Raw genomic sequence first — 288,358 nt, 5'->3', positions numbered from 1 at the left:
GGTGCTGTTGTCAAGAAAGCCAAGGGCATTGGCAGAGTAACTGTAGACAAAGAGCTTGAATTTAAAGATTACAAAAATTGTCTCAAAACCCAGAGTTTAATCAGAACATCAGAAAATAGAATTCAGAGTAAAAATCACTTGTTGACTAGCAATATTGTACGAAAAATAGCTCTGGACCCACATGATGATAAGAGATGTATTTTGTCATGTGGCATACATACTCTACCATGGGGTCATTGTGATTTGAAAAATGGTAATCAATGCCCAATTACAGAGCATGATTTGAAATAAATAAACATGCCTATGAACTTATTTGGGTTCAAAAAACAGGTTATTATGGACCTGCCAACACCAGCACCCTCTTCTGATATAATATCTAAACTAAGTGCTTTGTTAATTATTCATCTGAACAGCATACTTACAGATGTTGATGATAAAACAGGTAAAATATTGTACATATTTAACAATAATTTAAATCATTACCAATTACCTGTAGGTGGTCAATTACAATTTATTACAACCCCCAAGGGTAATGTCAAGATTTCAATAGGGAGAAATATTTATAGAATAAAGCACTCAAACATGGTTTCTGGCACTGTATATACTGTTTCTGCTGGTGACTGTTTATATATTGAGGTCCCAGGATCCTATGACAAGCTTATACCTTTTTTTATAGAATTACGAATTAGATATTCAATAATAAATAACCACTAAATCAAAATGCCTAATGATATATTTGGCCATACAAGGCATGAAGATCACAGTGATGAGATTCTGATGCTTGATGTCAGAGTCAAGAAATTAAGAAGTGATTTACAAGCTTTACAAACCACACTCAATGCCAGTCTTCAACTAGAAATTACAAATTTACAATCACATTTCATGGACCCTCTTCTTAAAATTGACTCAGAACTCAAAGTGGTGCTTCAGAAATATACTGACCTGGCAACATTGGATAATTTTCAAAGTTTAGAGGAGGCTGTAGCAGCTCTTCAAGCCAAATTTAAGACCCAGGCCACCAACTCTGAGCAATTGAAACAACAATTGGAAGAGCAGATAAATAATGTCCAGACACAGCTCCAAACAATTGTCAAAAGTATAAAGTCACAAGAAGATTTTGATCTAGTGATTTCCACTCTAAAGGAACAGATTCAATCACTACAGATACCTAATCTGGACCCTCTGAACAATGCCATAGCCGAGGTTAAAGAAAAAATTGAGACACTTGAAAATTTTATGAACAACTTGCCATCTTCTGATGCTTTGAGTGCAATAACTCGGAGTGTTGCCAATATTAAGCTGCAACTTGAAGATTTTGGAAAAATTCAAAGTACCATAACCCATCTTGAGGGTACAATAGCAGCAGTGCAAAGTGATTTGACAAATGTACAAGAATCTCTAGAATCCCGCTTGCCTGGTATTGTAGACACTCTTGTCAGTGTCCAGCAACAGATCACAAAACTTGAAAACCTCAACACTGAATCTGAGCTATCTTATTTTCATCACTTGATCGATGATATCCAAACAAAGCTTGAAATTTTACAACAATCAACACCCACTCAGGCAGACATAACCCTGCTCCAAGATGCTATGCAAAGTGTGGCTGATGCTTCTGAATTAAATAAAGTGAAATTGGCACTTGAATCTTTGCAGAATACTGTATCAAATCTGCCTACATCACAGGAACTTAAAAATATTAAGAGAGCTGTGAATCGCATATTGAAATCAGAAGATATCAAGAATATCCAGACAGAGATCAAACAACTCACTCAGACAGTGGCCACTCTACCAACTAATCAACATATTAATGAACTGCATGCCCTGTTTGAAGATATCAGAAGACAAGTCCATGATCTTACTGCTCAAAATTCAAAATTGGCAGTTGTTGAAAATTTACAGCAAATTGTAGCTAATATCAAGCAACAGCTAGGGACCATGGAATCCAATCAAGCAAATGCTCTGTCTGTTTTTGCCACACAGCTTCAAGAGATTGTGCAACAATACAAGAAACTTGTTGTGGACATAAAGATCAAGCCAGGCCATGATGATGTTGTTAGGACCATCAATGAGCACCTTGAATCTGTAACAAGTAGATTGCTTACAGCAGAAAAAGAAATAACTGGCATAATCGAGAATCCTAAACATACAGTAATTCTTGAATTGTACAGTATCCCCAACAAAGAATATGATTCACCATTTACACCAGGCGGCAAAATATATATGCTGTCCCCTGCACAATTTTATTACCAGTTTTTTGTTGGGGGCACACTTAGACCAATCAAGATCAAATATTGGCTACAACCACAGGCACACCACTACCCTACCTTATCAATAACAAATGCTGATAACAAAGCAAAAATCACCAGTGTAGAGTTAGAGGATTTTACAGATCCCAATACATTAGAAACATCTTATGCTGAAGATGATGGCTCTCTGGAATTTTATATACAAATAGGAGACAAACTGTATTTAGAAAATCCTGTAGTATCAGCTGCTGAACACCCTATAGTTGCAATATTCTTGTTTACATACTATGTCTAGACAAATTATTGTTGATGAATTACACAGACAAGCCAGACATAATTATAAGAGACTGCCAGTAGTCACAAAAGGCATAGATGATTTATGGCAGTGTGACTTGGTGGAAATAGCAAGTGGACAGCTGAAAAACTTAGACAAGATCAACAAGGGCTACAAGTATCTACTCACTGTCATAGACACATTTTCAAAATTTGCCTGGGCTGTGCCACTCAAATCCAAGACTGGAAAATGTGTTACAGAAGCCTTCAGGACAATCATCAATCAGAGTGGAAGATCACCGCGCTATTTGCAAACAGATAATGGCAAAGAATTCTATAATTCTGTGTTCCAACAATTTATTAAAAGCCAGTCAATACAACATTACTCGAGTTACAGTGATCTCAAGGCCTCAATTGTAGAGAGATTCAACAAAACCCTAAAAAATCATATGTATAAACAATTTACACTTCAAGGTAATTATAAATGGCTTAATATTCTTCCAGAACTTCTACATAAATATAACAACTCGGTCCATTTCACAATCAACATGAAACCCTCTGAGGTAACTTCATCTGATGAGCAAAAATTGATCAGTACTGTTTATTATCCTAGGTACCAGCCAACAACAAGAAAAGCCAAATACAAGGTTGGTGATCAAGTAAGAATCAGCAAATATAAGTACTTATTCAAAAGAGGCTTTACAAGAAACTGGAGCACTGAATTATTTACAGTGGTTCAAATTAAACCTGGGACCCTTAACACATATATAATAAAAGATCACCGAGGAGAAATTCTCAAAGGCAGGTTTTATGAAGAAGAACTCAGCAAAACTAAGCAGCCTGACACATATCTCATAGAAAAAATCATCCGCAGAAAAGGCAACAAGTTACTTGTCAAATGGCTAGGACTCCCAGAACACAGCTGGATCGATGCAGACAAAGTGATACTATGAACACCTGAGATGTTATAAAGAGGCTGCCAGAGCCTGAACAGCAGATTAAGAGAAATGGCAAGTTGCTGCCTGATAATATTAGATGTCTTATTGTTGGGCCATCGGCTTGTGGTAAAACTACACTAATGATTGATAATTTTTTATTGGCACCCAACTGGTTAGACTGGAAAAACAGGCACTTGAATGTCTTCTCTAAGAGCTTGGAACAATTAAAATATCAGCAGCTGATGAAGCTATATGATGGACTGGATATTGCCACTTTTGAATCAGATGTTAAGCCACTCCATGACTGTCTCGATAATTCTGTTGTTGTGTTTGATGACATTATACTGGATAATCAAAACAAGGTTAGAAATTTCTTTACACAGGGCCGACACAAAAACATAGATTGTTTCTACCTGGCACAGACTTTTTCTAAAATACCGAAGCAGCTGATCCGAGACAACAGCAATTTTATATGTATGTTTCATCAAGATCATACCAACCTCAAACACATACATGATGAATATGTAGGTGGGGACTTGAGCTACAATGATTTTTCCAAGTTTTGCAGTAGGTGCTGGAACCAGGACAGCTATGGGTTTGTCACAATTGATATGACAAGAAAACCCAATAGTGGCAAATACAGAAATAAAATCAACAATTTTCTAGACATTGAAACATATATAAATAACCATGAAAAGGCCAATTATTGATGATCTTAAATTAAAAGATTATCTTGTAAAAAGATTTAAGGGATGGAAATCAGAGAACCGAGGAATCTATGAACAACACAAGCAAACAGAACAGCCTATTATTGATGCTATTAGTGAATTAGGTAAAAATATCAAAACTGTTACAGAGCAAAATCAAAATTTGATCACAGAGCTTGTACCTGTAGCTGCTAGAAACATATTAGATTATCCAATCACCCCACTTTCTAGTATTCATACACCTAGTCCTGTTGCTCCTCGAAGAATTGAAGCTACTCAGGATCCTATTGAATTGGGTCTTCTTGCTCAAAAATATTTAAGCACACCTAAAGACAACAAAGATGAGGTCTTTGGCTTATATGCTGACACAGAGCGTGATGGTAGCATCATACATAGAATTGGCAATTTCAGAGTAACATTTATGGGAGATGATATAATTGTATATTCAGAATCTCGTCTTGGAGAAAAAGGTGCTTTTGTTAAGTATCCCGGAACACCTGGATTGTGGGAACTGATGACTAGGAAAAGGCCTGGCAGCTATACAGATCAAGATTATGAGTATTACAAAGACATATTAATAAAATCAGATGCTCTATACCAGAACAATGATCCCACACAAAAAAGAGTCAAGTCTAGCAGTGGAGCAAAATACAACAACTTAATCAAGCCCATATGGACACAGATCAAGACTGGTAGTGGAATCAAACAATACAACACACTGCCTAAAGAATTTGTGTGGGTTGATGATGTCAGGAAACTTGTAGATAGATTGCTGGTGATATCTGGGGAGGAAAATGCTGGCAACCACAATTTTTACAATGAAAAGGTTGGAATTATGGACATGATAAGCACAAAATTGTCTAATTTTATAGTGAATGACACTAAGGGCATTGGATATCTTATAAAAATTATTAATACTCTACCACCTAAATTTTGGAATATCTCTGAGGGTTGGGGGTTGGTTAATGACATTTTAAACAAGCTGCCATTTGAACTACACATTCCAGGCTATCAGTATTGTGGTCCCGGTACAAAATTGGATCATAGATTAAACAGAGGTGATCCTGGTGTTAATCCCCTAGATGCTGCTTGTAGAGACCATGACATAGCATACAACACACATTCTGATCTTGACAAGAGACATGTTGCAGACAAGAAATTAGAAGAGGCTGCATTTGGTAGATTTGTAAGCAAAGATGCTTCTTTAAGTGAGAGAATAGCAGCATTGGGAACCACCATAGCTATGAACACCAAACAAAAACTGGGGTGGGGGTTGTGAATATGTATATAATAAACCTAGGATGAAGGCCAAGGGTGTTATGTATCAGATACCCTATGCAGGTCTTAAATCTCTTAAAACTATTGATAGTCTTTTAACCAAAAAGCAGCGCAAGAAAAAAAATTCTTGTCTTGCCAAGGGCCATGGTATGAAATTGTTACTTAGTACCCCCCAATTAAAAAAATTACAGCAATCTAGAAAAAAATCACATGTGGGTGGATTTATATTTACTATCCCGGCCATCTTAGCAGCACTTGGGGCTGTTAGGAGCTTGGCTGGGGGATCAGCTGCCATAGCAAAAACAGTAATAGATGCCAAAAAAAAATAAGGCAGAATTAGATGAATTGAAGCGCCATAATCTGGCCATGGAGAAACAAGGCAAAGGTGTTAAGAGAGCCATGAATAAGTTTTAAAAAAACAAGAGCCGCTTACAAACCAAGATATTGAAGCTTTAATCAAGCCACTGGGCATCAAAAATTTTAGAGGTGTGTACATGTCTGATTCTTTACCAGAACAACCACTCAACAAAGAGTGTGGCATAGTTAATTTGGATAAGTACAAAAATCAGGGCACTCACTGGATCTGTTATCTTAAATATTTAAAAGATGACGCATTTGTGTTTGATTCATTTGGAGGTGTTCCACCTGAAAATTTAGTAAAATATCTAAAATCAACTAATCTTTATTACAATAATGCTCGTGTTCAAAATTTCAAAGATGTTAATTGTGGACATCTGTGTTTATCTGTTCTTAGATATCTGTCTCAAATAAATAAACCATCAATTGAAGATTTTCAAAAGGGCCTGTGGTATTAAAAATATCATGGGGGTATTCCATCTCACCAGCCAAAATTCAATATTGAAACTTAGATTACATGATGATATAGTGTATCCAAAAACAATAGCTCTCAGAGCATTTTATGGCATGTACTTGATCCCTAATATTACACACCACAACAACACAATTGCAGTTGGTGATCAAAAAATTGTCATCACTCCAGGGCAGTATAATCTATCTACTCTAAATGCTCAGTTACCCAGAGGTGTAGTATTAACTCAAAATTCTGTCACTCACAGAGTAGAGATTGTATCTGCTACAGAGACAGTGGATCTGGGTACTATAGGAGAGCTGTTAGGCTTTGAGAACAACACAAAACTTGAACCAGCCATCAAACACACTGCTATTAATATACCTAAATTCTTAGCCATAGAGACTCTAAATATTCACTGTAATGTGGCCGAGGGTATGATCACCAAATCAAATGGCATAGGCACTCACAAACAAACTGGCATCATTGCAACATTCAAACCTAACTCTGAATTCATGGAGCCGATCATCTACACTCCATCACCAACATTATATTTTCCTGTGTGCCATAACAGAATAGATTACATTGAGTTGATGGTCACTAATGAAAAAGAAGAATTAGTTGATTTTGCTGGAGCCACAACAACTGCTATCATAGAGATTAATATTTAAATAAAAATACATACAAAAAAATGGAAAATATTGAGAGTTATGAGCTACAATCATTCCCCCAAACCGGAGGACCTTTGCAAATTTAAATCAACCCAACACAGAGATTGAGGTTGATCTTGATGTAGGGGATGGCTTTATACACCCCCACAGAGCAGATCTATACATCAAATTTGATGTTGTAAAGCTCGATGGTACAGATTATCCGGCAAATTCAAATATAAGATTGGTGGACAATTTTGTGCCACATCTGTTCTCTGAAATTGAGATCAGAAAACATGGTGTTGTTATAAACAGAGTAGATTACCCTGGCATTACCTCTACAGCTTTGGCCACACTAAAATTATCCAAAACCGAGGCTTCTTACTACAAAATAGGTGGATTTGAAGCTGGTGATAAAATTATATCTAAAAGCCACACAGTGCTGTTCCCCATGCACCTGTTGCCAGGATTCTTCTCAGATTATAAAGATATTATGTGGAATGGTGGTTTAAGAATTACATTTAGAAGAGCTGCCAATGATAATAATGCTTTGATGAGGTACAGTACATTAAATTCTACCGGGGAAGCTCTGCCTAATACCCTACCTGATGAGGGCAAATGCATTATTCAGACTATGGAGCTAAGAATCCCGGTTGTTGAATATGAAGCCAGTTATGCTCTTAAATACAAAGAAGATATAATAAAAAAATCCACAGGTACCTTTACAATTTTATACATATCAATGTGTACAGAAGCCTGCCACTGGTACCTATTATGAGTTTGATGCTACAAATTCATTCTCCAGTATACAATATGACATGCCAGATATTGTGGTGGTACTGTTTCAGACTGGAAGACACAATAATCAAAAAAAAAATTCAAGTAAATTTGATAGCTGCAACATCAAGAACATATATCTTAAAAATGGCAGAAATGAGGTGTTTCCAAGAGAAAATTATAATTTAGACATATAAAAGGATGATTTCCTTAAATTGTATGAGGCATTTACAGCATACAAAAGGGTCACTACTGGCAATACCGACATGTATTACACACCAGATGAATTCAAAGCACAGAGACCCATGTTTGTCATCAACACTTCAAAAAGGAAACAAGTTGTGGTTAATGACAGGACAAACATTAAAATTATCTGTGAATTCCACGATACACTCCCTGATGACACTATATGTAGTGTTATTCTTATAGGTGAAAAATCATATATTTATGATGTAAGAAATGAGAGAGTCACACAGCAATTCTAGAAGGCCTCTGCATATTACATTGTCTTAGTACTAGATATGCAAGTTGAGCCTGGTGCCCAATTGAAATATTGAGCATATTCCAGGTAACATATTAACATAACAGCAACAAGTATCTAAGCATATATTATATTATATTATTGTGTAAGCAAAAGCTCTTATGAGCATTTTTGGCTTAGTTTTAAGTGTAGCCATAACAATATCAAGAGGGGCATATTTTTGACAAGTTTTTGGACAACGAACTGAGAGATTCAGCCTTTGCACACTTGGCCAAATCTGTCTGAGGGTGGTTCTTCATTTGTACACTAGGGCTCAAAATTCTTTAGATTTAAATATGTACACACATGGCCGATTGGGGCATATGCCCCTCTTGACATTGTTTTAAGTGTAGCCAAATCGGGCTGTTTAATCATTTGAGCTCTTCATTTGTACACTGTATGATTCTTCATTTGTACACTAGGGCTCAAAATTCTTTAGATTTAAAAATGTGCACACTTGGCCGATTGAGGCATATGGACATTTTGGCATAGTTTTAAGTGTAGCCAAATCGGGCATATGGCTCTTTCATTTGTATGATTTTGTGCTAATAATATCATCAATACAACTACTCACTCATGGACAAAAATATAAAACAAAAACAATTGAAGATAACTCATACTAAAAAATCTTCCTTGAACTAGTTGCTCTAATACTAGTTGTCTGGACTTTGGGTAATCTGAGGATGGATGGGAGATAAGTAAAAATGTGGCTTTTGGTGAAGGTTTGATATCGTTAAAAATCTGGATATTTTGAGAGATTATACTTGATAAGTTAATCTTTAATAGTTTGTTTAAACTATACAGAGACATTTTGTTGATAACAGAAGCTTGAAAATGCTTTTATATCTGTAAAACGAAAAAGGAAAGATTTGGAACTGGTGTAAAGTGCCTAGTTTAATAATTGGAAGCAGGAAATTATTATCTGCTGGCATCTGCATTATCTAAAATGAAATGATATGAGAAATAAGACTAAGTGAGTGAAATATTTTCTGCATTTTGGATGTGAATAAGCAAAATGTGAAGTTTTGAAAATTGAAGGAAGTCATCTTGTAGACCTGATTGAGGAATTTGACATGTTGAGTGTGATCAGATGTAGAACTGATAGATGCCAAAATATTTACAGAAGCACTTGCTCTGCCTCGCAAGGAGACATTATATGTTATAAATGTTCTTTCAAATAATTGCTTAATTTGATGCTCTTGTAACTCTTGTTATTTCTAGTTATTTTATCAATGTAATAATTATAAAAATAATTATTTTATATTATATAGGCACTATTCTTCTTGTAAGCTGGTATTCCTTTTCAACATATATCCGTACCTACCTACTGAGCTATAACATTGATTTGAATTTTTGACAATTATATTTTTAAAATCATGTGCCAATCAAGACTTCATAGATAACCGAGGACATATATCAAAGTGAGTGATTAGTTGAGAGATAGATTGGACTGAATTGTCTTCTTGATATTTAGTCACACTTTCTTCTCTTTTCATTACGTTCCATCGTCATAAGAGAATGAAGTGATTGAAGCAATTAAACGGATACGAATTGGTAAAGCAGCAGGATGGGATGAAATAGCACCAGAATTTATAAAATATGGATGACCAAGAATGGCTGAAATACTACTTAATATATAAAGGGAACTATGGAGACCTAAGACTATACCAGAAGAGTGGAAAAGGAACATAATTGTGCCAGTACACAAGAAAGGGAGTAATTAGGAATGTGATAATTATAGAGCAATATGTGGTATATAAGATGTATACGAATATATTGGAAAGGAGGCTGAGAAAAATCATGGAGGGAAAACTTGAAGAGGAACAAGCTGGATTTAGACCTGGGAGACACACTCAAGATCACATTTTTATATTAAGAACAAAGATGGGGAAAATGCTGGACAAAAATAAAAGAATATACTTAGCATTTCTAGACTTGAAAGCGGCATTTGACTCGGTACGTAGAAAATATCTATGAAAGGCATTTGAAAGTAAGGAAGAACCTAAGGAACTTATTAAAGCTATAAGAAGTGTATATAAGGATGTAATAGGAATAGTAAGAATAGAAGGAAACGAGTCTAAGGAACTTCAAATAGAAAAAGGAATTAAACAGGCATATAGTCTCAGTCCTTTACTTTTCATTAATGTAAGGGATGAAATAACTAAAAGTTGCAGAAGAAGAACCCCAAAAGTACAAATAGGATATTGGAATATGAGAGTAATACAACTGCACGTACTGCTATATGCTGATGATATAGTCTTAATTGCTAGAAGTGAAGAGAATTTACAGAGGAGCGTAATAGAATAGGGAGAAGAAATTGCGAGAAAATTGATGAAGATTAATATTAAGGAAAGTAAAGTTATGCAGGTGGCAAAAGGAGAAAAAGATCATGAAATAGCAATTAGATATGGAAACGAGAACTTGGAAGAAGTAGATGAATATGAATATTTAGGAACAATCATAACAAGTGATGGTAGGTGTGATGAAGAAATCCTAAATAGGAAAAGAAAAGCAAATACAGTATATTATCAGTTCAGTAAAACAATAATGGAAAAGAAAGAAGTGGCAGTAAAGACAAAAATGCAGCTATACAAATCAGTATTGGTCCCTACATTAACATATGGAATGGAAAGTTTACCACTTCAAGATAAACATCTGAGTAAAATTCAGGCTAGTGGAATGAAATACCTGAGAAGAGCTGTTAATAAGACTAGGAGAGATAAAGTGAGGAATGAAAGAATAAGAAGAGAAGTGGAATAGGAGTCGCTAGAGAAAATAATTGAAAAGAGACAGCTAAAGTGGTGGGGACATGTATTCAGAATGAATGAAGTCAAAAAGGTAAAGCAAATTCTAGAAGTAAAGATGTAAGGTAGGAGAGGTAAAGGAAGACCAAGGATAATGTTTGAAGACAGAATGGAAAAGATTGGAAGAGAAAGGTATAAGACAATAAATATGATGAAGAGAATGATGGGAAACAGACTAGAATGGAGGAGATGGATCGAGGCAACCAACCCTACGCGATGATGGCAGAAGGGGACTAGAGGAAGTAAGTAAGTAAGTTTCCTGAAAATCATCTCTGGTTTGGTCTGTATAGAAAATAAGTTTCAAGCGAGTATTAGCTTTATAGTCAAAATGTCAGAAATAAAACGCTTTTCAGGTTCTGAAAAGCATAATAATACAACATTTTTCTAAAAATCATCTCTGGTTTGGTTTGTGTATAAAATGAGTTTCAAACGAGTGTTAGTATTCACCGCGAGTTTCTCGAAAAATCAAGTTTTGATCCTAATGTGGAAATGTCAGAATTTTCAGGCTCTGAAAAGCGTGAAAATACAACATTTTTCCGAAAATTATCTCTGGTTTAGTTTGTATGGAAAATGATATTCAAGATTGTATTAGCCTTGAACGCGAATTTCTCGAAAAATCAAATTTTGATCCTATAGTCGAAATGTCAGAATTAATAGGCTTTTCATGCTCTGAAAGGCATAATAATGCAACATTAATCTGAAAATCATCTGTGTTTGGTCTGTATAGAAAATAAGATTCAAGGTTGTATTACCATTCAACGAGAAATTCTCGAAAAATCAAGTTTTGATCCTATAGTCGAAATTTCAAAATTAAAACGCTATTCAGGCTCTGAAATGAATAATAATAATACATTTTTCTGAAAATCATCTCTGGTTTGGTTTGTGTAGAAAATGATTTTCAAACGAGTGTTTGTATTCACCGCGAGTTTCTCGAAAAATCAAGTTTTGGTCCTAATTTGGAAATGTCAGAATTTTCAGGCTCTGAAAAGCGTGATAATAAAACATTTTTCCGAAAATTATCTCTGGTTTAGTTTGTATAGAAAATGAGTTTAAAAAGAATGTTATCTTTGAACACGAATTTCTCGAAAAATCAAGTTTTGATCCTGTAGACGAAATTTCAGAATTTAAACGATGTTCAGGCTCTGAAAAGCATAATAATAAAACATTTTAAAGAAAATCATCTCTGGCTTCTTCTGTATAGAATATGAGTTTCAAACAAAAATTAGCATTGAACGTGAATTTATCGAAAAATCATGCTTTGATCAATTGGCGAAATGTAATAATTAAAACGTTTTTCAGGCTCTGAAAGCATAATATTTCAACATTTTAAAGAAAATCGTCTCTGGTTTGGTCTGTAGAGAAAATGAGTTTCAAACAAAAATTAGCATTGAACGTGAATTTATCGAAAAATCATGTCTTGATCAATTGGCGAAATGTAATAATTAAAACGCTTTTCAGGCTCTGAAAGCATAATATTTCAACATTTTAAAGAAAATCACATTTGCCTTGGTCTGTAGAGAAAATGAGTTTAAAACGAGTGCTATCATTGAACGTGAATTTCTCGAAAAATCAAGTTTTGATTCTATAGTCGATATATAATAATTAAAGCTCTTTTCAGACTCTGAAAACCATAATAAATTAACATTTTGAAGAAAATCATCTCTGGCTTGGTGAGTCTTAAGTGAGTATTAGCAATCAAAGCGAATTTCTCGAAAAATCAAGTTTTAATCCTTTAGTCCAAATGTCATAATTAGAAAGATTTTCAGCCTCTGAAATGCATAATAATTCAACATTTTAAAGAAAATCGTCTCTGGGTTGGTCTGTAGGGAAAATGATTTAGTTTCAAACGTGTTCTAGCATTGAACGCGTATTTGTCGAAAAATCAAGTATTCATCCCATAGTCCAAATGTCATAATTAAAACGCTTTTCAAGCTCTGTAAAGCTTAATAACTCAAAACCTTGATGAAAATCATCTCTGGCTAGGTCTGTAGAGAAAATGAGTCTCAAGAGAGTATTAGCATTGAATGCGAATTTCGCGAAAAATTAAGTTTTGATCATATAGTCGAAATGTCAGAATGAAAACGCTTTTCATGCTCTTAAATGCATAGTAATTCAACATTTTAAAGGAAAGCATCTCTGGGTTGATCTGTAGAGAAAATGAGGCTCAAGTGAGTATTAGCATTGAACGCGAATTTCTCGAAAAATCAAGTTTTGATCCTATAAACGAAATGTAATAATTAAAACGCTTTTCAGGCTCTGAAAAGCTTAATAAATCAACATTTTAATTAAAGTCATTTCTGGCTAGGTCTGTAGAGAAAATGAGTTTCAAACGAGTACTAGCATTGAACGGGTATTTGTCGAAGAAACAAGTTTTCATCCTATAATAAAAATGTCATAATTAAAACGTTTTTCAGGCTGTGAAAAGTATAATAATTCAACATTTTCATGAAAATCATCTCTGGCTTGGTCTGTAGAGAAAATGAGTTTCAAACGAAAATGAGCATTTAAGGCGAATTTCTCGAAGAATCAAGTTTTGATCCTACAGGCGAAATGTAATAATTAAAGCGCATTTTAGGCTCTGAAGAGCATAACAATTCAACATTTTAAAAAAATCATTTCTGGTTTGGTCTGTATAGAAAATGAGTTTCAAGCGAGTATGAACATTCAGCGCGAATTTCTCGAAAAATCAAGTTTTGATCCTATAGTCGAAATGTCAGAATGAAAACGCTTTTCAGGCTCTGAAAGGGATAATCCCTGAAAATAAAAATCAGCCTGGTCGTTTGGCTAATCCCCCACACCAGACTAAAACTAACGGATTCAGATAAATAAAGGTAACCTCGGAAAGGATGGATTTAGTAGAAGACGACAAGCAAGGAAATGGAATATCCGAATTGGAACTTGGAATATTAAAACAATTAATGGAAAAGAAGTTGAGATTGTAGGAGAAATGGAAAAGTATAAACTAGCAGTACTAGGACTAAGTGAAGTAAGGAAAAAAGGCAGTGGTATAATGTGCCTTGAAGGAGGATATGTGCTGAGATATGTTGGATTATTTAGAGGAAGAAGAGCAAAGGAGGGAGTTGGAATAATATTTAATGACCAAATGGAAGGAAGGGTGGAATCATGGGAACCAATGAATTCAAGGATAATAGTAGTTAGACTGAAAATCGAAGAAAGAATAACAATAATACAAGTTTATGCCCCGACAAATGATCAGGACATATTGGAGAAAGAAGTTTTCTATACTCAATTACAAAGAGTAGTGAATAAAGAGAATGTAGATAATAGGAAGGTAATATTGATGGTAGATGTTAATGGTAGAACTGGAAACAATAGGATAAAGTCACATGGTTGTATGGGACCATATGGAGGGGAAAGTGTGATAAATGAAAATGGACAAAGTTTAATAGAATTCTGTGTAGAGAATCAATTGCTACAAGGAAACTCCTTTTTCCAGCATAAGAAAATTCATAAAATCACTTATGAAGCTGAGGGAAGGGAGGCAAAGAGTATAATAGACTACATAATTTACGCAAGAGCACTTCGATATGCCTTTATGGATGTAAAGGTAATTCGAGGTGCTGAATTGAGTACTGACCAAAGACTGCTAATAGCTGTAACAAGATTTAAGAGGAATAATAGAGAAAGAAATAGGAAGTTTGAAAAGATACAAGTAAAGCAGCTGGATAAGGAAGAGAAGAGAAAACAGTATCAGGAACTAGTAGAAGAAAAATTGAATGAATTGGAAATGAGAGGAATGGAAATTGACAGTATGTGGGAAAAATTTAAGGAAGTGATACTGTATGCAGCAATGGAAGTATGTGGCAAAGTTAGGGTGAATACAAAAAGGAAAAGAACTAATTGGTGGACGGATGAAGTAAGGAGGAATGTGAAAGAGAAAAAGAAAGCATGGAAGAATTACTTAGAATTAAGATCAGAGGATCATAGTTTAATATATGTGCAAAAAAGAAATGGGAGTAAATTGGCTGTAGAGAGAGGCAAATCGAAAATCATACGAGAAGTTTGGAAATGATATTGAACAAAGTTTTGTAGAACATAGAAAGCAGTTCTGGAAAATGGTTAAAAGCCTGAAGGGAAAATGGGGAAAAGCAGCAACAGCTATAAGAAATAAGGAAAATGTGCTAGTCATAGGAAGGGAGAATGTGATGGAGGAATGGAAAAATACTATGAAGAAAAGTTCAAGGATAGGACAAATGAGCAAGAACAAGATGAGGAGCAGGAACAGGAACAGGAACAGGAGGAGGAGGAGAGAATGAGAAAAAAGAGAAGAGGAGGAGCATGTAGAAGAAGATATGATGACAACAGAGTATGACAATAAAAATAATAAATTGTCATCACTACATTTGAAAATGGTTAGGCTAAGTCCGAAGATCTACTATTGTGCAATATTTATAATAATTTAGTTATATGATTGCTCAAAATATTATTATTCAAATAATACAATTAAATGTCTGAAATTACTACTTAAACATATTCCATTAAATATGATGTTTAAAAAATCCAATTTGTATATCATGACAAAAATTTCAAATTTGTGAAATATTTTGAATTCATATTCATAACAGTTATTTTTGACTGACAAAATGAAAAACAAATATTTTAAATCATATGTGTTCTTTCTGACAAGAAAGATATGATACTTTCAAATTTATAATTAAATTTATTGAAATTATGTACATTTGCATTGGCATCAAGGTTTATATACAAAGGTCAACTCTTTAAAATTGTTCAATGGATAATATGATGTCATACTTGATATTTTGTATCAACATTCAAAAAATGGTAATTGTAATCATTAGATAAGTATATTGTGATATACGTAGTAAAATAGCAGTAACAGAGCAAATATGTACATTTACTACACAAACATTCAAGCTGTTAAGCACTTATGGACAAAAATATAAAACAAAAACAATTGAAGATAACTCATACTAAAAAATCTGGTTTGAACTAGTTGCTCTAACACTAGTTGTCTGGACTTTGGGTAATCTGAGGATGTATGGAAGATAAGTAAAAATGTGGCTTTTGGTGAAGGTTTGATATCGTTAAAAATCTGGATATTTTGAGAGATTATACTTGATAAGTTAATCTTTAATAGTTTGTTTAAACTATACAGAGACATTTTGTTGATAACAGAAGCTTGAAAATGCTTTTATACCTGTAAAACGAAAAAGGAAAGATTTGGAACTGGTGTAAAGTGCCTAGTTTAATAATTGGAAGCAGGAAATTATTATCTGCTGGCATCTGCATTATCTAAAATGAAATGTTATGAGAAATAAGACTAAGTGAGTGAAATATTGTCTGCATTTTGGATGTGAATAAGCCAAATGTGAAGATTTGAAAATTGAAGGAAGTCATCTTGTAGACCTGATTGAGGAATTTGACATGTTGAGTGTGATCAGATGTAGAACTGATAGATGCCAAAATATTTAGAGAAGGACTTGCTCTGCCTCGCAAGGAGACAGTAAAGAAGTGTTTTCTTCATATAAATAACATTATATGTTATAATTGTTCTTTCAAATAATTGCATAATTTGATGCTCTTGTAACTCTTGTTATTTCAAGTTATTTATCAATATAATATTTATAAAAATATTTATTTTATATTATATAAGCACTATTCTTCATATGTAAGCTGGTATTCCTTTTCAACATATATCCGTAGCTACCTACTAAGCTATAACATTGATTTGAATTTTTGACAGTTATATACATAAAATGATGTGCCAATCAAGACTTCATAGATAACCGAGGACATTTATCAAAGTGAATGATTAGTTGAGAGATAGATTGGACTGAATTGTCTTCTTGATATTTAGCCACACTTTCTTCTCTTTTCGTTACGTTCCATGGTCATAAGAGAATGAAGTGAGAGAAGCAATTAAACGGATACGAATTGGTAAAGCAGCAGGATGGGATGAAATAGCGCCAGAATTTATAAAATATGGAGGACCAAGAATGGCTGAAATACTACTGAATATATTAAGGGAAGTATGGAGAACTAAGACTATACCAGAAGAGTGGAAAAGGAACATAATTGTGCCAGTACACAAGAAAGGGAGTAATTAGGAATGTGATAATTATAGAGCAATATGTGGTATATAAGATGTATACGAATATATTGGAAAGGAGGCTGAGAAAAATCATGGAGGGAAAACTTGTAGAGCAACAAGCTGGATTTAGATCTAGGAGACAGACTCAAGATCACATTTTTATAATAAGAACAATGATGGGGAAAATGCTGGACAAAAATAAAAGAATATACTTAGCATTTCTAGACTAGAAAGCGGCATTTGACTCGGTACGTAGAAAATATCTATGGGAGGCATTAGAAAGTAAGGAAGTACCTAAGGAACTTATTAAAGCTATAAGAAGTGTATATAAGGATGTAAAAGGAATAGTAAGAATAGAAGGAAACGAGTCTAAGGAACTTCAAATAGAAAAAGGAATTAAACAGGGATATAGTCTCAGTCCATTACTTTTCATTAATGTAATGGATGAAATAACTAAAATTTGCAGAAGACGAACCCCAAGAGTACAAATAGGATATTGGAATATGAGAGTAATACAACTGCAAGTACTGCTATATGCTGATGATATAGTCTTAATTGCTAGAAGTGAAGAGAATTTACAGAGGAGCGTAATAGAATAGGGAGAAGAAATTGCGAGAAAATTGATGAAGATTAATGGTAAGAAAAGTAAAGTTATGCAGGTGGCAAAAGGAGAAAAAATCATGAAATAGCAATTAGATATGGAAACGAGAACTTGGAAGAAGTAGATGAATATGAATATTTAGGAACCATCATAACAAGTGATGGTAGGTGTGATAAAGAAATCCTAAATAGGAAAAGAAAAGCAAATACAGTATATTATCAGTTAGTAAAACAATAATGGGAAAGAAAGAAGTGGCAGTAAAGACAAAAATGCAGCTATACAAATCAGTATTGGTCCCTACATTAACATATGGAATGGAAAGTTTACCACTTCAAGCTAAACATCTGAGTAAAATTCAGGCTAGTGGAATGAAATACCTGAGAAGAGCTGTTAATAAGACTACGAGAGATAAAGTGAGGAATGAAAGAATAAGAAGAGAAGTTGAACAGGAGTTGCTAGAGAAAATAATTGAAAAGAGACAGCTAAAGTGGTGGGGACATGTATTCAGAATGAATGAAGACAAAAAGGTAAAGCAAATCCAAGAAGTAAAGATGTAAGATAGGAGAGGTAAAGGAAGACCAAGGATAATGTTTGAAGACAGAATGGAAAAGATTGGAAGAGAAAGGAATAAGACAATAAATATGATGAAGAGAATGATGGGAAACAGACAGGAATGGAGGAGATGGATCGAGGCATCCAACCCAACGCGATGATGGCAGAAGGGGACTAGAGGAAGTAAATAAGTAAGTTTCCTGAAAATCATCTCTGGTTTGGTCTGTATAGAAAATAAGTTTCAAGCGAGTATTAGCTTTATAGTCAAAATGTCAGAAATAAAACGCTTTTCAGGTTCTGAAAAGCATAATAATACAACATTTTTCTGAAAATCATCTCTGGTTTGGTTTGTGTAGAAAATGAGTTTCAAACGAGTGTTAGTATTCACCGCGAGTTTCTCGAAAAATCAAGTTTTGATCCTAATGTGGAAATGTCAGAATTTTCAGGCTCTGAAAAGCGTGAAAATACAACATTTTTCCGAAAATTATCTCTGGTTTAGTTTGTATGGAAAATGATATTCAAGATTGTTTTAGCCTTGAACGCGACTTTCTCGAAAAATCAAATTTTGATCCTATAGTCGATCAAATTAATAAGCTTTTCAAGCTCTGAAAGGCATAAGAATGCAACATTTATCTGAAAATCATCTGTGTTTGGTCTGTATAGAAAATAAGATTCAAGGTTGTATTAGCATTCAACGAGAATTTCTCGAAAAATCAAGTTTTGATCCTAATGTGAAAATGTCAGAATTTTCAGGCTCTGAAAGCGTGATAATGCAACATTTTTCCGAAAATTATCTCTGGTTTAGTTTGTATAGAAAATGAGTTTAAAAAGAATGTTAGCTTTGAACACGAATTTCTCGAAAAATCATGTTTTGATCCTGTAGACGAAATGTCAGAAATTAAACGATGTTCAGGCTCTGAAGAGCATAATAATAAAACATTTTAAAGAAAATCATCTCTGGCTTCTTCTGTATAGAATATGAGTTTCAAACGAAAATTAGCATCAAACGCGAATTTTTCTAAAAATCAAGTTTTTATTTTCTAAGCAAAATGTAATAATTAAAACGCTTCTTAGGCTCTGAAAGCATAATATTTCAACATTTTAAAGAAAATCATATTTGGCTTGGTCTGTAGAGAAAATGAGTATAAAACGAGTGCTATCATTGAACGTGAATTTCTCGAAAAATCAAGTTTTGATCCTATAGTCGATATATAATAATTAAAACTCTTTTCAGACTCTGAAAACCATAATAAATTAACATTTTAAAGAAAATCATCTCTGGCTTGGACTGTATAGAAAATTAGTCTTAAGTGAGTATTATCAATTAACGCGAATTTCTCGAAAAATCAAGTTTTTAATCCTTTAGTCCAAATGTCAAAATTAAAAACCTTTTCAGCCTCTGAAAAGCATAATAATTAATCATAATTTAATTTATGACCATCTCTGGCTTGGTCAGTAGAGAAAATGAGTATCAAACGAAAATTAGCATTTAACGGGAATTTCTCGAAAAATCAAGTTTTGATCCTATATTCGAAATGTAATAATTAAAAGGTTTTCAGGCTCTGAAAAGCTTAATAATTCAACATTTTAATGAAAATCATTTCTGGCTAGGTCTGTAGAGAAAATGAGTTTCAAACGAGTACTTGCATAGAACGGGTATTTGTCGAAGAATCAAGTATTCATCCTATAATAAAAATGTCATAATTAAAACGTTTTTCAGGCTGTGAAAAGTATAATAATTCAACATTTTCATGAAAATCATCTCTGGCTTGGTCTGTAGAGAAAATGAGTTTCAAACGAAAATTAGCATTTAACGCGAATTTCTCGAAGAATCAAGTTTTGATCCTACAGGCGAAATGTAATAATTAGAGCGCATTTTAGGCTCTGAAAGGAATAACAAATCAACATTTCAAAGAAAATCATCTCTGGCTTGGTCTGTATAGAAATTGAGTCTCAGGTGAGTATTAGCATTTACCGCGAATTTCTCGAAAAATCAATTTTGATCCTATAGGCTAAATGTAATAATTAAAACGCTTTTCAGGTTCTGAAAAACATAATAATTCAACATTTTAAAGAAAATCATCTCTGGCTAGGTCTGTAGAGAAAATTAGTTTCAAACGAGTACTAGCATTGAACGGGTATTTGTCGAAGAATCAAGTATTCATTCTATAATAAAAATGTCATAATTAAAACGTTTTTCAGGCTGTGAAAAGTATAATAATTCAACATTTTCATGAAAATCATCTCTTTCTTGGTCTGTAGAGAAAATGAGTTTCAAACGAAAATGAGCATTTAAGGCGAATTTCTCGAAGAATAAAGTTTTGATCCTACAGGTGAAATGTAATAATTAAAGCGCATTTTAGGCTCTGAAGAGCATAACAATTCAACATTTTAAAAAAATCATTTCTGGTTTGGTCTGTATAGAAAATGAGTTTCAAGCGAGTATGAACATTCAGCGCGAATTTCTCGAAAAATCAAGTTTTGATCCTATAGTCGAAATGTCAGAATGTAAACGCTTTTCAGGCTCTGAAAGGGATAATCCCTGAAAATGAAAATCAACCTGGTCGTTGGGCTAATCCCCCACACCAGACTAAAACTAACGGATTCAGATAAATAAAGGTAGCCTCGGAAAGGATGGATTTAGTAGAAGACGACAAGCAAGGAAATGGAATATCCGAATTGGTACTTGGAATATTAAAACAATTAATGGAAAAGAAGTTGAGATTGTAGGAGAAATGGAAAAGTATAAACTAGCAGTACTAGGACTAAGTGAAGTAAGGAAGAAAGGCAGTGGTATAATGTGCCTTGAAAGAGGATATGTGCTGAGATATGTTGGAGCAGGTAGAGGAAGAAGAGCTAAGGAGGGAGTTGGAATAATAGTTAATGAGCAAATGGAAGAAAGGGTGGAATCATGGGAACCAATGAATTCAAGGATAATAGTAGTTATACTGAAAATCGAAGAAAGAATAACAATAATACAAGTTTATGCCCCGACAAATGATCAGGACATATTGGAGAAAGAAGTTTTCTATACTCAATTACAAAGAGTAGTGAATAAAGAGAATGTAGATAATAGGAAGGTAATATTGATGGGAGATGTTAATGGTAGAACTGGAAACAATAGGATAAAGTCACATGGTTGTAAGGGACCATATGGAGGGGAAAGTGTGATAAATGAAAATGGACAAAGATTAATAGAATTCTGTGTAGAGAACCAATTGCTACAAGGAAACTCCTTTTTCCAGCATAAGAAAATTCATAAAATCACTTATGAAGCTGAGGGAAGGGAGGCAAAGAGTATAATAGACTACATAATTTACGCAAGAGCACTTCGATATGCCTTTATGGATGTAAAGGTAATTCAAGGTGCTGAATTGAGTACCGGTAATAGCTATAACAAGATTTAAGAGGAATAATAGAGCAAGAGATACGAAGTTTGAAAAGATACAAGTAAAGCAGCTGGATAAGGAAGAGAAGAGAAAACAGTATAAGGAACTAGTAGAAGAAAAATTGAATGAATTGGAAATAAGAGGAATGGAAATTGACAGTATGTGGGAAAAATTAAAGGAAGTGATACTGTATGCAGCAATGGAAGTATGTGGCAAAGTTAGGGTGAATACAAAAAGGAAAAGAACTAATTGGTGGACGGATGAAGTAAGGAGGAATGTGAAAGAGAAAAAGAAAGCATGGAAGAATTACCTACAATTAAGATCAGAGGAACATAGTTTAATATATGTGCAAAAAAGAAATGAGAGTAAATTGGCTGTAGAGGAGGCAAAGCGAAAATCATGGGAGAAGTTTGGAAATGATATTGAACAAAGTTTTGTAGAACATAGAAAGTAGTTCTGGAAAATGGTTAAAAACCTGAAGGGAAAATGGGGAAAAGCAGCAAGAGCTATAAGAAATAAGGAAAATGTGCTAGTCATAGGAAGGGAGAATGTGATGGAGGAATGGAGAAAATACTATGTAGAAAAGTTCAAGGATAGGACAAATGAGCAAGAACAAGATGAGGAGCAGGAACAGGAACAGGAACAGGAGGAGGAGGAGAGAATAAGAAAAAAGAGAAGAGGAGGAGCATGTAGAAGAAGATATGATGACAACAGAGTATGACAATAAAAATAATACGTTGTCATAACTACATTTGAAAATGGTTAGGCTAAGTCCAAAGATCCACTATTGTGCAATATTTATAATAATTTAGTCATATGATTGCTCAAAATTTTATTCAAATAATACAATTAAATGTCTGAAATTACTACTTAAACATATTCCATTAAATATGATGTTTAAAAAATCCAATTTGTATATCATGACAAAAATTTCAAATTTGTGAAATATTTTGAATTCATATTCATAACAGTTATTTTTGACTGACAAAATGAAAAACAAATATTTTAAATCATATGTGTTCTTTCTGACAAGAAAGATATGATACTTTCAAATTTATAATTAAATTTATTGAAATTATGTACATTTGCATTGGCATCAAGGTTTATATACAAAGGTCAACTCTTTAAAATTGTTCAATGGATAATATGATGTCATACTTGATATTTTGTATCAACATTCAAAAAATGGTAATTGTAATCATTAGATAAGTATATTGTGATATACATAGTAAAATAGCAGTAACAGAGCAAATATGTACATTTACTACACAAACATTCAAGCTGTTAAGCCCTTATGGACAAAAATATAAAACAGAAACAATTGAAGATAACTCATAATAAAAAATCTGGCTTGAACTACTTGCTCTAATACTAGTTGTCTGGACTTTGGGTAATCTGAGGATGGATGGGAGATAAGTAAAATTGTGGCTTTTGGTGAAGGTTTGATATCGTTAAAAATCTGGATATTTTGAGAGATTATACTTGATAAGTTAATCTTTAATAGTTTGTTTAAACTATACAGAGACATTTTGTTGATAACAGAAGCTTGAAAATGCTTTTATACCTGTAAAACGAAAAAGGAAAGATTTGGAACTGGTGTAAAGTGCCTAGTTTAATAATTGGAAGCAGGAAATTATTATCTGCTGGCATCTGCATTATCTAAAATGAAATGTTATGAGAAATAAGACTAAGTGAGTGAAATATTTTCTGCATTTTGGATGTGAATAAGCCAAATGTGAAGTTTTGAAAATTGAAGGAAGTCATCTTGTAGACCTGATTGAGGAATTTGACATGTTGAGTGTGATCAGATGTAGAACTGATAGATGCCAAAATATTTAGAGAAGGACTTGCTCTGCCTCGCAAGAAGACAGTAAAGAAGTGTTTTCCTCATATAAATAACATTATATGTTATAAATGTTCTTTCAAACAATTGCATAATTTGATGCTCTTGTAACTCTTGTTATTTCTAGTTATTTTATCAATGTAATAATTATAAAAATATTTACTTTATATTATATAAGCACTATTCTTCATATGTAAGCTGGTGTTCCTTTTCAACATATATCCGTAGCTACCTACTGAGCTATAACATTGATTTGAATTTTTGACAGTTATATACATAAAATGATGTGCCAATCAAGACTTCATAGATAACCGAGGACATTTATCAAAGTGAATGATTAGTTGAGAGATAGATTGGACTGAATTGTCTTCTTGATATTTAGTCACACTTTCTTCTCTTTTCATCACGTTCCATCATCATAAGAGAATGAAGTGAGAGAAGCAATTAAACGGATACGAATTGGTAAAGCAGCAGGATGGGATGAAATAGCACCAGAATTTATAAAATATGGAGGACCAAGAATGGCTGAAATACTACTGAATATATTAAGGGAAGTATGGAGAACTAAGACTATACCAGAAGAGTGGAAAAGGAACATAATTGTGCCAGTACACAAGAAAGGGAGTAATTAGGAATGTGATAATTATAGAGCAATATGTGGTATATAAGATGTATACGAATATATTGGAAAGGAGGCTGAGAAAAATCATGGAGGGAAAACTTAAAAAGGAACAAGCTGGATTTAGACCTGGGAGACAGACTCAAGATCACATTTTTATATTAAGTACAATGATGGGGAAAATGCTGGACAAAAAAAAAAAATATACTTAGCATTTCTAGACTTGAAAGCGGCATTTGACTCGGTACGTAGAAAATATCTATGGGAGGCATTAGAAAGTAAGGAAGTACCTAAGGAACTTATTAAAGCAATAAGAAGTGTATATAAGGATGTAAAAGGAATAGTAAGAATAGAAGGAAACGAGTCTAAGGAACTTCAAATAGAAAAAGGAATTAAACAGGGAGATAGTCTCAGTCCTTTACTTTTCATTAATGTAATGGATGAAATAACTAAAATTTGCAGAAGAAGAACCCCAAGAGTACAAATAGGATATTGGAATATGAGAGTAATACAACTGCAAGTACTGCTATATGCTGATGATAGAGTCTTAATTGCTAGGAGTGAAGAGAATTTACACAGGAGCGAAATAGAATGGGGAGAAGAAATTGCGAGAAAAGGGATGAAGATTAATATTAAGAAAGGTAAAGTTATGGAGGTGGCAAAAGGAGAAAAAGATCATGAAATAGCAATTAGATATGGAAACGAGAACTTGGAAGAAGTAGATGAATATGAATATTTAGGAACCATCATAACAAGTGATGGTAGGTGTGATGAAGAAATCCTAAATAGGAAAAGAAAAGCAAATACAGTATATTATCAGTTCAGTAAAACAATAATGGGAAAGAAAGAAGTGGCAGTAAAGAGAAAAATGCAGCTATACAAATCAGTATTGGTCCCTACATATGGAATGTAAAGTTTACCACTTCAAGCTAAACACCTGAGTGAAATTCAGGCTAGTGGAATGAAATACCTGAGAAGAGCTGTTAATAAGACTAGGAGAGATAAAGTGAGGAATGAAAGAATAAGAAGAAAAGTTGAACATGAGTCGATAGAGAAAATATTTGAAAAGAGACAGGTAAAGTGGTGGGGACATGTATTCAGAATGAATGAAGACAAAAAGGTAAAGCAAATTCTAGAAGTAAAGGTGCAAGGTAGGAGAGGTAAAGGAAGACAAAGGATAATGTTTGAAGACAGAATGAAAAAGATTGGAAGAGAAAGGAATAAGACAATAAATATGATGAAGAGAATGATGGGAAACAGACAGGAATGGAGGAGATGGATCGAGGCAACCAACCCTACGCTATGATAATAATTAAAACTCTTTTCAGGCTCTGAAAAGCATAAAAATTTAACATTTTAAAGAAAATGATCTCTGGCTTGGTCTGTGTAGAAAATTAGTCTCAAGCGAGTATTAGCATTCAACGCGAATTCATGAAAAATCAAATTTTGATGCATTAGTTCAAATGTCATAATTAAGAAGCTTTTTAGCCTCTGAAAAGCATAATATTTCAATTTTTTAAAGAAAATCATTTCTGGCTTGGTCTGTAGAGAAAATAAGTTTCAAACGAATGCTATCATTGAACGTGAATTTCTCGTAAAATCAGGTTTTGATCCTATAGTCGATATATAATAATTAAAACTCTTTTCGGGTTTTGAAAAGCATAATAATTTAACATTTTAAAGAAAATCATCTCTGGCTTAGTCTGTATAGAAAATTAGTCTCAAGTGAATTCAAAGCGAATTTCTGGAAAAATCAAGTTTTGATCCTTTAGTCCAAATGTCATAATTAAAAAGATTTTCAGCCTCTGAAAAGCATAATAATTCATCATTTTAAAGATGATCATCTCTGACTAGTTCTGTAGAGAAAATGAGTTTCAAACGAGTACTAGCACTGAACGTGTATTTGTCGAAGATTCAAGTATTCATCCTATAATAAAAATGTCATAATTAAAACGTTTTTCAGTCTGTGAAAAGTATAATAATTCAACGTTTTCATGAAAATCATCTCTGTCATTGTCTGTAGAGAAAATGAGTTTCAAACGAAAATTAGCATTTAACGCGAATTTCTCGAAGAATCAAGATTTGATCCTACAGGATAATCCCTGAAAATAAAAATCAGCCTGGTCGTTGGCTAATCCCCCACAGCAGACTAAAACTAGCGGATTCAGAGAGATAAAGGTAGCCTCGGAAAGGATGGATTTAGTAGAAGACGACAAGCAAGGAAATGGAATATCCGAATTGGAACTGGGAATATTAAAACAATTAATGGAAAAGAAGTGGAGATTGTAGGAGAAATTTAAAGGTATAAACTAGCAGTAATAGGACTAAGTGAAGTAAGGAAGAAAGGCAGTGGTATAATGTACCTTGAAAGAGGATATGTGCTGAGATATGTTGGATTATTTAGAGGAAGAAGAGCTAAGGAGGGAGTTGGAATAATAGTTAATGAGCAAATGGAAGAAAGGGTGGAATCATGGGAACCAGTAAATTCAAGGATAATAGTAGTTAGACTGAAAATCGAAGAAAGAATAACAATAATACAAGTTTATGCCCCGACAAATGATCAGGACATATTGAAGAAAGAAGTTTTCTATACTCAATTACAAAGAGTAGTGAATAAAGAGAATGAAGAGAATAGGAAGGTAATATTGATGGTAGATCTTAATGGTAGAACTGGAAACAATAGGATAAGGTCACATGGTTGTATGAGACCATATGGAGGGGAAAGTGTGATACATGAAAATGGACAAAGATTAATAGAATTCTGTGTAGAGAACCAATTGCTACAAGGAAACTCCTTTTTCCAGCATAAGAAAATTCATAAAATCACTTATGAAGCTGAGGGAAGGGAGGCAAAGAGTATAATAGACTACATAATTTACACAAGAGCACTTCGATATGCCTTTATGGTTGTAAAGGTAATTCAAGGTGCTGAATTGAGTACTGACCACAGACTGCTAATAGCTATAACAAGATTTAAGAGGAATAGTAGAGAAAAAGATAGGAAGTTTGAAAAGATACAAGTAAAGCAGCTGGATAAGGAAAAGAAGAGAAAACAATATAAGGAACTAGTAGAAGAAAAATTGAATGAATTGAGAAATAAGAGGAATGGAAATTGACAGTACGTGGGAACAATTTAAGGATGTGATACTGTATGCAGCAATGGAAGTATGTGGCAAAATTAGGGTGAATACAAAAAGCAAAAGAACTAATTGGTGGACGGATGAAGTAAGGAGGAATGTGAAAGAGAAAAAGAAAGCATGGAAGAATTACCTAGAATTAAGATCAGAGGAACATAGTTTAATATATGTGCAAAAAAGAAATGAGAGTAAATTGGCTGTAGAGAGAGGCAGAGCGAAAATCATGGTAGAAGTTTGGAAATGATATTGAACAAAGTATTGTAGAACATAGAAAGCAGTTCTGGAATATGGTTAAATGCCTGAAAGGAAAATGGGGAAAAGCAGCAAGAGCTATAAGAAATAAGGAAACTGTACTAGTCATAGGAAGGGAGAATGTGATGGAGGAATGGAGAAAATAGTATGAAGAAAAGTTCAAGGATAGGACAAATGAGCAAGAACAAGATGAGGAGCAGGAACAGGAACAGGAGGAGGATGAGAGAATAAGAAACAGAGGAGAGGAGGAGCATGTAGAAGAAGATATGATGATAACAGAGTATGACAATAAAAATAATACATTGTGATAACTACATTTGAAAATGGTTAGACTAAGTCCAAAGTTCCACTTTTGGGCAATATTTATAATAATTTAGTCATATGATTGCTCAAAATTTTATTCAAATAATACAATTAAATGTCTGAAATTACTACTTAAACCTACTCCATTAAATATGATGTTTAAAAAATCCAATTTGTATATCATGACAAAAATTTCAAATTTGTGAAATATTCTGAATTCATATTCATAACAGTTATTTTTGACTGACAAAATGAAAAACAAATATTTTAATCATATGTGTTCTTTCTGACAAGAAAGATATGATACTTTCAAATTTATAATTAAATTTATTGAAATTATGTACATTTGCATTGGCATCAAGGTTTATATACAAAGGCCAACTCTTTAAAATTGTTCAATGTATAATATGATGTCATACTTGATATTTTGTATCAACATTCAAAAAATGGTAATTGAAATCATTAGATAAGTATATTGTGATATAGATAGTAAAATAGCAGTAACAGAGCAAATATGAACATTTACTACACAAACATTCAAGCTGTTAAGCACTTATGGACAAAAATATAAAACAAAAACAATTGAAGATAACTCATACTAAAAAATCTGGCTTGAACTAGTTGCTCTAATACTAGTTTTCTGGACTTTGGGTAATCTGAGGATGGATGGGAGATAAGCAAAAATGTGGCTTTTGGTGAAGGTTTGATATCGTTAAAAAATCTGGATATTTTGAGAGATTATACTTGATAAGTTAATCTTTAATAGTTTGTTTAAACTATACAGAGACATTTTGTTGATAACAGAAGCTTGAAAATGCTTTTATATCCGTAAAACGAAAAAGGAAAGATTTGGAACTGGTGTAAAGTGCCTAGTTTAATAATTGGAAGCAGGAAATTATTATCTGCTGGCATCTGCATTATCTAAAATGAAATGTTATGAGAAATAAGACTAAGTGAGTGAAATATTTTCTGCATTTTGGATGTGAATAAGCCAAATGTGAAGTTTTGAAAATTGAAGTAAGTCATCTTGTAGACCTGATTGAGGAATTTGACGTGTTGAGTGTGATCAGATGTAGAACTGATAGATAAGCACTATTCTTCATATGTAAGCTGGTGTTCCTTTTCAACATATATCCGTAGCTACCTACTGAGCTAAAACATTGATTTGAATTTTTGACAGTTATATACATAAAATGATGTGCCAATCAAGACTTCATAGATAACCGAGGACATTTATCAAAGTGAATGATTAGTTGAGAGATAGATTGGACTGAATTGTCTTCTTGATATTTAGTCACACTTTCTTCTCTTTTCATCACGTTCCATCATCATAAGAGAATGAAGTGAGAGAAGCAATTAAACGGATACGAATTGGTAAAGCAGCAGGATGGGATGAAATAGCACCAGAATTTATAAAATATGGAGGACCAAGAATGGCTGAAATACTACTGAATATATTAAGGGAAGTATGGAGAACTAAGACTATACCAGAAGAGTGGAAAAGGAACATAATTGTGCCAGTACACAAGAAAGGGAGTAATTAGGAATGTGATAATTATAGAGCAATATGTGGTATATAAGATGTATACGAATATATTGGAAAGGAGGCTGAGAAAAATCATGGAGGGAAAACTTGAAGAGGAACAAGCGGGATTTAGACCTGGGAGACAGACTCAAGATCACATTTTTATATTAAGAACAATGATGGGGAAAATGCTGGACAAAAATAAAAGAATATACTTAGCATTTCTAGACTCGAAAGCGTCATTTGACTCGGTACGTAGAAAATATCTATGGGAGGCATTAGAAAGTAAGGAAGTACCTAAGGAACTTATTAAAACAATAAGAAGTGTATATAAGGATGAAAAAGGAATAGTAAGAATAGAGGGAAACGAGTCTAAGGAACTTCAAATAGAAAAAGGAATTAAACAGGGAGATAGTCTCAGTCCTTTACTTTTCATTAATGTAATGGATGAAATAACTAAAATTTGCAAGAGAAGAACCCCAAGAGTACAAATAGGATATTGGAATATGAGAGTAATACAACTGCAAGTACTGCTATATGCTGATGATATAGTCTTAATTGCTAGCAGTGAAGAGAATTTACAGAGGAGAGTAATAGAATGGGGAGAAGAAATTGCGAGAAAAGGGATGAAGATTAATATTAAGAAAAGTAAAGTTATGCAGGTGTCAAAAGGAGAAAAAGATCATGAAATAGCAATTAGATATGGAAACGAGAACTTGGAAGAAGTAGATGAATATGAATATTTAGGAACAATCATAACAAGTGATGGTAGGTGTGATGATGAAATCCTAAATAGGAAAAGAAAAGCAAATACAGTATATTATTAGTTCAGTAAAACAATAATGGGAAAGAAAGAAGTGGCAGTAAAGTGAAAAATGCAGCTATACAAATCAGTATTGGTACCTACATTAACATATGGAATGGATAGTTTACCACTTCAAGATAAACATCTGAGTAAAATTCAGGCTAGTGGAATGAAATACCTGAGAAGAGCTGTTAATAAGACTAGGAGAGATAAAGTGAGGAATGAAAGAATAAGAAGAGAAGTGGAACAGGAGTCGCTAGAGAAAATAATTGAAAAGAGACAGCTAAAGTAGTGGGGACATGTATTCAGAATGAATGAAGACAAAAAGGTAAAGCAAATTCTAGAAGTAAAGATGCAAGGTAGGAGAGGTAATGGAAGACCAAGGATAATGTTTGAAGACAGAATGGAAAAGATTGGAAGAGAAAGGAATAAGACAATAAATATGATGAAGAGAATGATGGGAAACAGACAGGAATGGAGGAGATGGATCGAGGCAACCAACCCTACGCGATGATGGCAGAGGGGGACTAGAGGAGTAAGTAAGTAAGTTTCCTGAAAATCGTCTCTGGTTTGGTCTGTATAGAAAATAAGTTTCAAGCGAGTATTAGCTTTATAGTCGAAATGTCAGAATTAAAACGCGTTTCAGGTTCTGAAAAGCATAATAATACCACATTTTTCTGAAAATCATCTCTGGTTTGATTTGCATAGAAAATGAGTTTAATACGAATATTAGCAATGAACACGAATTTCTCGGTGATTCAAGTTTTGATCCTATAGTCGAAATGTCAGAATTAAAACGCGTTTCAGGTTCTGAAAAGCATAATAATACATTTATCTGTAAATTACCTCTGGTTTGGTCAGTATAGAAAATGAGTTTATAACGAATATGAGCGTTGAACACGAATTTCTCGAAAAATCAAGCTTTGATCCTATAGTCGAAATGTCAGAATTAAAACGCTTTTCAGGCTCTGAAAATCATATTGATACAACATTTTTCTGAAAATCATCTCTGGCTAGGTATGTATAGAAAATGATATTCAAGCTAGTATTAGCATTCACCGCGAGTTTCTCGAAAAATCAAGTTTTCATCCTAATGTCGAAATATCAGAATGAAAACGCTTTTCAGGCTCTGAAAAGCGTGATAATACAACATTTTTCTGAAAATTATCTCTGGTTTAGTTTGTATAGAAAATGAGTTTAAAAGGAATGTTAGCTTTGAACAAGAATTTCTCGAAAAATGAAGTTTTGATCCTGTAGACGAAATTGTCAGAATTTAAACGATGTTCAGGGTCTGAAAAGCATAATAATTAGGGACTTTGCATTTCCGCGATGCGCGAGATGTGAAAAAAAATATGCAATTTTGAACATTCTGGACGTAACTACACCCCCAATGATGAAATATGCATGAGTTTTATTCGCGAAGTAATGCGAAGTGTGTGCTTTTTCCACGAAATGAACGCTTTTTCGCGAAATAACCGTGAAATATCATAAAATTAAGTAGAAAACAGGCAAAAACCGGCAATCGAGGTGGTTCTCGCAAACTGTCGATTTGTAACGAAACGTTTTCCTAAAGTTTCCTACCACTTGGAGCTGATGAACGTTTTATCTTCGGTCACATCAGGAAGACGCTGCAAATTGGGGTTTCCCATGCACATAATCTCAGTTCGAAAACTTCGCTCCCTGTCAAGCTGCATTCCTTTCCTTCCCCGAATGACTCAACTTCCAGTTTCATTGAACTTGCTAGCTGCAGCAACGAGAAGTTTGGTCTGTTTTTTTTCCACCGCTGCTATATACCGCTGATCTAACATTTTATTTACCGCTCTCCTCAGTTTTTATTTACCATAAATTTGTCTCCCTAGTAATACGTGTAGTTACACGAGACTTACTTTAATAACTTGCTTCCCTGAGCTGTATGACTTGCACTAAATAGAGGAGACCGGAGTTGGTTGTGACGGGAGTTGGTAGTGACAAACACTGTAACATGGACACTATTAGTGATGTTCGTTTGTTGTTGACAGTGGTGGTTCATTAGCACGCTCATTTCTTATCTCTAGCTTGCCAGTTGTGTGCTTCTCCCCAGAAAAGAGTTAGGTGGGTGTTTTCTTTTGTGTGGTATTTACCTAATTTCTGTGGTAAATATTAATTATTCTCTACAGTTTTCAATATAGCCTCAAACAGCTGTGATATATCCAGGGAAATCTGCTATTTATAGGCAGTATGTGAGAGGTTTTGATTCAAGTAAGTTTTAACTTGAAGTTGAGATTGAAGAAGTAGAAGTGAAAAAGTACATGTGGGGTTAGTTGTGACAAAAGGGGGTAGGTTGTGATAGCTGTAAAATTACAGATATTTATGTGGAATTGAAAATGAACAAAGTTCAGATAACGATAATGATCGTATTTGATTTGCGTGTACGGAACCATTATCCAATTATAAATCTCGAGGGAAGTGGATACAGTGCCTTGAGTGTAAACAGTGGGTACGTGATGCTTGTACTGAGTGAAAACCTGTTTATATCCGTCAAAATTGTGACTCAGATGATGATACATAAAGTATCTTGATTTTCATAATTCATTATTTCATTGTATTATTATGTTGTTAGTGATTGTTGCATTTTTATATTAGACTAGACCTACACCATAATTTTACTGATATGGTATGGTGTTAGAGATATCACTTGATTAATAATTAGAAAATCAGATGGCGAGGCAACCTTTTTCATCCTAACGGAGTAATTATGCATCTAGCCATTGAAATTATTTTTACTGCACAGTGATGATACATAATTTGTCTATACTATGCAATTCAGAAATGCTAGATACTGTCAAAACTTGCCCCCAGCATGTCACAACTAGCGCCACAGCGGGGCATGTTGTGCGAAAACTATTCTCCTTTATTTGAATATACTGTCCTTATGCTGTGACGTATTGTGAAAGTAAAGAAAATATTTTGTCACAACGAACACCGATACAATTGTGCATTTATGTAAATAGCCTATATTTATTTTAGTATTATTATAAAGCATTATTTCAAGGTAATCGTAAATTCAGACCTGAAGCTTGGCAATATACAAACTGAAAGGTTTGCTTACGTTAATTAAGAGTAAGGATGTGTTGAACTAAAGTATTGCACTTAGCCTGGAACCTTTGAGGCTGAGAATGTGAGTCCAGCACTCAACGCATTCGGCCATAGAACGGTTCATTTCAGTTAGCAAATGAGATGATGAGAAATTTTATTCAACAACGTAACCCAGTTACATTCTCTAATTGTTGGAAAGTTCCTCCACAAGAATTACGAACTAGTCTATTGTTGTAGTTCAACTTACCACAACCAGAACAAGGGCCATAAAGAAGATAACAAAGCTAGCCTTACTTGCCATGTAGTATGGAAATGAGATATTGAAAAGTGAAAGGAATCTATATATCCAGAAAGTAAGTTTCCTTGGGGTCGTGCGCAAAAAGTAAACATTATTTCATTCAATGGTTTATTGCCACATATACAGCACTTGTCCAGTTACTTGTCAACATAATTCCCCCCGGAATTCAGGCACTTGTCATAGCGTGGGACCAACTTCCGTATACCTGCGTCGTAGAAGTCCATCGCCTGGACGCCGAACCACTGTGTAACAGTCGTCTGAATATCTTCGTCGCTGTGAAAATGTTGACCGGACAGGAACTTTTTCAGGTGCAAGAACAGGTGGTAATCACTGGGAGCGAGTCCGGGCTGTACGATGGATGATCCAACACCTCCCAACCGAACCTGTCCAGAAGGGCTGCAGTGCGCCTAGCCATATGCGGCTTCGCATCGCATTGTCGTGCAGCAAGATCACAACCGGCACTGAACTTACCGCGTCGCTTATTCTGAATGGCTCGTCGCAATGTTCGCAGTGTTTCACAGTAACGGTTAGCGTTCACAGTCTCACCTCTGGGCAGAAACTCGATAAGCAGAGTGCCTTGTCTGTCCTAGAACACCGTGCACATCACTTTTTGCACCGACACAGTCTGTTTGAACTTCGTCCTGCATGGAGATCCACTGTGACGCCAATGCATGGGCTGCTGCTTGCTTTCAGGGGTGCTGTATGCAACCCATGTTTCATCCCACTCGCTAAGTTGAGAAAATCGTCATCATCATGGTAACACTGCAGAAATGTCAGCGCCGTGCCCATGCGTTTTCCTTTGTGTTCGGGCTTGAGTTGTTTCGGCACCCACCGAGCACACAATTTCCGGAACAAGAGGCGTTTGGTAACAATGTCGTGCAACAACGACCGAGAAATCTTCGGGAAATGGCTGCTGAGTTCCGTGATCGTGACGCGACGATCCTCTAATATGCACTACTGAACCTGCTCCACAAGCTCGTTCATAACGGCAGGTGGCTGTCCACTGCGCTCGTCGTCATGCACATTTTGCAGGCCTTCAGTAAATGTCCTGCGCCAACGGCGCACCATCTGCTTGCTCATGACGTCCGGCCTATACACCTGGCACAGCTGACGATGAATTTCGATCGGCTGTATGTTTTGTGCGTTCAAGAACTTGATCACCGAACGAACCTCGAACTCGGCGGGAGATGGAATAAGCGCCGCCATGTTTCATGAGAGCCGCTACTGAAGACTTTCGGGAGACCTCTTCTAGGACATTCACTAGCCAGGGCATGTGCCTCTCAAGCATGCGCAAAACCGATTTCAATACGTATGGCCTGCCATCTGTGGGCGAGTGGGAAACTAACTTTCTGGATTCACCTATATAAAAATGGATGTACGAGTATGTATGTGTGTATGTTTGTTCCGGCATAATTCTCGAACGCCTGGAGCGATTTCAACCAAACTTGGAACACGTATCACTTGCAATCTCGAAAGTAATACCGTAGGGGTAAGACACCCCTGGCACCCACAGGGATAGGGGTGGGAGGGGTGACATGCTAAAATATTAAAAAACGGCCTATATTAGTGTGGAAACCATAGTTGTCGGGGTCGCTAAGATGAATAGTGGCTCTCCCAATGCCGTTCATCTCCAAGACAAACCTGGCACCCCTAGGGTGGGGGATGGGAAGGGAGTGACATGTAAAACGAACGACATTACTATGGAATCCATAGTTTTCGGGGTCGATAAAATAAATAGTGACACTCCTGATGCCGTTCAACTCCAAGACACCCCTGGCACCCCTAGGGTGGGGGTGGGAAGGGGGTGACATGTAAAAGGACCGATATTAGTGTGGAATTTATAGTTTCGGGGTCGGTAAGATGAATAGTGACACACCCAATGCCGTTCAACTCCAAGACACCTCTGGCACCCCTAGGGGTGGAGGTGGGAAGGCAGTGACATGCAAAACGACCGATATTAGTGTGGAATACATAGTTTTCGGGGTCGTTAAGATGCATAGTGACACTACCAATGCCGTTCAACTCCAAGACACCCCTGGCACCCCTAGGGGTGGGATGGAAAGGGGTGACATGTAAAACGACCGATATTAGTGTGGAATACATAGTTTTCGGGGTCGCTAAGACGAATAGTGACACTGCCAATGCCGTTCAATTTATTTATTCTTACTCCTAGAGGTGGAACTTAAAAGTGTTGTTCATAATCAAGTTTTGACATAAAATTTATATTATAGTGAATTTGTAAAAGATATTACTTTTTAATTTGTATACTGTACTTATACATTTAAATACCTGTAAATAAAATTAGTTACATTTTACACTACAGTTAGAATTCATTATTTTCCTGTCTAATAACTGTAACGTTTGCATTATTTTTGCTTTACAAACATTACACATTCAAAAAAAAAAAAAAAGTGAAGGAAGAGCGACGTTCCCTTTTTTTTAGCCATCGGAGCTCGTTTTACCTCACGATGACTTCTTGTGCTGCCTCTAGCGGCGATTTCTGAAACCACTGGTCAGCTCGTAAAATACGCTGCTTCAGTCAGTCGGCGTGTGCGTTTCGCCTCTCGCAGCTACTTCCTACTCCCGCACCGAACGGCAGGTGCCTGTCCTTGGGCACGACGTCTAATTCTTCATCGGCAAGAGATACAACTCCACCAGAATTTCCTGAAGTGAAGCCGGCCATTCCAACCGTTAATAAGCAGAAGCCTGTTGAATGAGTATAGCGGAAGGAAGGCGTGGACCTTGGTGTGTGTTGAACGTTAGTGGAGGTATGTACAAAAACTATCTTTTGCCCGTGATATGCAAATGGTGATAACATCTTGCGACCCTGCCGTTCGCTGCCAACATTTTGATAATTTACCTTGACCTTTACGGAACTTTGAGTAACGAATTCTAGAAAACAAACAGTGCTTCTACTTCGGTCGTCCCCCACCCCCTTTTTTGGCTTTGTGCGTTACTCTCGATGAACTTTTGATAAGTGTTTGAAACCAACGTATGTATTGGTGAGTGGCGTTAAAAAAAAAAAAAAGGAGAGTAAAGGAAAGAAGGCGAGCGTATGCACGCATGAACTTGTCCTATATTGCCGACGCGTTTAATAATCTGATATTTTCAAAGAAAGCCTTACATTAAACCTGACTAACTGCATAATTGAATTAATTAACAAAAGTCTATCCGCGCATAGCCAGCGTTTGAAGATTGACAGTGAAGTGTTCCCTTTTTGATTGCCCTAAGCTGCTGTCGGAGGAGTCGAATGCACGCATGTGCGCTTTTGATTAGAAAACAGCGACTCTTACTGTTTTATCCCAATTCACTATCTCGTAGTTAATAACCTACCTGCCCCCCCCTTTCGGTAGCACTAATTGATTAAGCATAAAAAAAAGGAGGCATTTGATTAAGTGTAAAAGAGAGGCATTTGATTAAGTATAAAATAGAGGCATTTGATTAAGCATAAAAAAAGAGAGGCATTTTTGGGTATAAACAAAGGAAATAGCTATACGCTATAATTGCAAAATTGTATCTTCAAGGTAATTTAGAGACACAAACCGGTACACGCCGACTGTTCATGGTGTCTCGCCCCATCCAAAATAAGGTTGCAATTAAACTGTATTTTAGGTGTATACTCGTGGTTTGTTAACAAAAAAAATATAGAAAGTTACGCGGGAAGGTTAAAATAGCGCGCAGGACGCGCAGGTTATTGTTAATGTTACATTGATTGTTAAAATTGCTCCCTACTCTAGTCTTTTTGGAGATTGCGTATACTCGCATAGTGTATTGTTTTTGGAACTTTGAATATATATATATTTGTTAAATTGAATTGTGTAGATCATTTAATTTATCTTGATTACATGCATTAAATAGTAAGATTTACAAAAAAGACGGGACTGGTTGAAAGCCCGATTTGAAGTTAACCTTAAAGAACAACTATAGGAATACACGTTTGGCAACGTGGGAAAAGGAGAAAGGATATTACGTCGGTAGAAGGTAACCATAAAATCTAGATTACAGCGGAGAAGGCAAGCATTGCTATCCACTGGCGAATCCCTTCGAAACTATTGCATAAGTGTGCATAATTCATAAGTTTCTTTGTTTCAGGGTCCCCTTTTTGTCTCGTGCTTCTTGTGCTTGCTGCCCGTAAACTCTCGCTGTATGGTGCAGGAAGTACGACACAAGAAGATAAAAGCTTGTAGCGTGAAGTGTGGACGTTAAGATTAATTTTTACTTTGCACGCGATCGCAGCCCAGTCGTTTCCAATTAATCAATTGTGCGATTTGCGTTTGACCACACATGTCACGCTATAAATTTTGGTAACCAGAGCATCGTTTTCTGATTCATTGCGGCATCATTATTGTTGTTATTACTTAACCTGACAATTTCCCCCCCCCCGATTGTTTTTGGCCCCCCCTTTTTTTTGGGTACTTGATTTTTTTTCTTTTCCCTTTTTCAGGTACATATATATTGTGTTACTACATTATCTTTTGTGCAATTGTAACTGGATTCAGTTCAGACTTAGCAGCATTTTTTTTTTGATCTAAGCAACCAACATTGTATCTTTTCGTTACAATCGTAACGTAATTTTTTCCTTCCATTCATTTTTTTTGGCCCCCCCCTTTTTTTTCCAGCCTTTTTTTCTGCTATTTATTCTTTTGTCCCTTAGTGGATATATATATATATCTTTTACTGTGCCTGTAGATTGAATTTTTGTCGTCCGTCTTAAATTTTCCCATTTTTTTTTTCTCCATTGGTGTATCCCTTTAATATTTGTACGGGCTGTTTGCATAGCTAATTATGGCTCCTCAGGACGACGTAAAGGTGGTTGACGCTGGTTGCCAAACCGCGTTGTCTCTGCCTGCCTTGCCCCCTTTGGGAAATTCTCATTTGCCTGTATCTTCGGTTCCTTCCGCTCCGCCTTTACAGCATCATTCTTCTCTCCCTCCTTTTTATCGATTTTCCGATTCCACGGTTCGTCCATCGTTTGCGTTCCCCACTCGTCCATTGTTAACAACCCCTCCTCCTTCTGTTCCTATTCCTTCCGTTTCCGTTCCTGTTCCCCAGGCCTCATGTTCCTCTGTTCCTTCCCAGTCACCTTTAGATACTATCAAAATGAAAAATCTCAATAGAGCGATTGACGCCTTACCACTCTGCGATGGCATGGACCCCCCTAAGCTTTTCCTTTTTATGGTAGCCTTGCAGCGACTTATTGGGTATGGCCATTTTCCTTTGGAGTGGGTCCTGCATAATGCCTTTCGTCGCACTACAGGGTTTTTGGAAAATACCTGGTTGGAGGCTCTGTCTCAATCCCTTTCATGGGATGACCTCAAATCTACTATTTGGAACTGTTTGGTTCCTAACCATCAGTATCTCTTGTTAGTAAACCAATATGTTACGCGCCTTCAGCGACTTAATGAAAACCTCCATCCTTTTGTATGTGACATAGTCACTTCAGCTTCTGCTCTCGCGCTTGCGTGGGACGAAACCGTCCTGTTACAGACTATTCTCCTCCATCTGAATCACATTTCCATGGGCTGTCTCCTTTTTCGCGGCCACCCCCAGTCCTTGATGGAACTTACCCAATACGCAAAAGAGATTTTTGCTATAGAAACGAGCAAAACTGCTCACTGGAATAATTCTGTAACTTCCTTGGCGCCCATTCCTCCCTCTTCCTCTCGGTCCGCTTCTCAAGATAATTTTCCATACTGTACCTATTGTCGCCGAAGGGGTCATTTAATTTCGGCGTGTCGTCGTCGTCCTATTTCTTCCCCTTTCACCGGTTCCGGTAATGTGCCGCGTCCTTCATAGTGTTCCCCTTCCGGTTCATAATGGGCTTTGAGATTTTTTTTTATGGGGTAGTGCTTGGTTCCTCCGATGTATATCCTAGCTCCCTTTCTTAGATTGCTCTTGTATATATATATATATGATGTAAATTATTTCCAAGGTTTATTGTCATGCACACAGATATTATTCTTATAATTAAGGCTTTATGTGTATTTATGAATGATTTTCTTCATTCTTTGCAAAGGTGTTTGTTAATACTGTTCATTATGCTCTCTTGAATATTGACTCTGTATATGTTGTGTATCCTATTGTTATTCCTGTTTCTTGCATCTTTTGTAATAGTGCTACCTTCCTTTTCCCTGTTGTAGTAATTTCCCTCCTCTTCTTTTCTATTTCTTACGTCTTCCTTCTCTCTTTTCTAGTTTTTGATTCCTGGTTTTTTTTCTTTTCTATGTTTTTACTCCTCCGAGGATGTGATATACTACTGGTGCTCTTTGGGAAATGGTTCAGAGTTACAACTCTCTGTACAACTCGGCGTAGCCTTTTCATGCATGCTTAGGAATGACAACGTTGCAGATATGTTTCAGTCCGGAGAGAGTTGGAATTTTGTCAGACATCGAGGTGTTTCGACCGGGAGGCGTGCACGATGTTCTGCAAATTGGAGGATTGACAACAAAATTGGTTTTCAAAAATCTTGAACTTTACGTGTAAATTATGAAAATTGTCAGAGTTGAACTCTGATTGGTGATTACGATTTAGTGTGCTCGTTATGTGTTTTGTTAATTTTTGGAATTTTTTTTAACTAGTATTACTTGCCTTACCATTTCTGATATTGTTGGTTACTAATGGGTATATATTTGTATTGCCTTCTCTATATCAGTGGGTTTTCCTTTCTCTTTCTAGTGGGGGGTATTTGTAACGTTTGCATTATTTTTGCTTTACAAACATTACACATTCAAAAAAAAAAAAAAGTGAAGGAAGAGCGACGTTCCCTTTTTTTTAGCCATCGGAGCTCGTTTTACCTCACGATGACTTCTTGTGCTGCCTCTAGCGGCGATTTCTGAAACCACTGGTCAGCTCGTAAAATACGCTGCTTCAGTCAGTCGGCGTGTGCGTTTCGCCTCTCGCAGCTACTTCCTACTCCCGCACCGAACGGCAGGTGCCTGTCCTTGGGCACGACGTCTAATTCTTCATCGGCAAGAGATACAACTCCACCAGAATTTCCTGAAGTGAAGCCGGCCATTCCAACCGTTAATAAGCAGAAGCCTGTTGAATGAGTATAGCGGAAGGAAGGCGTGGACCTTGGTGTGTGTTGAACGTTAGTGGAGGTATGTACAAAAACTATCTTTTGCCCGTGATATGCAAATGGTGATAACATCTTGCGACCCTGCCGTTCGCTGCCAACATTTTGATAATTTACCTTGACCTTTACGGAACTTTGAGTAACGAATTCTAGAAAACAAACAGTGCTTCTACTTCGGTCGTCCCCCACCCCCTTTTTTGGCTTTGTGCGTTACTCTCGATGAACTTTTGATAAGTGTTTGAAACCAACGTATGTATTGGTGAGTGGCGTTAAAAAAAAAAAAAAAGGAGAGTAAAGGAAAGAAGGCGAGCGTATGCACGCATGAACTTGTCCTATATTGCCGACGCGTTTAATAATCTGATATTTTCAAAGAAAGCCTTACATTAAACCTGACTAACTGCATAATTGAATTAATTAACAAAAGTCTATCCGCGCATAGCCAGCGTTTGAAGATTGACAGTGAAGTGTTCCCTTTTTGATTGCCCTAAGCTGCTGTCGGAGGAGTCGAATGCACGCATGTGCGCTTTTGATTAGAAAACAGCGACTCTTACTGTTTTATCCCAATTCACTATCTCGTAGTTAATAACCTACCTGCCCCCCCCTTTCGGTAGCACTAATTGATTAAGCATAAAAAAAAAGGAGGCATTTGATTAAGTGTAAAAGAGAGGCATTTGATTAAGTATAAAATAGAGGCATTTGATTAAGCATAAAAAAGAGAGGCATTTTTGGGTATAAACAAAGGAAATAGCTATACGCTATAATTGCAAAATTGTATCTTCAAGGTAATTTAGAGACACAAACCGGTACACGCCGACTGTTCATGGTGTCTCGCCCCATCCAAAATAAGGTTGCAATTAAACTGTATTTTAGGTGTATACTCGTGGTTTGTTAACAAAAAAAATATAGAAAGTTACGCGGGAAGGTTAAAATAGCGCGCAGGACGCGCAGGTTATTGTTAATGTTACATTGATTGTTAAAATTGCTCCCTACTCTAGTCTTTTTGGAGATTGCGTATACTCGCATAGTGTATTGTTTTTGGAACTTTGAATATATATATATTTGTTAAATTGAATTGTGTAGATCATTTAATTTATCTTGATTACATGCATTAAATAGTAAGATTTACAAAAAAGACGGGACTGGTTGAAAGCCCGATTTGAAGTTAACCTTAAAGAACAACTATAGGAATACACGTTTGGCAACGTGGGAAAAGGAGAAAGGATATTACGTCGGTAGAAGGTAACCATAAAATCTAGATTACAGCGGAGAAGGCAAGCATTGCTATCCACTGGCGAATCCCTTCGAAACTATTGCATAAGTGTGCATAATTCATAAGTTTCTTTGTTTCAGGGTCCCCTTTTTGTCTCGTGCTTCTTGTGCTTGCTGCCCGTAAACTCTCGCTGTACGGTGCAGGAAGTACGACACAAGAAGATAAAAGCTTGTAGCGTGAAGTGTGGACGTTAAGATTAATTTTTACTTTGCACGCGATCGCAGCCCAGTCGTTTCCAATTAATCAATTGTGCGATTTGCGTTTGACCACACATGTCACGCTATATAACAGATTGGGATAAATAAATACCCGGTCAACGCCGGGTAATCAGATAGTTCATCAATAAAATTTGTATGTGTTTGTAATACAGGTGTAGCGAGCTGTGAATCATTGAAAGGGTGTAGTTTGTCATGGTGTGCCTGTACAAACACGGACTCTCCTGTGTTGTAAAATGCTATTGAAAGTCAATGGAATCGTTACAACACGCAGATGTCCGTGGCTGTACATGTTACTGACGCATGACAGAAAACATTGTTTACTTTTTCAGGATGTTGAGAGGCTGTGGCTCACCGGGACACCGGTTAAAATCCAGGTGCGTCCTCTCAGCGGTCTTCCGAAAACACATATCCGGGGACTTTTTTTCCAAGTGCTCACAATTGGTCACAGATATAGCTGTGCTGATTAAACCTTCACAATCACAGACTTGAAAATAAGAAAGCAAGGCTGAACGCCTGTCACCTACATATACTTAAATTATCAGTAATTATAAAGGATTAGTAAAAATCGTGACTTATGCCAAATTTTTTCGTATTTCAATTTTATTATTATTGCTTATTATTTTATTATTATTATTTTAAATTTAATTAAATAAGCTGACACTTATTATATTTTATTATCTGTGTTAGTAAAAACAATGTCTTCAATTTCTTACGTCCTATTTTAATATGTTTAAAAGAATATGTCTATGCTAATTCAACCTTTAGCCGTGGCAGACACACCCAGGCTTCGAATCCCAAGCCTGAAATGGCTGTTGTTTGTGAGTGTCCCCTTCATCAATTTTATCATATCATCACTGATCCTCATCTACGAAATTAGCCAAAACTGGCAGAAAAGCGAAGTGGAACGAACCAACTCAATAAAAACAATCAATCAACTCACCCATTACAATGAACGATTTTCTTTTTTAGAGGTGGTCTGTTGCGGAAATCTGCCACCGCACCCTTGGCAGTACCAATACTGTGGCCAAGAGGAAGTCATGGGAGGGATTTCGAAGAGTGGAGAGGAAAGGTTGTGCGAGTATAGTAGGTGGTGGTACAGGAGAGAAAGATGAATGGTTTGAATAGAAAGTAAGTGTGAAGATTTTCTTGCCTCACCTGTCCTCATTTTCAGGTTCGCATTGTTATCAGGCGCGGCTCGTGCATTATTAACTGGGGGTTCACTGAAGTCATGTGACACATATTCAGTTTCCGCAAATAGACTTCCTTCGCCAAACAAAAGGATAAAGGATGAGGGAGGTTTTAAATGGTTTGTCCAGAATTTTTTCATCTGGGAGAATATATATTTTTGGGTTGACATTCATTTTCCAGGGGGGCGGCTCCCCTTTTCCCCTTCCGGACTTCCATGTCAGAACTGATTAGTGGCAACTAATGGCATGTGCATACTAGAAATCGAACCTGAGACCCTTTCATTGATACGCGACAGCTTTGTTCAAATTTGGAACTGGTAGACCAGCACACGCTTTTTTTGCTTTCTTTCAGTGGACAAGGAAGTTTGTTTACGTTAATTATTTGCATATCTAGCGGTCATTTCGTACCTGCGTGGACAGCAACGCCTACACTGCATCAAATGACGTTACCTAGATAAAGTCCATCTCTCGCTTCACTCGCAGCATCATTTAATACTTTCCAACAAGTATCCAAGCACTTCAAAAATGAACAAACTTGAGACATTGGCAGTTTGACACCGAGCGACAGCAAGTCACGTTTTCGCACCATTCCTTCTCTTTCGCGAGCCTGAACCCGAAGTGTTTCCACCTTTAAGGAAAACCTCTGAACGCATGCACGAGTAATTTTGGTAACGTATCTCTTTTATTTTAATTCATCGCATCTAATTCCAGCTTTCATTCGTTTCTACTCATCCATCTCTGCCACAATGTTGCATTTATTCAAAGAAGTTCGGCGCAAGAATGATACAAAGAGAAGATTGAATATGCAATGTGTGCGCTTCAAACTTGAACCCCACAGTGCAACACTGGAAGGGAGGAAGCAGCGAGAACGAAGCCTTCTGCCGCGGCTTCTGCGAGAGAACGAACTGCACATGACCGTTTGCTGGCGATATAGGTTCTGCAGTATTTTGTCATTTTGTCCTATTCCGTCCTTCTGCTCCCGCACGAGCTGTCCTGTGGAGGTTCAACTGAGGGTCTGCACTTGGGCGGCCGACTCGTGGTTTCTTCTTCTCAGCAAAAGAGTTCGCCGTGTTACGGAAACAAATACATTACTTATTCTGTAAAAATGTTAGCGAAATAATGTGAAAAGGTAAAGATATTATTTATTGTTCATTCTCGAGGTGATTATCGTATATTACTGGGGGTTCACTGATCCAAGGGCCAAGCGCACCTGATTGTTATGGAAAGTACGAAAATGAAAGTGCTTCTTCAATAATAGACAAGGAAGTGTCTCATCGAGAGTTACTTATTCCTTATGGACGCTGGAAAAGAGTCCTCATTGTTATAATGTATCAGTTAATGAGAATGTGATACAGTAACTTACGAAAATATTTTCGTCTAATTACTTGACGAAACGTTTCTGCTTGCCCTTTCCAAATACATCAAAGGTAAAACTGTTACACACCTATTAATATTACCTATTACTTGAAAGGAAGAACAAAACGCAAATTACCTTGATTTTTTAACTTGTTCCCCGACTGTTTCTCTCAAATAAAATAACTGCAGCAATTTGCTCCTAAAAGAGTAATTGACACGCCAATAACGGAATATGGTTTTGCTTGACCTTATACTCTTGCTTGTGGCCTCGAAAGCTTTGTACTGATCTGATCGAAATCTTTAGTCGCCCCTAAGTCCGGGGGTTAATTGACTGTGAGAAAATATTCACATCAGTAAAAGTAGCGAACCTTCATTATGGATTTATCGAATTTTTCACTTATAGTGGCAATATATGGAATTTACATAAAGTTCAAGACTACTTACTTTTTTCCACGAGTCTTCACAGATGCTATTTAGGTACCCAACCATTACGTTCTCTATCTGAAAGCCAAATGGCTTGCTGCGGTCACGTGACTAAGCGTCATCAACTGGAGGCGAGATAGCCGCCATGTTTGTTTGCTTCTTCGGAATCAATGTTGGACCTTTTTAGTGATTATGGGATTGTAATGCAAATTTAAGAACTGTAATCGATTTGATTTTTCATTTGATTTAGTTTATTTTACTTCGCGTTTTGTGCCTCTTGGCTAATTTGCGAAGATGGGGATGAGTGATGAAATGATGAAATTGATGAATGGACATTCACAAACAACCAAGCCCGACCGGGATTCGAACCCGGGACCCTTGGCGTCGCAGCGCGATGTGCTAACCACTCGGCCACAGGGTCGGGCGAACTGTAATCGAGTTTACATGACGTAAAATGTGCAAGAGGTCTGGTGTATAAGTGTTGTGTACTCAATTGCAGAGGCAATTATGATGAAAAGGTAAGAGTAACGTTCACATTTTTTCAAGATGTTGTTGGAAATGAGAAATGTTTAGGGCAATTCCATGCCATTCGGTCCCTACGAAAAGATACAAGTTAAGTAACAGAGGTTTAATACTCATAAATAAATAAGAGTAATAGTTCATGATGTAAGCATTTCATGTGTCCGGAATAGGCATGCAATATACTCTTAAATGTGGTCATGTTTTATCTCTTGTCAACAATTTTTTTTAAAATTTACCCTGAATTACAAACGTTGGTTGACGTTAAGATGCGTTGTTGCTTATGATTGCAAATTAATTTCAAGATTTAGTCAACGTTTAAAATATACGTTCGTGTTTACAAGGAGTTTGTTAGTGTAACTTTTATGCAAGCATTCGATAACATATTCATATTATTTGCACAAATTTTCAGTTTCAAAATATGCTTAATGAAAGAAAGCTATACGACAGGGCAAAGTTGATACATGTGTATATTTACATTCTTATTTAAATATATGTTGTGCATTCAAATACGATGGTGCGATGTGTAACAAGAACTTCGATGAAATATTTGTGTGTAAAATTATCCAAGAATATATTACTTATGTTTCTAACACAAATGTTTTCACACAGAAAGCTATGTTAATATGAACTACAAATGTATTAAATTTAATAAAACTGTTTCATATGAACTGCTTTTATTTCTTGTCTTTGTGAAGCTTCGATGTTCGTAACTTTATTAAATCAGTGAAAATGTTTATTGTTTCATAATATATTAACATTCTTTACAATTTTATTAACAGTGTAAAGTGTAAGGAAATATTACAAATGTATAATTTCCAAGTGAACGCTAAGATCGAAATATTAATCTGCTTTTTCTTTTGAATGAAAATGTTGGAAACTCTTGTTATTGTCACAGATCTTACTAACGACAATTAAAAGATTCAATTTGTTTATTATCTTTCGTTCAATAAGTCAATTCGGTCGAAATTACAATGTGACAAATGATTTAGGTTTAGTCTTTATACACAGAAACGTAACATTGCCCTTGTACCAATAACTTTCGCTTTGGCTGCAAGGATATAGAAATTAAGTTTTTGTATTGAAATTGTATAGCTACACAGAATATCTGCATTATCTGATTGATTAAATTGGTAAAGTTAAAGACAATTTAATTGATTTGGTAACTTGGAAAGTTTGCGGTCAACCTAACATGCGGGGTTTTGATTTAATCAATTGATTTTTACATACAACAGCTCACACAAAAGGGGTTGCGAGTTTTACTGTAGCTGACCAATATTTCCAATAATATTTTTCAAAGATATACAATGTTTAAATTTTTCTGCCAGGAAGTTTCAAACATTTTTCAACCCGTTCTTTGTGCTATGCTAGGAATTTTTTATATTCAATATTCTACTTTTCTCTTCTAACTATATTCGTCGGGAAGGTAAATGTCAAAATTTAACTTCATAAAAGAAATAAATATAGCTTAATTCTCTATGATAAAAATACAAGGGGTTTACAGCGTTAAGACCATCGCCTCCAGATGATGTCTTGACTGAGCGCTGTGGCCAGAACCTCAAGATGGTCTTGACCCAACAAGCCAACGATTAGTTACGTAACTTCTAACTCTTAAAATTCATCTATTTTTACAATCGTGACGATAGCCTTCACGGGAGACTTGTAAGATAGGGAGATAAAATTGCAAAATGTAACACTTATTTTTTATGTATCTTGCATGATAAATGGAATATCTTGCTTATAATGTAGAATGGAACAAACAAAAATAAGGATTCGTGTTTGCTTATTCACGAGAATGTGGTTCACGTGACGATAAGCTATTGGTCAACACCACATATTTCGCTTTTATCATAGCGTTGCTCAACTGTTTCAAATTCTGACGAAACTAAGTCAAATTGCGTGATTGTTGTGTACAAAACGGAGATGAGTTTTCTAACATAAATGCACATTATTCTATTCTAGCAGGATTTCTACTGATATGGAAGTTCTTGGAAACCTTAAAAGCTATGTGCGTATCTTCAGGGTCAAGGAATCAATATGAATTACATTAATATTGATTGGCGAGGCGAAATGTGGATGAACTTTTGGAAGATAACTTCATTCCTTCGAAATAAGAGTGATGTTAGCACTACCAAAAAACTGGAAAACTTATTCATAACTCAGTAAGTTAAAAATTCCCTAAAACTGATAGTGATATTACCTGTGAAAATCTCATAATCTTACCCGATTTTGTTAATATCATGGAAAATTCTAATTCTATTCACATTTTGGTTTTTGTTACACCGCCTGAGTTACCTTTGCAAATAATATCCTCTGAATTATTTCGGAAAGTAATATCTTCTGAGTTACCTTTGCAAATAATATCCTCTGAATTATTTCGGAAAGTAATATCTTCTGAGTTACTTTGACAAGTAACATGCGTTGAGTTAGTTCGGGAAATAACAATCTCTGAGTCAATATTTTTATACATTTACTGAACTTCTAAGTCACAATTCCATTGACGAGCACTTTGATTACTGTCTAATGCGTGTATTTGTAATTATGTTACTCAAGAGGAAGCGTTGCATTAATACTCTCAAAATAAATTTGGAATACTACCCAATAGAAAGAGTAAGTAGAATATATTTCGACGCATTCTAAGTTCTGGTTCAGGTCTTGGATAGTTCTGCAGTGACGTTCTTCCTTCGCGAAATCTCCGACTCCACTCCTTCACCTGTGACAGAGATAAACAATGTTCCCCATACACTGCAGTCATTCGACGGTGAATGTCTCGTGTAATTCCTGGCGACCAGGACAAGCACAACCGCTCTCTGCTCTTCCTTACTATCCTCCATGATATGCCGGACGGCATAGACAAACTTCTAGGAGAGACTTGCGAACTCAATGTTATAATCTGTAGTCTTAATACATCACGGGCGAAACTAGCGACATCTATTGGAAGTGCACCAAACTATGTTGCCGATTTGCTTCTCTGTGGGCACGGCAGATGGCAGGCTGGGCAGAGGAGATAGAGGAGAGGTGTTGTACAGTGTCTCTCAAAAGTTTTAGGACAACGACATTTTAAACTAGGCAACCCAATTTACACAAGGCGTTGGTGGGTTGCGTGTAGAGTTAGGCTCAATTTCAGGGTTGCCACATGCACAATAGATATTTATAAAATGCGCGAAAGGAATAAAAACAAGCAATATTGTATAAAATTATGAAAAATATCACTATTACATCGCAAGTGACAAAATTCTTTCTGAAAGAAAATAAAAAGGTTTCTTAGTATTTCATCGCTGATGAGTCTACAGAAAGGAAAAGAGGTGAGAGAAAACGAAAGGTGACAAAGGAGAGGAGAAAGAGAAAGCGAAAGGAGAAGAGGAAAAGTAGAGGAGAGAAGAAAGAGAGGATAAACGAGGAGAGGAGATGTAGTGAGGAGAATGGAAAAAGATTCTAGGAGAGATGAGGAAAATGGAGCAAAGAAGAGAAAAGAGGAGACGAGAGGAGGGGAGTGGAGAGTAAAGTAAAGGAGAGAAAAAGAGAAGAACGAAAAGAAGAGGAGAAGAGTGCAGTGGAGTCGGAAATCTAAGACAGGAGAGGAGATACGAGAAGTGGAGATGAGTGGGATAGAGATAAGATGCGAGAAAAGTAGGGAAGGCGATATGAGATAAAAGCAGATCGAGCAGAAGGAGGGGAGAATAGAAGGAGAAGAGAAGAACAGAAGGGACTGAAGAGAAGAGGTAGTTGCAGAAAATATCGTCTCAGCGTCAAGAATTGATGCATTGGTCAAATTATCGACATGAAACATTCAATAACATTTTGAAATGTATTGGAGAATGTATTAGATCGGTTCGAAATGCATTTTGGCTTAGTTCAGAGCAAGGTAAAATCTTCCATGTAAGATCTTTGATTTTGCCTGCGATTATACCACTAAAAACATGAATGTAATTTGAATATTTATAAGAATTATCCAATTTTTGTCCACTTCTCGGTTCGTTGAAATGGAGATTTTGTGATTTAATATTTCCCCTCCCCCCATCGTTAATTCCAAACTGAATCATTCCGTTTCACACGGCGTGGACAATGAACACAATGGGATAGGTCTAAAACTTACGAAAATGTTCTGCCACCGGAAGGGTTTGAACCTACGACCATCAGATTGACAGTCCTGAACGGTAAACACTACCCTACAAGCTTTCGCTCCTGAGAGTAAGTAGAAGGAGCTGACCAATGTGAAATGTAGATGCAACTCTCCTCCTACATGTAATGTGCAAGCAATACTTGTTTGTAACAAAGAAAACGAAGGTAGTACGACTCGGCGAAAACATTTAATTTAGAATTGCACATGATGAAAACTTTTCATTCGATATTTGCGGAGGTATCCTTGCATTGAACTCGAGTGGGAAAAGGGGTAAAATTAGTATGCCCTGAATTGCCACAAATATAAATAGTTATTTCATTAAAATTTGTCAATGACTTTGAAGCAGTACACAATTATCGTTAGAGTATCATAATTCACGATCTTATACATGAAAATATCCCTTTGAATGTGTGTCAATTCATTTATTTGTTTATTTTTTTATAAATTCCATATGCAGAACAATGTAGCCACTATACACTACTATGACAAATAATGTTACCATGCTCTCCACATCTAGTATGGAGGATCGAACCTGGGACCGCTAGCTGCCCAATCGAGAACTCTAACCACTACACCACGCCCTTACCTTCGATTGAAACAACAATTTTTAAGTATTCTGTCCCTCCAATATTGTAAATGTCGTTGGGTATACATGTAGTTGAACTTTTACTTTAATTTTGAATTGCTTTCTTGTAGTATAACAGATATCTTCGAGAAATAATTTTCGAAGTGATGAAAAAAACGAGAATATTGGTAGTTGCGAATGCGAGTTATTTCTTGTAACTTATTATTGTGATTAGACATTATTAATGCAGAATATCTAGAGGCTTGAACATTGCAGGACGATATTCTTTTCCTGTGATACTGCAACAGACGAAATGATTGTTTACTGACGCAAGTGTCGTGTTCAGAACAGTCTTCTGAAATGTATTTGCTGTTGCGTGAGGTAACACGAAATAATTAAACCGTTTGCGAAATACCAAATCTGCGCAACGTTAGACGTAAACAGGCGGAAAATTGTATTCATAAAATCACTTCACATTTGACAGTATTAGTCAAGAGAGACTCGTGGGACACTGTGTTAAGGTGCTGGAGTAAATACTTCTTATTTTTCTTCCTCGAAGAACAACAATTTTTAAAATAGAGTAACAGTTGTTCTGCTCTTTCTTATTTCTTTTAAATTCTTCCACATTCCTTTAATTGGGTTAAAAATAAATACAAATATTGATTGCATTTCTGTCATTGACATAGAGCAGGCCCATACGCAGGATTTCTTTGAGGGAGGGGCCAGACCCATATTTATAATTTATATATATATATATATATATATATATATATATATATATATATATATATATATATATATAAGAGAGAGAGAGAGAGAGAGTGAGAGAGAGAGAGACAGATATTACAAAATAGTTCAAATAGTCCGAGCGCCATTGAAAAGTCATGATAATTCTATGTTTAGAAAATAATATATTTATAAATTAAATGTTGCGTACTAGGAATTATTATTGCAATAAAGAACATGTCTAATTGTGAGTTAAGAAAAAGCAATAATGAAGAGACATTCTCGCATCACGATTGCAGTTCGAAAAAGTCGGGACAGGGATTGAAAGTAACGCACTGTCCTGACAAAATCGCTGAATCGGACGTCTGGTAGCCTTGCATCAATGATTATAAAACTAAAACCATCCAATATTGCAGCCTGAAGACTTTTGCGCAAGAAACGGATTCATTTATGTAAGAACAAAATTTAAATTTTTAGACATTTCTAAAATCGACGATGTTATTTTCGTAGTTATTGATAGGTTCATATTTAAATATTTTTTCAGGGTTCGAGGGGGCATGCCCCCCCCCTCCCTGGGTACTGGCCTGACGTAGGCAGTGGGAGAGAAATTTCGGAGAATCTTTCTATTAAATTTTATTATTTAAATAATAATAATCCTATTGGGCTACAGCCCAATATTGGGCCAAGGCTTACCTACCGACTGCTGGCCTCCCTCCCACGAGGGACAACCAGGGGGGCGTGGAGATCTGCAGCCAGACTAGGGGGACGGGTGGTCGGCCCGACAGACCCCCAGCCGCTGTAGGACTTCGCGACCGGATTACGCTCACTCACTCGGAGCTCCCCAATTTCCTCACCATGGTGGGTTGCCATCGGCCCTATACACAGGTCGAATATTCCCGGAGACTGAACACGGGATCGAACCTATGCTGAGATAGGTTAAACCGTTTATTGACAATCGTGAACTTTTCGTTTAATAGATAATATTTGGTGTTAAACGACGGGAGAACATTGGTCTAATTTCCTTTCGTGCTCTTTTGAGAGAATATATACTTCTACAATAGCAATAGCGTTCGAAAACGGTGAAAAAAAAATGACTTGGTTTTCAAAGGCAGACAAGCTTGGTAGCGTAGCTTGCTCGCATTCACTCACTCACTCACGCTATTCAAGGCCGCTTCTTATCGCAAAACACGGTGCGTCGATGCACAGTGTCTGCACCCAGCATGTTACAAGTGACCAGAGTCGAATTTGAAAGACAATCTGAAGAATGATAGATTTCGTCAGAGGCGGCTAGGTGGGCACTAGCTCAACATGCAATAGTTTAAGTCATAATTTCTGACAAACAAGAAATCTTATTGAATAAGTATTGGGATAGTAATACATGTATCCGCTCCTTTTTAACAATGTTAGCTCGAAGACAATCTGTATTCCATTTGTTTATATTGGCAACTAGATCAACCGGAGGTTATTATAAGGAACTACTTCGTAGATGTTCATGTAACCGTTATAAAATTACAAATAAAGTATATTCACAAGCTTAGATATACTAACAACGAAGAAATAAATTCAGAGTTAAATTTCAAATGCATGTGTATAGAGTAATTCTAGAAGTACAGAGCTATATCAGAGTATTGAACTTCTTTTTGCAGGATAACGTTTACAATATTGACGCGACAGAATAATTAAGAACTGTTGCTCCAAGGGAAACAAAGGGCGTAGTGTATTGGTTAGAATTCTTGAAAGCATTCGATCCTCCATACTAGGTGTACTTTTTTTTAATTATCTTTTTATTATAAACAAGAGCATGGTAACATTATTTGTAATAGCAGTGTATAGTGGCTACATTGTTCTGCATATGGAATTTATAAAAAAATAAACAAATAAATGAATTGACACACATTCAAAGGGATATTTTCATGTATAAGACCATGAATTATGATACTCTAACGATAATTGTGTACTGCTTCAAAGACATTGACAAATTTTAATGAAATAACTATTTATATTTGTGGCAATTCAGGACATACTAATTTTACCCCTTTTCCCACTCGAGTTCAATGCAAGGATACCTCCGCAAATATCGAATGAAAAGTTTTCATCATGTGCAATTCTAAATTAAATGTTTTCGCCGAGTCGTACTACCTTCGTTTTCTTTGTTACAAACAAGTATTGCTTGCACATTACATGTAGGAGGAGAGTTGCATCTACATTTCACATTGGTCAGCTCCTTCTACTTACTCTCAGGAGCGAAAGCTTGTAGGGTAGTGTTTACCGTTCAGGACTGTCAATCTGATGGTCGTAGGTTCAAACCCTTCCGGTGGCAGAACATTTTCGTAAGTTTTAGACCTATCCCATTGTGTTCATTGTCCACGCCGTGTGAAACGGAATGATTCAGTTTGGAATTAACGATGGGGGGAGGGGAAATATTAAATCACAAAATCTCCATTTCAACGAACCGAGAAGTGGACAAAAATTGGATAATTCTTATAAATATTCAAATTACATTCATGTTTTTAGTGGTATAATCGCAGGCAAAATCAAAGATCTTACATGGAAGATTTTACCTTGCTCTGAACTAAGCCAAAATGCATTTCGAACCGATCTAATACATTCTCCAATACATTTCAAAATGTTATTGAATGTTTCATGTCGATAATTTGACCAATGCATCAATTCTTGACGCTGAGACGATATTTTCTGCAACTACCTCTTCTCTTCAGTCCCTTCTGTTCTTCTCTTCTCCTTCTATTCTCCCCTCCTTCTGCTCGATCTGCTTTTATCTCATATCGCCTTCCCTACTTTTCTCGCATCTTATCTCTATCCCACTCATCTCCACTTCTCGTATCTCCTCTCCTGTCTTAGATTTCCGACTCCACTGCACTCTTCTCCTCTTCTTTTCGTTCTTCTCTTTTTCTCTCCTTTACTTTACTCTCCACTCCCCTCCTCTCGTCTCCTCTTTTCTCTTCTTTGCTCCATTTTCCTCATCTCTCCTAGAATCTTTTTCCATTCTCCTCACTACATCTCCTCTCCTCGTTTATCCTCTCTTTCTTCTCTCCTCTACTTTTCCTCTTCTCCTTTCGCTTTCTCTTTCTCCTCTCCTTTGTCACCTTTCGTTTTCTCTCACCTCTTTTCCTTTCTGTAGACTCATCAGCGATGAAATACTAAGAAACCTTTTTATTTTCTTTCAGAAAGAATTTTGTCACTTGCGATGTAATAGTGATATTTTTCATAATTTTATACAATATTGCTTGTTTTTATTCCTTTCGCGCATTTTATAAATATCTATTGTGCATGTGGCAACCCTGAAATTGAGCCTAACTCTACACGCAACCCACCAACGCCTTGTGTAAATTGGGTTGCCTAGTTTAAAATGTCGTTGTCCTAAAACTTTTGAGAGACACTGTACCAAACAATGTATGTAAAACAATTTCTAAGTTTCTCCTTTTAAAAAAAGTGTAAAAGTGTTCCCCTGTGCTTAGCACCACGCCATGAAGGCGTATAGGGGGTGTGGGGGTAACGCCCCACACTTTCTTGATCCGGTCGTGAGTGGGGGTGATGTGATCAGCACCACGCCCCTGACCGCCTTTACCCCCCAGGTTTCCCCAGGTACCCATGTTATTCGACGCTGTCGCTTCTAACGTTAGAAAAGTTCCCGGATTTGAACCGGCTGGGGATCGAACCCGGGACCTTTAGCATGGTAGCCAGACGCGTTACCGACTGAGCCAACGCGGCCACAAGTTTCTCATTTTAACCTTTTAAATATCCTACTGTTAATATCATCTTCTCTTCAACGTAAGCATGAGCGAAATAACTTATTTTGCAGCTAGATTACGATAAGAGTGCTTTAAACAGCATCCACTCACTGCCGTTGCTAACGAGTTCAAAAACAAAGCAGCCTCCATACATCACGCGGCACCTTCGATCCTTGTCCATCCACGTTCATTGTCCAACTCAGTGTTGCCACAATCTGAGGGCACAATTTCCCTTTCCAATGGGCAAAATTTCCCTTTTTGGACCATTTTTCCATTCACCTAAACAAATATAATAATAATTATTATTATTAGCAGTGGTAGTAGTAGTAAAATTTCCGTTGGTCCATGATTGTAGGAATAAAAAATGTTACACAATTTTTTCACATACATGTAAGCTTCATCGCTTTCTGGTCAGATGTCCCAGGTTTAAATCATGGTCAATCGTTAATTATCATCGTTATAATTATCCAAAGATACAGAAAAGTGACGTACAATAAACTTTAGAGAAATATAAATAGATACAGACTTATATTCAAGGGAGTAGAAATAAGACGGATCAGAAAAAAATAAAAATGTGAATGTGAAACTTGAATTTGACATAAACTGTAATAATGTAGTCAGAAGTCTTAAAATTTCCCTGAAATTGTGATATTTTTAATCGAAATTCCATTTTCCCTTTTGGCTAAAACTTCAGTCCGAATTTCCCTGCAAAAGATAAATTTACCTTCATGTGGCAACACTGGTCCAACTGGCGGTGGCGGACGAACGGTCATTTCAAATTCAAAGCTGTGCTCTTGGGGGCTGCCGAACGTTGAATGAGTGTTGCTAACTCTCCCCGCAGAAAATGAGCTGAGCACTGGATGACAGAAAGTATGGTAAATGCTTTGTGGAAATAAATATCAATGTGAAGCGCTGTGTAATATAAGCTTCATATTACAAGCAGCAAATACCAAGGATTAGATATAATTCACAACTAATGCTAATTAATAAATAATTCGTTTTAAGATGTCTACAGTCTTCTTTGGGAACTAAGGGCCAGGGAATATATTTCAAATGGTACACTTGATAAGATTTATCGTGTTTCTTATTCAAGGAAAGAAGTTCAACACTGTGTTACATAATGAACATTATGCATAAGACCATGTCGCATCCCGGATGGCGTAATGATAACTTCGTTCGTTGACATGTAATCAAGGTGTCTCGGGTTCGATATCACACTGAAGGAGAGTGTTCGAAGTGGAAATTTTTAGATGAGGGGGTGTTTGCTCGAGCCGTGAGTCCAGTTGTTGTATGCTCGTGTTTTTAAATAATAAATAATAAAATAGGACAGGTGCGGATGCTTTCCGTAGGTATTTCTATCTTAGAGATACCCCCATCCCCCATCGTTGTCCATTGCAGGCATTGGATGGTGTGGATCCCATTTTAACCTACTGGGCCAGGCCCAAGTAGCCTATCTGTGCATAAAACAAACACAAACAAGCTTAAAATTCACGACTTCTTCTGGAGATATTCCTGCGAAAGCTTTCAAGTAGATATCCTAAAAACGTTCAATATAACTAGGATCAGCAAATGTACATTGTGGTTGGTTTCACTGCTAGCTGACGATTGCCTGACATCTAGCGTAGAACTATGAAATACTTCGCGACTGAGAAACGCATGCTTGGGTGCACTGCCAATAGATGTCGCTAACATCGCTGACGTCACGAAGCCCACAGCTCACGGTATTAGAGCTTCACCCCACTGACTCACACTCGCACTGCTTCACGCAAGCCTGCAATGCGACTGTCATCTACCGGGAGAAAACGGAACCCTTTTCCAGTGGCAGGAGCTTCGTGGAGCCGCGACATCTACACGTCGAGATATACGAGCTGGCCTGATTTCCACTGACTCACCCTTACATGTACGTACATTCATCAATTTCTTCATATCATCACTCATCCCCATCTTCGAAATTAGCCAAACGTGGCAGAAAAGCTAAGTAAAATAAACCAAATCAATAAATCAAAATCAAATTTTCAACACAAATCCAACTCATTTAAAAACATATGGATATGCTTACATAATCAGAAAGGGGGTTTTGCACTCTCCGAAGGCGACGGCTCGGTCAGTCTCTTTGGTCGCTCGGCCCTTAACCTTACTTCCCCGAGGGGGGGGTGGGAGTTGTCAGGGCCACCCCTTGTTCATATTAGGTATTCTCCTTGTTAATATTTTTATTTTTAAAAAATGAAATAATTTACATTGTTCTCTAGGGTATTCCAAATATTTCTGTATTACTTTTGTATTACAAAAAATCTAAAGGTAACGTAAATAAAACTAAACCAACTAATTCTCTAGCCTTCTTAAACCCGAAGGTTCATGGCTGCAGCAACACAGGCCTTCCATCTGTTTCTATCTTGAGCAAGATCTATCTACTCTTTTCCTTCCCTACCGATTTCCTTTAAGTCTATCTCAACATTGTCCCTCCGTCTTCGACATGGTCTTCCTACAGGTCTCTTACCATCAGGTTTCCCAACAAGAATCCTGTAAACTCCTCTTTCCTCTCCCATTCGTGCCACATGGCCTGCCCACCTAAGTCTTCTTGATTTAATTATTCTAATCATATCTGGACATGAATACAAATTATGTAGTTCTAAATTATGTAACCTTCTCCACTCACCTGTCTCCTCTTCCCTTTTAGGTCCAAATATTTTCCTAAGGATCTTATTTTCAAATACTCTCAATTTATGTTCAAAAGGTAACGTAAATAGAGGCACAATTCACGTGGTGGGCCTCTAAGCCCCCTTCGGGATGTGTGTTCCGACTTCAAATAGTGTACAGGTGGTTGGTTGATAATGAGGGTATTTTTTGTAATTATTATAATTAATATATAAGTAAACGTATATAAAACTAAAAAGCGTTAATGCAACACGAGTTGACGAGCTGTATCTTTGCGGGTGACCCCTGCCCAAGCCCGACTGCGCAGTAGCAAGGGGGAGGAGCTAGCGGCTGCGCGTCATTATTCTTGCGTTCTGTCCTTGTTATCAACCACCCAAAGAGCGAGTAGGTGGCAACTACATAAACGTATCTCTCTCACACTGCGCGGAGTAGCCAAGGCCACCCGCAAAGATACAGCTCGTCAACTCTAATATGCTTTTCGAGGCCGTATGAATGTTACCAGTCGTGCAATAATTAGTTCATATTTTTTGATTAATGATGATACATCTTGTAAAGGTAAAAAAAAAGGTAAAGTGATCCCCTGTGCTTCGCACCACGCTATGAAGGCGTATAGGGGGTGCGGGGGTAACGCCCCACACTTTCTTGATCCGGTCTTGAGTGGGAGTGATGTGACCGCCTTTACCCCACAGGGTTTACCCCAGGTACCCATGTCATTCGACACTGGGTGGGCGCCAGGGCCGCTTCCAACGTTAGAAAAGTTCCCGGATTTGAACCGGCCGGGGATCAAACCCGGGACCTATAGCATGGTAGTCAGACGCGTTACCGACTGAGCCACCGCGGCCACGATACTTCTTGTAAGTTTTATAATTAATGTAGAGTGCGTTCATTTTGGCTCTGGGCTGAGATAGCGCTACCGCGGCATTGCGTGACGACCCGTGACGTCCCGCTTATTATTACGCACATATCTTTAGCATGCAGACCATTACATTCATATTGCATAACGAGCAGGGGTGTCCATCCCCCCCCCCCCAAGGCCGTGGACGCATCCCCCCTAAGTCGTTCAACAACCCCCCCCCAAAATAATTGTTCATCATCATTGTATAAAGCTTTATACAACAAAAACTGACAGTATTTTACAATTATACAGCATACATAAAACTCCATCGCTTAAAAACAGGATGTGAGAGAAAAATTAATGATAATAGTCATGGACAATTTGCACGGTAATACTCATCGATCCGACTCTACCAATGTTAATTGTTTTAAAGCATGTAATTTGTAATATCTTTCATTGATTAATACTGTATAATTTTAATTTTGAACAATTGAATTTGAGTCATAGAATTGATAAAAACGAGAAAGAAATAACATATTGGAATACCAAAGTGAAACGTACGACCGCGCATTGGGTGAAATTTACTCAGGCAGTGTTTCTACGGTTTTACTAACTGACTAACGATTCAAAGTCCAGACACTTGGGAAGGTCCACACTGTCTGAAACTCACCTTGCTTCTCATAACAGTTCTGTTCCTTTTAGCGTTCAGTGTAATTTCTCTCTAATTTTAGTGCGTGTGTGTGCGTTTTGTGTGTTAATTTATTCTGTTAAATTCCAGTGTGTTTGTGTGTTTATAATAATCCTAAAAAAATGAGTCTATAGAAGCAATCCCCGCACTATGGATGAACTGAAAGACAATATAATAAGAGAACTTACAAGAATTACAGAAGAGGAACTTTTGCGTGTCATTCAAAATTTCATCAAAAAATGCCGGGAATGTGTGAACGCAGTTGGCCACCACTTTGAACAACTCTTATACCACAGGTCAGTACTCATTATCAGTGGCGTCTCGTCCCTTGGGGCTTCCGGGGCTTAGCCCCTAAAGAAAAACGGACGTATTGACGTAATTATCAATCACCATAACGCATAACTATCACACAGTCTTTTAAAAGGCGATTTTTACGCACGTAAATTCATCGTCTGTTGCAATGGATACGACAGCGCTCCTAGCGGCATTGATGTCAATTATCGCTTTCCGGGGCACGTCGCAAAGGAAGGCGTGGCCTACACCCACCTACGCTACAGTGAAGGTCACATGCTAGCAGAGAGAGGAGGGAAGAGTGCAATGGATTTGAGTGCTGATTCGGGGCTAGTTCCGTTGCGTCGCGTGCGATCTCGCGTGTTGCTCTGTAGTGTTTTGGTGGCTTTCATTCGCTATGTTTGAGTGAGTTCGGCAGGGTTGATGTTCGAACACAAATTGATGAAGGACATAGGCTGTCAATTACAAGACACAACGAATTTGTCCTGAAAAATAGGCATATATTAAATAGAATTATCGATTGCTTAAAATTCTGTGGTCGACATGAACTTGCTCTACGAGGACATAATGAAAGAGAACAATCTTTAAACAGAGGCATCTTCCCAGATTTATTATCCCTTCATAGAAGAGGGAAAACTAAAGAGGGAACTTCGTGTTCTTTATTGTAGTGAAGAGTTGAAAAACATAAACTCTATCAGTAGATTGCATTCATTTTTTATTTAAAATTATTTAGAGGGTACCTTTTCAGAAACAGTAAAAATGACAAACATAGTTTTAATAACTCCAGTGGCAACAGCTGAATCTGAACGATGTTTCAGCACATTAAAGCCTATTAAAACCTGCTTAAGAAATGCAATGGGACAAGACAGACCAAATGCCTTGGCACTTGCTTACAATAGAGATAGAATACATTTCAAACATAGAGGGCTTCAACGAAAAAGTAATAACAAAATTTGCTGAGCAGAAGAACAGGAGTCAACGTTCGTAGAAAGGTATGTTTCACAACAATACCTGTTTCTTTTGTAATCATGTGAATTGTCATTAGATTTTAAATTCTTTAAAAAAATAAGTCCAGGTTTGTAGGTTAAAAGAAGATAAATACCCGTTTTTTTTGTAATTCATGTAATTTGTCATTACATTTTAAATTCTTTCAAAAAAGTAAGTCCAGTTTTGTAGTCTAGAAGAAAAAAATACCTATTTTTTGTAATTCATGTGAATTGTCATTATATTTTAAATTCTTTAAAAAATAAGCCCCGGCAAAATTTGAGGCCACGAGACGCCACTGCTCATTATGCAATGTAAATGTAATTGTCTGCAAGCTAAAGGTGTGCGTAAAAATAAGCGGGACGTCACGGGTCGTCATGCAATGCCAGCCATCTGCACCATGCCGCGTCGTCTGCAGGTACGCGCTCTGTCGGCCCAGAACCAAAATGAACGCACTGTAAAGTAAAAGTAAAGTGCTCCCCTGTGCTTTGCACCACTCCATAACGGCATATAGGGGATGAGGAGTTAGGGCCCCACACTCGACCAAAGGTGCGAGTGATGTGATCAGCACCACGCTCCTGGCCTCCCCGATGGTGCAGCGGCAGCGTCGTCGCCTTGTAATGATACACGGTAGGTCCAGTCCCGATTAGACTTACTGTGCATAATGTGGACTTAAAACACTGAATCAACCAACCAACCTTGGCCGCCTTTACCTACCAGAGTTTCCTTCAGGTACCCACTTTATACGATGATCGGTGGGCACCATACCCCATAACATATTTGGTTCTTGAATTTAGTGATAAAAAAACAGTGTGGACCTTTATTCCTTCCCCCCCCTTCCCTCCATCTCAGGTAAGTACGTTTCTCCTAAGGCACGGTAAGCTACATGTAGATTCCTCCAGCTGCTTGCTCGTAACATTCTGAAGTTGCTTCAAAATCAGGACGGAAGCGAGAGGCGTGGCTTCTGCGATCAAGGCAACTGACGAGTGAGAGGGAGGAGGGAACACTATTGATAATCGCACGCGCTTTCTGCTCTCAGAGCTGTGACGTCTGTCGAGTGGTGAATACTCACGTTGAACAACAGCGGGAACGCTACACGAACTGCCAGAAGGTTAGTGCGGCTACGAGAGCAAGCTTTCGTATTTTTAACCCTAGAGAGCTAAGCTGGAAAATCAGTAACGCTAAAGCTAAGGCGTAGTCATTTTGACGACCTTACTCTCTTTAGAGGAAGAGTTTTCTTGACAATTAAAATTGCCTACTAGCATAATATGTTTCTGATTGTATAAGTAACAAACAAAAAGGTTCTGACATGATTAAACGTTCATAGTTACATTTAAATTTTGTTTGGTATTATCCACATTGCTTTGTAACAATAGCTGAAAAACATTTTTGTCATCCTCCTTTCATTTCATGGTTATCACAGGATATTCGGAAGTTTGATAGATAGATGCTGTGCCGTGAGTTGTCTAAAGCAACAAAACCACATTTTTTAGTTCTGTTTTGCAAACACAGACTTCTTTTCCTTGTTCTTTTTTTTAAAAGTCATGATGATGATGATAATGTCAGCAGGGTCCAAAACAAAGGATAGCCGAGGGGCCCAAATTTGATAAATCCCCCCTGAATAATTGCCCTAACTGTGCACCATGGTAACTGATCGGAACATGGAATATTTATAGCATATCATTTATAGATTTTTCCGAACTAAATGAGGATAATATCATAATAAATTATATTTTATATTATTCATTTTACCGTCCTAGTTCCATAATAGTTCAATTTAGAGAATTAATGTTCCACCAAATTGTTTTTATTGGTATTTCCACAACATTCTTTTAGTTCTGTGATATAGGGACAGGATTAGGCCACTTTAACGCCGTTTTGAAAGCGCGAAACCATGCTCCTTGTCACCGGGACAAAGACAGCCCCTTTTTTATTATTGTACAGTCACGGACACTTCTAGGTTGTAATGAATACATTGACTTTCAATGGAATTGTTACAACCCAGCAGTATCCGTGACTGTACAGGCACGTACTGTATATATAACTGTATTTCCGGATGGATCCGAGCCAAGTGTTTTGCATGTTATACAAATGACAACAATAAAGTCCTTAATTAATAGGTTGATGGGACCTAATAAGCCAATTAAGTTTTATGTAAGAGTTTGTAAACCAAGTTACTAATTACATTTTTAGATTTATTTTTGAATTATTCAGTGTTCTAGTTTTTCTTTTCTTGGTTCTCATTTCTCAACCTTGAGCTCAACATCATCCACCCACCACAATTCACTGCTATATATTGAATAAATATGGTCAAGTCATTTTCTCATCCCTTTCTTTGTCTCTTTCGAATGCAAGCGATAGACAAAACATTCCAAATCTTGACGGCTCAGAAGTTCATAAGTTGAGGTAGGTAACCGATACATCAACAGACACCGACAATGGAAATTAAAAGTAGATAACATTCGTGTGGAAAACCTATTTCTCGATGGACTGGCTCACTCAAGAACACGAGGACTACAGTATTCCCATGCTTCTTCCTCTATTCTCGCACTTAATCATAATATATCATGCGTTTTCCTTAATTAACTGTGTATTTGGAAAAGGAAATACTGAGATAGAGTAAAACGTTCATTTCATAGCAGAATCCTGCATAATTACCCAAATGTATGATATTTCCATCAGGCAAATAATATTTTGTTACAAAATGAAACCTGTGTCCCTGATAGGGGGCGGGGGTTTCGTTAAGAGAAGTGGCTTGAAAACAACAACTTGGGAGTGTTGCCTGAGCAAAATACAAACATAATAATGGTACTTGCGATGTTTATTTTACAAACATACCAATACAAAGAATTTCCAAAAAATGTGGACTCAAATTCAAGAGTGTTCATTCTAAAATGCCTCCATCGTATTTCGAGTGTCATACAATGTTAATAATCGCAAGGTTGATTGATATGCAGTGGCGTAGCAAAGGGTGGGCGACCGCCCGGGGCCTCGCGCTTGAAGGGGCCTCGCGTCTATGGGGTTGATACCAAAAATGTAATAAATAGAAGTGAGAAAAATAGATGAAAATGGCTAATAATGATAAAATGAGAACATTCTGTTGTTAGCTGGCTTTAAATTTTAGTTTAACGTTATAATTTGAATGAATGCGTTAAATCAGAGGCGTAACCTACATTATTTTCGTTTTTCTCATGTGTAACATATACGCAAAAATTGACGATAACTTGCTTGGACATTTTCATGTATTTAATATTTTCTTCGAAAAAAAACACAAGATTTGTTGATACTAAAACAGATTGTGTTGAGGAGTCAGCCTCGTAGCTAGATATTTTGGCGCCCTAAGCAGGATTGTGGTTTAGTGGCCCCCTTTTCCCCGCTTTACCAAACACCGACAATTTGTGTGTGTCCTTCGATATTTTCCTCCTTCAAATTCGGGCCCCGGGTTCGATACCCGGTAGAGGGACATAGTGGTTCGGACCCCACTTTAAACTGTAGGTCCAGTGCCGATTAGCCTTAATGTGCATAAAGTGGACTTAAAATACCAACTCAATCAATCAATGAAAAAGAATCTTCCTTCAAATTTTGAAATGAGGAAACAAATAAAAACTTATTAAAAATATTATAGGTTATATATAACGATTCCTAGTTTGCATTTCTGATTTTTTTAAATAGGATATTTATGTCTTAGTGCCTGAAGAACATCTTTAGGAACGTACTATTACTACTACTTTGGTTATAGAAAATTCCAGGAGTGTGTTACAAGAATATACCTCTGCAAAGTATAAAGTTTCTCTGTCGCATATTATTAAATATCATTTTTGTCAGTAATTTATTATTATTATTTAAATATGATAATCTGCTGACGTATCCCTGAATACTTTGTATCGATTCACATTGAGATTTCAAATTCAAAGAACGAATGGGGGCCTCGCATCCTAATCTCTCCCAGGGTCTCGCGATATGTTGCTAATGGTTTATTTTACTTCGTTTTTTGCCACTTATCGCGATGATGAGGATGAGTGATGACGATGGCTATTCTGAAATCAAGTAACGATTGGCTCGTAAAAAGCAATACGTAACCGCAGTAACATGGCGCAGTAATGTGTAATCGCTTTCCACACACAACCACAGTTCCGCAAGATGTGAGGTGCGTGGCAGGATTCGATTCCTTCGAGCAGAAGAAGTCTACCCAGCCGAAATTCATCGTTGATTGTGTCATGTTAATGGCAATGGTGTTACGAGTGATATTACTGTGAGCGACTGGTGCAGAAAATTTAAGGCTGGGTGTGCAGATGTGCGCAATGAGGGAGGTCAAGGAAGGAAAGCCTTCAATTGTGACAAATGAACTCGTCCGAAAAATTGAAGAAATTGTGCGAGCAAAATCCCGTTCACAATTTCACAACTCTCCCTTGAATTTTCCCAAATTTCCATGACACAATCGACGATGAATTTCGGCTACGTTGACTCCTTCTGCTCGAAGGAATCGAATCCTGCCGCGCACCTCACATCTTGAGGGAGCAGTAATACGAGCGTCCATGTTCGTCGGTTCCTACGAAGCAAATGAACTGTGGTTGTGTCTGGAAAGCGATTACACATTACTGCACCATGTTGCTGCGGTTATGTATTGCTTTTCACGAACTAGTCGGAAGTTGATTTCTGAATATGAAATTTAAGAACGGACACTAACAAAGAACACCCATGCCCAGGTCAGGATTCCAAACCGAAACCGGAATAATCGCAAGAGACACTTGCGACAGGTTCTCATTAAACCGACGAAGGAAAAAATGCAAACATAATAAGGTTTGGCCGCCAATTTCGAACACTCAAGCTGTAATGTTATAACAATTTATTTATTTGGAAAGTTTACCTGGATATGTTAGCGCAATTTTTGATCGAGTCCGTCACATAACAAGTGGGCAAGTCCGTTACCAAAAAGAAAATAATGTTAAGTGCTCCTGCGATAAATTGAAAAACGTTTTTTAAACATTAATTTATTCAGAATAAAGGGATCAACTTCTTATTAAAAATCAAAACCAAATTATGCGTACTTATATTAAGTGCTAATCTGTACAGGGCGCTCTGAATGCAGAACGACAGAATTGCAAGACAGCACAAAAAATCTCAAAGAATTATGGTCGAGCAGCCTCAGTGACCGATTACGTTTGGTGTCAACCCCGGGATTTCTTCGTAGCGTACGATTTACTCCTGTTTCTCCAAATGTCCACAAAATAGTTCACGTACATGTGAATAAGATATTTCGTTCAACAGAGTCATACTAATTTAGTATTCTTCAAATGCTATTATCTTATACAGCTCAGTGCTTGACATAAGTATGGATTATTTGGTTATAATTCTTAATAAGGAGTTGATCCCTTTATTAGTTTCATTCTGATTTAATTTATTTTTAAATGCGTTTTTAATTTTATTGTAAGAGCTCCTAACATTATTTTATTTTCAGTAAGGGACTTGGCTTCATATTATGTGATGAACTCCATTAGAAATTGCTCTAGAATATCATGGTACTTTTTTCCAAATAAGTAAATTGTTATAACATTACAGTCTGTGTGTTCGAAACGAGTCGGTCAACACATTATGTTTGCATATGTTCGTTGGACGATTTCATCATGGAAGCATATTGGAATGAACATTCTTGAATTTCAGTCCGTATTTATTATAATTTTATCTTGGTCTGTTTGTAAATATTGAAAATACTTCTTACAACATCGCAAGTACCATTATTCTTTTGTATTTTTCTCAGATAAGATTGCAAGTCGTTGTTTTCAAGTCGTCTCTCTTAACAAGAGACGCTAGTGGCAACCCTACCATGCGTTCCTGGAAGTTATGTCAGAGTGATCGTTTGTTGTGTTGAGTTGCATACATACAGGTTAGATTTTAAGCGCTTATAGCGAAGAAACTAAGTGCTTTCGAGGTAAACTTTATAGGGAAAATTTTCTTGTTTTTATGATATATATATACCAGCACCCAAGCGTTGTTCAAGTTGTTTTACGACACACGCTACACACACACATACATAAAGAGATGACAAAATAGTTGAAATGTTTTTATTAAGTGTTAGATTTTATTTTATTCTTGCTTTCCATTAATAATGACCAATAAAATTTCACACTTATTAATATAAGTCTTGCATTCGTGTTATATCTTTATTTTCTAATGTTGCAAGAAGACCCGTACCCAGGATTTTTTTTAGAGGGGAGGGAGTTGATCCGAAAATGTGGAACAAAGAGAAGATAGAATGCTGTGAGTTTGATTGAATTGGTTTATTTTGCGTTATTTTTTTTCCAAGTGTGTCTAATCGCAACGATGGTGATGGGAGATGATATGATGAAATTGATGAAGGAACACACTCACGAAGAACACATATGCCCAAGCTTATATTGGGATCCGAAACCCCTGGCATCGTAGCTCGCTCTGCTAACCACTTCCCCACTGTGTCGGCGAAATGCTGCTAGAGTATTAGATGTGATCATCAATGCTATGATAATATTACAGCTGGAGCTAAACACAGAATGGTAGAGTTGCAACATCATTAACTGAATTTTTAACTGAAAAAAATCCACGCACCAATAAACCCACCCGCACCTCATCGCAATAATCAGCCACACTTATAAAGGTTGTCATGTGGCGTATAGGTTAGTGCTTAGTGTTTACATTCAGTTCTCAGAAGTATCCGAAGAGTTCTGTGTTCCGCAAATTAGCCATGTTTTAAAAGTTCCTTTAATTTTCTTATACCAGTAACATTGAAAAGCCATGATACTTCTATGTTCATAAAATAATATATTTAAAGTTAAATCATACGTATTAGAAGTTATTATTATCACAAAGAACTATAAATGCGAGTTAACCAAGAAAGAGGCATTTCCGTCTGGAGTAGCCTTGAATCAAAAACTACCCAATATTGCAGACTGCAAACCTTCTGGAGCCTGCTACTTTACACAACAAACATGTTCATTAATGCAAGGACAAAATTGAATTTTTTAGAAATTTGAAAAACCGTCGATGATATTATCGTAGCTTTTTATAGGTTCACATTTAATTTTTTTATTGTTCGAAGATTCGTACCTCTCCTGGGTACGGGCCTGGGCATAGCTGTACCGACAGCACATGCTGTGTTGTCTACTGGTTAATTTTCATTGGAGTCCAAACTCCAGTGTCCCTAATTGACCCTCTGACAATGCTGCTCTTGATTGGCTCCTTTCGGAGCGACATGGGTCGCGTGTCGCTTCGGTCTGAAAGTTGCCTTGAACAGACGAACCAGTGTCGCTTTGGTGTGAAATCCCCGTATCGATTGTTGTGTGCGGCTTTGGTCTAAAATCTCCTTGAGGAAACGGTGCAGTCAGAGCTTGTGTTCCTGCGGTTCGAAAGTCTGCATTGATTACCGCGACTACTTTTGGTTTGTCGCCTCGGTATGAAATATCTCTCAGGATACTATTTATATTCTAATAACATAGAAAAATAAACTCTAGTACACAATCCAATACCTGACGTTCGGAATGACATTGCGATGTTTCTTCTTGTGTTACGCATGCTATTTATTTACTTTATTTTACTTTTCGTTCCAAATTAATGCCATTTCGTGACTGCAAATCACTCCACAAATATAACTGTTTCCTTCAATTCATTTACCGCCTTTCAAGACAAACAAATCTACACAATATATTCCAAAAACTAACTAAGCTGTATTACTTTCATAAGAAAATTATTTGCTATACTGATCGCACTGCCATCTATGTTGTCATCCGCCTCGGGAAACAGTTTTTCGGGTCGTTTTCCACACTACGTATTCAAGGCGCTGTAGTTATGCTATTTGTATAAGTATATATATTTGTATATGTATAAGTATACATAATATGGAATATTTTAAATCTATAATAATTGAAAAACATTAGAAGAAAAGAAACATTTTTGCAACTACATTAGATATATCTAGGATGCAATGAGGTAGATGAGGCACGGTATCAGTATTCATAGATTAACGTCTTAATCTTTCATTTAAATTTACAGGTAGTTGATTCCATGCTTGACTTGCCAGAGATGGCAGGGATTTTGATCCGTATCTTGCCTTGTTACATTTTGGTACTCTGACACTATTGGTGTTATTGGATCGCAGACTGGGATAATCTACATTACTAGATATCATTGTTTTGTCGCTTAATAAGGGGTTGTGTGTGTTAATTGCCTGATGATTGTTAGTAGAAATGCATATTTTCACCTGGATTCTAGCGTGGGTATTTGCAGCTCTTCTCTGCAACAGAATTCTCTGAATTGGGTGTGGGGAATCCCTGATGTGGGCGACTTGTCCACAGGCGCCGATTTCTTCAAACATTTGGGGGGGTGCAAGCTAAGGAAAGCATAAAGATTAAAATATCTCCGTATGCGCCGGGGGGGATAAGCAAGTTTTAGAAAAAATAAAAAGTAGAGACCTAAGAATATACATACCTGAGTTAACCTTTGAAACTGTAATTACAATTATTACTGTGACAAGAAAATATTCCTGTCAAAGTACATCGAACTTGATGAGCTTTACAAAAACTCACTATTTTGTGAATACATAATTATGTAACATAATAGCCTACTTCATATGTAACTTTTGATTGATAATTTTATTATCATATTCTGTTTATCAAATACTTCTTTCCCACTGTCCTTTATGGGAGTTTAATATCTTCACACATATACACACAGACATATTTTTTTACGTTGGTTACGCATTGTATAAATAGATAACACTAGCCACAGTAATGCAGTATGAAGTAGTGCACATATATCGTCAAAGTAAAGTGCTCCCCTGTGATTTGCACCATGGCATGGAGGCGTATAGGGGGTTGGAGTTAATTTTTTTAAAAAAATACTAATTCTGATTGAAGAAAATAGTCACATTTTGCAAAACATAATATTTTCAACTTCTACTCTGCTTTTATGAAGGGAAACAACATTCAATGAATTATTTCATGGTCCCTTTAGTGTCAATATTACGTGAGCCAAATATAGCGCACTTTTCGAAAATCATATTAGTGTTTAACACAGATATGGCACTACATTAATGTACCCAGTCACCCTCAGGTGCACCATGCAGAAAACCATCTGCTTAGAGCTGCCAGTAGCAGCAGATTAGTCGTTGTTGTTATTTTCAGGTAAGTAAGAAATGTGTGTGTGTGCATCTTTGACATTAATGAATGTTCATATATTACTCATATTTTGAAAGTTCATTTTATTATCTTCTTCGTCATGTAGTTACATTGTAAAAAGGTTTTTTGGTCAAAGCAACTATATTTATTCTTGTTTAAAAACGTGCTGCAGGTGTGAGTTCCTAAAGTGGCCCACGGCTGATTTGGTTTATTTAACTTCTTTTAATTTCAGAAATTTATCTCTCATTAGAGATTTGTAAATTGTCCTAGAAGCTTAACTATGGTCACCATTCTTCACTTACCTTACTTGACACAGTGCCGCAAAGTTAAGACGCTTGTGGTTCATTGTATTTCGTAAATGGTTCTTGAGGAGATGCAAAGCAGCCTCTCAAGAAATACAGCGACAAAAGCAAGCCTATTTCTACTGCTATTAAATAGTTGCAGGGGGAATTTTCTACTAGGCTATCTAGGCAATAGCCTAAGGGCCTCAAGTCGAGGGGGGACACACAAAAATGATACGCTGAAGAGGCAGAAGTTACAAATATAATTGAAATTCCTTAAGTTTGTACAAAATGAATCAACATGTACTTGCTTTTCCATGAAAGAAAATTCAAGGAAGGAATTTCTAGCATTTAAATGACGTCTTACAAGTCTAAAATCAAGTGAAACTTTTAATCAAATGTGTCTACATTTTAAAGTTCAAAAGTGATATTAATATAGAGCATACAATTAATGGAAGTGAAGTAATGATGATGATTATGTCGGGGGGGGGGGATCATAACAAAGGATAGCCCAGGGACCTAAATTTTATAAACCCTATTTTATTTTATTCCTATGAAATATGAAATATCTATAGCACATCGTTTATAGATTTTTTACGAACTTATTCATGATAATAATATCATAATAAATTAAATACTGATATATATTTCGTTATTCATTTTACCGTCCTATTTCGATAACAGTTCAGTTTAGACAATTAGTGTTTCACAAAATTGTTATCTTATTGGCATTTCCACAAAATACTTTTAGTATTTTGATAATAAGGTTACTAATTAATAGGTTGCTGAGATCTAATAAGCCAATTAAGTTTTATTTGTGAGTTTGTAAACCAAGTTACTTCTTACATTTTTGGACTTCTTCTTGAAATAGCCAGTGAACCAGTTTTTATTTTCTCCTTTCTCAACCCTGAGCTCAACATCATCCACCCACCACAATTCACTGATATATACTGAACAAAGACGATCAATTCGTTTTCTCATTCCATTCTTTTGTCTCTTTCGAATGCAAGTGCTAGCCAAAAATATTCGAAATTTTGGCGTCGCAGTAGTTCATAATTAAGGTAGGTAACCGATATATCAACAGACGTCGACAATGGAAGTTAAAAGTAGCTTATATTCGTGTTTGTAACAAAGGCACCTACCTACTTTTCGATGGAATGGCTCACTCAAGAACACGAGGACTACAGTATTCCGATGCTTCCTCCTCTATTCTCGTATATAACCATACTATACAGTGTGTTTTCCTTACTCAACTGTGTATTTGGAAAAAAGAAATACTGACATGGAGTAAAACGCCCATATGAGAGCAGAATACTACGTAATTTCCCAGAGTCCTAAAATAATTTATGAAAATTTCATCACACAAATAATATTTTGTTACAAAATTTAAATCGTGTTGTAAACAATACATTGGGCCAGGGGTGCCCCACAGGGTGTTTCATGACGCGCCTGCGTCATGGGAATTGTGGGGGGGGGCAAAATTTTATACCAATTCTATATATCTTCACACAAAAATGGGAGGGATCGTTTCGTTTGATTAACTTGTTATTGATTTTTAGTTATGGTTATTATGTACAGTTTTTCAACATACCTGTGGGCAGTAGCGCAACCACAGTGGAGGCATTGCCCCCCCAACCTTTTACGGAAATTAATTCTAGGGGGACAAGGGGGCAAACATTGACGGCCAAGTGTACCTGCAGGGGGCAATTACCGCCCACAACTTCAAATATTATGCAAATATAAATACTTTTCGTAAAATTTTCTTGTTCGCTTCGCTCCCAATTTTTTTTTTTAGTCTTATCAAGTTCAGAACCGTAGCTAGGGGGCAATGGGAGTCAACCCTGGGCACCGAACGATCTAAATGAAAATAAGTTATAAAATTGATTGATTGATTTACGCACAGAAAGACTAATCGGGACTGGACCTGCAGTTTAAAGTGGGATCCGAACCACTATGTGCCTCCACCGGGTATCGAACATTAATTGGTTGTGTAATGTATTTAAATAATATATGTTGTATATAAAGATACTTTGAATACGTACACAATCTAGTGTCCACGTCGCTCCATGTTGCATATGTGTGAAACATATATCGTGCATGAAAGTTATACATGTTAATGTAAAATGTAAAAAAGAAATTATATTTGGAACACATTTATCAAGCATTTTCTGTCTTTCAAAAATATTTTGTGTGCTTGTTTTCCATTATTAATGTGAAATTGAACGTGTTGAAAGAATAATTCAAATAGTTTGTTCGAACACAAATGCTATAGCACCCACTTCTACCCCTTTTTGCATCACTCATCCCCATCTTTGCATATTAGCCAAAATTGACACAAAAGCAAAGTAAAATATAGCAAAATCAATAATAACAATAACAAAAGTAATGTTATAATAATAATAATGTTATTAACATTATTATTATTAGTATTATTAGTCTTAAAATTATTATTATTATTATTAATATTATTATTGGTACTTTTAACCTGGTACTTGCCCCCCAATACAAAAATTCATAGTTGCGCCTCTGCCTGTGGGTGATCGCGGCGATGGGATTGAAACATGTCGTGAGAGGAGGTGCTGCGTGCATCTCGTTCTACAGGTTTCATTGGTTCTCATCGCACTGTATTGGACGCTTGCCCGCTTCCCTTGCCGGCATGTATGGCGCCCGCCGTAAGACCGGACAACAGCTTAGTTTCAAGCACTGCACGCCGGAAGCAGAATCCCTCGAAAATGAAAGTCAACTGAAACTAAACGCCGTCGCCAGCTGAGCACGTAAGCCACGATCGCTTTCCTACGAGTTTTATTTTGAAAGCAGAGCTATTTTTTAAAATTCCAAATGCACCGAGAAAGCCCCTCCAGAATTTAAAAAGAAGCTCGCCACAATTATATGACAAAGGGGGCAAGAACTTGATTTAAGAGTTTTACGCCTCGTTGGTTGATTTGGTGTTTTAAGTCCAGTTTATGCACAGTAAGGATAATCGAGACTGGACTTAAAGTTTAATGTGGGATCCGGGAATTGTTACAGTCTGCGTGTTCGAAACGAGGCGGCGAACACATTATGTTAGCATTTGCTTCTTCGTCGATTTCATCAACATCTGTCGCAAACCTCTCTTGAGATTATACATATTTCATGACCGTCGAAACACCATGGAGACTTTTTACAATAAGCGTTCTTCAATTTCAGTCCTCACTTATTGGAAACCTTTGCCTTTCGTAAATATGTAAGTATTTACTTGTTACAATATGGCAAGTGTCATTATTCTTTCCTATTTTGCTCAGGTAAGACTGCCAAGTTTGCCTCCCCGATGGCGCAGTGGTAGCGTCGTCGCCTTGTAATCAAGGGGTCCCGGGATCGATTCCCGGTGGAGGCACATAGTGGTTCGGATCCCACTTTAAACTGAGGTCCAGTCCAATTTAGTCTTACTGTGTATAAAGTAGTCAAAACAACAAATCAAGACTGTCAAGTGAGGCTAGTGGCAAACCTGCCACGCGCCCCTAGAAGTTATGTCAGAGCAGTCGTTTGCTGTGTTGGGTTGCATACATAGAGGATCGATTTCAAGCGCTTTTAGCGCCGAAACTAAGCACTTTCGAGATAAAGTTTATTAGGAAAAAGTTACTTGTTTTAATGATATCCACCAGCACCCAAGTGTTGTTGAAGTTGTTTTGCGACACTCCGTATAAAACTATTTTCTGCCACTTTTGGCTAATCTAGAAGATGAGGATGATATGATGACATAAAAAATGACACCAATGTCTAGGCCAGGATTTAAACCCGAGACACCTGGCGCCGTAGCGAGCTGTGATAACCATATCACCACGGAGTGTTTCGTGTATCATGCAATATCAACAATTGCAAGGGACACGTGAGATAGGGGAAATCCAGGAAAGCAGGCAAACCTCTATACTGAAAAGAAACAGAAATCTCAGGCAGATGAATATTCTTGAGCCACTTCGGTGACTGAGTACGTTTAGTGATCAACACATGATCTTTCTACCGAATGTTCCGGACACGAGTTCCGACCTGGACAAAGGTGTCACTGGATCTATCGTCCTCGTATTTACTATTTGCCTGAATATGCAGAAAAATGACGTACAATGAGAAGAATAAATTCACAAGAATTATCCCGGAAATTCATCTAGATGTCAGAATCTCGTTCGTTTGCTACAAAACGTTGTTTCCAGGGTTAACTAAAAGTTGACATTTTAGTGCCTTCCGAAAATGTTACTCTTACGTTTCAATGTTGATATCAAGTTCCTACAATGAATTATAGATATGTAAAATTTTCTAAAGTAAGTATGGTATGCTGGCTATTTTTGACCTTGGCCTCATAACGCTTTGCTCTGTGTTTCTTACTCGGGCACTGTAGACACCAACCCCGAAGGTTTCTTCGTATTGTGGATGATGTTAATGATAACACAGATTTTTCGTTTTAGCTGTTTTAGCTACAGACAGAGCATACAGCTGCTAGTGTATGCTGCTACAGCTGGAGTGAGTTAGCCGATATGCATTTGGCGTATGGGGCAGCACAAGGAAACAACCATGCTGCTTGGATGATATACCAGGAACGTTTCCCATACCACTCAACATTTGCAGAAATTGACCAGAGACTGAGGGAATCAGGGGCGTGTGGTGTACAGATGCATGGCACAGGAAGACGACGAAGGGTTCGGACACCACATTTTGAACAAGAAGTGTTGCGGAGTTTTGGCGATAACGCCGAGACCAGTATAAGAGCTGTTGGTCACGAGTTTGTAGTCGGTTAGTGTGGAGAGTTGTTCATGACGAAGGACTTCACCCGTATCACTATCAGAGAGATCATGCATCCAATGTGTCCATAAGATTTTGGTAATTGAGTTCGATTTGTTACTTGGTTTTTAGATCAATGTGCACTATTGCCCGACTTTCCTTCAAAAATCCTCTTCACTGATGAGGCAATCTTCACGCGGGAAGGCATATTTAACATGCACAAAGCCATATGCGGGCAAGAAGAAATCCTCACGCAACATTCGCACATGGGCATCCACAGCGTTACAGTGTAAATGTGTGGGCAGGTATCATTGACAACCATTTAATTGGTCCCTATTTGCTGCCTGATCGTGTAAATGGTGTGATGTATCGTGTGTTTCTTCACCATACCTTGCCTGAGCTGCTTGAGGAAGTTCCGTTCAACGTTAGACAGATAATGTGGTTCCAGCACGACGGTGCCCCAGCACATTACACCAGACATGTACGCAAGTACCTTTCTGAAATCTTTCCATTGCGTTGGGTTGGTCGCGAAGGACCAATTTCATGACCAGCTCGCTCCCCTGATATGTCCCCACTGGATTTCTTTCTGTGGGGTCACATGAAGACCTTGGTGTATTCTAGTCCTGTAAACTCCCCAGAAGATCTCGTGGCACGTATTGCCACTGCCAGTGCCACAATACGCGAACAACCAGAGGTTATTGGAAGAGTTAGAAAATCTTTAATACGCCCTTGTAGATTGTGCCTTGAAGTAAGAGGTCAAAGTTTCGAACATATACTTTGAGCTACACAACCATCCTGAGCAAAAGCTACTTACCTGACTGAACATTTCTCCTTCAAAGCAACAACAAAAACCTTAACACACAAAGTTTTCCCATCCATACATTGATTTAATTACTTTACATGCGTGTGAATACTACATTGCGTTTAACAGAATAAACTAATTTAGTTTTCTTTAAGTGATATCTAATTTTCTCCGTCGCATTGATATTTGATGCCTTGTAGAACCAAATAGTTCTACAAAGATTGTGTTCAGGCACTTTATGTTCTCTAGTCACGTGACCAAGTGTCAAGATGAAAGGTTACGATCAAGGACTTGATTCACTTGGCATATTTATTTTTATTTAATGGCCAAGTTAAGTTGTTTTTTAGATTAATTGCGTTGATGCAGATGGATAATAAATGGTGATGGATAATAGATAGATAATGGAACACAATGGCATATGTCGACCTATGCCTAATTTGACATTCGAACAAAAACTGCTGGCTGCTAGTGCATTACACAATATGACTGCCATGGTGGTTGCAATCACATTCGCAGCAAAACATGCCTCTACTGCAGAAATTAACTTTTCTTGTCAGTATATTCGTTCTTGGTTTTTCTAATGCTACTATTGTTCCGAGAGCCAAAATAATTCGTTAAGAGCAGAGAACTAACATACTTTATAAATTCAGTTTTCTTACAGTGTTCTTTTTACGTTACGTTCAATGCACCAATAGGTGTAGTGGTGCTGTACCTGCTCCCTTTTCAGAAAAATCGGAACTACGAAGACGAATGATCCAGTGACATATTCCTCCTGACCGGAGTTCATATCAGAAACCTTCGATAGAGAGATCATGTGTCGATCACTAAACGTACTCGATCACCAAGGCGGCTCAATAGACGTTTGCTGTTCGCAAAATTGTTTTTGCTCATTGTGCAATACGAGTACCCTTTACAGTTCAGCGCTTGATATAAATAATGCATTTCTTGGCTTTGGTTTTTAATAAGCACTAGTTTTAATGTGTGAATTTATTCATGTCTAAACGATGTTTTTCATTAAATTAAAAGCCGGCCCCCGTCGGGAAGCGGTTAGAACATCGCGCTCCGATGGTCTTGGGTTCGAATCCCGGCTTGGGCATGGATGTTTGTGAGTGTCCATTCATCAATATCATATCATCATTCATTCTCATCTTCGCAAATTAGCCAAAAGTGGCACAAAAAGCGAAGTAAAATAAAGCAAATCAATCAATCAATCATTAAATTAAAAGAGCCTTGCATTTATTTCATTATGAGAAGAACACGATTAGCAATAACGCTAGCACAGATAGGAATAATTTTCATATAAATTGTAATAACATTACAGTCTGCGTGTTCGAAACTAGGCAGCAAACACATCATGTTTACATTTGTTCGTTCGTGGATTTCCCCTATCTCACGTGTCCCTTGCAATTGGTGATATTGCATGATACACGAAACACTCCTTGGTGATGTGGTTAGCACAGCTCGCTACGGCGCCAGGTGTCTCGGATTTTAATCCTAGCCTAGACATTTGTGTCATTTGTAATGTCATCATATCATCCTCATCTTCGCGATTAGCCAAAGGTGGCAGAAAAGCGAATTAAAATAAACAAAATCAATTAATCAATTATGGAGATATTTTAGAATGAATAATCTTGAATGTCAGTCTGCCCATTATTTGTCTTGGTCAGTTTATAAATACTGTCAATGCTTCTTACAACATCGCAAGTACCATTAATGTATTGTTGATGTTTTCAAGTTGTCTCTCTGAACGAGGAACGCTAGTGGCAACCCTGCCACGCCCCCCCCCCGTTATGTCAGAGCAAGCGTTTGCTGTGTTGGGTTGCATACGTACAGGATAAATTTTAAGCGCTTATAGCGCAGAAACTAAGCGCTTTCGAGGTAAACTTTATAGGGAAAAGTTACTTGTTTTTATAATATCTACCAGCACCCAAGCGTTGTTGAGAGACTTTTACGACACCCTGTATATATATATATATATATATATATATATATATATATATATATATATATATATATATACACAGGGTGATTCTAAAGGTAAGGTACAAACGAAAACCACAGATACCTCCCATGAAATAGAGACGAAAGTGCCCCTTCCACTTTGCCGAGAGATGCCTCCGTGAGGAGCTAGACAACGCCGAAAACGTGTGAAAATGAACTTCACACCTCTGTACAGCCAGTACCAGTGAAGATAGAAAGGCGGAACAAAAGAAGTCAAAAGGAACACCAAAGTCGCCCATCCGAAAAACACCAGGCGGCAGCTGCGCAACACATGCGCATGGGGTTCCACAAAGGAAATAGGATTGTTCCGCAAGACAAGTGAAGGGAAAGGGTAGCGATCGACAACGGTAGGGACAAAAGAAGCAATGAAGCTTGAAGTAACAATTGCACAGCGGGAAACAAACACCATGACTGAAGCAGTGCAGTCGAGAAAAGTAGTGCGGGGTTGCAGAACCACGGGAGGACGACGTAGGACGAAGAAACACACAGAGAATGCAAGCAATGCAGGCAGCAGGCATTGCCATCAAAATGTACAGGCGCTCCATCCAATTGAAACCACATGCGATGTCGCACGTTGAGGGGTACATCTTCTAGCAGCTCTGGAAGAACTGATGCAAGAAAGGTGCGATAGAGGCGGCCATTTAAACGTGATGGCAGCAGGTATGGAACGATAATCTGTTCATCGATGATACCTGCCCAGATATTCACTGCAAACTGGGTCTGATGGTGCACCTCGACTGCTGCATGTGGATTTTCATAATCCCACACATGGCTGTTTCGGCAATTGAAGATGCCCTCACGGGTGAATGATGCCTCGTCCGTGAAAACCACATGGCGCAAAAAACGGGGATCGTCGGTACAAAACTGCAACAGTCGTTGACAGAATTCCACACGTCGTGGGTAATCCCCAGCCAGCAACGCGTGGACTCGCTGTGGATGATAGGGATACAGCAGATCATCATGAAGGACACGCCACACTGTCGACTGTGATACTCCCATTGCACGTGCAATGCTACGGGTGCTAGTGGACGGTGTGTCGTCCACGCGAGCAAGTACGTCCTCCTCGACCGCCGCGGTGCGCACATCTCTTGGGTGACCGACATGATGGCCTGCACGTAACACACTCGATTCACCAAGGGTACGGTGCACGTTCGAAAACAACCTGCTGTCGGGGTGTCGCCTGTCCGGATACCTTTCGCGATACAGGCGTGCAGCTTCTCGACCATTGCAAGGCCGTAGACAAAATGCATATCCCTCAGTTCTACAAATGTGTAACGTTCCATGGTACGGTGAGGACAGTGCCAATTATGGAATATTGTACTCCACTGCACAGGTGGCACACACACACACACACACACACACACACACAATATTCACAACGGCTTCGAAACAACGTACTCAACTGTCGTACGTCAAGCACACAACCACCGCACCAGCTCTTTCACTGACACGCTCCCTGACGCTGCACTTCCAATCTGGCACTGTGTACGCAGAACAGACGCCTGCAGCCCACACGTCCGCACGGCGCTGTGGTACAATCAGCTGACGTTCCCGAGCCACCCGTGCCTGTGATCTTCACTACCTGACCACTGCCGTCAGGTGGGGCCATCTACTTTGGGGGCTAGTCATCGTGGAAAACATGTAGCGTCCTTCATTCTTGCCCCATTCACCCACAACACGTACGTCGTCCGTCTTGCTCGAGCCGACGGGGAGCACTACGTACGATCGTGTGGTGTTTGTGTACACCAATGTGGTGGTGACCTAGCAGTTGAACAGACGTGCATACCCCCACGTAGCTTCATTCCACGGCTGTCCCACGCAGTTGGTCTGTCCAGCCTCGCTCGGCCCGGTCTCACACCCACGCGGCAGTGGTGGGATGAGGCCACGGTTGGTTTCGGAGCGGAAGGCTGCGGCCGAGGAGGGACTCGAGTTATTCGGCTGGGGTTGTGCTCGGAAGCAAGCAGCCGCGTCAGGTCTGGGGACGGTGTACCTGATGATCGGGCTTGACACTTTCCGACCTCGTCCATTGGTGTCGTCCACCGTACGGAGTGATGGGGTCCGTACGATACTCCAGCAGACTTTCGCCACCTCCCACCCAGCGATGTGCCTCCGGCTTCATTTCTGAGGCTGATTGAGCCCCATCACGACATTTGTAACAACGTCTGTACGGGGTACGTGGTCCTATCTGTACATGCACCTTTCATTGGCAATAACTTCCTGTGCCCGTAGTTGCTGTGTTTGTCCTGCTGGCGCACGACCTCTGTGTGACATCCCCTCGGTGCTGATACGGGGAATCCCTCGTCCCGCATTTGTTGTCTCCTTGGAAGGTACCATTCCCCGTCCGGTCCTCTTTCTCTTTTGTTGCACCGTGCTTTGTTCTTGCTGCGGTGTCGCCCTACAGTGTTTGGGGACTCCCCATGCACTGCACTGCCATTTCTGCCCCGAACCATGTACGCGTCTGTTGCCTGTCGAGTGTCACGGACCACTTTGCTTGCATTCTCTGTGTATTTCTTCGTCCTACGTAGTCCTCCCGTGGTTCTGCAACCCCGCACTACTTTTCTCGACTGCACTGCTTCAGTCATGGTGTTTGTTTCCCGCTGTGCAATTGTTACTTCATGCTTCATTGCTTCTTTTGTCCCTACCGTTGTCGATCGCTAGCCTTTCCCTTCACTTGTCTTGCGGAACAATCCTATTTCCTTTGTGGAACCCCATGCGCATGCGTTGCGCAGCTGCCGCCTGATGTTTTTTCGGATGGGCGACTTTTGTGTTCCTTTTGACTTCTTTTGTTCCGCCTTTCTATCTTCACTGGTACTGGCTGTACAGAGGTGTGAAGTTCATTTTCACACGTTTTCGGCGTTGTCTAGCTCCTCACGGAGGCATCTCTCGGCAAAGTGGAAGGGGCACTTTCGTCTCTATTTCATGGGAGGTATCTGTGGTTTTCGTTTGTACCTTACCTTTAGAATCACCATGTATATATATATATATATATATATATATATATATATATATATATATATATATATATATATATATATATATATATATATATATATATATGGGGGTCGGAAGATTCAATTGTCATGGGTGGGACACGAAGATTACATGTTTTATATTAAAGAATTATTCTACTGATAGTTTTACAACATTTTTCTCACAGCTTGTGTTGAAAAAAATATGAAACTTAACGCTGTTGATTAAACATAACTACCCTTAAAATACTTTCCAAGATTTGTAGCTGTAAGTGAACGATTTTGTGTCATGGGTAGGACAGACGAAATACTGCCTCTTCACTTAATTTTTTTAATTTCTGTCAATTTGCAAATGATGAAAAATAAATTATTTCAGATAAAGAGAGAAGTTAATTGACCTATAAATATTCTATTGGAGTTGAGGGGGAAATGTAACAATTAAAGGAGAAATTAGTTGCATTTTAATGTCAAGGGTGAAATAATAATGCAAAACACAGGTGAATCAAAAAGTTAAAATAAACGGACAGTATATAAAATACCTTCTACCTTCTAACTTAATTTTGTATAATACTTGATTCTTTACGCAAATGACTTTTTTAGATTGTTCACTCACAAGATAGGATAAAGTTACAGCATTGCATTTATTTAAAAATTAGGTTCTGAGACACTTTCACTTGGAATGCCACACACACACACATACACACACACACACACACACACACACACACACAAACAGAGTGAGTTACCTAACATTACCACGGGAATATTTCATGAACAACAATGCATATTGAAAAACTACTTGCGCAGACATAAATTAGGAGACGGGCTCATGAAATTAGATGATATAATAAATTACACTACGGAAGGAAGTATGATTTTCAACACGAACTTAACGTTTTCTTAAATGCAAGCCCCATATTATTTTAGCGCAATTGAAAGTAGGAAAATACATTAAGAAAGGTAACGCCAATGAGTAATGAAACTAATGAAGGGACGCTCACAAGGAAGACCCATGCCCAGACCGGGTTTTGAACAAACGACCCCTTGCGTCGTAGCGTGGTGTGCTAACCACTCCTCCTTTCTTTAATGCTGTCTTCTTGCTGTTTGTTATTATCTCATTTGCGTAACAAAAATTTCATTCTGATGAGGGTTATACTAATTTGCATATAGAGTGGCTTTTTCCAAACCTTTTAATTTCCTCACGCTGTCGGTTGACTTGAATGCTGCGTTACTTGCCACTTGCTTTCACGTATCTGATAATCCAAATTGTAGTTTACGGTCCAGCACCTTTATAACATCAGATCACATTAAGGCTGATTCACTTACCACTGAAACTAAACATAACCAACACGTTAGTTGCCACGTGAGTTATATTTAACTCACGCTAGTTATACACCCAAGGCATTGTAAAGCGTATTTCACTCACAAGTCTCTTTACCTTGAAAGCCTCATGGCGCACAGGCTACCATTATAACTTACATGTTAGGTCAAGAGTGGTCGCGTGGACAATCGTTTGCCGATGATGCTGATGCTGATATTGTAAGAATTAATACAAACAAGCGTGGATCAAATGAATAGATGTACATTAACTTTTATATGTATTTATTTTGGCCTTTAAATTTCACTTATATCTGAAAAGTATACAAAAAAATTACATGAACTGTTTTAAAGTTTTTCCGATTGTGCATTTCCACTTGAATTTTTGCTGCCCAGCTCCTCGAACTACGTATATCGATATCATAGTATACGGCAGAGTCATGTTACAAATAACAAAAGACTCATTGCTCAGAGACATACAAACACAATGCCTTAAGAAACAATAACAATACTCAGAAAAAACAATAACAATGCTTAAAAAAACAATAGCTAAATAAGCTGAGAGCCAAATATTACTAACTGAACCACGTAATAATTGATTCTAGCACCTCGTGAGTTGCACATAACTCACGCACATGAAATAATTAAAAATAACAATTTTCAACTAATCATCAAAAAATATATTGCTTTCAACGTTCTTGTAATTAAACATCCTGGCCCCAGAGGGAAATAATCTCTTCTATTGTGTCAGTTAACGTGCTAAACACCCACCCTATCTCTCTGTCTTCTCATAATCTCTAATGTACTCTAGTCAGCTGGAGAAAATACGACAAACACCCCCTTGCTGCTGGGTTGTGTGACAGTGTTCTTTTTTAGGAGCAATACCTGACGATTTCGTGACTGTTTGTAATTAGCATCAGCACATGTTCCAAATGTTTTGGTGTTTACCTAGATCACCGTGAAAAATCTCCCTCACTTTCAATCTTTCCCTTCCAGTCCGGCTGATATGTGCAGATAATTTGCTGAATTGTGCATTTTTGTGATAGAAGCATGAAACTTCGAATGTAGTTTAATATCAGTCGTAATATCATTTTATAGATTGGAGGCATTTAAAATACCCTGTTGGTCTGCAATGACAGAATTTTCAAAATGACGGTGTAAATGAACTTTTATTGGTCCTGTTTGAAGATTTACCTCTGTTATTGGTCAAAGAAAAGGAAAACTTTCCAATAAGGCCTACGAAAGCATTCTGAATGCGTATTAATGACGAAAAATACCTCCATTGCCTATGTTTAAGGGTGCATTTTTCAAGATTATTTATAATAGCATGTTGCTGTTTAAACAGCTTCAGTTTTGAAGTCTGAAGTGTAATCGTTAATTATTGTCAGCACTTTAGTTACTAATTATCATATTTCACGGATGCGGATATAAGGTTGTAAAAATTCCAGGGGCAAGAACACAACCAAAGACTGAACCATTTATAGTCGGGCCAATATGTGCAGATATTTGCTGAATTGTTTTTGTGATAAAAGCATGGAAATTGGTCAATAAATTAGTAATATCATATCAAACGTTTTGGAGGTTGATGGCACTGAAAATACCCCATGAGAGGGGGTGAGGGGGCATTTTTAAATGTCCGTCATAGGGATCCTCAATACATCTTATGGTCTACATTTTGATACTGTCGTCACTTCTTTTATATTGTCGTCACGGAAAATAGTGCTTTAGAGACTATAAAAGTAATTATTACATTATAGCAAAGACGTCTGATAACAAGTAAATGCTGATTGCCTAAATTGCAGGGGCAAGTCTTGAATATTGATACCCTATGATTTGCCTCGTCATACGACAGTTATATCTGCATAGTTTAAATTTTAACAATAAATAAAAGGTTATTTCGCGCCACTTCCATTGAGGTTACTTCAACGAAGAACCAATAGAAAAATAACGTTATAATCAAGCAGCAATATAAAACTTGCAGATTCTTGTCTTGATGTCATCTGTAACTAATAACGCCTTTTTAGTATCACAATGAGAGTAATATATGTCATCACCAAACCTAACGCGTACTGATCTCTATAGTATTAGCATTAACTTCATCTGCTTTAAATCACGCTGAAATCGAAGTGATTATATTTGTTCAACGTTTTATTATTTTACCTATCAGGGAGAAAATTACTACAAACTTTGACACAGCCCACACTTTGTGTACAGCCTACACTTTACAGACTTCTTACATGTAGATTTTCTATTTTTCTAGTTTTCTGTCGAAGGAGAAGCCTAATCCATCCAAAGACTTGGTAGTTCGACAAACGAACAAGTGCGTCATAAGATACAGCACCTTACAGAAAAGCAGCGCGACACTCCCGGGAGCAGAACATTAAAAGTTACGTAGAGTGCAACTCGTACTGCAATTGAATTTTGGAACTCTAGCTGAAGTGGCTAGCAGAGGAACACCGTACTCATTCATTATACATGTGAAGAGAACACTTCGAGCACATCAAGTCACAGCTTCCGCAGGCAATTTCAGCACAAATCCTCTGACCTTCATAGGCAAGATCGACAACAATCAAGATCCCAAGACGATAGAAGCCTAGAGTGAAAAATAAGAGAGCAGAGTTCCCACTTTGCTTTTCGGGAGATCCTCCTGCAATTAGTGAGGCGTTCTCACCTGGGATCGATCTCTCCAGGAAAGCAAACTTTCCTCTCTACGTGGAGTCTTTGGCTACCTTTTGGATATCACTTGCCCTCGATCCCCATAATTAATCCATGCTGTCGCAGTACATGTGCGAGATTGATTAGCTTAAAAGAACAGAATCCAACAGTATTTGATGAATTTGTTATAGTGGGATCACAAGCAAAAGAACATGCGCAGAACCGTGTGTCGTGTCTGTCGTGTAGGGGAGGGGTGCAGTGTAGCAGGTTTCCCCGTAGGCCGAGCTGAAGGGATGGAGGGGAAGATGCACCAATGCTTCTGGCAGAAGGTTCTATTGTTTGTGGTCGCTTTATGAAGGAAAATTTGCTGTACAAGAAACCTAGAGGTTTTCTTGACGAGGCTCACGAGTAAAACAGTGCGTTTGTTAAGGGGACTGGAGGAACGATAGGATTGACGGAGAACCCAGCGCAACTAATTCTACTCTGTCTCAACAGTCTTTGGAGCAAGCGAACGAAAACTAGTCCTCTGCACAAGTAGTGACTTGAGAGAGTTCGACCAACGAACTCGTGAGGGGGAAAGATATTACTAGCAGCAGTTTGCAGCAGCAACAAGCACTGCTTAGCTCGACCCACTCGCTTTCTTCCCTTCTCTGCCGTTATGTAGGCCTCCCCGATGGCGCAGTGGTAGCGTCGTCGCATTGTAATCAAGGGGTCCCGGGATTGATTCCCGGTGGAGGCACATAGTGATTCGGATCCCACTTTAAACTGTAGGTCCAGTACCGATTAGCCTTTTTGTGAATAAAGTGGACTTAAAACACCAAATCAATCAATCAATCTGCCGTTATGTCCGGCGTTGCTCCCCAGACTCCTTAGACGTAGAATAGGTGGATGATTACTAGACCAGAAATAACGCCGGTCGTCAAAGAATTCCTTGCTGCAATTAAAGTATCTGAACTGTAGAAACCGAGAAGAATATGCACAAGGAAGATTAAACCAGCAAACAAGCATCTTTTGTGAAACATGTCAAATCCTACGTGTCGCCTACGAGAGATCTTGGAAACCCCACACACCGATGGTATCAGATGCAGCTGTTGCTCAGCCTGCAAGAAACATCAATGAACTCGGGTGGAATAAATGCAGTTATTTCTTCCAAGAGTATGTAATACATCAAACAGTGCTGTTCGATAGTTTACTTAAGAAAACAATCTTTCCCCTTAAGTCGTCCTCCTGTGAGAACAAAATCGTGCGAAAAGGAACAGCTCATCCCCGTAAAACATGATAGAAACTTGATCTCGATGATGTAATTTCTTGCCAAGTGACGAATGGCCTCCTTTCTCGGTAAATGGATGCAGGTTGGGAGGTAAGTCCGATTTGTTGCCATGTGTAGAGGAATTGCTAGAAGAAAATTACTTACCACTTCAAATACGAGTAGGTATCCTTGCCATAGATGATGCGGCAGTAATTAACTTTGTTTGCATCTGACATTCATCACAGTTCAAGTCAGTTCGATTAGTAGACGTGCTTTCTGACATGTATCGTACCATGAGCCTCACAACAGAAAAACAGGAAAGACATTTTGAAGGTGTGTAAGCGAGCAAAGGAATGTTCTCCAAAAGATGCTTCAGTTCCTCCGTGTGGATGAGGAATATAAAGAAATTGTCTCTAAACTTCCTCTTAAGCGTCGGTCTCCTCGATTCGTTGTATCAACCTTCGCAGATGCCACTGTGGACACAAACATACTCTTATCGTGCTCTCACTAACAGCGAACACTCTAATGTTCCTGCACGCTCTAGATTGCGTTGCCTGCAAATTCTAGAAAGATGCACTTCAAAAGATGGACACAATCGTGATCGTCCTTGTTATCAGTTCCGCTCAGATGCTCAGATGCGAACGTTTGATGGTGGCAAGCAGAACTAGCAAAAATTTCGAATATCTGGATGCCACGAAAATGGACGAACCTAGGGGTGAGGCAAAGTGCAATAATCTCCATCCCACAAGTGAGTGCATTTTGCTCACGAGACGGGATTTTCGTATTTCTCATTTAGTTTCGTCTCGTGAAAATGCTGTCTAGTCCCGAAAATAGTCGCCTATCTCGTCTAGTGACCAACGCTAAGCGGGAAAGAAAGATCGTTCGGCATGATTGGCCTTGAACACCTTTGAAGAACTGACACCCACATTCCAGTTCTTGCTAATGGCACCACCTGCTCGGAATACTTTCGATGTTCAAAAGGGGGCTACATCGTAACTCAGTACGACAACGATGGCCCAAGAGTTAAAAAGGAAGAGGAATTGAACATATTTCCTCTACAAGAGATGCTCTGCACTAACATCATCTTCGACTGCCCTACCAGGCTGGCCAAGTATGGAGTCGAGCCCTGTAAAAGTCTCCAGAACTACCCAGGCTTATTAAAGACGGGGAATGGAAACCGAAATCGCTAGCACTACCACCAGAGAGCGAGGCATATTTGGAAATGTTGAAGTGCGGTGATGTGGATAAATGTGCAAGTGATTTTCCAGCAAGGACCCGATCTTCGCGACGTTCGAGTTCAGTTGTGAGCTCCGTAGACTCAGCTCTATTGATTTTAAGAGCGAATATCATAAAGCGATTCCTTGATGCAACTGTCCTCCTAGTATTTCAAGCTCACAAGAGATCAATTCTATCATTTTCCTTCTGATTCCCTGTAAACCTTACGTGTATCCAAATATGCAGATGCGGTGGCTGTGATATTTTCTCTGATCGTAAGCAAATAATTTGAAAAATAAAACAATTTGATTAATGGATAACATTTAATACTGTTCTTGATGTGCAAGAGACTCTTTCAATAGCATTAAATGGTTTAGTCTTTGGTTGTGGTCTTGCCCTTGGAATTTATACAACCCATATATCCGCATCCGTGAAATATGATAATTACGAGTAGTAACTAAAGTGCTGATAATAATTAACGATTACACTTTAGACTTCAAAACTGAAGCGGTTTGAACAGCAACATGCTATTATAAATAATCTTGAAAAACGCACCCCTTAAACATAGGCAATCGAGGTGTTTTTCGTCATTAATACGCATTCAGAATGCTTTCGTAGGTCTTATTGGGAAGTTTTGCTTTTATTTGACCAATAACAGAGGTAAATCTTCAAACAAGACCAATAAAAGTTCATTTACACTGCTTGTGTCAAAATCTATACTAATAAATCGACCGCCATTTTGAAAATTCCGTCATTGCAGACCAACAGGTTATTTTAAATGCCTCTAATCTATAAAATGATATTACGACTGATATATTAAATACATTCGAAGATTCATGCTTTTATCACTAAAATGAACGATTTTTCATATATCAGCCGTACTATTTCAACCGGTTCAGGCGAAATGCGATTATTCTAAACTGGATACCCCATTTCCCTTAAAATGGCGGACAGTTTCAGATCTGATTGACTGGTGATAAGCCATTAGTTGAAACTTTATTAGGAAAACGGGATATCCAATTTCCCCTAAAATGGCGGACAGTTGTGAGATATGATTAGCTACCCATAAAGCACAAATCTCCAAGGGATATCCATTGGATATCCACAATGTCCAGATCAGATTCATGGATGTCCATTTGACATCCATTAGATATTCAGTTAGGGATCTCCATTGGATGTGCATTGAATATTCAGAATGGCTATCTAAAACTCATTCAATTCTGGATATCCAAAACCTAGCTAGAACTTGTTCAAACCTGGATATCTACAATGGATATAAACAGGATGTGTATCGAACATTAGAAAATGATGATATATATTTTTTCATACTTTATAGTGTAATTGAAAAAATAATTGCACTCTTTCATTAGCGTTTATGAACTTATGTACTATTATTAGGCATTGAACCTTTTTTATCTTATAATCAGAAACGCTACAATATAATGGAGACTAAAATCGATTCAATACTTGCTTATAGCGTCACAAATCTCTCAAGGGATATTCATAGAATATCTATGCACCTAGCGATATCCGTTGTACGTCCATAGGAACTCCCGACCACGATATCACTCGTGTGACCATTGTCTGTGTCCCAGCGAGTCACGTACGCGGCAAATCCAGGTAAAAGTTGCTTTGTGTCTCGCTCGTTGTCGCCAATTTGAATTACGGAAGTTCCGATACGTGCACGTGGCAGTGAAGAACAGGCTCAATACTCTGCTTATCACATGGATATGTTTGTGAATATAAAACATTTTTCGAATGTGTAGACTTGTGTGTGCGTGTTGTTCGTTCGTTCGTGTTATGTGTACATATGTTGGTATGCGTTCGTGCGTGGTGCATCCGTTTGTATGTGTGTGTGAGGGAGAGGGGGGAGTGCATGTTATAAACGTATGTGTACAGTCACGGACAGTGCTGGGTTGTAACGATTCCATTGGAAGTCAATACATTCATTACAACTCAGAACTGTCCGTGACTGTACAAATCTATTTAAATATAGTCCAGATGAGATCCCCTTAGTTCCACATAAGTTTCTTACTAATGGATAGTATTTTCTCATGCACATGCGATTTCTTAAGGATTCATACAATTCGGTCTAGTAGACATCTATTTGGTATCGAAATGGTGTCCTAATAAGGTTGTACTATATATATATATATATATATATATATATATATATATATATATATATATATATATATATATATATATAACTTCTCTGTTATGCCCATATTATAATATGGTTCAATCTAGTCAATACAACTTCCTGGAAACATCCTTTTAACATCCTAATAACAACCATAAAATGTTAAAAACAAGTCCAGAAAATGTTCTTTTCATATGTAAATAATATCCATATAATATCCAAATGTAGTCTAAAATAATTATTTTTAGTATCCATATAATATGCAAAGTACGTACAAAATATGTATAAATCATAATGTCCAGATAACGTCCCACGTGATGTTCAAAAGTGATCCGGAAATGTCCAGAATTTGACTTGACTTGATTCCTGTTGTTCCCTGTGGAACATAGGGCATCAACAAAGCATCTCCACCTTGTCCTACTGACGGCATTATTCTCTTCACTGCATTCCGGATCTTTCCTTCCTCCAATGCCTCAGCGTAAACAGATCTTCGCCACGTCTGTCTAGGCCTCCCTCTTTTCCTTCTTCCCTGCAGGTTCCTGCCTAGTGCCTATCTCCCCAGCCCGACAGCCTCATTTTCCTTCCTCAACGTATGCCCTATCCAATTCCATTTTCGCCGCTTTATCTGTATGGACACCTCGGTTTCTCCAGTCTTTCTCCTAAGTTCTTGGTTTTGAATCACTTCTGGCCACAAGATATTCGACATATTTCTCAAGCAGCGATTGATGAAGGTCTGTAGTTTAGATGTGTTACTTTCCATGCATCAGACCCATATAACAGCACAGACTAAACATTAGTTCGAAAAATACGAATTCATAGATATTTTATTGTTTTTCCATACTGTATTGAGCCTCACAAAGGTGCTGTTTGCTATTGGGATACGTTGAGAAACATCCTGTGCAGCCCCTCCGTCGTTTGCCACCACACTATCCAGGTAAGTAAAGCTATCCACATCTTCAATAATCTCTGCACCGAATCTGAACGGGTCTGTTTTTGTGGAGTTCATCCTCAGTGCCTTGGTCTTCTTGGAGTTAATCACAAGTTCTACTTTTTTTGCATTTTCTATCAAATCTGCTAGTCTTGTTTGCATATCACCATGTGCTTCAAACAAGAAACACATATCGTCTGCAAAATTCAATCCTCATTGGATGCCAGTCTTTCCTCCTATTACATTTCGCAACACTACAACGACCGCAATCAGGAACATTGTGAGTGATAATATACAAACTTTCCTCACTCCAGACTGCACATCTATTGAATCAGATACACGGGCCTTCATGAATAACTCTACGTGTATAATCAGGATAAGTTTCTCGGATAAGACCAAGAACTTTTGTCGGCACTCCGTAACGTTTCACTTCCATCCACATTTCCGTTCTGTTGACCGGGTTAAATGCTTTCTCGAAGTCAAAGAAAACTGTATAGAGATGAGATGACCATTCAATACATTGCTCCTAAATTATCCTCAAAGTGTTAATTTAATCGATATGAGAGCGATTTGGTAGAAACCCTGCCTGTTCTCTTCTGAGTCTTAATTTACATGTTCTTATATTCTGTTTAATATAACTCTAGTGAAATCCTTACTTGGAATGGAGAGAAGTGATAAACTATAACATATCCATTTCTGGATATCCCCTGAATATCACGTATGCGGACAAATGGATATCCAGGGAACATCCAATGAATGTCTATTGGATATTCCTGGATATCTATGGATATCCAGAACTTCCGACACGAATATCCAAGAGATATCCAATGGATGTCTTTTGGAAATTTGTGTGCTGATAAGCCATTAGGCGAAATGGGATTAGGCGAAACGGGATATCCCATTTCGCCTAAGATGGAGAGCAGTTATCAGATCTGATTGATAGGTGCTGATAAGTCATTAGGCGAAATGGGATGCAATCCTTGAGGGTTAGGGCAAGTCATCGTTGCAGGAGACTGATTTAAAATGCATGTTAGACACCAAAAATTGAAATCATGAACTTCATGAAAACGTTATTTGCTCAGATAAGAATAATAACTGCATATAACTATATATATATTTATACAATAAGTCTTTGAATGCTATATCCTGCTCAAGATCTGTTTTTTTTTTAGTCGAAGTAGATAACAAATACAACAAGAAGATAGAAGCTGCCACTTGTCGTTGATTCTTGGAAGGGAAGAGAAAGGACTGTTGTGAGCTCATATATCCTTGAAGATTACCCAGTAGATGCTTTACTTTGCACCTTAAATAAATACACGACGTTAATAACAGCAATTCACCTAATCGTGAGAGCCTTTATCTAATGGAAAGCACACTCAATGTGATTGCAGTTAACGGATGTAAAGCCGTTCATATTTCATAGGCAGGGCGAGTTAAATGTCCCGTATGAAATGTAAAGGATATTTTTATTATTATTATTTGATTTTACTTCGCGTTTTGTGCCTCTTGGCTAATTTGCAAAGATGGGGATAAGTGATGAAATGATGAAATTGATGAATGGACATTCACAAACAACCATGCCCGAGCGGGATTCGAACCCGGGACCCTTGGCGTCGCAGTGCGATGTGCTAATAACTCAGCCAGAGGGTCCGGCGAAATGTAAAAGAGTAATGTTGGATAACATTGGTCATGATAGAAACAGGTTAGGGCCAGGGGAAGACATAGTTGTGTGTGTCAAGCGGAGGTCCGCAGTATTGTTGACCGCCATAAAGTAAAAATGTAAAGTGCTCCCTGTGCTTTGCACCACACAATGAAGACGTATAGGGGACGTAGAGTTAGGGCCCGACACATTCTTGATCACAGCCGAAAGTAGGGGTGATGTGATCGGAGTGCCGACAAAAGTTCTTCTTATCCGAGAAACTTATCCTGATTATACACGTAGAGTTATTCATGAAGGCCCGTGTATCTGATTCAATAGATGTGCAGTCTGGAGTGAGGGAAGTTTGTATATTATCACTCACAATGTTCCTGATTGCGGTCGTTGTAGTGTTGCGAAATGTAATAGGAGGAAAGACTGGTATCCAATGAGGATTGAATTTTGCAGACGATATGTGTTTCTTGTTTGCCCCCTCCCCGAATTTCCTCCAGGTACCCAATTTATAAGATGCTGGATGGGCGCCGGAGCCGCTTGATTGAGTTGATTCCCGGTTCATCCCGCCGGGAATCGAACCCGAGTATCTCGCTTGGTAGTCGGACGCCATAACAACTCAGTTACCGCGGCTCTGTCCTTATAGAATTCAACTCAAAATTCAAAAATGGGAAGGGGGTGATATATCAATTCAGGCTAGAATTTCACGAGAAATGCAGTGGTGAAGATTTTTCGACGAAAAGTTATGAATGCGTATTTGTAACCATTTTCTGTTTCGAGCTGTCAGAAAAATGCATTAAAATGCCTGTAAAATGTGAGTAACGCATCGAGATCATCCTGACGTTTAGTCACTAATTCTCTTAAGAGTTGACCATTGTGGATGGTCGTAATTTACAGTGTGGCGTTTCCTTTGGAATGAGAAGTCCTTCACAGTTACCAGGATAATTTTTATATTCATGGTGAAGTTAATATGCAGAATATGCGATACGTGTCATCTGAAAACCCTCATTGGACAGATATCAGCTGCTGGTAAGCTGATGGTGTGGTGTGGTGAGAGGAACGCGATTGGTTGCTCCAATTTTTCATCAATGGAACCTTATATGCTATGGGCTACTTGGATTTGTTGAGTGAACAGGTTTTTCATCCTTCCTTACGAAATACTGTACTTTCTTCAGAGTTTTTCCAGCACGACGGAACGCCACCACACTGTGGAGATTTTGTAAAACAAACATCCACACGGGTATAACAAACACATTTGTACTTTTACCTTTGGGAACATTTCAAGGTAATATTATATGCACTAATAATCCGTGATATTTACTCTCTGAAAGAACTCATAGTTGCTGCTTGCGATGCTGTCGCGTCTGCTACGTTACAAAATGTTTTGTATGAGCTAGAGAAACATATTTGAGTGTGCATAAAGAAACATTGACAACACATTAAACAGAGTTCATAATTATTTCATATACGCATAACTTTTTGCTGGTTAAAGATACTGCCAGTGGCGTGCCCAGGATTTTCGAAAGGGAGGGGTTACGTATAATTTTTCTTGATAGTCCGCCCTCATAAAATCATACTTTCCTACCATTCACGTTCTTTTTTAGAAATATGGGGCCAAAGTGGGGGGGGGGGGGGTTATAACACCTCCAATTCCTCCTTGGGCACGCCACTGCTTACTGCATTTCACGGGAAATTGTATCCTGATTTGATATCATATCATGCACTTTGCATTTAAAATTTTGAGTTGAATTCAATATGGCGGCCAAGCGAATCTCCGCTTGACATACTCAACCATCGTTTCCCCTGTTTCTATCATGCCCAATTGTAACCAGCATAACTCCTTTACAATTTAGAGGGGGTGTTAAGGAACTTTTGACTCACCCTGTATATCAATTGATTATGTCTCGGATCATTCAAAAATATTCAGATTTAACAGAACGCACGTAAAATAGGTTTTCAGAGTTTTTGTTCCACAAAATGTAGAAGAAACTTGTAGTAATTACAATTGCAAGTTTGTTTTGTATTTTGTTCATTTACCCATACACATTTCGCTGTATTTTTAGAGTAACATCAAACAGGCTTGCCACAGAAGTTCCCGAGTTAAAATCCCTGCCTGAGCATGTACGGGTATTTATTGCGAACGACACACCAAGAAACGGTTGCCATGATCTTTTCTCCAGAGGAAGTTTTTTTTTTTCACCTTTCGCGGTGATTGTGTACGGCGCCATTCCTGATTTGTTTTTGTGTCAGGCAAAATGGTGAGACCGTGTCTCGTCACCTGTGACTATCCGTGAGAGAAAGTGTTCTCTCCATCGACATCGTAACGCTTAAACAGTTCAGAAGCGGTGCTTTTCCTATGCAGTTTCTGATTTGTAAAATTGCACGGTATCCATCGTGAGTGCACCTTGCAATATCCCACCTTGCAATATTTCTATTATTACCATCCCCGGAACTACATTTCTCGGCCGACCGTCTAGCGGTGATGCGTCTATTGCGACGAATGATTAGGATTACCTGGACATGTCCTGCTCCGGGATTTTTTTTTCTTTTTTTTAAGGATTTTCTTTTGTGTATAGGCACTTGCTTCAATTTCAAGATTCGTAACAAAACATTATCTTTGTAAATAATTGTTATTATTGTTTTCGTGTTCAATTTCAAAGTAAGGGAATACAACACTCTCAGTTGCAAGTGCAAAGACAAGAAACGTTTCTTCCAACAACGAAAACTTGTTGGCGTTTGCTTGTCCTCTGTTGTCGTCGCCGTGCCTCGTGATGTTTTGATTTCAATGCATTTGCGACATCTACGAGTACAACGGATCGCGGTTTAAGTGTAAGTTTAATAATTAAAATTGTGAGAACAATGGTACACAACACAAAAATGCAGCCTAGTTTTGTATTCTTGATTTTCTTAAAAATAATAATCCTTTATATTATAATGTTTATAAAAGAAAGTGATGAAATACTACATACATAAATTTTAATTGTAAATTTAACAATAGATGTTGACCTGAAATACTGAATTAATATTTTCGTAATCGGTAATGTAAGACTAGTTGTATATTTTCCCGCTGTGCTATTAGGAGAGTTGTTGAGTTGTATAACACTTCTCCTCTGTAAAATATTTTGTGTAATCTAAAATTATCCTCCTTTTTAAAGTTTGTCATGTGGTAACCCTACGAATAATATCATCTGCACGCTGAGTTAGTAGCTGTAGACGGATGTCTCGATTGCGGAGAATTATCCAGCTTCACTTCTCCCCAGCATAGCCCAGGGCCCGACTACATCTATCGAGTGCAGCAGTTCCCTAGACAGAACACCATCGTTTGTGAACGATAGCCACACTTTCTTTTCCTTCACTAACAATTCAAACGATGGCTCGATGTTTTGCAACGGTTGTCTCTCACGTTTGCCATTTTAACTGACTGCTACAACGGCACCGACTGTCGAACGAATTTGAAATTACTCCATATATGCGTAAGATGTCCAATTTGCTGCATACATAATCCTCGTTGATATATTGGTTCCCAAAAAATAAAAGGAACCTTACTTTCTGAACAATCCTTCTCCCTTGAAACAACTTCACAAAACTGCACATTCATTCATTAGAAATTCTCTGTATATTTTCGATATTCGTAGATTATATGTCTCCGCTCTTCTATAAATCAAAACTATAAAAACCAACAAAGGCCTCCCCGATGACGCAGTGGTAGCGTCGTCGCCTTGTAATCAAGGGGTCCCGGGTTCGATTCCTGTTGGAGGCACATAGTGATTCGGATTCCACTTTAAACTGTAGGTCCAGTCCCAATTAGCCTTACTGTGTATAAAGTGGACTTAAAACATCAATCCAATAACAACCTACAGATCTTGCAGATAGCCTTGTAAAGACATTCTGGAAATCGAGCACTAGTGATTATATATTTGGGTGATTTGTTAATCATGGAAAATAATGTTACTCTTAAAGTTAATAACAATGTTGTTCGTACCGGACAAATATCATAGTGTTAACCGTAATTTACCACATGGTATGAAACATGTTGTCATTATTGTTGGTAAGTAATAAACATAAGTATGTGTGAGAGTGCAGAGGGGCATTTAAATCGATAGCATTTGATGTACAAAGGTATTACAGATAGAAACAGACAAGACTTGCCACATTCATGCCACTTTTCTGTTCGTACACTCCAGAGTCAGGCAGGTGTGTGTGTGCCCAGCAATCAGATAACGCCAGGTCAGAGGTAACCGTCTGCATACTAGAGCTTCGCTGTCATCTTTCGTCACTCCGTCCGTCATTTCGAGCCAAAATGGGAAAGAGAAAGGAACTGAGTACAAACTTGAAAGAGGCAATAGTAAATCTGGCTTTAAAGGGCTTTTCCACGAGTAAAAGAGGCTCGTTAGTGAACAGAATGCACTCCACAGTTACCATTAACAAATTTCCATACAGTGGCTCAACACAAAATGTACAACGAAAGTCAAATAAAGGAAACTAAATTCTAGAGAAGAACGTTTAGTAATTCACAATATTAGACTAACCCTAGATTTAGTGTGACAAAACTACGTCTAGTAATTGATGAAGCAACATGGAAACAAATGTGCAACGAGATCAGCCGACGAGTTTTGTATAAATATGGATTCCACGGTAGACTAGCACAAAAAAGCCATTCACAAACAGAGGGAAAAAAAGGTATCGACAGAGTCATATTTTCTAAGCATTTACATAAGGATCAGGAGTTTTGGGATAACGTGATCTTGTCCGACTAAACCAAAATAGACCTGCACAGATCAGACGGTATGACCAGAGAGTGGAGGAAGACAAATAGGCAGGACAATGTTGCCAATACAACGCCTACAGTAAAACATGGTGGAGGATCCGTTATAATCTGGGTGTTTATATAGATTAAAGGAGTTGGGAAAATGCAAGTCATTGGTGGAATTATGGACAAACATGTCAATAATAATATTCTGAATAATAACGTGAAGCAAAGTGTCCAGCAAATGAGGTTACCACGTGTGATCACATTTCAATACAATAATGACAGCAAACGTACTGCTCAACTCTTCAGATGCTGGTTGATCTAGAATGTCCCAAAGCAGTTGAAAACACCAGCTCAAAGTCCAGATCTGAATCCGATTGAGCATTTCTGGGCACTTTTGAAGGAACATGTCCGTAAACATGAGTGCAAGTCAAAAGAACATATGAAGAGGGCCGTGGCTATACAGTGGAAGGGAATCAGCCCAGATGTCTGCAAGACCTTAGTCGCTTCTGTGCACAGAAGATGCCAAGCTTATGATTTTAGCTATTAAATTGTCTCATTTTGTAACATTTTATGTTTGTTTATCTTTTTTCGTTGCAACTGTACGAACATAAATGTCACATCAAAATAGCATGTTTGTGCTAAAATGTGTGCTAATTCGTTATTAATAAAGTATGTGGGGGAACAAACAGTTGTAAATAAATCACCATATGTGTTACAATTACATGTATGGAGTGTACCTAATATACTAAGGCGTATTGTAATTTTTGATTTTTTTTACTTATCGCACTTCATCTGTAAGAACAACATTGTCAGTAACTGTATGTTTGTTAATCGCCCACTAGCGACAAAATAGTTGCCCCCTGATTTGGATATCGCGAAATTAACTAGTAAATGTCTGCATTACTTATAGTTATTATTTACCTTTCAAACTGAAGTATTTTTGGAAGTAGTGTTTGCATTAAATAACAGTGCATCATGCCTAATTGCGATTTTAATATTGGGATAAAGTAAAATATTTAAAAAATCGAAAGACATTTCCGTTAGTTGTCAGGGTTACTTTAATATCACTGCTTAGAACTGTTTTTTTTTTATATCTGTATAAATAAAAATAAGAAAGTAAACAAAAAAACTATCAACTATCTGTTCTGTACTGGTCATATATTTATATATTATCCCCATAGTGTTTCAGATAGCCACGTGACATTTGAGATCAAAATATTCATGCAAGCATTAAAAGTATTCATAGTTGCCAAATATATTATAAACTGATTTCATTTGTGTAAATATTAACTGATAGCCACTGTAATGCAGTTCTTGTAATTTGAACTAAAACATGTACTGACAGTTTTCAAGTATGTCCGAATCTGTCCTTGCCTTTAACCTTATTTTCTGCAGGCAGTAGTTCACATCACATTTCAACGAAGATCTCACGCAATTCTAGCAAAAACGTTTCTCGTTCTTGTCCGAATATTCTTTTCAACCTTCATTATAACACGTTTTGCATCAAATCACATTGTACAATCACCGACAATAAAAATGGGACAAACAGATCCTGTAATACTCACTTCCCCGCAAGGCGTTGTGTGTGTGTGTCGCCTAGCTATACGGCGATATGTGGACTTTAATAGCAAATTTTCAATGGCAACTTCTACCACCGCTGTAGAGTTAGGTAAACACAGTGATAAATCACTGCCAGTTACCAGCGGGAGATTCCCATATCAACACTTACAATCCATACGAGCGAAAATAAAGTTACTCAACATGGACGAAATCGCGTACAGGCCGAAATCTCGGGAGAAAAGTTGTTACGCTTCTCTCAGAAGCCCAAAGCATGAAGCCTTAGACTACCTTATAGTTCCCAATGTTGGAGATTGGATCTTAGCTGTTGCCCACATCCACCTGTTATTTGAATCTATTTGCTTCGTGCACCTTGTTTAGTAGTTGGAGAATTTCTTTCTGTTTAATGAAGAATTCCTTGTCAGGTGCGGGACAAGATAAATGTATAGACTTTTCAAACTCCTGTCCATGTAATTATAAGATTGGGAATAAAAAGTTTGATATTGGCAACTCGAGAATTGTAAATCGACTTCCATTGTTGAATTTCGAGTCAATGTTTTTACTTGACCTCAATATCAAAAAGTAGTATAACATTGAAGAGGTCTGTTTTACAGGTACGGGTTTTCTTTTTTGTAGTTCTATCATTTTGAAAGCAGCTAAATGTTTATAATAACAATTTCGTAAACCGTGCAGAATAGTATTTTGTTTGTAAGAAATGTAAACGAGAATTTTTAATTATTAACTTGGAAGACTTCAGCACAAATACCATTTGAGAATATAGATCTTTTTACGAACATGTAAGGCTGTGTCCTTTAATTGCTTTTAGGAGAAAAGCCTTCGGCACTCACTTCAAGTAGCGTCAAGTTCGAATGGAAGTAAGGCTGTCCACTTGGCACGTGATGCTCAATTTCCTGTCCTACTTTACAATCCACTTTCTCCTTCAAGCTACTAAGTTAACAGCACTGTACTGTTGATCGTGAAGAGCCATTCGTTAGAAATCATATGCATGAAAGTAATCAAATGCAATTAACTTTGACTGACATAATTTATCAGTAAAGCCCGGAAGACCAGACATTTATTGTGGTTAAAATAGGCAAGGAAGAGTAATTTATAATGTAGAAAATATGCATCAAAAGTAAAAAGAAAATCGTCAAAATTAAACTAAAAAGTGACAAATTGTATGTCATTTATGTTTATAATTTCATTTAAACGTTAAAACAACATGGACATAACATTTTAATAATAATTCCTTTATTTTGCGGGCGAGGTTCAGCCGTTGGCTCCTCTACCACCTAACCCTTGTCATAAGCTACATAAGAAAATATAAGTATATATATAATATAATATGATAATATATGAATACAGATGAAAAGCTTCATTACACTAAAGAGAAATTAAAAAATTCACATTACCTATATTACGAATATTCTCATTAAAGTAATATTAGTCATAAGGTAATATAAATGTGAAAGAACAAAAAAAAATATTAAAAAATACAAATATAAAAACAAAAATATAAATGTGAATGTTAGCATAATGTTGCCTTTAAGTACATAATAATAATAATTTGAAGATAGTAATAAAATTCCAATAGTTACAGTTATAGAATATGAGTGTTTTGTCATTTCGTTTGTTGAGTGCCAGTTTACTTCTTTTATGTGCTACTGTTCTGCTGAATGTCCATTCATCAATTTCATCATTTTCATCACTCCTCACTATCTTCGCAAATTAGCCAAGAGGCACAAAACGCGAAGTAAAATAAACTAAATCAATCAATCAAACCTTATTTAAGTCTGCGGTGTAGAGATGAAAAAGGAGTGGTCCTAAAATTGATCTCTGTGGAACCTCTGCTTTTAATACTACAGCTTCGGAGATCTGTGAGGGTGAATTTCTATTAAGTAAATAGGATTCAAACCACCTTACGGCAAATTTATAGTATTTGAGTTTGGATATTAACAAATTGTGTTGGACTGTAATCCGAGAAGTGTAGAACAACGATTGTCAATTTGGCAAAGAATATCATCTGTAACTTTTGTTAACGCTGCTGCTGTGCTATGCCATGCACGGACCCCAGACTGAACTGTAGGTAACAAGTTGTTCGCGTCAGCATAATATATTAGTGGCAAAAATTCAATTTTTTCTAGTATTTTAGAGAGTACTCTGGGACTGATCTCTTGTTTGTTTTGAAGAGGCAAGACTCGCGCGTCTTTCCATTTTTCTGGAAACACACCTTTAGCAGCGGCGTGCATTCTGGGTACGCAAGGTACTCACTGCGTACCCACAACACCGTAAGAAAAAAAATAATTTTCCCCACCTTCTCGGAGCATGAAAATTCAACTATCGTCTCTCCGAAACCCCTTCCACTGCCAGAAATTCTATCTTCCGTACGAGAACGCTGCTGCCTTGCCCGAGTAGCCTTGCCCTCCAGGCAGTCCCGAACGTCTGCCGAATGATCCCGATTGTGCCTTCGGTGTTGCCCGCACCCACCCCATCCACCGTGGCTTCTGCCGATTTCCACGAGCAAAAGCTACTGCCTCTGTTGGGTACCCTAGAAATTCGGAGGGCAATCCCCATTGGCTCCGATCAGCCCCCAACATATGTTTGGGTCTTCCCGCGCTCGTCCCACGCTGCATTTTCCTGTTCAAAGCACATGGTTCTAAGAAGCCAGGGTACCTAAGATTTTGGCAGCGTCTGCAGTGTTGGTAGTAGTCAACATATATTTTTTCTTTAATGTTTAGTTTACTAACATTGGACAGACACGCTTGCTTTATTTTATTATGCGTTATAAAAATTTATTATTGACATAAATCGGAGCGGAAGGCAAGAAAATGTTTATCGGCAGGTGAGGGAAATGGAGTGATCGACTGAGTATTGCGTTTTACCTGAAACCCTTTTCGGCGTCGTCATGTCAATGTGTCAGAGGGAAATTATATGGACAAATTGCATGTTTCACACCATTCTCATTATCTGTCTTTCTCATTCTAGAGATCAAAATTGTATTCGTGTCACTTTGCATTTCAGCTTATGATAAGGATGGGTGTTGACTGTTGACCCGACGATATAAATGAACGAAAGAAAGAAACATAAACACGATGCTTACTATGGGATTCGAATGTACCCCCGCTCCCTTACGTTGCAAAGTTATGTAAATGGACGTTCTATTGTGCCGAACATAAGGGTGGAAAATCATATTGGTGGTGGGGGGGGGGATATCTCAATCTACACACACGCACGCATATTGTACATATATACATAATATTATTATGATATACATATTTATAATGTCATTCAATATAAAAAAATAATGAATTTCTAAATATTTAAAAATGCATTATTAATAAATACATAGAAAGAAATCAATTTGTTACTTTTATATACATCAGATATTTAAAAAGTAGCAAACTAATTCATTTACTAACTGGTTAAAGATGTCAATAAATTACAAAAATAGTTGGAATCGTTTTATTATGCAATAGTTTTTCTATTAACATCATATTTATATTTGTCTTTCATTCTTGTTTTACTTCTATTGTGCATATTTTGCTATTGGTGTGGATCTGTTAAAGATCTCTTGAAGAGGTAGTGTATGTTTTTAATATTATCCTTCATCTTTCATTGTTATAACAAAAACTCTCCCTCCTCCTGGGAAATTTTGGTGTTTGGATTTTCGAGGCCAAGATTATTGGTGGGGGGAAATCCCTCCCTTCCCCCTCAGGACTTCGAACCCTGCCCAACATTTATTTGAGCTTTTGAAGTGTGTTTGGATTAATACCATTCTATTCTGATGCATTTTCTACGAGAGTCCGTAATTTCTTCATTCTACAAAATATCTCGTCGACTGACAACCCTGATCCATTCATCTGCAAATGTGAGTGGCTATTTCGAGGGAGGAGACACTTGTTATCGCGAGAGGTTGACGTTTTTTTGTTTCTTCCGTCTTGCGTGTGAAATTTGCAGTGTTTCGTTCTTAATATTGTTTTGTCAGTGCGGTGAAGAGGTGAAATAGAAATAATATGGAATCGGGAGTTGTTGATGACGATCTGGAGAGGTTTTTTTCGTCATATATTTATGAAAAGAAAGTGGAAATAATCCGAAATGGAAATCCCGTTCCTGAATTGAAGGACTTGTCTCCGGCAGGAGGAGTTACGAAGAATGGTAAGCAGCATGTTAGGCATTTTCAGGAAAAACTTACTTATGTGTGTATTTCTTCCTCAACCCTTAACTAAGATATTACTTATTTAAACATTTGTCTTTCCTTTCGTTCCCGTTCAATGTGCATCGCGCTGCATGAAGAAACTAATCAAGGTTGAATTGTTGAACTGCACGTTTTTTGAGAATATATTCGCAAAGCAGGTATATAAAATATAAAATATCGTGTTACATCTGAATCTCTCCGGTAGCGTTTTAAGGTTATATCTTTATATAAAAAAATCCTGAATTAGATCCCATTTCAATTCAACTAACTTCAATCAGCTTTAGTGTGCATAAAGGAAGCTTAAATTCTGCTTCCTTCAACATACCAAAAAATGCGGCAAAAATCTATTTTTTTTTCATATGAATGCATTTTATACAGCCACTAGTATTGTTTTAAAAGTTTGGGAAAATTATCCACTAAGGATTTCACTAATGTATTTCTCTTGCGTACCCTAGTCTAAATGCCACCGCACGCCACTGACCTTTAGACAAATATGAGTTAATGGAATCAGTACATATGGTAGTGCAATCTTTAACCTGTTAGTTAGTGTTTTATGCCGTCTGGTCCAACACTGTTTGATTTAATGTTATGTACTGCTTTGTGCACATCAATTTCGGTTACTGTGTTAAAACAAAATAATTTATTTTCATCGGTCAAGCTACGGCTTCTTATTTGTTGTGTTTCTAGTTGAGTGGGAATAATAGATAGATTGCTAATTTGCCCAAAATGATTACACTGATAAACAATGAAATACTCCTTTAAATCAAACTAAGTGATCTTTATGTATTCAGATGTGCTGATAACGAATATCGCATCCGTTTTCCTGTATCACCTAATTTTTTTGCAGAAAACCCACATTTTATAGTTTTATGGTTTCAGGTCTCCGCACCCTGCTCCGCTTCCGGCTTAACGTTTGGTTCCTAGCAAATGGATAAGAACTTTTCAGCGACCTTGTGTTTATGACTGGCACTTAATATATAGTGGAGGAAACATCTGGCAGTAGAGAATTTTCCTGCTTCTCTGTTAAAATTTGTTCTTTTGTGGGTTAGTCGAGTCTCAACTTCCTTTCCGACAACTTCGCGAGTAGCCTTCGCAAGTAGCCGTATTTTATGTACGTATGTGTATGTTCGTGAAATTGTGAATGTAATATTGTATAGTGAAGTGAAGTGTAAGTTGTATTTTAACAAGACGATAAGAGCATTCACAATTGTTTTTTTAAAGAACTATATTGTAAGTCAATCAATGAGTTCGCCATGTCAAGCAAATGTGTGAATAACCAGAACTGGTTTTGTTATGTTTGCGGGGAATTTACTCCGAAGTCACAGAGAAATACTATCACTCCTATAGTGAAAAAAGCATATGAGTTGTATTTTGGAAGTAAAGTAGAGGAGGGGAAAAGCTGGGCACCAGGTAAAATTTGTTGTAATTGTTCGAGAACTTTACGTGGTTGGCTTAATTGCACTCACAAATCAATGCCCTTCGGAAACCCTGTAATATGGACAGAACACAAAGATCATATTACGGATTGTTACTTCTGTTTAACAAACATAGTGGATATAGTTCTAAATCAAATTTATAATTTTAATCTATATTTTATCCTGATGATCCTTCAGCCAAGAAACCTATGAGTCATGATTTTATACCAATTCCTAAGCCTCCTAAAGAATGGACAGTGGATGAAACAGAACCAAGCAGTGCTTCTCCAGATGACGAACCTGGATCCTCATATTCAAACACCGATCCAAATTTTCCTGATCCAAATATACCTCACTTTATTTCCCAATCCGAACTAAATGATCTAGTCAGAGACCTCAACCTTTCTAAAATTCAAGCGGAATTATTAGGTTCTCGTCTCAGAGGGTGGAATTTATTACAAGATGGTGTTAAGGTGTCATATCGGAAACGCCAACAATCACGGACACATTTTTTTCTGTTAGTAATGAGTTAACTTACTGCAATGATGTAGAAGGTCTTCCGCAAAAACTTGGAAGGAGTCACAACCCAAACGAGTGGAGACTATTTTTAGATTCATCTAAGAATAGTTTAAAAGAAGTATTGTTGCATAATGGGAATATATACCCATCAGTACCCCTTGCCTATTTTTCCACCATGAAGGAAACATATGAAAGTATGGATACAATATTAAAAGTGATAAATTATGAAAAATATGGTTGGCAGATATGCGGAGACCTCAAAATGATTGGTATACTGTTAGGCATGCAATCTGGGTTTACAAAATTTTGTTGCTTTCTTTGCGAATGGGACAGCCAGGCAGAAGATAAACATTACAACATTGTGGATTGGCTCATACGAAAAAACTTAAGTTCTGGAGAGAAGAGTGTTAGGAATCACCCTCTACTTGAAAAAGACAAGATTTTGTTACCACCGTTGCATATAAAGTTAGGGCTGACGAAGATTTTTGTTAAGGCTTTGGATAAACACGGTGAGTGAGGGTTTTGGGTACTTGAGAAAAACATTTCCTAAACTCAGTGATAGTAAGTTAAAAGAAGGCATATTTATTGGCCCGCAAATCCGTGAGATCATTCATGATGACAACTTTGTGGAATTGCTAACAGAAAAAGAGAAATGCGCATGGTTAGCCTTCAGACAAGTATGCTGTAATTTTCTTGGAAATGTGGAAACTGACAACTACAAGGAACTTGTTAAGAACTTGTTGAAGTGTTATCAGCGCATGGGGTGCAATATGTCCTTGAAAATTCAACTTTTTACATTCGCATTTGGACTTTTTCCCCCTTAACTTGGGCGCGGTGAGTGACGAATGCGGCGGAAGATTTCACCAGGATATTTCTGTCATGGAGAAACGGTATGCAGGAAAATCGGCACAGTACATGTTAGCAGACTATAGTTGGAACCTCAAGGAAGAGGTTTCTGGTGGCAGTTACAAACGGCAGAGTTCAAGAAAGAAATTTTGAAAATGCGAGTAAAAATGTGTGTTTTTCCTTTTTTTTTGCATGAAATTTCTTCATTGAACAGTCAAAATCGGTTCTATATATATTTTTTAATTTTTTTATATTTCATAGTTATTCACTTCAATATTTAAATCTTATTTCATGATCAAACAAACAAAAATAATTTCAAATTTCGATGTATTATTACAAAGGGAATTAAATTTTTATTAAAAACAAAAAATGAAAATCCATGGAAAACGATAGGTGATACAGCATTTCTACTATCAGATTTGGATTCAGCGGGGTCGAATTATAAATAATCACCTATTTTCGTTCAAAGGAGCAAAAAAAAGTTTGAATTTGTTCATCAGTGTTGTTAAGAGAATCGAGCTCGTGTGCTGCGTTCACAAGTGATGATAAGTTCGCATTGACATTTTTATTACCAAGCACACCCCACTGTTTTAGTTCACGACACGTTTCCTTCTTATTTAATTGAATAGCGCTAAATTTAAAAGAGAAATATGACTTCTTTTCCTGTCGGATAACGGTAGTCGTAAATTTTCGGAGTTCCTTGTAGTGGTTACAATCGGCAACATTGTTCGTACGTTTGAATTTCCTCAGAGCGTTGTCTCGAATACGCATTAATAATTTGACATTAGGAGTTATCCACGGAACGTGCTTCCTTTTAACTCGGGCGGTTTTCATAGGTGCATGGCAATGAAATAAACGTAACGATATTGGAGCTAAAAAAGTCTACTTTTTCATCAATGGTATCGAGTGATTGCAGTGTTTCCCACTGAACGTTTATGTCTTCGGCGAAGTTGTCTATATCGAAAGAGGAGAAGCTTCTGTAATTCAAATATTTTCTCTCATTTCTCATAAACTAAGTCGATGTACGTGACACAATGACCGATTTACCGATAGGCACTGTGACGTCGGTTGCATGCATTCTGATAACATCATCTATTACTATAATATCTAACAGCGTTTCACTAGTTCAGTTATGCGCGTTGGTTTTGTTACAACTTGTGTTAGCCCGAAGGATCTCTTTAGCGTACGGCTGTGAGGGACTCCGTGATAAATATGGAGCTCCCTGCTTCCTTGAGTTTCCTCTTGGAGGACCATACCAGGTGGCGGGTCCTATATGACGCAAAATTGACGATGATGCATCGCCTTCCTTCCTGCAGGGAGTAGGCCACAGAGCGATTCGGCTCCCCCAAGCGATGGCATCGGGCAACGTCCTCGATTTTCACGTCCAGCTGTAGCGTCTTCAGCAGAACGTCAAGCACCTTTTCTTCTACGTTCTCCTTTATTTTTTCTTGAATTCCATGGATCAGCAGACATTCTCTTCGTGAATACTGATCCATGGCGTCGATCTTATCTTCATTTTGTACAATTCTATCCTGCAACGAGGCCAGTTCTTCTCTTTGTTGCCTAAACTTCTCCTCGATTCTGGCCTCCATCTTGGCAAAGGGCTGCCTGCAGTTTGTTTATGGCTTCTGAGTTCTGTGGAGCATCGGTGGTGTTTACTCGCATTTCACTCTCCATTGCTACCTTGAAGGAGGCTAGCTCGTCCCGCACTTCCTTTTCAAAGTTGTTGAGGCGACCGCTGAGTCCCTGGTCCTTTCCGGTGGCGGGTAGCATGTTGAGTTGGTACGCCTGCTTTCGAAACCGAACGGGAGGATCTGTCTGTGATGGAAAACAGCCTAACTTGTGTCTTCTCTTCTTCTATTATATCCTCCTAGCAATGGATGAGCGTATTTTGGTGATCTATACACACTTATTCAACTTTTGTTTACGTGAACAAAAGTCCAGCTACCTAGTATCCAGCAAAAATAACGTAAAACCCGGAGCCGATGTAAACGTTACTAACTGTCGGGCGCCATCTTGACGGAAAAACTGTCCTTTGTTGTTTTGATTGCACAAAGCCAGTAGTTTCCAACATTTATTTATTTAAGAAGAATTCCAGATACGGTGTTAGCTAATTCACATTGGAATGTATAAGAGTAGAAAAAGAACAACAAAAAATAACAACATAAACAAAAATTACACGTTTTTGTACAACAGCCTTTTAAAACATGCCCGATTTTCAAAAATGTCCATTTGTCATGTTGATAGTCTGTAGAGCATGGATCGAACGCTATAAGGGGTTTAACCTTGGCTTCTGAGAAGCGAAAAGGTGGGTGCTTCTTGTTGTGCGACACGGGAATTTCCTGAAGAAGGCGGTCACTTCTTACACTCATAGGTGACTGGATTGGTTTATTTCATTTCCCTTCACAACTTTTGGCTTATCGCGAAGATAAGGATGAGTGGTGATATGATGTAACCCATGATGGGACACTCACAAACAACACTCATGCCCCGGCCGGGATATTAACCAGTGTTCTTAGTGTCCTTTCCACCGCGGAGGTCAGCTAAAAGCAGACGTGTCAGATAGAATATTTCTCTCAACTTCGACAGAAGTAATTAGTACATTCATGAAACAGGCTATTGTAGTGAATTCATAACGTCAAGAAAATAATTCCCACCTCTAAGAATATGACATATTGTTTTAAATTTTCCCAGTCATTAGCATGGCCGTATTTAGAGGGTTGGATTAATGGATGTTCAGGAACCAAAATCTGTAACCCATTTCCAAGAATTTATTCAAAGTTTCACACAATATAACGTAAAATAAATAATAATAAATATTAAAATATTATAGCTGCGCATTTCAGCACACACTGTACTAGATGTTAAAAGAAATTAATAACGTTTGTGCTGAATATTCAATCCTCTTATGGATCGAGTAGGAAAGAAGATTCCTCATTATATAGTAACAACAATATTAATAATAATAATAATAATTTTGGAATAAAATAATATATTATTGTGAGACTTTAGTCAATAACTCGTTATATAATAATTATTGTTGTTGTTATTTCTATTAGCAAGATTTCTTGCTACGACCATGGGAACAGTTATTGCACTTTTCCTTATTACGACCATAGTCATTATACGATCGCACTTTTCTGCAACAGCGAACCCCTTTTTCCGTGGCACTCAATCAGCTGCTGCGCCGATTCCTCCAAGACTTTCACAAATGATGTAAGAGTTTCACCATTTTCTTTGGTTTGTAGTTGTCCCTGGCAACACCATAATGTACCAATATAAATGAAAAGTCTATTATTCAGTTCTAAACAAAGCAGGTGGTATTCCACTTCTCATATTAAAGTCGCTTAATTTTCTGATCGAGTTTCAAATACCTCACTGATTTTTTTCAAGATTGTTAGGATAATAAATAGCTGCTGATATCTCGGTTCAGTAGTACTAGTTGATTCCTTCACCGGACGACATGGTACAAGGTCAATTGACACTAGGGCCTATTTTGGCTAAAATTAAGCTATATTTTCATATCTTCTGGTGGACTTAGCTAAGTTATAAGTGTAGCAAATTGCTACTCTCAGGGTCATGTGACCACCTGTTGATTGGTTGAGAGTATACTTGGGTTATGATCTAAACAGGTGACTAGTCTTGTTTAAGAATGGTACCTGAGTTTTGGGTTGGTGCTAAGGTAGATCCTTAGATATGAAAAAACTACTGACTACTTGATTACTAGTTATTTTTAAGACACCCTGCTTTGTTTATAAAAACTTAATATGCACTCTGACTACTTGGGTATTAGTGTTAAGAAAGTTATTTAAAATTAACTAATAGGAATTTATACATACCTTTTCGGTGCAATAATCCAACATACCAGCATACTCTGAAGCCTGGCTAAGAACTGTCAGAAAAGGTAGCCTGTTTTTTTTTTGTTTTTTTTTGACACATGTATAAGTATTTACGTTCTTGCCCCACTTATACACGTGGAACTAATGATCTGTTTTGCAATGGAAACTACGCAATTCATACATGTGTATGAACTTTTGTGGCCTTCACCTATGCATGTAGAGCTATTTTTGTCTTTTGCGTAGTGGAAAATTGAAGGTCACAAGAGTTCATACACGTGAAGAAATAATTGCTTTCACTTGGAGAAAAAATTCACTTAGTGGCATGTCCATTACCATCAATCATGTACATGGAGGAAAAATATTAAGATAACATGTCCCTTACCATTAATAATGTACATAGAGGAAAAAGTATTAAGATAACATATCCATTACTATCAATCATGCAGTGAGGAAAACTATTAAAATAACATGTCCATTACCATCAATCATGCATTTGCGGAATAAAAGCATAGCTTAGTAATAATATTTTCCAACGGAACTTAGCATTTATCTACCTTCTTTACTGTCTCTCTAACTTTTAAATTCTGGGATTTTGAATATTTTCTCCCAGTAAAAACACTATGTGTGTAACTGAGAAATTCTTGGATTTTGAATATTTTTGCCCAGTAAAAACAATATGCGTGTTGTGTTTGTATATTAACAGATAAATTTTAAAAGCTAGTCTTCTAGTAATACATTCTAACAAGACTTAGTATTTATATACCTTCTTTACTGTTAATTCTGAGAAATTCTGGGACTTTGAATATTTTCGTCAACAATTCTCAAGTTGAGATAGGTTATTAATAACTTAGGTTCCTAATTTGATTTATTTGCAACACCTTACTATTTTGGGTGGTCTGGAAATCTATCACGTACTATTCTGATTAAATATAGTGTGTTCAAATTACTTGAAGAGCTGGTGTACAAAATCTTAGTCATTGTAGAAGCTCTAAAGCTCAATATTGTTAAGATTGGTCTGTATGGTCTCTCTCTATATAAATACTAATGCAAAAAGTATTTTGCTAACCAATATCCAAAATAGTTTACTATTCTTGATATACTTAGGCATAGATTAGTTTCTATTCAATTTTTAAATGTATTTGTGCTAAATATAATATCTCCAAGTGAGTTGTAGTGTATCCAGGAAAAAAATATATATAAATACCAAATAAAAACAGTGGTAAATCCCTCTCCTAAAACTGAATACCACAATTGTGGTAAATTCATATCTAATACAAATTTGTCAAAACACCGGGCAATATGCACTGGTAAACCAAAAAATCCTATATTACCAACCCAACCCTGTCTCTATTGTGGCAAATTAGCAAATCCCATCTCTATTAGCCAACCCCATCTGAACAGACACAAAAAAAGAGTTGCACCAAACAGATCATCAACCAGCTAGACCAATCCTATAAAAAGAGAAGCAGATGGCCCTGAACTGATGTCCCTGAACCAAAACAAAGTAGATCTTCGACCACAGCTAGTGTTATGAGAGCCATGCTGTGATATTAACAATTTTTTGAAGAACATAAAATCTTCAGTAATAGAACTCTTGAGAAGTGAACTTAGAAATAAATCTATCAAGTTCAATACTACTCTATCCTCTGAATACGAAAAACCTCATGAAACACTTCATATATTTTACCATTGTTCCAAATTCCAGACCCTATATTTGAGTGGTATAGATAATTTGGAACAAATCTATGTCCAGCTTATGGACAATTTGCTCACAAAACATGAGCAATTTGAGGCCAAAGGATCTGGTTGGAAATTGTGCGGGAGTCTACACAATCTGGAATTGAAAATAAGTCAATTCTCACCCCCTCTCTGCTTCTACCTATGTCCCTCTTCCAGTGGATATTCAGAACAAGAAAGCAGTGGTCAATATAAAAAATAATAATGATAACAAGTATTTTCCGTGGTGTGTCTTGGCGAAACATGCTACTGAGATCTGCCCACAGTGCAATTCATATTTTACAGATGATAATAAGAAAATTCATCACCACAGCCATTTCACGAGGACAAATTTGGGAATCTTATGCAACAGCTGCAATCTCAAAATACAGAGCCCCAAATTTGTCCCCATATTCTTCCATAATGGCAGTGGTTATGATTTTCACTAATTAGTTAGGCATATCAGTTATGATACAGAGCACATAGATGTCCTAGCAGAGAATCAAGAGAGATACATTAGTCTCAGCCAAACAGTAAAGATTCCTGGTGGTAGCAATATTATGATGAGATTCTGGACTCAATGCGATTTCACTCTGCTAGTCTGGATGCTCTTGCCAGCAAATATTCTGATGACCAGTTCCAAATTACAACTAATAGTTTTCCTGGTTTGGGCATGGAACATAGAACATATTAGACCATACGAATAACATGGGTACCTGGGGGAAACCCTGGGGGTAAAGGCGGTCAGGGGCGTGATGCTGATCACATCACCCCAATTCACGACCGGATCAAGAAAGTGTGGGGCGTTACCCCCACACCCCCTATACGCCTTCATGGCGTGGTGCTATGCACAGGGGAGCACTTTACCTTTTTTATATGAATAAGTAAATAAACTTACTAAGTTTGATGATGAGTCTCTTCCTCCTCAAGATAAGTTCTACAGCCAACTCGGAGAAAGGAATATCACAGATCAGGATTACCATCATGCACAACTGATGTAGAAGAAACTGGGTGACTACCATGATGCCCATCTAAAATTAGATGTGACAATTTTTCCTGACGTATTTCAAGCTTTTAGAAAATTGTCTATGAATATCTATAAATTGGACCCAGCACACTTTTACAGTCTCCTTGGATTGGCTTGGTCAGCTATGTTGCTGAAAACAAATATCCAACTAGAGCTGATATCTGACGTAGACATGCTGTACGCGGGTGCATGGTGCAATGCACACAGAGATAGGCAAGGGACAGAATATAACCCAAATGAATCCTTCAGCTACATATTCTATGTTGATGTGAATAATTTGTATGGTTATTCGATGACGCAGAAACTCCCTATGGTGATTTTGAGTGGATAGATCTTACATCAATAGATATACAAAATTTTGATGACAGTCAGTATGGTTTCTTTGCTGAGGTGGATCTTGATTTCCCTCATGATTTGCACAATCTGTTTTCTGATTGCCACCAGCTCCCGAGTTCAAGTGTCCACCTGAATCAAAACAAAAGAAGCTTCTAATGACTCTTGAGTCTAAAGAGAGATATGTTATCCACTATAAGAATCTCAAATTTTTGATGGGGAAGGGGGTCCATATAGAGATAAAGAGATTTATTCCAACATATTTCAGTACACATATACATTAAATTGTCTGCTTTATCGAACAACATAAATGAAGGCGGAAACCCCCGAAGTAGGACCGCCTACACCCGCATCCATTCGAGGGTATGTCCTTACTGTCCTGGTGCCTTTAGAAAAACCAGGACGTCATTTTCTTTGAATTTAAAAGGTTCCCCGTCTTTTTCTCTTTTCTTTTCTCTTTATTATTCAAAATATACAATACAATAACAATAATAATAACATGGCATTATAATATTGCTTCTGAGATTTTACACATTTGAATTTATGCTAACCAATTCTGGGAGACAGAACGTTAATTATAATTAATTTGGTTAATGTAAGAATATGATTAATCATTGGTTAGTTAATAGAGTTAATTTTCATTAGTATTATATAATTAATTAGAAGTTAGTAAAAAGATGTAGGTGAAGAATTAGTAATAATGAGTTATTTATATGCTTCTTTATATTATCATTATTTTCGATTCGTGAATTAGTTATGGGAGAATTGAATATCTTGCATATGTACTTTGAAATGTGCGATATATGTTAAGCATTATAATGATGATGAGAAAAATTCAAATGACTTGGTTTCTGTTAATTTTTCTATTCTGGTAAACCAAAACAGATATGGTATAGTTCATTTCCACAGGTAAAATTCAGTAAAATTTACTAAAGTTCACCATTATGTATTATGTTTTCCTTAAACACGCGAAGACGTTCCCCTCCCTATTCTGGAGGCCAGAACAGGGCCCAATTGCCCGGCTGCAACAAGCTAACCTACAATCTGTTTTCTGATTGCCACCAACTCCCGAGTTCAAGTGTCCACCTGAATCAAAGCAAAAGAAGCTTGTAATGACTCTTAAGTCTAAAGAGAGATATGTTATCCACTATAAGAATCTCAAATTTTTGATGGGGAAGGGAGTTCATATATTGCAAATCCATAGAATTCTTAGATTCGAGCATTCGGAGTGGTTGAGGCCTTATATTGAAACCAACACAAGGCATAGAACACTAACCACTTCAGATTTGGATAGGTATTTCTATAAATTAATGAATAATGCAGTCTATGGGAAGACTATCGAGAATATTAGGAAACGCGTAGATGTGAGGCTGGTCTCTGATCCAAAAAATGTAATAAATTGATGCCAGGTCCAAAATTCAAATTGCGAAAAATATGTCATGAAGATTTGTCACTCTTCCAAATGGAGAAGCCATGGATCAAATTCGACAAACCAATCTATGTAGGAGCTACAGTTCTGGATATGTCTAAGATACACATGCTGGAGTTCCACTATAATACAATGAAGCCCTTTTACAAAAATAGCCTCTCGCTTCTGTATATGGATACATATAGTTTAGTATATTATATCAAAACATCTAATCTCTATAAAGTCATAAAACACCCCGAGTTGCTTAATTATTTTGACACATCTTCATACCCTCCCAGTTTTGGTATTCCTTTCCACAAGAATAAGGTACCAGGCAAACTAAAGGATGACAAAAGTAATGATATTATTAAAGAGTTTGGTGGATTGCGAGCAAAGATTTATGCAATTAGATCAGAGGGAGAGACTATGAAATAGGCCAAGGGAGTGGGTAGAACTATAGTAGAGAATAAATTCTCCTTTGATGATTATTATGACTGTCTCAAAACTATGTCTTCCAAACTGAGAGAGGAGAGGAGAATCCAAAGTGTTGATCACATTTTGACCACAAATAAAGTGAAGAAAATTGCCCTGGATTCAGAGGACGACAAGAGACAGATTCTCCCATCTGAGATACACACATTGCCATGGGGTCACTATTGTCTGGGAGATGGCAACCTATGTGATATTTGCCAATAAAATAACCATGAATCTGTTTGGGTTTAGAAAACAAGGCATGGAAGTGCCTGTTCAGATAGCCCAACCAAATCTCACTAATCTCTCGTCTAAACTAAATGGACTGCTAATTAATTATCCACTTGAACAGTATTCTAAAAGTTTACAATGATGATACTGGTAAAATATTTTATATCTTCAATAATAATCTAAATGTTTACAAATTCCCTATTGGTGGGAAACTACAATTTACCATAAATCCTGAGAACAAGGGTGAGATATTTTTTTACTGGAAGTAATATCTATCGCATCAAATATGATAAGACGGACTCTTGTCACCCCATATGATATATCTGCAAATGATTGTTTGTACCTAGAATTGCAGGGAGATTATGACAACAAAATACCTAATGATATTTTTGGTCATACAAAACACAATGATCACAGTGATGAGATTCTTGTGCTTGATATTAGAGTCAAAAAATTACGTACTGATCTGCGAGCATTACAGGAAACTCTTCAATTCCAGCCTCCAATCTGAGATAGCTAGTCTCCAGTATCGGTGTCTGGATCCTATTCTCAAAATTTATGCTGAACTCAAATCTGTACTGCAAAATACACTAATTTGGCTACACTGGACAATCTTCAAAATTTAGAGGACAGTGTAGGCAAATTAAAAAATGAACTTGAGAGATTTCGACAAGCGCAAACCACCAATGCAGAACAACTGAAACAACAATTGAATGATCAAACAAACAGTATTTTCACAGAACTACAACCCATCATCCAGAGTATCAAAACTCAAGAGGATTATGGTAGTGCAATTGCTGATTTGCGAGAGCAGTTTCAATCCTTTGAGATTCCTACACTACAAAATATAAAAATTGAACTTCAAACAGATGAGCTGGAATACTGCCATAACTGAAGTCCAAGCCAAACTTCAAATATTGGAAAATTTTATAAACAATTTGCCCTCCTCCAGCGAACTCAATGCCATTGCTCGCAATGTTACCAACATCAAACTCCAGCTTGAGACTTACGAGGATTTTGGGAAAATTCAAAGTACCATAGCCCACATTGAGGATACTCTGACAACCATGAAAAATGAACTGACGAGTGTCCAGGAAATACTGGAATCAAAATTACCTGGCATTACTGAAACTCTGAGATAGTCCAACAACAAATTACTAAGCTGGAAAATCTGAACAATGAAACTGAATTATCTAATTTTCATCATTTATAGATGACATACAAAACAAATTAGAAACACTTCAACAATCAACACCTACACAAAATGACTTAATACAACTCCAAAATGCCTTAAGTACTGTAGCTGATGCTACTGAATTAGATGCTCTGAAAGAAGCTCTGACGACACTCCAGAATACTGTAGCTAGCTTACCTACTTCTCAGGAACTAAGAGCTGTGAAGAGAGCAGTAAATCGAATACTCAAATCCGAAGATATCAAAAACACACAAATGGAAATTGTACAAATTCGAGAAACTATTGCCACTTTGCCCACCAAGCAGATTGTCAGCGAACTCCACTCACTGTTTATGGAAATCAGAACTCAAGTACATGATCTTTCCAGACAAAGCTCCAAATTGAGGCTCGTAGAGAGCTTACAGCAGATTATCTCAAACATCAAGCTTCAAATTGGGACCATAGAAACAAATCAAGCATCAGCCTTATCAAGTTTCACCACATAGCTCCATGATTTAAAAGAGAAATTTAAACAATTGTATGTTGATGTGAAAATCAAACCTAGCTACGATGAGGTTGTTCATACCATAGGCGAACACCTGGAGCAGATTGGATGAAGCAGAATCTCGTCAATTCTTCTCCGTCGAGATTGCTAGACTTCAGTGTGTTCCAAATACTCGATTGCACTGGACGTATGTTAAAGCTGGTAATATTTACAAATTGTATCCCTACACACAGACTCATGAGATTTTTCTTAGTAGTACTGTTCGTTTTCTAAAGTTTGGATATTTGAAAAGCGAAAACAATCTCATGTGCCACTCTTCACCATACAAAGAAAAGATGGTGTGTTCAGAGCACTTCAAATACCAATAGCATCTTGGGACAATATCACCAACAAATATCAAAAATACGAGGATGAACAATTGTCTGTTTTTGATGTTGAAACTGATAACCAATTATTATTTGAAGTCAAACAATTATACCCTGAGGATAATCCCTTTTATGCAATCTTCTCTCACCAAACTCAATGTCTAGACAAGATATAGTTAATGAACTACACAGAACAAACTCGCAGTAACTACAGTCAACATTATGGCGCTTGAGTTGTTAGTTCTTTTTTGCTTCAGACTCGTAAAGTTCTGTAAGGATGTGTACTTTGTTCATGCGTAAGGAAATCAGTATAGCACTGTTATATGTATATGTAAGGGTTGCCGTACTAACGGCACTGTCAACTTCAATCGACAACAAAATGTGTTGTGGTGCCTCATTGTGGATTCATCCAAATTCAGTCATAAAGGGAATCAGTTGCCTTCCCCCTCTCATGGGGCATGCTGTAGGAATCAAGGAAACCTATGGCAACACTACTGGAAGCGATGATCAACGAATGTCTGCAGTGACCTGAAAGTTGTGACAATTGTACCTCCTAGACGGCTGTCACACCATCAACCACTGCATGGATAAAGAATGACCAAAACGATAGAAAGATGACATTGACAAGAAAAATGTTCACAAAACACCCTTAGTTCTTTTGGCATAAATATTAGGGTTGATGAAAAAATAATAGTAGATTTTGAACGACAAGTTTGAAATGCTATAACTTGGTATTTTGGGTAAGGCAGAGTTTCATAACCCAATTCGTTCTGCTTCTGCAGGGTTGGTTATGCGATGTGTAGTAGAGCGTTGTCGTGCTGAGAGATTGGGCCTTTTCTGTTGACCAACGACGGACACACATACTCAAATTTCCTGTGCATTTAATCGATTTCTTGACAATACCTCTTTGCTGTGATGATTTCGCCGGGATTCAGATAGTTGTAGTGGATGGCTCTTGCAGTAGACCACCAAACAGTTACCATGACCTTCCTTTGATGCAATATCGGATTTGGGGAGTGTTTAGGAGTTTCGTTGTGGTCCAACTATTGTGCTCAACCCACACAGCACACAAATGTCCAAAAGATATCCATTGGATATCTTTTGGATATTTGTGTCGGAAGTTCGAATATCCAATAGATATTCAGGAATATCCAAAATACATCCATTGGATATCCATTTGTCCGCATATGTACCAAGGATATCCAGAAATGGACATGTTTTGGACATTTCAGGATTACTTTTGGAAATGTCTTGGACATCAAGTGGGACGAAATCTGGTTATTATGCTTTGATTTAGACTTTTTTTATGTACTTTGGATATTGTATGGACACGAAAAGTACAATTTTTGAACTAATTTTGGATCTCTTCTGGATATTATTTCGATATGAAAGGATGCATGCAACAGTCAACCAGCAATGTTTGTTGTTAATTTTCTTGCTCGTCCTTAAAATAGGTACTAGTCAAGTTGGATAGTTCAATGAACTAACCGATGTGTAACTACGCACTGGTATTGAGCAGGCTGGAAAGTTCATATGAACTAACCGAACTCTGAGTAAATGTCTCAGTTTTTTTTCCACCGGATAATAAACCTTTTCGAACAAGGCCTCATCTCCAGGAACTTCTCATACTTGTAGCTTAATGTTCACACATCTTTCAAAGGGTGTTAAAACACAATTTTTCATTATATTTATAATCACACATATCATTATTTTTGTTACGAAAACTTAAGTTTCTTTTATACATTTTGCCAGTGCCATCTAGCGACGGCAGGTAACATCAACATCAACATCATAATGTATCCACATTTCACTTCATAACACTGTATTTCGGTTTTATTTCCTTTTGTCATTATTGTTTATGTCTATTGCTATATTAAATGGGTATGTCTATTGTTATATATTTTTTTAAAATGTACCTACCCACTATAAGTAATAATTACTTCAAGCTTGCGTCCAGCTTGCCACAACAAGCTTGCTATTGTAAGCTTTTCGCAAGCATGTGTGCTATCTGTGAATATTTCTTGGAGATTTGTGATGCTATAAGCGAGCATTGGCCCGATTCTCGTATGCAGTGTATTGTAGCGTTTGATTCTAAGATTTTAAAAAGGTTCAATGGCTAATAGTAGCAAATAATAAGACGCTCACCAACAAGGAAAACAGTCACAAGCTTCTGATTCACTCAGGCCTCAGGCGTAAACACACGAACTGAAAATGATGTGCATAGGTACTGTCTATGCTAAATAGATACCGTACCGGTTTTCCCGGTTGAGCTAAGTAGGATTTACTCGATTTTAGTCTCGATTGTATTGTAGCGTTTAGTAAGACTAAACCAAAATTTTCTGATTCTAAAAAGAAAAATATTAAATCACTAAATATAACAGGTAAATACGTTTGTTTCTAATGCTTCAATGCAATTATTGTTTCAATTCCAAGATAAAGTATAAAAAATTATACACAACGGGAATACTATGATCATTTTCTAGGGGTGTGCGGGACAGAATTGTTTGGGTCAGGACGGGAATTTTTTTAAATCCCGACATTCGGGACGGTAAAAGTTCGTAATTTCCCGACAAGGTCGGGAAATTTTCCGGTCGGGAAATGTTGAAAATTTCCCGAAGCTCTGGAAATCTCGAATTCTTCATGTCATTTTCACTTTAAGTGATTGTTTTCGCATTTCTGGTATAAAAACGAACAATTTTCGATTAGTTCCAGACATTTACAATGCAGAAAACGTCGAGAATTGACGACTATTTTCCGACTGCTCGGGATCCCAAAAAGTTGTTAATTCATTTCCAGAATTGTATGTATTTTGGATATCCAGTTTTGGACAAGATCTGGATATGTTTTGGATATCCATAATTGGATGTGTTTTGGATATTCAGTTTTGGAAGAGATGTGGCGACGTATTTTATATTCGGAATTGGACAATGTTTCTTACAACCAGTTCTACACACGTTTAGGCTGTGTATTAGATATCAAGAATTTGTCGAGTTTTAGATGTCCAGTTCTGGATATCCTATATACGTCCAATGGATATCCATAAATGGATATCAAATGGACATCCAATGGATATCCATAATATCCATGGATCTGATCTGGACATTGTGGATATCCAATGGATATCAATGGGGGATTTGTGTTGTATGGGAACGTCGTCGATTGTCTTATGGGATACACTTTTTATGGCACGTCACAATGTATTATAGAAATCGGACGTCATTTTTGAGAAAAATAAGCAGAGAGGAGACTTCAAAACTGTGATTTTTTTTTAAATCTTTCAATTAGTGCCTCCCGACCTCGTGCCATTTATCGAGTTTTTCACCCTCCTACTTTGCTTGAAATGGCGAACAATGGTCGATTGATTAAAATCGAGTTCCTCTGCAACTTCTCCTGTTGGTTTGAGAGCGTCAGCTTCGATTATCGCCTTCATTGTTTGTTGTGAACTTCCGATGCACGGCCACTATTCTCCTCATCTTCTAGATGCATATGGCCGGTACGGAATCTTTCGAACCACGTGAGCACTGTATGATGAAAAACGCTTCCCCCACACCACTGTTTTGTGATATTTCGAGTTGCTTCCTCAGGTCTTCGACAAAATTTGAACTCGTGAAGCAAGACGATGCGCATTTCTTCCTTTGGCAGTGTCATGGTAACTAGCCTATAATCGAGGCAAATCAAGCGGTAATGGGATGACGTGGAGTCAGCACGTCGAACCTTTAGCCGTTATAGGAGATTTAGAATGATTATGGATTTATTCCTTTCATGTGCGAGCCAACCAGCTGGGTCTTTATAAGTTGACATATTATGTATCATATAATAACACCCTATTCCATTTAAATAACCTCACTATCTCATAAAGAATTTGGCCTCGTAAGACGGGCAATGTATCGCTGCAGAAGGAGGGAGACACCAGCAGACCCCACATCGAAGACCTAACCTAAACTAACCTAACCTAGCCATTACAGAATCATAGATGTGGCAACGCAGCATGGGATGTTGTGCGCTCGTGGCATCTTTCATATATCAAGAGCGCACACTTTCACATTTTGTGCGCTAGTAGACTGCACCCACTGAGAAGGGTGGCATCAGAAATAATCGAAAGCGATCGAAAAATAATATATTTCAAAATAGACTGGATAATTCTTATCCATACGCACGTCCTTACGGGTAATACGTCCATACATTTAGTTTGTCTGTAGGATTATTTCTGATCAAAAGATAAAGAACATGACCAGATATTTCTGAAAGGCAAACAATTGAAGAGAATATTCTTGCTTTTAGTTCTGAGAAATCCGGCGCATTAGAATGAATAAAAACGGGGAACTATATTTAAATCTGACTACACTGACATTGCATTTGCTTATGCTTTGTCCATTTGTAAAATCAACAACGACTGAAAATTCCTACTTCCTTCCCCACGTTGGCTGTTTATGTTCCACATTCCTGTATATTTTCTCTGAGATTCTTGGAAAGTATTCAACTCATCGTTCAAGGCCGTCTGAAGTAACGTTCTATTTGCTAGATTCTCTTCTTCTGTCGTTGGGTATGTATGATGCCTTATGTTTGACACTGGTTTCTGGTTCTAATTTTGCGTTGTCTTTTTTCTGTGGGAAAAGTACTTCATTAACTATCAAACAATGATCATCTTTGTGACTTCGAAAATATGTAGATATGTTTGGAGCTTTTTATTCGTATTTGTAACTACGACGTCAGGGGTCCTAGTTTCTAATCTGAATGGGTACGGATGTTTCTGATTAGTGTCCCTTCCTCAATTTCATCACTCATCGTCATCTTCGCGATTATTCAAAAGTGGCAGAGAAGTAGAATAAACCAAATCAATAAATCAATCAATTGCAACTACTCGGGTTGTAGGCATCATGGTATGTAACAAAAAATCTTTCAGGAGAATGTCTCTTGTGAAATACAAATTGTTTGATTGATTTCATTCATTTTACTTCGCTCTTCTTCCACTTTTGGCTAATCGCGAAGATTGTAATGAATCGAACCCGGCCCCTGAAAACATAGCGCGCTGTGATAATCACTCCACCACAGAGGCTGGCTAGTGTGAAATATAAAGTTGAAGACAATATTTACATGTCGCCAAAATTTATTAATTATACTAGCTGATTGCTCGGTGTTGCCCGGGCATTTATTTATTCCAATCTTCTATTAGACAGGAAAATAATGAATTCTAACTATAGTGTAAAATTAACTTGGAGTTTAACGGGATTGGGAGTGTCACTATTCATCTTACCGACCCCGAAAACTATGGATTCCTCACTAATATCGCTCGTTTTTTATTATCTTTACATGTCACCCCTTCCCACCCCAACTCCTCGGGGTGCAGGGGTGTCTTGGAGTTGAACGGGAATGGGATTGTCACTATTCATCTTAACGACCCGGAAAACTATGGATTCCACACTAATATCAGTCGTTTTCAATTATTTTTTCATGTCACCCCCTTCCCACCCCCAACCCTAGGGGTGCCAGGGGTGTCCCGAAGTTGAACGGGATTGGGAGTGTAACTATTCATCTTAGCGACCCCGAAAACTATTAATTCCACACTAATATCAGTCATTTTTTATTATTTTTACTTGACACCCCTTCCCACCCTCATCCCTAGAGGTGCCAGGGGTTTCTTGGAGTTGAACGGTATTGGGAGTGTCACTATTGATCTTAGAGACCCCGACAACTTTGCATTCCACTCTAATATCAGTCGTCTTCGATAATTTTTACATATCACGCCCTTCCCACCCCCACACCTAGGGGTACCAGGGGTGTATTGAAATTGAACGGGGTTGGGAGTGTCACTATTCATCTTAGCGACCAAGAAAACTATGGATTAGACACTAATGTCGGTCGTTTTCGATTATTTTTACTTGTCACCCCTTTCTCACCCCCAGCTGTAGGGGTGCCAGGGGTGTCTTTAAGTTGAACGGTATTGGTAGTGTCACTATTCATCTTAGCGACCGCAAAAACTATAGATTCCACACTAATATCGGTCGTTTTCGATTATTTTTACATGTCACCCCCTTCCCACTCCCACCGCTAGGGCTGCCAGAGGGTCCTTGCAGTTGAACGGGATTGGGAGTGTCACTATTCATCTTAGCAACCCCGAAAACTATGGATTCCACACTAATGTAGGTTGTTTTCGGTTATTTTTACATGTCACTCCCTTCCACCCCCACCCCAGGGGTGCCAGGGGTGTCTTACCCCCACAGTATTTCCTTCAAGATCTCAAGTGATACGTGTTCCAAGTTTGGTTGAAATCGCTCCAGGCGTTCGAGAGTTATGCAGGAACAAATGTACACACACACACACACACACACACATACATCCATTTGTATTTATTAGATTTATGAGACAGTCAAACGTAGAACCATAATGCAAAAAGAATTGATTTATTTCCGTCACTTTTTTACTCTATCGCCTAGTACGATGAGGACGTATTGTGATTAGATTTCATTGATGGAGGGAAACATGAACAAGACACTAAACACAAACAGTATGTTCATCCATGCCCAGAGCCTAGTTGTAGACTGAAAATAAAAACCGGCCTAAGTGCCACAACAATCGATTTCCATTTTATTGCTAAAATATGGGCTATGTGCCTATGCCAGTGCGGTAAAAACTGGGCTATGTGATATGCAGTCTGCAAGTAGTTCAAACTTTAGCCACAAGAATGCACCTTGGTCTAAGTGCCACTGCTGGGTATCAAAATACGGGGTATGTGCCAAGCGCCATGTGACTGGTTTTGTGGTTACTTGGACGTCTTTGAGGTTGTGTGCTGCGTTTTGGCCTTAGTTCAGTGTGTTACGTGTGATGTGGAGCTTGAATAATGGATGTACTACCTAAAACACACCGTACAAGGGGAGAAGGAAGTGTTTCCCAATTGAAAAAGAAGCGGACGTCAGAGGTGATTTGAACTATAACAAGTTGCATACAGCTTTTAGACAACTTCATCTTAATTCTACTGTTCAGTACCGGTTTTACATAGACACAGTGAGAAAACACTTTTCAAATCTCAGATTTCGGAAACCGAGAAAATATACGTGTAATACGTGCGATTTGTTACACAACAAAATACAAAATGACCAGAGGAACAAAGAACTACACCGCAACTCACTCGAAATTCACCACAGGAAAGCAGAGCGAGCCAGAAAAATGATGAAACAAGATCACGAAGATTCGGTGATACCTGTACATTTTCAGTCGACTTGCAGCAAGTGTTGTCTTTACCAACATTAACCCACTGCCAAATGTATTACTTACGACAGTTGTCTTGTTTTAATCTGGGTTTGCACATGGCTGACAACAATCAGGGATTTATGTTTGTTTGGCATAAGGGTTTGAGTGGCCGGGGAGGCAACTAAATCGCCAGTTGCATATTCAGAGCCATTAAAAGTAAAATAACAAACACGAAAAAATGATCGTATGGAGTGACAACTGTGGTGGCCAAAATAAGAATAAGATGCTATTGTTTCTGTGGATATATTTGGTTTCTGAGAACTTTGTTGATGAGGTTCAACATAAGTATGTTGTCCCAGGCCACTCCTATTTAAGCTGTGACCGCGACTTTGGTCTCATAGAAAAAACAAAAAGAGTTGAGAAATGTGAGGTTCCCGTGGATGTTGTCAGACTTCCCTCTACTGCTTCCATAAAAAAAAACACTTCTAACAACATTGATGGATGATGACGATTTTTATGACTTCAGCGCAGCAGCTACAAGTTACCTTAATACGACAACTTTAGAAATTGCTAAGGTTGTTTGGGTCAAAGTCACCAAGGAAAAGCCAGGAACTGTATACACAAAAAAATTCAGTGACGTTGAACAGTGGGCGAAAAGAAAAGTGTTTAAAAAAGGGGTAACGAATGAAACTATCAAAAACTTTGAACTGCCACGGCTGGGAATGACATCAAGATTGACGCCTGAAAAGAAGGAAGATCTTAAAAAAATGATTCCATACCTAAAGGAAGAAAACAAACGTTTTTAAACTGAACTGACACAGTAGCCATGGTTTTCAGAACACTTTTTACGTATTAACAGTGTTAATATTTTTATATAGCCTACAGAAAAGTACTGTACCCTACATTTTTTTTCACATTAATTATTTCAATAACAAAGTTTTCAAGAACACACTACTTTTTCCTTAGGGTCTACTATTTCAGACTGAAGTACTTGTTTTTTTATGTTTTATGAATAAAATTTATTTAAAAAACTATTTTCTTATCCATAACCTGTTGTTTGCTAACTCTGCACTTCTACATTTTGCCTTTCATTATGTGATACTTTAGAGCACTTAGCCCAGTTTTAATGGCAAAGGAGCTGGCACATACCTCATTTCATAAAATGTTCAGACAAAAGAGGTAATTACAGGAATAATATTCCATAGGTAACATTAAGCTTTCATGAGTGTTTCTATGTAAGTGCTTCTGACTTTTTTACGCTTTTTTGGAAGCAAAAATCACAAAATGTGATACAGACAATGTTTTTTCTGTTTTTCTCGGAACTTAGATTTTGGCACTTAGCTCGGTTTTTGTTTTCAGTCTACAGTTTACCTGCAAAAATGCTATCTTCGCGCGCTATGTTACTTTATAACGCAATAAATTTGTAGATTTTTACCAAATGTTGTACTGGTTTGGTACTATGCAAAATACATAAAGTATTTCTGTACCACTGAAAATACAAATTTATTTTGGAATTGCATGATACCGTTTAAACTCATTATTGATTTGAACTATTGTAGCCATCCGAAGCAACCAGGGAAAATTTTGACACTTTCTCTTATCCAAATAATATTCTTAAAATCAAACACACACAAAAGAATTATCACATGAAGACTCGCAGCATTCACTTGATCTCTCTCAGGGTATGGGTAATCTCTGTTCGTTCGTTGCTCAAATAAAATCAGTCAAGTTTTCACTAAGAAAAAGAAGTATATTTTACTTCTTATCAAAATAAATACATACGTATGTGTAAAAATCCATTGGAGTCAAAGAAATAAAAGCTTCTTTCAATTCAGCTTGACCACTCTCTTTTAAAACTCCAAAGCCCGAACTAAACACAAAACACAGTCATAATTCCCATGGCAACAGGCCTTGCAAGAAATATACTTACAGATCAGTCACTATCTTGTGACATAATCAGTGATAGGTATAACTATTGAATAAACACAGAACTCAAGTGAAAGAGATTAAAAATATAACAATAACTATTTGTACAACTGGGAAGAACAATAAACACGTATATAACGAGAAAGGTAAGTAATAACAATAGATATTAGTCCAAGAGGAAAGGACGTGTCAATTTCTATCTCGTAACCTCATACTTCTCTTAAGAGAAGATCATGCAAGATATTGTACTATTTGGTACGTGAAAAATTTCTACCTGTTTTTGGTGTGCAGATAGAAGTGCGAAGAAAACAAACTGTAGCACACCTAAGACTGTGCATAACAGCCATCACAATCAATGATATCGTGCCATCTTGCTGATAGGTTGCAATAAAACTCGTAAGGTATGGAGTTCAAGAACTGTTGTCAGGCAGTTTTCACAGCCTCCATATCATCAAACATTTTCTGAACGAAGGAGTTCTGCAATGCATGAAACAGGTGGTAGTCTGTAGGGGTCAAGTCATGCGAATAGGGCAGCTGGGGTAAAACCTCCCGTCAAAAGTCCATTAATTTTTGCACGTGATGGATGACAGCAGCATGTGGCCTGGTGTTATCATGGTGGATCATCACTCCTTGGCAATTGACGAGGCCTAGCAGGTTCGATCGCAATTCTGCTCGCAGTCTGTCCAACTGTTCACAGTAGAAAGTGGTATTAGTGGTTTGATTAGGTTGCATGACTTCCCAGTGAATTACTCCTTTGACATCTCACCACACACTCAGCAACACCTTCTTGGGATGAAGTTCTTTTTTGGAAGTCGATGGTGGCGGTTCAGAAATGCAGCACAGTCCTCTGACGTTTTACATTCCTGTACATATTCCACTTCTCATCACTCGTGACAATGTGTGGCAAGAATGTCATTTTTGTACTGGAAATGCAAGGATACTCGCCCCTCTCGTTGATTTGGACTCAGCTGATATGGAAACCAACGGTCGAACTTTTTGGTGAAACCTAGCGCTTTCAGCTGTCTTTCAACTGTTGTCCTGTGTACCTGGAAGGAGTCCGCTAATTCCACTACGGTTGGCTTCGGGTTGTTTCTTATGGCTTGATCAAGATCTTCTTCGGAAAACACTGCTGTACGTTCAGAGCGTAGTTGATCTTCACAGCTTCTGTCTCCTTCCCTGAAATTTCGAAAGAAGAGACGACATGTGATATCATCAACTGCATCTGCCCCATACACTTGCAGCAGGCTGTAGCCGCAGTACTGCCTTCATCGACTTCAAAAAAAGTAAACATTGTCAGATGTGTTCCTTATCTGTCTCCATTTCACCCACATACTACTTACGTGACCACAGATTCATGCACTGGCAGCGCTATCTGTGAGGTCGGTACTCCGCTAAAACGGTGACCTGTCAAAACGGGTAAAACTTTTGCACGTACCTAATATTTTTGTACTACTGAATTTTTTACAAATTGCACCATACAATTTACCGCAGAAAAAATCTATTAGTCCTTTCCGATTTTGAACTGCTGCATAACACCCCGAAAATATGTATTTTTAAAAATTTTTAATTAATCACTAAGAGGCTCCAGCTCACACGAAAATATAGACAAAATATTGTGAAATGATTGATGTTTATAATCTGGAATATATTACGTATATTAAAACCTACTCTATGACTGCCTTAGATATGTCGTTTTCCGATATTTGTATATTTTTAAAATTTTGCTTTGTCACTAAGCGGCAGATATTCATTCTAAAATAAAAATAAAATATTATCAAGAGGTAGAGGTTAATATCGGGAATGTTTTTGTAACCAAACCTACTCGAAGAGTAAAATAGGCTAAGTGCCTTTCCTTTTTCTACTGCTACGTGCAACTATTAAAATATTAATAAAATTATTATATAATATAAATAAGATAAAATGTACTACCAGGTATTTTACCTGCATTTGGCAAATGACATTTGCGACGTCATAAATTCAAGATGGCTACTGATTGAGACACTAGCAATCATAACTCATTTAACAATGGTTTTTTTTCACAATTTTGTACAGACATGTTTTGTTCAGAATTGAAAAAGACACAGAAAGAACAACTCGTACAGTTTTTCTCATATGTTGCACCGTAATGGAGATGTTTCCAGTGAAACTGTTTCGAACCCCTTCTTGCAAGGATTCGAAGATGTCTTTTACACTTTACTTGTCATTCTGGCAAATAAAGGTAAAGAATGGCTGCCCGTAATACATTGCTAATGTCTGAAATTGTGGCGTAGTGTGACATCATGCATCCAAGTTGGCTACGGCTCCATACATTAACAAAGAAAATATATTATATCTCCTCTTATGAGTGGTTTTGACCATGTGCAAGTTCTTTGGGTTTTTTCATTAAGAAAAAACAGTTTAATCTTTTGGCTTCCTTAAAAAAGTGACTTAAATGAAACTCTTCTTCACTATCATCAACTGAATCTCTGTCCTGTTAAATCATTGTTTTCACACTTATCTTCTTTTCAGCCACAAAGACTCAGTTCGGTACATCGCAGGGACTGATCTTGGCAATTGCACTTTAAGAAGCATTTACTCTATTCGCAATCACAGTGAATTCGCGTGAAGGTAGAGTGTTCATGACACGAAAAATCTTGAAGTCATCCTCTAATTATTATTTCTTTTATCTTTCCTTCCACAGTCGGTTGGGCTGGGTAGATTTGGATGTTTCTTGTCTGTACTTTTTCCACTCCAGCACTTAATGGATGGTGGAAGAGTTGCTCTCGTTGGAGGAAGACTTTAACGTTGAATGCACCGTTTCGTGAACAGTCACCATTCACTTCGCAAGTACACGTTGTGTCCTGTGAGACTGTAGAAAGAGCATTGTAATTTTGAACATTAGTTTATTAACAGTATCATAACATTCAAAATTTAGCTTTCTCTCTCTGGAAGAGTATCTTAGATTGGTTGGGTTACTTTAGACGTGAACTTATCAACTTTACAACTACAAAGTTTTATTAATGTTCCACTACATCAGTACGAAACAAGACATTGATATGTCTTGTATCTAATAATTCACGCACAACACGCAACTTTTCCTGAAAAATAATCCTACGAAACATTGTTCCCTGAAGCACACGGCAATTATAGCTTTCTATGACCCCTGAAAAACGTGCTCCATTGCATTTAAAGTTTAGGTTGTTTGGTTTTCTCCCATTCATGGGCGTCGCCAGAAATTTTTGCAGGGAGAGTCGGGCAAATGATATACGTTTAATAGTAGAAAAAAATATAAGTATTATTACCACGGTTATAAATGTTATTATACAATAATAAATTTTATAATCTAAAAAAATGTAATTCGAAATAATAATAATACTTATTATTATTATATGAATGCGTAGACTCGATCCACCAAACGAGTGAATACCAGCATAACAATTTTCCATTATTTCTTTTGCATCGTATGCAGTTAGTATCTGAAATGCATTTTGATATTAACTTTTGCACATCTCGGTTCAAGAAAAGGCTTTAAATATTAGCAGGATTTTTTTTCATAAAGTTTATTGTGTGACCTATAACCTACAACTGTAATTCTTACAGTTTTCAAAACAGTAGAACCATTTGTTCTTTGGATGAAATGGTAGAATATAACCTTGTACCTGTATATTTCACTCAATGTTTTCCATCCAATGCATTTTTACTTTCATTATTCTGTTCGAGTACTAACTAAATGAACTTTATTTCTGTTCTTAACAATAAGAGTAACAAACTTTCGACTTTCTTGTACCTTTAATGTAAATTTCCAGGGGGTCCACCGACCCGTTCAACCCCCCACCCCCTGCCGATCCTATTTTTTAGGAATATTATTTATTAGCATTTATTAGTGTCTTGGTTGGCAGTGGCATTTGTTTTTCTTTATCCAATAAGATTCTAATTGCGAAAACACGCCATGGAAACAATATTATGCCCGTTCCGTTCAGATAATTCATTTAAAGGGTTTCCTCAGACTTGAAAACCCTGGAGTAGCTGGAGATGCAAGGAAAACTAGGCTAGGAGTGAGAAAGTGGGATTTGATTTGTTTGAATTTGCATTGAAATAAAAAGAATTCGTAAGTTATGTAAGAGATATTTACAATCCACATGATTCCTTTAGTCTATCCGTATCATACTACAATTTTCTCGCTATCGCTATTTGACAGAAATAAATGGCCGTGTCAACTACGAATATTCATCACTTGGTTAGATAATGTCTTTCTTCAAGGATTTGTAGTATCGAAATGAGCAAAATGTAATAGAATACATGATTGTTTTAAGTCCACTTTATGCACAGTAAGGCTAATTGGGACTGAACCTACAGTTTAAAGTGGAATCCGAATCACTATGTGCCTCCACCGGATATCGAACCCCGGACAGTTTGATTACAAGTCAACGACGATATAACTTTCATATCTTAAGCAGTAGTATCATGGTTTTTCACTTCTTTCTCAAATTTCACATTTCTCAGTTTCTCTCATTTGGACAAACACAAATACCCATGTCTTACCCGGGATTCGAACCCGGAAACCCTGGCGTCGCAGCGCAATGTGATAACCACTCTCCACGGAAGTCGACACCCACTGCGTCATCGGGGAGACCCTTACAGAAGACATGAATATTGTCTATGAAGATGCAGAAGACAACAAAGTATTATGTGGCATCAACATATTTTAAACGAAAAATGTCTCCAGTAATTTATCTATACTTCTACAAAACCATCATCTCTCTCTCTCTCTCTCTCTCTCTCTCTCTCTATCTATTTATCTATCTATCTATCTATATCTATATATATAAATATCTATCTATCTATATATATATATATGTATGTCTATACTATTATGTATATGTGCGTATATAAACTGTGACCTTCCATAGAGAATTTGAAGATCCGCCTATGAATCTGCCCCCCCCCCAATAATCCTGTGTACGGGCCTGTATCCAACAAAATTAAACTAACACTTTACAAGACAGTGATAAGACACGACCTGTACCTATGCTGCTGAAACGTGAACCATTTCAAGGAAGGATGAACAGTTGGTGGAGGTCTTTGAAAGAAAGAAATTACGAAGAATATTGAGAACAGAATGTGAGAATGAAAAATAGTGAAAACATTTTTAATGAAGAAGTGTGGAACTTATATTAAGAGGCTGACAGTTATTGGTGTAATAAAGGCGGCAAGGTTAAGATGGGTAGGTCATGTGGTTCGCATGTGTGATCCGATATTCGTGGCGGAGTGGATAGCAGAGCGCGCTACGTTGGCAGGGGTCCCGTTTCGAATACAGACCTGGCAATGGGTGATCTTTGCGAGTGTCCATTCATGAATTTCATCAGGTCATCACTCATCCTCATCCTCGCGATTAGCCAATAGTGGAATGAAAGCGAAGTAAATACAAACCAAATCAATCAGCGATAGTGGTTCTACTAAAAGAGTGATGTGTGTATATATATATAGTTTTCGGGGTCAATAAGATGAATAGCGACACTCCCAATGTTGTTCAACTCCAAGACACCCCTGGCACCACTAGGGGCGGCGGGTGGGAAGAGGTGAAATGTAAAACGACCGATATTAGTGTGAAATCCATAGTATTCGGGGTCAATACGATGAATAGGAACACTCCCAATACCGTTCAACTCCAAGACACTCCTGGTACACCTAGGGATGGAGGTGGGAACGGGGTGACATGTAAAACGACTGATATTAGTGTTGAATCCATATTTTTCGGGTCGCTAAGATGAATAGCGACACTCCCAATGCCGTTCAACTCCAAGTAATCCCTGGCACCCTATTGGTGGGGGTGGGAAGGGGGTGACGTAAAAATAATTAAAAACGACCGATATAAGTGTGGAATCAATAGTTTTCGGGGTCGCTAAGATATATAGTGACACTCCCAATGCCGTTCAGCTCCAAGTTCAAGCTCTATAGCTAGAATTCATTATTTTTCCTGTCTAATAGAAGATTGGGATAAATAAATACCCGGGTAACGCCGGGCAATCAGCTAGAATCCTATAAATAGCAAAGCAAAAATAATATATTTTTAGGTGCATGTTTATTCCTTATAAAGTTAACGCATGTCATTCATGTATGAACTGGATAGTTAATTTTATGGAGATATCCAGTATTTTCCCAAACTTACGCAAAAATACACAAAACATAAAAATTAACTCTCATTTTAAACTTTAGTTATTTGAGTGTTGAATTGTACTGATTTCATTTGCTATAACAACTTCAAATCATAATCGTATTACATTATTTTTCGACGTTTTATACAATGCTCTTGTATCGCAGTTCTCGTTTGTAATATACGTACAAAAGAAAACGTTATATTTTGTATGAAAATACCCGGCGTTTCGTTGCACAAGATGATAGTTAACAGTAAAAGTTCCAAATGTGTTCGTTTAAACCAGAAACATCGTGAGGAAAAGCGTAAAAAAACAGACTTGTTCGTTATATCTCATTAGGAGACCTTTCATCGCGCGAGAATTGTAGAGAATCGTTCATTTTTTTTTAATGACCACTTTGTTTTTTCTCTTATATTTTGCCGTAAATGTATGATGGGGGATGAAATTGAAATTTATTATTATTATTATTATTTTTTATTATTGAGGCATTTTATTTGAAAGACCATATATTTATTTGTACGTGTACTATACAAAACCTAAAGAAATCACAAATAAAGGGCTGAGATTGTCAGTATGACGTCAATAAGACAAGCTTATTTCCTGTTTGTGTCAGATCAAAAACAACTTTCGTCATTCGATGTAAGCGGAAGTTCCATTTGATTAGGGAATAAAATATACTATCAGGAGGAAGTTTAGAGTTGCCATTGAGGAGTTATTCGTGTTTTACCCACTTGAACATTCTTTTTCTTGCAAAATTTACTGAAGTATGGGATGAGGGTCATTCCATGCAGGCAAGTGGCCTAAATTCAGATAAGGTCCATGTCGGACTCTCTTCAATTTTGATTAAACATCTACAGGTTGTGCATTGTATCCCACATGGAGACCTTAAGTTTCAGATTCATAAGTGGTTTGGTTGGGGCGACAGGGCTTCTTCCGGGAAGGTCACTTTTTCAATGTCGCTTCAAATACCAATGTTGCGATGAATTTAATCAAAACTTTTGCAAGCTGTATCTACTGAACAATTTGCTTTGAGAAGCTGGCATTGCTCTAGTTTGTAGGCCATGGGCATGGGCATCTCAAGCATCACTTGAGAGAGCACATCCAAGTTGTCTACCAACCTGTGTTTCATTTTAGTGCTTTGTCACCGTATTCAAAATGGCGGAATTCATATTTTTATATCACTTGTTTCTCTGCTATTTATCAACGGATTTCAATTTTCTTTTTTTTTAATTTGAACACACTAAATACGATCTTAAATTGTTGTTCTTATAATGTTTTCGCTAAAATCAACACAAAAAGGTATAGCAATATTTATGCTTTATGGGAGAAATTCACCTGTAATGCAGGGTTATCTGGGTTTTTAGATTAGTTAGATTAGATTAACATTTTTGTCAGACTTCACGCCGGGGGGTGTAGGGTGCTCAGTAAGTAGTGTGTTCTGATCCCATATCTCGTCCTCTTCCGTGCTAACAAAGACGAAATCGACTGCTTCCAGTTTGTACCCTTCTGTAATGTCTCGTGTAACAATAATTGAATCGGTCAAAGTGCTGTAGCATGTTATTTGTTTTGCTCAGGTTGAATTTTCTACCTTTATCTTAAGTTGTGTAACAATTTGTGTTAAATACTCAAATTGCGAGTTTTATAAATCTTATTCACCACTCACAAAAACTGTTTAAATGTATATTTCTAGAATTTAATTTATTACATTTAACCAATCAATGCGCTCTCTTTCAGTTATTTCGAGAAATGAACAATTGGAAAAAATATTAACAGTTCAACATGGTATTGTATTCTAATAGGGCCGGAAGACTGTAATGGAATGTCCTGACTTGTATTTTGTTACACTGGTCCACTTCGGGCAGATTGGCCAACACACATTTTGGTGCCTCAAATGTTAAACCTGTTTCTGGGTATATTTGACCTGCTGATTCCAAAAAATGTACCAGTTTTCCCCTATCAGCTCTAGTTTTTGAGATATAGAACATATGTCATATGCCCCTCTTCGTTCTGCTCGCCCATAATCAGTATATAAAAATCAGGATATATTAATGTGATTTAAAATTACTATATATTAAGCATGAAGAAAACACATTAAAAATTAAAATAAAAAATGTACTACCTGAAAATCTACTTATTTCATACCAAAAGCACAGATTTATGACGGAAACTTTCCAGTCATTCGACACACAAGAATGTGCTTTTGTAAGACTTTCGAGAGTGAGATCTGCCAGGACATTCCCGCATAAGATTCCAACATTGTCCTGGTGAAATCCTTCACCCTGCTCTTCACTAATTCACCAAGGTTGTCTGGAAAGATATATAAGTGGCTGTGCAGATAATGGAGTTTAACACTCATGTTACAGCCAAGTCGATTGAAATTAAAGATATTATTTCTACTTATTGTTGAAAAGAATGTTTTTCGCAAGAACAAATGAAGAGCAGGCACATGATTCGATTTCATTCATTGATGATATGAAATGTGGGTCATTCTTAACCATCTTCAAGACTACACCCATTTATGTTATTGGTACTTTATCTTTTCCAATACTAAAGAGATAGTCTTGTACTTTTATTTCATCCTGATGGAGTGTCCGATTGGAATAGAACCACGTTTGTTGCTGTTACTTAAAAGAACACATTTCAAATTAAGTTTTGAACTGTCGATGAAAAGACTCCAATCACTTGGGTTATATTCTGAAAGACCACGGGCAGAAGTTATTGTCCTCAAGGGGAAAATTTTATTTTTAAGTTTCTTATTATTATCGACTGTTCAATGTAGAAATCTTGGAGAAGATTAATATCACTTCTAAGTCATTACAAGCAAACTTTCTTGATATTGCTGCATATGATTTCTTAGAAAGACTGAGTTTCGGGGATTATTTGATTCATTTGTTGAAATGATGAAAAAATGTGCCAAGTAGGAGGATTTCAAGTTAATTCTGTAACAAAGGAATCAAAAAGATAAAGAAGCACTTTGACGAACGCTGTCCAAACAACCGACTGACCACTTCCAACCCTCCCTCCCGTTTGGCACACCATTGCAACCTTCTTTTTGTCAAGATTTCGCATAGACAGCTTCGGAGAGGACCTGAAAAAATTGCAACACCATTTTCAAACCTTTACTTCAGTCAGAAATATTATCAAAATTTCTTTCAAACGCAAGATAAAGGACATGAATGATGTGAAAGAGCTTGCTCATCTCTTTGTAATACAACTTAATTCGTTGACTTCCAGTTATCCTGATATATGTACGGCTTCTTTCATGTACAGTCACCTGCAATAGAAATGTGACACCTAGATGTGTGTTTTCCAATTCTACGTAAATCAGCAGACTTCAATAGAAACTTTTCAACAGAAAGTTCTTCTATCGCCGTGGAGTTAGGCAACACACATAACACATTACAGGGAAGAGTGAGGAACCGTCTTAGTGCTCTGGCTTTACTTTCAACTGAAAAATGACAATGAAAATGATCCCCCCTATTAATTCACAAACTCGTTTCGGCTACATTTCACGCTGTTCTACCGTCGATCAGAGGAATGTGTAATCCGCCTCTGAACACTTGTGAAGATTTGGCTTAGATCCAGCAGCACAAAGGGTTAGGTTTTTGTTCTTTCCGTACATAATTTCCCGTCACGGTGATCACAAGGTGACTGGACTACTCCTTGAGGGAACAACAAGCGAAAGTGGTTTGTTACATAACAGCATGCCTCTCTGTACAAAGAACCGGACACTGCATCAAGAAGGAGAAAAAAAAACAACTTCTTCCACACTCATTCAAAAATGTTTTTATTTTGTTGTCAAGGTCAGGTAGCGAGTAAGTAGCCGCTTTCTGCCTTGGGCCAATCACCTTCCTGCTGGCAACGTGAAGGTCGATGCAACAGTTTATGGAATAACTCGTTCCTAGGATAAACAACCAATTGTAACAATGTACTACAGATGCTGTTGGAGGATAAAGCTCGTTACTTTTTGTCAGAATATGTAAATCTGTTGACAAGCAGTAGAAGTGTGCTGTTGGAGAGAATTCTGCGAGTGCTACTAGGATATGCATACAGGGTGATCTGTTTGAGATATCATAAAAATAAACCGTTATATACGAGAGGCTAATGTACGCAGGGTGCGAAATCCACCGGGACACTGGACAAAATCCCGGTACGCCCTTTCGAATGTAGACACTCGGTGGCCTTTTTTCCCCAACTGCTCATAATCGGTCACAGATATAGCAGTGGTGAATAAACCTTTTATTTTCTGTTGCCGTACGTTTAAACTTTGAAACAACATGATTGATTGATTTGATGGATTGATTTGTTTGATTAAGTCCACTTATGCACAGAAAGGTTAATCGGGACTGGACCTATAATTTAAAGTAGGATCCGAACCACTATGATGTGCCTCCACCGGACATCGAACCCGGGACTCCGAAACATGACCTTTGTTCTTTTTTTATTTGTGATGGCAATAACAATCTGTTGAATGATTTCTTCCTGCCTGCAAATGTAATATTTTTATGTCACGATAGAAAACTAAAAACTTCCACGCAATGAAGAGCCTTAGTGTAGTTGAAAGGAAATTGAACTCTCTATCAGGGGCATGCATGCAAGTGTTTAAGAGACATATTCCGAAATCCGTTCGAAGAAAAACCACAGGGTGCATAAAATTGGTAAATTTGCTAGTTTGTGATATTGACGGTGTAAGTGTGCACGACATCGCGCACTTGAGATATGCACGTTTGACTACGTGTGATGTGGAAAGGTTGTTTTCATAATACAACATACTGTTCAGAGAGAATAGACGTGCATTTTCAATAGACAATTTGGGGTGTAAGAGGTGACCTTCCACGTAGTACACCCAATTCTCAACCTCACTTCCACGTAGTACACCCTGGACTGCATTTTGCAGACGAACGAGGCTCTGGCGACTGGGTCTATGGCCAGTATAATTCTGTGTGTTGTCCTGTGTTTTGTCCTTATGTGTGCTGAGTGTCTCTTAGCAGCCTCAGCTTTTAACCGGTCAGAATATTTTAATATTTTAGTTACGACACAACATTACAGTTATGTTATTTTAGTTCTGGTAAGGGATTGGAACTCGTACTGTCGGGTGCAAAATAGCCTACGTGCTGACGCACCCAAAATTTTAAATTCAAATTCAAATTTGATGGACAATTTGGAAATGTGTCTGTTGTTCATTGTGATGAATAGATATAAACAAGCATATAACGTTCTGCTGTCACTGGTGAGTATCTATTTATTTGTTTGACAGTTTTTGAATGAAAATATTTTTTTACTTTTAAAAACACATTTTCCGCTGTAGAACATAAAAAATAATATTTTTCAGTCTTTAACACCTAAAAATCCTCTCCCTACTCATTACGGTACTGAATTTATACCAAGCAGAGGGAGAGTAATACAGGAACAACGGACGAAGTGAAGGAACCACCGCATATTGAGGGCAAGAAAATCATTGACGAAAATTTCAAATTCCCTACATAGGTATCGTTCTGCTTTTGTAGTGAATGCGGAAAATATATAAATGCATTATTATTTTCGCAATTAATCCGAAATTGAAAACTACAACTGTCGTTTCTTTCTGTTTTGAGGGCCTCCCCGATGGCGCAGTGGTAGCGTCGTCGCCTTGTAATCAAGGGGTCCCGGGTTCGATACCCGGTGGAGGTACAAGTGGTTCGGATCCCACTTTAAACTGTAGGTCCAGTCCCAATTAGCCTTACTGTGCATAAAGTGGACTTAAAACAACAAATCAACATATTTCTGTTTTGATTGTCATTCTTAGATTTTGCGCATGCAGAAAACTGGAATTCCCTTTTTTTCTCTCCAGTAGCAGCTTCCCGCAACATAAAACAGGTTCCGGGTGAATGACAGATCAGTAACCGCCTTAAATACATGTTAACTAACCTCTGCACGTCCCAATTGCTGACTTCAGTTAGGTTCGACGCGGTCACTGCATGCACGTTGAAATATTTGAATATCAAAGGATCCATGTGTGTAGGAGAGGAAAAAAGATCAATCAGAGTTCTACCATTCTTTTCGTTGCAGGTTTTTGAACGTTCTATAAGCATCGAAACGTTGCAAAAGAGCATCGTTACGTGACGTCACGTGACTGAGAATGTTAATCAACCATGCAAATAGGCTTCTGTTCACCATTCAGCACAACCTTTGCTATGAGCGCGAAAATGTTCCATTGTAGTCAATGGAAAGCCAAGAATTCGCACATGCGATCCAGATTTCCTGTGACGCTATTTGTGGTTTGAACTACAAGCAATGCCCTAAACGTTTCGTGCACTTGCCCACACGACATGCTGTTGTTTTTCTCTCTCACGTCAGTGTATTTGCACGTGTTTGTCGCTCGACGGGCAGACCGGATGACTCTAAAGCAGAGCGCCTCGACGCCGTTGGGGGTCGTGACTGGCTTACAAGGGCGACGCAAAATCCTACTACAATATTTTCACTGAAATTACACTTCCTATCATTTTTTGAGCATTTTTCCACAGAAGTTTATGACCAACAATTGTTATTCCAAATACGTGCTTATTTAGTAGTTTTTACACATAAAATGTTTCTGAATTTGAAATATGTGTATATTTTAACTTAAGGCAAGCAACCTAACCACACTAACTGAGCGTTGTAAGTGTTAAATAGGCCTACATTCAGACTTGGGCGCCACGGAAAACCCCTGCTGTAAGGTAACATTTAATGTTAGCATGAGTTTTTAATTAGGCGTAAGACATTGCCTGTTTACTTCCCATCATCCTTATTCTAACACTACATTCCGAGAGCGCACATTTCCTAATTAGTTCCTTGGGGGTAAGGAATATTTACTACCATTCATTTGGCCTCGAAAAATCTAGAAAACTGAGAATTTGCCACAATATCTATCATTCAAAATGTCCGGATGCTTCGTGGCTTGAACCAATGCACTCTAACACCTGGTGCCAGTTTTACAAATTGACAACATTGGTCACGTGAGTTTATTTACTGAACTAGCATCATGCATGGAAGGCGCACGGTCCTCCCCGATGACATAGGGGTAAAGTCGTCGTCTTGTAATCAAGGGGTTACAAGTTTGGTGCCAGGTGGAGATACATAGTAGTTCGGATCTCACTTTAAACTCTAGGTCTAGTCTCAATTAGTCCTATGTGCATAAAGTGGACTTAAACAGATTGAAGACGACGTCGGTGTTCACTATTATCGCCTTAAATAAATTTGTAGTAATCAAGATTTGATTGATTGATTGATTTGGTGTTTTAAGTCCACTTTATGCACAGTAAGGCTAATCGGGACTGGACCTACAGTTTAAAGTGGGATTCGAACCACTATGTGCCTCCACCGAGTATCAAACCCGTGACCCCTTCATTACAAGGCGACGACGCTACCATTGCGCTATCGCGGAGGCCTTTGTAGTGATCAAGGTTTTACGACTCGCGGCATAAAACTCGCTCCTGATGTGCAGAACTCCTTTTATGTTTTCTCTTTTTTTGGCGAACCTACGTGATCCAACACTCGTATTTGACCGTTTAGTTTCCAGTCAGGCTTTCTGATATTACTTTTGGATACTGATCCACAGATCGCTTGGGGTTTTGAAAACTGTTAACTTCCCATTGGCTTTCCGGACGGAAGGATGTGGTTGCAGGGAGATGGGAAGTTTCACCGACGCTACAAGGGACAAAGGACTAGAAATGAGGGGAGGAAAAACTGATAGCAATTCCCTATTTTGAGCTTCAAAGAAGAGGATAATGCTTCTATGAAAAGTGTGCGAATTAAGCTCTGAGGGTATGTCCACTCAGTGGCGTATTTGTGTTTCGGGTAGGTAGGTTTTCGGGGTATGCAAATTTCCATATGTTACCAATTAGTAAACTGAACTATTGCCTTAAAAGAGTATTGGAAGTCAAACAATTCTTCTGTCGGTTTCAGCATTTTCAGACTTCCAATTCTCTTTTAATTGAGGTTACGAATAGTAATCAAGATATTAATTAATTAGTTATGCGATTGTGGCTTAACATCAAGATAAAATCGCCAGACACCAAAAAATTTAACACCCATTTTCTTGCATCAGTATTTAAATTATTTGCCATTATGGGTTCTCTGAAAGATTCGATGGTGCGTCCATGTAATACGAGGGGGGGGGGCATTCTACCTCACAGGATATTTCATATATCCTCGAATTAAATAACACACAGACAATAGTTACAATGAACACCATTGTTATAGTATAACCCTAACACAAACCCTATTCCACCTACTGTCCACCTACATTTGCTTCACTCTGTATGTTTTCGGAAGGGCGCCGAGACAAGAGGGTGCACCGAGATTTTTGCGTGGTGTCTCGGTGGGCCAGTCCGGCCTTGCTACACACACTCACTCAAACAAGTGCTCCAACCAGAACCAAAGCATGGAAGAAATTAGTGAAATGAAAATATTCCAACACCTGAACAAGTCGTTTCTAGAAGCTTGTGAAGCGAGATAATGTTTTTTTTTTTTCTGGAATGATAAACGGGTGTCCCTTTTTTATACTGCAGCTGAAACAATACCTTCCAAGTTAAGTTTCCAAACGAACTGCACCATTAAGAAGCTGGAGTAACCTTTGGCATATCGATACTCGAACACCAAAAGTAGTTATGATAGTCGAGTGATTTCAGCCCACTCATGCAGCCTGATTGGATTCGTTATTCAATGCTGCATTAAATAAACATGTTTGAATTGAGCAAATAAAAAGGAGTGCTTCATGATTAATACTTATCGCAAGCGCTTAAAGAATAAAGCCAACCTCTTTCGAAACTTTGTAACGCACTTCAGGCAAACATTGACATAGTTTAAAGGAGCCAAAGTAATTTACAGGATGAGTCAAAAGTCCCTGACCACCCCTTATAAAATAAAAGGGAGTGTAGATTGCAGCAATTGGTCATGGAAGTAATATGTTAGGCCTAGGGGGAAACTTTTTCGTCCATGTCATGACAACGTCCGCCATCTTGGATAAAACTTCATTTCTTTAAATAGGAAAGGGTAGGGCCGGATTAAGACGAAATTGGGCCTGATGCTTTACTAAGTAAACTGTTTATCGTAAAATTGATAGCATTAACTTGAAATCTTTGGTGGACAATAAACACAACGACGTTATAGTTATGTAACAGCGTAAAGAATAATAGTAACTGTATAATAAGTAACGCTGTGTCTAGGCGTCCGAAATTGGGGCTACAAATTTCATTCTAAGATTTATCTTAAGGTTAATATAGCAAAAGAAAACTGTTCAGCTTTCGGAAAATTCTAGTCTGTTTTCATCTGGGCCTATTTCAGTAATGGGCCTAATGCTGCAGGATCAATAGCACCCACCTTAATCCGTCACTAGGAAGGGGGCATGTGGAGTATGGTTCTGGGCTAGAATTTAACAAGGAATTTAGTGGTGAAGTCACGTTTATGAAATTTTTAATGATGAGTTAGTTATGGACATATGAAAGTTACACAATGTCTTCAATGTGCTGTCCTTCTTGTGCTATGCACATGTTGAGACGGTTCTCCCATGCTCTGTGGACATGGAGCAGGGCCGCCGTTAGGGAACGCGAGGCCCTGTGCGAACTATATCCGCAAGGCCCCTGTATTATGAAAAAAGAAAATATCGACATAATCCGTTTCTCGTAAAATTCTATGTTAAAGCAAACAAGGATATTAGTATCATGTACCGATAACACTGCTCTGCAGCAAAAATGAGGTTTTGAAATGAATGAGTATTCCTAAATGGAATTTTCACGCTGAGTTCAACGGTGCAATCCGTTTTTTCCTATCACGTCAGATTTTCGAGAAAATCAGGAATTTGTGTTTCATAAAAGTCCCATTTATATACCATAGGAGGGCATGGAGAGTATTTAGAGTTAAATTGTGATTACACCTTTGTATGTGATCTGGCAACACTATTTTAACTGTTTTTTGTTTCACAGGTGGTCGAGTGATTTGTATTCCTAGTGCTGAACGGTTGCATGAAGTAACCAATTGTGTATATTCGGACAACAAGGTCTTCACGTGGCTGCAAAAACGACCGGAACACTTTCTCTTATGTATGTGGGAAGTACATGTTGTGTAAACAAAGACTAAAGATAACGCCATTCATCAAAGAAGCCTACCTTGCATATTTTGGACTTGTTCTTGGCTATGAAAATAAACCATGGGCACCCCAGAAAGTATGTAAGACTTGTGTTGAAGGTTTGAGGTTCTGGATGAATGGACAAAGAGAGAAATTATATTTTGCTCTGCCAATGGTATGGAGGGAACAATTAAACCATACGGATGACTGTTATTTTTGTCAAGTTCAATTGCAAGGTTTTAGTGCCAAGAACAAAAGTGACATAGTGTATCCACATTTGCGATCTGCAATGAGACCAATCAAACATGACGAAAGTCTACCTATTCCTTCTCGTTCATCTTCAAGCTGTACATCGCCTTGAAAGGAAGTTGTAAGCGATACAACGGACATCAGTGGATCAGTACAAGTGATAATACCGCACACTTATTTAGTCAGACCACACTGAATGACTTGGTACGTGATCTTGCGTTACCAAAGGAAAGTTCTGAACTGTTAGCTTCTGTACTGAAAGACAGACATTTATTGCTACCTGGCACTAAAATTTCATGTTACAGATCCCAGGAACAAGAAATAGTTTCTTTATTTTCAGTAGAAAGGTCTATGATCTTCTGCAATGACATACCGAAACTTGTAACGGGCTTGGTGTAAAGTATGTAACTTCTGAATGGAGGCTTTTCATAGATTCTTCTCTAACCAGCCTGAAAGGTGTGTTACTCCACAATGGCAATGTTCTTGGATCTGTACCAGTTGCTTATTCTAATACTTTGAAATAATCATATGAAAGTTTGCAGTTTCTATTGCAGTGTGTGAAGTACTCCGAGTATGGGTGGGTTGTATGTGGTGACTTCAAAGTTATCAACTTTTTACTGGGACTACAAACGGGATACACAAAAATTCCCTGTTTCCTCTGCGAGTGGAATAGTCGAGACAGACAAAAACTCTGGCAAAGGCGGGAATGGCCAACCAGAGTACCCTTGACACCCGGAACAAAGAATGTTATGCATGTGCCCCTTGTGGAACCCACAAAAGTTCTTCTCCCTCCTCTACACACTAAATTGGGTATCACGAGCCAGTTTGTACGTGCCCTAGATAAGGATAGTGAGTGTTTATCAGAGAATGACCCTTGATAAGCTGAAAGCATGTGTTTTACTGGACCTCAGATCAGGAAATTAATGTGTGACCCCAATTTTGAGGACACAATGAGCCAAACGGAAAAGCAAGCCTGGGAGAGCTACAGAGATGTAAAAAACTTCCTAGGAAACAGAAGGAGTCCAGCTTACAAAACCATTGTGAACACCATGTTGGAAAATTTGAGAAAACTAGGTTGTAACATGAGTTTGAAGTTACACTTCCTACGTGCTCACATTGACTATTTTCCAGATACCTGTCTTGGATTTTACATCGAGGAACAGGGTAAACGTCTCCATCAGGATTTGAAAGACATGGAAAGAAGATACCATGGTGGTTGGACTGTGAGCATGATGGCAGACTACTGTTGGTCCCTGAAAAGGGAAAGTACTTCTCATGCATATGGAAGAAGTTCAAGAAGACGAAAATTTCTGCTGTAAAATAAGTGAGGTCACTAAATAATATCACTTGTTGGTAGTTCTTGTGAACTGTACGTACATTGTGTTTACAATTACATAATTATAATATACTCCACGTTTTTAAGCATGGCAAAGATCTTGTAGAAGGGTATAAATATATGTCGGTAATGGTTCAATATGCAAATTTTGTTTTCATTTTTTTCAACAATCTGGACGTGATAGAAGAAAACTGCTTACATATTTGGAATCAGCACCCCAAAATTAAGGGGAAACTGCAGTCCAAACCAAAACATCAAGAAAAAAAATTCAAATTGCAGAGCGGTGTAATTATTATCTATTGTTATACCCACGCGCGTGTTCGTACACCCTGTAGAGGTGTCCTTAATGACTTTTGCTAATTGAGACCTTGTTTCTGCGCTATAACCCCTCCAAATATATATGCTGTAATATCGCAGCCACGTACTGCATATTTATTGTTTAAAACGGACGGCCACTCACCTGAGTCTAGAAGCAGAAGCAGAACTAATCTATCATTTGGTGCAGAAGATGAAATACACTCTTCCTCGCAATTTATTCCTACATTGCCACCTGGCTCACAGAAGACTTAAATTTTAGATCACCACCGCCACTGGCACACACGGCTGCGACTGTATCACCAACAACAACACTAACACTAAACCTCAGGATTTCGCCATTACTTCCGTTTTATCGATCGTGGTAACAATTTTTCGAAAGTACCTTTCTGGCTTTTTAAAAACTCGTCTCCCCTTCTTTACTTTTTATAGCCTTTTGGAATCCTGATTAAAATTTACGAAGTTTGTCCCGTTTCCTAGACATTTAATTTCTTCGAATAATTGCGATTCTACATTCCATACACACCCGCTACTGTCTCATACAAGAATGACTTCGTTGACTTGAAACTTGGCACTTTGGCATAGTTTGCTGCAAACGCTCCTTCTCTGGGAGGGTTTGTGAGGAAATAAAGATAAAATATCTTTAGATCTTTATTTCTATTCATCTGCGGGGAATTTGCCGACCCAAGGGCCGTTGACCTGCTCACCTTCTGCCTTCAGAGGTCTGTCTGTTCAAAAAGCCCCTTTTTGGAAATGGATAGAGCTGTAAAGTTTGACGTCAGAGGGATGAAAGGTTGCCGCATAGGACATGCCTGTTTAGAAAGTGAAACGGGGTCAAACCCAGGCAGGGGCCAAGGGGTGCTCAGCCCCGTCTGAAATTAGGTAAAACTGCTTTATAAAATTTAGTTATTATTGAAAATGTAGACAGCAGATATTATTTTTCTCAAGACTTGATAAAGGTTAAATTCGCAGAATAAAAGAACAAATATCACAATTGTTCATCTGATGTACGAACTGAAGTCATAGTAGAGGAAGTAATTAGAGTGGGAACAAGGGGTGTGTGTGCAAGATATTGATAACAGAACTTTATTCGTTTGAATGATATTTCTACATTTTCTGTATCCTATATTAACTTAATAACCCCCCCCCCCCGCACACACACACACACATCAACACGCATATAATACTGTTAAACTTTTGAAAATGGACTTGCTTTATATAGCTTCCGCTGATAACCAGTGTCTACCCCCCTCTACCCTGGAGATCAAATCTGGCTACGTTCCTGAAGTGAAATATGCTTGTGTATTTTTTAATTATATTAGTTTGTTTCTTCTGACAAATAAATCTGTCCGCAAGTATATGTTGAAACTACTAAAATATAATTTTAAAAAACTGATATTTATTTTCCATGTTTCCTTCCGACAAGAAGGACAAAAGTTATTGAAAAGACAATTTTGAAGTAGGAAATTATAAATTTGCGCTTTATTTTTTTCACGAGAGTGCTACGAGCGCTGTTTAAAATCTGAAGTGCTTGGAATATCACTCTAAGGGACTAAATAAAGATGGACGCCAATCCTGTGTTGCGAATTGCTCACCTCGAAAAGCCCAAATTAAAACACCATAGAAAAATTCTTGCAAACTGACTGCTGTGCAGTCACAAGTAGTAAGTGGCAAATGATTGATTGTGCCAGCAAAAGGACTGTTCTCAAACGTATTTTTATTCCTGCTTTTATTATTTTGCTTTACTTTTGTGCCTCTTTAGGCATATTGTAACGATGAGCACGAATGATGGTTAGATGGAATTGAAGAAGGGACACTCACAGAGCCCACCACTAAATGAAATTTATGGATACTCACAATGAAATGAAATTAAACACTGAAGCCCAGGCCAGAATTTGAACCTGGTCAGTCAACCTGGGGTTGACCGCTCAACCACCTCAACCACGAAGGTGGGCTCATGTCTGAAAATAACAATGATTGACATTCTTAGCAAAGAGCTCAATAAGAATGAATGCCCTAGATAAACTTTTCTTGCAAACTTTGTGGGGTGGAGAATTTTCATTTTAGAAGAAAGGAAACTGAATTTAAAGAACACAAATTAACTCGCGCCACGAGTAATGTCAACATGTAGACAAAGTCATGCATGATTTACAACCAAGGTATTAATCAATTTATCGTGTAGATGATGGCCTTGTCTCTTTCTCTACTCGACTATTACAAATTATGGCAAGTTGTTAAACTATATTCACAAAGTTTCGCGGGGAAGCACTAATAGAGCAAACGTAATTTGCGGTTTGCTTGGATTCTGAAGAATGAATATTATGAAGTTGACAGATTGTTAATAAAAATAAAATGCCAGAGCATTTTATGAGAACTCGATATTTGAAACGTAGGTATAAAAACTGGAATGATATTAATTATGCAAAAGCACTGAACTTATCCATAATTTCGACGTTCTTCACATTAATGATACTACAAACAACTCCAGCCCTCTGAGGGCCAGGGCCTACCAAGTAACCTTTCTTTGGGTGACCCGTGGTCTGTGCATCGACTCCCATCGTCGCTGGTTTTTGGCTTTGGAGACCGGAGACCGCCATATCTTCTTTTCAAGTAGCTCCTCAATTGTCCTCACGATTCTGGGTCAACCCGAAATTTTCGGGGTTCCCACCGGGAGCAGTACCACTTGCTCCAAAACTAGAGCGCTAACCACTACGCTTCACGGGAGCCCTCTTCACAGTAATAGGTATGCTTTCCTTTTATTCAAAGTTTCTTTTTTCTAATTTCACCTACCATCATAGTCACAATCAGCCCAAAGAACAGAAAAGTGCGTCTTTTTATCATTATGGTTCCCATTTGCCTAGGAGTTTTTAATGCCAACAAATCCGCACCCATACTCATTAGTTTCGAAAACTCATTACTTTACTAATACGTGCTTTGCACTACTTGGAGTACCAAATACTCCAAAGACAGTTTCATCTTACCTTCAGAGAACAAACCCTGCTGCGGTTGTAAACACGAAGGCAAGAACTTTGATGCCGCCTTTTCTTTTCATCTTTTCTCAAGTTGGCCAGATCGTAAATTCCAAGAGCGCGGGACGGCACACCCTCAGCTTGAAGAGTAGACAAACAACCCATTTTATGGTGCTTGTCCCCTGTCGAGCAATAATATATGACAGGAAATCGACGAAAGTTGGATTCACAAATACGTCGCTGTTCCTTGTCGGTGAATTCTGACTGATGGCTTGACAAGAATGGACACCGTTGTCCGTTACGAGAAATCAACTTTATTATGGTGGAATCTTTCGTTTTACAGGAATTATGTTTTTCTTCCTTCTCTTCCTTCTATTCGAATGCAATCTCGCTTGCACAAGAAATGAATGAACGACTGACTTGAAAGCGCGAGGCCCTGTGCGGTGGCACGCGTCGCACACCCCTAACGGCGGCCCTGACATGGAGCAATATCTCAGGTGTGATTTGTGCACAGGCATCCAGTATCCGTTGCAGGGACATCGTTAGGGGGGGGGGCACGCGGGGGCACTGGCCCCGGCAAACGTCCACGTGGTCCCGGGAAATTGTTCTATATTTGCTGGAAATTTTACTTTGATGACAAATATTGCAAAATAATTCTTCAGTAAATTTTGCTTGCAGTTTGAAACACTTCTTCAATTTTCAGTAGCACGAACCCAAGCAAGGCATTTATTTCTTATTTCCCTGTTTCTTGCTTGTTGAACACAAACAGATGTATTGGGAGGGATGCAGTTAATGGTTTTGTGGTCCCTCCCGGTCAGGGAAGTCTGAAACCTATTGAAAATGCACTTTCCCTCCCTGCTGCACACCAGATCCAGGATTCCCCCAAAACCCACACTTTCTCTTAATCTGGCCCTGCACTGGCTCCATTGGCGCCGAAAGGACGGCACAAACAGGAAGATTTAGCTACGGGTGGCTAGAACTTTCTGCGTTAATTATTTTATGGTTCAGAAAAGATATCCCCATGCGTTTCAAATTCCAAGAACAGAATTCTATTGCTTGTCCCTTTTTCGGCGCGGGAATGAATGACATAGCGGTTCTTCTCACATGCACTCAACCCTCCTGCTAATGATCTGCACTGCAAGGAGAGAAAGGCCACTTTCTGAAAAATCGGAGAAACATCGAAGCGGTCCGTTCATCTGTTGATTTGGTGGACAGTTGATATATGTCAGTTTGAAGTAGGATTTGTTGTGTTGTCCGAGCTGTGGTAAACTTCTGTAAACGCCAGAAGAGAGCATCACGAAGTGTTTGTGATCTCGTTTTCCTACATCGCGAGTAAAATTTCGAATGAGAAGCTGCCAGATTGTCTTCCTCTGGAGACAATGAATCAGGATCGACCAAATATCCAACATATTGGCATTCTAAAAGAGAGTCTGACTGCCACACAAGATCCTGGGTTCGACTCCCAGGGTGGTTGATCTCATGTATAATGAAGAATAACCCACGTTTCAATTAAGGAAGGAAACTAGGTATGTAGCAATTGTTTTTACAGTCGTCTGCATGCTCTATAAGTATTATGTTACAAACTTTGTATTTCTTTCTGACTTTCTGTGATTTTTCTTCATTTAACCTCCACCTGCAAATGCGGAAGCTGCTGCTGCTTAGGTGGCTAGGTAGGCTAGACATACAAATATAATTAATCCCTAGTCATACAGCGAATAATACTAATAATATAATCATGAGTTATGGAGAAGCAAATAACTTATCAAGCATTTTCTGTTTCTATTTGTTGTGTAGTGGTTAACAAGGTGCATTACGATGCCAGGGGTCTTGGGTTCGAATCCCGGACTGGGCGTGTGTGTTCTTTATGAAGGTCCTCTCATCAATTTCACATCACCCATTGTCATCTTCATCTTCACGATTATCCAAAAAGTGTCAGAAAAGCGAAGTAAAATAAACAGAATCAATCATTTATATATTTCTATATTACGCCGCTTTTCTACCTGTTGGGTTAAATGCGACGATGAGGATGAATGATAAGCCGAAGGAATGGCGATGGGACAGACATGATACAACCATACCTGTCCAATGTCCGAACCTTAGACCTCTTGTTTCGTAGCGTGTTATACTCAGTGGAATTCTTAGGAAGAAAAACTGTAAAAGTAGGGTGAAAAGAAGCAAAGTTGTACAATGTTTAGTTCTTCTAAAACCTTCCAATTATCGAGTTCGTGTTTTAAGTCCACTATATGCACAGTAAGGCTAATCGGGGATCCGAACTAGTGTTGCCCACGAGACGAGACGAGACTTTGGTCTGTCTCGTGAAAATGCTGTCTCGTCTCGTCTCGAAAATATTCGTTTGTCCCGTCTCGTGTCCCGTCTCGAAGGGTTCTGTCCCGTCTCGTCTCGTCCCGTCTCGTTTTGTCTCGTCTCGTCTCGTAAAAGTGATCCGGGATATCATGCCAACAAAAGTCAAAAGTAGCAGAAACACGAAATATTTTTCCGGAAAGTGGGATAAAGCTCCAAATATTATACCCATTGCGTGGTGAGAATAAATAAGGTTCGTTAATCATGAGGACATTAATATTAAAAATGCAGTTTGTTGGTTACTGATTGCTAGGTATCTTATGAAATCTAAGCTGTGGTTTTTCTGGCTTCCATACAAGAGTGCTCTTTTCATTACTGCTATACCTTTTGGAAGTTTTGAAATGTTTTCCACTAGACCTTCTTTCTTTCTGAATGTCGAACTTCCGTGCACTATGAAAATGTATATGTCTTCTTTAAATTCTAAGCTTGGCGCTCGGGAGCAACAAAAAAGTTTTTAAATGTGTAGTACGAACACAAAAGACTATTTAAAATTGCAATACTTAGTATATTACAAATAGAAAGCATTTATTGTTTTTAATATTGTTAAACATCTTCTATGACATAAGTTTCAAAAAGTGTTTCTTTGTGATATTGTGCTGTTCCTTATGCTCAGCTTATGACGCACATACTCCTTTGTTTTCTCTTTAGCCTCTAAGTCAGATACCACCACCGCTTGATCTAATTTATCCTTCGGCAGGCACGCATCTAGAAATATATGTCGGGGGAGGGTGTCCGAGCCAAGTGTTTCAGAAAAAATGATAATAATAACATTAACGACAACAATTAAGCAAATGTTTAAATTAATACATTAATATAATTCATAGGTCTATTCACTTGAATATGTAAATTAATCAATTCTATTATTGTTATTACATGAAATGTTACAAAGATTGTAGAAGAATAGTAATATAACAGCACGAATATTAGCTAATATCTAGCTTACGTGTAGTTAAGATCGCCTAAATCTGCATAAAAACAACTGTCCTGGCAAGAAGTTTAATGTCAAAAAAGGTGATGAATTAAATATTTTGCTAAATAACAAACGAAAAATAAAATTCCTGATTAATATTTTATTCTCATTATTATAAGTAGTAGTGTACATAAATCTTCACTGATACTGTCATTCAAAGCCGTATGATCGCAATAAAATCCTTGTTCGGCATAAAAAAGTAACCCTCGATTATGCTAATAAAATATATTTTTGTTTAGCTAGAGCAAGGTCCCACGAGGATGCAAGAAGCCGTTCCTGCAAAAGTGTATGTTGTACGAAGCGAAGAAACGTGACAAAACCACCACGTATGGAAGGCAAACCTGCATATATTTTATATCGCACATTTACAGAGCCGTGCCTCCTGAAGTTATAAAAATCCCAACTTCAATGATTCTTTTAGACATGCTACAGTTGAAAAAAAATATGTTTAGATGCACCAAAAGTGCATCATTATCAGATTATACATATAACGTGTTATTGGAATCAACATATTTGTGTAAATTGGGTGCCTCCTCTTGTAATCAAGGGTCCCCGCGTTCGATACCCAATGGAGGCACAAAGTGGATCGGATCGCACTTTAAACTGTAGGTCGGTTCGCGATTTAGCCTATTTGTGAATCAAGTGGACTTAAAACCCAATATCAACCTTAAGAATATCAGAACCCACTAATTCACCCGCAGCTAAGTCAAATTTCACATATCCCTCTTCATCCTCGTTCATAAACTTCCTGCAATACTCTTGTGCATGTGGGTTGCATCCCACCAGGTGCGAGAAATGTGAAGAGTTATTCTTTCCCTGTACTGCGTTATTTCTTTTCATAAGAGTAAGGCTAAATTCTCGTTTTATCTGAACTTTTAAAAAATGTGCAAAATACGTCTCTATCTTTAAACAACCACCCTTTCTCATGTATGTGTAAAATAATCCCACTCTGTTTCAGAAAACCTCTTCCTACTATCAAATGAAGGAAACAACTCTCAAGTCTCAACAATTATAATTTTTTGCTTAAATTTCCTATAATTTATACAAACAGTAGCACACATCACGTCCTTTGGTGCAACACTGTCAACAGCTAATGTTACTTTCCTCGTCCTAATAAATTTACTTCCAACCAGTGACGGCGCCAGGGAAATGTGACTGGGGGGGGGGGGGGGCGGAAGGCTTGCAACAAAATATTGTAAGGGGGCAGTCACATTAAAACGCCCGAAAACCCTACACATATATATACATGTATAATAATACTTATAATAATAATAATTATTATTATTATTATAATTATTATTATTATTATATTCATGTATGGTGTTTTGTGTTTGTCTTTTATTTAGAGTGGACGTTTACTGCCTAAATTTACTTCTTGATTACGAGTTTATCTCCACATGATTCGTTTTAATAAAGACATTAATTCTTTTTTATTGATAAGTTGCGTTGTCTCTAGTGGCCTATTTCAGTATTGGAAGACATTCATAATTTTATAATTCATCGTCTTTCTTTCTTTCTACTGATATAAATATTTTAGTTATAAGATAATAATATAAATGACGAAAAAATGCTTCGAAGAGTTTAATTTTCTTGCAAAATAAACGTGACGTTGGAAGAAATGAATCTTCTTAAGTATTAGAAACAATGTGAGGCACTTCTCCTGTAGGAGAATTCTGCTGTATGTGCTTTTGAGAACACATTACCCACCTTTGGTACGTTCAGGACTTGACATTTCTTCTCAATGGCAAGAACAGCCAAATGAGGCAGTTTGCATCCAGCATCCTGTTTCGAGCAAGCCTTTTCAAAGATTTTAAGGACAACCATCTTCGTAATGCTGAAGAGTTTTGGGCAAAATTTGTGTTTCACCTTTCAGGGAAATGTTATCACAGGATAAAAAAAATCAGACAAAGGTTACAGTTATCTCATAATTCAAGAAATATTCTGACCCTGGCATTACTTACTCTTACTCTACGACTCCAACGTATGTCTGTGCTACACAATTACAGGCACCTATGGGGTTCATGAGAAGAAGTTCTTCGATTTTGATATGTACGAGAAAGAGCGAACCTGCATCCAATGATTGAAGAGTGGCAAATCCTAATAAGCATTCTTTTACCTGCCCGCGATATGTTTTGAATCGAATTTTAAGTGTAATTTGCATTTTAAGGTTCACGTTCAATACATTTCCAAATAATATCCCCTCATTAACTTCAAGAGTATCGAATAAATTCCCTTTGTTACGGTTTCCTCAGACTCATCATCTCGAAATTCAAGTCTGTGAATAGTAAGAAACCGCGATGAATCCACAACAACTGACATGTAGTGTCGGGTTTTCTTCGATCACCTTTGGTCCTGGGTTAGATACCCAGTGGAGGCACTTTAAACTATTAGTCCAATCCCGATTGGCTTTTCTGTGCATAAAGTGGACTTAAAACATCAAATCAACCAACCAACCAAATCTTGAATCAACTTTGAATGTATTTTAATAACACCCTGTAACACGATTTTTGTTCCTGTGTAGTGAGTTTTATTTTCTAAAGGCTTCTTACTGGAAACCATAGAAAATGCCTATTATTCCCCTCAAACTTTGTTTTTGTGACCAGGACAGTGTTAATTTTGAATTTTACCTGTTTTCAATGAGAAAATATACGAATTCGTGTTTTTTGTTTACATAAAGAAAAAGACAAACACATATACATCAAAAGTGACATATATTTGCACTCTAGTTGTGAACAAAAGTATTGCAAAATATTTAAAAATGAGTAGTTTTCAGGGATTTACGATTATACTGTACATTACTTTCACGAATAAGCCCCCAAATATAGTCTCCCATCATGTTCTCATTATACTGGCCTTGGTAGCGGCGTTCGAAGTCCAATATATCTTGATGGAAACGCTCGCCTTGCTCCTCCGAGTACGCTTCCATGTTATCCTTAAATGTCTGAAGGTGAGCATCGAGGACATGAACTTTCAGGGACATCCTGCAGCCCATTTTGTCGTAGTTCTTCACCAGAGTCTCAATCAAACACTTCCACATAGCTTTTGGACTTATGATTGCCCAAAAAGCCCTTAACCACTAAGACAAAGCTGTTCCAAGCCACTTTTTCATTCTCACTGAGCTTCTTGGGAAATTCTTCTTGGGTCAACGAAGACACCGGCTTTGATCTTTGCATCAGACAGCTTAGGAAAGAAGTCTTGAAGGTACTTGAAGGCTGCTGACTCCTTATCTAAAGCTTTGACAAATTGTTCGATCAGGCCCAATTTAATATGGAGGGGAGGCATTAGCACATTGTGGGGGTCTACCAGTGGCTCCCACTTGACGTTGTTTTTTTTTCCACAGAGAACTCTGTCCTCTGTGACCAGTACCTCGTGTTGTAGTGCGCTTTTTTGTCTCTGCTGTCCCATAGGCAAAGATAACAAGGAAACTTGGTAAAACCACCTTGGAGACCCATTAGAAATCCTATGATTTTGAAGTCTCCGATGACTTCCCATCCATACTCATCATATTTCAAGGTATCTAGCAATCGCTTTATGCTGTTGTAATCCTCTTTGAGTTGGACTGAGTGAGCTAGTATTTCCATTATTTCCATTATGAAGAAGCACACGACTTTAAGACTTCTGGACGAACTGTCAATGAAGAGGCACCACTCATTTGGACTGAAGTAAATTCCAATTGCTTCAAACAGACCGGTGACATTGTGGAAGAAGCAGAGTTCATCTTGACTTATGAAAAAGCTGGAAAAACTTTGATGACGCTTCCTCTGATCTGTTATTTGCACACTTTCATCTAATAAATTCCACTGCTTAAGCCTGGACGTCAAGAGTTCTGCATTAGACTCGGTGAGACCAAGATCTCTTATTAAGTCGTTAAGATCTTTTTGATTGGGGTAGTACGGGTTTCTCTAATCGGCTCGAAAATTGTAAATATCAAGATCAATGTCTTCCTCGCTCTCTGACTTACTACTCTCGTCTGAAGAGGGCAGCTTTTTCTCCGGAGGAGTGGGCACGGGAAACTCAGGCAATGTGGCACAGGGGCGATGGACGAAGGTATATCCGGACATATAATAACTTGCGCATTCTTTCCAGCCCGACGTTTGGGAGGATCCACCATGCAAAAGTAGAAATTACTTGAGTGGTCAGTGGGTTCCCGCCAAATTCTTGGGATAGCGAACTTCATGGCTCTCTTTTCTCTGTACCATCCTGCAAAGGACAAAAATAAACAAAAAAATTCTAGGCCTCTTCAAGAAAACCCTAAATATTTAATATATAATTGAAATTATTAAAATTTGACATTTTAATTTTCCGTCTTACCTTCCAGAGATTTTTTTTGCAGTTCTCGCAGGTGAAATGAGGTGCCCAGGTTTTGTCCTGTTCCTCTACAGACATGTCGAAATATGCTCTGTATGCTTCACACATTTTAGCAGATGCTTTCACAGATTCCTTATTTCCTCTTTTCTTGATAAAATGGCCATAACAAAATTAGTCTGCCTTAATACTTGCAGCCTCTTGATGCCATTGTAAACGTGTATCTAATTAGGCAGCTAGGACGACAATGAACCGCTTCAAACTGCACGATTTGCACTATTGTTGCTGGCAGAATGCCAAGACCTGTCCATTTCAGTTATAGGGGAGACCAGTATATTGCTACAGCGCGCAATATGACATGTTATTTATCTTCTTTATTCGTAATGAGAAAAAACGTGTACTGCAAAAGAGTAAATCTCAAAACATCATTGTCCTGGCTACAAAAACAAAGTTTATGAGGAATAATAGCCATTTTCTATACTTTTGGAACACAAGGAATTAGGAAATAACAATTATTACCCAGGAACAGAAAAAAAAATTGTTACATTGTGTAATTAGCGTTGTCACTAACGACCACGATTAGAATAATTTGCCCGTACTACAGATGATGTCTTGTGGTCCTGAAAATATTCGTGATGTTTTAAAACCATCCACATTCAACACTTTTTCCCAGTTCTTAAGACTGGTTAAAACTTAGGTTAATCTCGGCTATTACAGGACATAAATGAATGAGAAATCACCTATGCCCAGGTCGGCGCTCGAATCTTGAACGAAAGTCACATACACATAGCTATATATATACTAAACAAATTAATATTTGTTAATCAAGTTGGTATTATAAGCAGGAAAGTGATATCATGTAGAATACACCACTTTGAAAAGGTGAAAATCGTCATACTCTTATAAATGAACTCTCTTATTATTCGATATTTAATTAACTTCAGTTGGAGGGCCCGAGGGGGGGGGGTGGCGAAGTGTCTGACATGGGGCGTCCCCCTGCCTCCTCTGGCGTCGTCACTGCTTCCAACCCTCTAATAACTTCGCTGCTGATAGCCTCACCTTCGAAATGGAAGCTTGTGTGTCGGCGAATAATACAAAGCACTTGTGTTCACTGTCCCTCTTTCATCCAAAGTCTGCCGTTTTCCTTTTCAGCTTTTCCTGCAAAACTTCCTGTCAGCAAGCAAAGCAAATTACAGAATTTTTATTGCCCCTCCCTTGCATCAACCTTCATTCCTACTTTAGGCCTGGATTTATGGCACTTACCCGCTACTGAAGGTCAACCTCGCCCCTATGTTTGGTGTTTACCCCCTGAAGCAACGGTGTCCATTGTTCAAAGCGAAACCTCTGTCAGTGAGGAACGGCGAAAAATAGTCTCGGAATACACCCTGGCCGTAAGCAGGCTCCCGCCACCCTGACATTGGTGTCAGCTTCCCTCTGAAGTTTGATAAAACTACTTTGTGAAATTTGTTTAGTAACGATTGAAAATGTAGACAGTAGATACTACATGTATTTTGCTCATAAACTTGAAGGCTAAATTCACAGAATAAAAAGAACAGCTACAACATTCCTTCATCTGATTTACAGAAAGGCTAATCGGGACTGGACCCACACTTTAAAGTGGGATTCAAATCACTATGTTCCTTCACCGGGTATCGAACCCGACACCCCTTGATTACAAGGTGACGACGCTACCACTGTACCATCGGGGAGTCCCCATAGAACAACGTTTCCTTCTACGACGATTATACAGAACTTAGTGCACTTCCTTCATTTGAAATCTATTCTTTATCAGGCTCAGTATTTCGTTATTACAATCCAAGGAATAGTATTCTCCTTAAATAAGAAATAAAGAAATTAAAAAAAGCATTGGAAATAATCTTCAAACGGACGTAAAAAAATCGAATCCAACCACCTGTAGAATGCCTGAGGGAAACAACAAGAATTTTCTCAACAAAGACATTTCCGAAATTTCCATAACGTTCTAAAAATTTCGCAACCCATACAAATAATCACGTGGTAAAATCTTGTCATGGTTCCCTGTAAACACTAAAATCACCAAATTACTTATTTCCATAATACCCGTATTTTCTCCTCCTCTTTAGCTCTCAGCTGTTCGGAGTGGGATAATGCAAGATTATTTGTCCCTAATTATCTCTTGCTCTTAGTCCTGCTAATATCTTGGACACCTTAATAACTTTCCCAACAACTCCTTATCAATTTGTACTGCCATGTTTCCCACAATGTTTTTCCTACTTCCTAATAACATTCACTTCTGTACACCCTTTGATGTAAAAATTAAATAATAATAATAAACCCTATCCGTCGGTCCGTTTATCTTTCCAACCTATAGAGCTGAGACTATGTTTACAAGATAAATCTCGGACTCAGATACTCCACGATCTTTTGGCCCCTCCTTCCATCTTCTCTACCTGCCCTTTTACTTGATGTTATTCAGAATTGTATTAGTATCTGGAGTACTATCGTAACATAAAATTATTAACCTGGAATGAATTGAAAAATAAATGGGGAGTAACCCTGTGTTTCGAAAGAGTATAGAAAATAAGTTTAGGTATTCATTCATTCATTCCTCTCTCTAGAATAGTCTTCTTTTGACTTAACACGCGCTTATCAACGTTTCTAATTGAAATACCTTTTTCCAAGCAAACAAGTATTTGCAACTGATTAAATATTTTGCTTTTATTTTTTCGAGACATTCGAGACGAGACGAGACGAGACTTTTCAAAAGCCGTCCCGTCCCGTCTCGTGTCTCGTCTCGAAAACGAGACGAGAAAGGCATTCCGTCTCGTCCCGTCTCGAATTTCAAAAGGCTTGTTCCGTCTCGTGTCTCGTCTCGTTTTCGAGACGAGACACGAGACGAGACGGGACATGTCCCGTCCCGTCAGCAACACTAATCCGAACCACTGTGTGCCTCCACCGGGTATCGAACCCGGGACCCCTTGATTGCAAGGCGGCGACACTACCACTGCGGCATCGAGGAGGCCGAGAAAAATGGAAAATTTCACTAAACGGAACGCATTTTTTCGTTAAAATAGCGTTTTGTTTGGTTACTATACCGCGTTTGGTAGAACCTGTCCCGCTTCCCGCGCTAGGGAGCGCTCAACAGTTTCGGTGCCAATGAGAAACGAGGAAAAAATTGTCTGCTGGGCAGCGAGGAGCGAATGAAAGCCAGAAGAGAGGCGCTTACGTAGACGCTGTTGCGACGTTGCGTATTTTAATTGGCTGCCTGGCTTTGACTTTCCCCAGCACCGAGAAAAAACAGGGAGCAACTAGCGCGGGAACCGGGACAGGTTGTAACAAACGCGGTATAGAGCGACGAAATAACAACTTGTATTAACATATTTGCATAAACATCAAATAGTATCAAATTCATTTTCTTCCTATTTTAAAATTTAAACAGTCTGAAATCATGGATGGTTGTCGGCTCGCCCAACTGGGAAAAGTTTTTTTGAAATCCTCAATATTCTGTTTTAATAAAACATATTGAAAATCAATCTTTGCAAATTGAAAGATGATCAGGGATTGGGTTTACTGTTTGGCTGATTTGAAATTTAGCGGTTGGGTTAATATGTCAGAAGAATCGAATCCACAAGATAAATACGAAAAATGATAATAATTAACAAATAAAAGGTGAAAATGAAAACCAGAAAGAAGCCAACAAAGGCTTTAAGTATGATGTCACAACTCTGCTAGGCCCCTCCGTGGGAGAGGGGGATTTTATGTGAATGCTATGATACAGACTATTAAAGAGTATTAATAATTTAGTTCACACGGAAAAGGAACATGTAGTGAAAAAACTTTAAAAAAGTTAAGCGGATCGGAGCTGCCAGTTGTCATTTCTGACGAGATGGAACTAGAAGGTCCCAATTATTCCTGTATTCGCAAACCGGAACGCCGTTCCGGTCCATTTCGAGCCCTGGTTCCTAATTGTTGAGGTTAATCTACAGATGTGCAAGAGTCACGAGCCTTTTGAAACACCCTATTTGATCAATTGGTACTTCTGATTTTATATACCGGATGAGTCACCTAAAGTTACCACCGGAAATATTTCGTGCACAACAATAAATGTTGAAAAACTGCTTTTGCAGATATATAGGTATGTTAGGTGCTCATGAAATTAGTGGACACAATACGTTCAACTACGTAAGGAAGTACGATTTTCAACACAAACTTAGTTTTTTTATGGAAACCCCATTTTATTTTCAGCTCATTTGAAAGTACGGAAAAAAATAATTAAGAATGGAGTTTGTTACATTGTAATACGTCAAGTAGTTCTCAAGTAATTGTAACCTGAAGTTGATGCTTGAAACAAACATTCTCACAAGTTGATTCGTGTGTCGTAACATAATATCCCTCTTTTGACGCCATTCGTGTATCGTAACAAGCATGTTACTCTTCTGCATACTATGCGTTGTGCTTAGGAAAGTTGTTACAATCCAGCAACTGCGGGTTACAATAAAATGTGTAGTTTGTATATAACTAAGCTTTGATCTAAAAGGTTCTGATACATATTTCTGAGTTAACAAATAATTGTTAATTAAAAAGTATAAATTTTATACATTCCGCCATCAGTTACATACATAAATGTTAATACATTAACATCTTTCTAATTTTTAATTAGCGTTCATTTATGTACGTTCCGGACCCTGTGGCCGAGTGGTTAGCACATCGCGCTGCAACGCCAAGGATCCCGGGTTCGAATCCCGCTCGGGCTTGGTTGTTTGTGAATGTCCATTCATCAATTTCATCATTTCATTACTCATCAGCATCTTCGCAAATTAGCTAAGATACACAAAACGCGAAGTAAAATAAACTAAATCAATCTATCAATCAATCATTTATGTACGTCATAAATTTTAGTACATTGAAACAATCAACTCTTCTTGTTTGGTCATGACAAATCTTCAAGTTTTCAACTTTTAAACTTTGCAGCTTATACATTTTTTGCATCAAATCGATATATCAAATTTATCAAATAATGCAAGGGCGTAACTTTTAAGTGCACTAATTAACAAGGCGTTTGTGATAGTGTACGTACGTCAGAACTGTTGCTGGTAAAATAGTATTTTCACACTCTGAAAAGGCCGGGAAGATACTTAGCTATGGGGAGTGTAGGAAAAATGCAGCATTTCCTCTCAGCTATGCCGATAGCCATGGTGGGGATGCGCCTTCACGCTCAACTTCAGGTTACAATTACTTGAGAACTACTTGACGTATTACAATGTAACAAAGACCATTCTTAATGATTTTTTCCGGACTTTCAAATGAGCTGAAAATAAAATGGGGTTTCTATTTTAAAAAACTAAGTTTGTGTTGAAAATCGTACTTCCTTACATAGTTGAACGTATTGTGTCCATTCATTTCATGAGCCCCTCTCATACCTATATATCTGCGAAAAATGTTTTTCAATATGTTCACGAAATATTTCCGGTGGAAATTTTAGGTGACTCACCTTGTATAACTAATGTCAGATACTTAGTTATATTTTTTAAAGTATTTCATTACATTTAATATATTTCATTTTTTTTTCTCGTAGTGCGTTGTCGTATTGAACGCATATTCCTCTCCTGGAAGCCTGGAGTTGTAGCCCTCAAGCTCACAGCTCCTGTGTGTTGGTTGATTTGGTTTATTTTACTTCGCCACTTTTAGTTAATCGCGATGATAAGAATGAGTGGTGATATGATGAAACTGATGAACGGACACTCACAAAGAACATTCAGGTCCAGGCTGGTATTCGAACCGGGACTTCTGGCGTCGTAGTGCGTGTGCTAACCACTCCGCCACGGAGGTCGGCGCCTCTGTACATGTGTATGTGGGGGGGGGGGGTAATATGGGGTGATCATTTTGTGATAGCTACAGTTTATTGCGAAATGTATGAATGAGTTCACTTTATGGTTATTTCCATTTCCAATTTTACCCAGTTACCCAGAACAGACAACAGACTGTTTGGTGTAGATAAGAAGAATGCACGTAGTTATCTCGACCACTTGTCCTTCGCTCTATTTGGAAAGAAGAAGCCATAATGATTATATATATATAGGCCGCATTTTGCTTTTGTTTCTATGGTTAGCCCCGTTATCACCTTATTTCTACATCAGTATTGAGTGGCTCCAACTTATGAAAAACTTCGGATGGGCTGAACTCGGAGATTCGATTTGTCGTAAGTAGTCTGAGGATTTGACCTAAAATGCAATGTTTGTTCCTTGGCCAGAAAATGTAGGTCTTTACGTTTTTAAAACAGTTTCTGGCAATTTCAGTGAAGGATTTCATGAATTTTATAGTGTCTGCTTTAGTTACAAGTGCCCTATTTCGAAGATACCTGTTTTTTGAGTGCCTAATTGGAAAATGATGAAAAATCTGTTAATGTTAACCAATTTTAGTGCCTACTTTGTATTTTAGGTACTTTTTTAGAGTTTTTAGTGCCTATTGACCCTCATTCTCGTTATAAGCCCTTCACCCCTTACTTTCCTAATAATGATGTGACCACGGATAGTGTAAATTATATAGGACGCTGAAAAGTATCATATTGGACATGTAACATTCTTCACTCCAGGCTAATTGAGTCGTTAACACAGTTCTGCCTGGAGTAAATTTTTACCACACAAATGTTATTAGTAGAAAAGTACTTGATTTTTTCCATATATTTACAGTTTTTTAATCTCAAATAGTACAAAAGACTATGAATTAGTTCACCAGTAAGTGTTCTGTTAGTGAATAGCTTATGTAGCTTATAAGTAGCTTATAAGTAGACCTCGGATTTTTAGGTTCTAAAAAGTGTGCTTTTAGGTTTCTAAAATAGGCTCTAAAAATCCAAAAATAGGTTAGAAAAAAACCTAAAATAGGTTCGAAAAACCTTAAAATAGGTTCTAAAAATCCTAAAATAGTTCCTAAAAATCTTACGTTAGGCTCGAAAAATCTTGAAGTAGGTTCAAGAGACTTAAAATAGTTCAAAATTCCTGCAAAATGCTGATTAGGTATAGTCACCGGCAATGAAAATGGGACACCTACGTATATCCCGAAATATGCACTATCTTCCATAACGTTATGTGTGTTGCCTAACCCTACAGCGATGGCAGAACTTACCATTCTTCGCCGTATAGTTAGGAAAAATATATTTTCATATTAACCACAGTCGAAGTACGCAATTTTGTCTACCAGGATCATCTTATATGCTGAAAATAATCTTTCAACAAAAACATAGTCAGTGGTACAAACTTCAAGGCTGAAATGATAGTTTGCAAGGCGTGAATATCACAAAGCACCGAAGTGACTCGAAAGTAAGCAAGACCACACAGATAGATCAGACTACTTTGGATTGTACAGGTAACAGTGGCATCAGACATTTTGCTTTGTTTAGAGCTTTGAAAAAGTCACAAAGGACTTGGAGGAAGGGACATCGACAGTGAGTACGTTTCAAACGCATTCGTCAATGAATTTTTTCGTGACCAAACAAAGAAGCTGCCTCTCTGTAATATAAAAATCCTGTAAAACCTTTATAAATGTACAAAAACCTAAAAAAGGCTTGATTTAGGCGCATATACCTAAAATAGCTTCTAACAAGCAAAATAGGTTTTTTTAGGCACTATAAAACTTCATCAGTTGTTGCGCTTTTTAACGAAACGCTGACGTAACTTATTATTTCTTACATACCTGTAAAGGAAAAAAATAGGTTAAAAACCTAAAATCCGAGGTCTAGTTATAAGTTATAATTAAACACAGACCAGCCGCACACCGGATTCGACGCGACGAGTCACGACGAGTCATTTTGTTGCAAACCCTGTGGTTTAACATGGGGCTCTTATGAGCTGCCGCACACCGGACGATACAATTGACTCGAGTCATCTCGAGTCACGTTGCGACAAAACAGTGAAGATCCCGGGAATTTGGTTTCGGAGAAGCACGATGCGACAAAACGCTCTGTTCATGAGCGAGTCCTTTCCTATTAATGACAAAATTGATGTGCTATGGAATAAGGTGGCACAGGAGATGAATTACATTACGTGAAAGAAATAGACTTATTAGAAATTATCTTGTAATGTACAAAACATTTCATAAATTGTACAAGAAAACGATGTTCAGGCAGTTTAATATTTATTCCTCGAATAACTATGTGGTTGCAGCACGCGAATTAAACTTTTTTTTCCTTTTTTGGAGGGAAGCAGCGTTTAAAGTGATCCGCAATGCACCGGAACTTCATTCTGGCAAAACCCAGTTTCTGCTGCGACATTGGACATCCATTTTATTTATTTAAAGCACCATACAAAAGTCCATTCTTCGTTACATTAATTCTTGTAAAGAATAGATGAAATTGATAAAACATAAATTTGTCTCTTGTCAGTGGAAATGTAGGAAAAATAATATATTGCGGTGAGTGCTATTCGTTTAAGATGCAAATGAGAACCTAATTTCCTGAAATGACAGATGTCGTAGATCTTGTGTTTATACATTTACTTTAGATGCAATAATAATAAAAATCAATGCTTTTTTCAGGCGGTACGCAACAGCACGCCGTACCGGTAACTTTTATATGTAAGAATTAAACTAAAATAATTTTATTTTAACGAAAGAAGTGTGTGTTTGTGTGTCTTTGTGTGTGTGTGTGTGTGTGTGTGTGTGTGAGTACATGTATGCATGATCATTAGACCTCGAATTTTTAGGTTCTAAAAATGTAATTTTAGGTTCCTAAAATAGGTTCTAAAAATTCTGAAAAAATTCTAAAATAGGTTCTAAAAATCCTAAAATAGGTTTTAAAAATATTAAATTAGACTAAAAGAATCCTGAAGTAGGTTCCAAAAAAAATAAAATAGTTCATAGTACCTGAAAAATACTAATTAGATACAATTGTTAAAAACAAAATTTGAAAGGGACCGTGAGAAATGTTAATAGATATATAACCATAAAAAATATTAATTTTCTAACCAAATGTTTATTTCTATGCATCATTTTCAAAATGATCCACTAATTGTTGTAGAACTAATACTTGTATCATTAGCAATTTTGCTCTCTAGAGTATGTTTCAAACAAGTTAGTCATTGAATTTTTTCCTTACGAAACAGAACAAATACCTCTGTGTGATGTAACAATAATATAAAACCTTAAAAAATATACAAAAACCTAAGAAAAAGGTTTGATTTGGGCACAAAAAACATAAAATAGGTTCTAACAAGCAAAATAGGTTATTTTGGACACTATAAAACTACATCAGTTGTTGCATTTTTTAATGAAACGCTGATGTAACTTTTTATTTCTCATTTACCTGCAAAGGAAAAAAATACGTTAAATACCTAAAATCCGAAGTCTAATGATCATTTATATACCACAATATTTAGAGCAGTTCTTATGATAAACACAATAACAAATAATAACAACAAACTAACTTGTACCGAAAAATTTCTTTCCAGATAAAACACTGATAAGAATAATTAATATTTGTTTCGTTTTGTCGGAAGCAAAGTGTCTCTTTGCGTCCCGTCGTGTTGCGTATCATCGCGTCGTGACTCGTCGTGTTGCGTCGCGTCGTGACTGCTCGAGTCAGATACGGTGTGCGGCTGGCCTTATTGAAACCGTACACAGTGTTGTAAGGTTTCAATACCTCATGCCGACATACGATACCGACATCTCATCGCTTAACGCTCGGTTGTCTGCCTTTATTTTAACCAGTGTTTGCGTACCATGCCTATTTGGGGATCCACTGATTTAATCGTATTTTGCATTAACAGAGAATAGAACCCATGGCCTTTGGTTTACTACTGCAATGTGATTATTTATTTTGTACTAGACGGAAAACAATCGTAGTTCTTCATGTCGGGTTTGGTTACCTTCGAAGCAGTGCCCCCGCACTATGGAAAACCTTATATACGAAGGAAAAGTAAACTGTCCTCCCCCCCCCCCTTAGTTTTGGCACCATGCCCCTCAGTTCTGGAACCCAATCGCCGCCACTGCTTCGAAGTATGACTCTACACTGAATGGACACACGCAGACACACGCATTCATATTTTTTTTCAATTTAGATTGATAAGGTAGTCCACAACCCAATTAAGGTTAAGTCAATCTCGATATCACAATTATGTTCATGAAGTATCAACTTCATTTCTAAGGACGAACCAATTGATAATCGCCCTTTACTGCGAACATTCGCCTAATCTTTCTTCTGTGGCCTTTCATTGGTAATTGAGGCCAATGTCTCCTAAACTCAGTTTATCTTTTTTGCACGAAGAAACAGGTTTGTCTTTTTGATCAGTGGCAGCATTAAGAGAGTTAACTAGGTCAGTGACTAAAAACATCACATTCGCTGATTTACCTATGAGATTCACGAACATTCTTCCTTTGGCTGGTCGCGGACGATCGCTTCCGTGCTCGAGAGACTTGACTCAGTTTCCACGCAAAGCTTTGAGCTAGTTGTAGCGACATCCATTGTGAATTTTTAAAAGTGGCACGTGTTACAAATTACTTTCTTTCTAAAAAATATCGCGTTACCCTCACAACTTATTTAATGATAAGTTGAGGGTAAGGTAGCATTGTAAAATACCACAAAGTCATTTGGCGGGTGCGGATGTAGGGCTCCACACTTTCGTCACTGATAAGGCCTATCTGTTCTTTCACAATCCCAGCCTTTTGTGGAAGTGATGTAATCCGCACCACTCTCCTGCCGCCTGGACTACCATGTGTCAGAATATTAATGGTATACTCAACTCGATAAACGTTACAATCAATAAGAGTTTTTTTTTTAAAAAAAAAATTCAATGGTTGACGAAGGCAGCGAATTTAGTGTTTTTGTAACATGGTGACAAGACTAAATTGTGTTACCAAAAAATGTAACAATCAGTTATGCTGATAATTCCTAACATCATTTCATAATTATAATACATATAAACCACACACACAATTTTATTCTTGGTAAGTTCATCGCAGAAGATGTAAAATAAAATTGAGAAGTTTATTAACAAAGAGATGAAATGTTTGATTTTGGCAGGTAGAATTTTTACCAAGCTTTCAGTCACTATACAATACAAATTGTGTGTGGCAACAATGAAAACTTTAGGGCAATGAATACCATGTACAGCATATAGGGCCGTGTTGCACAATACAGAATCATATGTACAAAGATAATTACAATCTGCACATTAACAATGAAGGCCAAGCGTTATAAACAGAACAGTAGTGGGTCGTCTTCTCGTAGGGCTATTACAACAACTATATATACATACATACATACATATATATATATATATATATATATATATATATATATATATATATATATATATATATATATATATATATATATATACTAATACTAATGACGTATCTTATGTTGTAAAAAGAGAAATGGAAATATTGCTTTTGAATTTTGATACAATAAGAAACTATGGTGGGAGTTTAGAGTCGCGCAATTACGATTAGATATTTGATTTTCACGGCATTTTTGCTCTTGGTGCAAAAAGTGTGGTAAAGTTTTCAAACTAGAAGACAAACTTCACCCACATTGGAGCACACTGTTTGTTTAAGAGGGGGGATTTTAAGGTCGATTTCTTCTTTGAAGCTTTGGTAAGCTTAATGTGAACAAGAACTGATTGATCCACTACACGTTCCACTCATGATTATTGCAACTACAAGGCCTGTCCGGGAAATAGCCAGGAATGCAATATGAAAAATATATGTTTTTATTGAAGAAGATTCAAAAAACATTGTAACAGGACAACTCGCTTCAGTCCTTTTCAGAGTAGGCACTCCCAGCTCCTCTTCCAGTGTTCAATCTGCCGCACCATAATCGGGCGTGGAGAACCAGTCAGCTTCCATTGGGCCTCGCTTCCGGATCATAGCCCGTGATTCATCTTCGGTTATGATGTTTTGAGTAAATGGTGTTCATAGCGGTGTGAAGCACGTCATTAGGCAATGCAACGCGATGCTCCTTCTGTTCTGGTATCAGAAGCAGCGGAACGAATTTTGCCGCGACACGTTTCATACCAAGATCCTGCTTCAAAATCTTTGACACGGTAGTTTTTGGAATCGCCGAGATAATCTTCTAGTTCTCGCACTGTCAGTCGCCGATCTTCGTTGATTGCGGCCCGTCCACGTTCAACATTCTCAGGTGTTTCGCCAAATCGAATGCCCCTCCAGAACGTGGATCTCTCTCAACAGATTTTTTGCAATCTTCTAAGCGTTTGTACACGCTTTAAGTTGTTCTGCACTCATAGCATCCTCCCCGAAAGCCTTCTGAATCACCCAAATCGCTTCCTAGGACGTGTGTTCAAGCTTAACGCAAAGTTTGATGTAGATTCGCTGATCTACTCACTTAGTCATTGCGAATGTGACGGTCGCACAATACACGTCCTCATTCAATGGCGTCTAGCGCCCGACACCTCCCCCCCCCCCCTCCCGCCCGACTGACTTGTCCAGTGAATTCGTCATCGTTCACGCCTGTGTATTAAAGTCCACTGTTCTTGGCTGCCAGGTTACATCGAGATTTCGCAAACTGTTATCGTTTTAATAACAATGACTGGATATCTTCCGTACGGACCACATACATGTTCCACGTACGTTTCTTTACAAAATGTTATTCGTATTATGCATGTGTGATCGCAAATTGTGCTGTGCCAAACTGTTTTTCATATGCATGTTAAGTCTCTCACTTACCGCTGATAGAGTATAATTAAACATGAATTCTCCTTCGGTGTGAGGTCTTCTAGAAACTTAATTTACCTCCAGCTGACGTTAAAGAACAGCTCTCATTTTCAAGGATATGTTATTTTAATTTGAATACTCCTCCAGGCTCTCAAGCCAAAAATATGGATTACGGTATAATTTGGTCATTTTAAATTCTTGTGAATGCTATTTTTGCGTGTTCTTGAAGACGAAGGCAACATTTAGAATTAATGACAATGGATGAATTAAATATTGGGTACATAAAATGAAGGTGTCAAATACTGAGTATAGCTATTTTACACGGTGATAGCCCTGTGCAAGAGTAATTTGGCTTCACGAGGGTCCCACTGTGTGTCATAATCACACACAAAAGCATATCGAAATGCTGATTACTATTAAATCAAAATTAACATTTTAAATTCTTCCTCGACTTTTGTAACTTATGCAATTAGTGTCATATTGCTATCTTTGTCATTTATAACTAACTAACTAACTAACTCTCTAGTCTTCTTAAACCCTTCTTGATTTAATAATTCTAATAATATCTGGACATGAATACAAATTATGTACTTCTAAATTGTGTAACCTTCTCCACTCACCCGTTTCCTCATCCCATTTAGGCCCAAATATTTTCCTAAGGATCTTATTTTCAAATACTCTCAATTTATTTTCCTCTTCCAATGTAAGGGACCAAGTTTCGCATCCATATAATATTACAGGCAAAATTATGTTACTGTTTTGTATATAGTTTAACTTTTAGTTCCTTAAATATTAAACGAGACGACAAATTTTGTGAAGAGAAAAGTAACATGCATTTCCTGAATTAAGCCTGCTTTTTATTTCCTCTTTAATACCATTTTCATTTGTTAGTATTACTCCTAAGTACTTGAATTTGGAAACTGGTTCAAACGAGTTGTTATCAATAATTAGATTTTGATTATTACCTAACACTTGATTTCGGCCTGTAAACATATATTTAGTTTTCTCTTTGCTAACTTCCAAACCTATCTCTCTAGCTGCTTTGAAAAATATTTTAGCATTATTCTTAACTGTATTTACATCATCCCCCAGTAAGTCTACATCATCTGCATATGCTAACAGCTGAGTCACACCGTTTAATTTTAGTCCTTCGTTAGTTTCTTTTACCTCCCTAACAGCGTATTCTAAGACAAAATTAAAGAGCAATGGAGATAATGCATCTCCTTGTTATAACCCATCATGAATTCTAAATTTGTCAGACATATTAATAACCACACGATTTTTACTTTCTGTTTCACTGGTGCATACTTCTATCATATTAACAAGCTTCTTAGGTATTCCAAACTCGACTAATATATTATATAATTTGTCTCTTTTGACTGAATCATACGCTTTCTAAAAATCAATGAATAGCTGATGGACATTTTGATTATATTCCCACTTTTTCTCAATTGTCTGTCTGATGTGTCTTTGTCATTTATTGTAATTTAAATTCGTTACAGCATCGTGTAGTTTAAAACAGCAAATAATGTACTGAAGAGATAACAATAAATAAAATAATACTTGGTAGGCATAAGAACGTACACAACTCATATATTCACATTAATTTGGAGCTACGTAGTTTTTCTGAGAAGTTCATTTCAAATTGTTACCTATGTAGTCTATTTCCAACAGCCTCGCAGTTGGAAATAGACCGAAGGGCTTTTGTGCATCTAACCCAAATACCTACTTAACGAAATGCACGAGTACGCTTCTTTTAGTAAAAAAAAATACGTACTGCAAGAAGAGAGGAGAATTTCTTGTGACAGCTGCATCTAATAATCACTATTCACATGAATATACGTAATAATTAGTTGCTAAGAGAGGACATGCCGTTTCAAGGTCCTCCTTTCTGTGTCAGTCCTCTTGCAATTCAAACGCTTGAAGGCATCACGTAAACTATTTGCATTTAGCTTTTTTTTGGTTGGCAAGGATTACTTGGGTTCAAGAAAAAATCAGGAAAAATAACTCGCACGCACAGTTATGATTTTCTGTCCTGGAGCAAGAAATGGTAAGCATTGAGTGCTTTAAATGCTAACCGAGTACACGCCCCCGCGACAGAAAGTTTTCAATGGAGTAGTGGCGACGATTAGGTGGGGGGGGGGGGGTGAGGGGACGTGAGGGGGCATTTTTGCCACTTTTTACCCCTGCACTATGGCCTCTTAATGATAAGCCAAGAGAAAGCAAACTGTCCTTGACCCCCTCCCCCCTTTCAGTTTGGGCACCCAATCGCAGCTACTGCAAGGGGGCGATAATTTTCGGTATAGTTAGTGATATTAAGTATACTACGTATTATCAGTAAATTGGAACTTATTCTTTGGAATGTTAACATTGTTGAAATTAGGTTGCATCAAAAATCTGCAATAGTTCACTCACGTATACAGGGTGACCTGTAATTAGATGTATTCCCTGAAAGGGGTTAAAGTAGAGGAAATTTGCAATAAATTTACTTAAATTACTTCCTTGTGTAATCAGCTATCCAACAAGGTACAAATGTTGCTAACATTCACATTTGTGTACAAGAAATAATACTTCATGCATCTTCATGTGAATGGAATCAATGAACAATACAATTAAAGAACATTATACATCTTGCTCAAAGTGGGCACCTCCGTTACGAATGCAAGCACGCAGGTTTTTACGGACATTTGGTCTCTTAACTCGTGATGTGATGGTGTTCTTAATGTGTTGACCAGCTGTTAAGATCCTCTCCCTGAGCTCTTCTTGCGAGTTTACCGGTGTCTTGTAAACTAAGTCTTTCATGTGGCTCCAATGTAAAAGTCGCAAGGCGTCTTTGTGGAGTAGGATGCTGCATCTTAAGTTTGCATTTATGATCTTGTATAGCAATTTCATATCTGCAACGTATCTACGAGTTTCTAGAGTATTAATGTGCAGATTTTCAAGCAGATCTCTCATAGGCAGGTGTCTCAGGGCAGACACTCTATATCGAACGATGGAGAGGAAGAAGCTGAGAACACTCTCGATCTTGGAGGTATGAGAAGGGGCAGCCATGTTCCAGATTGGTGAACAGTATTCTAGAATGGGCGACACAAATGTTTTGAAGTAAATGGAAAGTGCTTTCGGGTTATTGATTTCGGTGGATCTGTAAAGTAGGCCTAGCATACGCATTGCCTTTTTTGTGATGGTTGATATGCAGTGGCGAAGCGTCATCGCAAGATTTGCCAAACATCATGGTCGATCTTTCAACGGAGAGTGGGATGGGGGGGGGGGCACAATATTTCTCTGCGACAAACGCCAAGGTCATTCAATGTAAAAGCTCATACCACAGACCTTACGAATACAAAAAACACATAATTCTATCCCATACGACGAGAATTATTAAATATGATGGAAACTGAAATGCAAACACCTCAATTGTCGCGTTTAAAGGTAAGAAGAACCTATATGGTTCGCCGCCAATTGTTGTTTTGAAAATGAAAAGCAGATTCATATCGTTCAATGTGTGCTTTTCCTCTTAACAAGTGGAAATAGCAGACATTCGAGTGGTATGCCCAGCATTTTCGAAGACGGGGAGCGGGCGTTACGTGTACTTTAGTAGTCATTCCTGAAGTCCTCAATTTGCGATCTTTTCCTGCCTTTTCTTTCTTCTCAATATTCTTGTTCAAAGAATATTGAGCCTAAGCAGAATTATGATCCTCACCATCCCTCCTTGAGCACGCCACTGGACACACGGAAGAATCTTGATGACTCCAGACAAACCCTGCCGTGGGTGTAAACATGGAGATGGGGCTGAAAAAAGGGCCTGTTATGACCCATACCTTCAAGAGTGGGGGAAAGTAAAGATCGTTGGATCTGTTTGCCTGTTCGGAAGCGTTCGGCTGTTCTCGGCACTAGCAGAGAGATTCGCACCATTCTGCGATGAGCTGGGCCGACGAACACCATTGCCTTCAATAGGAAACTTGGCGCGAGGGGTAGTACTGGGGCCTCATTTTGATGCGCTAAGATTAGCTAATCTCTTGCGTATTTCGAGCTGTTGCATGCTGTCTCTTGGCTTATTTCGCACAAATATGCGAGTATTCTGACTTATTATTTTTACTGCTACTCTAAAATATATAAAATGCAATATTTTTATTATTTTGCTTGGTCATCGCCGCATCTCCCGATGACCGGACGCCTCCTCGCCTCTGTTGATATGTGATTATCGAAAGTTAGTTTTGAATCTATGAGGATACCTAGATCTCGGTGTGGTGCTTATTTTGTTAGAGGGAGGTCGGTGAGTGTATAGTTATTAGAACCTAATGTGATATTGTAGGTTAAGAATGTTTAGGATAGAAGGGCCAAGTTTAGAGCTCTTAGCAATTGGTTTCAGCAGCTGGTCACAATTCCAGCTGGCGGCGGGAACCAGCGAATCAGCGATCTGTTGAATGTCGAGTCACAAGGCACCGAACGCTGTTAGCGGGAAGAAACAAATGAACGTCGGATATACCACATGTTGCCAAACGTACTGTAAAGCGAGAGAGTTCTATGACAATTTAGCCCGGCTTCGTCCCACTGGGACCTTTATGGCCTTTTCAAGTAGTGTGTGGAGTAGTGCTGTGCGTAACGGGGGAGTGAGTGTCCATTTTGCACACTTCTATGTATACGAGTGTAACAACTGAGCGTTGCCAAGTATTAGACAGGTCTACATTCCGACTTCGGCGCCGCGGAAACACTTTGATTCGTTGATTTGGTTTATTTTATTTGGCTTTTTGTGCCACTTTTGGCTAATTTGCCAAGCTGGGGATGAGTGATGATATGATGAAATTGATGAATACACACCTACAAATGTCCATGCCCAGGCCTGGATTCGAACCCGGAACCCCTAGCGTTAGGAAACATTTTGAAACACTAAGGGCGTAGTGAAACGAAAAAAATTGGGAACCCCTGGGGCCGTAGCAGCAGCAACGTGGAAGCGTCATTGCAAAAGATACGCGTACATGGCCATAAGGAAAATTCTCTTATGTAAATCCCTTCCCTTAATTTTTTTAGGGGGGTGTAAAAGAACCTTTTGAGAAAGGTTGTAAAGGGACCTGCACGAGACAAATACAACGCATTATAAAGATATGTCGAACACTTAAAGCAGCATTACATACACGTCACATTGAAGGAATCAGCCCCATGCAGGAAATGACCAAGGGTGAGATGGGTTAAAATAACCTATTCTCGACTGAAGAAACGGTATAGTGGGTTGCATAAGTAATGCCAAGCAAATTTTTGATCTCCGTAATGCAATGGAAGCATCAAGAATTGATACAAAACTCCAAACAACCCCCAGACAACTTCTTCACCAAGATACATTTAAAAAAAACCTTTCTTACAAACACTTTACACGGAAGAGTAAAATTAATCAAAATAGCCATGGACAATATGTCGAGCAGTACTGTAAAAGTATTAATGTACGAGAAGTAGAGAAGGTAAGAAGGAGGTCGGAGTGAATGAGTTCGCGCTGCTGCTGATACTGCGCCACCGTCACGTGTAACAATTACGAAATTACGCGACAAGTTTGAGAGGGAATGAACTGTGTGTGATCTGGGACGGTGTGGCAGGAAGAAATCAGTATCGGACGAAATAAACTTTCACAAGATCCCCCAAGAAGTCTATACATCAAATTCTGCCCGCCATCGTCTATGCACTTCTTTCATGTTCTCGCATTTCCAAAAAAACACTTTAAAATCCACTTCCGTTGCTCAACGGAAAGATTCCCAGCCATCTTGTCAATTACTTGTCACCACTGGCAAATAGTGTAAACCCCTTTATGGGACACTCTGTATATATAAGAGCAGTGGCGGGTGGAAGCTAGTATGATGGGTAGTGCCAACGTAATCAAGAAATCGACAAATTTTCGCTAGCATATGTCATAGAAATCTAATCAAAGAGGTAATTTTAATGGAACTTTGTTTACTAAAATTGCAGACAAAAATTCAGAGTTCCTAAGATTGTTTCATTTTACTTCGCATTTGTACTACCTTGGCTAATCGCGAAGATATGGATGAGTGAATACTCACAAAGAACACCGATGTCCAGGTCGGGATTAAAACCCGTGATCCCTGGTGCCGTAGCATGCTATGCACGGAGGTCGGCCAGAGTTTCTATTAAAATGTTGATGCCTGTTACCTTTACCACTTTTTTTAAAAGAATTGATGTTTAAATCTGGCGTGGGACGGCCAAGTTGTTTAATTTTTAATAATCTGACTCATCTTCACTAACTACCCTTCCTTTCACACACCATCGGACACTTTCACTTCACTAAAAAGAAAAACACTGAACAATTAGAGACACCGAGTCGAACACGGTATTCTCGCCTTGCTTTGTTTATAATTTGCAACCCCATCACGGCAGACGGTACATCAACAATCGGTGTTACTAACAACTGAAATATGATTATCTGCTAAATGAACTGTGTATCTACAATTTTTAAAATTCAGTGTAAGAAATTGAATTATATCTCCAAGTAAAATTCTTATACTGATAGACATAGTGGTTCGGATCCCACTTTAAACTCTAGGTCCAGTCCCGACTAGCCTTACTGTGCATAAATGGGACTTAAAACACCAATTCAATCAATCAATCAATTATAGATTTTCCGTGTGATTTTTTACAAATATTAAAGTAAGAAATCCCCTGATGATGCGAATTTCCTTTGATATTTAGACAATTCTTTTTTACAGAAAATGTCTTCAATATTGTCAACGTCAGTTCCAACACGTGAGTGTGTCTGTGTGTCCGAGAACAAGGGATATATATTTTCTTAAGGAAGAAATCGATAACAAAAACGTCTGGATGGCTTTCTAGACGCATATATCTAAATGGTTATATAAATTTGGGGAAGATATTACGTTCGTTCTTGCCAAGTAGGCAGGAAAGTATCTTTCTCGCGAATTACTTCTCCAACGAGTATTACAAATCGGTCAGGATTAGTCACTTCTCTCTGAAGTTTGCAGCTATGTCAACACAATGCGAAAGCTCTCGCGTCGTGCCAGTTGAAAATGGGCACGGCTGGTAGTCTTATGGCTACCACCTTAGCTACCACCTCCTTCACCGTTTCCTGCGGAGACTTTTTCATGCCTCTGCTCATGCTTCTGCGTAACGGCAAGACTATGCTGGCACAGAGCAAGTGAGAGAACAGCTGGGGATGCCGCGCAAGATTTGAGGCGGCCGTAAGCTCGAACGCTTACGAGATTCGAATCTCCTTGTTCGTAAATGTATTTAACTATATTTTGGCGAAGCAAGTGCTTTTTTTTCTGAGCGTAGAGCCATGGCACGGCGGCTCTCCCCTTAGAGCCGCCGCTGTATAAGAGTAACAAATTAATTCCTTTGTATGTATTAATAATGCATTTTAATTACTTACATTTTTGTTTTACATTTAATAACATAAATATCATACACATACATTATATATATAAAGTGTGTGTGTGTCTATTTGTAGATGAAGATCTCACCCCTAACCAGACTTCACTGATTTCCGTGTTTATCTTTGCAGTTGAACCCCAAGGATGTATGACTTGACCTCCAAGGAGAAAGGCCTGTCGAAGGGAACCAAGTCTCCTGAGAAGACCAAAGGGCCCGAGGAAGAGAGCGACCCTCTGTCGGAAGCCATCGGGGAGTTCGGGCGGTGGCAGCTGTGCCTCACCTTCCTCCTCTCCCTCTTCAACTTCCCCTGCACGTGGCACATCTTCGCCGTGACGTTCCAGGCTCCTCAGGTGGACTTCTGGTGTTCGAAGCCCAAGGAGTTGTCCGATTGGTCGGTGGAGGAGTGGAGGAACGCCAGCCAGCTCCTGGAAGGGAAGGTAATCGAGAGTTCTACCTAAAAAACATAGCTTTATTGAATTTACGAAATTATTCACTCATAGTACCTACTATATTAGAGTTTCTGTTTTAACCTGGTTGTTAAAGATCCAGGAACCCATAGATTCTAATGGGTTCTATTTGGTTCCGCAACACGACCGGAACCTTATTTCTCGCACAATTTGATTTGGGTCCAAGTTACGTTTTGTTTAAGTGAAAAAAGATTCCTCGACCGTATTAAAATCCATCTAGAATAAAATGTTCTTGGACCGAATTGAAATACTTTACAGATAGAACAGAGGCGAAGATATAGTACAAGCAATGCAAGCACTGCTTGCATAATTCGAATATCATTTAATGTACTTAATGTTCTAACCGTATTTAGTTTCCATCGCACTCGATTTCGCGAAAAAATGCGGTCGCAAACTCCCCCAGCAGCTCTGTAGCAAGCACCAGCCTCAATGCTTGCAGCCGTTCTGCGGGAAAATAAGGCCTCCGAAGGAGTCACATGGCGAAGCGTGAAATTCTGGTGGAACCCGTCCACAAAGCTTCTACAAAAAGCTGTGCTTTCCGAGCTTGCGTGATTCCCGAAAATAGCCGAGTTCAACCGAAAGCAGAAGGATTCATCTATGGGTACGTTGCCAGCAAAAACTAGTAACGAATATTTGTCTTCATGAACACGTAAACAAGATCGCAAATATAATAATAATTGTTAGTCATAAAATAACTAAAAGAAGTTATTATCACTGTTCTAAATTCCATATATATCATATTATATTACAAATTATTTTAGATTTCGCGAAATGTAAAACGCGTAAAAAAAAGTTGACATTGGGAGTTGGGGCAGTGGAATTTCTGCACCCCCGTGAAGAGTTTTCTCAGGGAGGGAGGGAAGATTGGACGGACCTTGGTCCTGCACCCTGCTTCCTGGTCGGTCCAGCTCAAATTACGCCAGAAGTGTTGACCGCTACCAGTGTTTGCAACTGCCAAATTATTTACGCAGTAATTCAAGTGAGCTCTTTCACAAATTTTACAATCAATAAATTGACTGCTTTTGAATAAAACTTGGGGTGAAAATAAAGCTATATGAGAAGGAACTATCTACTGATATTTGTACATGGCATAGAAGTAAATCGTATACATTCTGCATATTATGAGCACAAGAATATGTTTTAATGATTGATTGATTGATTTGTTGTTTTAAGTCCACTTTATGCACAGTAAGGCTAATCGGGACTGGACCTACAGTTTAAAATGGGATCTGAAACACTTGTGCCTCCACCGGGTATCGAACCCGGAACCCCTTGATTACAAGGCGACGACACTACCACTGCGCCATCGGTGAGGCCCGAATATGTTTTAAGTTCTATTATTATGACGCAAGTGGTGTTCCCAGGGTCTTTTTACGGTCCCCATTTTGTCATCTTTTCCTTCCTTTGACGTTTTTTCTTAGATATACTGGGCCAAAAGGGGGTTATGTCTACCATCCACCCCCCCTTCGCCCCGGGCACGCCATTGAATGACACTTTATTACTTAAATATTAATGTACATACTCGTTCTGCTGAAATGATTCTGATTCCTCCGCGTAATTTTTATCTCCAAACTGACATATCTTTTGTGACGGATAAAAAAAATTAAGGAAATAGGTTGGTATCACTTTCTGTTGTTTCAGAGATTTTCAAAGTGATCTTGTGTGGATGCTTGCAGTTGTGGAAAGCGCGTGGGATAGTGTGAGTGTTTGTTGCTTCGTGTTTTGTTCTGTGAATTTATCGGAATGAACGCGTATTTAGGAACGGTTGATGTGAAGTGCGGGTGTATTATTGAGCAATTGAAAATTGCTTGGTTTAGCTCGAGAGAGATACCAACACCGCATTTACCGGACTTAAAAACAAGTTAGCCCAAGGGGCTTTGTGCGACATTTCCAAAGGGTGGCATCCAATGGACCAAGAGTTTGAAATTTATTGTGGTGAGTACATGAGTGCATGTGTTTCTTTGCTTTGAAATGAATTTTTTATTGTTTGTGTTTAACTTTTTATTTAGTATTTAAGTTACTCCAATGCGGTTTTTAGGGTGCCCAAAAATACTAAATTACATCATGTAGCGTAAAATAAACAAATGATTCCCATTTTTTTTATCTAAATCGGTTTGGTCACCGTTTGACCATATTAAATAATAATGAACAAATAAAGGTACTAATAAGTAAGTAAGAAATTCCGTCTCCCTTTAGTCGTATGCGGAAAGTTCGCATATGCAAAACGTTTAATATCATATGAATAACGTTACCTGGATTTTTTTTAAAAAGTAAATGTGACGTTTGCGGATCATATGGTTTATTTTTAGTACAGTCACTTTATTACGATATTTTGACAAATCCAGCGACTGGGTAAATGAGGCTATAAACCTTGAATCTTTCCCCTCGGCATGTCGTTGTACTACATGTTTTGTTGTACTGAAACATTGCTTGCCTCCTACGTAAGACTACGCTTCGCTACTGAGATAGAAAGGTTATTTACGGTCCAGAACTTATTTACGCTTGCTGATTTTCTCTCCTGGACCGGTTGAATGTATTAAAAATATGCAGGACCTTTAACAACCCTGGTTTTAACTCCAATCTACGCACGCATAGGCTGGATATCAAACCAGGCATCCCTTGATACAAGGCGACGACGTGACCACTACACCATCGGGAAGGCCCCGAGAACCAAATTTCAATTGTTATAACAATTATTATAAGCTATTACTATGTAAAGAACATATCCAAGCTATTTGCCAGGTGGGAAGTTGCAGGAATTGAGAAATATTTATTTAAAGAAAACCATTGTAACTTACACCAAGGCAAGTTTTTCTCAGAAATAGTGCCCTTACAGCGAGTAACGGACTTAATAACTGGAAGAGCATCATGGGAATGAATAAGGAGAACGGGAAGGAGCTTCTGAAAATGGCCAAGGATCACGTAAGGTTGATGTGTCACTGTGGTGATGGTGGACCCAAAAAAATCCTCTCTCTGGGAAAAACTTGCCATTGCACTCACTGCACGTATCTCAACCCACGCAGTAGAAAACGTAATCCAAGTATTTTTTTTATATCTGGGAAGTTACACGTTAGGTAAGCAGCAATGAGGAATGTCAGGCCTTTTTTTTTATCAATAACAACCAATTTTTGTAGCTTTTGACAAAGAAAATGCCCAATAATCTCTAAAGAAACAAATTGATATCGCATATTTTGCACTGATTTTACATTTTCTCTAGTGCATAATGCAGTTTATTTATTGCAGCCCGCTGGGGGGCGAAGTAGGCAAAGCAAAAGGGGCATTTGCATACAGCCTCAATATCAAGTGGATGTCAAAACGGACATAAACCAGGAAACTTGCAAATAATATCTACAATGTTGTTTTAAAATAGCTAGATGCATTGTGCAATAAATGAGGAAAAGATATGCAGGAGATTCGCCAAAGGACCCCGAGGCAAAGGGAATCCTATATGTGCAAAAATAGGAAAAGTTAGAAAACAAAAGTCGCGCGTGAAAGTAGGTATTGATGCCTCATTAAATTAATGCTAACTTTATTTTGCGTAAAAAATATATTTACTTTCGTCTTACTCGTTTCGAATTCATACATATCGCCTAATTTGTTAATGTTAATGATAATGTGATATACAAGGCACTCAGTAATGACTAGAAACCTTGATTATTCAGTATCATTTTTTTTTTTTTTTACAAAAGTGGTGTTATTTTCCTTACTTTTTGGTGTTATCTCCATAAAAATTAGCATTTTTATTTTTGCAAATTTGTCTGCCAAAGATAATTAATTATGCCTTTATTCTGTTTTTAAAGGAGTATTTAAAATTGAGAGTGACGTTTTCATGCACTGGAAAAGTGTTTTCAGGAAGTATTTTTCATTATTTCTCGCGCGATAAGCACGGCTTCGTTTGACGGTAGCTGCCCACTCGGTTTCCACCACAATTGCTCCATTTTGCTCGGTGATGCAAAAATTTCCGATAGAGGTGAAAAATACTTTTAGACGTCATACTTTAATATAGCTTTCGGAATTAATCCTACGACACGTACGATAGTTAATGTTCAAGGCTAAAACACAAGAATGTTCTATATTCGCCGTATATTTTCGTTTTTTAACAACAAAATGTGTTGAAATTCCAGAAAAGGCTTCAAATTCGCGTTATTTTGCGATTTTTAATGGATGAAAAATGTGTTCGGAACATGTCACTGCTCATTTATAAACAATTTCTTTCAGTAATTAAAATTTTTCGGTGTTATCGCGTTTGCAAAAAATCAAGATCTCTAGTAATGATTAGTGTTAGTAGCATGTGATGTACCAATTGAAAAAATCGGAAACAGATAAAAGATTACGGCCATTTCGCCTTACCCCGTTTCGCCTTATTGAGTTTTCACCCCTCCCCCAATACAATTTCGCGTGATTTATGTGACACTAAATTTCTAAGGCGAAAGGGGACATCCCATTTTTCCTTAACCTGTTTCGCCTTACACACAAAAAAATTCCCACCAGAGAATATCATCGACATGAAGGGTCATTATTATTAATGTAATAATGTAATATTAATTCAACAAAGGCAAAAACGTTTGGATGATCTTTGCGCACCTTCCTATTCATCTTGCTGTGCCATCCCTCCTAACCTAACCCAACCAACTTCACAAGCTCTGCGCTCCCATTATGAATTACCCTTCAAGATAATATACCCAGGTGGGAATTTTTTTGTGTTGTCACGTGCCCGCACGGGTAAAGCATATGACGGATGTTTGAAACGGCGACTCATAGATGGCAGCACTCTGTACGGCGTTGATCTCGCTCCGCTTAAATATTGTATATAGGATAAAAGGAAGATAACATTTATATATATGTATTGTTAGTATATAATCGAAGATTGATCTATGGTATTATGACAATAATGAAAGGATATAAGAAGATAGGATTACAATATTCACCATATACACGAGCCGAAGAGTCAAGAAGTCGGGAAACGTTTCCAATTTTGTATCTTTTTTTACAATCCGGTTGGGAACGAGATTTCTCAATCGAGCTTTGTTGTTTATCCCCTGGCTGCGCCAAGTTCTAGGCTGCACCAAAGCACACGAGTTGCGCATCATATGCGGCACCGGATCAAGGAGCGCGGATAAGATCGCGAACCTGTGACTGTCTCTTTGTTTTTCTTTCTACCCTGGCTGCGCCAAGTTCTAGGCCGCACCGAAGCACGACGTAGTTGCGTATTTCATAGGCGGCACCGGGTTAAGGAAGGCGGAAAAGATCGTGAACCTTAACTGTCAAGTAGAGTCTGTCGGCGCATTGATATATAAGATGCCAAAGAAGCGTGGGAAGCGCGCTGGCCGCAAGACACGCGAAGCCTAAATGTTACAGCATAGAAAGGAAGGCGGCGAGATAATTGAACCACCATCATGTGTCCAGGATCCGTTGGGATTAAAGGAGGATATTGCTAGAGGGAAGCTAATTCCTATATTGTAGAAATGCCACGCGATATCTATAAGGATATCAAAGACGCCGATTCTAAGGTTCCCAGATGTGGACCCCAATAAATAGATGCATGTCCCTGTAAGTAGTCAATCAGTTGTCAGCAGACGTGACAATTTTAAGAAGAAAAAGTTTGTCCATTATTAATTACTGTATTACAATAAGAAGAAGTCCTTATAGTATTGCTTACTGATTTGTAAGTAGAATAAGTCTTACCATATTGAAGATTGAATTGGAAGAAGAAGAAGTAGTCTTCCTATATTGGTTATTAGATGATAAGGAGAAGATGAAGTCCTTCCTATACCTTGTAAGAAGAAGAGGTTTTACCATATTGAAGATTCAATTGCAACAAGAAGTAGTAGTCTTCTCATATTGGTTATTAGATGATAAAGAGAAGAAGAAGTCCTTCTTATATTGAAGATTGAATTGGAAGAAGAAGAAGCCTTCCAGTATAGATTATTGAATCATAAGAAGAAGAAGTCCTTCTCATATTGAAGATTCCGTTAGAAGAAGAAGTAGTCTTCCCATACTAATTATTAGATGATAAGAAGAAGAAGAAGTCTTGCCATATTGAAGATTGAAGTGGGAAAAGAAGAAGCCATCCAGTATAAATTATTGAATCATAAGAAGAAGAAGTCTTTCTCATATCGAAGATTCCGTTAGAAGAAGAAGAGGTAGTCTTCCCATACTGATTATTAGATGATAAGAAGAAGAAGAAGTCCTTCCCGTAGATATATTTCAACATACCCACAAGGATATATATGTAGAGAAACAAATAGACAGCTCGAAATATGATTATGTATATCAAATTAATATTAATCTGAAGAGATAAGAATATACGGTGCATTGTACCTTCTGTAGTGGGTTAAATAAGTTGTTTCCTTTCGTTTCCTTAAGGTTATCATTCAGTTTTAGTTGCCCTGAGTGTCTCATGCTTTACCCTGGCCTAAGCCGGAGTGGTACTACCCTCTCCGGGACGTAGCAGTGTGTAAGGCGAAACAGGATAAGGCGAAATGGGATGTCCCGTTTCGCCTTAGAAAGTTCCTCTCACATAAATCATTTGAAATTGTATTGGGGGAAGTGAAAACTCAATAAGGCGAAACGGAAGGACACGGTTTAAAATACATCTGTGGAGTTTTCATGAAGTAGTTCTGAATAACCTATAGTATCATTACGAGAAAAAAAGAATTATTCTCGATATTAATTAATGTCAGTCATAAAATAATACTTAGTCATGGTGTTACATTAAAGTATGTACAGTCACTGGCAAAAGAAATGGGACACATAGATCCTGAAATACTTGCTTCCCTGCAAGGCGTTATGTGTGTTGTCTAACTTTACGGCGGTTGTAGAAGTTTCCATTGAAAGTTTGCTATTAAAATCCACTTATAGCCGTAGAGTTAGGCAACACATACAACGCCTTGCAGTCAAGCGAGTGTTTCAGGATCTAGGTGTCCCATTTTTATTGCCAGTGACTGTACATACATCATTTTTACAATGCAGTAATAATTATATAATTATACTCAACATAGTACACATTAACGCACAGTAAATTATCCATAGAAATAAGTATAATAATGAAAAAATTACATTTTTGTTTCAGTACAATTTTGTCTATTAACGTTGAAGTGGTGTTTGTAGTATTATTTTTGTTGTCATGTTCAGTAACTCCGTTACGAATAACAAGATACTTCCAACATATACAGGGTGATTCAAGAAGAACTTTACAACTTTGAAAGTGTATAGATATTTATTCAGATATCTTACAGAGTCGGTTGAGGGGCCATTGCAAAGCAAAGCACATCATGTTTTGACTCACGTAGTCCATTAGTACCGAATTCACCCACCAGTAGTGCTGTCAGCATTGTTCTTGAAAATTGCTACTTTTTCCTAATTTCTCAGTTCGACGAGGATGACCAAGATGGAGGCATTTACTATCAGCAAGATGGGGCACCAGCACACTACCACGTTGAAGTCCGCGATTTTCTTGATACCCAATTCCCAGGTCAGTGAATTGGTCGTGCAGGTCCACTTGCATGGTCGCCTCGTTCCCCAGATTTGCCCCGCAAGATTTTTTCTTGTAGGGTTTCATTAAAGATCGGGTTTTTGTACCACCTTTACCTGCTGATCTTGCTGAGCTGAGACTTCGAATTAACGCCGTTGCTGCAGAAGTGACGCCTGACTTACTGGTCAAAGTCGGGAATGAAATCGACTTTAGGCAGGATGTATGCCGCATTACAAATGATAGCCCCATCGACCCAACATGAATGTTGTATGATGGCCTCTCCGATGGCGCAGTGGTAGCGTTGTTTCCTTGTAATCAAGGGGTTCCGGGTTCAATACCCAGTGGAGACACAATTGGTTCGGATCCCACTTTAAACTATAGGTCCAGTCCCGATTAGCCTTACTGTGCATAAAGTGGACTTAAAACAACAAATCAATCAATCAATAAATATTGTATGACAAACTTGATGTGTTTTGCATTGCAATGGCACCTCAACCGACTCTGTAAGTTCTCTAAATACATTTATATATGTTTTCAAAGTTGTAAAGTCATTTTTGAATCACTGTATATTACAGGCACATAGTGGTTCAAATCCCACTTTAAACTCTAGGTCTAGTCTCGATGAGTTGTAACTGGGGGCTCGTTTACTATCATGAAAACATGGTTCTGCCGGCTGGGTCCGATGGACCTGCAGACAAGCAACACATTTCCCATTGACGTTGGCGTAAGTCTTTATGTCCATATTCCGTACACCACGACTGTTGGACGGATGCAACATTGTAATACTGCTGCGTGGAAAGCAATGAGAAACGTATTAATTTTTTTCCCAGGAAATCAAGCTCTTACGATGACTTTCCCATGTCATGTCTTGGATGATTTCGAGGGGCACAAGCTGCCTTCTAAGAGGAAAAGTCCTGCGAAATGTTGAAGTGCCGTGGGAAGAATCCGAGACACTCCTTATTTGAAACGTCGGAGAAGTTGACAGTGCATTGGCAGATTGAATATTAAGCCGAATCACATTCTACTAAGGCTATCGAGGGTCTGCACCACAAAGGGTTAAGCATGAGAAGAGGAGAACTCAGCCGAGACTTTCAACGTACGTAACTTTTGTAGAAGTAATTTTGTGTAGTGCATATTTTTTAAACATTAAACAAGGAAATCGTGCTTTACATGAACGTTCAGCATGCGGAAAAAGTTAACTAAGATTTAAAAAAGCTTTTGTACGAAGTGAAAACAAACATAGATAAGAGGCTGATGTGTGGTCGCTTGCAAAAAGTTTCTGTGTTGTACAGAAAGATGGGTAGGTTAGGTTTCGTACTATAGATTTCAACTCTTTTTATTTGATCTGGGCATTGGTTGAATAACATAGCTAGATATCGGGCACACTTGGTAATGCTCTGACACGACCAATGTTGCCGGTACAACTCATCATTTCGAAAAAGAACATAGTTTTGTATTTGTTACGGTCAATAAATAACCGGATTAATGCCGTGAAAAAGCGAAATAAAGTGACAGAGCTATGAGACTTACGGGATATGTAGGCCAGGCTGGGGTACGCCACATGTCTGCGAGACGAGTTCCAGACCGCTTCGCTACGTGGCAGCACTGGCAGGGAAGGGAGGTTGTGTATGTGCAATGTGCCTCCAAGGCGCCAGTCATTCAGTGAGGTGAGTAATGGCGTTCACGGTGTCAGGTGCCACAAAGGAGACATCCCCAACCCATTTGTGCGATCATGTCCATAGCGTGACCAGCAACGAGGGGACGTGCATTGTCTTGCAGTGGGATGACACCTCGTGACAAGAAGCCGCGCCGCTTGCGTCTGATTGCAGGTCTCGCCTCGATTCGCAAGATGTCACAGTACAGAGCAGCGTTCATGACATGGCAACTCACCTCACTGAATGACTGGCGACTTGGAGGCACATTGCACATACACAATCTCCCTTCCCTGCCAGTGCTGCCTAGGTGGATACGGTCTGGAACTCGTCTCGCAGACATGTGACGTACCCCAGCCTGGCCTACATATCCCGTAAGTTTCATCGCTCTGTCGCTTTATTTCGCTTTTTTACGGCATAAATTCCGTTATTTATTGACCGTACCAAATATGAATATGCCATAAGAAAAACATAAAATCATCTATAATCATCATTTTATCATTCGTTTATCAATTCGATAAATGCCCACATAGACTCTTGAAAATGTTTGCAGGCTACTCCACAGCTGCCTTTCATCCATTTTTGTTTTTACTTCGTAGAAAAGCTTTTTTACACCTTGGTAACTTTTTTCTCCGCATACTGAACGTTCGTGTAGAGCGGGATTTTCATGTCTAATGTGTTAAGAATTTCCACAAGGCAAAGTTAATACCCAATGTAAGTTTCATGTCTCTATCGCTTCTCGTACAAAAGTTTCGTACGTTTAAAGTCTCGGTTGAGTGACTTTTCGTACTCGCTGAGTACGTCATGAAAATGATAAAAGTGGAAGAGGACAAAAAGTTTATGGAAATGCAAGGGAAGAAAGGAACACCAGGATCATAACGAAGCTGGACGAAGAGTACATGCTCTGTGAGGCGGCTACTGCCGAACGCAATATGCAACACCGCCGCACTTCTGTAGGGTCACCGCTTTGATGGATGGCGTCGGCGCCAGTGAAGATCTCGGTTCATTTTCTTCGAGTGGTAACGAAGCAGGGGAAGGGAAGAAGAGTAGCAGAAGTGACGAGTACCGTCCTTATTTTAAGAAATAAAATAATGAAGAGGGTCAGTGCAGGAGACAAACAAGGCCTGCACGAAAAAAAGCATAATTTCAAGGTAGCTGGTCACTGCTTTCAATCTGATTCTGCTATTAATATATTTTCTGTGACTCTTGAATGACCTTCTGCTTACCTTTGGTTTCAATTTTAAAAAAAATAAAGTGATCAGACACTTTGAGTGCCCGTAGAACACATACCTACATTCTAAGAATGTTATTCATATGTGGAAAATAAAAACGCTTGGAGAACACCTGGAAAATGAATCTCCGGAAAATGCTGATGGTGGAAAATTCAATTACCGTACTCAGGAGACTTCTTCATTCCAAGCACATTAGCTCCGTCTACTTCGCTACACATTTTGACACCAGGTGTAATGTAGATGAAATCCAGTGTCAGGCTGGTGCAAAGAAATTGCGTTCAACCAAGTACACCCTGCACAAGAATAGCGGTGTAGATTCCACAAATGCCTGTCTGCTGCTATAAACGTACATTTCATTGATTAATCCGAATTTCGCTTTTATCCCCCACTCACACACACACAATTGATATTGTAACATACTTTTATCTGTGATATTATGTTGCATACGTCGTCTCCATTCACAATAGGAAGGGAATGGTTGTGAATATTTAGAGAACCCCCACAATTATAAAATTATCAAGAGCTTTTACCCACACACTCAAGTGGATGCACTCAGTTTCACCGGTGCACCGCGTTTTCATGATGATCACCGACTGACGGCCATACTCAAAACAAAACAGAAGTTCAGTCTCTGTCAGAAAGGTTCAAAAAGCCGTCTTGACGTTACCTAGTGCAGTTCGACAGTGCCAAGTTGATTGATTGATTTGTGGTTTTAAGTCTGCTTTATGTACAAAGAGGCTAATCGGGACTAGACCTACAGTTTAAAGTGGAATCCGAGCAACTATGTGCCTCCACCGGGCATTGAACCTGGCACCCTTCGATTACACTTCTCTATCAGGGAGGCCCTGAAAGCGCCAAGTAAACGAGCAATCAAAACACCAGCAAGGAGCACGAGAGGTTGCAGGCTTGAATACTTGATGTTCATTTGTTAGAAATCGTGAAAGTTGGAAGTCAGCTAGATGTTGCTTGTACTTCTTCTAATGTATGGAAATGTAAATATAAGAACTTTTTAAAATGCTATGTGATTTCTATGGTGAAAAACAAGTGTTTATAACGCGAGAAAAAAAGATGGATTTCGCTTCCAGTAATCGGCAGCGTCAGGATTAATCATCTAGGGGTGCCGAGGGGGTAAGGAATAAGATTTAGGGGTGCGATGTTTAAAATAAAGAAACCATGAAACGTTCACTTATGCTTTAGTGCTACATTAACTACCAATCAATTTTTATTAGACTTTTATTAAAATCAGCCAATGAAACGGAAGACTACTACTTTCTTGCATCATTTCTGCTTGGATTGGCCATAGTGGACTCTTTGGTTTGAATCAGCGCTTGAAGGGGAAAATGTTTGGTTGGTCGAGCCTTGGAAGGGAGGAATTCTCCTATGGTTCCATATGGTAACAATAAAACATATGGGGGATGATTTGCGAATATTTTGATAGCTGAGAGGGAAATCATGCCCCTGCACTTAGAGAACTGCTTTAACCACAACAATCCAAATATTAAGTAATGTGAGACGAACAAAGCTTGTTCAAGACAGGCTAGTATAGATTTATCTTCCAAACGAAGATTTACACAAATGCTGGGGAAAGAAAGAAAACAAAACTGCCTAGAGGCAGTAAAATTAAAAGTAAATTCTGTTTCCATTCATTTCATTGGACTTGCCTGTTGTGTAGTATATATTAAGTTGATCTCACCTCAACACCTAATATTCTACGCTCGCTATGACTACGTGATTTTAATAAGTCACAACTTAATGTGAAACTGCAAGAGTTAATACTATTTTCGGATGAAAAATATTTTAAAAAGTGGGTTCGGAAAGGGGCGCGGAAGAAAATTAATCGCTTCTTCGCACCACCCTGGCGCCGCACCTCCTTCCAGTCCAAGGCTTCAGAGTGAACTGCTAGATCATTCTTGAAGTATGCTCGCTTCAAGTACGGTCTTGTTTGTACCTTTCGGACACGGCCTAAGCCTCTATTTTGTTGCACTCAATATGTTGCTCTTGTAATCCATAACCGTTTCTCAATTGCCATGGCCTTCGAAAACACACGCACGTGCCTCTCTTTTCTCAATTATCCATGAACGACAATACTTCTGTATTCATTGAAATTGCATTGCTTTCTTCACTATCAACGGCCGGCCACTCTCATAATTTTGTGAGCTGAGCTAATATCTAATTTGGGAATGATGTAATGTTACGTCCTTAAGAAGCTTTTCAAGGCAAGCCTCATTTGGAGATGCATGTAATTATGAAAGCAGAACACAACTTCCATTCTTCGAAGAAACAACAATCGAATCAATCAAGAACACATTTTCGCTCCTCCATTCGTAATACAAAGGCTTTGTTCTCTCCAACAATGGCCAGTAGTGTGTGGAGCACTAGCATATTAACTAGAGATTTCTACGCCCAGGGCGATAATAGATTTCCTCACCCATGCACTCAGCAAGCATTTATTTCTGTCGAAATTATTTCTTAAGGAAAGGAACGTTTGTTGTTACTCATTGAAATAATGTATATTATACTGTTTAACTTTCCTTGTATTCTAAAACACCGATGTACTGTCAAGATAAAATTTCCTTATTATGAAAAACAACTGAAATTCCTAAAACTTGGGTTATGCGTGCACTTATGGCAGTCACAAGACCTAAAATGTAAACCATTGTTATGAGACGCGCACACCTTTATGGCTTATAAAATGAAGGAAGAGTGGAACGGGGAACAAGCCTCGCGCAATAAAGCACACCAATGGTACATTACGTTCCTCGCCCCGTCCCTCCCGTCGAGAAGAGGTAATTTTAACTCGACTTCGAATTGGACACAGCCACGGTCATTTGCTGCACGGACTGGACCCTCCGCTGTGTCGTGTATGTAATGGCATTTTCATCTCGAATGTGCAGATTTTATTTCCTCAGACAGAGTTTTAATTTACTCAAAGATTTGTCACCTGTGTTGGGAGATGATGACAGAGGTTTAGCAAATGTTTTTAGCCTTTTACACTGTTTCTGATGAAGTTTTTAGACTACCCTGCCATTCCTTAATGTGTTGTGTTTGTCCTCTGCAGGTCCTTTTAGAACTCGCACTTTTAACCTTTCTCAAGACGATCTTTACATCACATATAAATTTCAAAGTAGGCGTTTTTGATAGGGGATTTTCCCCGTGTTCTTAGAAGGGTGCAAAATGATCATACGTACCGAAGTATCCAAAATAAAACATATCAAGTCCTTTTACTTGCCTATTTCATGAAAGATTGCATAAGGAAGGAGTTTCTAGTGTTTAAATAACTTTTTACATCGTTACCTCATCTTCAGGAGCCAAGTAACAGTGCTCGAATATTAGCAATTGTTTCTCGAAGAAACTAATGTAAACATTTTGAATGCTTTGAAAGTCAAGTGGACGGTACCGACGGTTGATATCAACAGCCTTGTTTCCCTTTCGCAGTCAGTGTGGTTATCATGATGTAGTGTCGATTTATTTTCCTTTGGAGCGTGTGCGATATTAGTGTTGTGTGGCAAAAACTACTTTCTGTCATTTTTGTATTATGAATTTGTATGTACTCGTATGTACTGCTACATCAAGTCTCTTTAGCTGTTTTTTAGCAGGGTAATATAGGTATATAGAAATGTTAATACCCTTATTGGAATTACAATCAACTACATGAATTGCCTATTTTTAACAATTTACATGTAGAACACAAAACATCTGTTTCTTACCCCGTTCGCTCGAGCCCTCGTCCTGCATTGCGGAGCCTGTGGGGCTTTATTGCCGCCACTTATTGTACAGTATTTCTGAAGCTTTAAAGCTTTATTTTGTTTTACACAAAACTAAATACTGAATCACAGAGAGGAAGCAACTCAAAGCGGCCTTATTCTGGACGACCCACAAAAATGGAAAAAAAAGTTGACAATTAAACGAAAATTTACCCCAAATGCACATTTTACATGTGATATTTGCGAGTATAAAACTGAGCACATACTACATTTTCATGTAAATTGAAGATATATTATTTAAATGCTTTATTTCTCTCTTGTCATCAGTTTGGTCCATTCGTTATTAATTTTCGTTCTAAATAAATCTGGGATAAGAAAAATCCTCCATGTCTTTCCAATAGTATTTTAGTTTTTTCAAGAGTAGGTTAAAATATAAATTGATTAAATAAAACTTTATTTCTTTCTTCAAGATTGTTTCAGTGTTGAATAATTTATACTTTCTGTAATTTCAGAATGGAACAATAGAATATGATGCTTGTTCAGTCCGAAACAATAGTTACAGTAATGATTTCAACAACAGTCGACCCTGTAACGAATGGGAGTTCGACAAGGAAGAATTCCACTCCACGATCATCAGTGAGGTATGCTTTATTTGGAGTGTTTTAATGTGTAAATGTTTCAATGAGAGATAAATGCAGTAAATGGATAGGAAGGTAGTTCTGTTCTATCCTTGTCTAAACAATTGATATATCGTAGTCTACTATAGTTAAAATATATGACGAAAATTATATTTCATGTTAACATGTAGACCCCTGTGATTATGTGACTAAAGGCTTGTGTTATCTAACGGTCATTCCATGCCAAATCAACCACGGTCTGAACCTTGACATCTCAGAAATTACTAAATTAACGGATTCGCTGACCGATTTGCTATTTCATTTACTCGGTTGCCACCTAAACTGGCCTCCTACTCCGGTGTTCATCACTGACATTTCGTCTTCCGTCTTTAAATCTTTGCACCCATACACTCTCCCCTGACTTAAACAATTGTATCCATACTGAACCTTCATTCTGCTGTAGATTTCATAGGTTTCACTACCTCAGACCAAAAAAAAACAAAACAATAACATTTCGTTGCTCTTCTACGGTGCAAGTCAACTGTGTAGCGGCCATGTTGAACGAGCTACTGCGCAGGCGCATACCGCTCGATAGTCACGACACCTTTATCACGTGTTGCTAAGGAACCTTTTTGAGTGCCAAAACACAAACTTTCGTTGTGCATAAATCTCCATGAAGTTTAGAATAAAATTCCTGTTATTTAATGACATCCCCTCGTACATTTTACAATTTGCTTACCTGATATTAAAAGTGACAGATTTTAGTCATTTTCATGTTATTTGTAGCCCAAAAATGATAAAATAGACTAATATGAAGATTTCAACATCAACCACTCAGCATATTGTTGTGGTTTTAACATGGAAGTCAAGAAATTTAGCAGCCGCCCTCCGTGGCGGTGTTGTATCGCGCGATACGGCGGCAGGGGTCCCGGGTTCGAATCCCGGCATAGGCATGGCTGTTCTTTGTGAGTATCCATTCATCAATTTCATATATCATGATTCATCCACATCTTCGCAAATTAGCCAAAAGTGGCACGAAAAGCGAAGTAAAACAAAGCAAATCAATCAATCAATCAATCAAAATCAATCAAGAAATTTAGCCAATTTCGCACACATTATAATACAAAAATAATAATTTCCATAGGAACCCATTGCCATACCATTATTAATTTTTTGCACACGATATATATATTCAAAAAATATATTTAAAAAAATAATGCTGTTTTTTGAGTTTTCCAAAAAAAAACGTTTTTTGAAGTATTTTAAAAAATATAAAATTCAAATACGGGAGTCATGTTGCATTACAAATTAAAGCTCATTAAATGCAGGAGAGAATGACACTAATTTGAGTTCTCTAGGTCAAACAGTTTTTGATCTACAGCTGTTTAAACATTTCAAGATGTCGTCGAAATTTGGGATGTTAGCTTTTTTGAAAGTCAATAACTCAAAATCTAAGAGCCGAAAAAATCTGAAATTTGGCAGTTTTTGTTGTCTTGCTAGGTAGTGTATAAACAAAAAATCAAAAAATCTAAATCCTAAATGTTCAAAAATATTTTTTATCAGTTGATTTTACATGGAATAACCCGAGACATATTAAATATAGTCAAATCATTGAAACGTGCATGTAAATTCCCATATTCATTAATATTATTACCCGTTCTCATTTCACTTAGCATATTTAAATTACATCTCAAAGTTCTGCATGCTTGTTCTTTTAAATTTCAAGCCATGCTTGAGACCAGGTAAAAGGTAAAGTGCTCCCCTGTGTATAGCACCCGTCATGCGTATAGGGGGTGTGGGGGTAACGCCCCACACTTTCTTGATCCGGTCGTGAGTGGGGGTGATGTGATCAGCATCACGCCCCTGACCGCCTTAACCCCCCAGGGACCCATGTTATTCGACGCTGGGTGGACGCCGGGGCCGCTTCCATCGTTAGAAAAGTTCCCGGATTTGAACCGGCCGGGGATCGAACCCGGGACCTTTAGCATGGTAGTCAGACGCGTTACCGACTGAGCCACCACGGCCACACTGCTTGAGACCAGTTCGAATGAAATTAAAAAAAAAAAAAAAAAAAAAAAAAAAACACCATCATACTGGCCTAGTGTATAAAGTATGTTGTGTGTGTGTGTCTTAATCATAAATATGTCATAAATACTTGTCACCATTCGTAAACGAAGGATATATTCATAATTTATTTTTTCAAAGGGTCTGAATTTTTCCTGATTATTGACCAACAACACCGACAAATATGTGTATGGGATATAGGCTATAGGTGGACTTCTTTTTACAATGATTTCTCGTTGGATGGATGTTTGGCCGGACCCTCCAAAACTGAAATTTTTATCATGTACGTGTGTGGCACAAATTCGCGATAGTGTCATTAGCAGTCGTGATATTTGACATTGCTGTTCAGTCACAGATTCTTTGATAATAGGCTTAATCGATAATATGGTAACAACAATGTAGTGTGCCGCTACATTTTCCCCAGGATGGGCAACATGTATGCTTGATTTGACTTTTCAAAACAATTGCAGATAGTGTCAAAGAGAGAATCATGAAGCATCTAGGGATCCCAGCTTCGGTGACCAGTAGAGACACGTAGTGATTCGGATTTCACTTTAAACTGTAGGCCGAGTCCAGATTAACCTTCATGTGCATAAATTGAACTTTAAAAAACTCAAGTTAATATAAAGCTCTAGGTTCTTATGTAGAAAAAAAAATTCTGCGGTATAATCTCAGTTCAATTTTCTAGACGACAGATTAGGGGAAGTACGTAGATTTTACTTGAAGCTCCCTTGATGCATACAAAAGGCAATCGATAGGGTAAATGACAGAAAAATAACAGGAAAAGTGTCATTTCACTTAGGACTCGAACACAACAATATTGATTCATATAATTTTACAATATTTATATTTATTATTATTTGCACTTCTGCAGAGGATTAAGACGTCAAATAATATGCGATTGTACAAATAGACATACATACAGACAGAACATCACATACATCTCACGAGTACTTTTAAGCAAGGAGTTTTTAAGTCATATACATCTATTACGCCCGTAAATGTAAAATAAAAAATGCGTGAACTAACATTAATATTTAACAAGCCATATTTTACCAGAATTTCATATCTTCTTATTCAGAGTACTGAGTCTATTATTATTCTGTAGAACTGAAAAATCTGAAGATTATTGGTTGGATTCAAGCATATTGTAACGGTAACACATTATATTTATTATTCAGTTTGTAGTTTTTGTACCATTAATTGTCTTATACAAGTATTTTCGTATTTTTACTGAGACTCTTAAACCCAAATATTTTAAGCAGATGACTATAATACACGCTATTTTGTCGTAGAGACATATTTTTTGTACGATGTGTACATTGGAAATCTTTTCTGTATTCCTTCTACACTATTTTCGTGAAGTTATTTCCTTTCTTCCCGTAAAGAATGCATGAGATTCTGAAAATACATGTTCTTCATACATAATATTCAATATTGATGTCAAAAATGATTTGCAGAATATTGAAATTGAAGAAGAATATTGTCTGGAAAGTTATATTTTATGTAATAAAGTACATCGGCAAAGGATCTAGAAAGGAAAACGTGAAGAACGGAAGCGATATTGAAATTGCCACTAACACAAATAGTGCATGAGAATGGTTGCACTGTTTTACATAATGTGTGTGTGTCCCATAATTTTCTAAACTGATGTCGTAGTTCATTTACATATTACATGATTTGGAAAATCACCACTTCTCCAAGTACCCTTATGTTTTCTCTCTCTCGCTGCTAAATTTGAACGTTGGTTACTTAAAAGTTACAGTAAAACAAGCGATACCACCTGAGTCACCACTTCGGAAATGAGCAGAAGAACCAAAGGGTGAACTGGGATTCCAATTTTCTGAAAACTATCGTGATCAGTGCGAAAAATATGAACAGCAAGGCGCCAGAGTTCGGTGTGGAAGAGCCAAGGGTCCCCAGAACCCAAGAAGTCCCGTAGGTGTCAAGATAATGCTCATAACGTTTTTCGACTCCATGAATATCATTCACAGAAAATTTGTTCCCATTGGACAAACGGTCAGATGAAGATTCTACCTTGAGGTTTTCAAGCGTCTGTAGGCATAAATTTGACGGGTGCGCCCGCAAGTCTGAGGTCGTCCATCAGTATTTTGCCTCCAAGGGAATTGTTCTGCTTGATCATCCCCACTATTCTTCTGATCTGTCTCCTCCTGACTACTTCCTCTTCCAGAAACTTAAATTGTGGCTGAAAAGTACCCAGTTTGATGCTGTTGCAAACATTCAAAAAGCTTCGACCGAGTATCTCAACGTTATTCCCCTCAAAGACTCCCAGAAGTGTTTTAACAAGCTGAATGAGCGTTACATTCAGTGTATTGAAGGACAAGGAATGTACGAGTATTTTGAATCATGTATACCCAAGAGTGTCATTGCGTGTGCGGTTCCTGTTTTCACGTCCTAGTCCGGAAAATTATGGAACACACTGTGTGTGTGTGTGTGTGTGTGTGTGTGTGTGTGTGTGTGTGTGTGTGTGTGTGTGTATGCGTGTGTGTGTGTATGTGTGTATGTGTGTGTGTGTGTGTGTGTGTGTGTGTGTGTGTGTAAGTGGGGGGTGTCTAATATATGTAATGTAAGCATTTACAACGAGAACCTCAACGAATTTCTAATGGTGCTTCAGTATTAGGTATTTGTAAGATGATCATGTATAAGTTATAATATTCTAAAACCAAAATACCGTATATGGATAATATTAAAACAGCATACACTTACAGACTCCGAGTTACATATTCAAACAGAGGATGTGTACGTGATTTGATGGAGGGACCTCTTTAATCTGTCATATTATCAAGATACCAACCATGTCAGACGAAGTCGTTACTAGTTTAACTTGTATAGACTCGAAATTGAAAATAAAGGCTCGGTAAAAGGGGAAAGGATTTGGGAAGAAAACTGCTGAAAATTTTACATTCGACGATTTCCAAACGTGTTTTTGGAAAAAATATAATTCAAAGTACATTATAAGCACAGCAAAAATAATTTCACTGAATCCGGAAGATGACAAAATATTCATCAAGTCATGCAATATTCACACTTTACCGTAAGGGCATTACAATCTTAATTATCATGGTCATTATGCCAAAGCATGTCAGATTAGATTATTGTCAGTGTTTGTGCATATGTATGTGTGTGTGCTGCATACATTAAAATATTAGATCGTGCTACTTGTAATACAGGGTGTCCAAAGAGTCACGCAACCGAGACTTTCAACGTAACTTTTGTACAAGAAGCGATAGAGACATGGAACGTACACTGAGTATTAACTCTGTCTCTGTGGATATGTTTAAAACATTAAATAAGAAAGTCATGCTGGGCCTCCCGATGGCATAGTGGTAACGTCGTCGCCATGTAATCAAGGGGTCCCGAGTTCGATACCCGGTGGATTAACATGGCACCATAGGCGTAGCTACGGGGTGTGCCGGGTGTGCCTAGGCACACCCTAATGGGCTGCTTTATCAAAGAGAATTAAAGACAGATATTTCAATAAGAGAGAAAATAAGCGGCAGTTTGTAAGAAGTTGAAAATGTCGTTACTTGGTACAAACGTGTGCATTATCGCTGATGAAACGAGTGTCTATAGTTTTTCGATTTTTTGTTCTCATCGGAGAAAGAAGATATTTACTGCATTCTACTCTGTACTACAGCGCTTTTCTTCTATACCTGTCACAAGCTGCACGTGTGAGAGACAGCTTTCTCCAAGCTTACCAGAAGTTGAAACTAAATTAAGAGCAACTAAGAAGCAGGATAGATTGGAAGCCCTGCTCTTGCTATTTGTGGAACAGGAAAAAGCTTAGTCTATTGATGTAAATGAAGTTATTGATGAGTTTAAGAACATTGTACCCTTTGACAGACGTCTCTTGTTATAGATGACGTGTATTTTGATGTATTTGTTTCTAACATTTATGAACATTTTGTGTGTGTGTAATTTCTATGCAATTTGATTTTTTTCTACTACATATATTCAGAAATTTCCAACATTGTCATTTAGTGAATTTATATTCCTTTACAAACATCAGTGCAGTTAAAGAACCAAGTGATTGTGTTGCAAAATATGCTATTAAAAAAGGTGCAAGACCTCATTTTTTTGTGCACACCCAAATATAAAGTTCTAGCTACGCCTATGCATGGCACAGTGATTCAGATCCCACTTTAAACTGTAGGTTCAGTCCCAATTAGCCTATCTGTGCATAAAGTGGACTTTAAGCAACAACATCCTTAAGAATGTTATGATCTACACAAACGTTCAGTATGCGGGAAAAGTTACTAAGGTATAAAAGAAATTTTTGTAAGTAAAAACAAACATCGATAAAAGGACAGCTATGGAGTCACTTTCAAAAATTTTCGATGTGTGTCGATGGTATTTATCGAATTGAAAAATAAACGATAAATTATTATGCATTTTATGCATTACGGAGTATTTAGGTGGTTAATTGTCAAATTAGTTCCTAAATCTGAACCCATTTTCAGAAACCTTTATCTTAAAACTGACACTTCTCATTTGGTCATTGTTAACATCACTGGAGAGAGCACAATCAAGTTGCATAGAAACCTTGTGTTTCATTTTCGCATCTAGCCGCCATATTGGATTCAAAACGGTGGAATTCTTATTTTAATATCGTTTGTTTCTCGCCTAATTATCAATCGATTTGAACTATCTTTTTTTAAAATTTGAATACTCTAAATAAGATCTTCACTGTTGTTCTTGTCGTATTTTCTCTAAAATCAACAATACTGCTAGAAATTTGATAGAATTTATGTAGCAAGTTTATAATAATATGACCAATTTATGCTTTATGGGAGAAATTCACACTAATGCAGGAGGAAGTTAAGGATGGATTACTCAATAAGTATTTGAGCAGGCATTACACCGTTTAAGTAGTTTCACGACATACCCATGACACATGAAATGGAGAAACTTTAGCTTTCAAGCAATTTATTCAGTAGTTACAGCTTAGTAAGGTTTGGGGCGAATTCATCACAACATTTGTATTTGCCGCAGCATTGAGAAAGTGGCTTTCACAGAAGCATCCCTGGCGGCGCCCCAACCAAACGACTTATGAATCTGAAACTTTTCAGGTCTCCATGTGGGATACACATGAACAGCCTGTAGAGGTTTCATCATAATTGAAGAAGGGTGAGCACTTTATTTTATTTTATTTTATCCTTTGCAGCAGGTTATTGTATTTTGTTTTCTCGTTGATATTACTTTCATAAATTATTATTTTGTTTACTGTTAACAACTTTATTGATAATGCTAATTACACGCAAAATTAAAAAAACTCTCCTCAACTCCACAAACCAGAAGTATTTGACCGTAATAAGCTCACTTCAGAAATGGCGAAATTTTTATATATATATATATATATACACACGTATATATATATATGCATTGTAGCAGAAAGTGTACGCTAGACTACAGCCATAATTTCGACCCTCTTGCATAAAATATTTATAATACTTATATGCGTCGTTTATGAATGGTGATGAATGGTTATGTGACGGAGAAATCTTGCGAAAAAATATATTCTCAAGCAATTAGCTTCACCAGAAAGAGATATGCATTATTTTCATTTAATTTTGTCATTTCAGTGGAATCTCGTGTGCGAGAAAGCTGAGTTGATTAACGTCGCAGAGATGATGTTCCTGGTTGGTGTTGCTCTTGGCGGCCTCTGCTCTGGAATGATTTCCGACAGGTAGGTTGTTTATTGCATGCAATGTTTTAGGGACGCCAGAACTTTATCTTGGGGGGGAGAAGTATTTCAAGAATTCCGCAATCACTTTTCAAATGTCTAATTTATGTTCTCTCCCCCCTCTCTCTCTCTCTCTCGTACGCGTGCGTACCAGGGGGCAAGGAGGGGCAATTGCCCCCCCTAATCATGGAGGTCCGCAGATTTTTTCCACGGAGGGAAAAGCAAGGTATTTTTCCATGGGATATAGGCTACCATGATATAGTATTACCATATAATAGTGTTGCCCCCCCTCAAAAAACACCACTTGAATTTGAAATTATCACATTAATGTAAATTGCTATGACTGAAATCAAATTATACGTGTGAAATATATACTTTTAGGTTGGCATTCGATTTCTAAGGGGGCCATCCTTTCTTCCTTCCAGAGGTCCATGTAATTACATTATTATACTTTCACCTAAAAATGTATTGTAGAGGAATGTTATCGCCGTTATTAATAGACATTATACTCTTAAGGAAAATCAAGTATTTTCAAGCTGATTAAAATTCAAAGCAACTACGGTGGAAATGGGTGCAGTGGCGCAATCACAGGGGGCAATGGGCATTGCCCCTCCAAAACCTTGGACGGAAATCAATTGTAGGGGGGCAAACATTGATGTAAATAAAAGCAAAACTAGTAGAATCTAAGAGTAGCAGGACAAAATGATACTCAAGATAGAATTAGTTTTCACATGTTTCATGAATTATTTCTTCCAGACGGCCAAGAGCACATGGAGGGACACAAAGGGGCAATTGCCACCCTCGATATCAAATTTTATACAAATACAAATACATTTCGTAAAATTTTCTTGCTGGCTTCGCTCGCAATGTCTGCTTTTCTTACAGTCTTCTCAAGATCAAAGTCTAGGGGGTATCGGAAGTTGGCCTTGGGCGCTGAACGATCTACATTAAAGAAAATTGTAAAAGAGAATGCCATGACACCCCATTAATTTATTTTTGTACCATATTAAATCAATATTATTTTCCGTTTGAAAAAATTTGGATCTAAAATATTTTTTCCTCGCTTCGCTCGCAGTTTTATTGTTTCCATGATGTTCAAGGGGGAAACGTTTCGAGGCGAACCATTCCCTACCCGGGCCCCCCACAAGGGGGGCCCCTGAGATTGCTACCAGGAGGACAAGGACCGACATGCACAATCGCAACTCAAGTCAAATGGTGAAGGGAAGGAGGCACGTAGTTACATGTACAATGTCAACTGAAGGCAAATGGGGGGGTTACAAGATGTTACAACACGTACACCACTAAAAGTCAAATTCAGCGTACCTACTATTTACAGAAGATGTTCGAAATGAGCCCCATTCACTTCTTGGCAGTAGAACAGACGAGTATGAAATGCACGTCGCACTTTGCTGAACGTGTCTGCTGAAATGTCTCTACAGGCTGCTATTATTTTCTGTTGCAGAACAGCAAGACTACTAGGTTCTGTTTTGTACACAACAGATTTAAGGTGTCCCTAAAGGATAAAATCGATCGGATACAAATCAGGCGATCTCGCAGGCCATTCGATGGTACCACGACGACCTATCCACCTATCGGGATAATGTTCGTTCAAGTACTCACGTACGTCCCGACTGTAGTGTGCAGGACATCCATCTTGCTGAAAAACGATATTGTCCGCATCAAAATCAGGCACACCGTTGACATCGACTGAGTTTTCTACAAGGTCTGTTACCAAGGGACCCACTGTGTCACGTAGAATTTGCAGGTACAGATTACCGTTTAAATTGCCATTAAGAAATAGGGGTCCAATTATGTGGTTTCCTAAAATACCTGCCCACACATTAACCTTCCCTCACAACATGGGGATTAACATCTGCCCATACTCGAACATTGTGTTTATTAACATAGCCATTTAGGAAAAAGAAACTTTCGTCACTGAAACAGATGTTGTGTAAGAAGTTCTCGTTGTTAGCAATCCTGTCGCACATAATTTCGAAAAACTCAATTCGTCTATCGAAATCATCATCTCCTAGTTCTTGCTTTATCTGCATTTTGTAAGGATGAAATTTGTCTAATTTTAACACCTTACTGATAGAACTCCGTGGAATGTTACTTGCTTCTTCTATTTGTCTGAGAGACGTTTCAGGGTTTACAGTCACGCGTCCTATAACTTCCAACACTGTTGCCTCATCTATGTGAGGTCGTCCTGGACGTCGTCTGTCATTGACGCTTTGCGTTTCACGGAATTTTTTCACAAGGTCTGAATCATACTTATGGTCAATACTAGGGCGTTGGGAATACAATTCGTTATATCTTCTAGCAATGGCACGGTAGTTTCTGCCACATTCAACGAAAAGAAAGATAATTTCCACTTTGTCTGCGCCAGAACGCACCATTCATTTTTCTCGTCGTTGCAAACACTTTAACCACCAATACACACACACAAACATAACCACAGTAACGGAAGATACAGGAAACACGTTAGTAGAATACAGTGTGTACGACACTACAACTCTTCTCCATCCAGTATTTCAAAGTTACTTCGAACTTTTGCGGTCCGGTCTGTTTGCTTACGAGAACACAAACAGAATGGTCCTGTTGAATCTTCATCGCGGTAGTAACACTGATTACTTGGTCTGGTTCGATACTCCGTCTGCATTATCCTTCAAGCAAGTGAATGGGGCTCATTTCGAACATCTTCTGTAAATAGTAGGTAAGCTCAATTTTACTTTTAGTGGTGGACGTGTTGTAACATCTTGTAACCCCCCATTTGCCTTCAGTTGACATCGTACATGTAACTACGTGCCTCCTTCCCTTCACCATTTGACTTGAGTTGCGATTGTACATGTCGGTCCTTGTCCTCCTGGTAGCAATCTCAGGGGCGCGATGATGTGCGGTTTTGTGTACGGACGCTTGCCAATTCTTGGGGGGGGGGGAGGGGGTGTACGTATTTGTAGACACTGCTAGGATATCTTCGAATCATGCTACAGTGTAGGAACATTTTTCCAGCTCCCACTGTTGTCTAGGATTGCTAATGTAGGAGTTGGAGTCCTGTCCAATGCTGGTCTTGTTCCACATTTGATTTCACGCCATTGTCAATTGGAGCTACGTAGAGACCCCGAATTTTCTGTATTATTGTTGTTATGATAAGACGTTTCAAACGACATATTCTTCGACACCCTTTGCTATTTGAAAAAATTGAGTCTACCACAACCTACCCCCTTGTGGCCTTGGCCTTAAAACGTTTCCCCCTGAACATCATGGAATACGTGTTTCGCCATTTCTTCCTATTTACAATATCTGCCAATAACGAATCCAATAACACTGATGGGAAAACACTCAACAAGACCATAAAACTGCATGACAACAATGTAAAAAAATAACGCTTACAAAACGAACTTCGAATTACAGAACATGCTATTTACTAGCCAACCTGCTTTTCTGTAGCAGCTTCGCGCCTCTTCTGGGGTTTCCCCTGTTCAAGGTAAAAGAGGACGACAAAAACAGGAAGAATGAAAGGAAGAAACTCAACAAAGCACAGAAGTTATGTCATAACTTCTTCCCAGGTATCCACAATAAAGTGATATTGATTCGCCTGACTTTGCACAGTGTAAAAAAGACATTTCACACTGACCCCCGACACGCGTAAATTTGCTTATTGTTTTTTGACGATTCGCATTACCTTTCTCAAAATTTGCTATTGAATATTAGGCACACACACACTGTGTTTCAAAGGCAACAGATCCCGTTGCGGTAGCACTGGCAGAGACGATTCCACGCAGGTAAAACAGCGACAGCGAAAAATCAGGCGAGGCTAGGTCGGCTCGGTAGCTCAGTGGCGTAGTGGCTAGCACAGCGCGATACAAAGTACCAGGATAAATGTGCCAATAATAAAAATACTAATAATAACATTATTAATAGTAGTAGTAGTAATTGCAGTAGTAGTATCAAAGGCGGAAAATTGGAGGTAGAAGTCGGTCCTAAAGCATTTGTGTTTGGAACAAACGATTTGAAATATTTTTTAACACGTTCAATTTCACATTAGCTAAAACAAGCACACAAACTGTATTTTTGAAAGACAGAAAAGGCATGATAAATGCATTCCGAATGAACTTACGAATGTACTTATCCTTTTTGTACACATGACATGTATAACTTTCATCCTACAACATATTATGTTTTACACATATTCAACGTGGGGCGACGTAAAATAAGAAAATATATGCGAAACATGTTAGCATTAAATTCTGTACGTATTCAAAGTTTCTTTAATATATATAACATATATTTTTTAAATACATTACATAACCAATTCATTCACCTCACAACAAACCAACAGTAAAAATTATATAAATTGTCTCACATGTGCGTGCTCCTTTTCCTCAAAACAATTTTTCATGCATTTAAGACAAAACTGTTTAGCAGCAACAGTCTGAAGTACATAGTTGGTCTTACTTCTCTCTGTTAATTTAGAATGCATAAAAAAAAACAATTGTATTGCGAGCGAAGCGATCAAGAACATTTTTAGAACCATTCTTCGGCAAACTGAAAATAATATTTATTTAATAGGGAGCAAATAATTACACGGGTTACCATGGAATTCTCTCTTCTATATATATTTTTTTCATTTAGATCGTTCGGCGCCCAGGGCCTACTTGTAAGCCATTCTATGACTGCCAGACTCGGCATAAGTTGGAGAGAATCCTAACGTCTGGGAATGAAAGTTTGTGTTCAGTGGCGACGATAAGGACCCCGTTGATCCCGGGGTCAATAATATTGTTGTTGCTTCAAGTCCACTTGATGCAGTGTGCAAATTAACCACACAGAGACACACAAAAATATATCCCCGGCAAAAAAAATTGTATTTTTATTCCTGCCAGGGATTTTTTTATCCCCTTCAAAGAAAATGGAATTGATAGGATATTCAATTTCTTAACTATGGAACAAACACCACTGAAAAATGTTTCCGAAATCCGTTATTTAATATTTATGACCTTTGCATCCTACTTCTCGTCTGAAGTTCTATTTTTATATAGCATATTGTTTACTTGGTAACAGTGTGCAGAGGTTTTACAAAAACACAAAACATGAGAGTAGGTTAGATGCGCATTAAATTACAACTTGGGCAAAATCAATTTAGTCAAGTTTTCTCAGTGCTACTACTTCAGTAGCTTTTTTGTGTGAGGGTTTGGATTTTCTTAGAATGTAAAGATACTATTTCCAAATGTAAAGCTTATCATAAAATTTAATGTTAGAAGCACTGTTCAAATGTGCTTCGAACCGCAAGACAATAATTTAGTTTACTTACTTGTAACATATGCAAGTTTCCATACCCCTCTCCAATATTAAATCCCAAATACTGCACCGAGCGGGCATCTTCCCCCCAAAGCAAAAGGCTCAATTTGCACAGTGTATTTATGCACAGAAGGCTAATCTGGATTGGGCCTACAATTTAAAGTGGGATCCGAAACACTGAGCAATGTTATTGTAATTATTATATATTATCTTAATAGACTTACATTTAAGCCGTACAATATTTCATTTAGTTCATTATTAATACATGTAATGGTTAATGTAATATACCTCTATGAGGTATCGAACCAGGATTGATTACAAGGCGACGAATTTGCCACTGTGTCATCGGGGAGGCCCTGCTCCATAATGTAAAGAACATACGAAATTTGCCAAAAATTAATATGTAGCATTAAAATAACACAGTAATCGAAGGAATCATTCATTACTCAAGAGTTCCCAGTTGCTGCGTTCCCCTTGGCCAGTTAGTTAATCCGTTGTATTTTCTGCCAGTAGCGCTGACAGTCTCTAAGCCTACACTGAAGCCATCTCAAGATCACGGAATCACGAACACTGGATTACCATTTCAAACAGTTTATTGTAGTAAGGATCGTACAGTCACTTTGGTTTAAGATTGGGAGTAAAACTCAGGTTCATCGATGAAATAATTTAGTTATCGTTTGGTTTAACTGTAGCGAAATGCGAACATGTCTATTTACACCTGGTCCACACAGGGTATTTTCCTTCTTAGTCCATCCAGGAAGTAGTGATCCCTAGTCCACCCGGAGATAAGGCCTTCCTAGTTCACCCAGGAAGTGTATTGTCAAAGGAATGTACTAATATACTATCGAAATTTCTGAGTATTTATACCTGAGGTTTTACTTTCCAACCCCCCTTTTATTACAAAATTATGGAATCATAATAAAGTTACATTATTTGACATTATTTATACATACGTTAAATGAACGTTACAAATTTCGAACGTTGAGATGTACATAATTTATTTGTTTTTAGTTTCTTTTACAAATATATATACAGGGTGTCATTTTAATGGCGCCCACGGACCACAGATTCGTGTAGAGGACATCAAAACAAACAACTTTTCTCAGTAACATTTTTCACGTTGGAGCGTCAATTCGACGCTACAGTCGTTCGAAAAAAGCCGTTTTGCCGCCTGGATGCTGGCAACCCAACACAACATTTGATCGTATCTGTGACGTCATTTCCTGCGGCGAAACAGCGCACGGTAGGGTTGCAAGGAACACACAAATTTTGTGAAAAATGACAAACTACCAACCACATTATTATCTGTAAAACGAAACGAGAAACTAGTCCAGTAAACCGAACATCATAGCCTACCAGCCAGAAGGTCAGCAGTCATCTCAGGGGAAGGGGGAAGTGAACCAACGATATGAGGAATGGTAAAAACTTATTCAAAATGAAGATTCATTCATTCATTCATACTTTATTGGTTTTAGCTGTTATACCAGCTCTACACCAAGTGTCCTAAAAATATGTCATGCATGACACTGTTACACAAATTACAAATTTTGAATATATACAGTTTTCTTATATAATTTATCTACATCATTATCATACAAATTTAAAATTGATAATAAATACAATTGTTATATCTGGTGACTATATCAAGTTACACATTTTGAGTATTTACAATTTTCATATGTCTATATTAATATCATGAAAAAATCTACAAATGATAAATACAATTGTTGCATCTGGTGACGATATTAAACAGGATAAAGAAGTTGGAAGAGGTATTCTTTTTGTTATTAGATTCTTGAATAACATCTCCCTTTGAGTGGTATAAAGTGGACATTGAAATATAACATGATGAGCATCTTCCTGATCTAGATTGCACTTGCACATAGGTGAATTTACTAAATTAATTTTATATAAATGGTGATTTAAACGTATGTGACCTGATCTCAATCTTAGTATTAAAACTAAAAACTTTCTGGGTATATTAAATGTATAAAACCACGGAGTCTTATTGTTTAAATTTAGTACATTTTTATATGAATGGCCCATATATGTAAATATTTGTTTGACCCATATCTCCCAATCTTGTTGAATTTTGTTTTTAACACTTGGTAATATATCTGTATATGATAATAATATATTCGTTCTGTGATCCATAATTCTTGCTTCTTTAGCATTTTTATCTGCCAGTTCATTATAATGAAACCCTGAATGTGCTGGTATATATGCAAAATGAATTGTCCTTCCCTCTGTAGTTAACTTACCATACAATCTTATTATGTAAAGTACCAATGCTGATGCCTTATATAACTTTTTATATGAAGATTGCACACTGTACAAAACACTTTTAGCATCTGTTAATATTAATATCCTTTTATCTGGAATATTATTAATGTACATCAATGCACGATATATTCCATATTCTTCTGCCGAGAAAATATAACACTCTCCAGGTAGTCTAAACTTTTTAATATTTCCATTTGAAGAGTCAATAAAAGCACATCCTACTTCTTTATTTTTTGATGCATCTGTGTATATGAATCTATAATTCTCCCAATTTTGTAAATATAATTGAATATTTGCATAACTTGTTAATGAAACATTCCTTACCAGTATTTGATCATATGAAATTTCATAAATTGGATGTTTGCTATGTGTTATTATTGTAACCATTATGGAAAACTGTGCGTTTACTCACTAAATATATAAAAAATAAAAATGTTAAAAAACTTACGTAAGTGAGTATAAAAGTTTTGCAGACGACGTTTCACGAAGCTACGCTTCGCTTCTTCAGGTCACTTATCAGTATTTAAAATACTTCGTCAAGAACATAAGAAATCCAGGATTAGGTTAAAAGGGGGTGATAGGATATGGAATTAAAAATACCTGAAGTTAAAAATGCCATGTAGGCTAAGAAATAAATCTAAAAGATTTGTGTCCGTACTACCATATTGAAGGAGTGGCTGTAGTAGCAATATGGTAGTACGGACACTAATCTTTTAGATTTATTTCTTAGCCTACATGGCATTTTTAACTTCAGGAATTTTTAATTCCATATCCTATCACCCCCTTTTAACCTAATCCTGGATTTCTTATGTTCTTGACGAAGTATTTTAAATACTGATAAGTGACCTGAAGAAGCGAAGCGTAGCTTCGTGAAACGTCGTCTGCAAAACTTTTATACTCACTTACGTAAGTTTTTTAACATTTTTATTTTTTTTTAGTTATTATTGTAGAAAATAAATCTTGAAATTCTATTTTACATTGTAGGAAAGTTGAATATTGTCCCTTTATTTTGTTCTCTTGATATAAAATCCTTGGTCTTGCATAAGTTTATTTACTGGATGTTCTTGTGTTTCCCAGCACTTGAAAACGAATTTATTTGTAATTCATTTGCATCTATACTTAAAAGGTTTTTCTATGGATTCTAAATAAACTCCAACATTGGGAGCTGAATTCATGAGACCCAATGATCTCCTCAAGACTTTTCTTTCTAAACTATCTATCATAGATAGAATTCTTTCTGTAGCATTTCCATATATGCTGCATCCGTATTCTAGCTTAGGCCTAAAAAGGTTTTGGTAAAATAAAAGCATTATTATTGGGTGAGGACCCCAATTAGTATTTCCTAAAATTTTAAGCATGTTGAAAATTTTTTCACCTTTAGCTTGTAAATACCTTATATGATCCATCCACATTAATTTTCTACCAAAATTAATTCCTAAATATTTTATTTTATTTTGAAATGGAATACCAGCAATTTGTGTCAACGTATTTGGATATTTATGTTCACTTTTGTTATTAAAACATACAGCTGCTGACTTGTTCTGTGATATGATAAAGTTCATTCTCTCCAGCCAACATTTCACTTTATAAAAATTATTTTCTATTTTCTGAATACCTTCATATGGATTACAAAATGATCCTAATATACACAAGTCGTCTGCATACTGAATTATTTTTATTGTAGAATTATGAAATTGAAAATTCCTCTCATATATATATTAAATAATAATGGACTCAGTGGACTTCCCTGAGGTAATCCTTGTGAAGTGGTACGGGGCCTACTAAGTGTGTCCTGAAACCAAAATAATATTTTCCTATTTATCATCAAGTTCCATATTATCTTCATAATTATTTTCGGAGTATTTGTCTGATTTAACATATCAATTAATATATGAGGATCAACGCTATCATATGCACCTTGTATATCTATAAAGTGAGCAAATGTATATTGTTTCTTATACATTGCATTTTGAACATGCAATGTTAATGTTGATAATTCATCAATACAACCCTTGTTTACCCTAAAACCGAACTGATAGGGATAAAAATATCTTCTCAATTGTAGGAGCCAACGTAATAGGTCGATATGATTCAGCTTCTTTCGGATCTTCAGTTGATTTAAGTATAGGTAGTATCAGATGTGTTTTCCAGTTTTGTGGCACATTTCCACTTCTCAGAATATTATTATAAATATTTACAAATACTTTTAATGCATTGTCCGATTGATGTCCTATCATTTCATACGTTATTCCGTCGTATCCCGGAGCAGTTGATTTTATATTACTTGGAGTTTCTCTTAATTCTTGCAATGTTATTTTTGAATAAAATTCATCACTGGAACTTATATTATTTATAATCTCGGGTTTTTTATTTCTTACATAACTAGGTGTAAACTTTTTTTCAAAACGTTCTTGCCAAATTGTTGTTATAAGTGAAACTCAATTTTTTTGTCCTTTTTTAAGAAAATTTATTTTTTTCCAAATTGTGTTTGTTTTAACAGATGGTGATAATGATTCACAGAATTCTTCCCATGCTTGCCTTTTTGCTTTATTAAAGATTCGTTTTGCTTTAGCAATTACTTGTTTTAAATTTATCCAATTATTTGGCAAAGGTTGTTCAGCAAATATTTCAGACAATCTTATTCTTTCTTCTTTTGCATCTTGACACTCATCATTCCACCAACTTATAGTAGGAAAGTTGTTTTTATTATTAATTTTCTTCCGTTTAGCTACAATATCCATTGCATACGTTATTAATTGTAAATAACATTGACACGTTATGTTTTGTTCCTGTTTAATATCTTCCATTGAGATATAAGAGTCCAAAATTACAGAATATAATTCCCAATCGATGTTTTTAACCTGCCACCTTCTAATTGGTAATGAATATATTTTAGGTACTGAGTGTGCATCATTTAACAGTGTAATGAAAATTGGCAAATGATCACTACCCCTATTCACAAAATCTACTTCCCAAAACAATTTATTTATTATATTATTTGACACAATAGTTAAATCTATGGCTGTTGGTGATTTACCATTCCATGGATAATGAGTAGCTGACCCATCGTTCATGAAATGTAATGATCGATCACTAATCCAGTCCAAAATACTACATCCTAATGCATCTCTATAATTACAACCCCATGCTTCATGATGAGCATTCATATCACCTGTGATAATGACATTGTCGTGGACATAATATAATAATTCATTAAAGTGTGTTACTTTAATATGTTGAGATTTATAACTCGATGGAATATAAATTGAAACTATTGTACACTCTAATGTGTTCATCTTAATTTTCACTGCTATTAATTCTACATTAAATAATTTTATCAACCCTAATGATTCTGGTAATGTTACTCTCTTAAATTTTATACTTTCATGTATATATAAACCTACACCTCTTGTATCTTTAGTATGTAAATTAGATATTAACTCGTAATGAGGTATTTGATATTGATGCTGTCTACCACGAAATTCGGACAAACTCAATATACCTGGATGATGCTCATCTATAATTTGTAATACTTCTAATCTTCTAGCTGTAAATGAATTTATATTCCATTGCACTATAAAAGACATACCTATTTATCCTCTTTTACAAGTTTAACTTTCTGATAATATTGCAATTATCTTTCCTATAATTTGTTGCATTGAAATTAAAATCTTCTGTTTCTTCCTGGAATCATTTAAATCACGAACTGATTCAATCATGTCTGGTAAAAGGTCCAACAATGACTGATATATTTCCTTTTGTCTACAAGAAACTGATTTACGATCCGAATATCTTCTGCAATTTATATTGTCCATATCTTGTTCTTGCTTACTATAAGGGGATTCTCTCAAATATACTGGATATTTGTATTTTATTTGTTCTTTTTCTGTGTCTGATGAGGATGAAGAATCCACATTCACATCCTTTTTGTTATCCCGTGGGAGTTGTACAATACGTCTTGTAGCCGTTTTCATAATCTTCTTTGGAGGTGATGTAACAACTTTGCTGTATTGTACTCTCATTTTTTGACCACTATTCTCTTTTGATATTTTCTTTTGTTCCGCCATTTGAGTTACAAAACTCGCACAATAACTCTCTCTGCCCTCCTTGCAACTATCACTTGTTGGTGCATTCTTCTCATTCACATAATTCTTTTTGATGGGAGGGAATTCCAATCCGCTTCTTCGAACAGTTTCATGTTGAAATTGATCCCTAAATAATTTAATTTTTTGTTCACATGATATATTTTTTGAATTATTTCCCGTCACCATGCCTTTTGCTTCATAGTATGAGATGTTTTTCTCGGCCATAATAATTTGAATTTGCTTTCATCCTGATATTTTGAGCACATTTTGTTGCAAGCGTTATGATCTCCTTTGCAATTTATACATGTTTCACTCATTTTGCAGTTTCCTTCGTGATAATCTTGGCCACGTTTATAACACAATTTTTTACCCTTGCACTGTTGACCTGTGTGAGCAAATCTGAAACATCTATTACATTGCAACACTGGTTTCACACGTGGCACTACCTCAACTATTTGTTTTCCAACTGCTATGTATTGTGGTAAAACTGTCCCCTTAAAAGTTACACATAAGACTTGAGTAGGTTCAAGCTTAAATGACCCATCATTCCACCATATTTTCTTCTTCATTCTTTCCATCTTAGTCACTAGCACTGGGCTTTCTATACTGCTTTCTAAATACTGCATTTCAAATTCTGTGGGTATTCCAAACACAAGGCCTTCCTTCTCCACTAATGATTTAGGAATTCTGGCATTTACTCCTAACTTGTCTAAAAACACTTTATTTTTCACAAAGTTATTAGCTTCTTGTGACGTGTTGAATAATGCTCGAACTCTATTTCGTCCACTTTGATCTACATACTTTACTTTCACATTATTATCCATCAACATATATCCAACTTTAACTGGATGCAAATTTCCTAACTGTTGGTTTCTACTTTCTATTATCACTAAATAGGGTTCGTTGGAACCTATGTCATACTGGTATATTTTTTCTTCATGATTGGTAGTGTGTTCCATCCTAGAACTTTTGTTACCCATTTCATTTTGTATTGTATTGTTCTTTCTTTTATTCGGCCCATTTACTTTGTGTGAAATGTCCATAACATCATTTACATCATTTTCTTCATGTTTTGAATCAGATGATATTATATCAATATTATCACTATGTCCGTCCTCAACAATATTGCTTCCCTTTTGATCCATTATCATAAATAAACGAGACAGTTAAAGCACATCTCTAATACAATCCAAAGGGATATTGAACGTCTTAAATTGTAATCGATTTGATTATTATCAATCAACTTTTGTCCTTTTCTATCACAATAGATAATAATCTAAACACTACTTAATCTTACTACACAAGTCCTTCAATTAAATCCACATAACATTCGATTCAATCTAGCGAATAATCTTGCTTATTGAACCAATACGCCATTTTTTCACTTCATCTCTCTCAAAATGAAGAGTCAATATCGGATTTTGTCTCAGCCTAAATGTTAAATATCAACAACAATAACTTTTATTGTACTTACAACTTACATGTGGCTTTTTACGCCCAGCTACATGTCAATTATATTTGCAAATCTCGTTGCAAGGTTGATATCTACAGGTTTGTGTCCAGATGCATTGTGGTATTTTGTGCTGATAACGGAAGTATCTGAGGTTCACGTTGTTACATTACGGCTAAAACACGTACAACCACAGTAACAATCTAATAATGAATCAGTAGCGAATATACTGCCCTGTTCAGAGTTGCAAACTATTCCATGTGTATCCGGTGCATAGATAAACACAGTCGTCGGAGAGTGTGTTTTACTACTATTTATATCCCTGTATTTTCAACCATTTTTGTCACTTGCCTTATAATGTATTGAATATACATTATATTATGTGTTGCTTACCTTTGGAATTTTGAGTTCTTTCATTTCTGTTTTGTCATCTGTTCAATGTGTCACAGACAACTAGTATCAGAAGGACGAAGTGGATAGACTAAATTGTAGATGCCAACTTGGTAACTAGATTTGCAAATATTTGACACGCAAGCTGATACAAAATTCGATATGACCACTTCCACTTGAATTCTATTTTCTTTCTACCATTTTTCGTATCGTTTGTTTACTTCCTGTTAGGTTACAGAACGTGTTTTCTAGTTTTGTTTTACGATACGTAATGTGGCTGATTGTAGCTATGTCATTTTTCACAGAATATGTGTGTTCCTGGCAACCCTGTAACGCATCGCTTCACGATGGGATATGACGTCACAAATGCAATCAAATGTTGTGTGTGGTTGCCAGCATTCAGGTGGCAAAACAGGCTTTTTGAACGACTGAAGCGCCGAAACGACACACCAACGAGAAAAATGTTACTGAAAAAAGATGTTTGTTTTGATGTCCTCTATACGTTTCCGTGGTCCGTGGGCGCCATTAAAATGACACCCTGTGTATGTATGTATATATATATATATATATATATATATATATATATATATATATATATATATATATATATATATATATATATATATATATGGTGACTTGTCATTTTTTAAAAAAAACAATTGAAATTCGATTATCTCGAAAACTACTAACTGCCGGGGTATCATATGGTAAAATTTATTGCAAATTGTCTCTACTTTAACCCCTTTCAGAGAATACATCTAATGACCAGTCACCCTGTATATGTATATATATACATATTAGAAAACGACAAAAATCCATCCTCCTGGCAGGGTCTCCCTCCTCCAAAGCATGCACGGGTGTGTAGTGGTATGGATAAAGCCGTGCTGTATGCAAAGTGAACCACACTTTCCACTGACCCATGCCAAGTTGCTCGGCGACAACTCTCGTCGAAGTAGTGGGGTCTCTTTGAAAAAACTCCAGTATTTCCTGCTCCGCTTCAGGAGCAAACTCACGAGGTCTGCCTGCATCGCATTGCCGTCGTCGAACCGAACCTGTTTCCCGGATGCGCCGGTATGTCGTACAAAACACTCACGCATCTGGTAAACGGCGATTAGGGAAACGACGCTCGTATTCTCTTCGTGCTGTAGCTGCGTCACCATCACAAAACCCGTAACAGTACAAAATATCAGCGTATTCTTCATTCTCGAATGCAGCCATTGTTTAACAGCACAATATCAACATTAGCACATATTCTATCACTTATTGATTTCGTTGCAAGGCTACGCAAAGGAGATTTATGTAGATCAGCCACTTCCAACCTGAGATGAGCTCTTAGGTACTGCCATCTAGTGAGCGTCATTTCACTGCCATCTACTGGGCTGCATGATTCACATTTGTATCACTTGTTTACGTGATAACACAAGTATTGTCCTCTAGTTGACGTACAATGTAACATGTAACAACCAAAGTGTGAGTAACAGCGGCCCAGATAGCGCGCTTCTAAGGAAATTCACATGAAAATGAATGAAGTATTATTTCTTGTACACAAATGTGAATGTTAGCAACATTTGTACCTTGTTCGATAGCTGATGACTCAAGGAAGTAATTTAAGTAATTTGTACGGTTCGTGTCATATCATTTTTGTTATTAATACGTTGCCAAGTAAACTAAGAGTGCATTTTTTTATCATCACTTGTAAGTTTAGACCCACCCGTTACTTACATGAGATTGTTATTTGGGGAAAACTTTTTTTTCAACGAACCACTAATTTTTAGCTATCAGAAAACGCTGAAATAAGTTCCCTACAATTATCAGTTTTTTCTCAATCCATCTTTTTATGTGGAAAATTGTCATTTTTAGTAAAATCAATTGAAATTCGATTATCTCGAAAACTACTAATTTTCGGACGGGGTATCATATGGTCAAATTTATTGCAAATTGTCTCTACTTTAACCCCTTTCAGGGAATACATCTAATTACCAGTCACCCTGTATATATATATATATATATATATATATATATATATATATATATATATATATATAAAAAATTCCTTACAATTGAGCGCTGATTCGTGGAACACACGAAAATGTGTAAACAACACATATGTAATATACTACAAACTTCTCAATGTCATATTTGTTACAGAGACGTAACACAGTTGTTTATCTGTTTGCATGTATTAACAGAGTACAAAAATTTTCTGCCATACGTAGGTAAATACAACAATGTTATTATTGGCTTTTATTAAACTTTATTGAATATCAATGGTGTCGTTGAATTTTCATTAGACGTGTAAACATCTTGTGTACTGGAAACTGGGGAAAGTTGTCAACCTAGATATTTGACCCTGGTGTGCATTAACGCTATTCGTATATTAATATTATTGACCTGTAATCAAGATGTCCCAGATTTGATTTTCACTGACGACAGATTTCAATTTCAAATAACGATTAGGCTATTTCTGCTAAACTGTATCTTTGTATTCTTTGGCAGTCTGGAAAGGGTATTATTTAAGGATTTTATTTTATGTTTTATAAAATATCACCTCTTTTCATACTACTGTATTTATTCATGGCTTTTAGGGGGGCACGTTAAATCCGCCAATAGCCACCATGTAGCTATTCTCACATTTTGAGTACTAAATGGTATGGACTGTATCTTCTTATGTAGATGTCACTCTTGTTTGATTCTCTTTTTCTATTGAATCATCTAAGTTGTTGTTGATATCGAGGATAAAGCGTGAGAAAAAAAGGTCGGATTTTTAGCCCCTGGAAATGGACGTTGCTAGGGACGTCAAAAAAGGACATACATCGCGCTACGATGCCAGGGGTCCCGGGTTCGAATCCCGACCTGGACATGGGTGTTTGTGGGTGTCCTTCAATTTAACCAAATCATCACTCTTCCTCATCTTCGCTATTATTCAAAAGTGGCAGAAAAGCGATGTAAAATGAACCAAATCAATCAATAAATCAATTTCTGATATAATTTTAATTATATAATTATTTAATTTACAGATTCGGTCGAAAAAAGACGTTAATGGGATCCTTGGCTTTGCAGGTGAGCATTGGAGTTGCCATTGCATTTGTCCCATGGTTCGAGGCTTATTTGGTGTTGCGTTTCCTCCTAGGAATTATCTCCGTTAGCATCGTCTTCAGCGGGTTTGTGATATGTGAGTACATCTTCTATTTTTAATTTTATTTATCAGAGAATGTGTTCTTCAATAATGCATTAGTCTAACAGTTAGTGCAGTGTGTTATCTATAGAGAGGGCAAAATATGGCATTTCAAATTGCAATTAAGGCTTCACTTTTGTTTAAAAATGCTGTTCCATTCATTTTACGTTCATTTGAAGAGCAATTTTAGACATTGGTAATATATATTTATTCTTTATTGGTATTTATACGTTTCTCCATACGTTAATTGCGGTAATCGGGGAGACCAGGACAAAATGATCCTACTGGGGCAAACAATCATTCGTAATTCCTTCTCTGTTAGTGGTATGTACGATCATGTAGGCAATTGATGCTCTGCTGGCGGTGAGATTTATTTTCCTCACCATCTTTTGTTTAAAATGTACACCAAAAAATGTTATTGTTGAAAGGAAAGTGGTTTTCTTTTCAGCACTGTATGTAGAGAATATAATACCCGGGATAAAATGGTCATTTACATCATCATATGTCTGCCTTTACTCTGTGTTACATTTCTGATTTAAAATTTCCAAATCAATTCTAAATAACAATTAAGATATGCTCCAAAACATATGTGAAATAACCTTCATTGTATTGCATTGTTTATGCGCAATACCTAACCTAATCTTAGGGGGATCATTTTGCTCTAGTCTCCCCTAAATGTACACTACTAGCATATTGAAGGGGAGGTTTTCTGTCTTGAGATAACCTAAGTTTCCTCGTATCGAATGGTTGTTACTCTTATCATCGCTCCTTGACTTACAAACTCTAATTTTGTGATTTTTCAACCACAATTTGGCTTGTTGGACAACTGCAATCCACTCAATGATATTGTCTTCCCGCTGTCGTAGTGGTAACGGCATTTCATTGTATTCAAGGGATCCCAGGTTCGATACCTGGTGGAGCACATAGTGGTTTGTATCCCACTTTCAACAGTAGATCTAGTTCCAATTAGCCTATCTGTGAACTAAAACTGAAACTAACAAATGCACTCGTGGAATGTACGGACTTCAGCGCCCTCTCCGCCAACCAATGTAATGAAATATGAAGTATGTCAGTGAATTAGAGAACAAACGTAACCACTCGGGGGCCAAATCACCGCAATTAACATTACCTTTAACCAGACCTTGAAATGAGAATTTTCACGAGACGGATCGCTTTACCTTTGTTATAATCCATGCGGTCTTAGAAAGAGCGTTTCGCGGGCTAACAGCAGACGTCGCTCGCACACTATTGCCGATACTCTCGTGTCGTCTGCTCCTCAGCCGAACAAACAGGCCGAGGTAGCAAGAGGCAGAGGTCATTCACCCTTCCAGAAAGGCGCAGCGAGTTAGCTGTGGCAACCGGGCTCGCTCATTCGCGGACCTGATTGGTTCTCGCTGACACACCCCCATATTGTCGTCTGCTGCAAGCCCGCGAAACGATCTTTCTAAGACCGCATGGATTATAACATGGTGTTATACATTTTTTCATTTGTTTGTCTACTACAACTACGAGAATTACGACTAGTGAATGACGGACTGTATTACAATTATTAATAGTGTGTGTGTGTGGCGGCGATTTGGTTCCAAAACCGGGGGGCAAGGTGCCAAACACTGGGGGAGCAAAGACAGTATATTTCCCTTTGTAGATAAAGTTTAGCATAGTGCGGGAGCAAAAGTGACGAAAAGGGAGGGGCAACTGCCCCCTCTCCCTCTAATCGCCGCCACTGCACCCCCTACACATACATACACACACACACACAAACACACACATGCAATGCATTATTTTCATAGATCAATTTGGACCCCCACCCCCGAAGATAAGCTCCGAGTTACGCCTATGTCGTTTTCTATGGGCAAGAAGGTGTAATCCTAGTGGAATTCATCGAAGTGTGCAGTAATAAAGTAATTTCGTGCCAGGCGATCGCAAAATGGTGTGCATTGTTCGAGAAGGGGTGTAGATATTGAGGATGACTACCTCACTACCTCGCGTCCTGTTTTGAGCCATGAAATAACTTTGAAGCGGCGATATCATTCCGAGGAGGAAGTTAAAAACTGCAACACAATAATGGTTATCCAAAGTTGGCCGGGATTTACTTGAACAAGATGTAGAGAAAGTCGTGTCACGCTATTAACAGACATTGTGATTATGTAGAAATGTAGTTCTGATAGTGTACTTTCATGTAAATACAGTATTTTCGAACTGTCCTCCGTACAACTAATTTTTCGACTGACCTTCCTATTTCACAAGACAGTGGTTTGGGGTCGTTCTGACGTGCGAAAGACATTTCAACAAGGAAGAACACAGAGAAAGAACCTTGAATGCTTCGTACGAGGTTGTTTGTATTTACGAAGTTTCTCAGTCTTTCATCCGTTGCGAAAACATGTCACAGAAAGAGTTAAAGGTGAGTAACCCAGCTTTACAGTTCCCAATAGAGTCTCATCTCTTTCGAACGGCTCTTTGACAATTACGACCCAGCACTACTTCAAACCAGGAAAACTTATGTCTCTCATTTCCACTATGTTAATCATAGTAGCATCTCTTCAGTTATTTTCAAGGCTTGAGCAAACATTACCTCCCCCCCCTCCTCCACCTAAAATATAAACTGCAAAACCCTGCAGTGCAGGGGGGGCGGGGATAAGCAAGCATTTAGGGGGTCCTTGCCATGTCCTTCACATCTTTACAATTAGCGTAGTAATTTGTCCAGCAAGAAGAAAATACCATATGACAATGGTTTCCAAAGTGTGCGCTGCGGCGCTGTGAAATGTTCCAATATTTTCACTGAAATGACACTTACTTGTTGTCAATGTTAGTCAATCATGTGATTGTTCCAAATATGTGCTTAGTTAGTATTTTTACATGTAAAATGTTTCTGAATTTGAAATATGTGTTGTTGTTTTTTAACTTAAGGCAAAAGACCTAACCACACTAACTGAGCATTGCAAGTGTTAGATAAGCCTATATTCTGACTTTGGCGACATGAAACGAAAATGTTTTGGAACCCCTGCCACATGCTATTCAGATATCTGAATATTGTAAGGTGAAAAGATTTGTTATTAATTTTAAGTTTGCTAAGATGCAGTAGTTTTAATAAATAACTTCTGTTGAATGCTCCATATCGCAAACTAAACATTACTATCTTTCTAGTTATTTTCTTCCCTAGCTTTGTGGTGTGGGAGTTCTAGTTGAGATTGTACTGTATGTTTACTTACCTAACCACCATTGCATACCCAACCCAATGCATGATAAACTGATAACAGAAGCAGAGCTATTACCAAAACGCATTGTTGAAGCAATGGAATTAATTAAGTAAAAACAAAAATAAAAGTGAATACCAAATTACATGCACTCCAAACAGCTATTTCTTAGTAGATTTGCTGAGCAGTAAGTGTAGAATCTAAGTTGCTGTTCAGTTGCAATCTGGGATTAAATGTAATTACACTCATTGGATTTTCTTGTCAAATTTCACAAATACAGTAGTAGGCTGAGGTTTTTTAAAAGTCTTAAGTTGAATTAAGCAAGCAAATTTCATAGGCATAACAACTTCCAGCCTGGTATTGTTAATATTTTATCCAAGGGATACTTGGTTGCTTGTTTCACAAGACAACAGTGGCATTTATGTGCAAATTAAGAGTTATTACTATCAAAGTGTTACGATTTAGATCTTGAAATTATCATTTTGGTAACTTTTGACAGTTCTGTGCCAAATTTCATTAACTTTTGAGATGGTCTTGTGGGGACCACTCATCTTTTGAATTAGCCTCAATAGGAAGATTGAATTATGAGTTACTTAAGCATACTGTGTGATACACTACATATTTATTACAAAAACTTTAGTTAATTTGATTATTCTCTTATTTTATCATGAAAAATAATTATGATCGTTTATTTCTGATTGAAGTACTTATTTTTACCTAACATTTTACTGAGTTATTTATAACATTAACCATTCTGTTTACTTCGTGTTTGCTTTCTTGATTAAAATCAAATGTTATTTTTTTGTTTCCTTTGCTTCTAAATAGGCATGGAGGTAGTAGGAGGAAAGTGGAGAACTATCTCCGGAGTATCTTATCTTATGCCTGTCCCGCTTGGCTACATATCGATTGCTGGAATTGCATACGCAATCAGGAGATGGAACTACCAACAGCTTGCAATATCCTTGCCAGGACTACTGCTCTTCGCCCTCTGGTGGTAAAGATTCTTGCCATTTATATCAAACAGTGTATTCTGTGGCGCGGGGGAAATCTATGGGACAATAACTTGAAGGATATATATGTATATATCATTTATATTTTAGTTTATTTGTATCATAAATTAATGCAATCTATCATAATTGATTTCCCAGAGGTGCATCCTCTGCCAGTAACTAGGAAAGAATTGGCCCAATTAAAATCAGTTAAAACAACAGCAAACTGATTTATAACAGTACAGTTTCAAAATGAACTCCAACATGTAACTTGTATAACAGGTATACATCATACAACAAATTGAACTAACACATTAGTGAACATGCTCCTCATGGATGCTCCTTCCTCCCTTCTCTACGCATGGTTGACATTTGGAAATTAAAGCAATTTAACAGTAAATTTAATAAATTTAATTTAATGTTACCTGTAGGCCCTGTATCTGGCCATTCCTGATAATGATAATGCACCAAATATAAAATTATAAGTAAGATTATTTGGTTCACATCTATTTGGTCATAAACAAGGCAAATAAATGTTATGTATCAGACACTCGGTAAAAGAAAAGAAAACTGCAAAATGAAAAACGAGTAAAGGTTTTCTCGACGTGAAGCTGGAAAACACCTGTAAGAAATTAATTGTATTCTTCTTGTGATTGTTGTTTGCACACATAACAAAAATTGAAATGCATTTTTTTTAGAGAGAGAGAGTCCAGAGCATGTATTGTATTCCCTTGATGTAGTGTTCCACCATTTCTTTCACAATTTCTCCACATTGGAAACTTTGCAAAACTTCAATTTCTTGGACCCAACCGTAGGCCTGAGATCTTGAAATGGAAACAGAGATGCCCAATTTTTTTGATCTGGTTATTCATAAAATGTTGTCTGCGATGTTGGTTCACATTCTGTATCATGTTGAAGACTCAGTTGTGGGTTCCATTTCATGAAATCCATAATAAAATTTCTTACCAGAAAACATCTTCTCTTTGTTGAATTGGTTGGTTAACTGAGGGGTAAGATCATCAATGTGAAAGGCTAACTGTTTCAGATCTGTTGACCTTAGCGCCAACAGACAAGAATAAAACTTCAAACTTACCTGGACCCATTATTGTTCTGCTTCTGTTCTTCTTTTTCTTTTTCCACTAAAGGCAACATTCAAACCTCTGAGAAAAATATCTTGGAAATGACATATCATTTCTTCATGTCGTGTAATACTAAAATACTTTTAAAGGCAACAAAGGAGACAGGTTTTGGAATTTATCCAAGAAAATACTGCACCTTTTATGACTTATTACCTAGTGATCACAGTTATATGCACTTAGCTGAATAGGGCCTCCCCCATGGCGTAGTGGTAACATCCTTGCCTTGTAATCAAGGTGTCCTGGGTTCGATACCCAGTGGAGGCACATAGTGGTCGGATCACACTTTAAACTGTAGGTCCAGTCCTGATTAGCCTTTCTGTGCATAAGGTGGAGTTAAAGCAACAATTCAATCAACCAATCAACTTAGCTGAATAGTTTATAGATAACTTAAGAAGGTACATTGAGTCTTGATTTTCTTCTGTACAAACTTTTGTTTTCACTAATATCAGTTCAGAAATAGTATTTAAGGAAATTGAATTTCCAGCACTCAACAGATGAGAACTAACATGTGTGGCAAGTGTCTCTCTCTGGGTGTTATCTCTATTTTGAGCATCAGTTTGTGGTAACAAAATGATTTTGTTTATTTTCCAGGATTGTTCCAGAATCGCCAAGATGGTTGCTGGCAATGGGCCGTGAAGAAGAATTCTTGGAGGTAATTCAAAAAGCAGCCAAGGCAAATAAACGAGCAGTTCCACAGAATCTGAGCAAGTTTCTCCAACATGTAAGATTTTTTAAAATCTAATAATAGAGTGTGCTGAAATCCTAAGTGTCATGCCAAATGGAAGGGAGGTTGAGGGAATTAGATACTGACCCAGGAACATAGTGTTCAATGCATGAAATAATTTTGTGAAAATTTCCATCATTTATTGTGAACTATTCCTATAACAAGTGGTAATATAGAATTTATTGGAGATAATTGATTTGTTGGTAAAAAATTGTCCTATGCTCTCCCTTTCCAGTAGTGCAGCTTACACTGAACTACACACTATTAAACGTCCCCATTATTTCAAGAATTTTCAACAGTATTGTTTATTTTATGTGTATAAAATTGTTCATAAATAAGTCTCTTTCAAGCTTATTAGTAGGGAGACAAATTTATGGTAAATAAAAATTGAGGATAGCGGTAGATAAAATGTTAGATCAGCGGTATATACCAGCGGTGGAAAAAAAAGAAATTTGCACACACTTTTTCATTATGAGAGGAAACAACATACAAAAGAGCTATAAATTTATAAACTACTTCATTTTTATATACTGTACACATACACAAGTACTTAGTTGTCCAACCAAAAAGAAAACATCAACACAAAATCACTTCATTTCTAAATTGCATATCTCAAGTGATTTATTCATTGTATGTATTTAAAGGATATCCTTGCTGTCCAACAAATAAAATAATCACTACTGCACATACACAAACACATGTTGAAAATTACATGATGATAAACAAAATTCATTCATGACTGAACACAAATGACACCGTTGTTTCCCTTGATGTGCGGGAACAGACTAATCTTATCGCTGCTACAGCTAGCAAGTTCAATGAAACTGGAAGTTGAGTAGACATTCGGGGGAAGAAAGGAATGCAGCTTGACAGGGAGTGAAGTTTTCGAACTGAGATTATGTGCATGGGAAATCCCAATTTGCAGCGTCTTCCTGATGTGATCGAAGATAAAACGTTCTTCAGCTGCAAGTGGTAGGAAACTTTAGGCAAACGTTTCGTTACAAATAGACAGTTTGCACGCACAACCTCGATTGCCGGTTTTTGCTTCTTTTCTACTTAATTTGATGATATTTCACGGTTATTTCGCAAAAAAGCGTTCATTTCGTGGAAAAGCACACATTTCGTATTACTTCGCGAATAAAACTCATGCACATTTCATCCTTTGGGGTGTAGTTACGTGCAGAATGTTCAAAATTGCATCTTTTTTTTCACATTTCGCGATTTCGCGCATCACGAAAATTCAGTGTCCCTACTTATTAGTATATGTGTAATACAGAATTTTCAAGATTATGGATATGCTGTTGATTTGTACCTGGATAATCCATTGAGTGAGTATCTTGCTTGAATATCTGGATATTCAAGATACAAATATCAGCCATTTAGATTTATATCCAACTTATCAGATGATTAGCATTCACCCTTGTCAGCAACAACAGCTATGTTAACCATATATGCATTTTTTGTATGGTACTTAGTTCTGTATTAAATATGACCTCTCAATATCCCTCCCTCCACCTCCTCCATCATTTTTTCTCATGCCTTCACTAGCAAGATATGCAGTCAATTCAAATATCTGGAAATCAGTCATACGAATTATACTGATATTCAGATTTGCCAATTATCATGTAAATGATAAATATGCTCAAGAAGTATTCAAGGAGGAAAGTCATCGGTGTACAGATGTTTTCTTGAGCTCTGTTAGATTTTTGAGACATTTCTATTTTGATTATTTAACATCACTTGTCTTCCACTTGTGGCTAATCATGAGGATCAGTATTGATTGGATGAAATAGATGAAGAGATACTACAAGAAAAGCAATCTTCATCAAATTATCACTCGACCTCATTGTCACAATCAGAGGAAAGTGGCATGGAAATGACGTTAAATAACAAAAATACAAATACAAACTGAGAACTTCAGTGGTAAAATCAAAAGTTCAGTTATCCAGTGGTGTATTCTGAAAATTTGTCCTGGTTTACTACAACAATTTTTACTGATGGTAAACCAGATAGCATGGTGGAATACGCCATTGGGTTATGCTTGTGTATATACTTGCCAAAAGTTACCTGACTGTCTTGAAATATTCAGGAGTACAGAAATTGTGAATAGGTTGGTTGGTTGATTTGTTGTTTTAACTCCATTTTAACTGGACCTACAGTTTAAAGTGGGATCTGAACCACTATGTGCCTCCACCCGGTATCGAACCTGGGACCCCTTGATTACAAGGCGATGATGCTACCACTGTGCCATCGGGGAGGAAATTGTGAATGGGAACCTGGAGCACCAGCTGAGAGTAGCCGACATCTTAACAGATCTCGTTATCAGACAAAAAGGACAGTTATAAAAGCTTTACATTGCCACATACAACATGATATTAAAGACTACAAAAACAACCTTTAAAATAGATTAAACAAAAACAATAAACTGGAAGAATCATTGATTGATTCATTGATAGAATAAGTTATTTTACATCGCTTTTCTGTCACTTTTGGCTAATTGCAATGATGAGGATGAGTGATGATATGATGAAATTGATGAAGGCACCCTCACAAAGAACACCCATGCCCAAGCTGGAACTTGAACCCAGGACCACTGGGATCATAGTGGGATCGCTGTTCTAACTACTCCACTACAGAGGTTGACTTGAGGAATCATGTTAGGAAATATTTACTTTTCTGTTTGTTGCAATTAGAAGCAAAGCAAATTTGAGATGTTTCAAACCTTACAGTTATGGACTAAGGTTGTTCATCCCAGAGTGGTGTCTTGGAGACTGAAAAGGGCCTTACTAGACTTCACCCTCTGTCCTCGAGGGCAGGTCCCATTGACTAGTGGGCAATGAGTCAGAAGTAAAATAAATTATAGTGACAAGATTTCCAAATGAATATGTCTATTCATGTCAATACAAAAGTGCCCCACTTATGAGGAGAGATCAATAAGGGTAAAGAGGTGATCACTAACGAGAGTGGAATACTTCTCTAGGCTTCTGTCGTCCTGCTCCAATTCCTGAGTTGAGCCTTGGTGCTGGGTTGAGTGGTTTTGTACTAGTCCCACTGGCTGGCTCAAGGTGTCCCTCTGGACAGGTCCTGACTTGGGTCCGATGACTTCTGACACACCTGCATTGGAATCTCTATGCTGGTAGCATTCACACTCTTGCAAAACTTGTCGTGGACTCTCTGTGACCTACTTCTGATCTCCTTGTGTTCCTACCTCTCTCCATCTACTTTCATAGTAGATGTACCTAATTTCAACGATTTGTCAATTGTTACTAATATAACAGTAAGAACCTCAACTTACCACAAATAATTCATCTAATTCATCGAAGAATGGAAGTCTTCTCTAGGGCTCATTCCATATCAAATCAACCGATAAAAATTATTTTGGAACCTTAAGGATCAGATTTTTTATATTTTTTGATTATACATTGTACCTATCAAGAGGACAAAAACTGCCAAATTTCAATTTTTTCAGCCCTTATTTTTTATTTATTGACTTTTAAAAAAGCAAATATCCCAAAATTTGAATATGTTTTGAAGAAAAGAGTTGACTATTTGTGTGCAAAATTTCATAATGGGATGGAAATGGGTTCATATGGAAATTATTTTTTTTGTATTGTAATGTGTGCTAAATTTGCTAAATTTGTTGACTTCCATGTTAAAACCTCAACTATATGCTGAGTGATTGATGCTGAAGTCTTCATATTAGTATATATTATAATTTTCGGAGGACAAATAACATGAAAATACCTAAAATTTATCACTGTTAATATCAGCTAAGCAAATTGAAAAATGTACGAGGGGAAGTCATTAAATAACAGGAATCTTATTCTAAACTTCATGCAGATTTATGCACAACGAAAATTTATGATTCGGCACTCAAAAAGGTTCCTTAGCAACATGCCATAAAGGTGCATATCGAGCAGTATGCCCCTATGCAGTAGCTCATACAGCATAGCCACTACACTGTTGATTTGCACCATAGAAGAGCAATGAAGGTTATTCGGTTTTTGTGGTCAGAGGGAGTGAAACCTTCTGAAATCCATAGGCATTCACAGGGAGGGGGGGCAAGAGGGGGCAGTTGTCCCCTCTAATTATCTTGCTTAGGAATTTAATGTAGAGGAATCTTATCACAGTTATTAAACGATATTATGCTCTTTACATAATTAAGTATTTTCAAGCCGACGAAAGTTCCAAGCAACTACAGAAGGTGCATTATTTCCTATGTAATTGAATTATCCAACTTTGTTCTCTAGTAAATTTCTTGTTATTCACACTCGCATACAGTTTATTCATTAGTTTTGTTACCTATGTGTTTGCAAGATAAATTGGCCCTACATTAGAAATAAGTAGCAGCGATTGGGTGACAAAAGCAGGAGGGGAAAAGACAGTTTAATTTTTCATTGTAGACAAAGCTTTTCATTAAGTGGCTAGTTCAGGGGGAAAAAAGTGAGGGAGAGACCGCCCAATATTTGGCCATCACTGTTGGAAATGAATAAATTAGGTGCAGTTGTTTTGAATGTGCTGTATGAAACCATGTTCATATGTAAATTGGGTGAATAAAAGAGGGGAGCAAAGAACATTGGTGCTGTGGAAGTTTGTATTCTTTTATACAGTGATTTTCTGGACATACTCTATATACGCCCCTGTTCCATTCTCATCATAGAGAGAGATGAAATGAGATTTCCCTTTCTCCAAATGAACTTTCATCAAGGCTCCCCCGTCCCTAATCAGAGGGTCTGTGCACACTATGCTAAAATCTACAGCAGAATGAAAGTTCAGTACGGAGACAATTGTTTAAGTCAGGGGAGAGTGTACTAAATTAATAGATTCGCTGATCGATCTGCTGTTTCACTGCCTCAGTTGCCGCACAAACTGGCCTCCCGCTCTGATATTCATCATCCATCTTTAAATCTTTCCATCCATTCATATACTCTCCCGTGACTTAAACAATTGTCTCCATACTGAACCTTCATCCTGCTGTAGTTTTCAGAAGGTTTCACTCCCTCTGACCACAAAAAACGAATAACACTTCCTTCCTCTTCTATGGTACAAGTCAACAGTGTAGCAGAATGTTGTACATGCTACTGTATGCATGTACAACATACCGCTCGATCATCACAACACCTTTATGGCGTGTTGCTAAGAAACCTTTTTGAGTACTGAAACACTAATTTTCGTTGTGCATAAATCTCCATGAAGTTTAGAATAATATTCCTGTTATTTATTGACTTCCCTCCGTACATTTTCAATTTGCTTACCTGATATTAACAGTGATAAATTTTAGGTATTTTCATGTTATTTGTAGTACAAAAATTATAAAATAGACTAATATGAAGACTTCAACATTAACTACTCAGCTTTAAATTTTTTAAAAATTACAAAACTCAAATACCACAGTCATGTTGCATTTCAAATTAAAGCTCATTAAAAGTAGAAGAGAATGACACCAATTTGAGCTCTCTAGGTGAAATAGTTTTTGATGTACAGCTGTTTAAAGATTTCAATATGTTGTCAAATTTTGGGATTTTTACTTTTTTGAAAGTCAATAACTCAAAAACTAAGTCCCAAAAAAATCTGAAATTTGGCAGTTTTCGTCAGCTTTACTGGTACTATCACTGTACCAAAATTATCAATTTCTGAAATGCCAAGGTTCAGACCACGGTTGATTTGGCATGGAATGAGCCATAGTTTAAAATGTATTTTAATTACTCGATTTTAACTTCATAATAATGTAATAACCAAAGTTCACTATATTAATAAATATTTTATGTAATGTTAGCTACTATTAACTCATAATATAGCTTATAATATTAACTCCTAATGTAAAGTAAATAATTAATTCAATTTTTTCTTAGATTTAGTGAAGTTCTACATCCTACTTCTCTCTCAACCTTCACTCGCACCTGAGTTTAATCTTAACCCATGAAGTCCCAGAGTACTTTTTTTCTTGAATTTGTATATATTTTCGTATATGTACTTCAGATGATGAAATATGAGTGACTAAATCGAAATTTTTTGTTTGCCATGCACTATTTTTTAGGGGGTAGCTGATCTCATATCACTGGGGCCTCGAGAGTAAAAATTAGGAATCAATAATAGAAAATATAACATACTACATCACCATTTTATTTCAGACTGAATACAAATTCTTTAAGGATATGACAAATTACCAGCACCCATGTCGGAGTGGTTAGTACATTGTGCTACGATGCCAGGAGTCCCGAGTTCGAATCTTGGTCTGGGCATGGATGTTTGGGAGTGTTCATTCATCAATATCATCACTCATACCCATTTTCGCAAATTAGCCAAAAGTGGCACAAAAAGCTAAGTAAAATAAAGCAAATCAATCAATCAATCAAGATGACAAATTAGATTCATAATCAGGAGTGCCCACAGAGGGGATTCATGATGCGCCTGCATCATGGGAATTTTTGGAGGGGACAAAATTTTATAGTTCAGCTGCCACTTCTACATATCTTCACATAAAAATGGGGGGATCGTTTAATTTCATTGACTTGTTATTGATTTTTAGTTATGGTTATTATGTACAGTTTCTTTATCTACCTGTGGATGATCACGGCGATGGGGTTGAAATGAAGCGCCACTGCTTATGCCTTTAGAATCAGTTTGCTGTTCACATAGTCAAGCAGATAAAATGTTAAAAATAAGGTTCAGAACATTAAAAATGTCAATGAGCCAAGGCCGTTTTGTATGTTTATGTTAGGAAGCATGAATGAACTATGCTTTTTCTATCTTGCAATGAAAGTTTTCGAATGTTATGCACCTTTTGATTGTTGGTATCTCGGCCAGTAGTAAACAATGTCTGGTGTTCTTCAGATACTGCAGACTTCAGTCTTATAGTGTTGGATGATTTCAGGGATCATTTGTTTAGCTTGCAGTGACAGAGATTGGGGTAGGAGGGCGTAGGCGAATTGTCCCCCCACTTTTTGACAATTTTTCCCCTGCACTATGCTAAACCTAATGTACTAAGAGAAAGTAAACTGTCCTACCCCCCAGTTTGGGCACTTTGCTCCCCTAGTTTTGGAACCCAATCACTGCTACAGTTCGCTTGTTGTATTCCTGTGCTTCAACTAACTGGATAAATTGTCAGTTTTCATTGTCTAAAGCTTACTTTTATTGACTATGTAAATTGAAAGGGAAACATTCATTCCAAAGAGTCTTAAAAGACAGTTCAAATAGCTACATGTGTGTGGAGTACACGTGTAATACCACACCGCCAGGATAAGTGGAAAAACACTATGAACTTAAAAATGAATATAAAACTAAAAATAATCTCCCCATAAAGTACAAAACTGTGGAAGTTAAGTTTGGAAGTGGGCCTTGGCAAAATTACACCATTGATGAAAGTGCTTCAAGTTCAGGTTCAGGACCAGGTTAACAAAATCAGCCTAATGAGATGAGCCACGAGAAACATGACAGGTAATTATTTTAAAGGTTTTTTTATGCTAACCTTCCTGTTCACATGGTTTGATTGTAAAGTGTTTCTGAAGCTTTGCAATGGAAAATATTATTAATATTGAGTTATTTAACTTCTCTTTCTTACATTGTGGTTAATCGCAATGGGGAAGATGGAATTGAGAAAGTTCGAAAGTTCAGGTACATTTGACATGACGGGTTCTGAATAAGTTATGGATCTACAGAAATGGGTTAAGAATGGATTTCTTAAACCATACCGTGTTGTTGTCCAGTTTTCGACCTTTCCAAATTTGCAGGTATTATATAGAATAAGTTGACAAATTGCTCTGCAGAACGCACAATGAGTGTAATTAGAGCTATTAAAAACCGACTATTTCGTGTATGGCTGAGGAGTGGTTAATATCTACCTTAATTCCATCCTGTGAGTCCGATATTTTAAGAGTGGAGCAAATTGAGGAAATTATTAATAAGCTTGCTGCAAAAACGTCAGAAATTATTATCATTTGTGTAAAATGTTATTTCAATCAATGTCAAGTAATATACAATATACATGCAATTGTCTACATTGTAAACAATTCCTAAAGTAAACACATATTCCTGAAATATGTCTGTGTTACACTGTTCCGCAAATTATGTCTGAAGAAAATAATTTGAGCAAATAATTCGGCATAAAGGGGGAGGAGGTGTTCTACTCGTTTTTGGGGGGAGCGCATCATATGCCTTGGGGGGTGGGGATGGGCACCCCTGTTGATAATAACATATTCTTTCTATTCAAGTTTTATACTCGCAATAGTAATAAAAGCAAAAATAAGTGGTTATTTCCATTACTCATCTACCGAACCCTCAATTTCATTTGAAACTCTAAAAATAATGCAAAACTGAAAATACCAAATATTGTTGACAAAGTTAACTAACCTATCAGAACAATTTTAGTAACTGGACTGTTGTCATTCTACCTAAGAACCAAAATGCCATTGTTCCTGTTGAAACTATAATCAAAATCCGCTCGTTTCGTATTTTTCATGTCCTTAACATTCATAATTGGACACTTGTCTTATGTAGGTCCCTAACTGTACGACTTGCTCAAAATACCATTTCCTGTAACTAAATTAAAAGTGGTTGTTGGTTTGGTGTTTTTTAAGTCCACTTTATGCACAGTAAGGCTAATCGGGATTGGACCTACAGTTTAATGTGGGATCTGAACCACTATGAGCCTCCACTGGGTATCGAACCCAGGACTCCATGATTACAAAGCGACAACACTACCACTCCGCCATTGGGGAGGCCATAAATTAAAAGTGGAAATGTTGTAAAAGAGCATCCAAAATTGATTTCATGTTCTTCTCGTTCATCGATGCTAGGTCACAAGTGAGATTCCATGACAGTTGGTCCAAGAGGACTTTTATCACAATAGTCTCTTTGTCCTTGGTAAAATTCAAAGTTACAACAGTATCCTCATTTGAACCACAGAGTGCCCACATTTTGTAACCAAATGACACAGGTTTTCTTTATATAAATTGTTTCAGCGTGTTTTGTCCAAAATATTTAGCAATTGTATCGTGTATTGACATTTCAGCCTGAAAGACCTGAACTGCATGTTCAATGTGTATAGGAGGGGACATACTTTAAAAGATTTGTTAACACTTTTGAGGTTTATCAATATGGCATTATTTTTTTATTTGTTTCTTGTATTATTATTATTATTATTTATATCTTATATATTTTGCACAAATTGTGATGCCAACTCGTTTTCTCTTCCTCCCTTGCACAACATTATATTCAAACCTATAGTGTTGAAGTAGCACTTTGATGCATTTCAAGTTCTCTGTGTAGAGTCACTTAGGTTTTTTGATTGAACTGGATCTCCTGCAATTGCATCTTCATCATTGAATGAACCAGCATGATTCCTGTTATAAAACACTTCCAGTGAGCTTGGTACCTCACTTACATTAGACCAATCTCATCATCGGCAACTTCATCTTCAACACCAAGGCAATCTACTTGTCTAACGGTAGAACAACAACTTTGGTATCACTAACTGATTCATTTTCAGTAAGATCATTTAGGATAGCCTATGTTTCTTCAATTGGACATGCTTTAATGTGTGATAAACACGACGTTGTTCTTCTAACAATCACAAGGAGTAAGGTAAAGTAAAGTTCCCCATGCATATAGCACCATGCCATGAAGGCACATTTAGGGGATATGCATTCTCGATCTCAGCCATTTTTGGTGAGATCAGCACCACACTCCAGCTGCCTTTACCTCCAGGGTTACCCCCAGGTAGCCACTCATTTGATGCTGGGTGAGCCCCAGAGCCACTTTATGCAGATACAAGGACAGAAAAATTCCGACCTTACATCATCCATACTGGGAATTGAACCCGGATCTCTCGTATGGCAGTCAGACACCCTTCCGACTACACCACCTAACCTCTTCTAACAATCACAAAGAGTAAATGCAATAACTACTGGTAAACAACAATGCAGGATTTTGTCGCTAATCGTTCAATGTAAACAACGAAATGTGATTTACAAACTATCAGTTTTGTTAGTTTTCAAATGCCTAAGTCCCAGTGATCTCATATGAGATCACTGTTTTGTTAATAAGGAAAAAGGTATGATGTTATTTATTTACCTTGACCAAAATTATTTTATGCTAACTTGAAACTATTGATGATAAAATAGAAGCACATTTCACCTCAGTATTCTACATTAAAAATTAATAACAATAATTTTCGGTAACCATTCAGAGTAACTTAAAAAAACGGAATTTTCAACTATTATAATTCATTGCTTTAGTACAGACCACTAAATTCTATTTACATTACATGTAAATCATGGACCTTGAAAAAGGACATGAAAGAGTGTTTATTAATAATTATTGAAACATATTTAGTAGAATCACTGTTTTGTCAGGTGATCTCATATGAGATTACTGGGACCTTATGGTTAACATGTTTGGTGTCAGCTAAAAAATGGCATACTTTTGTCAGAGGCCGATTAAGGTTCTTATGTAAATTTTGCTCTTTTTTTAAAGGATTGATTTATATAAAATACATTGTAAATTTGCAATTGTCATGTAAATTTTACAATCATGCACATCACCAGCATATAGTATGATTTTTATTACTCTGTGCTGCATGATGTACAAATGCATCATGTTTTATTGACATAGATATTTTTTTATTTTCGCACAACGTGCGATATTTTCACAATATTCTCTTTTTCTTTATTTTGCATGTTCATCCTAAAAATACAAATTATTATATTACAATGTAATAGTGTTATTATTATATACACATGCATTACATGCATACATTATTATACATATAACACAGTATAATATAGAGGAAAGGAGCCAAATATGGCATACCATTTACATTTTGGTTCATACGTCAGTCAGATTTATTTCCAAGTGTGTGCAATGTACATAAATAGTTATAGTATTGAATGTTGTGTAATTATTGATAATAGTAGTCACATCGGACAACACAATTAGTCATGATATACGAAAAATACAAACACTGCACAATTTCAGACATGGCAAGTAGGGTTACTAATATGGCATACCTGTAACTTCTGTGAACAAAACAGTTTTAGAACCTGATAAACATAACCACATTGCGTTATCGAATATTAGAAAACAGTATGGTCTATGTCAGTGTTTTGAAGTTGTGATAGTCTCTGCCATAGACCTAATAGAACTCATTCCTAGTCTATTAACAAAAGTCACACACATAGCATTCTTTCTTTGATCCAGCACACTCCACGTGGGCCCACAAACGACACAACATACACATAATCCACTGTTCACCATGAACATCATTTGAAAATTTCCCATCACAGAACATACAGATGGCATCAGAGTCCTGTGGTTCGTGATCGCCATTACTGCTAAAATTAGAGCTAATGCTCATAACAGCATCTTCCTCCTCGGAATCTGATGATTGCTGGTTGACGTACTTCATTTTCTTTTTCTTGTTTTTTACTGCCGCAAGAGGAGTCTGCACAGATTTCTCTACTTCCGTAGGACTAATCATTTGCGCCAATTGAAGTTTCTTCTTTGTTGACTTAGCAGGTTCCTTATTTAGTGAAATTTCCAATTTGTTTTTGTATGGGGAAGATGTAAGAACAGCTGAGGAACCAGCCTTCCTTCCACGACTTCCAGCACTTTTCACAATTTTGGGAATGGGAGAGATGTTCCATGGTGTTACCCTCGAAGTTGAAGGTCCTGCCTCATCCGTTGCTTTCTGGGATGAAGTGTTGATGTCTGTAGTCAAATCTTCAGCAGAAGCCTCCATCTCGGCATTTATGAATTCTTCATCGGCAAAAATGTTGGGGTTGAGAGGATAAATCCCCGTTACCTTAAATCCATTAACAGCAATTGCCCCTGTTTGAACTTTTAAGTATGCATTACCAAATAGTTCTGCAATATCAAAGTTGTTTAGGGGGCGTGAATTGATCTCATCCAGAGGCGGATTTCTTCAGTGTTTCTTGCTTTCAGTGGACTCATAAAACTCCTATCTAAAGGTTGAAGTTTATGTGATGCATGTGGAGGAAGGCATACAATGCAAACATGATTCTCTCTTGCCAATAGCAACACCTCAAGATTTCTAGAATGGCTGTAATACCATCTAATATTAACAGTACAGGAGATTGCGCAGAGGGCTTCGTGTATTGGAGGAAATACCTGAACCAATCCGTGAAAATATGTGCCTGAATCCACCTAAATGGGTGACATGCAGCAATGGTTCCTGGGGGTGCACCTCTCAATAGTTGAGAATTCATTTATTTCCTAGGGAAGATAGTCATGGGTGGTACATAAATGACACTGGCACTCATACATGTGACTACCGTCACAAGTGCTCCCCTTTCAGCTGAACTAAGTGATGCCACTTGCCATTTACCTTTACGGGCCAACACCTGGGGAACTCTCGACTACACTATGCTTAACCCAGTTTCATCAACGTTAAATATTCTGTCTGGTCCATAGTTATTCTTTTACATCTCTTCTCCTAACATGTTGAAAAATTTGTTCACATTTTCTCTATTGAATCCCAGGGTTCGGTGATATGATGTTGCTGTAGGTTTTCGGAAAGACAATATTCCTTTGTGCCTCTTTAGAAATAGTTTCAACCAACCTTTCCCTGCACAGTACTTCAAAAATCGGTGTTCCAGTCCATTTTGTACAGCCAGCTGGTATGCCATCTGCCGCACATCTCTTCTCGTGAGACCAAAAAATTGTTTCTCATGTTCAACAGGTAGCTAACTAACTCTTCGTCAAGTCTTGTGCCTAGCACTACTTTCCTACCAAGCTTCTGCGTAACAGCATCTGTAATCGGCAAATCAGAGTGAACTAACCTGTGTAATGTTGTGTGGGGTACACTGTACAGCTTGGATGCTTTCAGGAAGCCCATTACTATATTCCTGCAATATGCTATTGCTCGACTCATGTTGTCATGGTCCCACTGCTTCCTTTTGGGTGGCATGTCTGAAAGAAGAATACAGACCCTATAGAACCTCCACTAGCATGTTTAGGTAGCTGTTATCGTTCCATTATAGAGGTTAATGTTCTGTTTTCTTTCATATTCCTTCTTAGTCAATGTGTGGCGGTTCCCTATTAATGTGGCTGCCTGCATCAATTAGGCCCATGGGTCGTTCTCTAGTTTCACTGTAGCATTTTTCTACCTAAGACTGTGCAATACTCTCTCTCCTTCTCTTGCGATTGAACAACGGGCAAAAACGGTTCTTTCATATGCCAACTTTAACCTTTACAGTGGGACGAGTACAACTTGCTTTGTATCTGGTATGGTCTGTTACAGGAAATTATTTATTTATTTCATTTTTCACACATCTCATCTAACAACCGACTTTATCGTCTGCAGTTGGGGCAAAACATTTTTTCCCCATCTCCCAAGTTCTACAGGTAATTTATTACACCTTTTACATTGCCCCAAACTAAGTTAAGAAGATAAGTAATACAAAAGAAGAAGAGAAGCAGAGAAACCAGATATCCTACAAGCAGCAGTTTTGGTTACAACAATAATTACAGAGTTGTTGTTCAAATTGTGCTTCAGTGTTTCCCCACACATGCACATGCAAGCTTATACCATGTGTATTTATGTGGATGTTTCCCATGCATCATGGAAAAGAACATTTTTCCATAGCCCTTCACGTATCATTCTAAAGAATGATGGGATCAGAATTAATTGCTGGGTGATGTAAGTTATTCATCATTCATCCTCTGATGAGAGCACTCGTCATTGGCATGACGAGTTAACGCTTGGCAATACGAAAGGTACAAATAAGATTTAGGAACTAATAAACTAGAAAAGACAATGGTCACTCGTTGGGTTTTCTGTACCTTTGAACCTGAATCATGGCTGAGTCTTAGGATAGTTACCTGTCTATCTGACAAATGAAGATAATTACGATGGATAAAAATATACTAAGTCCTCTGTTGGCTTCTCTCTCGGTTGACCAGAGCGTCGTCTCACTTCTGCTTCACTGCTCTCCTAACCTCTCTTCTCCCTTCTCAATTCCAATCCAAAGTCAGTCACCTCTCAGCTTGTCTCACCTCTATATCCCTAGGCCATGGAGCTCTTTGGTTTTCTTCTTCTTTTGTATTACTTGTCTTCTTAACTTAGTTTGGGGCAATGTAAAAGGTGTAATAAATTACCTGTAGAACTTGGGAGATGGGGAAAAAATGTTTTGCCCCAACTGCAGACGATGTGGAGGGAAATTCCACCTGGTTCCTTCACAAAGTGTGGTGGATTAATGTATAATCTGTAGTCCACTGAACTGGGAAATTCATGGTTGAATTCTGCCTTACTGGGAAAGGTGTAATCTTCTCGTAGTATTCCAAAAAATGTATGCATGACTCCTTCAAGTTGTTGGTGACGAGTCTCTCCGCACGGTAGTTGACTGCTTCTGCGGAGGTCCTTCATAAAAATGCCCTTGATTGGTCTTGGCATTGCTCATCCACGTCATTTCGGATGGACAGGTTAGGTTAATTAAGAGGAAAATTATAATAATGAAAGGAAACTATTGGGGATATGTGTAATTGATTCAAGTCATACACACAAAACCAAACTTATCCCATTGCCTTTTCTTAAAATTAACTTAAATTGAATTGCCTCATCAAGATTAAAATATGATTAAAATAAATTAATTACATATTTGGCATAATTTGTCATAATTTGAAAATAAATAAGGAAAATTTACCTAAAATACACAACCTTAATGAAATAAAAATATTAATGTCCATGATTGACGCGTTGCCTTGAATTATAAATTATTGCTATGTTGCTCTGAATCTACCTGTCTTGCAAATTGATGGTGCTTATAAAAATAATACACAAGTGCTGCAGTTAGCAATAAATTCCAAATAATAAAAACTAAAATAGACATGGGCAAAGGGTTTAAAACTAATTCATGAAATGAAATGCCCTTACTAATAGATTGATTAAGTTGCTTTAAGGCAAGTTCAAGCGGAGTCCATTGGGGAATAGTGAAATGAGATAAGTTCTTGGGAATATCAAGTGGTAACAACTTCCTTCATTTTTACCTGTTCAAAAGGTAAAATTCTGGTATGTAAAATTTGTTGATCCACAATAATCTGAGAAAAATCCTGATAATTAAAAAATATAGATTGCCCCTCGTTAATCTGAATAGATCTGTTGGTGTTCAAATTATTATTCAAATTCTGAATGACAATAAATTGACCTGTACCTGATATTAAAATACCACAACTGATCTGTTGTGTAAAAGTAAGTCTTGTAGACACTGTACATCTTTATCGATGGTAACTTCACTATGCGAGCAGAGGTAAAAAAAAATATTTAAACTCGCATGCGCTCTCAACAATTTGCACTAATCGTGGTCTTCCCTTATGTTGCATACTGTAAGTTAACTCTGGAATTTAATGCGGGACCAAGAATTATTACGTAAAATGCCAAAATTTACTGCTCTAAGCTATTCATCATTCATCCTCTGATGAGAGCACTCGTCATTGGCATGACGAGTTAATGCTTGGCAATACGAAAGGTACAAATAAGTTTTAGGAACTAAACTGCTAGAAAAGACAATGGTCACTCGTTGGGTTTTCTGAACCTTTGAACCTGAATCATGGCTGGGTCTTAGGATAGTTACCTGTCTATCTGACGTATGAAGATAATTACAATGAATAAAATATACTAAGTCCTCTGTTGGCTTCTCTATCGGTTGACCAGAGCGTCGTCCCACTTCTGCTCCACTGCTCTCCTAACCTCTACTCCCTTCTCAATTCCAATCCAAAGTCAGTCACCTCTCAGCTTGTCTCACCTCTATATCCCTAGGCCATGGAGCTCTTCCTCCATGCCGAATCGTGTTTTTAATTGCCACTATGCAAACCGCTGACTCCATAGGCAAAAGAAATTACCTGTTTCCTGAATAGCTCAGGAGGTTTGCATAGCACAACACTGTGCATTGTTTACATGCCTCAGAGGCTGAGACAACTGAGAAAAACAAGTGAATGCCCTGGTCAACATGAAGCATTCAGAGAGGCTTTTATAAAATAAACATATAATCTTAGGGATCGATACGGTATGTATGTATGTATGTACCAGAGCATAAGTGCATACCCATGAAATTATGGGGATGGAAGCAGGCTTCTCTTTCTCCTTGTGCTCTCCCCAAATTCTCCTCTTGGTGTTGCACAGTAGGCTAGGACAACATGACACCAGTGGTCCTGAGTTTGAATCCAGACCTGAGCATGGGGTGTTTTTGTGAGTGTCCTTTAATCAATTTCATCAATGTCACTCATCCTTCTTTGCCATTAGCCATAGGTGGCAGAAAAGATAAGTAAAATCAATCAAATCAATCAATAAATCAGTACTCCTGGGGTAGGTTGGTTTGGAGTGCTCTTGGGGAGTTGGGCAATGACTAGGGTATGATCTGGGTAAGGCTTGTAATGTGCCAACCCTACAGGAAAATTCTTGAAGACAAATTTTAAATGTGATAAACAAGTAGGGTTATTGAAGTTAGAGGTACAATAGATTTACAAAGTATTGAAATCAAGATCATAGCATTAACTATTATGGAGATGTCTTCTTTCTGTTTTTGCACTCTGTAAGTATAGAACAAGATATGTGAACTTGAAGAATTCATCTGAATTTCACTGAATGTTGTTTTGACCTATGTTTGTGATGGCTTAGGTTGTTTATATTCACTGACATTAGAACTGTATTTCAGAGGACCATGAAAGAAGAATCAAGTAACAAGTCTGGTATTAATGGACAACAACCTTGTTGATTCCATCACCAAGGCACATCACACATTTGAAGGCTATATTTTTCTTTAAATAAAGCAAACAGCTTGAGTGTTTCACGTGATGTACAAGGAGATATGAAAACACTAACACAAACATAACTTCAATACAGACGATGCAGTAAAAGTTTTTTGTTTCCTTCATCACATGAAAACATTCTGACACAAAGGAGTGCTTGGTGCAGCACCTTCCCTGTGAATGCTCCCCCCCTTAAAGAACCTTCCTTTATTTTGGTACGTCAATTGTTTTCAACTGCTAGAGTTATTGTGTAACCTGTCATTGGAATATACTCCCCTCTCCTGATAGTTGAGCTTAATCAACTTGGAAACTAACTTCTTTCGTCAGAAGGGGTACAAGTTTTGTTCTTCATTCCTTATTAGGGAAAAGGCAAGGCAGGGCCATTTCTGGGGATTCAATTCCCTGGCAACACTACACACATAGTTCTATAACAGCTTGTTGTAGAATTAGTGAATCAAGTTCTGATGAGATTTCTTTGAAAAGTTTACAGTCATTGATAAGCAGAAGTACATATACAGTGAAAAAAAGACATTCTATCATCAAGATCATCCATGTAAAGAAGGAACAAAAGTTGTCATGTGACACTCGCCTGTGGGACTTCAGACAAGATAGATAGAAATCTGGAAGGGGTGACAGAATAACATGCTAATCTTATGCACGGAGATAGTCTGCTAGCAAAAATATAAATAGGATGTTAGATGTGGATTGCAATTTATGAAGAAGGATATTATGGTTAATTTTTTCATAGACTTTTGAAATGTCCAAATATGTAATGTCAAGCTGGGATTATTTAAAATAGATGGAGTAGCATGAGAAAGTAATACTTATAGATTTGTCAAGCAAGAGTTGCCTGAAAGAAAACCATGCTGAGCAGTATTTACATGAAGGGATGTAAACTTTAGCAACCTCTTTGATTACTTTCTCACACACAACAGAGAGAGATAGAGAGAGAGGTGACAAAAGATAAATTTGTCTGTAAGATTTTACGGAACTGATATCTCCAGATTCACAGATCAGTACAATATTGGCACATTTGAGCAGTTCAGGAAACATACTTGTATGAAAATAATTATTTGCTATGAGACACAGAGTCTGAAAGCAGTTTTGTGAAAGAAAATTGTCATAATTCAATTTAATAAGAGGTTTGTTAAATTTGCTGCGTGATATACACCCAGGTTACATGTTGCACTTGATTTTTAGTGATAAGGCATTTAATTCCTAATAAATAAATACTAATTCAAAGGAACCAAAAAATCATTTTGAGGTGGGACCCAGAGGCAGTTACACCTTGCCCTAATTTTCAGTATGGCCCTGCACGCGCACACGCACACACACACACACGCACGCACACAAAAAACCAAATGACTGTACTTTCCCTCGACAATGGATGTCATGTTCCTTGGCCAGCTTGTTCACCTGATATGTCCCACTAGATTTCTTTTTGTGGGTTCATGTCAAAAGTGTAGTCTACAATACACCGGTAGAGAGTGAAGAGGACATGCTGGCAAGAATCATTGTTGCCTGCGATATCATCAGAACAGCTCCAGAGATGTTCGAGCAGATGCAACAGAGCTGCTTGTGATGCTATCATGCCTGCATCAATGTGGGGGCAGGGGAGGGGGAATCATATTTAACAACTACTGTAATGTTTTTGCCGTAGAGTGCTAGGATACACTGTAGTAACGTCCATATTGAATCTGCAAGCATCATCTTTCAGTTGTATTATTACACTGTCATAGGCAGCCCCAACTAGTTTTGGCTCATAACTTTTTAATGGCGCATTTCCAGATTGGGATTCCTTTTCTCTTTGGTACTTGGGTCAGTTTCCAACCACCGTGCAAGTTTGAATCAAGGTCACAGAAACACCCTGTATATGTCAAACTTCATTTTAACAAATCATGTTACAAATGAAAAGTATTACCACGTAGTTTACTTCATATTAGTGGCTAATTAGATATTTTAATTTTTTGTTTCAGAAGCCGAAGGATGAAAATGCAAATGAAAGAAAGGCAACAGTCGTAGACCTGTTTCGAACTCCAACAATTCGAAAGTGCAGCTTCATTTTGTACTTAATATGGTTCACGGTGTATTTAGTCTACTATGGACTAGTACTTAATTTAAGCAACATAGGTGGTGACATCTATGTGAACACTGTGTTATCAGGTTAGTCCTCTTATGTAACTTAACCATGGGTGCTAAGTGGCATTGTAGTATGTACATACATGATATTATAACTGATTTTTTTTATAGATTATAGTATGTATATTTCAGATTCACTTGATGTTATCTTGATTGATTTGCTTTATTTCACTTAACTTTTTGTGCCACTTTTGGCTAATTTACGAAGATGGGGATGAGTGATGACATGATGAAATTGATGAATAGACACTCACAAACATCCATGGCCAGTCCGGGATTTGAACCTGGGATTTCTGACATCGTAGCATGATGTGCTAACCACTATGCCATTGGGCCGGCGATGTTATCTTGAGATATTCAAAATTGGGTTTGCTGCAAAAATGTACTGGCCAATAATTTTATCAACCTTTTGGATGACGTTTTTTTGTTATTTGGGTATCAGAGAATTCAAAACAAAGACAAAATAATTAATGGAATTTATAACATCTTTCTGTTAATCATCATGTAGTCTGTGCTGTAAAATTAAACATTTTGTTTAATTTAGCCATAAATATTTTGAGGTCTATGTTGGTTGGTTGATTGATTTGGTGTTTTAAGTCCACTCTATTCACAATAAGGCTAATCAGGACTTGACCTACAGTTTAATGTGGGGTCCTCCACTGGATATCGAACCTGGGACCCATTGATTACAAGGTGACGACGTTACCACTGTGCCATCAGGGAGGCCCCTTGAGGTCCATGAGTGAAGTTGATAACCATATAATACCACTCACTAATGTGTGTCACTTTATGCTTTGTTTCATGCCATCTTTTACTATTGTTCTGACAAAAATAATAACACCTGTTTTGCATGGTGAAGTTGTTTGCATAACTTGCAACTAAGAAAGGGTCCTAATGTGGTAACTTGGGTTGGGTATACATGTTATATTTATATGTGTTTGCTTTGTCAATTCTTTCTTCAATTTAGCTGGTCATTGTTCTGAGTAGCCTAACGAAGTATAAAATGAGCAAAATAAATTAAATCCATTAGAAATAATAATAATAATAATTTTAATTTTAATTTTGCTTGCTTCTATAGACCTTTGATTTAAAGGGCGTGGAAAACGTCAAGATACAAAATAATATTTAGTTATTACATCATTATAACAAAAAAGAAACATTGTGTAGTACATTGGTATTACTTAATTACACCAAACTAAAGTAAAAATAAGAAAATACATCATTTCATTACACTACAATAAAAATACAAACACATTGGCAATTGTATCATTAAAATAAGAATAACAATTTTAAAATATATTATTCAGTACATTGGCCTAACATCATTAAAATAAGTATATTTTTTAAAAAAAATTGTAAACGTAATAATGATGATGACCTTTTTCTTACAATATCATACAGAATATCACATAGGAGGATATATATTAGGACCATAGGCGATGACTCCATGGGGCTTGTTAACGATGTGGGGGCAGGGCCTCCAAATAATTTTGCTGAAGAGGATCTAATGTATTATTTTGCTTCTCTTGTAAAGTTTACTCTGAATTGTGCCACATGAACTTAACTTTAAATACACATTTGAAATGTTCTAGACCATCAACTTTGGGGGTTGAGACCACTAAACTTTTTTTTGGGGGGGGGCTATGACCAGAGACAGCAAAACACATGACTTATTACTATATGCTAAGTATGTAATTATGAGTATTGTTAAAATTTTTACTAAAAACAGTTTCAAAAGACGATGTGCATAAACTAGGGTAGTGGATGGGACGTTCGGACTACAAATGGCTCTCACATGACATTCAGAACGAGATCATTGATATATTAGGGAGATCTGTTTTGTGCTCCGTGGTAGCAGATATTAAAAGTCGTGAATGTTTTATTATTATGGTTGACGAAACTTGTGACATATCCATCTGTGGACAATTAATATTCTGCATTCATGAGATTCTGAACACTGAGGCCAAAACTTAAAAAAGGGAGAGAATGAGTCATTCATTAATTTATTTCAGTGATCAGAGCCCACCCCCCAATAATTTTAACAAGTCGGCGCCCCTGATTAGGACTAAACCTTGATGTTCTTTCCCACAGAAGACATTTATCTCTATGTTTATATACATAAGCACATAGGCATAAATGGGAACAGTGAATGAGTAGGAACACCATTTAAGGAACTGACTTTCAGCAAATCTAAGGGTACCCAAGTGAAGAAAGTTAAATTGTTTTCTTTCACAATGAATAACGTGAGATATATATATATAGCTTGAGAAGCAGCATAATAATGTGTTTGTTAATATTCACATTAAATTGACAAATGTTAAAACAGTCCTATTAATTAGGCTTCTAGAGTTGGTTCAAACTAATTACTTTCCTTATTTTCAATGTTTATGTTTACTTTCTAGTGAGAATAATAGTAGTTATCTACCCAAAAAAGGATTTGTTTGTTATTTATTGCTTTGCGAGAGGATAACAATAACATTTTATGTTCTTGCTTAGTATGGTCATCGATTTCTGTAAATATCATGTCAACATGAGATTGGCATAGAAATAGAAAGTTACTGATAAGTTATCACATTGAGATATTAATTTTTATCTCTAATTGTACACCATAACAAGAAATAATTTGAAACTTTTCACATTATCTTGATAATCATCCCAGTCTGTCTCCAGAAAACAACAAAACTTCAGAAAACTCTGTTTCACAAGTTTAAATGTATACTTGAATCATTCATATCCATTGCTATATTCATTTGGTTAGGTGGAGTTTCATAGTTGAAACAAAATGGCAAACAAATTAAAGGAAAATCTATGCATGAGAATCAGTACCCAAGTAACCAAAAGTGGTTGGCCCAACATTGGGAAAACCATACTGAAAATGTTTGGCAAAACTTAAGCACATACCATTGGGCAATGGTAATTTTGGCCGTGATTCCAATGTTTGCTCAGTGCCAGGTTTTTACGTTGGGCCAACATACTGAAAACTAAAGAATGGATAGGTTTGTTTTCTGTTATATATATATAATTTATTGTAAGGCCAAATGTAAACAATAGTACAAATTACTTATGAAAATAAAAAAATAATACACAGCACTTTCTCAGTCACATGGTATCATTGTTTTCAAGGCACTGTACCTTCAAGTGGTAGCAATGTTGACCCAAAGTAAGACCAATGTCAATTTGCCAACCAACGTAAAGCCAACCTTTCCCTCGTAAAAACTGATGTTGGTTCAACGGTTGTGGTTACTTCGGTACAATCTCAAAATATAGAGCACATAGAATACAAGAGAAAGATGAATGCAAGTAGAGAATGCATTTTGACTATTATTATTATTATTAATTATGTAACTAGTGCTTCTCATTATCATATACACACTTCTCTTTTTAGGAGCTGTTGAGCTTCCAGCCATTGCTATTAGCATTTTCGTTCTGCTAAAGCTTGGTAGGCGCTGGCCTTTGTGCCTTACCATAATGGGAAGTGGTGTTGCTTGTCTTCTAACTCTCACAGTACCAATAGGTTTGTATGATTTAGTATGTAGTAAATGAATTAGTAGCTGTATCGGTTACCTATGGGATAACATTTGATGGATGTAGCAGGAGAGTCAAACAGAGAGAGAGAGTGAGAAAGAGAAGCAAAGGAGACGGAAGGAGGGAGGGATAAGTGGAACATTGAGATATCATTTGTAACATATTATGATTGTATTTGGTATGTCCATCACATCATCACATTTTATTTTGTTGATTATGTTGTCTCTTGACAGGTGACTACTAGTTCCCTATCACTGACAAGTGATTGACAGGTCAAGATTAGCAAGTGTCTGGCAATACCTGTTCAACATTCCCCCACCCCTCTTGCCTTTTTGGATGTGGATGGATTCCTCATCACCTGGGCTTCTTGAATCCTCTTCTCTTTCTTCGTTTTTCTTATTTTTTCTTTCCTCCTTCCTTTCTCTCACACTTTTCACTCTTTCTAACACTCCCTTCCATTTATTTGTTGATCTTAAGTCTGCCATTCCAGTTCATTACGTTTTCCCCTTTCTTCTCTATTTCTTTGACCTCCTTCCATTTCCTCACTAGTTCTCTCTTTCCCTATTCACTTAGCCTTATCCAATTCTACATCATGTCCCGTTTATCTAGTTTGTCTGAATATAGCATTCCTGTCTCTCCCCAGTCTCACATCATCCAGGTGTTGCTTTGACCTATTTTTCAGTCTCCTCTTTGTTTCCTCTATGAACACACTTTCACATCCTTTGCACTTCACCTCCTAGATAATCACTTCCTCTTCTTCTTCCCTGTTTTCTTCCTTCTTCTTTTTCACTTTCTTCGCTATACTTAAAATGGTGCATCCTCCCTTTCTGTAGCTCTTATACTCACTTTCCTTAGCACTTTGCATATCTTCTCTGTAATCTCTTCCATACTGCTTATGCCAAACAACTTCTCTTTTTCTTTCTCTTCCCCCACTATCGATCCTCTCTCCTCTTTTCCCTTCCTTCTTCTGTTGATGTTATGTCTGTTTTTCTTTTCATAGTTATCTTCCAGTTGTTCCCATAGGCTATTAATCTTGGTTTCTTCTTCCCCTTTCTCTGTGCATATTTTCTTTACTCTATCCTCAATGATCCTAAGAAAATTTTATTGTGTTGCTTTGCTCACATCACTTCATTTGTGGCAGAACACTCCTGTCGAACACTTCATTTAATACAATGTGACCTCAATACTCTTTTCTCTCTCTTCTTTCATCATATCCAAGGAACCTAATTTCCCTTTAATTTTATTTTGAGTTTGAGGAATATTCCTTTTGATTCATCTTCTAATTCCTTAACTAACCTACTCAACTTTCTCTTTGTTTATTTCCATATCCTAAATAATCATCCATGTATCTAGAAAGCAGAATTTTCTTGTTCCCTTCTTTTATTATTTCTTCCTTTCCCCATTCAGTCATAACCAATTCCGCCAGCACTGGGCTCAAGCTAGAGCCTATATTCAGACTTTCACTCATCTTCATGATTTTGCCACCCACTCTGCTGTATCCACTGTCTGAAATGGTTTCCAAGGTTTGCACCACTCTCTCACTATCCCATTCCTCCATAATGTCTTGCCCCTCTAGATCCACTTTGTGTCACCTCTTCATGCTCGGGAACATGTTTTTCATGTTCAGGCCAAACATTATGGTTTTATCCCCTCTTTCCTTCAGACCTTTCATGAGGTCCACCACCTGCTTACTGCTTCTCACTGCTCTGCTTTCTTGTGAAAGGTGAGGTGTTAGTGATAGAACAAGAAAGCAGATCAGTGAGAAGCATTGAGCAAGTGGTGGATCTTATAAAAGGGATAAGACCATAATGTTTGTAAAAAAACTGTATTTAGTCAGCACCTCTAGTGATGTTAAATTGTGTGTATATATTTTTTACTGTTTATTTTCCATTCATTAAAGCTAAAATTAGCTAACTATGATCTGTAGCACATTCTCCAATATTAGTATTTCTATATAATATCAACAAATGTACTGCCCATTAGGAAGAGCAGTTTTTCATGTTCATTCCATATTCGGATATTTCCAAGTAGTGTCTGCTAATCTGTGTGTGTTTGAAATATATTCCATCTCAATACTGTTTAATATGATATCAAGATTCTAAAGGAGTAGCCCTACCATTTATTAGTGCTGTTGTGGATTCTTACATTTCAGCAATAATCAGTGTGCAGCACCTTACATTTGCTCTAGGGTAAAGTCAAGTACATTTTCACTGAACATCAGTAACTATTGAATGGGGTTTTACTTGCATATAAGCACAACATTCTCCACTCATTTAGCTTCATGAAGTAATTATCTGGCAGTGTCCCAACCTGCACCACATCCAGGAATGTGAGTGGTAGTCAGCTGAGAGAAAATTGACTTATAAAAATCTATGTTGCCATGTTCATCTGTTGGGCCTTAAATGTTAGTGAATTGACTGTACATCACCGTAGTTACATTTTGGTACCCTAGGCAGGATTGTGGTTTGGGACCACTCCCCTCCATATGAAACACCAACTGTTTATGTGTGTTATTCGATATTTTCTTCTTATGCCATAGTTTGTAAAATTTACATCCTACAAATTTTAAAATGAAGAAACAAAGAAAAACTAATTAAAATAATATAGGTTTTATTTAAAGAATTGTAGTTTGCATTTCTGATTTTTAAAAAGTTAAGCATATTTGAGAATATTTCCATTTGGTAAAGGGTGAACTCACCTGCAGTGGTGGAGATCTGGAGGGTGGTGGAGGTGATGAGTATGGGGCAGGTCCAAGCTCATTTACACCCTCATCTGCCAAATCTGCGGCAACTTCTACCTGGGCAAAACCCACATCCCTTTGAATCTTAGGATCATTAACCATCGTTCCTCCACCCAAAACTCTGACCTCACAGTTGCCACCCATACCAACAGCCATAATACCACCTTTAACATCTGTTTCCATGTTGCCATTATCCATCTTTTACCCCCTTCCTTCCTCCCCACACACAGATACATCTTCCTGCAGGCGATGGGAAAGGGCATATATATCAGTCATGCACCCCACTATACCCCCAGGTTTCAACCTAGCCAACCAATAACCAACCCTTTCTCCTCCTTCCTGAAACCACCCACTATTCAGTAAACACTGGTGAAAGTGCGTAACATTTGCTACCTATCAACTGTTTCTGGCAAAACTGTACCAACACTACTGTCAGTATTCTGTGCCCTTGTACTATGTGACTCTTTCTTTCTTCTCCAATGAGAATGTGGTAAATCCCGCGAAATATCAACTTATATATTTTTGTGTGGTAAGTGTTTACTGTCTCCTTCATCATTTGTGTGTGTGGGTGTGTGTATATATACATACATACAAATTGCTGGAAAATTTGAAGTTGTTGGACTTCTCTTTTTGTTTTACTTGTATACCTGCGTTATGTGATAAACATCTATCTAATCTATAAAAATATGTGTGTGTGTGTGTGTGTGTGTGTGTGTTTTTTCCAGCATAACTCTCGAATGCCTCGAGCGATTTCAACGAAACTTGGTACACACATCACTTGCAATATGGAAAGAAATACTGTGAGGATAAGACACCCCTGGTACCCCTAGGGGTGTGAGTGGGAAGGGGTGGCATGTGAAACTAATCGAAAATGACTGATATTAGTGTGGAATCCATAGTTTTTGGGGTAGCTAAGATGAATAGTGACACTCCCAATGCCATTCAACTCCAAGACACCCCTGGCACTCCTAGGGGTGGGAGTGGGAAGGGGTGACATGTAAAAATAATCGAAAATGACCTATATTAGTGTGGAATCCATAGTTTTCCAGGTCTCTAAGATGATTAGTGACACTCCCAATGCCATTCAACTGCAAGTTCTTTTACACTATAGTTAGAATTCATTATTTTCCTGTCTAATAGAAGATTGGGATAAATACATATCCGGGCAATGCCAGGCAATCAGCTAGTATACAATAAATAAAAATTGTTGAGGTAAACCAAGTCAAATTTTCAGAATACACCACTGATATATATATATATATATATATATATATATATATATATATATATATATATATATATATATATATATATAAATCAAAGAAGGTAAAAGGAAACACTCACCGGACAGTAGAAAAATTCAAAATTTTCGCTAATTTCATAGCCGGAAGTTCCGTCTATTTCTCTACTGTCCGGTGAGTGTTTCCTTTTACCTTCTTTGATTTTTACTTAGCCCTTTTGGCCCTCCTTGCTTTTATCCATTATATATATATATATATATATATATATATATATATATATATATATATATATATATATATATATATTCCCACATGGAAGAGGATTTTAATTCCCATTTTCTAACCAGAAAGATTCTGTGTATCTATAAAAAAATATGTGATGGTGAAAAGAGAACAAGTCTGAAGCATTGAATCAACATTTCAACAATAGTAAAAAGTTTAAAAGCTTCATAATCTCCTACAAGGAAAAATCCTTTGTTTCTGCAAAAATTAATTAATATCCTTCTCTTGTAAACTGATTATTTATAACAAACCAAACAACAGTAAAGGTTGCAATAAGCTACCTCATCCTATTTTGAAGCTAAATATTGAAACTCTTCTGAAAGAAATGTGCCAGAACAAATAATTCAACTTGTAGACAATAATCCTTCACTTTCAATTTAATGTTTGGAATGTTGTTAACCATTTTGATATCTTATGTTTTGTTGTTTTGCAGGAGACAAAAGTAAGGAATGGGTAACTATAATGTTTGCTATGATTGGAAAATTTGCCATATCAGCATCAAATGCAACACTGCCTGTCTTCACAGCTGAACTGTTTCCAACTGTTATCAGAAATCTTGGAGTGGGATCGTCCAATATGGCTGCAGGTATCGCACTAATGCTCACTCCGTATTTATGGAATCTGGTATGAACATTACTTGTATTTTTTGTACAGTACACACTATATGCAACTATTTGTCAGAATCAGAGGCAAGGGAAATTTTTTTTTATATATATATACACACACACACACAGTGTCTCCTAAGTAATAGCGCAAACATGAGTTTGCCATTTTCTAGATAATAGCAAATGTGCGATTGCAAGCCACCACTGACTTCATTGTTTGTAAACATCGTCCTAGTTGGTAAAATGCTTATAATATGTGTGAATGTGTAGGTACAAGCCGCCATTGATTGCATTTTGTAAACACCGAGTGCTTTACTCCTTGCGTGATCCGAGGTTTGCTCTTTGTTTACAAAACAGAACATTTCCGAGAGGTGGCATTGTAATCAAACAGAACATTTCCGAGAGGTGACGTTGTATGGATATAATTAGTACACAGTCTAATCGTACCGTGGGAGTCACGTCAGTTGGGCTGGACTGCATAGTGAAAATGAAACCTTACAGCAATGAAGAGTATGCAGATATGCATTTTGTTTATGGTTTGGCTAATGGCAATGCACAGGAGGCTGCACACTTGTACCAAGAAAAATACCCTGCTCGAAAGCACCCCAAGAGTCGCACATTTACTAGGGTACACCAGCGCCTCAAAGAACATGGGAGCTTCGAACATGGTAGGAGAGCAGGTAGACATGCATGCATTATGCCAAAAGTTTAGGACATGGTGTTGGAAGCAGTAGAACACTCTCCAGGAACCTCGACAAGGAGAATTGACGCACAAATGCCAGTAAGCCGCAGTAGTGTATGGAGAATTTTACATCGCAATTCACTCTACCCTTACCACCTTCAACGAGTTCAATGTCTCAGTGATACGGATTGTGTTCCTAGAGGGACGTTTTGTCAGTGGATGCAACAACAGGTTGTACTCAACCCTCGTTTTGCAAGTAACATTTTATTAACAGACAAAGCGGTGTTCACACATGGTGGTATTATTAATTTTCATAATTTTCATGTTTGGAGTGTACTAAACCCACATGCTGTTCATGAGGCACTATTAACAACGCTTCTCATTGAATGTGTGGTTAAGGGTACTAGGTGATTCTACCACATTCTTCCAAGAAGACTCAATGAACCGAGGCACCTTTAGTTTTTGCGGCATGATTTTCCAGGATTGCTTGAGGATGTTCCCCTTGAACTACATCAGTAGTATTTGGTATATGCATGATGGAGCACTGGCACATTTTGCTGCTGCTGTGAGACGACATCTAACACGCAGATATCATCAAAGATGGATAGGTCGAGGGGAGCCAGTATCATGGCCTACAAGGTCACCAGATCTAAATCCTTTGGATTTTTTGTGACTTCGGTCACCTCAAAAGCATAGTGTGCAACACTCCCGTTGACACGGTTGAAGAACTGGAACAGAGAATTGTACATGCTTGTGACCAATTCTGGAATGATCCAGAGGTGTTCGAATGAATTTGAAACTCAATGCGGAATCGCGTACAGTATTGCATCCAGATGGAAAGACGACACTTTGAGCCCCTCCTTTAACAGGTACGAGTGTACAGTAATTGTAACATAGAACATACGTACTAGTAAATTAGTGCTGTAGAATGTTCAATAAAAGTATTTTCATACTGTATTATTGGTATTTTACCAACTTGGATGACGTTTACAAACACTGAAGTCAGTGACGGCTTGTACCCATACATTCACACACATTATTAGCAGTTTACCAACTAGGATGACGTTTAGAAACAATGAAGTCAGTGGCGGCTTGTAATCACACATTCGCGATTATCTAGAAAACTGCAAACCCATGTTTAGTGTACTTTCACCTGTGTCAGTTTTTGCTATTACTTTTTAAACACCCTGTATATATATATATATACCTTGAGTCAAAAACCCTGATGGAACTGATATGCAACCTATATCCAAACACCATACGTTTGGTGCAGTGAATTTCGGTGAAGTCCGGAGGGCTCATTTAGTCAAATCCACTCTCCTCACCTGCTCGTTGAGGCCCCCTGGGATCTTTCAAGATGCGAAAGAGAGAGTGGTGTGCGGAAAGCAACGGGAAGCTACCGCATATATCTTTTCCCTAGAAAAACTGCAATCATGATGAGTCATTCCAAGGCAAAATATTCCGGACGTAAACTAGCCCCCCATTCGGATGTCCGGGAGGGGGATGTCTGGGAAGGACACGTTATGACAAAGGACACTGATGGGGAAAAGAGAAGCAAACAGAAGGTAAGATTAAGGATTGGAACGTGGAATGTCAGAACCCTGTTACAGTCGGGAAAGCTAGAAAACTTAAAGGCAGAAATGAGAAGAAACAAAGTAGATGTTATGGGAATATCAGAAGTGAGGTGGGAACAGAATGGTGAAATAGTGAGTGATGAGTTCAAGATGTTTTATTCTGGAGGTGATCAACAAGGAAATCGTGGTGTGGGAATAGTGCTAGGACCACGTGTGAAACATAAAGTTATAGCAGTGCGTTATGTGGATGACAGGATTATAATGGTGAAACTTCAAGGAAAGAAGAAAGACTTAGTGTTAATTCAAGTGTATATGCCACATAGTGGGTTGTCAGAAGAAGAAGTGGAGGAAAACTATGAGAAGATAGAGGAATTGATTGAAAAAGAGAGAAAGGGATCGTGCATTATCGTAATGGGTGATTGGAATGCTGTAGTAGGAGAAAGGCAGGATGGAAGTACAGTAGGAAGATATGGATTAGGCGAGAGAAATGAGAGAGGGGAAAGCCTGGTAAATTTCTGTAAAAGAAACTCCCTAATTGTTGGAAACACACTGTTCCAGCAACATAAGAGAAGGAGGTACACCTGGATATGTCCACGAGATTGTAAAAGATACCAGATAGATTACATACTGGTACAAGAAAGATTTCGAAATTGTTTGAAAAATGCGAAGACATTGCCAGGAGCTGACATTAATTCAGACCACATCTTGCTAATAGGAGAAATCAATCTTACATTGAAGAAGATAACCCAAAACCAGGTGAGCAAGAAACCCCACTTAGAGAAGCTAAGGGAAGAAGACGAAAGACAAAAATTTGCAGAACATTTCCAAGGAAACTACAATAAGTTTAAAGCTAGTTGTAACAATAAGGATGAGATGTGGGATGGAATAAAAAGCTGCTTACAGAAGGCAGTGGATGAAACAATAGGCTACAGGGAAAGGAAAAGTGCAAAGAAACCATGGATTACTGAAAGTATGCTGGAAAAAATGGAGGAACGGAGAAAATGGAAGAAGAGGGAAGACATAATTACAAGATACTGAATAACCAGCTAAGAAGAGAAACTGACAGGGCAAAAGAACAATGGATGAAACAAAAATGTGAAGAAATTGAAGAACTGGAAAAAAGAGGAAGGTATGACTTGATGTATCGTGAAGTAAACTGCTTGGGCTTCCAAAAGAAGAAATGGAAAACAATGTGGATGATAGAAGACGAGGAAGGATGTGAAATCACAGACAAAAAAGGAATATCGAATGTGTGGGGAAAGTACGTTGAAGAGCTCTACCAGAAAGAGAATCGCCCAGACAGTCTGAATGTAGAAAATGAAGACGACGTGCCTGATGATGAGAAAGGATACTATATCCTGAATGAAGAATTTGAGCAAGCACTCAAAGAAATGAGGAATGGGAAAGCAACGGGCACTGATGAAATTCCTGTTGAACTTATCAAATGCCTGGGAGATGGAAAAAGAGAAATACTGCAGTTATGCAATGAAATCTATGAGAATGGGGATTGGCCACAAGATTTCACGGAGACTATTTTGGTACCTCTGCAGAAGAAAAGCAATGCCAGAAAATGTTCTGAGTACAGGACAATCAGCTTGATATCTCACTCGGCAAAAATTCTTCTAAGAATTCTGAACAGACGCCTATACTCGAAGGTCAGTGGCGAGTTAGAGGAAGAACAGTTTGGTTTCAGGAAAGGAAGAGGTACAAGGGATGCAATTGGTTTACTGAGGACCATTGGGGAAAGATATTTAGAGAAAGGAAAGGAGGTGTTTGTAGTATTTGTAGACCTGGAGAAAGCCTTTGATAGAGTGAATTGGGTTAAACTTTTAGAAATTCTGAAGAAAATTGGCGTAGATTGGAAAGAGAGAAGACTTCTAAGCAACTTATACATGAATCAACGAGTTAAAGTGAGAACAGGAGACGAAATGACAGAAGGCTGTGAAATTGGAAGAGGAGTACGACAAGGATGCTGCCTATCGCCTACTTTGTTTAATATCTATTTAGAAGATATAGTGAAAACTTGTTTCCAGGGCACAGGAGGTGTCAAATTGGGAGGAAGAAGAATAAACTGCATAAGATTTGCTGATGACATGGCATTATTCGCTGAAGATGAAATAACCATAAATAGTATGTTAGAAGAGTTAAACAGCAGATGTGAGCAGTATGGAATGAAGATTAATGTAAAGAAGACAAAGGCAATGGTTATAGGATGGAAACCAAGGAATATTAATGTGAGAGCAAACAGTGAAAGAATCCAGCAAGTGGATAGCTTCAAGTACCTCGGATGCACTATAAGCAGTGACATGAGCTGCAACCAAGAAGTGAAAATGAGAATCGCAATAGCAAAAGAAGCTTTCAATAGAAGAAAAAATGTTTTTTGTGGACCCATGGACATAGGTCTAAGGAAGAGATTAGTGAAATGTTTTGTGTGGAGTGTAGCACTATATGGTGCAGAAACCTGGACGTTGAGAAGAAATGAAGAGAAACGACTCGAAGCTTTTGAAATGTGGACATGGCGAAAAATGGAGCGTGTAAAATGGACAGACAAGGTAAGAAACGAAGCCGTACTGAAAAGAGTTGGTGAAAAAAGATCTATACTGGAGACCATCAAGAAGAGGAAAAGAAACTGGTTAGGACACTGTCTAAGAAGAAACTGCCTGCTAAGAGATGCCTTGGAGGGAATGGTTGAAGGAAGAAAAGTCCGTGGAAGAAAGAGATATCAGCTTATGGATGATATTAAATTAACTGGGTCGTATGCTATTACGAAGCGTAAGGCAGAGAACAGGAAAAGCTGGAGATTGCAGTGAAAAACCTGCCAATTAGGCAGAAAACAATGAATGAATATATATATAATATATATATATATATATATATATATATATATATATATATGTGTGTGTGTGTGTGTGTGTGTGTGTGTGTGTGTGTGTGTGTGTGTGTGTGTGTGTGTGTGTGTGTGTGTGTGTGTGTGTGTGTGTGTGTGTGTGTGTGTGTGTGTGTACCGTGCGTCCATTTCGATCTTCAGCCGAGAGATCAGGAGAAGCGTGGCGGGCGGCGCTGATGGAGATGCCGACATTTGCGGCCTGTAATGCCCACTTATTTTTATGGACATATGCAGACATTTATATAAATATTGCAAAACGAGCACTAACCTGTGTTATAAGAGTTGTTCAAAGTGATGTCCACCTACATTCACACATTCCTGGCATCTTTTGATGATATTTTGATACACACGCAAAAGTTCTTCTTCCATAATTCTTCCAAGTTATGCCCTTATATTGTCTTTTAGTTCATCGATGCTATGAGGGTTATTTCGGTAGACTCTATTTTTTAAGGTTCCCCACAAATAATAGTCACATACGGTAAGATCTGGCGAACGTGAAAGCCATAAACCTCTATAGAAATTATTCTGTCATCAAACACCTCCCTTATAGCGTCGAAAGAATCAGCAGCGGTATGGGCTGTGGCCGAATCTTGTTGAAAATACCCATATTGTCTCTCATTATCTGATAACAACTGAAAAAAGGGCGGGAGTATTTGTGTGCCGTACCTCTCTGAATTTATTGTGTCTTCAAAAAATATAGTCCCTATTATTCTTTTTGCACTTACAGCACACCACACATTAATTTTTGCATCATGTAACGGAACTTCGTGTAGTATTCGGGGATTTTCAGTGCTCCAGTATCTATTGTCTGTGAACAAACATGACCATGCAAGTGAAACCATGCCTCATCCGAAAAAGAAAATATTAACTGTGGATCAACGATACCATCTACAATATTCTGCAAAACCCAATTACAGAAATTTACTCTACTTACGTTGTCAGGAGGGCGTAATTCTTGCACTATAGAAACTCTGTACGGTTTTAATTTTAGTAGCTTAGTGGCTGTATGTGCTGATGATTTTGACACGTCCATCTCCTGTGAAACACAGCATGGAGGTTTGTTTGGAAACGTTCTAACGCTGCACCAATTTCATCGAGTTTTGCTTCGGTTAGAATCCGTCGTTTTTGCTTAGGTGTTTTACAATTTAACGATCCAGTTTCTCGTAATTTAAGGACAAGATGTCTAGCCGTATCTCTATGTGGAGGTGAAACGCCTGGGAATTTCTGTACAAATTGCCAACACACGTCTCGACATGAGTCTGTTTTCACGTAAGTGTCATACATAAAAATTATTTGTTCTACGAGGGGGAGGGGGCTGATAAGTTCTCGGCCTGACCCCCTTCCCCACCTCTCATCCTGAAATCATGCATTGCATTTGAACCATTGATCTTTTGGAAGTTTAAGTGCCAGCTGGGATGATCGTATCACTAACAGTTTTTCCTTTACAGGCCATTGATTGAAGCATGGTGCAGCCAAATGTGGAATGTACCAAGGAGGAGTTGTGAGGTGTCATGAAGTTGTTCTTCCTGTAACAGAAGTCGCCAAAGGAAATCCATGGTTGCATGCTAGACACGTTGGGTGTACATTGCCCTTCACACTCCACTGTGAAGAAATAGTGCTCAAACTTTAAGCGTGGTGATTTTTCCACAGAAGATGGTGAAAGGTGTGGGAGGCCAGTGTCAGTGTCAACTCTGGAAAAAGTGGATGAAGTCCATGACCTGATTTTGAGTAACAGACGAATTTGTCTTCAAGCGATAGCTGAGACCTAGCACATATCCAAAGAACGTGTCTGGTCAATAATCCATGATCAGTTGGACATGCACAAGCTTTCCGCGAAATGGGTGCTTAAACGTTTGAACGCGATGAGAAACGCAAACGTGTGGCATCTTCTCAGGTGATTTTGCGGTATTTTGCAAACTCTAAGGACGATTTTTTGAATCGGCTTGTTACCCAGAATGAAAGTTGGTTCCACTACTTTGATCCTAAGACCAAACAGTAATCATGCGAGTGGCGCCACTCAGGATCTCCCAGGCCAAAGAAATTCAAAGCACAGAGGTCCGCAGGTCTGCTTGTCTCAATATTCTGGAATAAGGATGGTGTTTTGTTATCAGACAACCTTCCAAAGGGACAAACCATACATAACATCAGAGTATTACTGCAGTCTTCTGGCTAAGTTAAAGGACGCTATTAAAGAAAGGCGCCGGGGAAAATTAAGAAGAAGTGTGTTGTTTCTGCAGGACAATGCTCCCGTTCACAAGGCTCTGGAAGAACAATGGATTTTCTGAAGGACCTAAGGTTTCAGTGCATTGACCACCCACCTTACTCACTAGACCTTGCACCCTCTGATTATTATCTCTTCCCTAGACTGAAAGAAGTTCTGAAAGAACAGAAATTTAGAAGTGATAACGAGGTTATAGCAGCTGCCGAACAGTTTTTTGCAGACCTGGAGAAATCTTTATTTTCTTTCGGAGGGGTTAGAGAAGTTGGAGCAACAAAGTGCCAAGTGTGTAGATCTTCGGGGAGAATACGTTGAATAGCCTGAAACTTTCATGCCTGTAGCTTAAGTCCTTCTGGGTCGGGCCGAGAACTTATGCCCCCCTCCCCTCGTAACGTGAACCTTGCGACTGGCATTCCAATCATCTCACTGACACAACATGCATACACACTACAATAACACAAAAAAGTAACGGCAAGTAACCAAGAATAACACTCTTGTGCACAGTACGAAATTAACACGCTCTTGGTTTACATCTGCTCGCCACTAAATTCACAGCTCTGTCTTCATCTAGTCGCGAATAAACAAAAAACTCGAGCTCAGAGATTTCTGATTGCAAGGATGCTCACGAAAACCATTGACTTTTAACGGTTTCGTCTGCAGCATAATCTTGATACAGTGTTGCATATTCGAAATCTCCAAACGATCCCCATCGACACAAAACTCTTTCAAGGATATAAACTTAAGCAGGACGTTACTGGTCAAAACTATGATTAAAATGTTTCATTATCTGTGGCTCTTAACATCGTTTCTAAAGCGTATTTTATTGTGTATATAAGGGCAGAACTTGGATGAATTACAGATAATGAATTATAACACAGGTTAGTGCTCGTTTTCCAATATTTATATAAATGTCTGCATATGTCCATAAAAATAAGCGGACATTACAGGACGCAAATGTTGGCATCTCCGTCAGCGCCGCCCGCCACGCTTCTCCCGATCTCTCGGCTGAAGATCGAAATGGACACACGGTATAAATACATGTATGTAACACACACATACTTTCCAAGAGAAAACAGTTTCTAGTCCTGAAGTAAATTAGTTAAATTCAGTTGATCTGACCTGTTGATCAACTGATAAGCAGTGTACACAAACACCCTTTTCACCTGTAGATAATTTAAAGTCTTACAAGTATGATAAATTACATATAAAGTTATGAAAGAAGTTTCATACTTATTATTTTATGGTCATCCATGAGTAAGTAAGCACTTAAGTTAATTCAACATTTCGGTTTAGCCTCACGTGTCTGGTTGCCTCAGTCTCTACAGCTGATAGAGTACACTCCTGTGTCAGATAATGTACCTATTTACCTCATTTTGAATTTTAAAAATTCATCTATCATTACTTCTTTAATGCTTGATACCCTTCGATATTTTAAAGTCACCAAACACATACAGGTATTTCTCAACATGCGTGTAAAAAAACTGTGCAGTTATATGAGCACCTGTTCATGTGACTTTACAACTTTAAGAATTTAATTTTATGTAGTTCCTCTGTGTTGTATATGTTGTATACATGAGCCTATGTTTACTGTTATTGTTGTTTATATAATGATTTGGGGACTTGGAGGTTGTAACCATCAGTTTTCACCCAACTTTCCTGCAGCGAAGTAAAATATAGTATAATAATATATTATCATATTGGCTAACAAATAAGGATCCAACCTCCTTTTCAACTTCCTAGGTATGCTATTATATTTATGCCAGTTAATCGTATTTCCAGAACCACTAAAAAATATAATGTTATTTGCCAATTGTCAGCACAACTTCATCTGTTGATGACATTGCCAGTAACAGTAATTTGTGATTCCTGTCTAGTATATCTAACCATGTGAATCTAGTTAAACTGCATGAAAGGTATATTGAGTATGCCTGTGCAGCATACATGTGTGCTTGTGTGGCAGCCTTTAAATACATTCTTTTGCAATTATCTTTTTCAGTTTTACACTTTAGATCAGTCTTTGATTTTTTAAAATAGGTGTAATTTCTGCAACCCTGCTTTGTTATAATATTACTTGCTTCTATAGCTAAACTGAACAGTTTGTGAATATCAAAATCTACCTGAAAAACAAGGAATTGCTCCCCTAATCATGGACGTCTGCAGATTTTTTTCCATGGAGGGAGAAGCAGGGTATTTTTCCATGGAGCATAATAGTGTTACCCATCAAAAAACACCACTTGAATTTGAAATTATCACATTAATATAAATCAAATTATACTTATGTTGACATTCGATTTCTAAGGGGGAGGTGAGTCCTCTTGCCCCCCCCCTTCCAGAGGTCCATGCTCCTCCTACATTATTATACATTCACCTAGAAATTTAGTGGAGAGGATCGCCGTTATTAAACGATTAAGTATTTTCAAGCCGATTAAAGTTCAAAGCAACTATGGGGGAAGGTGGTGCAACTACAGGGAAAATTGGCATTGACTCTCCCCAATCTTGGACGGAAATCAATTCTAGGGGAGATTGAAGTAAAAGAAAGCTAGATTAGTTAAATCTAAGAGTAGCAGTATATATATAATGTAATGTATATAATGTAATGCCACGGTCCGCGGACAGTTTCTAATTGGGAAACAACATGGTAGTTTGACGTGTACTTGTAATGGGTTTTAGATTTTTACTGTTTTTTAACCATACACCTTTTACCAATCCTATATCCTGAACCTATGAGAGTTCAACGTGGTTATGATTTATACATAACCTAAACATGAGCAGCCTGAGGAAGGGAGCAGTTGCGCCCCAAAACGTCGCAGGAGTTACCTCGATACTCGCAAAACGTAAGTTAATATATATATTAAACTTGTGAGTAATTCACACAACCTTCATCATGTATTTAAGAGTAGCAGGACAAAAGGATACTTAAGATGGAATTAGTTTTCACATCTATCTTGCATTATTTCTTCCAGACGGCCAAGAGCACCTGCAGGGGAATACAGAAGGGCAATTGCTCCCCTCGATATCAAATTTTGTACAAATAAAAATGCATTTCGTAAAATTTTCTTGCTCGCATTGCTCCCAATATTTGCTTTTCTTAGTCTTCTCAAGATCAGAGCCATAGCTAGGGGGAGGTGGGAGTTAGCCCTGGACGCCAAATGATCTAAATGAAAAAGAAAATATAGAAGAGAATGCAATAGTACCCCATGAAATTTTTTGTGCCATATATAAAATCAATATTGTTTTCAGTTTGCAAAAATTTGGATCAATTTTTTTTTTTTCTCGCTTCGCTCGCAATTTTATTGTTTTTAGATCAGCAGATACCCACACAGTACTCACACTCATGCCATAGCCTTTCCAGTATATCCTCTGTCATGGCAGCATCTTGAATTCTAAGCTTTAGTTCCTCTACATGTTGTGCTAAGGATAGCACATGCACATGGCTGCTCATTTTCTGATGATACAAGCAACAAGTATTCATAAATTTGTTATACCAAGCATAAACTGCCTTCCTGCTTATAGTTCTTTACCATATTTAGTCCAGAATTTTTGTTGCCCATCTGTCGCACTCTTTTTTTTATATATAAAACTCCAGTACACAGAAAGCACACACAATTATGGCAAATGGAGAAATTATGAGCATTGCAGTGAAATCCAGACAAAACTATTTGAGTTTCTCTTCTCATGACATGCATATGAAAGCTGCATCATTTGTTGTCTGTATATAAAATTCAGACAACTGTTACCAGATTTATGTGCACTGTGTACTCTTTGTCTTGAATTTTTTTAAACTAACTTATTTATTCCTATTCCATGTGCATATGCATATGTTTCTTAAGGTAGCAATATTTATTTATTTATCTATACTTATAATATTCTGCTGAAGAGCAACTAAAATGCCTTGATACAACAATTCATACAAGAATGCAGTACATAACAAATGTACAAGAGCTATACAAAATATGCAAAAATACATTAAAATACAGTGTCCTTATTACTATATTCTTTAGAGGTTGTTATTAATACACTGCAAATTATTACACAATATGGCATAACTCTTATATATATATATTTGGATAATTGCGTAATGACAGCTAATAGAGCTTAATTGGATAGAGTAGAGGTTGCAACAAATTTGTGCTCATTTTTGTTTGTTGTAGAAGAAAGTAAACAAAGTTTTAGCTTGTTGAAAAGATTAAAAGAATCTGAACAATTTTAATCTGAAATGCACATAGGAAAGAAACTTATTTTGTTTATCCATAATTCACCCACTTCTTACAGTGCCACAAGAAAAATCCCTGTCACAATACTGAATTCTATAAAGGTTTTATTGCATACCATATACATAAACAAAAGAAGTTTTATGTTGTTCAGCCCTTGCCATATACAATATTTAAGATCCAACCTCTCATTTTCCTACTCTTACTCTTATTTTTTTACTCTTCGCAAATATCATATCATATATATGCAGTTGCCTGTCAAGAATTACTTCAAAGTCCTTAATATTTTCTACATGATTTAGATTGTGTTATATATCTTATTTGTGTAATTACAGTAGTGTTTCTTGTGTGAAAAGATCATTGCAACTCATTTATATACTGTAAGTTGATCATAATCTACCCACTTCTAAATTGTGTTTACATCCCTTTGTAGATTATAATGGTGGTTTACATCATTGATATCTGCATACAGCTTAAAATCACAACATATAAAAGGCATTCTGAGAACTTAACATTTAGTTCAAGAATAAAATGAACAAAATAGGGCCCAGTGTAGACCCTTGTGGTATAACTTTATTGATAATACCAGGTTTACAGGAAGTGTTTTGAATCCTAACTATAAATCATGTATGCATAAGATAGTTACTATACCATTTACAATAACCTGTTATACAAAGCTCTATAGTTCACTGAATTGAGAGCTTTAGGTAAGTCTAAGAAGTTAACAAGTAATTTATATTTTTTTACTCAAAGTCTAAGAAATGTCAGTTCAAAAGACAGAAAGGTTTGTACTTGTCGATCTCCCAGCAATAAACCCATGCTAGTACTAAACTTACTTACTTACTCCTTAGCACTCTTAAACCCAAAGGTTTATGGCTGCAGCAACACAGGCCTATCTGTCCCTATCCTGGGCAAGATCAATCCCATCTTTTCCATTCGTGCCAATTTCTTTTAGGTCCATCTCAACGTTATCCCTCCTAGTTCATCTTAGCCATCCTACAGGTCTCTTACCATCAAGTTTCCCAACAAGAATCCTGTAAACTCTTCTTTGCTCTCCCATTTGTGCCACATGGCCTGCCACCTAAGTCTTCTTGATATTGTTATTCTAATAATATCTAGACACGAATACATATTATAGACTTCTAAATTATGTAACCTTCTCCACTCACCTGTCTCCTCATAACTTTTAGGTATAAATATTTTTCTGAAGATTTTATTTGCAAATACTCTTATGTTCCTCTTTTAATGTGATGGACCAAGTTTCACATCCATATAATACTAAAGGCAAAGTTACTGCTTTGTATATTTTAACTTTTAGTTTCTTAGATATTGCACAAGAGGATAAAAGTTTATGAAGAGAAAAGTAACATGCATTTCCTGAATTAAGTCTACTTATTATTTCCTCTTTAATATCATTTTCATTTGTTAGTACTAGGGAAAGTCAAAAATTATCCACACTTTCACCATAACTTTCTTTAGGTTTGCCACACTACCTTCAGTACTCTTCTGGTTACGTGGCCGAGGTTTTCTCTCCATTTTTCTTTATTTTCTTTGTTATTTTTTTTTTGTTACAGAGTAAACATGGCTGCTCCACTGGCAGTATGCACCAAAGGAAAACAGAGATCAGTGATCTGAAGCTTGTTGTGAATGATTTTGCACAAGAACCATGACTAACAATGGCATAACCTGAATTTTCGAAAGTGGAGGGGGTTATGTATATATTTTTTAGTAGTCTGTCCTCATTTTGCCACCTTATCCTGCCTTCTTTTTTTTTTTTGGAACACTGGGCCAGAAAGCGAAGGGGGTATAACCCCCCACCCCCTTGGGCATGCCACTGACTAATTTGCTGATAACATGCCACCTCATTGACTGCTGCCCTGTGACCCGTAGGTTCATCAGAATCATCTCTTCAGCTTATTGAATCTTCCCATCAGTGTTGGAGGTTGATGGGCGTCCTGCTCCTGCTTCATGGATCCTGCTTGTCTGGTCATTTTTAAGCCTCTCGATCCACTCTGTTACAAAAGAAAGAACAATGGAGTGATTAATATGAAACTTTGGCCACATAATGACAAGAGTACCACCTTTCAGCATGTGAGTGCAACAGGCCGTGTGACCAACCTAAAGAAAGAAATGTTGAAAGTGCAGATAATTTTTGACTTCTCCTAGTATTACTCCTAAGTACTTGAATTTGGAAACTGATTCAAATGAGTTTTTATAAAGAATTACTCTATTGACTATTACCTAACACTTGGATTCAGCCTGTAAGAATATATTTAGTTTTCTCCTTGCTAGCTTCCAAACCTCTCTCTTTAGCTGCTTTTAAAAATATTTTAGCAGTATTCTTAATTGTATTTATATCATCCCCTAGTAAGTCTGCATCATCTGCATATGCAAACAACTCAGTCAGACCATTTAATTGTAGTCCTTCATTAGTTTCTTTTACCTTCCAAACAGCATATTCTAAGGCAAAATTAAAGAGCAATGGAGATAATGCATCTCTCTATTTTAACTCATCATGAATTGTAAATTTGTCACACATACCCATGCAAATTTTACTTTCTGTTTCATTTTTGGATATTTTTATCATATTAACAAGCTTCTTAGGTATTCCAAACTCGAGTAATATATTATATAATTTATCTCTTTTAACAGAATCATATGCTTTTCTAAAATGAATGAATACTTGATGGATATTTCATTATATTAATTAATTAATTAATTATTAATACTAACCTTGTCTTTAAAATTAAAATAAAATGATATAAATACAATACGCTCAATTAACTTTCTAATAAAAATATTTAGAATTGAGATGCATCTGAAGTTTGATTGCTGGATGTTGCCTCTGGTTTGCAGGATTGGAATAATTATGACTACTTTCCATAATTTAGGGTATATCCCACTTAACAGGAACATATTTAAAATGCAACACAAAATAGGAGCAAGTAAATTACTGCATTCCTTGAATTCCTAAATTATTTTGGGTATCAGTTCATGAAGTAGCCACGGTAGCTCAGTCGTTAGGTTGTCTGACTACCATGTGAGAGACCCGGGTTCGATCCCAGCGAGGGAGAACCAAGATATTTTCCACCTGTTCAAGCGACTCTGGTGCCCACCCAGTGTCATATAAAGTGGGTACCTGAAGGAAACTCTGGGAAGTAAATGTTACCAGGGGCATGGTGCTGATAACACAACCCCCCCCCCCTTCGGCTGTGAACAAGTAAGTGTGGGGCCCTAATCCCACACACCCTATACACCTTCATGGCATGGTGCATAGAACAGGGAAGCACTTTGCTTTTTTACTCTTTTTTCAGTTCATGAAAACCAAGATTTCATTTTCATCAATAACTGAAGGATATATTGGTATGTTAGACCAGTCTTTATTTGTAAAATTTAGTCCGGAAGGAAGAAAAAATTTCTTTTCAATTATATTACAAAATGTATCAACAATCTCTTGCTTATCTATTAAAATCTTATTGATTGATTGAGTTTATGTTTTAAGTCCAGTAACAGGAATCAGGATACATGAATCACTGAATGTTGAAGGTTTCACTTTTCTTTTCCAAAATGAACAATAAACATTAATTTAGATCATTTTAATAATCAAATCTATCTTCCTTTAATAATTTTCCAGTAGACACAAATTTGGAAAACAATGAAATGTTCTTTGTCTTTAAATATTTATAATAATATTCCTTCTTTTCATTAGCAATCATTTTATTTGAGTGGTGAGCCATCAGATAGATGGTTGTGCTTGTATAATTAGAATATATATATTTAAGAAAATGACTTTCGTTCTGCACTACTCCTTACACTGGTCAATGTTCAGTATGCATCATTATACCATAACATGTCAAATTCTGTGCAAATAAATATACTTCGGCAATATTTCCATGCAAAAGTAAATTATTGCAAAACAACAACCACATAGCACATATCAGGTAACCTCCGGTTTATTCACATGCTTCACTACTATTAAAGTTCTGTGAATTGTTGGATTCATTCATTTCTTCATTTAAAATTGGATATGAATAGCAGCAGTTACTTTTACTTGGGGATATTTTAATTTTGGTGTATGTATTAGCCCCTTCCAATAAATCAATCCTCCAAGCATAGATTATTTTTTTATTATTATTATTATTATTATTATTTTGGCTTTTCTGGAGCATTGTTCATACTCTTGGTATCACACTGGTAAAACAGTTAAGTTTTGTGTTTTATTTTTATTTTTCAGGATGGTTCTAAATTAAGCTGATGTTACCAATTTCTGCAGTAATTTTTTAAGAAAATGAAAAGAAAAACACAAGTAACAATTATTTGATAATTTCTCATTTTTCCATTTGTTTTGTTTTCCTGTTTCTGCATTAAATGTGCTCATTTATGTCTCAAGAAATTTAGATTGTTGCATCAAGAGTTGCGGCCCAGAAGGAATCCATTATTGAATTTTAATGTAATACACTGCATACCACAAATATTTTTACTGAGGCTGTAATTATATTAACTAGAGTAGACATATTATAAAATGAGAAAGTAAAAATATATGGTGAGGTTGAAGTAAAAAGGAATTGCATTTTATTTAACTTTTCTAAATATTAATACTAGACACAAGGTATTTATCTTTCAGTCTTCAATTGAACCACGCCTACCAATGGGAATTCTAGGTGCTATGGGGATTATAGGAGGTTCGTCTGTTCTCTTGCTGCCTGAAACATCCAGGAGACCTCTTCTGGAAACGATTGAGCAAGGCGAAGAATGGGCAAGGTGAGCATTTTCAACAATTCGATTGAAGTTTTAAAAAGTAGTTAATCGCCAGGCTTCTTAATGGTCCACTAACCCATATATTCTAATGGGTTCTATTTGGTTCCATAACAGGACTGGAACCATTTTCCTAGCACAATTTAAATTCGGCCCAAGTTCATTCCAATATGGAACTTGGACTACAGTTAAATTGATCTGGAAGAAAGTATTCCTGAGCCATATTTAAATTGATCTGGAAAAAGGGTTTCTGGACCATATTTAAGTTCATCATGTCATAACTATCTTTCCTTCATGCCTTGAAAACCTGATTATAGATTTTAAAATTTTACAAAGAATATTAAAATTCAAAAACATGAAAGAAATTAAGAAAGAGTTCAGTCAATTTGAATGTTACCAGTTGGTTTACATTCTATTCAAATATGGTATAAAACACACAAGCTATGACATCTCTAATGGATATGGTGATCATATGTCCTGTTTTCACCAGGACAATCCCGTTTCAGAAGCATGTCCCAGTTGTCCCATTGATATTATTAGAAAACACTATTTGTCCCGTTTTATAAAAGTCTAGGAGTTAGCTTGAAAACCAAATCTAAATTTGAGAAACATTTCATGCTAAAATAAATGTTGATGAGATTTTAAATTAGCATCATGGCCATCGAGAATGTTCGAGCAGACTGTTTTATTGCTTTGTGTGTGTTCCGTTATTTGTAGAGAAATGAATAAGCATGGTCAAGAACCTCTGGTTGGCAAATTGACGTCGGTCTTATGTTGGGCCAACGGAGGTTGCTTACATTTGCCCAACCATGGGAAAGTGAGTCAAAATTAGTTTTAAAAAACAACTTTCTCATGCTAAGGTGCGTCGAATGACATGGGTACCTGGGGCAAACCCTGGGGGGTAAAGGCGGTCAGGGGCGTGATGCTGATCACATCACCCCCACTCATGACCACATCAAGAAAGTGTGAGCCATTATCCCCACACCCCATGTACGCCTTCATGGCATGGTACTAAGCACAGGGGAGCACTTTACCTTTTTTACCTTTTTCATGCTAAGGCAACTTTCAAGAGTATACTGTAAATTCTAGAGTTTAAAACAAGTGAAATGTAACAGTCTATCTTTTCGAATATTTCAGTCAGAGCACATATTGGAAATATAATATTTTGTTAATGAAAGTAGAAGCTATTTTCAACTTGAAGTCACTCACCAGTCCTTTGTCAGCCGCCATGGATGAAAGATGAGTTTGGAATTGTTATTGTTTGTCTGTTTAGCTGTAGCAAACAACATTCTCACAGGTATTACTGTGAAGGTATTACTGGGAAGGTGGTTAAGCAATATTATGTGCAGACTGAATTCCATGAAAGGTGGAAAACTAAGTAAACTCTAGAAGGTTTTTGTGCTACTACTGGAAGGTATGGTGCTTTGAAAACAATAATACCATGTGACTGGGAAAGTGCTGTGATTTTTTTTTTTTCACAAATAATTTGTACTATTGTTAACATTTGACCTCACAATAAATTATGTATGTATCAGAACACAAACCTATCTATACTTTAGTTTTCAATACGTTGGTACATTTTGTATGTTTGTTTCCATTTAATGTAGCCTACACAGAATTTTGTGTAAGCAAAAGTGTCAAAAGTGAGCTAATATGGGCCAGTTTGAACTGAATTCATGTTTGTGTTATGCACTTCAAGGCGAATGCCTACAAAAAGATATCTGGAGCTCAGGTTCAGGTTCATGAAATAGTATTTTCTGTTGGCAATCTTATAAACTAAGTTCAGCACCATATAAAAAAACTTAATAAAATTTAAAATTCTTTACAAACCCAACATACATTAGATACTTCCTAACCCCACACAGCTCACATCAAACATGCATATCCAGTGGTGGCGAGGGGGGGGGAGCAGTTGCCCCCCCCCCCACTTTTTGTCACTTTTGCCCCCGCTCTATGCCAAACCTTATATACTGTCTTATGACCCCCAGTTTTGGCACCTTGCCCCTCTGGTTTTGGAACCCAATCGCCACCACTGTGCATATCAATATTTCAAGTCTTTTACGAGTATTTGGAAATAATATGTGTTCAGGTGAAATACATGATCATTATCCTATTACAGTTGAGATTGTGTTACAAGTAACTCAGTTCTGTGTAATTCTGTTTTGTACGTAAATTACTGTAGGTCCCGGCAAAATATAATTTAAAAACGTGTTAAATAATCCTCATTTGTACGTAATGCATTTATATGTAATTCGGTGTTATACATACTAATTTTCATAAAATACAGTTTATTTGTACATAGCCAAGCTACAAATGTGACAGTTTTCAGTTGCTACTGGTCGGTCATTGAAAACAGAAAGAGGAAAAGTTACAGGCTTGACCAGAAAGTAAAGTTTATACGGGAAGTGGACGTTAATCCACACAAAACTAAAACTGAAATAGCTGCATATTTAGGGAAATGTACTGTATCTGCCCCCCTCCCAGTTTTGGCACCTTGCCCCCCCCCCTTTGCACAGTCATTAGTAAAAGAAATGCTATTATAGATGTTCTTTTAAATTGGGTTGTAAGACTAATAAAACTATAGTGTCTACTGTAGCATTTCAGTACACTAATAAAGTTACAAATGTAATGTATTTAAGTATCAAACTTTTAGATTTGTTAATTTACCGCTTTATGACAGAAATAACCTGTATTAAAAATATCTTGTTCCTTAAAATAGATACCATTACAGTATTTTAATATTGGTATCTAAATCTGATTTGTAAGTAATTCTCAATTATACCTATCATTTTCTCTTCACCTTGAGACACATATAACTCAGGTTCAACTGTAATATTTTATATATTCCAGGGACCAAAAATCGAAGAAAAGAAGAAGCAATGGAAATGCAAATGTCTCTCCAGTAATTTGAAGCTCCAAAATGATTTTAAATGTCATTGGGAATAAGGAATTTAGATCTATAGAAAATTCAACCACACTTTTGCCACAAAAAATGCAATATTTTTGGAAATTTCCAGAAATCACTTTTTTGTTGTTGTTGTTGTTACAAGTGGAACTACTAAAATACTTTATGAAATATTCAAAAAAATATTATGTACAGCCTCACAATTAACAAAGCAAGAATTATTGGAAACATATATTATTACTAGATCTTCAAAGAAGTAATCTAGCTTTATTAGATTTTCGAAATATGCTGTTACTTGTTTCCTTTTTGTTGTTGTTGTTGTTGCAATTCTGATATAAATACACGTTTAAATTGTTGCTATGCTTATCCCAATTTAAGCAATTAACATCAAATTATTGATTTTGAATTTGAATAAAATATTTGCCATGAATAACTTTTCACTGTCCAAGTGGTTATTTGTAGTGGCATCTAAGTAATTGATGCACATGTTTCTTTGTTCAGTGATTTTTTTTTAACTTTTTGTTTAGAAAACAGTGACTGATAATATAATAGATACTTTGAAATTCAATCTAAAACTAGATTGAAAAACTCTTCCTTACAGCCCCTCTAATTGAAATCATAAATTTGGAACATTGTCATTTTGATCTATTGGTGTCTGTATATAGTTTAAGAGGAAAATTATTTATAAACCAACAAAGAAAAACATTTGAGAACTTTCTTTTTATTTTAGCATAATTCATAGTAAACATATAAGTACAAAATAATTTTTTTGAAATTAGAAAAAAAACAACTGAATATTCACTACTGAGACATAATATTAAAGTTTCATGAATATATTGTAACATCTACCTCAAGTTCAGAGAAAATCATTGATTATGAATGTAACTTTAAAAGCCTTAGATGAAAATGGTCGTTGTATTTGAAAGCTTTAACATATTCTTTTAATTTTACTATATACTACAAAGTCCATAACAATCTTTAGGAGGTTTGCTGAAAGCTATGCAAACAAAACATGCTGAAAACTACAATTATTATTTGTGTATTTGACCCTAAATGATGCATATACTCATTAAAGGTGAAGTTCAACAATATAATGTTTGCAATTTCCCTTGTTTAGCAATGAGGTATAAATGCCAACTTATATTTCTTTGTGTGTGAAGGATAGGAAGGCTTTATGAACTTCTGCTCTTTCTTGTCAATTATACACATATACTCCAATCCTCAGTCTGTATTGTGTGATATTTGTATTCAATCACTAATAAAATCCAACCATGAACTGTATGTTCTTGTGTGTATTTTTTGTACACACAATGATGTAAATATAAAACATTGAACAGTGCTGACAAAACAAAACAAAATTCAGGGTGAGGTTTCATGAAATAGTAAATATAATAAATCAATCTGTACCTTTGCATTCAGTTTTTCAAGATACACATGATTTCAACAATTTCTTTAGTTTATTTCATTTTGGGGAGTTATTAAAATACATAGTTAATTTAAAATTTAGAGTACCTTGAAAATGTTGTGGTTTTCATGTTAAGTGCAGGAATATATTAAACTTGTTTGTTGCCCAGACACACTTACATATAAGTCATTCAATACTTCAGTTAATAATTTACACTACTTTTCTGCTTGTATAAATTTGTAGATATAATTGTATATCTTCTTGTTGAATATGAAATCTGGCATACATGTATTAAATGTTGTTTTTAATAAATATATTTTTCATAAAGTTTTTTTTAATCCTTACATGTAGCAATGATATTACAATATATGGTGATTAGAGTGATAAAAATGCCAATTTCATTGTATAATTACATCTATTACATATTATTGTATTTGTTATAGTATTAGTTATAAAAACTAATATCCATTTATTCATTCTTGTATTTTGGACCCTTTAAGCCATTTTTTGTTTGTGGAGTTTTTCATTCTTGCAATATACAATATTGTTTAACATAAACATATCCTTACTTATGTTTTTAACTTATCTCACAGAAGTTATAGTATGTCTAGTAAGACAAAAGATAAGTTCTTCCCTTTACTATCGCATTTTACATTTTCTTATAAATGTTAACATACCATACCCTAGTCGAACATCTGGATTCAGCACCAAACTTGTCAAATTTTATTGGATAGTGTGTTTTTAATTTCTGCAAAGTTTTGTATACCTCTGTTACAATTTGGGTATGCTGAATGTCTGTACTTTCCCAACTACATTCACGTCTCTTATTGTTTGTTAGTCTAATTTTTGCATATGTGATTGATGAGCATTGAAAAAATGGACCACATAGAGTGGAGTGTAAAATGGCTTCATAATTCTTGTTATTTATGTGACTGTATTGCATTGAATACAAAAGCAGATCAAACGAACAACAGTGTGTGGACTACGGACATACTGCTAACCCCATGTCAGTAGGATGCGGTACCCCCTCGGGTCTTGATACATGCCTCGATTCGATGTGGAATTGAGTCGTAGGGGCTTTGTATCCTCTCCCGAGGCAAGTCGACCCACAGCCGTTGTAACTGGTCCTCGATATCTTGCGAATTGGCACTGGGTCGGAGTTGATGTCTGAGCTGATAATTTACATGTTCTATAGAGGACAGATCAGGGGATCTTACTGGCCAGGGTAGAACCTCAACAGTTGCAGGCAGTCCCATAGACACATGTACCATGTGCGGACGAGCATTGTCATGTTGAAAGACTGTATCAGGATGCTCTCTCAAGAGGGGTAACACATGAGGATGCATGATGTCCATGACGTAGCACTGTGCTGTCAGAATCTCCAGAACCACTACCAGAGGTGATTTGAAGTCATACTCAGTGACTCCCCACACCATGATGGCAGGGGTTATGCCGGTGTGTCTCTCCACAACATTGGCAGGATGTGTCCTCTCCACTCGGTGCCACCATACTCGCATACGGTGGTCATCCGTGGTAATGCAGAACTGAGATTCATCGCTGCACATGATGCAATGCCACTCATCACTGTCGTCAGCAATCCATGCCTCCTGGTTACGGCAACACTCCAAACACAGCCGTTTCTGTTCTGGTGTTAATGGCAGCAGGAATAAGTGACATGTAACAGTGTTTCTTTTCGAATATTTCAGTCACATCTGCGTCTGCTATCCAGACACACGTACAGGACTCTACAACACCCTGTGCCATCCTGCAATGGTACGTTTTTGCATTTGGCTAACTGTTGGCCAACCATTTTCAGTGTGGTTGGCCCAACGTTGAGCCAACCACTTTTGGTTACTTGGGTTGTCTGATGTGACATCTTACAACAATCACATGCATAAACCTAGCCTTAAACTGCTGCACCACTACACAGATGCAGCAAGAATGTTATTACTCTTTTGGCTCAATTTACCTTATTCAATGTAGCAATGCACATGAAGGGTATTTTTTTATCCCTCCTGGTGTAAAACTGGATTTTCACAGGTTAACGTATGTTTACAATGACACTGAGCTGTTCTAAATCAAGATGAATCTAGTGAATAATATCACAAGAGAGTGAAACAGGAATCTGGATGGGAAGAAGTTACAGAAATTTGACCAAGTGTATTGTCCCAACCTCAGTTTTCTGCTACAAGACTGCAATTGTTTACAAAGCAATATGATGTCTAGACCCTAATGCATCTACAAATCACATGTCAGATGCAGGGTGTCTACAATGTCTTTATACATATTTTGTGGAAAATTATTGGTTGGATGGTTCAAAAATAGGCAAAATAACACGAGAGTTCAAAAAATTATGCTCCAAACCCCAGGTTAAAAAACAATTGAAGTAATTTATTAGAACTGAACATTTGGATACATTTTGGGTTGAAAGCCTCCCCAGTGGTGCAGTGGTAACATTCTCACATTGTAATCTAGCCATCCCAGTTCAATACTCAGTGGAGAAACATAGTGGTTTGGATTCCATTTTAAACTGTAGGTTCACTCCTGATTAGTCTTACTGTGCATAAAGTGGACTTGAAACACAAACTCAATACACAATGCACATTTTGGGTTGAGATTTTAGAGAATCAGTTCAAGCAGCTGAAACATCTAATTAAAATTGTTTTGCTCTTTATCCATGGAAATTCAAACTTGGAAAGTGTATTGTCTATCAATGCAGTGTATCTGGCAGAAAATATTCAAGAAGCTCAGTCATTAGGGCATCTGACTACCATGCGAGAGACCCAGATTCGATCCCCGGTGGGGGAGAACCAGGACTTTTTCAACCTATTCAAGCGGCTCCCACCCAGCATCGTATAAAGTGTATACCTGGAGGAAACTCTGGGGGCTAAAGGCTGATCATATCACCCCCAGCTCAGCCAAGATCAAGAAAGCGTGGGGGGCCCCTAACCTACATATATGCCTAACCCCGCCTAACCCCTATATGCCTACAAGGCATGGTGAAGCACAGGGGAGCACTTTACTTTTACTTTTTACTTTACACTAGCTGCAAGGAAAATTTCTAGGGGTAGAACAGAGAATATGAAAGTTTCCAAAAACGTGATGTGTGTAATAAGAAATGCACATGTATGTTTCTCAGAAGCATCTAACATGTGCCACAGAGAAGAATTCAAAAGAAGATGTTGGATGTGAAAGTGGTAACAGAGCTTGAAACCAGGGGTGATTCCTCCATGTAGGAAGTGAGGAACTTCCTACAGTTCATTTATACTTGCTTCCAGTTCTCTGTGTTTTTGGAGTTTAATAATAATGCACATTATAAAATTATGAGCACAATGTACATACAATTGACTAGGTTAGCTACAGTCAAGAGTTGACTGCTGTTGTTCGTTCCAGCCGCAACCCAAAGACGACGGATACATGGTCTTTGCTGCCCTGCCTGAGGAACCTCGCTGGTGGCACTACAAACAAAAGGGTGAGGAGGGGAAGGGGCAGGGGGATGGTTGAGTTTTTTAAAGCTCCAGCAAGGAAGCATTGTGGGTTTCCTCAATCAGTGATGCCAAACCAGCAAAATGGTACTAAACATAGTAGAGTTTGATTTTGTTGGCACCTAGTACCCTGCTTTTGGCATGCATAACGGTAATATCTAGCATAATCTGCAAACGTGAGTCTTAGAGAGATGGAACTCTAATTCGAAGCAATATGTTTTCAGGTAATAAAAAAAAATATGTCCAAATTTTATTTATACTTCACCAGTGTATATATTTCAAATAAAAGGGAGTATGCCTGCATGGTAACAAGCTTTTTACAACCATGGCACGATCCATCCACTATCTTTTCTTTATCCTGCCCAATTTTGTTCATGAGAAAATTTTATGGCAGAAAGGTTGCGATAAACAAACAATTTTCTTAAACAGTTTCAAGTTCTATGCTGACTTCATTTCGTTTCCTGAGCCATTGTACACAATTTTTTGAGCAAATTAACACTAGTACATAACTGTAGTGAATAATAAGTAATAAGTATCGCAAGTTTGAAACTCGAAAACTAGATGCATAATTGAACTTAAAACTACAGTTATCCGAAAAAGTTATAATAAATCCTAGCACAATTTTTCGAGTTTAAGCAGCACTTTTTAGTAACATCAATCCACATTAATGTAGGTTCACATTAAAATATTTCATAGTTTGAAAGTGGGCAAGGGCCCCTTGCCCTACCTTGTGCATGGACCTGCAGCTAACATTCTAAATGAAATGGTTAGTACAAACGATATGTGCGAATGTAATTGAACACACTTTTCAAACCTTCCTCCGATTACCATATCTTCTTCCTACATCCCAAAAAAGTCATGAGTTGCAAGTCATGATTGAAGCAAGAAAGCAAGCATAATGGAAGATGCACAATAAGAATTCAACAGGATGAAATACAAAAGTTAGAAAAGTAGACTACTATTCTCACTGATCTGTTTTGATTTACTAATTATGTTGTTTTATCTCTGGGTGTGAACATGCGAAGGTAAGGATGTCGAAACGACCCTTACTAATAGAAACATGTATCACACATCGTTGGAAAGGATATGAATCAAGGATTCCAGAAATGTAGGATATAGGGTGAGGAAACAATTGGAAGTGGTTAAAAACCTAGTATTAAGTTTGCGGAAGCTCCATTATAAATGAAACATAATGAGCCTAATTAACCTGCAGATGTAAGGCTAGATGCCTAATTTGTTATTTTAGGCTTGTTGGTTTTAGTTATCTTTGCATAAATAATACATTTATAGTGTATTTATGCTAAGAGGACCAAACCTAACAGACCCTCCTCCTTCCTTCTTCTTTGAGTGGCACACACCGCCTATGAGCGATTTCTTGCCAGGGGTCCTATTTGGTTTGTTATGAGAAAGTTTGTTTACATTCCAAATGTCTGTTTGTTTATGTTACAATGTTGTTTTTTCGTGCAAAGCTGTACAGTATCCACATGACATCAGACCGCGGCTCGTAGAGTAGAGTCGAAAGGGACATTGGAAATGGAATACCCACACGGTGTAACTGTTTGTATAGTGTATTGCGATGTTGTTGTCGAATTGGGCATTGTAAGAACAAATGTGTGATTGATTGAATAGGTTCTCCACACGGACAGGAAGTTGCAGGCACGATATATGAATTGGGATGTATAACGACGTGACCTGTACGCATTCGCATGGTAAACACTAAAACTGCACGGGGTAGGTTAATGTGTTGAAACCAAGGGCGTTTATTGCCGACTTGTGCATGCCATCTATATGTATTGGTATTGAGGAGTTGCTGGGTACACCAATCGTCCCATTGTTGTTCTAGTTTGATTTTTACCCGTGGGAGGAGGTCAGTGTACGGCAGGCGCATCGGGGTAACAGTTTCTTTCGTTCTTGCTTGTTTGGCCATTACATCAACGCGATCTTGATATTTATTGAGGTCACTGTGGGCACGAATATATGTGAAGGTCGCTGACAGACCCTGCTGTTGAAGTTCTAACATGATTCGGAGAATTAGATAAGGGAATACCGTTAATTTATATGCTGCCCGACCTGTTCGTGCTAGCGTTTGAAGTACGCTCAATGCGTCCGTAAGAATTAACGAATGATCGATTCGGAACTGCAGGGCGAATTGTAATGCTTTATAGATAGCATAACATTCCGCCGAGAATATTGACATATCGGATGGGAGGGAAAATTGTCGGGTGATGTTATGAGATGGTACGTAAAAAGCACATCCCACACCGTCTGCAGACTTCGATCCGTCAGTATAAATAAAGGTTGATGTGGGCCACAAGTCTCTATAATTTTCATGTCGACCATGATCTTCATATTGTATCTCTACTCGGGGTTCTGTGGGAATATTCAGTTGATATACAAGCGGGTCCGGATGGGTAAAAGTTTGTTGGTAAGCGTCAGGGTCAATATTATAGCATTGTAAGAAAAAAAAACGTTTAGTGGGGGGAGGGGGGGTCGGGAGGCCAAACCATTGTCGTTGAATCGCAAATGTTTTATTAAACTGGTGATCGTGTCGCGCCCACGATTTAAACAAATATTGCACAGTGAGTTTGATGCGTCTGTGGGATAAAGAAGATTCATTGCTTTCTAAATATACACTAACATTGGGACTAGACGGCATGAGTCCTAGACATGTACGTAAGGCTCGTCGTTGTAATACGTCGATAGACGTAAGAAGTTTTGAATTGGCTCCACCATAGGCTGGTGCTGCATAATCAAATAATGCACGAAAACAATTTTTATAAAATAATAACATTGTATGGGGGTGTCCTCCCCACCTGGTCGTGGAAATACAGCGGAGTAAATTAACAATTTTTAGACCCTTTTCCTTGAGATATTGTAGATGCCTTGTCCAATTCAGTTTCCTATCAAAGTATACCCCCAGGTATTTGACATTGTCGACTACTGGAATGTGCTGTATTTCTGTGATATTGTTAGGGTAACTGCTCATTTTTCTCGAGTTAAAAATTATGATTTTGGATTTCGGAATGGAAATAGTGAGTCCTAAGGTATCTAAGTGATCTGTAAGAATTGGAACTGTTTTCTTTAGAGCGAGTAAGCCTTGCGTGGCGTCAGGGGTGCATTTATAGCAGCACAAATCGTCGGCATATTGTAACAATTTAAAGCCGTGCATATTGAGGTGATGTATTTGGTGGGTATAGATATTAAATAGTAGGGGGCTAAGGGGCGAACCCTGAGGGATTCCCGTGCGAGCTATACGGGGGCCTTCCAATCTACCTTCAAACCAGAATTGTAAATTTCGATCGTGATATGAATTCCAGATGATGGTCCCTACTATGGAGTGTATGTTTAGTTGGACCATCATGTTATATAAGATCGGGATGTGAACTGCATCATAAGCATGTTCTATGTCAGTGAAGAGGCCAAAGCAATAATCATGAGTAATCTGGCTATTTTGGATTTCAACCGTTAGGGTAGCTATGGCATCTTGGCTTCCATGTTGCATGCGGAAACCCATTTGTGTTGGCGAAAAGAGTTTATTCTTTTCCAACGCCCAATTAATGCGTTGTTGAAATGTTCGTTCGAAAAGTTTGGCAACTACTGGTATTAATACTATGGGTCGGTATGACTTTGCCTCCGCGGGAGGTTTGTTAGGTTTTAATATTGGGAGAACTATGTGGTGACGCCACTCGATAGGGATTCGTCCTGTGCGATAGACGGTATTGAATATGTGAGCAAGTAATTGTATACCTTGCTGTGGCAGATGTTTGAGCATGTCATAGGTGAGACCGTCATATCCCGGGGAAGTGTTCGGCACGATTTCTAAGATTTGTTGTATTTCGGTAGTAGTAACTGCCGGGAAATCGGCAGTGAATTCGAAATTCTGTGCAAAGGATTTAGCCTCTCGCGCGCATACAGAGGGTGGCGTGAGGATGTTCATGAATTCTGCTTCCCACTGTCTATCAAGATTTTTCCGTTGTGGCTGGGCCGGGTTCCTAATTGAATGAAATTTATTCCATATGGAGCTGAGGCTATCTGTGCAATCGAGGGAATTGCAAAATGAATGCCACGCGTCTCTTTTCGTGTTTAAATATATTTTCTTCGCCTTAGCTTGTAGTCGCCGAAGTTCGATTTTCTTCCCCGGCGAGGGGTTTCGTTCGTATCGTTTTAATTGAATTTTTTTTTTGACATTTTATTAATGCACAGTCTCGGGTCCACCAACTGAGGGAAGGAAATTTAACTGGGCTACGATATTGGCTTCGATGGGCACTATTGTCTATTGCAATGGTAATCATACTGAGGAAACGTGGATATGTTATTTTTCCATCAGTGTGGGGAGTTGTTTGATCATAAATGCTTTTAAATTGTGTTGTAAAAGCGTCCCATTTAATGGAAGCTTTGGTCCAACGTTTCACTGGGACCGACTCCCTATTGTCACGCAACAAGTATGTGGAAAACGATCTGCGGGCTATAAGTAAAATGGGGGAATGATCACTGCCACGGAGATCTTGTTCCTTTACCCAATGAAAACTATTGTACAATCGGGAGGAAGTAATTGTGAGGTCAATACAGGAGGGGCGGTTGCTATTTAATGGATAATGAGTAGGGCTGCCATCGTTTAAAAGTATAAACCGGTTGTGTGTGATCCATTCATCTAGATTTTTCCCTAAACGATCCGCGTACGGATGTCCCCAAGAGGGGTGATGGCCATTAAAATCTCCGAGGATGAGGTAGGGGCCCGGAGCAAGGGTTATGATCTCTTGTAACTCGGGAAAACGGATTCGTTGTGAGTTGTTTGAGGAGGGAATGTATAAGGAAATGATAACTATATAGTGGTCATTAATGTGGACTCTGATAGCCACTATCTCTAGTTGGAAGGTCTGAACGAGGGAAAGGGTATGTGGAATTGGTATTTCGGTATGGGAAAGGGATTCATGCACATAGATGACAGTACCACGCTGATGCGCAGGGTTGCCGTACAAGTGATAATGAGCAAGTCTATACTTCTCGTGCTTCGTGCCTTTAACCTCCTGCAAGCAAAGAATAAGCGGGTGGTGTTCTGCAATTAGGTCTAAGAGTTCGAGTTTCCGTGCGGAGAAGCTATTTACATTCCATTGTAAGATGGTACCCATTTCCAATATTACCTTAAGCGGTGTCTTCGAGTAACGTCAAAAGTTTGTCTGTCAAAAATTGTATGTGTTGGATGAGACGAATTCGATGAGCGTTGTCCCGTATGTGTCTAACGGTTTCCCACATGCTGGGAATCATGTCTAAAAGAGCCTGGTACACCTCACTGTGTTCGGTAGGGCGGTCAGGAATGTGCGTTTGGGGATTATTATGCCTCTTGTTCGGGTGCACATATGATTGGCGATGTAAATTCTTAGAATGGGAAGGAGTGTTATTTATCGGGTAGGCGTTGTTTCCGATGGGTTGGGACGTCGCTTCCTCTGGGTCAGTAAGGGTCGATGAACTAGCCGCGGACTCTATTGCGACGTCATCGTCTTCCCATCGCGGACGGCGATGTGGTTCTTTCCTCGGAGAAGGGCGGATTTTGGATTTCTTAGTGTTTCGTGGTTGAGAAGTAGTCTTAAAGGATGGCACCTTAAAGCGATACGAATCCAATGATGTTTGAGAATCCTTATTTTCAGGAAAGTCTCTGTCAGATTGATTACGTAACGGGGAAAACATATTGGCATATGTCCTGTTTGAGGAGTGCCATGTGTGATTAGGAAAGAAAGGTTTTGTGCGGGAGGTCTGCAAGTCAGGGAATGCCGCTTTTGTCACTCGGGGTCGATAAACATCATCGCGAGTGGGAGTGGGGAGGAATATGCCTTGCAACTTGAGTTTCGCCTCCCGATATGATAAATTGTTTTCAGCCATGCTGGTTTGGACAGCGGATTCCAAACGCCAGCTCGCACAGTTGCGGTCTAAGGCTGAATGTGGTAACTTGCAATTGATGCAACTCAAAGTACTGTCACAGTCCTCTGGGTGGGAGTCCAATCCACACTTAGCACACTTGGATTTTGATTTACAAACTAAATGTAAATGGCCGTATCGGAAACATTTGGAGCATTGTTGGACTGATCGTATACGTGGTCGAACCTCGAATATTTCACTGTTTATGAGAACTTTCTCCGGCAAACTATTACCGCGAAATGTGATGCAAAATAGTTTAGTGGGAACTAACTGGAAAGATCCATCCTCTTTCCACAGTTTTTTGTTCATGCGTTTGGCCAAAAGGGCCGGGATAGGACTCTCGAAACCATCGAGTACGTCCTGTTCTGACACGTCATGAGCGATTCCAAATATGAGTCCTTCCCGTTGAATTAACGATAAGGGAATTCTCGTTTTGACTCCCATATCACGATGCATTGCACTACGCGTGAGAAACTCATTAGCAGCTTTAGCGGTGGGGAAAGTCACCCGGACGCGATTACGACCGCATTGTTCCACTAACTGTACTCGGACTGCTTTCTTACGGAGGTAGTTACCAACACTTCCAGCGGCAAGAAATGTCTCGTTAGTGTCTATACCGTCAAATAGGACTATGTAGGGACCCGGCATATCCGTGCCATACCAATAGGTAGGTGGAATCTGGGGGGACACGTTATTTGTATCACTTCTGGAGATTTTATCAGGGTGAACATCGTCCACTTCGTCGCGAGAACGTTTATTAGAACCTTTCTCAGCGTCCATGTCGGATTGGGGGTCCGGAGTATGATTCCCGGCCATGGTATAACGGGCCTATTTCACGGTCCCGTAAATAATTCGGTACGCAATCACTAGATCACTTCACAACACTTTCACTAGTTCACAAATAATTTCCCGTACAGGAAAAGGATACAAAGACAGCTCGAACAGGTAGACGGTGGTAGTTACTCAGGACCGCTTGAACTACAGGTCTTGATCCTATCACTTCCTATCGCGAACTCCACCTAACAGACCTAACCTAACAACATAGACATTCCTCGAGTGACGTCACAATGCAAGGTTGTCCTTACTTTGTGCAATAAGGGAGACAAGTGAAGTCAGGGTCTCCCTTATAGCACAACGCTAGGAGAACCTTGAACAATAAAATCACAAGAAACATATATTTTCCAAACAAATTGAAGGAAAACAATTTACAGCTATTTGAAAATAGAAACTTCAATATACAAAAATAAAATGAAAATCATAAATACGGATGAAAAAACGAAATAAAGAAAGTTGAATCCTAGTGGAAATTCGCATACATGTCCACGTTAAAAACCAAAGTTCATCAGTATAGCCAATCTGGTTAATATGGAATGTCAAATCACAAAAGATATCTTGATGTTAAGAAATCACTTTTCACATGGGCACACAGAGTATCACCTAACTATATACACAATACTTGGAACAGTAATCTACTTCTTGAACCTTTGGATTTTGTCATTTATCCTGTCAATTTATTTCTATTCATCCTTATTATTTTTTCAACAGAAATTGTTTTTGCATGGGCTATACCGCACAATCGACCCTTGTGTTTCATTCACAGTTTAATCATGTTTATATTAGGAAGGGTCGATTCGACTACCACCAAATTATTGAATAAGGACTTGGAAGAACGAATATTGCTAACTTGATGAGTATTACTATACTGTTTCCTCCTTCCCTTATTTCATTATTTTATTACCGGGGTGTAAGTAAGAAAAGGTACTAGCGAGAGGTTTAGTAACAAAGCTCAGACCATTCTATGTTCGGAGAGACACCTCCGTCCTCCAGGTACATACCTGCGCTGTCTTCCTCGATGTACACACACCAAAACCAAATCCAATACTGTTCCCGAAATTCCCTTCCGATCTTCTCAGATCGGTTCGGTTGCTTCGCTATACAAATTCCAATACCTGTCGATTCATATCCGTCTGTCAGGCTGGTACCTTTCCACGGACGAGGCAAGTAATGGAATTTGTAAGGTCTGCATTCCAAACCGACGAGAACATCCTGTCTCCGTAATGTTCCGTTTCAAGTACACCTTCTAATTTTTACCTACAAGTCAACATACCTCCCTGTCAAGAAGCGTCATCTCCGATGGTCGCTTGTCTGAGTGTATCATTTATTGGTTCATACATGTTAGAAATTCCTTTGAAACGATATAGTAGTACATCAAGAAACTATCATACCTGGTAAGCAGAAAACTTTTACCAGTACCAATCCATAATACTAATTATTATGCATAAATAATGCATAAACAACTAAATACCCATTAAGAACCAAAAAGCAGTAAGTTGATTAACTAAACATATGAATATGAAATTAGTATAGTTCATTATAATACATAACCACAACCATTACCAGCACAATAGTTTTTTTTTTGTTTGTTTGTTTGTTTTACGATGTTTTTGTCCCTTAAATTGATTATTTTAATATTACGTTATCACTGGTGTTCTTGGCATCGACAATGAAAACTTAAATCATGATGCACTATACACTATAATACTCAAATAGTCAACTCCTTGAACCAAAGTTTAAAATCATTCACAAATCTGAATGAAATAATATTCACTTTTGATAAGGCATAGTTTACACTGCATGCCATAATTACACTATGTAATCACTTAGATAATATTCACTGTTTAAACACATTGTGTTCAAACCTTAAGGGTTCAATACGACATTATTTCGTATCATTGTGTTTATTTTCACTTAATAACTTTGTTTTATCGTCTTGAGGGTACCAGTTTCTTCTAAAAGAATTCACGCAATGATTGCAGATCAGTATCATTTCGATTTCCCGTGTTCTGAACTGTTCACGTTTGTCCATGCATAGAAATGTATCTGACTTCATAGCACAATTGAGACGAACGTAGTTCCTGTACTTCATGTAGTCTATTGGGACTTCACTAGGGATTGAAGTGGTGAACTTGGCGTTTCCAGTTCTTCAAACTTCTTCATTTTCACACCTTGGTGCAACTTGTAATGAGTAGCATTTTATAGGTTTGTCGCGTGTTACTCACAAATCCAGAATATAAAAAAGGAAAGTTAAAAATTGTACTTACGTATGTGAGTATAGTGCTCTTATTGTAGAACTACGTTTCAGAGATTGACTATCTCTTTCCTCAGGTTCGTATAAAAACTAAGTACTTGGCATAGTACTGCGTCAAAAATGTAATATGAGGATTGTGGTTAAGGGTTGGTTAGGGTACATTTAAAATATTAAGTTTTTGCTATTAGAAGTATGTAAAAACCAAGCCGTTCCCTAATAAAACTTGTACAGTAGACCTATTCACAGGTAAAAACGTTAAAAAAGTTAAAAATCTAAAAAACCTGCATAAATCACAATGCAACCTGCAGGTTTGGGCTTTCCATTCCTGCTTTTATATTTTATATTATGGGAGATACGTTGATGATATCTTGATTATAGGAAAGGGGGTAGCACTGAACAAGGTTTTTGAAGAATTAGAAAAACAAGACGAAAGAATAAACTTCACTAGGGAAAACTTAAGCGATGGAAAAATCAATTTCCTGGATCTTAGTATCTTGAAAGAAGGGAATAGGATTAGAACAGGAGTACATCATAAACCCCTATCGGGGAACTTATATATTAACAAGGAATCGGCGCACCCCGAAATAACAAAGAAAAACGTATTCCTTAACTTTTTTATTAGGGCCGGTAGACTATGCAATAATGAAAAAGAAAAAGACAACGAAATTCGGTGGATAAGAAAAACAGGATTAAAAAACGGATACACAAATAGAGAAATGGATAAGATAGCGGAGAGAGCACGGAAAATTATTAGGAAGGAAGGGGATCAAAAAGAAGGGGAAAAAATAGAAAATAGGAGGGTAAAGTACGTTGGCATCCCTTACCATCAATCCGTATCGGAAAAAATCGGAAAAATAACGAGAGATTTTGGAATCGTTTGCGGGATGAAAGCACCAAAGAACGTAGAAAAATACTTCACCGATTATAAGAAAGGTAAGACAACTAGGGAAATACCGGAAAAACAGAAGGGGGTTTATCGAATAGAATGCCAATGCGGGAAGGAGTACATAGGACAGACGGGCCGAAATATGGGTAAAAGATGGAGCGAGCATGAAAAGGACATAAGGGAAAAAGTTTCCAAAACGGGTCTCTCAGAACACATTTTGGAAAGTGGGCATAGAATCGCAAAAAAAGAGATAATCAGAAAAGAGGGGAGGAAATTAGGATGAAACGTGTATGAAACAGCGAGTATTTGTAGGGGGGGAGAATAATCTTAATAGGGACGAAGGAAATTTGGAAGAAGGGTGGATCAATTTCCTCAAAAAATGGGGTAAAGCCTGGAAGATTGAACCCAATATCGGTTTCCACGTCACTCCGGAAGTTATGCAAGCTGCAAGAGTGGAACGTGAATTCACGTTGGATTTGTGACGTAATAAGGGGAAACGAGAAAATTAAGGGGAGGGGAAATATTCGTTGAGAATTGACCTTCATGTGGATAGATAAGCACAGTTGGGCAGGAAAGCCCAAACCTGCAGGTTGCATTGTGATTTATGCAGGTTTTTTTAGATTTTTAACTTTTTTAACGTTTTTACCTGTGAATAGGTCTACTGTACAAGTTTTATTAGGGAACGGCTTGGTTTTTACATACTTCTAATAGCAAAAACTTAATATTTTAAATGTACCCTAACCAACCCTTAACCACAATCCTCATATTACATTTTTGATGCAGTACTATGCCAAGTACTTAGTTTTTATACGAACCTGAGGAAAGAGATAGTCAATCTCTGAAACGTCGTTCTACAATAAGAGCACTATACTCACATACGTAAGTACAATTTTTAACTTTCCTTTTTTATAAACTTGTAATGATTGATGACATCCTGGGCAGCTGGGATGCTCAGTTGAATTGGCGTTTGGAACATGTAATGCTACTAATTGGTCCTGCTGGGAAGGATTTCCAAGTTCGTGAAATACTTGCCTGCTATACTAAGGTGTTGTAAGCTGGGAATCAGATCACAGTGGAAGAATCACATGTTGTCCTAGGTGAGAAACCTATTACACTTCTTCAACTTCCGCAACTGGGACAGAAGGTTCTTCTTAGATGCATTGTCCTGTCTTAGCAGTATCAATTTGAATGTAATAGACACACATTCAATGAATGCTGTTCCTTCTTTGTCCTGTCCAACCAAAGTGTAGCCTACGGGAACATTCTTCTTGACTTGTCTTTCATCTTTCTATTCTCCAATACGGCAAGTCCATCGTCCATCAAATCTGGAGGGGGGGGGAGGGTTTGCTCCGAAATTGGATTTAAATCTGGAGTTGCATTCTGTGGAAGGTGGAAGACAATTTGGCGGCGTTGGTCTTCGGGTTTTCCTCCGTCGATCTTCGACGATGCTCTGGTTTTGTAGGTACCTGTTAGAGGTGGTCTGAGCCATTGAAAGGAAGGAGAAAGAGAAAATAAGGATAGGAATGTAGTAGATATTGGACATACACCAATCGACATGTACTCAGCCAAATGTAGGGCGGCTTTAGAAGTTCACTGTCTGCCTGCTGGACAGGGTGTCTAATCCATAGGCTAAGTGCAAGTCGGTGGTGATGTGCCTTAACAGATACTGTCAAAGTGATGTGATGGGATATCGATACAAGATTGTTTAGCCAGTGCTTTGGAAGAAGAAGGAATAGGGGGTGGTGCCGTTGATGGTCTGATATGTCTATTTTGTGCTATTCTTACAGGAATTATTTGTTCTTCATTTGTGACATTTATACTGCGAGCTTGAGGGGTAGGTTTTTGTCGACTGGTTGTTTGTTGTGCAAGGGGCGACAACAAAAACAGGATTTAATTTTACGAACAAAACATGCCGTAATTAATAAAAATAAGATGGTCCTTACAATTATTAAAGATATCGCTGTCGCTGTATGTGACGCAGTTTCGAAGCGCAGTGCATTATTATTATTATGATTATTATTGCAATGAAACACAAGAATTATCAATCTTTATGAAAATTAATTCATTTACTGTTCTCACTCATATGTATGTTCACCACTTCAATCCCTAGTGAAGTCCCAATATTGTTGTAGAGAATTTACACTAAATATCTTAATGCTCGTTATTCTCATAATGTTCTAATGGCTCTATTATATAAGTTTCTTGCATAATCGTGTTTCACTGTAATCTTCGAATGCAGATGATGTGAGTTTTGGAGAAACTGCTTACATGCGAAACTTCTGTCACTTCTGCTAGTTGTTTGTTGTTCGTTTGATGTCACTTGCAAGATGACGTCACGCTACTTCGTTCCTTGGCCGCTGTAATAGCAGATGTACGTGTTTTGTTGATATCGCTCTCTTCCACGTCGAGGAGGCGAGTGTTGCAATCTTCATGAAAAGAAACCAGTTTATTCAACGAATGACAGTTTGGCGTGGTTATCACGAAATTCTATTTTTGAAGAGGACAGTTCCTGTATATTTTGATAAGATTTAACAAAATAAATGCATTTAGGTTTTAATTAAACATGGATGCTTCGATTGGACTGCTTGTTTTGTAGCGTCGCTTTTCTTCCCCTTTGACTAATCGCGACGATGACGATGAAATGATGGAATGACAACGTTCTTTCCCATTTGACTTTCTGTGGAATTATGTCCCTTTGACTTCTGTCTCTTCGGCATCTGACGGTTCTACAGACATTTCGTCGATGTTATCATTTTCTTCTTGTATTTTCTCCTTTTCTTCGAAGAAGGGTTTGACTCTTGTTATGGAAAATGTGTCGATTTTATCCTTTCCTCGGCCGTCCTTGTAGCTTATTCGTACGCTGTTGGCATTTTCCATATCAATAACTGTACCATGTATTTTGAAGTAATTTGCGAAGTGCTTAGGTACATTTCTTTTCGGTACTGTGTCTAAAATTAGCACTTTTTGTCCAGGTTGAAATTCAACATGCCGTGTGTGTTGGTCTGAGTACTTTTTCTGTGTTTTAAATTTCTTCTGGAGATTTTCCTGTGCTTGTTCACGCATCGCTTGCAATATGTCTAGGTGTTCCTTGTTAGATTGCTGCAACGAATCCATCGCATTCTTTGGTTCGTAACCGTACATAAGGTAATGTGGAGAATATCTCGTTCCTGTGTGTACTTCTGAATTTATCGCAAACGTTATGGCCGAGAGATACATATACCACTGTGCACATTTTTTCATTACATACGGTCTCAGCCTTTGCTTTAATTTCTGAATGTGTCTTTCGGCGAGTCCAACTGTTTCGTGGAAGTCTGTGTTTGCGAATCTGAGTCTGACGTTCAATAATTGACTCAATTGTTCCATGATTTTTGAAGTGTGCGCTGGTGCACGATCAAGAGTGATGTTGTCTGGCACACCAAATCGCAAAATGATCTGTTCCATTAATGCATTGGCAATCGTTTCGGCGTCAACTGAAGGTATAGATGTCGTTACCATGTACCTGGTCGCTTGATCAACGCAGATGAGAACGTAGCGATGTCCGTGGTTGGCTGTGGCCTGCAGTGGACCGCACGTGTCGATGACCCACTTCCTGGCTGGGGTGGCGATCGGTTCGAACGTCTGAAGGGTGAGCTTCTTTGGTCCGAAATCTCTCTTCGACATCTGGCATTCGAGGCAACTTTTTGATTTCATGTACACCCATCGTTTTAATCCTGGGAAGTAAAATCTTTTCCAGAAATTTTCATACGTAGAAGATGGTGAAGCGTGAGCAGCATTGTATTCACTGCAATGAATCTTCTCGAAAATTTCATCTTTTAATTTGTGTGGGATGCACAAGAGAAGTTCCTCTGTCTTGTTGTATCGATGACGTCTGTACAGTTTGTTGTCTTTGATGACATAATACTGTGCTGCTCGTACTACTCCTGGATCTTGCATCGGATCGTTGTTGATGACTTTAATGATAGGGCCGAATAATGGATCTTCTTCTTGATGTTGTCAAATGCTGAAGTTTTCGTCCTCTAGGTGGAAAATTAGTTCAGGGTTGTCTTCACTGTCGGCAGGAGCTTCCTCTGCTGGATAGCGGCTTAAAGTGTCTACAAGGGCATTTTCTTATGACTTGACATGTTTCACATCGAAGGAAAACTGCTGTAGTTCCAGAGCTCTTCGTGCCAATGGACCTGTCAAATTTGATGCTTGTCGTAAATAGGATATGGAGTGATTATCAGTTATTAAAGTAAAATGACTGTTTAGCAAATAATATCTAAACGCTTTTACTCCATAGACCACTGCGAGAAATTCTAGTTCAAATATTGATTTCTTCTTCTCTGTGTCGGTTAATCTGCGGCTCGCGAAGGCAACTGGGTGGCGTGAGCTTCCGTCTTCCGAATCTTGCCAAATGCTGGCTGCGAGGCCAATTGTAGACGCATCGGTGATGAGGTAGGTCTTCTTGTTTTGAGAATACGGTTTGAGAACGGGAGAACTGAGAATTTTATCCTTTAGTTCATCGAACTCTTTCTGGTGCTGCTCTGTCCACGTGAACGGAACGTTCTTTTTCAAAAGTTTATATATGTTATCCGCTAAAAATGAGAATCCGGACACATATTTCCTAATGTAAGAACAAAGTGCTAAGAAGCTCTTCACGTGTTTCTTATTGCTAGGTGTTGGAAAATTCTTGATTGAATTAATGATTTTGTCAGAAATTTTCATCCCTTTCGCAGAAAGAAGATGTCCCAAAACGATGGTTTCTGAAAATGCGAACTTACATTTCTTTATTCCAACCGTCATGTTTGCTTTCCTAATCCTATCAAATATTTGTTGAATTAGGGAGAAATTCTCTTCAAAAGTGGAAGTTGCTATGCACCAATCATCTAAATAGGTGGCTACTTGATTGTCGGGAAGACCACTAAATACTATGTCCATTAGTCTATTCATAAAACTACTGGATGTCTTCATGCCCATAGGTAAACATTTATAACGGAATGAACCACAACCTGGAATTGTGAAGCTGGTAACTGGACGTGATTCTTCTGATATTGGAATTTGAAAATAAGCTTGAGCCACGTCCAATGTAGTGTAAAAAAATTTGCCCGCAAGACGTGCTAAAATGTCATTGCAATCTGGAGTGGGGTATGAAACATTGTATATCACTTTATTAATTTCTGAAAAGTCTGAAACTAGTCTGTAGGTTCCATTTGGTTTCTTAACTAAGAATATGCGATGACGAAATGGTGAGTTTTCACAAGGTTCAATGATCTGTTGTTCTTGAAGTCTTGTTATTTCATTTTTCATTTTTTCCCTTAAATTTATGGGTATGGGAATTTGCCTAGCAAATGGAGGAACACATTCAGCAACATCTATGTGTGCTTACATTGCGTTTGTTTTAGAAAAGCACTCAGGATTCCAATACATGATATCAGCATAATTGTAAATTAAATTGTGAATTTTGAGCTTCTGGTCCTCTGTTAGTTCGGGATTTATATCAATTTGATTAACGTCATAAAATTTCCTATGTTTAGTGAGTCGTTTTAAGGTTTCCTGGTCTAAATTTTCGTCACCTTGCTCGAATGAATGATGTACTTTATGACCACTATTTGCATTCGCATTGACGTTAGTGTCATAAATTTCAGAAATTATTTGGTTACTTCCTGCTGAACCAATTGGAGTGTTTTTCTGTATTACTAACGGATGATTTTTTTGTGTTTGTTAGCAAAATGTGGGGTTCTTCTTCATTAACTAATGCATAAGGTGCTAAAATATCTAATGAGTCCAACAATTCTTTATTCGGTTCAAATGTGTTATATTTAGTACCAATCTGGATGTTTTCTAGCCGTAGTTTTACATAAGTTGAGGATTTCAGTTTTAATGTTATCTTATGTTGTGCTACAAATGTTGAACTTTGATTTAAATCTAACATTTGAAATATTTGATCAGGAATGGTGTGTACTTTGCTTTTGTCACTGGAAAATTGCCATTTTGGTGAATACCCTAATCTCTGCAATGAGATCGTATTATCTCCTATCGATATATTCGCTTTATGTAGATTTAAAAAATCTGTGCCCAAAATTGCATACTGGAATTTTGTATTAGCTATTCTGAAAGGGTGACAGTAAAATTTCCCACCGATTCGGAATCGTATGAAGGCAATTTGTCTGACAGTTATGGAATTTCCACTTATTCCTGCTATGGTTGAATTTATGTTTATTCTTTTTGCATTTGTTGGAACCAAGTTATCATTTATTATACTACAATTTGCACCTATGTCTACAAGTACTTTACAAGGTTTCCTATTTACTGTTGCTTCTAGAAAACTAAGATTATTCTGTTTAATTATGGGAACTGTATGTGAACTTTTCCCCTGACGACCGTTCCCACGTTCATAGGGTTTCAATAGTTTAAAGAGGCATTAGGTGATTGTTGTTCCGATGAACCTGTCTGATTGTAATATACTTGTTGATTATATTGCTGGGCTGTATGTTGTTCACGTTGAGGGCAACAGTTTTCACAGGGTTGCCATCTCTGAGCTTGTTGCGGGTGTTGTCTCTGGAATGGCCTATAACCTCCTCTACGGTAATTTGAACGTCCCCTGTTCAACCATTGTTTGAATTATTTGATCTATAAAAATTGTTACTTCTTTGGGAATGTGAACTATTCCTACCATTATATCTTTGGCGTACAGGAAATCTATTATTAGTTCTAGTAGGCTGTGATCTATTTCTGAACGTTTGTGCACTATTTTGAAAATGATTAATTTGGAGTTCATTCATTTTAATTTCCAAATCTTTTAATTGATCTTGTGTTACAAAGTTTTTTTCTGTTTGCAGTTGACTGTTTATTTCCTGTTGATTATTTGAGCTAGTTTGAGGTTCTTTTATGGCAGGTTGGGTTACTATGTTTTGCAATCCTATCTGATTTGTTGATGCAACTAGACTTTGAGTGTATTTAAGCGCCGCTAATTCCCTAGCTTCTCTGTACGCTTGCTCTTCCAAAAGGGTTTGTTTTCTTTGCAAGTTGTTGATGAACCGTAGAAGTTCATTCACCGAATTAAAATTCTTGTCGGAAGCTACCTGAAGGTACTGCGTACGCAGTCTCTTCACAATGTAATAAATAGGGAAAGGAACTTTAGGTAAATAAATGTTTTCTCTGTGATAAGATAGAGACCCTCGTTTTTGCCAAAATTCTGATCATAGTCTTATATGTCAACACAGCAAATTTTATTTTACATAAAAACACATATTTTCCAGTTTTCCGTATGTAAATACATATTTTGCGAATTTTCATTTTAAATACATAAAATCGCTCATTTACTTCATCTACCTCGAAATCCTCGAAGGAAAAATGTTTATTCTCCGCACCTCTTTCATATCGAGAGTGTTAGGTTTGTTTTGTCTTTGAACACCCTCGCTGGCAGACTTCTATCGTAGGCGAGGTGCCTACGATCCTATTGGGAGAAAATAGCTGTAAGTAGCTGGGGCTGGCTACACGTAACGATAGCAAGGCTTTTTAATGAAGCAATGCAGCTATTGTGGCCAGAAGGAATAAAATTTGACAATGTTCTTCTCTTGACAGATGCTGCAGCTTACATGCAGTGGTCTTGCCGTTAGCTACCCCAAAATGGTGCACCTTACATGTGTGGCGCATGCGTTGCATAGAATACGTATGTGAAAAGATACGAGCTCTTTATCCCAATGTTGATAAACTGGTTTCAAATGGGAAGAAAGTTTTTATCAAGTCGCCTAGAAGAATAGACATTTTTAAACAAAAATGTCCTGAGGTTCCCCTTCCCCCTACACCTGTAGTTACGCGATGCAGATGTTATGCCCAGAACTTTGAAAAAAAATGTATCTGTTGTAAATGATCTCGACAAAGAAAAATTCTGCAAGAACTGTTGATGGAGCCCTCCTTAAAAGTCGAATTGGCATACATCTCAACAAACCTGTCCATTCTCTCTTTCCATATGAA

The 288,358-nt window shown here is 37.6% G+C and overlaps 1 protein-coding gene across 2 annotated transcripts; it reads left to right on the top strand.

Moving 5' to 3' along the window:
• The first annotated feature begins 61,184 nt into the window (after positions 1-61,184).
• LOC145994955 (organic cation transporter protein-like) lies at positions 61,185-267,314 on the top strand. 2 transcript variants are annotated; one of them, XM_083131483.1, is made up of 12 exons: positions 61,185-61,248; positions 173,593-173,899; positions 188,504-188,632; positions 196,276-196,379; positions 212,897-213,051; positions 217,074-217,242; positions 218,968-219,097; positions 237,838-238,024; positions 241,386-241,514; positions 246,222-246,412; positions 262,590-262,726; positions 265,571-267,314. In XM_083131483.1, the coding sequence occupies exons 2-12, from the start codon at positions 173,606-173,608 to the stop codon at positions 265,629-265,631; spliced, it is 1,686 nt and encodes a 561-aa protein (XP_082987609.1). In that variant the 5' UTR covers positions 61,185-61,248; positions 173,593-173,605; the 3' UTR covers positions 265,632-267,314. The 2 variants fall into 2 exon arrangements, with proteins under 2 accessions (XP_082987609.1, XP_082987611.1); XM_083131485.1 differs by lacking the exon at positions 61,185-61,248 and adding an exon at positions 159,552-159,609.
• The last annotated feature ends 21,044 nt before the right edge of the window (positions 267,315-288,358 follow it).

The sequence above is a fragment of the Lepisma saccharinum genome, chromosome 11 (assembly GCF_977018435.1).
Source record: "Lepisma saccharinum chromosome 11, izLepSacc3.1, whole genome shotgun sequence".
Classification (NCBI taxonomy): Eukaryota; Metazoa; Arthropoda; class Insecta; order Zygentoma; family Lepismatidae; genus Lepisma; species Lepisma saccharinum.
The sequence above is the reverse complement of the archived record's forward strand: the minus strand, read 5'-3'. Positions and strand labels throughout refer to the sequence as shown.

Bases quoted from the DNA above. Each gene is read 5' to 3' on its own strand.
- LOC145994955 (XM_083131483.1), top strand. From the start codon at position 173,606: ATGTATGACTTGACCTCCAAGGAGAAAGGCCTGTCGAAGGGAACCAAG. The intron at 173,900-188,503 runs GTAATCGAGAGT...CTGTAATTTCAG, and splicing joins GCCAGCTCCTGGAAGGGAAG to AATGGAACAATAGAATATGA. The intron at 219,098-237,837 runs GTAAGATTTTTT...TTTTTGTTTCAG, and splicing joins TGAGCAAGTTTCTCCAACAT to AAGCCGAAGGATGAAAATGC.